The sequence below is a fragment of the Rattus norvegicus genome, chromosome 1 (genome assembly GCF_036323735.1).
Source record: "Rattus norvegicus strain BN/NHsdMcwi chromosome 1, GRCr8, whole genome shotgun sequence".
NCBI lineage: Eukaryota > Metazoa > Chordata > Mammalia > Rodentia > Muridae > Rattus > Rattus norvegicus.
The window spans coordinates 227383983-227627434 of NC_086019.1; the positions used below are offsets into that span (position 1 = coordinate 227383983).

Here is a 243452-nt window from a genome sequence, read left to right on the forward strand (position 1 = left end):
TTTGTACATGTTGTACAATGTTGTGTATAAGGTATCAATTATATTGAAAGGCAGCATGGTTGTGAATGGAAAGTGAAATAAATAAAATGTGTGGAGGATTAGAAAGGAGAGAAAACTTGCAGAAGATGGCAAAGAAAGCTAGAAAATTAAGGAATTAGGCTTTTTCTTTGAATATATTTGGGGCACTACATATCATTGCCCAGCAGATGGTGGTAGAGATCCATATGCCAACAACCATGCAGACTAGCTTGGGCTCTGTTCTCTAGACAAAGCAGAAACCAGAAAGAAAAAAAAAAACTTAGAACGAATCCCAATGCGATTGATCGCAGAGTTGGCACTGAGCAAGGACTTGCTAGGCCCTGTTGATGCTAGGTCAGACTGAGGTATTAATATGTGTTCTTAATGAGTTTCTTCTCCTGTGCATGCAAGGGAAGGCAGCCACAACCTTCTATACCTCCTAGTTTACAGCTTTTAGAAGTTTATTCCTGTTAGAATAGAAAGGCTAATCATCTTGTGGATGGTCTGTCTTCCTTGCACTTCTAGAGTAAATTATACTAGAGGTATGGAAGAAAGTTAGGTAAAGAGAAGGTGCATAGGAAATCACATCTAGACATTTGAGATGGAGACAGAGATCACAGGTCCCAAAAGGGTCCCTGCTATTGCGTACACCTTCACCTGGGGCCAGAAGCATCCCCGTGTGTGGAGGGGAGGAAGGCTGTATGATTCACTCACTCAAGGGACTGGAGTTTAGGTTAAGACTCATTGCCTTTGAGAATGCTACTGTTTCTGATTTGGTTTGAATTGGCATAGTGAGACAATATTTTAGGTAGCCAAGCTGGCCTCCAGCATTTTTTGTAGCTGAGGCTATTCTTGACATAGACATGTTTCTATTCCTGCTGCCTGCATGCTAGAATCACGGGCAGGCACCATAATTCCTGGCCTAATCTATCTGGTTTTTGAAATTATAATTATACAATTTCCTCTTTCTTCTCTTTCTGAACCCTTAAATGCCCCATCTCAATTTCCTTTAAAACTCATGGCCCCCTTTTATTTATTATTACTTAAATACACACGCATGTATAATATATACATACATATATATGTACCATAGAGATATAAAGATATAGATGTATATGTCACTGAGTCTGTTTAGTTCTGTGTTTTCTTAATGAAACCAGAGCAAAAGGTGCTTACATGTCAGTGGCGCTTGTAAGTTTAGAGGATCTGAGCTGTAATCAAATGGGTAAAACATGGACAAACTTCTATCAAATGACACTTTTTTTATAGGCTGAGTTTGAGTAAAAACCACATACATAGATTTAGACAGATTTATATGAAAATTTAACTGAAAAAAAAGTTTATTTTTAAAAATTTTGCCCAGTATTTATAATTTTAATGTCTCCTAAAACAACACTCAAGTAAATGTCTTTACTATGTGGTAATTCTTTTTTTTTTTTTTTTTTTATAATTGTTATTTTTTTTATTAACTTGAGTATTTCTTATATACATTTCGAGTGTTATTCCCTTTCCCGGTTTCCGGGCAAACATCCCCCTCCCCCCTCCCCTTCCTTATGGGTGTTCCCCTCCCAACCCTCCCCCCATTGCCGCCCTCCCCCCATAGACTAGTTCACTGGGGGTTCAGTCTTAGCAGGACGCAGGGCTTCCCCTTCCACTGGTGCTCTTACTAGGATATTCATTGCTACCTATGGGGTCAGAGTCCAGGGTCAGTCCATGTATAGTCTTTAGGTAGTGGCTTAGTCCCTGGAAGCTCTGATTGCTTGGCATTGTTGTACTTTTGGGGTCTCGAGCCCCTTCAAGCTCTTCCAGTTCTTTCTCTGATTCCTTCAATAGGGGACCTATTCTCAGTTCAGTGGTTTGCTGCTGGCATTCGCCTCTGTATTTGCTGTATTCTGGCTGTGTCTCTCAAGAGAGATCTACATCCGGCTACTGTTGGTCTGCACTTCTTTGCTTCATCCATCTTGTCTAATTGGGTGGCTGTATATGTATGGGCCACATGTGGGGCAGGCTCTGAATGGGTGTTCCTTCAGTCTCTGTTTTAATCTTTGCCTCTCCCTTCTCTGCCAAGGGTATTCTTTTTCCTCATTTAAAGAAGGAGTGAAGCATTCACATTTTGATCATCCGTCTTGAGTTTCGTTTGTTCTAGGGATCTAGGGTAATTCAAGCATTTGGGCTAATAGCCACTTATCAATGAGTGCATACCATGTATGTCTTTCTGTGATTGGGTTAGCTCACTCAGGATGATATTTTCCAGTTCTATGTGGTAATTCTATGAGTTGGGAATTAGGGAAAGAATAAGCCTCCAGATTTTAATATCATGTAATGTCCATGTGTGCCCTACAGCAAAGAATCACATTGGGGTTTTCAGAGTGGTAATAAAGAGGCACTGTCCTAACTCAAGCACCCACTGGGGGGAAAATATTGTCTCAAATGTTCTAAACCGGGATAATATGAGATCTGATGAACAAAAGGGATTTTCACTCATGTCACAGACCCCTTATCTAATTAGCAAGTCATTAATAGCCTTGGTAAAATCTAAATATTTAAGAACACTGCGTTTCAGTTAAAATTAGGCATTGCTTTTGGTGACACATCTCGACTATGAGATTCTGACCTTGTTTACTGTCATCAAGCGATTTCGTAACTTCATAATGGTTTGGGGTTGATAAAAACTCCTGCCCTCTCTTGTCACCCATGAGCTGAGGATGGAAAGTAAGTCTCCCAAGGAAGACAAACAAGGATCTTGAGTCACACCAAAGCTCTTGGAGCTGAGCCTGGAACTTCCACACCCACCTTCCTCCAGCTCTTCAAACACAGGGGTGTGTCCTTCTGTGGGTGAGAACTCTCAGTGGGTTATCCTCCATCTTTTATACTGCCTTACCTAAAACAGACCTGGAACAGATAAATAACCCACAAATCCCTGTTTTAAAAGAAATGCAGGTTTTTGCCAGGAGACCATGGCTCTCTCTCTCTTTTTTTTTAATGTATAAGGTTGCCATTTTTATTTTTAATTGGTTATTTATTTACATTCCAGATGTCTCCCCTCCACAACCCAGCAACCCATCCCTCCTCCCCTTTGTCTTTAAGAGGGTGCTCCCCTACCCACCCACCCACTCCTTCCTCACTGCTCTAGCATCCCCCTATGGTGGGGTATCAAGCCTACACACGACCAAAGGCCTCCCCTCCCATTGATGCCAGATAAGGCAATCCTCTGCTACATAGATAGTGTGGATCCATCACATCTGCAGACACCAAACCCCAACACTATTGCTTATGCTAAGAAGTGCTTGCTGATAGGAACCTTGAATAGCTGTGCCATGAGAGGCACTGCCAGCAGGTGACTAATCCAGATTGGGGATGCTCTCAGCCAACAATCAGACTAAGCATGGGGACTTCAAGGGAAGACTTAGAGGAAGCACTGAAGGAGCTGAAGGGAATTGCAACCCTATAGGAAGAACAACAATATCAACTAACTGAACCCCCAGGACTTTCCAGGGACTAAACCATTAATCAAAGAGTATAATGAATATGGGGGAGACCTTGGCTCTTGATGGATGCCACCTCATGCATCCAATGTCACCCAGTGTCAGTTTGAACCTGATTTGCTTGTGGTCCCTGTTGACCTATTTCCCCTTTTGCTTTGGGACAGTTTTCTCCCTTCAGAATAAAGGCTTACTTTATTTCAGTACTTGAAAAAAGTTTGATAAATTGTATTGTGACTTCGTACATTAATAATAAAACTAAGATTTTCCTGAAAAATGATCAGTTCTTGAATTCCCTTTCCATAAAGCCTTTGAATTCAGTCCTTTGTTTACACCACTCCACCCAAAATAATGTTGACATATAATTTACAAAACTGTAATCATAGCCTCTTTAGAGGTATGGAAATGAGCATGTTAACATGCATTTCCGTCTCTGCTCCACACTTTGTCTCCATATTTCCTCCTGTGAGTATTTTGTACCCCTTCTAAGAAGGACTGAAGTATCCACACTTTGGTCTTCCTTCTTCCTTCTTTGGTCTGTGAATTGTTTCTTGGGTATTCTGAGATTTTGGGCTAATATCCACTTATCAGTGAGTGCATATCATGTGTGTTCTGTTTTGATTGGATTACCTCACTCAAGATGATATTTTCTAGGTCCATCCATTTACCAAAGAATTTCATGAACTCATTGTTTTTAAAAGCTGAGTAGTACTTCATTGTATAAATGTACCACATTTTCTGTATTCATTCCTTCGTTGAAGGACATCTGAGTTCTTTCCAGCTTCTGGTTATTATAAATAAGGTTGCTATGAACATAGTGGAGCAGGTGTCTTTCCAGAGACTGCCCCACCTGGAGATCCATCCCATATACAGTCACTAAACCCACACACAATTGAGGATGCCAAGAAGTGCATGCTGAGGGGAGTCTGATATAGCTGTCACTTTATAGGCTCTGCCAGAGCCTGACAAATTCAGAGAAGGATGCTCACAGCCAACCATTGGACTGAGAACAGGTGGAGGAGTTAGACAAAGAACTGAAGGAGCTGAAAAGGTTTGCAACTCCGTAGGAAAAACAACAATGTCAACCAACCAGACACCCCAAAGATCCCAGGGACCAAACTACCAACAAAAGATTACATATGGAGGGACTGATGGCTCCAGCTTTATATGTATCAGAGAATGGCCTTGTTGGGCATCAGTGGGAGGAAAGGCCCTTGGTCCTGTGAAAGCTTGAAGCCCCAGTGTAGGGGAATGCCAGTGCTGGGAGGAGGGGAAGAGGGAGGGAGTTCATGGGTGGGTGGAAGGGGGACCACCCTTATAGAAGCAGGTGGAGGGGAAATGGTTTTTCTGGAGGGAAAACCAGAAAAGGGGATAACATTTGAAATGTAAATAAAGAAAATATCCAATAAAAAAGAATAATAGCAAGAATATACATTGTACTAACATGAGAGAATCAGGAGAATATTAAACTTAGTTCAGAAGAAAAGTCAATTAGCAGAAACTCACACGGGACAAAGAAAAACTGGAATGAGGAGCTAATGCTTTGATATGATTTCCCAGCACTGATTCAAGGGCAGCAGGACAACCCAGAAGATCATCCATGCATCATTTTTAAAGTTAAAAAATTGCATTATCATAGTAAAGAACGTCAGAATAATTTGAAGCATCATCAGATAATGTTTAATTTTTATTGAAACATGGTTATCTATTTATTTGTTTATTTTTCCCTTGGTTTATTTATTTAAACACTTTACATCCTGATCTCAACCCCCCTTTCCTCCCAGTCCCCCCTCACTCTGCCTTTCCCTCCATTACCCCTCCCCTTAACCTCTGAGAATAGGAGATCTCTCCAGGGGAACCAACCTACCCTGGCACCTCAAGTCACTCCAGGACTAAAGACATCCTCTCCCACTGAGGCCAGACAAGACAGACCAGTTAGGGGAGCAAACATTTATTTTTACTAAGGTTATTGATGATCACTAACCTGAAACATTCAATACTATTTTTCAGAAATTATTGTTTTAACTGTCAACAACTTTTGGCATATATAATGCTCTCCTCCCTTGGGGAGAAAAAACTGCTGTTCTACCTGCTGCTGTCTCTTGGTCTCCATATGATTTTCTCCCTCTCTGGACACTGTGGTCATACAGATTTTAATGCAGACTATCTATACCGACTTTCTCGGTTCATATTACATCTTCACGTCCATCTTCTCCTGAATGCTCCTGATTTATATATTTTCTTACATCTACTTTCAATTTGCCAGATTAAATTTTGCTCTCTTTCCTTTCTCTCCTCTCTCCCAACCCGTTCCTCTCCTTCCTTCCATTCCTCCCTCCCTCCTTCCATCCCTCCCTCCCTCTCTCCCTCCCTCTGTCTCTCCATCCATCCATCTCCCCTGCCTCTTTGCACCTCCTTCCCTCCTCTTTTCATGCAGTTCTATTGCTCAAGCCATATCTTCAGTGTGTCATCCTGGATGTCTTCCTTCTGTAACTCTAGGCTCATTCTTTACTTTTAACCCATGATCCAGGAAACTAAACTAAGCTAATTTGTAAGTAATCCTGTTTCCTTACAAGAACTCTTTCAAAAGTTATTTTACACTGTATTTGGGAAAGCAAATAAGCAAAATTTCCAAGCAAGTATCATTTGTCTCAGAATCTGGCCACTTAACCACTCATTTTCCACTCTCCTACACATTCAGGCTTTCTTGTCACCCCATGTGTATGCTATCCAGCCACTTGACTCAGCATCTGTCATTCCGGTGGCATATACGTCCTAGATAGTGACTATAACTCTCTTTGTAAATGTCACCTTATCCAACCAGATATCGCTACCAGCTGAACAGGCCAGGCTGCCTACTTCCTTCCCAGTACTTTATATTTTTTCATGATACTAACATTCTATAGATTTATCGTATCTAGTTCCTTCTTAGAATCTAAGTTTACTGACAGCAAGAATATTGTCTGCATTTTCCAGTGATGTATCATCTATCCCTATAAAACCGACTTCATCACAGTCTCATGTAAAGGGCCGCTTTAACATTCGCCACCACAAGATGGCGCTGGCTTCCACTGCGCCCCACGTGGAAGGCCAGGATAGCCTCCGCCATTACAAGATGGCGCTGGCCTCCTCCGCACCAGCCAACTTCCTTTCAGGAAGTTAACTGTGTGCGCATGTGCAAGAGTGCCTTCGTGCCAGGTCTTTGCCCACTCCGGGGCATGCCTAATGAGATCATGGGTAAGCGACAAATCAGGTGTGGATGCGCCACGCTAGGGTGTATATAAGCCGTGCCATGCGGGCGCGCGGGGCTCTCTCCATAAGATTTTAATAAAAGTTTGGCTGCCGCAAGGATTCGTATGTCCCCAAGTGTTTTCTTGCTGGCGAGGTCGCGCGTGGGACATTTGGTGCCGAAACCCGGGATAAAAAATGCCACACCATTGCCAGGCGCTGGGAGGGAGTCCTCCGTCCGCGGAGAGAATCCATAAGCGGCAGGAATTGAGGTAAACTCCGAGAGGCATGATAGGAAAGCATGTCAGAAACGGAGCGTAGTGAAAGGTTGCAACCAAAAAATGATACTGATCGATCTCAAGCACCAGGCCCCTCTGCGGTCTTACCACCGTCAGAGGTGATAGTATGGGGAAAGGACGCCCTGGGGAAAGTGGCCACCTCGGCTACTGAGGGAGGAACCCCTGCAAAAACGGGGGCCCCCACTGTGAAAAAACTGAAAGTTATGGATCCTTCGTGGACAAGGCTGGTAATTTTGTTTATTTTTTTCTTTGTGTGGGAAGCCATTACAGCCGCTAGGACAGGTCAGAGGGTCCTTACAGAACAACAAGAAAGTATGTCGGAGGGAGAAAAGGTCTCTAAAGAAAAAACGAAAAGAAAAGGAGATAAAAGGAACACAGTATTTTGGGAGAAAAATTTTGTCTTTGTGCTGGTAAAAGGTGTGATCAGGCTCTCTAAGATTTGCAGAGTCATACTGATTAGGCTTGATAGAGGCAGACCGCCTGAAAATTTATTCAGGAGAATCAAACAAAGGACATCTCAATGCCCATGCACAGCTTGATGGAGTTAATGTAATTGGGTTGTGAATAAAAATATTCAGGACTGTTTCACTTCCATACCATTGGCGAATGTCAGTCGTGCTGCTCAGATAATATATCTCAGTATCTTACAGGAATTGGGTTTCAACACGTTGATGGACTAGTCCAGGAATTGAGACAATCCATCGTACATATCGACTCCACTCGAGTGGATAGTCACCATGAACACCATCTGTTTTTTTCCTCTTTGTCTATTGTTTGTCCCTGGTGCACCAGGATGTCCCCATGTCTGTCAGTATATGTCTGTGGTTTTCGTTTCTCGTTGTTTAAATGTTTTATGTTTCATGTTCAAAAGAAAAAATGGTAAAAACTTTATCTGGCGGTCGTTTACACCTTGATTTGGTTTTAACTCGTTTCAAAAAGGGAACAAATGAATAAAAAAAACAGTTTCAATCAGGCCTTTAGAGCCCTACACCTACAGCCAGGAGTTTAGGTTAGCTGGAGAAGCTGCCCAGAGGCTAAGCGTCTGCACGAGCTGATCTTAAAGGCGCCAACAGCTTCTCAGCTTCTTTGGTACAAGAACTGAGAGCTGTTTCTCTTAGAGAAATCCCTGACTTATTATTTGACTCAACAGGTGACAAGGTGCTTCTCTTAAAATCATAGCTAAAAAGGTAAAAATGGTGTTTGGTCTAAATATTAAAGATATGTGTAGCCACTTCAATTTGTTTCTGATTGGTTTTATATGTGTAAATATGCTCTACTTGTCTTGGTTATGGACTATTGGCTTTCAAGTTATTGGATATGGTTAAAAAGGTATAATATTGGTAACAGAAAGTTGACATAAAGCTGGTAATTTGGATGGAGTCATTTCTAGACAACATGTGGCATGAGCCAACCCAGGGAAACAGGTCTAAATTGAGATAATATTTTTATGGAATTCTTATCCTAGAAACCAGGCTTCTAAAAGAATTTAGGACAATGTCTCTTTGTTGAGGTACTGGAGACTATGCCACCGTGCATTCATATATAGGAATTGACAGTCAAACTTTGTACTAGTTTGTTGGAGGTCGAGTTTTGCTTTCCAAAGTTGTGGTTTGCCCTGAAGCTATCTGTATTTTAATGCTAATTCCACTTCCCTGAGGACAGCTGCCTAGTCACGTACTCAGAACTCAGGTGACCTTGTGGTTGTGCTCTGTTGTTACAAGGAGAATTTAAGGATTGTGGTTTAGGATTGCCAGTGTTACATTGACTAACTCAAACTTATTTTTAATTAAGAAAAAATCAAACAGGTAGAGATTGTTACAAGATTTACGAAGGAGTGATGAGGTTTTAGAACTTGTGAGAACATTACAGCCAGTTTACTTACTCCAACTGCCATTTCAAGATAGATTTAGAGGATTGATTTTGAGTTTTCATTTCATGAGCTTGCTTATACTTTTGGAGAGCCCATAAAGTGATGCCATTAGGAATGGCTAACGGCCTTGTATTGTGTAATTTTGTTGCTTCTTCAATGTAAGAAGTTAGAACTTTAAATCTTCCAGTGTATATGGAAATTTTTACTACAAACCTTTGCTCTCAAAATGAGTTTTAATATTTGGGGAGTAGCTGTTGCACTACTCCAGAAAAGAGTATTTGAAACTAATTTCAAGCTTCTAAGGATATGTTAATTGGCTGAGTACCTCACCTTACCAGAGGACTTAGGTCTTTGTTATGCACATTGGAGATAAAGCTTCAGCTGTGTTAATACAAAATTGTAGACTAGAGTCATGGAAGTATTTTAAAAAGAAACCTGATAAAACATATCTTATTCCAAACAAGAGTTAATTGGTTATTACAAAATACTGATATTTGGCCTACTACATACACAAATTTTTCAGGCAAAATTGATAATTTTACTCTTTGCATGCTTTTGTACTTACTGTATATTTGTGCATACAACCCATAGGAAATGCACTTACTGTATTTATAGGTGGTTCATCTAATGAAAAGGCTACATATATGATTGGATCACTTGTTTATTCTCTTGAGTTTCTATTGCTTCAACACAGACTATTAAATTCCGTGGTTTAGCCACTGTTTCTAAATCAAGCTTTCAATTCACATACTGATAGCCAATGTGTGGCTTGTGGTTTACAATTGATTTCAATTACTTAATGCTTTATTAGAGACAGGTTTTCTACTTAAAATCAATGAGTGATTTCAGTGTAAATTGTCTGACAACTCACTGTCCTTTCAGTGCTCTGGCTCAGACAACTAAACAAAACCATAGACCCAGCTCTTTAAAAAGGGTAATGGAGTTGATAACACACCCTCATGAAAAGAGGAAGACTCCATTTGCTTACTTTCGACTCCCAGCCTCACCCTGCCAGCTCAGGGATTTCAAGTACGACTGAAATTGGACAATATTTACAGGATTTGACATTTCTAATTAATGCTTATGTTTAGGTAAATAAAGTTTGTGAGGTGCTAGAGAAATGGCTCAGTGGTTAAGAGCACTAAGTACTGTTCCTTTATAGGACATTTAAGAACTCAAACTGGATTGCCTGGGCTCTTTAGCAAGGGAGGACAATGATACCAGACAGATTATAGGACTTACATAGGAACAATTAGTCAAAAAATCTCATTCTTTATATATCCAAAACAATAATGCTGGAGACAATAATTTGGTATACAAGTCAATTTATAAATACAAGTGCTCAGTCTCCTCAATTTAATCCTCGAGGACTTACCTTAATAAATAATATCTTTACTATATCTTAATAAATAAAAAGGGGGAGTTATCCCTGTACACTAAATAATGCTCCTTTTATTTCAATTTTAAAATTTGGATGCCAAAGTTTATGGCACCCTACAACTAGGCATACTTCTGCCTAGGTGAAATAGAAAGATCCACATATTGACATGATCCTGTCCAGATATTTTATATGGGGAAGAGGGAATGTTTGTGTTTTTTTCTACAGGATGCTGCAAGAGTGTGCCAGCTGCCTGAGTGGTTGCTGAGACTTGCTGATCCTGGTTACATGAAGATTCAGCTCTCATGGTTCAGGTCCCTGGAGTCATTCCTCTGCCCTGAGAGGAAGATAGAAGATTCCCCTTCACCTTTTGTCATCTCATCACAGAGATTTTGCCGTTGCTACAGTCAGTGTTACCGCTGCGTGTGTCCTGTCCCACTATGGCCCGCTCTCTGACCCTCTGTGCACTGCTGCTTGCTAGAGAAGACTGGACTCCAGCCGTTGCTCCCCCCTTCATTCCCTGGTGACTCTTGCTGCCTTAACTGGTCATTTTACAGACTGTAGCTTCACAGGAATGCCACCTGCGTAAAGCTGCTGTGGACTGGGGAAATCTGCCCTGGTTGTTCAGATCTCAGAAATAGTTCCATTGTCTGCTGGTTGTTCCAGGGAAAAATAACTGATCCTGAACTGTCCTGGAAAAGACCTTGACACCTTTTCTGCTATTGTAGCAGCCATTACTGCTGCAGACATTGTGTCTGCAGTGTCTGGAGTTATCCTCCCCCAATCTATTGTTAGACAAGCACAGTGGGTAAACTTTCTGGAGTAGTTACTAACAATTGGGAATTCTAAATTCTATTATAGGAGCGGCTTGACTACGGCCCTTGGTGGTAACAGCTGAGGTGAACCAGATGAGGTGCCCGCTACTTATTGGGAGTGGCTCTGTTTGGTGCAGCCCTATGCTGTGGATTAGTGTTCATGCTATGGTTGGTTTGCAAACTCAGATCTCAACAGAAACGTGACAAGGCCGTTATCACTCAAGCACTTGTGGCCATTGTACAAGGGGCCTCCCCTGGAATTTGGTTATCTAGGCTCAGGAATTAGTCGGTATCTGAGTTCTCTGCTCTTGCACCCCATGGATCTGTGGATCCATTGCACTGGGATGAGAGAGACTCTCTCTCGGTATCTGAGTTCTCTGCTCTTGCACCCCATGGATCTGTGGATCCATTGCACTGGGATGAGAGAGACTCAATTATCCTTTGATCAGCCCTTCCACATCGCTGAGGTTTCCTCATTGCACGCGATAGGGTGATCAAGATTTGTTATAAAATAAATGATTTGTGATAAAATATAAATAAATAGGGGGAGATGTAAAGGGCTGCTTTAACATTCGCCACCACAAGATGGGGTGATTCGTATGTCCCCACGTGTTTTCTTGCTGGCGAGGTCGCGCGTGGGACAGTCTCATCTGTCAAACATGCAGGGAGGGATAAGAAAGAACAAGGAAATAATTGGCGAACGACACAGAATTTATGCACTGGGGTTCTTGATAATAAAATGATCATGCTGATCCTAGTTTAGCCCCACACTTTTCAGTTTGAAACAAAGGAATTTCCTAAATATAATCTAAGCATAATCAGCTGTTCAAAAGATCATAATAGTTGTCAGTGGGATTTTAAAATTAGAAGAGAAAATCAGAGTTAACTTCTTGGGAAGCTGGACATGAGGAAAAAGAGGCAGATTTTAAAATGTTGTAATGGATTCAGTTACAGCACAATTATGCTATGTGTGCTTTAATAGTTTTTTAGTTAATAACTTACCTTGAATAAAATGGTTATCCGGTGACTTTCTAAGTTTGGGAAGGAAACTATTAATACATTAAAATTTCCTCATTCATTATGCCCTCATACACCTACTTGTCTTACGGTTTCATCTTTGGAGTGGTCTATCCTTTTGATTATGTCTTTTAGAGATACACTAATAAAGCAATTGAGGATTTAGCCTACACACCTTAGATAACATTTCAATGACTCTCATGTTCTCTCTCTATCTCTCTCTCTCTCTCTCTCTCTCTCTCTCTCTCTCATTAAGTTATTTTTCATATATCCATGATGATAGGGAATAACGGTATCAGGTTTCCATAAAGATTGTCAGCATGAGAATCACCCGGGAAGGTCAAATTCAAATATTTATTTCCATATCTTATGAAAAATGAAGACAACTAAGATTTTCTAATCTTATGTAATTTAGATGAAGATAAGCATACTCTCTTGAGTTATTGTGGACAGTTGCTAATATGCCCGATCCGTTTTGAAAATAATAGCTCCAGGAATCTCACAGTTTCAATTCCTGTTTCTCAATCCCACTGTCCTTCATATTGTCCCTGACAACAAGGAATTGGGCAAAATCTGTGTTCCAGGAAAAAAAGAAGCCTCCTCTTAGTAGTCCCTATCAAACATCTTGAATAGGATAAAGTTGGGGTTTGCCACAGCTCCCTGCTCCCAAACCCAGTGGGAGAGAGAGCTCACTGCCCAGACAGGTGGGCACTCCTGAGACCACAAGTACGGCCCACCCCTGCCCACATCCCTGGCCCAAGAGGAAACTATATAGGGCCTCTGGGAACAGGAAGACAGGGGCAGTGGAGCTGCAGGTCCTCCGCGGTCCAGATACCGCCCGTATCTGAAGTCAAACCACTCCCTGCACCCAAATCCTGTGGGAGGGAGAGCTAAACCTTCAGAGGGCCAGACACGCCTGGGCCTGCCCACATTTCTGACTCCAGAGGAAAACACCTAATGCCATCTGGGACCCCTGTGCACAGGGACCCAAGAAAAGGTGGGGCAGGCCGTGTGGTTGCCGCCCTCAAGGAGAGCTGAAACTTCAGGCCTGGGACCAGAGGTAAGACCAACTTTTCTGCTCCAAGTGACCTGACTGGAGGACTCAGGACACACGCCCACAGGAACACCTGAAGACGAGTAGACAGGAAAGACTACATGTCTGAAAGCAGAACACTCTGCTCCCATAACTGGGTGTAAGAAAACAGGAAAACAGGTCTACAGCACTCCTGATACACAGGCCTATAGGATGGTCTACCACTGTCAGAAATAGCAGAACAAGTTAACACCAGAGACAACCTGATGGTGAGAGGCAAGCGCAGGAACCCAAGCAACAGAAACCAAGACTACAGGGCATCATCGGAGCCCAATTCTCCCACCAAAGCAAACACTGAATATCCAAACACACCAGAAAAGCTAGATCTAGATTTAAAATCACATTTGATCATGACGATGGAGGACTTCAAGAAAGACATAAAGAACTCCCTTAGAGGATATAGTTGGGGCTTCATTTACTGTGTCTCTGACCTAGCTAAAACAAGATTGATGGGAAACTGGGAAAATAATATATTTGTAATGGGGCAAAAGATAATATTCAACCTAACAACAGCAATAGTATATTTGTAAAAATTTAAATATTAAATTAAATAAAACACAAAAACAATGTTAATGACATGAATGACCATAGTTATATTAGTGTTTCAAATATTAATATATAATGGCTATATAAGTCAAATGAACTTTAATATGCTTTTATATGGAACTATGAAAATGATTCTAAAATATACAAATAGTAGGATTGCTTTTTGGTAATTGGTGGTCTCTGGGAGGCAATCTAGAAAGCTGGGAAAGTACACTTCACAATGGGTCCTTGAATATTTTCAGAAATGACAGGCATGTGGGTCAGTAAACTAAGGGGAAAGATCTACCATGAATATGGAACAAAGAGCAGGAAAGGGGACTTAAAGATTAAGTCAGGATGAACTAGTTACAGTTCTTTTGAAAAAGAAAACTGATAGAATTCGCAAACATTTAACAAGGAGCTATTGTATTGGTTTACACAACATGAGTGGGATAATCCAATAATGGCGATGTGCATACTGTACAGTCTGTGGACCCTGTACTGGCTCAGTCTGTGCAGTTGGGTGTCTCAGACATCCCATCACAGTTCTTAAGGCCTGGAGCATTTCTGGCAAGCTCCAAGTCGTCACTTGATGTTGGAAGATGGTACAAACAAGGTTCCAATGTTAGTGACATCTGACAGCAGCAACAGAAGAAGAGGAGGAGGGGGAGGGAGAGGAGGAGTGGGTAGTAAAAGAGGAAGAAGAGGAGGTGGTGGTAGAATAAGGAAGAGGAAAAATTTCTGTTTCTCTGAAGAACCCTCAACAAATTTATAAATTTGTTTGAGAATTTTCAACAAATTTATAAATACCAAATCTTGGGAAAGGGGGAAAGCAAGAAGTCTTCTAGACACCTAAATATAACCTTGCTATAACCAACAGTACATGGTATTGGCCCAGGAATATATAAATATTTTAGTTAAATAAGGTTGAGCGTCCACATAGTCAATATGTATGTGGTTGTAAATATAGATCAGCAAGGAAAATGAGTTAATATAATAAATTGTGTGATTATGTTTAAATTATTCATCTAAAAAGAAACAAGACTTATTTGTCTAAATAAATATAAAAGAAAGTTTGTTTCTTTGCTTTACCCCTTGCATGCCCGGTCCCCCCAAAGTATGGCACTTACTCTGATGCCCAGGCTGCATACTCAGGATCTTCCAGCCTGAAATTCTGATTGAGGGATGTGAGGCATTCACTAACAAGCATGGCTTCTTTCCTTTTTCTTTTAAGGAAAATATTGAGTGGCTGGGGAGATGGCTGAGTCAGCACAGCCATGAACACCTTAAATTTTGGTCCCTGGTTCCCACATCAAATATCACCACAGGTTTATTAATTCAGTGCTGAGACGGCAGAGTCAGGAGAGTCCCTGGAGCTGGCTGGTCACTCAGTCTGGCCAGACTGGTGAGCTTCAGATCCAGTGAGGGAGCCTGTTCAAACAGTAAGATCAAGAGTGATTGAGGATGCTATTCGAATTCCATGTGCACATGAGGACACACATGAATACACCACACACATGAACGTACAAAAAATAAGAAAAAGGTTAGAAGAGAGTCTAGGAGAAGATTGTGTAAAGGGAGAAATTCCTTCATGCCCTGACAGGAATCTCAGAAATTATAAAGAAAAACCTAAGACCATTTGTGTTTTTTTTTAATTACAGACATTTTTGCATGGCAAAAGTCATGTAAGTAAAGAACAGAGAAACACAGAGCTTTAAAATATTTGTGAAAATTGTTCAATTGTATTTAGAATTAGTTACTGTTCCGATTTAAAGTTAGATCATTGAGTATAAAATCTGTTTGGGAATTTATAGAATAACCACACTGGATATATGATAGTAAGAAAATCCCCAAACCTTTTCAAGTAAAAGACAAAAAAAAAACAAAACCACAATTCAAAAACATTAGCTCTATTATTGGGGAGAGAGGGGGATTTTGGTCAGTTCAGTGGGGTTGTCACACACTGGAAAGGTACCCACACTACTATAAACAGCTTAAAGAAACCTGTCAGCTCTCTCCCTCTCTCACTTCCTCCCTCTCCCCCCACACACATACAACATAGCAGGAGGAGAAGACAAGAGTAAGACAATCAGTGAGAGAGGAGGGAGCAAAAATGATAATGTGGGATAAATATGAGCCAAATGCACTTATTATATGGAAATATCTTATTATATATTATTAATACACATTACTGAAAGTGTGAAAATAAATCTAACCGACAATGTAATCTTAATGCAATTATACTCAGAATATGAAAATTTACTTCAGTTCTTTATTTCAAAACAAATAAAAAATAGAAAAAAGGATTTGGTATAAAGCATATAAAATGAATTCTGAGAGCTGATGGCTCGTCCCCAGGGAAGACCATATCAATTGGTTATCAAATACCAAATGATAAGATGGGAGATCATATGAATATAAATAATATACAAGCTGAGTAGGTTATATTGGAGAACATATATGTATGTGTGCATGTGTGACTACACATTTATATTATGCATGTAACAGCAGTTAATTTTAAAAATCTCAAGGGTTTGAAAAAGAGCAAGAAAGGCTATATGGGAGGTTTTGAAGGGAGAAAAGGGAAAGCTTGAATGATGTCATTATATTGTGATCTCAAAGGTAAAATAAAAAACTGTCACAAAGAGAAGCAGAGCAAGGAAAGGAACAGCAATGGGAGTTGCTAATGATCTCATCATGCTCCTGCCTGGATTTCTTTTTTCTGTCCCCAAACACAAAATTGCTTCAACAGAGTTGCACTTTTGACCAAGGAAGAATTCTAGAAATGTGAATCAACGAGTAAACATCCTGCTTCTCAGCTCCCACAACTCTAATGAGCAAAGATAATTCTGAAAACTACGAAGAACCATGGCACAAGTGAGCCTCCTCTTCTCGACTAGCTATTAATTTTGACCAACAGCAACAAAAATTATCATAGTAACCAAAATACAGTTTTAGAGGGGAATTTGCTGTAATTGATGGAGAAAATCCTGTAGCACCTCTACCAAAGGAAATTGGGGAAAAATGGTCTTGGCTAATCTGCTGGTCCTGAGACCATGGCAACTGAGAGCTAAGATCATGTGTTCCTGAGGAAGCAGGGGATCAAGGACAATTATTCACTATTGAAGCTTTGCTGGTGACCTCACTGTGTCCCAGATGCATTTCATTATGAAAGAATAAATTAGCTAACATTGCCAAGGTCAAGTTCACCTAAGGTAACAGGTCAAGGATGTTTCTGATGATGTGTCTACTTAACAAACTTGTATTTGGCATCAAATAAGGAGGGACAGAAACTATTACAAAATGTCAAATGTTGATAGGTAGATCAACTGGACAATACGAAATTCTTACTTGCAGTGTGAAATGTCCCCACCCCACCAACAATATAACTGGTAGTTCCACAGCTGTGTGAATGAATGCCGGAGATTCAGCAATTTAGAACATAACTCTATGTATGTGTTCACCAATTAACATGTGCAAGCCTTTTGGCTCAGGCACTTTCCAAAGCAGACACCAACTGGAAAATCCCAAAGTGATTTTATCAGCCGACTAAGTTAACTGCTCGTGCTGTGCATACCTATAAGAAGTCTTCAGAATTAGAAGTGAATAAAATGTATCTACATTTAGCGTGGAAAAATAGTGAAAGAGCTCAGATCATCTACTAAAGGCAGTGTGGAACAAAAGGAAGCCAGAACAATAGAATGCGTTTGGTACTTAGAAAGGTCAAAAGAAAACAAAGCATGGAGATGAGAGCCATGATGCAGCTTGGGGCATAGACAGCAGACACTGGAAGAGATAGCTGGTTCAGTGGTGCAAGGATTGTGAGAATATACCCACTTTAAATCATATTCCATACTATTTTCTCTATGTATGTTTTGTTTTAATAAAATACTTTCCCAATAATATGTGTTTACAGCATGGAGCAGAATTGCTAAGGAGAAATGTGGAAGTTAACTTTCTTTGAATGGAGAAAATTATTTTGAAAAACATCAAATGCAATTCTTTCTTTATACAATTGACTTGGTGTCCAACTTGTCTAACAGCAATTAAATAGCTTTTGGTTTTCCTCTAAACAGGACACTGGTCCCATCCTGCTCCAGAGAACAATTGTTATGAGCCTGGCTCCATTTCCCAAGTTTACTGGAATGGCTAGAGTAAGAATTAACTCAGGATATATCATCCTGTAAGTCAGATTACAGCCCTCAGCAATTTCAACTTTGAAAAGCCTTTGTGACCACTGTCTCTATCATCCAGAAAGGGTCTGTGAAGGGGACTTCCAGTATGTATCTTGAATACTGAGTGTATGTCGAATGGCTTTATGTTACAGATACTTACCTTGGCACCACTAAGACATTAGGTAACATGGTTCTACTTTTTAATAATGTTACAACCTCTTCCTAATCTACTGGATTTCTAACTATCCTATTAGTATCACCTCTGATATAGCAAAATCCACCATGATGCTAAGCAATTACAGAGAGTTGAGACTGCCACAAAGACAGAATGTAGCACAGTGGTAGAGCACGCGTCTAGGAAGTGGAAAGTGTAGGCTCCAAGTTGTAGTGCCTAAATTCTCCATCCCCAAGTCATGAATAATATCAAGAGATATATGCTAATGTCCTGTGATGGTGGCTGATGTACAATGCTAAGACATAGGACATAGAGGGAGGACCAGGTGCTCTGAGTAGCCAAGGAATAAAAGCTCTGGAAGAATAAGGAGTTGAACAAGGATGCAGAATGTTAGAGCTATCCTGGTGTCACTGGCCAGCAAAGGTATTTCACCTTGTCAGGATCTTATTGGGAACATACTATTATATGTCAAATGCTATATTACATTGATTTAATATTTGAGTCATCATCTTAGTCTCTTTCCACATCTAATAACACAGAAGCATAGACTGGGTAACATATAAAGACAGAAATTCATTTTAGTTTGTGGTTTTAGTCCAAGAAAGAAGGGGCTTGCCTATAGCAATAGCCTTCTAATTAACAAAGGCTTGAAGTGGCAAGAGGACAAATGAAATGACAAATCTAGTGAAGGAGAAAATGTGAAAGTGAGTTTTAATAAAGCTATTTTTTGAGAAACCTCATTAGTCTATTAATTGCATATGTAGTTTAAAGCATGTATCAAGGTAGAACCCTAATCACCTTAATGTCACTCATAGTAGTATCTCATAATTTAGATCAAATTTCAATGTGAATTTCAGAGAAAAGAATCTATAATTAGCAATCACATATTATTTCTGCATTTTCATGGCTTTGACCTTTAAATATTTTTATTGATTTAAACAAAACTATTGTTAATTGGAGATTCTATTCATCTCTTTCCATTACTTGTTTCACTAATGCATCACCCCTCCCAATTTGGCTCGTTTTTGTTTCCACTCATTAATATTTCATTAAGCAGTAATCCAAAATGTCAATATCAGTAATGATTTAATCTATTCTTCTGGACTGTGTTTTGTTCCTTATTTAAGTAGTATCTCTTTCTTATGTAGGAAATATCTTCTAAACAATATGGCTTTTCTCAATGAAGCCTTGATTTTTAGTTGAAATTTTCTTTCAAAAATGAATATTTTGGAAGTTTATTTCAATTACTACTTATAGATATTGGGAATTTCCCCAGACACATTCTGGTGATAGATACTGCCCCTGAATATTTACTACAGAGGTCAGCTGGAAAAGACAATAAAGGGACAGCATTCTAGGCTTCCCATCTATATTAGCTAGGAAATAAGTTTGTATAAATATATTGAGATATTGCCAAAGTTTTTCTAGAGTTCAGGCATATTTTCTAGAACTCACTGCCTTCATGGAAAATGTATAAGCCTTGAATTGATCTTTATACATATTTTAATTTTGCATTAAATTTTTATTCATAGTGAGATTTTGATTAAACCTGTTGCTCAATATTTACATAACATTTTCTGAAAAGTTATTATATCAATATGTTTATATAATTGTCAGTATTTTATGACAATTAAGAATTTGGAACTGGTGGTTTCCATCTGCTCCCCGGGGCTGACCATGTTACTGCACCCCATTCCCACTGTTATCTTCATTCCCACTCCATCCCCCACCCCAGTCCCAGCCAGGTCTCCGAGGAGTGCTGACACACCTAAGACCACAGGCTCACAGGCTCTCAGGTTCACAGGAGGAACAATCTCCAGTCAGAGACAGCAAGCCCAGCTAACACCAGAGATAACCAGATGCCAAGAGGCAAAAGCAGGTACATAAGCAACAGGAAGCAAGGCTACTTAGCATCACCAAAACCCAGTTCTCCCACCACAGCAAGCCTTGGCTACCCCAAGACACCCGAAAAGCAAGATTCTGATTTAAAATCACATCTCATGATGATGATAGAAGACATTAAGAAGGGCATAAATGACTCCCATAAAGAAATACAGGAAAACACAACCAAACAGGTGAAGGAATTAAACAAAACCATCTAAGAATGGAAATAGAAACAATAAAGGAATCACAAAGGGAGATAACCCTGAAGATAGAAAACCTAGGAAAGAGATCAGGGGTCATAGACACAAGCATTACCAACAGAATGTAAGATATCATAGAAAACATCAACACAACAATCAAAGAAAACACAACATGCAAAAAGCTGCTAACCTAAAACATCCAGGAACTCCAGGATAAAATGAAAAGCCTAAACCTAAGAAAAATAGGCATAGAAGAGAACAAAGATTCCCAACTCAAGGGGCCAGCAAACATCTTTAACAAAATTATAGAAGAAAACTTTGCTAACCTAAACAAAAAGATGACCATTGACATAAAGAAGCCTACAGAACTCCAAATAGATTGGACTAGAAAAGAAGTTCCTAAAAGAAAGAGTATTAAAAGCAGTAAGAAAAAGTTCAAGTAATATATGAAGGCAGACCTATCAAAATTACACCAGAATTCTCAACAGAGACTCTGAAAACCAGAAGATATTGGAAAGTTGTCATGAAGATCCTAAAAGAACAAAAATGCCAGCCCAGGTACCTAGCAAAACTCTCAATTACCATAGATGGTGAAACCAAGTATTTCATGACAAAACCAAATTTAAACAATATTTTTTGCACAAATCCAACCCTACGAAGGATAATAAATGAAAACTCCAACACAAGGAGGGACACCCTAGTAAAAGCGAGAAAGTAATCTAATTTTAACTAACCCAAAAGAAGATAGCCACACAAACTTAATTCCACCTTTAACAACAAAAATAACAGGAAACAACAATTATTGCTCCATAATATCTCTCAACATCAATGGACTCAATTCCCCAATAAAAAGACATAGACTTACAGAATGCGTATGGAAACAGGACCCAGCATTTTGCTACATAAGGGAAATACACCTCTGTTAACAGAGTCAGACACTACTTCAGAGTAAAAGGCTGGAAAATTTTTTCTGATCAATGGTCCTAAGAAACAATAAATATCGAATATAATTGACTTTCAACCAAGTTATCAAAAAAGATGAAGAAGATCATTTCATATTCATCAAAGGAAAAACCTACCAAGATAAACTCTCAATTCTGAACATCTATGCCCCAAGTGCTAGGATACTCACATTCATTAAAGAAACTTTGCTAAAATTCAAAGCATACATTGCACCTCACAAAATAATGAGAGACTTCAACACCCTACTCCCAACAATGGACAGATCATGGAAACAGAAACTAAACAAAGACACATTGGAAAGTAACAGAAACTATGAACCAAATAAATTCAATACATATCTTTAGAGTATTTTGTCCTAAAACAAAAGATTATACCTTCTTGTCAGCACCTCACGGTACCTTCTCCAAAATTCACCATATATTTGGTCATAAAACAGGCCTCAATATATATTAGAAGATTGCATTAATCCCATGCATCCTATCAGATCACCACGGATGAAGGCTGGTCTTCAATAACAACACAAACAACAGAAAACCCACATACACATGGAAGCTGAACAGTGATATACTCAACGATATTTGGTCAGGGAAGAAATAAAGAAGTAAATTAAAAACTTTTTAGAATTTAATGAAAATGAAGACAGAACATACCCAACCTATAGGACACAATGAAAGCAGTGCCAGAGTAAACCTCATAGCTCTAAGTGCTTCCATAAAAAAAAAAAATGGAGTAGCATAAAAGTACCTCTGAAAGCTCTAGCACAAAAAGAAACAAATACACCCAGGAGTAGTAGACAGAAGGAAATAATCAAATTGAGGGCTAAACTCAACAAAGTAGAAACAAAGAATCAATAAAATCAGGAGCTGGTTCTTTGAGAAAATCAACAAGATAGATAAACGCTTAGCCACAATAACCAGAAGACACACAGACAGTATCGAAATTAATAAAATCAGAAATGAAAAGGGAGACATAACAACAGAAACTGAGGAAATTAAAAAATGACTAGATCCTACTACAAAAACCTGTATTCAACAAAACTGGAAAATCTGGATGAAATGGACAATTTTCTAGATAGATACCAAGTAATAAAGTTAAATCAGGATTAGATAAACCATCCTAACAATCCCAAAATCCTAGTTGAAATAGAAGGAGACATTAAAAGTCTACCAACCAAAAGAAGCCCAGGCCAGATTGGTTTAGTGCAGAATTCTATCAAATCTTCAAATAAGACCTAATTATACTACTCTTCAAACTATTCCAAAAAATAGAAATAATACTACCTAATTCGTTCTATGAAGCCATAATTATGCTGAAACCAAAATTGCACACAGACTTAACAAAGAAAGAGAACTTCAGACCAATTTTCCCTATGAATATTGATGCAAAAATACTAATTAAAATTAGTATTTTATTTGCAAACCAAATCCAAGAACACATCAAAACAATCATTCACCATGATCAAGTTGGCTTCATCTTAGGGCTGCAGGCATGGTTCAATATATGGAAATCCATCAATGGAATCCACTATATAAACAAAACCAAAGGGGAACAAAACTACATGGTCATCTTATTAGTTGCTAAAAAAGCATTAGACAAAATTCAACAACCCTTCATATTAATAGTCTTAGAAAAATGAGGAATTCAAGGCCTATACCTAAACATAGTAAAAGCAACATACAGCAAAACAGTAGCCAACATCAAAAAATGGAGAGAAACTTGAAACAACCCCACTAAAATCAGGAACTGGAAAAGGCTTCTCATTCTCTCCTTACCTATTCTATATAGTACTTGAAGTTCTACCCAGAGCAATTAGACAACAAAAGGTCAAGGGATACAAATTGGAAAGGAAGAAGTAAAAATATCACTGTTTGCAGATGTTATCATAGTATAATTACATGCCCTCCAAAATTCCACAAGAGAACTTCTACAGTTGATAAACAACTTCAGTAAAGTGACTGGATAAAAAATTAACTCAAACAAATCAATAGCCTTGCTCTACTCAAAGGGTATACAGTCTGAGAAACAAATTACAGAAATTACACCATTCACAATAGTCTCAAATAATATAAAATATAATGGTGTGACCCCATCCAACAAGTAAAAGATCTGCATGACAAGAACCTCAAGTCTCTGAAGAAAGAAATCAAGGAAGATCTCAATCTCAGAAGATGGAAAGATCTCCCATGCTCATGAATTAACAGAATTAATATAGTGACCTACAGACTCAATGCAATCCCCATCAAAATTCCAACTCAATTCTTCATAGAGTTAGAAAGAGTAATTTGCAAATTCATTTGGAAGAGCAAAAAACCCAGGATAGCAAAAACTATTCTCAACAATAAAAAACTTCAGGGAGAATCACCGTCCCTGACCTCAAGCTGTACTACAGACCAATAGTGATAAAAACTCAATGGAATTGGTACAGAGAAGGGCAAATGGATCAATGGAATAGAATTGAAGACCAGAAATGAACCCACATTTATTTTGATAAAGAAGCTAAAATGATCCAGGTGAAATATACAGCATAGTCAGCAGTCGTCCTACTTTAAGAGGAGGCCAGCATGTAGAAGAATGCATATTGACCCATTCTTGTGTCCTTGTACAAAGCTCAAGTCCAAGTGGATCAAGGATGTCCACATAAAACCAGATACACTCAAAGTTATAGAAGAGAAAGTGGGTAAGAGCTCTGAACACATAGGCACAGGCAAAAATTTCCTGAACAGAACACCAATGGCTTATACCCTAAGATCAAGAATGGACAAATGGGACCTCATAAAATTGAAAAGCTTCTGTAAGGCAAAGGACACTGTCAATAGGAAAAAATGACAACCCACATATTGGGAAAAGATCTTAACCAATCCTACATCCAAGAGAGGGCTAATATTGAATATATACAAGGAACTCAAGAAGTTAGACTCTAGAGAACCAAATAACCCTATTAAAAATGGGTATGGAGATAAACAGAGAAACTTCAACTGAGGAATGTCAATGGCTGAGAAGTACTTAAAGAAATATTCGACATCCTTAAATATCAGAGAAATGCAATCCAAAACAAACCTGAGATTCCACCTCACACCAGTCAGAATGGCTGAGATTGAAAACTCAGGTGACAGAAGATGCTGGACAGGATGTGGAGAACAAGGCACACTTCTCTATTACTGATGGGATTGGAAACTGGTACAACCACTCTTGAAATCAGTCGCAATTCCTCAGAAAATTGGACAGAGTTCTACCTGAGGACCCAGCTATACCACTTCTGGTATATATCCAAAACACGATCCAACATATAATAAGGGCACATGCTCCACTATGTTCATAGCAGCCTTATTTATAATAACCAGAACCTGGAAACAATCTAGATGTCCCCCAACAGTAGAATGGATAAAAAAATTGTGCATTTACACAATGGTGTACTATTCAGCGATTCAAAACAATGACATCATGAAATTTTCAGGCAACTGGACAAAACTAGAAAATATCATCCTGAGCGAGGTAACATAGTCACCAAAGAACACACAGGGTATGTACTCCCTGATAAGTGGATATTAGAGAAAAAGCTCAGAATACCCATGATACAACTTACAGACCATATGAAGATCAAGAAGAATGAAGACCAAAGTGTGGATGCTTCAGTACTTCCTAGAAGAGGGAAAAATAATCATGGGAGGTCGAGGGTGGGAGGGATTTGGGAGGAAAAAAGGATTCGGATTGGAAAAATGCCTGGGCAGGATAAGTTTTGGAAGGAGACAAGGAGATGTACGCAGAGTCAGGAAATTGAACAGAGGTGTTTAGGAATGGGGCATGGGAACTGGAATACTCAACAGAAAGTCCTGACTCCAGGAAAGCTAGAGCTCCTAGTACCCAACAGGGATGACATTATTTGAAATACTCTACAATGGGGAGAGAGAAAATGGAGAAACCAAATCCAGAGGTTAGGCATGGACTCCTGGTTGAGGCATGGGGCCACCCACCCATCTCAAAATTTTAACCCAGAATTACTCCTGTCTAAAGGAAATACGATGAAAGGCCAATCAGATGCTGCCCCACTTGGGAATCCATCCCATTTGCAGTCACAAAACTCAGACACTACTGCTGATGTCAATAAATGCTTGCTGACAGGAGCCTAATGTGGATGTCTCCTGAGAGACTCTGTCAGAGCCTTACTGATACAGATGTAGATGCTTGCAGGCAGCCATCAGACTGAGCACAGGGACTGCAGTGGAGAAGTTAGGGCAAGGAATGAAGAAGCTGAAGGGTTTGTAATCCCATAGAAAGAACAACAATATCAACCAACTAGACCCACCCCCACCAGAGCTCCCAGGGATTAATCCATCAACCAAAGAATACACATGGAGAGATCCATGGCTCCAGTTACATATGTAGAAGAGGATGACCTGGAAGGGGAAGCCTTGGTCCTGTGAAGGCTTGATGTCCCAGTCTAGGGGACTGTTGGGCAGTGGGGCAGGAAGGTATGTAGGTGGGGTAGCATCTTCATGGAGGCAGCAGGGAGAGGGAGTGGGATGTGGTGTTTTCTGAGGGGAAACCCAGAAGGGAAGGGGGATAACATTTGAAATGTACATAAACAAAATAACCAATAAAAAAATTTACACAGCCAGAATATGGCAAATACATAGGCGAATGCGAGCAGCAAACCACTGAACTGAGAGCGGGGCCCCCGTTGAAGCAACCAGAGAAAGGACTGAAAGAGCTTGAAGGGGCTTGAGAACAACAATGCCAACCAACCAGAGCTTCCAGGGACTAAGCCACTTTCCAAAGACTATACATGGACTGACCCTGGGCTCCAACCTCATAGGTAGCAATGAATAGCCTAGTAAGGGCACCAGTGGAAGGGGAAGCCCTTGGTCCTGCCAAGGCTGGATCCCCAGTGAACGGGATTCTTGGTGGGAGGGCGGTAATGGGGGGAGGATAGGGAGGGGAACACCCATAGAGAAGGGGAGGGAGAGGGGTTAGGGGGATGTTGGTCTGGAAACCGGGAAAGGGAATAACAATCAAAATGTAAATAAGAAATACCCAATTTAATAAAGATGGAAAAAAATTAAAGAAAAAGAATTTGTACCTGTCTACTACCAATATTGTCAAGGACTTTTCTTTGTCAGTGAAAACAAATCACAGTAGTTTAAGAAAACTGGAATATATTATAGTGCATAGTTGTTTAGTTTCAATGTAACAATGTTTAGTTTCAGTGTAACAAGATGCTGGTAAACAAGGCTAGACATCCCAGGCTTTGAATACTAATTCTATGAGTGTTTGTTTAGAACAACCTTCGGTGGTTTCTTCAAGAAATCCTTGGGAGGAAGGCTTGAGAGATAGGAATGGAACCAAGGTCAGAGGATAAGTCTCATCAGGGATGAGAAAAGGTGGGTTGACTTCTTTACTTTTGATCCCTAAAATGTTTGTAAGCTTGAGTAGACATTTTGGATCAGAATTGGTGGGAGAGGGAATTGGGAACTATACTACTCTTGGGAATAAAAGTTAACTAGTCTAGAATAAGTTTCTGGGGCAGATAGGTTTTTTTTTTTATTTCAGATAGTATTTCCAATAGTCCCAAATATTTTTAACTTACACTGTTATCCCATTGAAAAGTAGGCACATCTTCAGAATTTTTGTGAGTATCAACTGCATATAATGAAAGCAATAAGCCAATCTTTCCAGGAAGGTGATAAAAGGTGACAGAACCTGTCAGAAAACAAAGGATTCTCTTGAAACATGCGTCAGATCAAACCACTGAATCAGCTTGGTTGGCAGGACTTGGAGTTGGGGCAGAAAACTTCATGATGTTTTTGGGAATGCACGGAGGACATTCTCTTTTCAAATTTTCCTAAATCCTTAGATGTTCTCTTAGCAAATCCTGAAGGAGACAGGTAGAAAGCTAATTCCATAAAAAACTGTCATAAAATGAAGATCCTATATTCTAAAATGAATTTTAAAAATACTATCAGACAGTATTGGGGATTTTGCTGTTTACATACTTAAACTGAGAAATCTACTGCTGAATAATTTTAACTGGGATCACTGGACATCTATTACCTGACTGAACTACTAATTGACACTTGATATACCATGAAGAAATGCAGACTTGGCCCTGTACTGATGGAGCTTCAAGAGTAAGAGAGGGGATTGGTTTTTTGGACAGTGAATGATCTTCGTATTAGGCAGAGATGCAGGATAGACCAGGAAAGCAACAGATGTGTCAAACTCATCTCAGTGGCTTATCAAAATAAATACCACTGTAAAGTCAGAAAGAGAGAACAGTATTTTTAGTCCTGGCATTTTAAACATCTGAGCATTTTTATGATGATTCATTAAAAGCAAACACTCTGCAACTTGTCCATCATACTTTTCTGTAAAATGCATGTGGGTTAAGCAGAGATAGGTAAAAAAGCCTTTTAGGTGAGTCTAGACTATATAGGTAGTGAGAGAGAGAGAGGGGGGGGGGAGGGAAGGAGAGGGAGAGGGGGAGGGAGAGGGAGAGAGACTGTGAGCATCATAGAGCCCCAAACCTTCTCAGAATCCCTGAAAAAAGGATAAATAGAGGTTCGGGTCTGTGTCCTTGTCAGACTGGGCAAGCTCGGTCAAAGGCCATGGTTGATGTCTGCAACGAGTCAAGGCTGTAGCTTCTGGGCACCGGATTCACCCCTGGGCTGTGCTAATCAGTCCTAAGGTAGCTGTGCCTGAAGTATACTCTGTTCTCTTTGCCAACATTGTCTGACTTAGTTTTCTGCTGACTTTGTCTCTTTTCTTCCCTGCAAATAGTAGACAGTACACTTCTTTGTATTTTTTATTGGTCATTTTATTTGTTTACATTTCAAGTAATGTCCCCCACTTCCCAGTTCCTTCCCTTGCAAACCCCTTATTCCATCCTACCTCCCCCTGCCTTTATGAGGATACCCTCCCACCACACACACACACCCACTCCCACCTCAGCACCCTGGCATCCCCCTATGCAGGGGCATCGAGCCTCCACAGGACCAAGTGCCTCCCTTCCCATTGATGCCAGTTAAGGCAATCCTCTGCTACATATGCAGCTGAAGCTATGGGGTCCCTCTATTTGTACTCTTTGGTTGGTGGTTTAGTCCCTGAGAGTGTCAGGTTAATTGATATTGTTCTTCCTATGGGGTTGCAAACACCTTCAGCTCCTTTAGGCCTTCCCCTAACTCTTCCCCTTGGGTTCCCTGTGCTCAGTCTGATGGTTGGCTGAGAATATCCACATCTGTATTGGTCAGGCTCTGGCAGAGCCTCTCTGGGGACCACTATAGCAGGCTCCTGTCACCACCGTTTCTTGGCATCAGTCATATTGTCTGGGTTTGGTGTCTGTAGATGGGATGGATCCTTAGGTAGGGCAGTCTCTGGATGGTCTTCCCTTCAGTCTCTGCTCCACTCAGTCCCTGTATTTAGACAGGGATAATTCTGGGTTAAAATTCGCTTGGGTATATCATCAGTTTCTGTGAGACCTTCTGTTCCCAGACATTGCATTTATCTCACATCTTCTCTTCTCTATTCTTCATGCCCGCTCCTCCCTTGACAGCTTCCCACCTGGATCCTTATCCCCAAGGGCTCAAGGTCACTAATCTCTGAAAACAACAGATTATATGATTTTCATATGTGTTGTTCCTGTTGTTAGATCCGTATGCCCCTCAGTCATGTCTATATCCTGCGTCTTATGTTTGTGGTGAGATGCAGTCTGTGACACTTGGTTTCATAGTCTGTTGAGTTATAAAAAAGACTACTTTTGCTATTTGCATTTCTGTTTGCTATAGCACAGTATCTGGTTGCTTGTTTAAAGTTTGAATCTGCGATTTTGTGGGGAAGTCCCATGTGAATAAAAGCCCCAATTGGGTAACCACATATCTGGAGTCCTGAAAACACGGTAGGTTTTACAGTGTAAGAATTATGTAATAAAAATACTTAAAAATCTCCTTTGTCTTCCTTTAAAATGGCTCTTATTTCTTTTCATATTATCTGGATTGATATCACATCAAAATGTTAAGCTTCACTTGAAAAGTAGAGATTACCATATAGAAAAGGGCCATAAACTATTAAAATTAAGGTTAAAAAGTTATTACTTGGAAAACATAAGGAAGGACTAGGCAGATTTTTAAGCCCGTGTACATCATGGAATGAATGTTTCTCACTAGTCTTTGTTTTCCTGATATTACCAACAACTCTAGTAGGCAGTTGTGAGAAGGGCATAAATACAGAAGCAGCTGTACATCACAATGTATATGAATAGTTAAACCCTGAATCTGTCTTCATGACTTACATATCATGACTTAAAGTGCCTCACTGGGCTTGAACTGTCAGCTACGTGCATCTACATAGATTATCAAGGACTCTAACACTGTAGTGAATTCTTTGTCTCTACTGAGTAACATATTTATGGTAATATGCCATTTTGATAGTACATTTTGTCACATTGTTGTGCCTCAGACTGTATTTCATAAAATATTTGTTGCTGAATGATGAAGCATAATGTATGTAATTTAAATGTATTCACTTATACACCAAATGACAAAGCAAAGCTATTCTCGTTTTCTTTATGCTTCTTTATTCTTATCTGTCTTTTAAAATATCTATATTTTTAAATATAAAATGTAGACAAACATAAATAAGTTATAGAAATTATAGAAAAATCCCAAAATATACTACCTAATTATGCCATAGAAACACCATGAATGTACAAATTAGATTTTAGAATGTGAGTTAAAATTTAGAAATATTTTGCTTAGAGTGGTTAAAAATACCAGTATTTTGGGAAAACACCAGGCAAGCAGATGTCAAGATGCCCTGCGGTGCCTACTCAACCCCACTGATACTGAGCCTACAGAAAATTTGACAACTGTCCTATTAAAAAATGTGTGAAATAACATAAACAACTTCTAAAGGCTTTTCAGAGAAGCACAAGTAATTCAATTCGTTACTTTTTAAGGAAAATGTTGACTTTGTGTTTGGAATTTCAACCAAGTCCTGACTGATTACACAAATGTTTCTGAGTTGCTTAATGCTGCTGCTTCTGCTGTCCAGTCCTGGCTGAGCAGAGCTCTTTGAACCTCCTTCCCAGCTGTTCTTCCAGCTGTGCCCTTGACTCCAAGATGAATTCTAAGTCCCATTTAAGTTAACACTGCACTAGAGTCATAGCCTGAAATGCAAGAATATCTCTGTCTGTTTTAAGGTTATTTTTTTTTACCTTGACTCATTGGTAAATTGAAGAAGTACACAGTATACAGTACTTGGTCATAGAGCTTATAAGCAATTCCATTTGTGCTAGAATATCTGAGTGAAAATTCATATTCCTTCCCCCACAAAACAACTCATATATAACTATATAGCATGTGTAGCTCGAAATATGAATGCTGTATTTGGGCATGCTCAGCAGAGAGGTGATGAAATTTGAATAAGGATTTTGATATAAAGATTACAAGATAAGCCATGAGATATTTATGCAAGGGAAAGTTCCATCAGAAGACAGAGGGATATAGAAGCCACATGCAAGTCAAGAGGTGGGGATCGGGAGAAACCACACTGCAGCACTTGATTTTTGAACATTTAACCTTCAAAACTACAAGAGAAGCTTTGTTTATGCCATTTGGGGTCTCACATTTTGTCATAGGATAGTCCTAGTAACCTAATGCAAACAAACATTTAGCAGGCAAAAACAAATTTAGTAATAAAGTAAAAACATCAATATGTTCTGAACTCAAATTTTTTTCAACAGAGGAAAATATGCTAATTACATAAAAATACCGCTTTCATGAAACTGATTTTTTTTAAAGATTTATTTACTTCTTTTATTTATATATGATTACACTGTAGCTGTCCTCAGACATACCTGAAGAGGGAATCAGATCCCATTACAGATGGTTGTGAAGCTCCATGTGGTTGCTGAGACTTGAACTCAGGACCTCTGGAAGAGCACTCAATGCTCTAAACCACTGAGCCATCTCTCCAGCCTGAAACTAAATTCTTGATACAGAAAATAAATGATGATGACAAAAATGGATTCTCCAAATAAAGGGAGGAGAGAGAGGGTAAGGAAGTAATGTGGAAGGAACAGCTAAAATAAGAGACATTTGGGGATCATATGGAAGCAAAATACAGTAGAAGCTTCTTAAATGATGTGCATATATGAAGGTGATCTAAATGAATCTAATAATGAGAGATACAAAGCACCAACAGGGTATCTTCTTGTCACCAAATAAAACTTAAATACTTGGATGTGTTACATATACTTGAATTCTGGGCATAGGGGTTTCATGGAAACCCCTAACAGCTCAAGGTGTTAAAAAGGCTTGATTTCCACAAACTGACTGCAAGGTCCCATTGCTGAAAATAACACCTACACAACTCATTTAACAGGGAGAACAGTGACTTTCTCAGCTATCATCAGAGAACCTTTCCCAGTAGCAGAACAAATACCTAGACAGACCCACAGTTAAACATTAAGCAGACAGTGTGAGACTTTGGTACACTCATCCCTACATGGAGAATTCCTCCATCAAATCTCTTCCTTCATGGCTCAAGGTCACCTATACAAGAAGACACACACACACACACACACACACACACACACACACACACACACACACACAAAGAATATGAGGACCAGAGGAATGGATGAAACCAAAAAAGCAAGACCCTCTAAATCAACAAAATTCATACACTTATGAACTCACAGAGACTGGGGTAGCAGATAGCATCCTAGAGGATAAGAAGTCACATGCTCTCATTCCTAACCCAGAAAGCTATTTCCAACTGGTAATCACATCCAAATGAAAATTAAATATTTCTTCAGGGGAGTCTCACTGGAGAAACAAATGTGACTAAGAGTAGGTTACATGCCCCGCAGTAGATGACAAGAAGAAAAGCAAATCTTCTACATTTACCACCACTTGAACCAGCACCCTTTGTTGAATATACTGGATGGTTTTGAATAAACTTTTGTCCACTGGATGGTTTTGGCTTCTTTATCAAAGATCAAGTGACTACAGGTGTGTGGGTTTATTTCCGGGTCTTCAGTTCTATTCCACTGATCTGTCTGTCTCTGTACCAATACTATACTCTTTTTATCACTCTATTGCTCTATAGTACAGCTTAAGGTCAGGGATGGTGATCCCCCCAGAAGTTCTCTTATTGTTGAGAATAACTTTGCTATCCTGTTGGTCTTGTTTTTCTGTTTATTTGTTTGTTATTTCAGATAAATTTGAAAATTGCTCTTCTTTCTTTCTTTTGGATATTCTTTATTTATATTTCAAATGTTATCTCCTTTCTTGATTTCCTGTCCATAAACAACTTATCCTATCCCTCTTCCCCCTTCTTCTATGAGTATGCTTCCCCACCCATCCACCCACCCCTTCCTGTCTCCCTGCTCTGACATTCCCCTACACTGGGTGGGGGGGGTGTCCAGCCTTGGTAGGACCAAGGGTTTCTCCTCCCGGTTTTGCCCAACAAGGCCATCCTATATTACATATGCAGCTGTAGCCATGGGTCTGTCCATGTGTACTGTTTGGATGGTAGGTTTAGTCCCTAGGACCTCTGGTTGATTGGTATTGTTGTTCTTATGGGGTTGCAAACCCCTTCAGCTCCTTCAATCCTTTCTCAAATTCCTATTGGAACCCCACTGTCCATTCAATGGTTGGCTGTGAGTGTCTGCCTCTGTATTTGTCATGCTCTGGCTGAGCCTCTCAGGATACATTATATCAGGCTCCTGTCTGCATGCACTTCTTGGCATCAGCAATATTGTCCAGGTTTGGTGGTTGTATGTATATGGGCTGGATTGCCAGGGGGGACAGTCTCTGGATGGCTTTTCCTTCAGTCTCTGCTCCAAACCTTTTCTCCTTATTTCCTTCAATAAATATTTTTGTTCCCCTTTCAAATAGGACTGAAGCATCTGCACTTTGGTTGCCCTTTTTCATCTGTGTGAAGAATTGAGTGGGAACATAATGGAGACTGCATTGAATCTGTTGATTGCTTTTGGTAATATGACCATTTTTACTATGTCTATCCTGCTGATCCATAAGCATGGGAAATCTTTCTATCCTTTGCTATCTTCTTCAGTTTCCATTTTTGAGAGACTTGAAATTCTTGACAAACAGATTTTTTAGTTGCCTGGTTACAGTCACACCAAGATATTTTATATTATTTGTGATTATTGTGAAGAGTGTCATTTCCCTAACTTCTTCCTTAGCCCATTTATCCTTTGAGAAGAGGAAGGATACAGATTTAATTTTATATCCAGCCACTTTGCTGAAGTTGTTTATCAGGCTTAGTAGTTCTCTGGTGGAATTGTTGGGGTCACTTAAGTATATTATCACGTCATCTGCAAATAGTGATTTTTTATTTCTTCCTGTCCAATTTGTATCTCTTTGATCTCCTTTTGTTGTCTAATTGCTCTGGCTAGAACCTTGATTACTATATTAAATAGATAGGGAAAGAGTGGGCAACCTTGTCTTGCCCCTGATTTTAGTGGGATTGTTTCAAGTTTCTCTGATCCATTCTTATCTCCTTGTACAAAGCTCAAGTCCAAGTGTATCAAGAACCACCACATAAAACCAGATACACTGAATCTAATGGAAGAGAAAGTGAAAAAGTGCCTTGAACACATGGGCGCAGGGGAAACTTTCCTAAGCAGAACACCAGTGCCTTTGGTTCTAAGATCAACTATTGCTAAATGGGATCTCATAAAATTGAAAAGCTCCTGTAAAGCAAAGGACACTGTCAGTAAGACAAAATGACAACCAACAGATTGGAGAAAGATCTTTACCAACCCTATATCTGATAGAGGTCTAATATCCAATATACACAAAGAACTCAAGAAGGTAGACTCCAGAGAACCAAATAACCCTATTAAAAATGAGGCAGAGCTTCTGCTTTCTGCCTGTGCCCGGAGCTGTATTGGTAGCTCTCTGTACTCCAATATCTTGGAGGAGAGAGCTGGACTCTCAGAACTGTGGAAAATCCTGAGAGCTCAGGGGATATCACCACTACTGCTCACAGTCTGGGCCCAAGAGGAATCTGCATGGAGCCCTCTGGACACAGGAACCTAGGAGCAGTCAGGGGCAGAATCCTTTTGGTTTCTGCCTGGGCCCAAATCTGACCCTGTGACACAGCTGTCTTTACTCAGACCGCACTGGGAGAAAGCTGCTCTCCAGGTGTGCTAACACACAGGCTTTCAGGAAGATTAAGCCAGTGTCAGAGACAGCAAGACAAGCTAACACCGGAGACAACCAGATAATGAGATGTCACCAGAGGAATCTAAGCAATAGAAAACAAGACTAATCGACATCATCAGAGACCAGTTCTCCCACCAAAGCAAATACTGGATATTCCAACACACTGGAAAAGCAAGATTTGAATTTAAAAATCACAACTCATGATGATCTTAGAGGTCTTTAAGAAAGACATAAATAACTCCTTTAAAGAAATACAGGACAACACAGGTAAACACATAGAAGCCCTTAAAGAAGAAACTCAAAAATCCCTTAAAGAATTACAGGAAAACACAATCAAACAGGTGAAGGAATTAAACAAAACCATCCAGAATCTAAAAATGGAAAGAGAAACAATAAAGAAATTACAAAGGGAGACAACCCTGGTGATAGAAAATCTAGGAAAGAAATCAAGAGTCATAGGCACAAACATCACCAACAGAATACAAGGGATAGAAGAGAGACTCTCAGGGGCAGAAGATATCATAGAAAACATTGACACAACAGTCAAAGAAAATGTAAAATGCAAAAAGCTCCTAACCCAAAACATCCAGGAAATCCAGGATACAATGAGAAGATCAAACCTAAGGATAACAGCTATAGAAGAGAGTGAAGATTCCCCACTTAAAGGCCAGTAAATATCATCAACAAAATTATAGAAGAAAACTTCCCTAACCTAAAGAAAGAGATGCACAGGAACACACAAGAAGCTTGTAGAACTCCAAATTGATTGGACCAGAAACTAAATACCTCCCATCACATAATAGTCAAAACATCAAATGCACAAAACAAAGAAAGAATATTAAAAGCAGTGAGAGAAAAAGGTCAAGTGACATATAAAGGCAACCTTATAAGAGTTACACCAGACTTCTCACCAGAGACTATGAAAGCCAGAAGATCCTGCACAGATGTCATACAGACCTTAAGAGAACACACATGCCAGCTCTGGCCACAGTATTTGAGCAAAACTCTCAATTAACATAGTTGGAGAAACCAAGATAGTCCACAACAAAACCAGATTTACCAAATATATTCCCACAAATCCAGCTCTACAGAGGAGAATACATGGAAAACTCCAATAAAGGAGGGAAACTACACCCTAGAAAAAGCAAGAAAGTAATCTTGCAACAAACACAAAAGGAGAGTTCCACACAAACATAATTCCATCTCTAACAACAAAAATAAATGGACTCAGTTCCCTAATAAAAAGACATAGACTAACAGACTGGATACGTAAAGAAGACCCAGCATTTTGCTGCATACAGGAAATATACCTCAGTGACAAAGACAGACTACCTCAGAATAAAAAACTGGAAAAAATAGTTCCAAGCAAATGGTCCCAAGAAACAAGCTGGAGTAGCCATTCTAATATTGAATAAAATTGACTTTCAGTCAAAAGTTATCAAAAAAGATAAGGACACTTCATATTCATCAAGGGAAAAATCCACCAAGATGAACTCTCAATCATGAAAATCTGTGCTCCAAATGCCAGGGCACCTATGTTCATAAAAGAAATCTTAATAAAGCTCAAAGCACACATTGCACCTCACAAAATAATAATGGGATACTTCAACACCCTACTCTCATCAATGGATAGATCATGGACACAGAAACTAAACAGAGACACAGAGAAACTAACAGAAGTTATATACCAAATGTATTTAACACATACTTAAAGATATCCTAAAAGAAAAGAATATACCTTTTTCTCAGCATATCATATTACCTTCTCCAAAACTGACCATATAATCAGTCACAAAATAGGCCTGAACAGATACAAGAAGATTGAAATAATCTCATGCATCCTATCAGATCACTACAGACTAAGACTGATCTTTAATAACAAGAAAAACAACAGAAAGTCCACATATATATGGAAGTTGAACAACGATCTGCTTATGATAACTTGGGCAAGGAAGAAATAAAGAAAGATATTAAAGTCATCAACCAATTCTCTTACTATATAGAGACTACGCATAAGTTCTGTGACTCTAGAGAACTCTGACTAAGACACCCACCCATCACAAAAGTTTTAACCCAGAATTGTTCCTGTATAAAGGAACTGCAGGGACAAAGTGTGGAACAGAGACTGAAGGAAAGGTCAGTCATAGACTGTCACACCTGGCGATGCATCCCATTTGCAGTCACCAAACTCAGACACTTTGGCTGATGCCAAGAAGTGCATGCTGACATGAGACTGATATAGTTGTCTCCTGAGAGGTTCTACTAGAGCCTGACCAATACAAATGTGGATGCTCACAGCTAACCATTGGACTGAGACTGGGACCCCAGTGTAGGGGTCAGGGAAAGGACTGAAGGAGCTGAAGGAGTTTTCCCATAGGAAGAAGAACAATATCAACTAATCGAAACCCCTAGAGATCCCAGAGACTAAACCACCAACCAAAGTATACACATGATGGGACCCATGGCTCCAGCTGGATATGTAGCAGAGGATGGCCTTATCTGGCATCAGTGGTAGAGGAAGTTCTTAGTCCTGTAGAGGCTTGATGCCCCAGCATAGGGGGAGGCAGTGGGAAGGAGGACAGGATGGGGTTTTTGCAGAGGGGAAACTGAGAAGTGGATAACATTTGAAATGTAAGTAAATAAAATGACCAATAAAATAAATCTAAAAAGAAAAGATAAGCAGCTCAGTGGCTTCTTCAGAGATTCTTTGTAATACCATTACAGGGCTTTATGTTTTAATTTTTACTTTTATTCAGTCTTTCACTTGTTTACCTATTAATCTATTTATCTATCTGTGAAATTTAATTTTATACTTTTCCCTTCATATTGTGCGTATGTACTGGCTGGTTTTGTATGACAACTTGGCATAAGCTGGAGTTATCACAGAGAAAGGGGCCTCCCTTGAGGAAATGCTTCCAGGAGACCCAGCTGTAAAGCATTTTCTCAATTAGTGATCAAGGGTGGGAGGGCCCATTGTGGGTGGTGCCATCCCTGGTCTCGTGGTCCTGGATTTTACAAGAAAGGAAGTTGACCAAACAGTGTTTCCACTCCAAGCCAGTAAGCAGAATTCCTCCATGCCTTCTGCATCCACTCCTGCCTCCAAGTTCCTACCCTGTGTGAGTTCCTGTCCTGACTTCCTTTGGTGATGAACAGAAATGTGGAAGTGTAAGCTGAATAAACCTTTTCTTCCCAAACTTGCTTTTTGGTCATGATGTTTTATGCAGGAACAGAAACCCTGACTAAGGGTATAGGTATTAGTGAGAGTCCTGATTTTTGAATGAGTTTGTCTCTGCATTTATATCTGTTTCTTGTACCTTTTCTTGGGTTATTTCCTCCTTTTTTTTCCTACTCTGATTTGTTCTCTTATGTTTTGTTTTGTTTCATCAGTTTCTGTAAAGCTTGTTTGATTATTAAGGAGAGAGAGAAAGAAGGTGGGTAAGGATGGGAGAAGAGAAGAGGAGCTGGATGGAGTAGAGGAAGGGGAAATGGTAATTAGACCTTACTGTTTGAAAAAAATCTATTTTCAATGAAAGAAAAAAGTGGATTCTGTCATGTTTTCTCCCCCTCCCTCCCCCTCCCACCTCTCTCTCTCTCTTAACTCGTATCAGTGTATCTATAAAATGCCCATTCTTTTTGGACTAGTTCATCCTAGCGCTAATGAGCATTTATGTCTTTCATTGTGACCGTCATCCACTTCAGCATGAAGCCCTCACAATCAGCACAAGTTACAGCATTACAAAGGCTAGATTGAAACTTCTGATTATACTGCATCCAATTGTTGTCATAAAATATTCTATCTCATTGCTGAGACTGTACCACACACTTCCCATTCTATAGGCTGCCATTTTGTCCTTTGGCTTAGAGAAGATTTTCAGTTTCATGAGGTCTTATTTATTAATTGTTAATCTTAGTGACTAAGCTGTTGGCCTTCTGTTCAGGAAGTTGTCTCCTGTGCCAATACATTCAAAGCTATTCCCCAGTTTTTCTTCTATCAGATTTAGTGTATCTTGTTTTATAGTGAAGTCTTTGATCCACTTGGATTTGAGCTTTGTACAGGGTGAGAAATATGGATCCATTCGCATTAATCCATGCGAATGTTGAACCAGTTAGTACCATTTGTTGAAGATACTTTCTTTGTTCCATTGTATAATTTTGGTGGCTTCTTTGTAAAAATCAAGGGTACATAGGTTTATGGGTTTTCCTCTGGATCTTCAATTCAATTCTAGCCTGTTTGTTTTTATGTTAATTCCATGTGGTTTTTATTACTATTGTTCTGTAGTACAGCTTACGAAATTGGAAACAATGTCTATGTGTCTCAACTGATGAATGGATAAAGAAAATATGGTATATTTACATGATGGAATATTACTCAGCTATGAAAAACAATGACATCATGAAATTTGCAGGCAAATGGACTGAGCTAGAAAGATCATACTGAGTGAAGCAACCCAGACTCAAAAGGACAAACATGGTATATACTCTCTTCTAAGTGGATATTAGCCATAAAGTACAGAATAGCAATCTATAATCATCAGACCCAAAGTAAGGTCTAAGTAACAAGTAGGGCCCAAGGCAGGATGTTTAAAACTCACTGAGAAGGGGCAATAAAATAGACATTTGGGGTGGACGGAAGGAGGAAACTTGGTGGGAAAGGGAATGGAGAAAACAGGAGGGATCAAGTGTTGGGAGGATGGCAGGAGAGAGTTGTGGGGGGACAGGGATCTCTGGGATAAGCTAAAAATCTAGGACAATAGAAACTCCCAGGAATCTATGAGGGTGACTCTAGCTAAGTTCCTAGCAATAGGGGACATGGAATATGAAATGGCCACCTCCTGTAACCAGGCAAGACTTCCAAAAGACAGATAGGGATACCAAGCCAGTCACAAGACATTCAACCCACAATCTTTTTCACTGCCTCTGAGACGTACAGGGATTAAGAGGGAGCAGAAAATGAGGGATCTAGACAACCACTGACTGGCCTAACTCGAATCTCATGCCATGGGAGAGAGACCACCTCTGATATCATTAATAATACTCTGCTACACCATATAACAGCCATCTGAGTGGTTTTACCCATCAGCTGATGGAAACAGATGCAGAGACGCACAGCCAAACATTAGGCAAAGCTTAGGGAATCTTGTGAAAGAGTGTGTTGAGGAAGGAAGATTGAAAGCATTGTTGCCTTACTACATGGGGAAATAGAATTCACAACAAAATTCATCAGAAGAGATCAAGAAGGACATCTCATTCTTGTCACATATACAAGTAACCCAGAAAACACTGCAGCCCCAAAATAATATGTACCAAACTCTGGTGCACCAATTCTCATAAAAAAGTATGTTACTGGATTTCAAGACACAGATTAAGCCAAAATTTAGCAGGTGACCTCAATATCCTTCATTCTCCTATAAACACATCATCTGGACAAACAAAATCCCAGAAAGCACCAGAATTTAATAACATATTACAGGAAATGGACCTAACAGTTATGTGTAGAGTATTCTGTCCAAATGACAAAACACACTCATACTATGTAGTAGCCAATGGAAGTTTCTCTAAAATAAACCATATTCTGGGAAACAGATCTGAACAAATACAGAAAAGTTGAAAATCTCCCTCTCTTTCCTCGCACCTCGTAGAGGCAGAAAAAAAAATTGTGGGCTGGCGTGATAGCCTTCTCTGTCCTTTGGAAATTTTGCCTGATTACAGCAGGTGACTATTCATATTCCATATCATCTGACCATAATGCAAAAAAGATTCAACTAAGAGTCACTTATTCAAAGAGCAACGAATTCTTCTCCCACTTCTGATGTGGAATAATAGGCAGCCAAATTCAGCATGCTTATATTCTACTCAGAAAACAAAGAGAAGAGAAATAATTAGTTTGAAACAATTGCTAGGATATATATATATATATATATATATATATATATATATATATATATATATGTGTATATATATATATATGGATGGATATCTGTTTTATTAGCTGTATTTATCAGAAGAATAAACAGAACCCATAAAAGCTAAAGATATGAGTAATCAATAAGACAGCTCTAGTTTTCAAAACCTTTCTTCTCTCTGATCTGAGAGAGTTAAGACTTAAGCATATTTCATGGTCGGCAGCAAAACAGTTATTACCCCTGACTGTACTCTCCCATGTACCAAACTCAGCATTCAGCAAATTCTGACTTGCAGAGCTCACACTCCTGTGAAGAGTAATTCAGCACAAAGAGGTGAAGTCATGTTTAGCCATGTTTCCCAAATTTGTTTTAGTCTTATAATTATATGTATCTAGGTATTCTCTTTTTTTGCATTTGAGCACAGATGTTACTATACTTAGTAGTTCAAGATTTCAGGGACTGGAGATAAGCTTTATTGGTATTTATAGTTATTAACATTCATTTTGAAAATTCAAGCTATGCTGATGTCTTGTATAAAGAACATAAAAACTTTGAAGTGTGCTATCGTTTAAATTTACATTAAATCATTTAAATTAACATTTGTCGTCACTCCTTCCTCCTCATTCTAACTTCTCCTATGTCCCACTTGTTCCCTCTCAAATTCATAACCCCCTTTTTCATTAATTATTATCACATGCACGCACACAGAGCTAAGTCCATTTAATGTTGTAAGAACGTGCATATATTTAGGGTTGACTGCTTGGTGTAGTGGGTTGCCCTGGTGCTGTTTGTATTTTGAGGCTAATCCTGCTTCCTCAAGTAAATCATATACCTAGGTGGTCTCACTGAACCTTCTCCCTATTAAGGTTAGAGTAAATGATTCAGCAGTAGAAGGGAAAGGTAGGGTGGGAGGTCTCAGAGAGGAAGGAAAATAGAGCAGAACCACATGCCTTGGAGAGGCTACAAATAGCAAGGCACCTCAGAGCTGAGGAATAAATTAGTATAGGGATAGATCTGCCCAATCTAGGCATATAGCTGATAAATATAATAATTGATGTGAGTGTTTTTCACATGGGCTTATTGGGGTAAGAAATTGCCACAATGCTTGGGATTGGGGTCCTGACCCTGGAGAAGACTAAAAGTCTCTTACTCAGCAGATGGTAGTTACATACAGCTCTTTTTGTCTACGGGTATGAGATTGCTTCCAGTGTGGAAGGGATGGTCACTGTGCAGATCTTAGTACTGAACTGTAGTTTTGAGACTTTATGGGCGCATCTTCCCAGTCTACTGAAGACACCAACTCATATCTGAAGTTCTGGTTTTGTTTACATTCTTTATATTCTTTCTTTATATTCTTTTTGCTTTCTCACCATGATGTTCCTTGAGATGAATATAGGGTGGTTATTGTAGATCTGTCAACTGGGACTGAGCTCCCCATTGTCTCTTGTCCACTGCATTTTGACCAGTTAGAGAATCCTGAATGGTCTTTGTCTGCTTCAAAAAGAAGGTTCTTTGATGAGGGAAAGAGCTACACTTACTTATATGTAGGTAAAATAATTCCTCTTGCGTTTTAATAATTCTGAAAATATCTTGAACATACAGCTAATACAGTGGTGGTTCTCAAGAGCATTTCCAAATTAAGGTATGTAGTGTCTGACACTTGAGTGTGTGTGTGTGTGTGTGTGTGTGTGTGTGTGTCTGTAGAGGAGTATGGATATATATGTGTATATGCATATACATCTGTATTGGTATACATATGGATGTGTCTGTGTATATATGGATAGAAATTCATGTATATGTATATGTGTATGGACACATGTATGCATGTATGTGTATGTGTTTACATGTATTTATATGTGTGCATGTGCATTCATGCATGTGCACATGTGCATGTATATGTGTGTATATTTCACAAGAAAGACATTGTCTTATTAGGAAGTTGACTTTTTCCCACCACCACATTTCTGTCTTCATACAGAAACATTTTTTAAAAATAACACTCTCTTTCGCCCCAGTATCCTTGTTGACTGGAAGATTTCCAAGTCCAACTCCTTTTTTCTACAATCACAGGTTAAAGGAAAAACAGGACAAAAGCCAAACTATGGTATTCAGGATACTTTTCTACTGTTATGTCCCTTGGTCTCCAGGACAAGTCAGCTGGCAATGCTTGCTTCCCTTAGTCTGAGCCTTTCGAATTCCCTTTATCAACCTTTCTTTGGCAGTCTACCAGGCATTGTTATAGTGCCAGCCTTCTCTGCAACTGTCTTGGAAAGCTATGAAGGCACACTCTGTCTCTGTCAGAGTGGGGTGAACTATGGCCGAGGACAAGGGATGAAAAGTGACACTTAACTCCTTAGGAAAGAAGGCATGTAAGAACAAACAGGGTGGCAGTGTCTGCTCTGGTTCAAAAACCTAGACACATACATCAGATCTGTCTTGTGAACAGTTAAATAATCCCAACATCCACAAAGGCCATCTAAATCTAGTCCTCTAGGATCGGATGTATGTTAATACCTTCACAATGTGAGAGGACATTCCAGGTGGAAGAATTTCTTAAAGGAAAAGCAACTTCAAAGGCTGACCATAAGCTTTAAAGGACCCGCCCAGCCTGACTTTCAAAAACTTGAGCCCAGAAATGTCACCTGTCTCACTGGGGAAACTGGAGAAGCCATCTAAAGGCAGAGACTTTTGGCAAAGCTGAGTATGTCCTAAGAAACTGGAACCATCTCTCTCCCAGCAGACACAGAGCCCAGAACTGGCCTGGGGGAACAGCCAAAAGAGAACATCCAGGCCTGAAAGACAAGCTGAGGGGTGGATAGAACGGTGTGGGGAGGAGTCTAGTGCTGGCTGGGGAATTTGGAAGCAGGAAAGAGGTACAGAGTGGACTTTACAACCAGAATGAAGCTGGGAAATGCCCCCATAAAAGAAGCCAAAGACAGGTATGATATCTGGAGAAAAGAATTGGGAGCAAGGGAGAGGTTTAACTGACTACAGTGTCAAGAAGGAGAAAGAGGACTTTGCTGTCTTCCTGTCAGGGCAGCTGGAACTTACATAATGGGCGTTTTTTTTTCTTTTCGAAGGTTGGAGTTTGGGGTTTGGTGTGTAATTGAAGTTTCAAAGTCAACATCTAATGCCTCCAAATGATCTTTAGTAGCTAAAACACTCTCACACAGAAAAGAAAGCAAGTCTTCAAGATGAATGTGAAGTTGACAGGTCACTGTACTGGTTCAGCTTTAGATCCTGTTCTACCTGGTCATAGTTTTAAACTTCATAGATCCCTACATATCTAATCGCTTTAAGTTAATCATTCAAAAGTTCTGAGTAGGGTTTACAGACCCACGAAGTTTGTGACCAACTGCCGGAAGCTTTCACAACTGCCACGGTATCCTTGTCATATTTTACTAAAGAAAAAAATTTCACCCCTAATTTTTTTCAGTTAAGTTTCTTCTGATACAATTCACTCAACAGCAAATTGACTGATGTATATTAAAGTGACATGTCAAGCAGACAGTTACTTATATTGATAGTCCATTTGTGATTGCCCAAAGAAGTAAAGTTTGTTAGGAGAAGGCAATGAGAATTGCCTTGTATTCCCTTTGTTTAAGAAGAACACAAATTCTTCAGTAAAAATTGTGGCAAATAAGGTATATTTTAACAGTTGAAAGGTATAGGATGATGTATGCATGAAGCTGTGGGATTGAAGCCAAACCTTGAGTGGAAACTCCCAGGAAATTGCTGGAAAAGCAATCGCTCCCAGGAAAAGATTCCAAGGGCATAGGAAGTCTGCTATGGAAAGAAGCACATGGTGAGCAGAGTCCACAAATGGGAGAATCTCTATGGGTTTCAGACTGCCTAGACTCATGAATAAGGCTTGCCAAAACTTTAAAAAACGTACAATGCTGCCTCTCGTATTTCTTGTTTGTCAGACATCTAACAACAGGGTCTCATGCTTGCCCTAATGGGTTTCAGTTTTGCTTTGCCCCATTCCACATTTCTAGGCCCCTTCTCATCACTTCAGAGTAGCAACTTTTCCCCTGTCATAGATATGTACGCTGGAAGCAGGTACCTTGCTGTTTTCAATTTTACATTGCTCCTTAGCTAAGGGCTTGTTGTAGGTCTCAGAATAGACTACAGACTTGGAATCTTGAAAAATGATAAAACTGTTAAGATGTTAGAAGCTCCTTAATGTTGACTGGATGCATTTTTTTCACTGTAAAATGTATATGAGTATAAGGTGTGATGGCAGAATTGTGTCATTTGTATATGATGTACCTTCAACCAAAAGGCTCATATGCCAAAGGTATAACTCATAATGAAACAATGATTAGAGTTGGTGACTTGAGAAAAACGACAGCATCTTGCAGTATTTACCCCAGGCAATAAAACTAAAACTGACAACATATCAAAAATACCACTTGCTACAAAATTATCCAGAAAACTTTTTTGAAAGAATGATATTTTATTTTGAGTTTTTAAGAGTTGAGAGGAAGCTTTGAAAAAAAGTGATATTTAAAATATATTGGACATAGGGATGTGGGTCTACTAAACAAGAATATGAATGAAAAGATGCAAAAGAAACACTTGAAAAGATGAGGAGGATTAAAATAATTTCATAATTAATAAATGAGATATAAGTAGTAGGGTATACGCCATAAAAATGGACTCTTCATGACCTGAGACCCCAGAATGATCTGCCAGTCTTCAGCCCCTCCTATGTCCCCTCGGCCCTGGAAATTTCACCATTGGCAAACTTTCCATGTTTGTGCTTTCTGTTCCCACCTGCCATTTCGTTATTCTGTGTGATCTTCACAAAATATTTCCCAAACCATAGCACTAGTTCTCTATATTCATTATCTTTGTTCTCAGAAATCATTTCTTAACTTTATCTGTATTCATTTTATGCTGAATTTATTCCCATGCCATGAGTTTTTGTTTCTTTGGTTTCTTCTGGGATATCTTTTTCTTCTGTGCGACCTCCTCTTCCGGCTTTGGAACAATTGTTCCTTCTCAGTGAGGAGCATCTCAGTGTGGCGGAGGAGCTCACGTATGGGTCAATCCGGCCATGAGCGCTGTAGGTTCGTCGGCGCCATCTTAGGTGCCTTGCTCACCCGCATGTTCGATGACAGAGAATCCACGTCTAAACCCTTAAGTTCAGCATTACTCTCTGCATTTTTAAGCATGTGCAGCAAAAATTCAGTACTTATTTGGCCACCGTCTCTGTGTCCAATTCCACTGTTTGACCTGGGCGCACCTACCGACTCCACCATTATACCACCATAATGGCACACACTGCTTCTTTAAAGTGACATCCTTCAGATACTTGGTGGCTTTGCGGACATGCATACCCTTGATGGCCTGGGCAGTTTCCTGGGTGTTCTGAAAGTGAAACAAAGGTTTGAACCTCTTGACTTGCATGATTTTGTGGCATTTTCTGGGTCAAGAGAGTAGCGAACCATCTTCACAGGTCACCTCTGGTCGCTTACAGGAAGAGCTTCAGAAATCAATAATTATAAGAACAATGGAGTTTAAATTGTTTACATATTGGAGTTTATATTTTCAATTTGACAGAATGCCTAATGGTGAGTGACTATTTCCATTGTCACTGAACTCCTGTGACATGGGGGGTTATGTTTCTGCCACTCTTTAGGATTCCTTTTGATCACTGTATAGTTATAGTGTCTTAAACCAAGGCATCTATATAACTAAAACAGGAAAAAAGATGAAAGCCACATATGTGATTTCTACAGTTCAAGAAGTAAGATTTCCTAGAAGTCACCCATATGCTTCTGCTTAAATCTCATTGCAGTCACAGATGGGAGGCTTCAGCTTGCCCTACTGCCATTGCAAACAGGAAAGGCTCAGTGAGTAAGAAGGCTGGGTATGTTGACAGTGTCAATAGCTAATACCCTCATTGGACTTTCTGTCTGAGGTCTTGTCTCCACAGCCGGCTCCGGCTCTGATGGTCATCATCTTTCAGATGATGGCACTGGTGGCACTGCTGCATTAACTTTGCACATCAGCGTTCAGTACCCTTTGTGACACTTTTGACTTTCCAGACTCGGTAGACAAAGTGACGTTTTAAGGTTTGGTGGCAGGTGCTTTGATTGTCTCTTCTTGTTAGTCACTATGGACGTAGAATCCTGTCCCAAATTTTCAGTTTTCAAGTGCAGTATGTTAGCTGGTCCCAGCAGAGGCAGGTGGATCTGCATATGTTGGAGGCCAGCCTGGTCTACAGAATGAGTTCCACGATAGCCAGGGATATACAGAGAAACCCTTTCTCAAAACAAAACAAAACAAATCAGATCCGAACAGAACACAAACAACAACAGTAGCCACAGGTGTGGTATCTTATTTTCTATTCCTTTTACCTAGTGCATCCCTTTCAATTTACACTGTGTATCCAAATATTCCCATGCAACCTTTAAAACACATTTCCTTCAGTGAACCTGACTGTGCTTGCTCCCTTTCTTTAATCCCTGATTTCGGGGTGGTTACTATGGTTTCTACCTCAGCTCCACTCTTTCTGGTCCATATATGCATCTTACCAGCTGCTGGGAATTTCTCCTGCTGAACACTGTCAAATGCATTTCCTGATAACTTTGTCCTTGGTTTCTGAACAGTTCTTCCATCCAGACTCTTCTCCTTGTTATTTGGCTAAATCAGATGTACAAAATCTCAGCCTAGGGAAGTTCACAGGACCTGGCAGATGGTACTGTCCCTGTTTCAACTCCAAGGCGCTGTGGATCCAGACCCTCTGTGGAATTTGCTCCTCTTACTTCACACATTCATCTTCTGGGACTTCTAGGCAAACTGCCCGTATAGATTTTTAATTCAGAATCTGTTTCTAGGAGACTCGACTACAAGTCAGCTGATATCTGTAACAAGCAGTCTCATCTGGTCAGTGTTGGCCTTTTAGAGATATTGGTAGTGGATTGTGGCAGCCAGTTTTTGCTATGCAAGTCTGGATTCTTAGCATACCAGACCATTGAGCCATGCTTTAAAATTGGAGAAATTCTCCTAGAGACTGCTATCACAAAGAAGAACTTTCCTCTCCAAAATAGAAACTATTGTTATTCAGCTTTCCTTGTTAAAATGGCTGTCCTAAGGCCACAACTCCGGACACCAATGCCTACATTAATACAGGAGACCTATTGTGGTTTTTATCACTTCTATACTTATACATATGCATACAGAAGCACACCGCACACTCCAATGTAATATGCAGTGCTGTGCTGTAGTTAACTGTGACTATATTATTAGTAATATATTACTAGGAGGTAGTAATATATCCCAGGCACACTGGAACATTCTAGAAAAGCATCTTAAATCATTGCCGATTTTTAAAGTTAAAGGAGCCCTGTTTTTAACCATGGATGATATCTTTGCCATATTACCAACCAAAAGAGAAGATGCCGTACCCTACACATGAGAAGAAATACTCTGATTAAATTAAATGTACACCGAAGCATGCATATATTCACAGAGATGATGACATCTAAACCTCATAGACACCCATTTTCTATTTAAATGTTCACATTTTTGTAATGATTACAAGTGCTTATCACTTCATTAATAAAAGTGTTAACCTAATTGAATATTAAGTCATGGTTTTACAAATGAAAAGCTACTATTTTCTTCACTTCTATATTTCCATATTTATTTATTTAACCTTATTATATTTATGTTTACCTATTTCCTTATTATATTATCCTTCTTATTTATTTATCCTTCTGTTATCACCGATATTCTAAAGGCTAAAGTTCACCTCGTCATTTCTTGAATATTCATTCCTGGAAGTACAGCTTAAATCACAATGGTTTTTATCTCCATCCAGATAACATTTGGTCTGTGGCATATTCTTTGCTGTATTAAATAACAAGCCTCTAAAATCTTTCTTATGTCTAAAACTTAAAAAGTCTTCATTTTCCCAAAGAATTTTTCAGGTACTACATAATATGTGTTGTTTTGTAAGTTTTATATTGCTAGTGTCGAAAAATTTAATATATGTATCAAAAGTGAAGACAGAAGGGGGAAAAAAGAAAATCTCAGTGAGTCCCAAAGTCCAGAGTGTTTGCATATGTTAAGAATAATAAGCTATGTCCAGAAAGTCAGTTTGTTTGACTTCTGTGGTACATTGTTTTGTTTTTAATCCTTTTATTAAAAATAGCCTTTCCCCCTTACATAATCTAGCCTAATTATAGTTCCCCTTCCACTACTCCGTCCAGTTGCTCCCCACTTCCCCTCCCTTCTGGATCCACCCCCTTTCTATCTCTTATTACAAACACGTCTAAGTTATAATAATAAAATAAAATAGAATGAGATAAAAACTAGCACATTGGAAATAGGACAAATCAAGTAAACAGAAGTAAAAGAGTTCAAGAGACGGCACAAGAAATAGATATAGATGAAGAGACCCACTGAGTCTCACATGCAGGAATCCCATAGTCACTAAACTAGAAGCCATAATATATACCCAGAGGATCAGTGTGTGTGTGTGTGTGTGTGTGTGTGTGTGTGTGTGTGTGTGTGTGTGTGTGTGAGAGAGAGAGAGAGAGAGAGAGAGAGAGAGAGAGAGAGAGATTAAAAAGCGGGTGTTTTAAGGCCTTGACATGACATTATGAGACAGGAAAATCTCCCAAAGTGCCACTGGGTTAATTTTCTATTGGCTATCTACTGATCATACATCCTACCTTCAGGAATGGGTTGTTTCCCCAGCGAGATCCCCTGTGGAAACTAAAATTTAACTTTCATGTAGTTAACAACTGGAGAGTGCTTTCGGGTTGAGGATGGGGTCATGTGTTCACTTCTCCTTTCAGCTCTAGAACCCCGTCTGGTGCAGACCCCTTCGGGCTCTGAGCATGCTGCCTCAGACTCTGTGAGTTCCTGTGTCTGTGGATCCTGTTGATTCAGAGGGCCTTATTTTGTCCTCCATTCCTTCTAGCTCTTATGTTCTTTCCTATATCCTCTTCTCTAAAATTCCCTGATGCCTTCAGAGAGAGATTTGATGGAGATATCCCATTTGCATTTTATGGGTGTAGGTTACTCCTATCAACTGCAAGAGGAAACTTCTAGGATGATGTCTGAGTAAGGCACTGAACTATGACTATAGCAATATGTACTAAGGACTCATTTTACGGTGATGGATGTTCCTCTGTAAAAGAGTACTAGCATTTCTTACAGGTATGATATCATGCAAACCTGATGTTTTATGGCCGGGTTGGTATTTATAATCCTTTGGTAGCATGGAGAGTATCTTTATGTACCAAAATGTTAGCACATAGGGGTAAAGGCTCTACGTAAACACCAGATAGATTTCTCCATCTTCAATGAACGTGTAGGTATTGTCTTCAGCCATGTGTCCTTGCCGTCAGTTTGTGAGAGCAACCTAATTCCTTGACAACAACCTGGGCATTTGGGGGATTCCCTTTGGCCAAAAACTCAATTAGATGCAACACAGTCCATTTGGTGACAAGAAATGGCCAGTTGATGTTCTGTCTCCACCATTGTTTGGCAATATCATTCAGTTTCCCTTCATATATGTATACATTTTATGAAGCTTCTACATATGAGGTTTCCATACAATCCCTCAATTTTCCTCAATTTTAGCAGTCTCTCTATGTATTTTCTTCCTCATCTACATCTTCCCTCTCCCTCCTGACTTGATTCTGCCTTTCTAGCCACCCACTGTCTGCACATAAGTATCTATTCTATTTTCTTTTCCTAAGGAGATCTACCTGAACTCTCACAGTAACCCAAGTCCCTTACTCAATTCCTTAGCCGTCTTTGTTCTATAGACTACAGCTTGGTGGTTATTGATTGGAGAAATAATATCTACTATAAGTGTTTTCATGTCATACTTGTCTTTCTGGATTTGGGTTACCTCAGGATGACTTTTGCTCATTCTATATATTTTATCTGAGAATTCGATGATTTAATTTTTAGATCTCTGTCTATTATTCCATTCTGCAAATGTACCACCTTTTCGCTTTCCATTCAACTCTTGAAGGGCATCTAGGTTGTTTTCAATTTCTGAATTTTGTGAATAGAATGACAGTGAACAGGTTTGAACAAACATCTTTTTGGTTGGATAAAACAACCTTTGGGTGTATGCCCTAGAGTGGTATAAAGGGGTCTGGAAGCAGACCAATTTCCACCTCACTAAAGAACCTTCACATTGATCCACTGCTAAGAGTTTGCACTCTTACCATCAGTCAATGAGTGTTCCCATTACTTCACATCCTCAACAGCATGATTTAATATTTGTTTTATTGATAATAGCAACTCGGATAGGTTTTAGATTAAGTCTCAAATATTTTTTATTTAAATTTCTCTGATAGCTAAGAATGTTGAACATTTCTTTAAGTGTAGTGTTTCTCAGCCACTTGGGGTTTCTCTTTAGACAATTTTCTGTCTAGACATGTAATTTCATTTTTTAACTGAGGTATTTGTTCTTTTGTTATCCGGTGTTTGAGTTCTTTATCTATTTTGAATACTAGACCTCTATTTAGTGCGGAATTGGTAAACATATTTTCCCATGCTGTAGCCTTGTCTATGATCTATGATCATAGGAGAACTTCCATATCTTCTTCTGTCTTCATCAATGTCTTTCTTTAATAACTTGGCCTTTTTATTATACAAGTCTTTTACTTGCTTGGTTAGAAATACCTCCATGAAATTTTCTATCATTTGAGGATATGGTGAAAGATGTTTCTTAGTCCTCGTGTCATTTGAATATAGGAGGGTTGTTGATTCCTGTGAGTTAATTTTGCATCTTGCAGCTATGCAGGAGGCATTTATCAGCTGTAGAATTTTTCCAGTGGATTTTTTGGATTACTTATATATATATTATCATATTACCTGAGAATAAAGATATTTTGACTTTTTCCTTTCCAATGTACATGCCCTTGAGCTCTTGTGTGTGTGTGTGTGTGTGTGTGTGTGTGTGTGTGTGTGTGTGCGTGTGTTCCTTTGAGCAATTGCCTTATTTCTCTAAGACTTCAAGTACTGTATTGACTAGGCATGAAGAGAGCAGACAAACTTGTCTTTTCCCTGATTTTAGTGGAAAGGCTTGGAGTGAGTTTCTCCCTATGAAAGTTGATGCTAGCAATGTGCTTGCTGTAAACTGGCTTTATTATGTTATTAATTTTTGAGAATTTCAAACAATGCATCTTGATCATATTTTGCTATTGCTCCCTCTGCCTCCAAGATCTAATTCATTTCTTTTCCTAATGATGTTTGTTTTGAGTTGAATGAACTGGAATTTTACACAAGTTTTAATTTGTACTTAACTGATGAATGCTAACATTTTAAAGTATTTATTGGCCATTATATTTCTTCTTTTCAGAACAGGCTACTCTGTTTTATAGTTCATTTTTTTGATTGAACAACTGTAGAACTTTTAATTTAATTTTGAAGTCTTTCTTATATGGTGTTGTTAATCCCATGTCTGCTGTGTTGCTAACAAAGTTTCTTTTTCCCATTCTGTTGATTATCTTGTTAATGGCTGTTTCCTTTGCTATACAGTTGTACATACATGTCTTGGTTTCCTGTAATCCCATTTGTCAATTATTAGGATTATCTCCTGTGCTAGAAACCTACTCAAGAGATTGTTGTCTGTGACTATATTGTAAGGTATTTTCCTCCAAAAGTTTCCAAGTTTCAGATTGTCACACAAGTCTTTGATCCATTTTAAACTGGTGTTCTTCAGACTAAGAGATATGAATCTAGTTTTATCTTCTAATTTGTGAATCCGGTCTTGCTAAGACTATTAACAAGGCTCACTTTTCTTCAATGTTTATATTTATATCACCATTGAAGTCTAGTTGGCTAATTTAATGAGTTTGTTTACAGGTCCACAATGCTATTCTGCTTAGCCTGTGCTTGCATTTGTACAATGCACTGTTTGTTATTATGTTCTCTAATATAATGTGAGACTGAGTATCTGAATGTCTTTAGCATTGTTCTTTCTAGTAAATATTGCTTTAGATATTAGGAATCTCATGCTTGCAGGTTAATTTTGCCTATCTTTTCCGTGAGGATTGTCATTGGGATTTTGATTAGATTGCTTTGAATATGTGCATTATTTTTGGTAATATGGCTATTTTTACAATATTCAGTTTAGTGGTCAATGAACATTTTGGAGGAGGTATGATATTTTATCGTCTAATATATTCATTAGTTTATTTCTGAGACTCGTGGTTACTTGTTTAGGTTTTTTCTGTATTTTGATGCTATTGTCAATTCTTTGTTTCTAATTATACTTGACATATGTTTATTACTGTTATGTATGTAGGAAAACTCTGATTCCTATAAAATGATTTTATGGTTTTTTTTGTTCTCTAGTCTAGAATTTCTCTGATGAAGCCTGTAGGGTCTTTGAAGAATAGGATATATCACCTCCAAGTAGTGATAACACCAGTTCTTCCTTGTCTGTGTGCTCTTTCTTTCCTATTGTCTTATTACTCACCTAAAATTTCAAGCACTATGCTGAGTAACATTGGAAAGAATAAGTATTTTTTTCTCTTTCCTGGTTCATAAAAAATACTTTCTGTCTAACTTATTTACTATAAAGTTATTACATGTCTGCCATATATTACTTCTATTATGTTAAAAGTATGTGGCATCTATATCTAGTTTCTTAGGAACTTTTATTGTAAAGGAATTTTAAACTTTGTCAAATTCCTGTTCTGCATTGACTGAGATGGCCAAGTGATTTCTTATTGTGAGTATATTTACATAGTGAAATAAAATTCTCGATTTCTGTATGTTAAACCATCTACGAATTCTTTAAATGAAACCAATTTGGTCATGATGTATGATTATTTTTACTGTACTTGTGTACAGATTTATTTATTTTTATTTTATGTGCGTGAATGTTTTCTCTGCATATCTTTATGTAGGCCACATACATGCATGGTGCCTCTGTAGACCAGAATAGGGAATCAGATTCCTTGCAACTGAAGGTATGGATGACTGTAGGCTGCAATGTGAGTGCTAGGATTTGAACCCAAGTTCTATGCAAAAGCAGTGAATGTTTTAACCAGGAATGAGTCCTTCTTCATATACTGCTGATCTTGACTTGAAAGAATTTTATTGAGAATTCTAATGCACAGTTTTCTTTCTATGTTTTATCTTTATCTGTTTTTTCTTAATTTCAAAATAATACTTGGCCATAGAATGAATTTTGTAGTCCTATTTTGTAGAACACCTTAAGGAAAATTAATAAGAATTCTCCATGAAAGATTTTATAGAATTCCTCTGACAATCCATCTGGTCATTGGAGTTTTATATGCTGTGATGCTTTTCATTAGTTATTTAGTGTCATTGACATTTATGGATAGTTACTTACATTCTTTTGGTTTAATTCTGGTAGGTAATATATATCTAGAAATGTATTCATCTCCTCTAATTTTATAGGCATCTGAAATTTAGAATTTTAAGTATTCCCTTTTTTATTGGATATTTTTTATTTACATTTCAAATGTTACTCCCTTTCCTGGCTTTCCATCCATAACCCCCCATCTCATCTCCCCTCCCTCTTCTATGACGGTGTTCCCCCTCCGCAATCACCCACCTGTCTCCCCACCCTGACATTCCCCTACACTGAGGGGGGGGGTGTCAAACCTTGGCAGGATCAAGGACTTCACCTCCCATTGGTGATCAACAAGGTCATCCTCTGCTACATATGCAGGTAGAGTTATGGGTCTGTCCATGTGTACTCTTTGGGTAGTGGCTTAACCCCTGAGAGCTCTGGTTGGTTGTTATTGTTGTTCTTATGGGGTTGAAGCCCCCTCAGTTCCTTCAATCCTTTCTCTAACTCCTCCAATGGGGACCCCATTCTCAGTTCAATGGTTTGCTGCTAGTATTTGCATCTGTATTTGTCATGATCTGGCTGAGCCTCTCAGGAGATAGCTATATCAGGCTCATGCACTTCTTGGCTTCAGGAATATTGTCTGGGTTTTGTAAATAAATATATATATATATATATATATATATATATATATATATATATATATATATATATATGCTAGATTCTCAGGTGGGGCAGGCTCTGAATGGCCATTTCTTCAGTCTCTACTCCAAACTTTGTCTCTGTATTTCCTCCTATGAATATTTGTGTTCCCCCTTTTAAGAAGAATTGAAATATTTCCACTTCCAAAGTATTCCTTAATGACTCATATTTAACTGCAATCCACAGTGATCCACAGCTTTCCACCATTAGCTTTGTTAATTTGAGTTTTTCTTTTACTTGATTATTTAAAGAATTTTTAAAACTTAAATTTTTTCAACAAAGCTACTATTGTATTGTTTCAGTCTATTGATCTTCTAGTCTAACTTTAATTCTTTTCCTTCATTTTATTTATTTTTTAAATTTCATTTTTCTTGGATATTTTATGTTTTTACACCTCACATGTTATCCCTTTCCCCCCTCCACCATAGCCATTCCCTCTGCTTCTATGAGAATGCTCCCACTCCCACTCACCCACTCTCATCCCAATGCCCTGGCATTCCCCTACTTTGGGGAAATGAGCCTTCACAGGACCAAGGGCCTTTCCTCTTATTGATGCTGGATAATGCCATCCTCTGCTACATATGTGGCTGGAGTCATGGGTCTCTCCATGTGTACTCATTGGCTGGTGGTTTAGTCCCTGAGAGCTCTGGAAGTGGGTGTGGGGGTCTGGTTGCTTGATATTGTTCTTCCTATGGGATTATAAACTCCTTCAGCTCCATCAGTCCTTTCCCTAACTCCTCCTTTGGGGTTTCTGTGCTCAGCCCAATGGTTAGCTGCAAGCATCTTCATCTGTTTCAATAAGACTCTGGCAGTGCCTCTCAGGAGACACCCATAACTGGCTCCTGTCAGCAAGCACTTCTTGGCATCAGCAATAGTGACTGGTTTGGTGACTGTATATGGGATGGATCCTCAGGTGTGTCAGTCTCTGGATAACCATTTCTTCAGTCCCCATTCCACTCTTTGTTCCTGTATTTCCTCCCCAAAGTATTTTTTTCTCCTTTCTAAGAAAGAATGAAGCATCCACATTTTGGTCTTCCCTCTTCTTGAACTTTATGTGGTCTGTGAATTTTTTCTTAGGTACATATTCTTCTCCTTTATTATCTTTAGTATTTCTTGTTGTCTGTTCTAGGGTTTAGATTGTTCTTGCTTACTAGGTCCTTAAGGGGCACAATTAGGTCACTGAAGTCTTTCTTTCTTTCTCTTTCTTTCTTTCTTTCTCTCTCTCTCTCTCTCTCTCTCTCTCTCTCTCTCTCTCTCTTCCTTCCTTCCTTCCTTTCTTTTCTTCTTTCTTGCACTCCTTTCCCCCCAATATTCCCTCTGGAATTCCCCTATCTCTCCCTCCTTCCTCCTGCCTCTATGAGAGTATTCCCCTACCCACAGATCTACTCCCTCCCATCTCCTCTTCCTGGCATTCCTCTACACAGGAGGCAGGGGCGGGGCATAGAGCCTTCACAGGGTCAAGGAACTCTCCTCTCATTGATGCCGGATAAGGCCATCATCTGCTATATATGCAGGTGGTGCCATGGGTCCCTCCATGTGTACTCTTTGGTTGATGGTTTAGTCTCTGGGAGCTCTGGGGGTGGCGGGGTATGGATGCCTTTGAATTTCATGAAGTTGTTGTTTTTAATAGCTAAGTAGTACTCCACTGTATCAATGGAACACACTTTCTGTACCTATTCCTCCTTGAGGTGTCATCTGGATTGTTTCGGGTTTCTGGCTATTATAAATAAGGCTGCTATGAACATAGTGGAGCTTGTGTCTTTGTTGTATGTTGGAGCAGCTTTTGGGTATATGCCCAAGAGAGGTATAGCTGGGTTCTCAGGTAGTGTAATGTCCAATTTCTGAAGAACCTCTAGACTGATTTCCATAAAGTTGTACCAGTCTGCAACCCCATCAACAATGGAGGAGTGTTCCTCTTTCTCCACTTCCTCGCCAGCATCTGTTGTCACCTGAGTTTTTATTTTAGCCATTCTGACTGATGTGAGGTGGAATCTCAGGATCATTTTTATTTGCATTTCCCTGATGACTAAGGATGTTGAACATTTCTTTAGGTGTTCCTCGGCCATTCAATATAATTCAGTCGAGAATTCTTTGTTTAACTCTGTAGCCCATTTTTTAAATAGGGTTATTTGATTTTCTGAGGTCTAACTTCTTGAGTTCTTTGCATATATTAGATATTAGTCCTCTATCAGATGTAGGATTGGTAAAGATCTTTTCCCAATCTGTTGGTTGCCATTTTTGTCCTAATGACATTGTCATTTGCCTTACAGAAGCTTTGCAATTTTATGAGGTCCCATTTGTTGATTCTTGATCTTAGAGCATAAGACATTGGTATTCAGTTCAGGAAAGCTTCCCCTGTGCCCATGTGTTCAAGGCTCTTCCCCAATTTTTCTTCTATTAGTTTGAGTATATCTGGTTTTACGTGGAGGTCTTTGATCCACTTGGAGTTGTGCTTTGTACAGAGCGATAAGAATGGATTGATTTGCGTTGCTAAGCCATCTCCTTATCATTTATTTGCTTTTATTTTATTTATTTTAGAACCTTTATTTTAATTTATTTTGCATAAGAAAAATAATTTATTCGACAGTGTTATTTCAGTTGATATTAGCTATTTTTTTAAAGAACATAACACAAATGTTTCAATAAAGTTCAAATCTTAAAATTTTGCAAAGGCGGCACCTTTCACATAATATCCTCCTATCTGACTTGTTATAAAATGCACTAGACTAGCAGAATACAACAGTCACAGTTAAAAGGCAGGTGGGTCTCTGAGTTTGAGTTCAGCCTTGTCTACAGAGTGTGCTCCAGAACAGTCAAGAAGGGATGCAGTGGAATATACTCAGCTATTAAGAACGAGAACATCCTGACTTTTACAGGAACTATTTTTCTAAGGCTACACAGAATTACCTATCTCAAAAACAAACAGACAAACCAAAATATACAAAAGTGTAAAAATGTATATTTTCAAAACATCATATCAATTGGTTAAATATTTCTGTTTGCTTTTGGTTTTAGTTCTGACTTTTCTTGAGGCATAGTTTCTACTGTCTGGTTTAGCCAGCCATCAAAATAGAGATCCTCCTGCTTCTACCTTGTAAGTGCTGTCTAGAATTGTTTAGGGATAGTTTTTCTAATCTTACTGTTATCATATAAATGGAAACTGAACGTGTTGTACAATGAGCTATTACTTATTTTTGTCATGGGTATCCTTAGATAAACATAGGTCATCTAAGTGCTATAAGTGACATACATTTATAATGAGTTTCCTTTACTTAAAATTTTCAGAATCACAACTGACTTGATTTTGATGGGTAAATATAAGAACTCTTCCAAAATACGTATGATTTCTAAAATAATGTGGGGTTGCATCAGAGAACTAAGAAGCATTCATTTCTACCAACTTAATAGAGGGAGAAAGGAGTGTACATCAGACATTACTATGTATGCTGAACACTGAATCCCAGAAAACACATGGACATTTGAGAAGCAAAGACTGAGAAGCAAAGTCATGGGGAGTCCACTGCCTCCAAATACATGGAGTTTGCTCACTAATGGCCATGATTTGTGCTTTTAAAATGAAATAAAACAGAACGGAAAATATCTCAAGATGCCACATGTAGTAATGTGTTGTTTTGTGTAAAGCTGTTTATATATACCTTTAGCAAGTTTGGGTTGAAGAAATTACTTTATATTAATGAACTGTAATGTGTCTTGATGTGTAGCCTAACCTTGTTACAAGTAGCTGAGTTTCAGCCAATCCTAAGTAGTCAATTCAAATTATATTCAAGTAACAGACTCAAGCTACAACCACTTGGACTCCCTCTCTTCCGTTCTCTATATCCCAAGCTCTTTCCACTAGCTATAAATATAACCTGCCCAGATGGTAGAGTGGGCTATTTTGAATGACACTTTGGATAACTACTTGAATCTGGAATTACAAATATAGCCAACAAAGATGTAAAAATGTAGGTTTGTTATAATTTCTCCTTTAATTAGTACATGTTTAAAACTTATCAAGAGAGGCTGCAGAGAAGACTGAGGAGTTCAGCCCATCCATTGCTCTTACAAAAGACCTGGTTTGCTTCCTAGCACTCATGTGGTAGCTCAAATCTTCCTATAGCTCTACTTACAAAGGAGTCAGATTCTTTGTTTTGGTCCCTGCAGTAGCCTATCATACATGTTGTATACTTAAACACATACAGGCAACCATACATAATGAAAATAAATAAGGAAAAATTGTTATTATTTTGAAAACCTTAGAAAAACTTTACAAAGATATATGTTGCCTATGGATGCAATATAGAGAAGACAATTTCTTTATTATAATATGATTAAGAAAATTTAAATTCCCATTTCATCCAGATTTACCAATTTTGTTGAGTATAGCTTTGTGTAGTGGAATCTGATGACTTTTTATTTTAAATTCCTAGATCTCTGTTGTTATGTCTCTCCTTTCTGATTTTGTTAACTTGGATACTGTCTCTGTGCCCTCTGGTGAGTCTGGCGAAGGGTTTACCTATCTTGTTGATTTTCTCAAAGAACCAACTCCCGGTTTTGTTGATTATAATTCTTTTTGTTTCAACTTGGTTGATTTCAGCCCTGAGTTTGATTATTTCCTGCCTTCAATTCCTCTTGGGTGTATTTGCTTCTTTTTATTCTAGAGCTTTCAGGTATGCTGTCCAGCTGCTAGTGTATGCTCTCTCCTGTTTCTTTTTGGAGGCACTCAGAGCTATGAGTTTTCCTCTTAGCACTGCTTTCATTGTGTCCCATAAGTTTGGGTATGTTGTGCCTTTATTTTCTTTAAATCCTAAAGTCTGTAATTTCTTTCTTTATTTCTTCCTTGACCAGGTTATCGTTGAGTAGAGTGTTGTTCAACTTCCATGTGTATGTGGACTTTTTGTTGTTTTTTGTTGTTATTGAAGACCAGCCTTAGTCTGTGGTGATCTGAAAGGATGCTTGGGGTTATTTCAATCTTATTGTATCTGTTGAGACCTGTTTTGTGACCAATTATATGGTTAATTTTGGAGAAGGTACTATGAGGTGCTGAGAAGAAGGTATATGATTTTGTTTTAGGAAGAAATGTTCTATAGATATCTGCTAAATCCATTTGTTTCATAAATTCTGTTAGTTTCTCTATGTCTCTGTTTAATTTCTGTTTCCATGATCAGTCCATTGATGAGAGAGGGGTGTTGACATCTCCCACTTTTATTGTGTGAGGTACAATGTATGTTTTGAGCTTTAGTAAAGTTTCTTTTAAAATTTTGAGTGCCTTAGCATTTGGGGCATAAATGTTCAGAATTGAGAGTTTATCTTGATAGATTTTCTTTTGATGAGTATGCAGTGTCCTTATCCTTTTCGATAACTTTTAGTTGAAAGTCAATTTTATTCAATATTAGAATAGCTACTCCAGCTTGTTTCTTGGAACCATTTGCTTGGAAAATTATTTCCTAGCCTTTTACTCTGAGGTAGTGTCTGTCTTTATCACTGAGGTGTGTTTTCTGGATGCAGCAAACTACTGGGTCCTGTTTCCATATCCAGTCCGTTAGTCTATATCTTTTTATTGGGGAATTGACATTGATGTTAAGAGATTTTAAGGACCATTGATAGTAACTATCTGTTTATTTTGTTAGAAGTGGAATTAAGTTTGTGTGGCTATCTACTCTTGGATTTGTCGAAAGATTAATTTCTTGCTCTTTCTAGGGTGTAGTTTCCCTCCTTGTGTTGGAGTTTTCCATCTTTTATCCTTTGTTGGGCTGGATTTGTGGAAAGATATTGTGTAAATTTGCTTTTGTCATGGAACATATTGGTTTTTCTATCCATGGTAATTGGGACTTTTTTCTAGGTATAGTATCCTGAGTTGGCATTTGTGTTCTCTTAGGATCTACATGACATCTGCCCAGGATCTTCTAACTTTCATACTCTCTGTTGAGAAGTCTGGTATAATTCTGATAGGTCTGCCTTTATATGTTACTTTCTTTTTCCTTTATTGTTTTAATATTCTTTCTTTGGTTTGTGCATTCGATATTTTGACTATTATGTGATGGGAGGAGTTTCTTTTCTGGTCCAATTTGGAGTTCTGTAGGTTTCTTGTATGTTAATGGGCATCTTTTTCTTTAGGTTAGGGAAGTTTTCTTCTATAATTTTGTTGAAGATATTTACAGGTCCTTTAAGTTGGGAATCTTTGCTTTCTTCCACACCTATTATCCTTAGGTTTGATCTTCTCATTGTGTCCTGAATTTCCTGGATGTTTTGGGTTAGGGGCTTTTATGCATTTTGCATTTTCTTTGACTGTTGTGTCAATTGCTCATCTCTTTTTTATCTCTTGTATTCTGTTGGTGATGCTTGCATCTATGACTCCTGATCTCTTTTCTAGATTTTCTATGTCCAGGGTTGTCTCCCTCTGTGGTTTCTTTATTGTTTCTATTTCTATTTTTAGATCTTGGATGGCTTTGTTCAATTCCTTCTCCTGTTTGGTTGTATTTTCCTGTAATACTTTAATTGATTTTTGTGTTTCTTCCTTAAGTGTTTTACCTGTTTTCTTTAAGGGAGTTATTTATGTCCTTCTTAAAGTCCCCTAACATCACTATGACATGTGATTTTAAATCAGAATCTTGCCTTTCCAGTTTGTTAGGGTATCCAGGGTTTTCTGTGGTGGGAGAACTGGGTTCTAATGATGCCAAGTAGCCTTGGTTTCTGTTTTTATGGTCTTGTGCTTGCCTCTTGCCATCTGGTTATATCTGGTCTTATCTGGTCTTACTGTTTCGACTGTGGCTTTTCCCTCCTGTAAGCCTGTATGTCGGCACTCCTGGAAGACCAGCTCTCTCCTAGCAGACTATGGAGAGACATGGTTCAGCTCCGGGATGCAGATGGAAACCAGAGGGATCCTGTCCCAGGATGCTCCTTGGTTCCTATGTTCTGAGGGCTCTTTGGAGCAGAAGTGGTAGTCTCACCTGTGCTCTCAGGTGTGTCAGCACTCCTGGGAGACCAGCTCTTTTTCGGCAGGATTTTTGTACAGAGAGCAGTGGCATAGGGTCAGCTCCAAAGCTGTCTCCTGAGAGGCTCTGCCAGATCCAGACCAATACAGATGCGGATGCTCAAAGCCAACCATTGTACTGAACATAGGGACCCTATTGGAGTTAGGGGAAGGACTGAAGGAGCTGAAGGGCTTATATCTGGCATCAATGGGAGGGGCTGCCCTTGGTCCTGTGAAGGCTTGATGCTCCAGGTTAGAGGAATGCTAGTGTGGTAAGGAGGAATGGGTGGGAGAATATCCTCGAACAAGCAGGGTAAGTGGGGATGGGATGGGAGTTTTCAGAGGGGAAACAAGGAAAGGGAAAGTAGTCTAGCAGCTTCTCAGATAATTGAACATAGTACCACCTGAGGACCTAGCTAGACAACTCTTGGGCATAAACCCAAAAGATGTTCCAATATATAAAAGGATACATGCCACACTATGTTCATAGTAGCCTTATTTATAATAGCCAGAACCTGGAAAGAACTCAGATATCCTTCAATAGAGGAATGGATACAGAAAATGTGCATTTACACAATGCACATTGCAATACTATTCAGCAATTAAAATCAATGACTACATGAAATTCTTAGGCAAATAGATGGAACTAGAAAATATCATCCTGATTGAAGTAACCCAGTCACAAAAGAACAAACATGGTATGTATTCACTGACAAGTGAATATTAACCCAAAAGCTCAGAATGCCCAAGAAATAATTCACACACCATATGAAGCTCAAGAAGAAGGAAGAACAAAATGTGAATGCTTCAGTCCTTAGAAGGGGAAACAAAATACTCACGGGAGGAATTACAGAGACAAAGAGTGGAGCAGGGACTGAAGAAAAGGTCATTCAGAGACTAACCTACCTGGGAATTCATCCCATATGCAGCCAACAAACCCAGTCACTATTGCTGATACCAAGAAGTGCTTGCTGACAGAGGCCAGATATAGATGGCTCCTGAAAGGCTATGCCCGAGCCTTACTGATACAGATGAGGATGCTTGCAGCTAACCATTGGACTGAGCATGGGAACCCCAGTGGAGGAGTTAAAGAAATGACTGAAGGAGCTGAAGGGGTTTTCAATCCCATAGGAAGAACAACAATTTCAACCAACCAGACGCCCCTCCCCCCCAGAGCAGAACTCCCAGGGACTAAACCACCAACCAATGAGTACACATGGAGGGACTCATGGCTCCAGCTGCCTATGTAGTAGAGGATGGCATTGTCTGACATCAATAGGAGGAAAAGCCCTTTGTCTTGTGAAGGTTCATTTCTCCAGTGTAGGGGAATGCCAGGATGTTGAGGAAGGAATGTATGGGTGAAAGTGGGGGCATCTTCATAGAAACAAGGGGAGGGGGAGGGAAGGACATAACATTCGAAATGTAAATACATAAAATATCTAACAAAAGTTCAAAAAAGGAAAAAGAAGTGGAAATAAATAAAATATCCATTTTTTTAAAAGAGGAAACTTAAGTACTACTGCTTTCCACTTAGTATTTTCCTGCTTTTAGCTGCTGTGGTATTCCCACATATGAAAGTGTGATGTATCTTACTCTTTATGTGAGTTTTTTCAGGGCTACTTTGGCCATGCCAGCTCCATCTCCTCAGCAATACACATAGGTGAAAGCTTTTCGATAAATAGCTTCTCCCAGCAGTAACTTTCTCTTAAATTCAAAAGCATTTCCCAGCAACAGACTAGTTGTGTTACATACCAGATCTCTTCCTTTCATTGGCAATGATCTCAAGGCTTTTCTTGTACACTTGACACACTACTTGAAACAGTCATCCTTCCTCCTTGATACACTCATCCCTCTATACTGAGTTTAAACCCTGTCACAGAGTCTCTGCCTTTATCTACTCCATGAATAAAGGACAAGAGTAGTCCTTTAAAGGCAAGAGTAGTCTACAGTAGATAAGGAATTCTCTAGAATACCCCTCTTTTATAAATTGTATAGTCAATACAAACAATTTTATAAATTGCTTAGTCTGCTTCTCATAGGCCTAACCCAATGCTCACTGAAATTGTGTGAGCCGCATTCTAGGAATGACAAAGTGCTTTCTCTTGATTGATATGACAATGTGGGTAGCTATCAGTTAAATCTGCCAAGCAAAGGTGCCATAATTGGCCTGTACACTTGAATCAATGTCTTGTATCTAGATATAACAAATTCTCGGATTCTCAGATGAGAATTAAACTTGTCAGACAAGATCCGTCAAGTTCAGGTACACAACTGACTGAATCCTTGGTGGCTTATTTATATAAACTGGTGTGTAAGTATTTTCCATCTGTTTTGTCTCCCCATAGCTTTGTGAGTTCTCAGAATCTTCATGCTGTTTTTTTATTATTAAAGATTTAATGTATATGTGTAGAATAAATAAAAATATAATGGTCCAGAATGCCCAAGGTTAGTTCTTTCCTACTTTATATTTATTTTTGGTTGATGCATGGTTCTCTTTTCCCTCCCATCTCTAGCAACCCCACTATCCTCTCAACTGTAAGATCAATAGGTTTGGATTCCACTTGTGAGGCCGGGCATGCCCAATTTGTCTTTCTCTGCGTGACTTACCTCGTTTAGATCAAAGTACCCCGGTGTGACATCTTCATAAAGCTGAATAGTTTTTGTTGTGTATACATGCCACATTCTCTTTGTTCATTCAGCCACTGATGCTCAATTATGTTGATTCCATATCTTGGCTACTGTAAATAGTACTGAGATAAACATGGAGTGCAGATATTTGTTTGGTGTCTGCCTTCCTTTTGTGAACAGTAGGATGGCTGGACTACTGTTGTGTAGGTCAACTTTTTAAGGAATCCCCATAGTGTTTCATAATGAGCTCCTCCTTCTCGTCCTCATTCATAGTGGATGGGCTCCTTTCTGACTCTGCATTTTCAGCAGCATTTATTACTCTTTATTTTATAGCAAGATAGACAAACTTATAAGATGTGATATTGCAGCACAGTTTTGACTTGTATTTTTTTTTATGTGGAAGAACTAATGCTATTAAGAGTACCCTAAAGGTCTGAGATTCAGGGAGATCCTCACAATATAATTTCAAATATTTGTTTTTACAGACATAGAGAAAAGATCAAATCCTCACATGCATGAGGAAACATGAAACAGCTACAAAGACCCAAAATGATATCAAAGGAAACAAAGTGGCGATATCAGAGGACGTGGTACTAAAATAAACTACAAATGCTAGTAAACAAAATAGCAGGCCACTGACAAAACAAAATTCACATAAAACATAGGGAATAAAGGGAGGACCAGAGCTATACCAGCACACTTAGAGCTAACAGGTATTTTACAGTGTCCCAAGAGTATAACAAAGAAAGAAGAATTGCTTCAGTAAACAATGGATACATACATGCAGAAGAGTGAGAGTATTGAGGTCTTCAACCCAAGACTTTGAAACTATTCAAATTCTATGAAAATAGTAAGGACAGAGAACTATTACATGGTATTGGTGCAGGTAATACTGTTTTAGCTAAGCTCCCAACAGCACTGGCAACAAAAGCAAATGGAGAGACAAATGAGATTACTTTGATGAAGTATTTGCTCAGCAAAGGACATAACAACAGAATGACCAGTAAACCTACAGAATGGTAGGAAATACTTTCAAGTTGCAACTTAGACTCAAGGTGACTGCATAAGAAAGTCAGAACAGCTCGACAGCAACTAGCTTTAAAGAAAAAAAATAAGACCAAATGAATTGACATCCTTTTGGTCAACTGTAACATGGGTATCAACAGCTTCAAGGTTCAGCTCTCTTCATTCTTCCTCAGCATTTGAAATTTATCTTGAAAGAGATCTTATTCAAACCTAGCACCTCATCGATCAACTCTCCCAAAAGAAAAGTCCCCAACACTGCCCTGTTTCCTGAACTCTAATCTGATTTATACTCGCCTTCAGCTCTGTGTCTCTGCTAGAGCTTAATCTTTCATCTGCCAGAGCGTGCTTTTCAGATGAATGCCCATTGTTTTGAAATGCTGCCCTTCTCATCCCACACGTCACTTTGAATCCTTAGAAGGTTTGTTTCTCTTTCTTTCCTCAATGGACATATTCAGAGAGTCTCAGGTCAAGGTTTTCCATTCTTCTGAGTGTTGAATGCCTTGATTTTTAAAAGCTTATTTTTACTCATTTACTCAATATCAAAATGTATTACCTTAATAGGAAGAAATTAATCTCTTTGCCTCAAGTCTCTTGTTTTTGTGGGTATTAGTTTAGGATAGTAATAGACAGTATTTATCAATTGTCTATCATGTGTTTGTCAATTGTGTTCTCTTAGGAATTTGAGCTATACCACTAACCAAAGCCAACAGTGGGTACACTCACAGACTTTATAAACAGCAAGGTGTACCATCACAAAACCAAGTATAGACGCATGTAATAACATAAACAAGGCAGAATAAATTTTAAGAGAAAAAAGATAAGAGAATAAGAAAAGAAAGATTCACCAGGTGCATTGTTAAATATAATTTCTTTTCCATAAAGTTGAAGTTTTGTAGTCTCAAGGGGAATTTGTAGTTTGCTGGGTTAAATGTCATGAAATGTTGTTCTGTTTGTCTATTCAAATACATACATTACTAACCCACATACAAAAACAACAAAATAAACTCCAAAGCACTTGCACAAGATTGCTTAATCTAGTTATAACTACATTGTTTGATCTCATTTCATAAATACAAAAATTTAGCAGTATTGGTCAACTTCTTGTCTTTCTTTCTTGGCTATTTAATTAGGTCTATTCTGATCTGAAGAATCATTTTCTTTCAGGTCCCTTTGCAAAGTTCCTTCTGGTTTGGAAATCTTACACACACACATACACACACACACACACACACACACACACACACACACACACACACACACTGGGGGTGGAGTGGGAGAATATTTCTATAAAACTGTGGAGAATTATGTTATCCACGATATTGTGAGAAATATGAAGAAAGAAGCAGGCGAGATTCCTTTTAGAGGGCTTCGACTTATATTCTATGCTGAATCCCATGATAGTTGGTTTCTGTATAATGTGCATAAATATATCATCCTGAGCTAGGAAACCTGGACATAAAAGAACACACATGGTATATACTCACTGATAAGTGGATATTAGCCCAAATGCTCACAATGCCCATGATACAACCCACAGACCATATGGGCACTTAGGAGGAAGGAAGACCAGAATGTGGATGTTTTAGTCCTACATTGAAGGGAGAATAAGATGGCTGCAGGAGGTAGGGGAAGGAGGGACCTGAGAGGGAGAAATGAGGGGGAGGAAATAAGGGGAGCAGTATCAGGTACTGGGGGGAACAAGAGAGAGTTACAGAGGGTCAGGAAATTGAATAAAAATATGTAGCACTGGGTGATGAGGAACTGGGGATAGCCACTGGAGGGTCCAGGACACCAGAGAAACAAGAGGCTCCCAGGACCCAACAGGGATGACTTTAGCCAAAATGTGAATTTTGTTTCTAGACTGTATTTCAACGTGTCTAGTATCTTGTATACTCAAGGTCTTAGAAACTTCAGAATTAACATATTCAAATAAAACTCAAATATTTGACAAAAAATAAATACGAAAACAGTGTTCTTTCCAGAACCCTTGCCTTAGTAAGTGACACTATTTTCCCTACAGCTGTGTGGCGTCTTCAATGACTGCTCCGACAGTACTGCTTTCATTTCATATATGATATGGAAGACTACCCTTACCCTGGATACTTCTTAAAAAATTAATTTGTTTCTCTACACCAACTCTCTGCTCTAAAATGTTGTCAGTGGGGATCCATTTCTTCAGAGTGGGTGTGTACCCAGTGTTAGGATGGCGGCAACTAAGTTTAGGTACAGTGTCATTGGCCTGTCCATCTGTACAGGAAACTCAGCAGCCAATAGGGAAATAATTTAAAAATGGTGACGACTTGGATATAAAAACACTGCAAAATGGTATATGTTACACATGTCAAAATGTTTGATAATCTAAATGTAACGACAGACATTCCTAAAAGTAGAGTGTCATTTAAACTAAACCATGAAGATATAAAACTGCTTGGATGGACTTATATCTAATAAATACATGAGATCAACAGAAAATACCTACCACCATCATCAGCACCAAAACCAACTATTCTAGAACAACACGGACAATTTACATTTTCTTCTGTACCCTGATATGTCATCGTAAGAAAAAATTATTACTCAATCCAGTCTCATGAGATTTCCTCCCAATACACACACTCACTCACACACTCACACACTCTCACACACACATACACACACATATACACACACTCTCACACACATACACACACATATACACACACTTACACACACACTAACACACTCAACACACTCACACACACATACACACACACACTCACACACATACACATACACACACATACACACATACACATACACACACACTCACACACATACACACACTCACACACACACTCACACACACATACACACACACACTCACACACTCACACACACTAACACACTCACACACATACACACACATACACACACACTCACACACACATACACACACATACACACACTCACACACACACACACTCACACACACTAACACACTCACACACATACACACACTCACACACACACATCACACACACATACACATACACACACATACACACACTCACACACACTCACACTCACACACACTCACACACACAAACACACTCACACATACACACACTCACACACACACATCACATACACATACACATACACACATACACACACTCACACACACTCACACTCACACACACTCACACACAAACACACTCACACACTCACACACATACACACACATACACACACACTCACACACATACACACACACTCACACACACATACACACACTCACACACACACATATACACACATACACTCACATACATACACACACACACACACTCACACAACTCTTACATGTAAGTGTTTGACGTAGCTTGAGTTTACATGGATTGCCTCTCCATTTGTGTTTTCTTTAGTTTTTAACCATCAAAATTCTTTTGTTATTTTTTAGCACACAGATCTGGTATATTTTGTTAGGTTTGTTCTTACATTATTTTGTTGTTGATGCTATCTCATATTAAATTACTTTCTTAAGCTTATTATCTGTCCATACACAGGAATGTAGCTTATTTTTCTTGATGACTTCCTATTCTGCTACAAACTGAATTTATGATTACTTCTAATAGCTTTAGGGTAGACTGTAGATTAGTTTTTGCACGCACAATAATACATGTTAATAGTCCATTCTTCAGTCGCTGGAATTTAGAGGCTTTCCCCTTGCCTCTTGAAAGAAAATTTACTCTGATAGCTAGCTAGGACTAAAATAGTTATGCTTATTTTGTTCCTCATCTTGGTGAGAGAATTTTCAGTCTTTCACTAGTGAATGTCTTGACAGTTGGAGGGTTCACATATATAATGTTAACATATTGATTTATTTTCCTATTTTTTAGTCTGTGGATAGTTTTAGCACAAGAAAGCATAAACACGAGTTAAATGCAGTTTCCATACCAACTCACATGGCCCATCAGGTTTCTTTTTCATTTCGTTAATATGGTGTATCATGTTGATTGTTTTTATATGTTGAATCATTATTGTCGAATGATTCAATATGTTGAAATGCTACTGTTGACTATGTCCTTTGCACATGGATACATTACACGCTGAGTTCATCAATAGATGGATCGAATCACTCCAGTCAAAGATCTTGAGTACTTCAATAGATCACAGTTGCTTTTATCAACTGGGTTTAATAAAGGAGATCATCAACTCCAACCTATGACAAAAATGATGAATCCATTAATGAATCTGGAGTTGATGGTTTGTCAATTGACAACCAATCGCAGTGGTTTATAATTCTTTGACTGAGCCATTCTCCTTATATTAGTAATTGGATGCTAATTGCATAGTGCTTAGCAGGGATATTGATGTACAGTTTATCATAGTATTTGCCTGGTTTAGTCTCAGGAAACCTCTCACCTAGTAGATCCTGTTACGAAGTGCTTTCTCTTGTCTATGTCAGTGGGAAGTCTTGATAAATTCATGGATATACTTCTATGCTCCTGATGCTCCCCACTCTTCTCTGCTCAGCTCTCGTTCTTCAGCTCTTATAGTCTTTTTCCCAGAGGGATCATCACTAGTTTGTTTTTTAACAAGGTTTCTCAGACCCTCATTCCTGAACAACACCAGGTACAGTGACACTTTCTAAATCTGGAATTATTTGGTCAAATTTCATTCTCACTATCTATCTGCTACCAGAAGACTGAGGTGGCTGAAGGAATAATGTTTTCTGTGTCTATAACTGCAGCCCTAGGTCCTCCATGCCAGGCACATATCTGACTCTTGGTAAATTCTAGTTGATTGACTGGATTGTGAGATTGCATGGGTGTTTATCCTCTGTTCTCCAGTTCTTCCTGATTCTTGACAATTAATTCTCAAATCCTTTCTTCAAAAGCTTTTTCTGGTGGTCTTTTTCTTTCCCCTCTCTCCTCAGACCTCTCTTCAGGTCTGCAGCTGCTGACTTTGCCCTTTGTACATGGCTACCTTACAGGGTGAGCTCGGACCGATAGATGGATCAGATCACTCCAGTTGAAGATCTTTGGTACCGCAAAGGGCAGACTTGCTTTTACCCACTTGTTCTAATGAATGAAACCATCAACTCCAAGCTATGACAGAGCAAAGGAACACACAAAAAGGAGTCACCAAAAAAAATGGGCTTTGAGGATTTGGAGTTTACATTTAGCAACACTGAGTAGATTTCAAAGAGGCAGTGCTTTTGTTCTGAATTGACTGCTGTGATCAGGAAGCCAGAGCAACTCTGTGATTAGACCATTTATCAATCATTATCCAGGCAGTAGGAAAAAAATGGAACGCAGCCAAAGTTGGAATTAGTGAAAAGTTATTTGGTCCCTTTTTGTGGTTGGAGTAATGTGCTTGCTTTTGTTTACCGGGACATGATTGCAGAGGATTCTGGGTTGTTGGTTTGTTCCATCAAAGTCATAGTGCTTTGTGTGCACTTGTCTTTTCCTGGATTATGTTCAGAAGGGAAACGCTATAGTCTAGCTGCCAGTACCATGCAAGCCTTTCACAGTATGAAGGTATGGGACTAGCTCCTGGATTTTAGAAAGAGCTGTCCTTCTTTGAGTGAGTCACCTCAGTGAGGAGCCAGGGTATTCAGGAGGCTTTCCACGCCAAGTCTGTTACCTAAGTCTAAGTGTACAAGCCAACACACTCTAGGCAGATGGATGGCAATGTGTAGATAGCAGAATTCTAAGAACATTTTGATTTTCCTTTTTCATCTTGTCCTAGTTTCAGAGTCATATTGTGTTACTGAATTATGAACTCAGGTAAATAACATCCTTTACTGAGAAATGCCTGGCATTCTTCGGCCTGCAACTCAATATTATAACCACAACGAGGAGAAGAAAAGCACAGGGGCTTTCAAAGCTCCTTGCAAAATCCATGGTCTCTTTACATAGTTTGAATAATTTTGCCAAGATCATCTATCCCTTTGCAACAAAAGAAATCAACAACTATATTTTGAGAAAGGGCAAATCTGCCAATGAAACTGGCATGACACATTGAAAGACTACAGAGAAGGAGCCAAGAGGAAGCTGCAGCCTGAAGAACGTAGCAAGCACAGGCTGGTGCCTTCTGTTCAATTGGGATTTTATATTAATGTAGTGGATTTTTTGATAACAGGAGTTGCATGCCTAACAAGAGCAGGAAGCGCTGTGAATTGCCCAAATTCTTCTGGGATCAGTGAAGACCAAAAGACAGAGTGTTCCAGAAAATCACTTTGTACTTCGTTCTGTGAAAAGGCTTTGATCTTATCGAAGGCTATGCAAAGGCAGTAATTTGTCTCCAGGTGAAGCCATGACCAACACCTCGACTAAAGCAAGCTAAAGGGCTACACCATTATGAGTTTTTATAAGATCAGATTTTACAGCTTAATTAAAGCAAATAAGCTACAGACATGTAAATATTATCATATGTTTCATAATCATAAAGAGACAGAGTGATAGAGATATTGGGAGAAAGATTGAGAGAGAGAAAGAATTAGAAATGTATGTCTGAGAACCAAAATCCCTTAGTGATAACAGGACTCAGAATACAAGAAGAACCTCATCTTCAGCACTTCTGTATCTCTTTTGCTTTGCCCTAGTAAGTTCTTTTCATCATTTCCCCATACTTTTAGAACTTCCTTTTTTAGTAATTAGTTTCTAACATTAATGAAGATAAACTAAAACTATCAGGAAGACATATTCATTTTACATTAAAAAAAATCCTTTAGATCTCATGGGTGAGAATTTCCTTCTGCCTGCAGCTAGTGTTCATAATTTCTTACTTCCTGCCTTCTCACATACCTTTCTCATGAATAATCTCTCTCTCTCTCTCTCTCTCTCTCTCTCTCTCTCTCTCTCTCTCTCTCTCACACACACACACACACACACACACACACACACGACTACCCTTTCCTCGTTAGAAAATAAATGTATTTCAGTACAAATATTCCATACTAGTCAGTTTTCTATTTAAGGAAAGAAAATGCAGATATCCCCCAACACATAAATATCACAAACAGTTACATAAATGCACTAATGCTCTTATTTGTATCCTCATAACTTGTGAGTCCCCAGGGTATTTTCCTGATTGATGATTATACCCAGAAAGCAACCTCTACCCAGGTCAACAATCAGTTACAATAGTTTTCTAATCTGGGTTTAAATTGCACCATGAGTTTTTGCAAAACTCAGTAGTTTAAAGGGCAACATAGTTTGTTATCTGTCTCGGTCTATTTTAGAAATTTGCCAAGATACGATGTTGTCTTTTCTCAATTCTGTGGTGTTTGGAGACCAGCAGGAAGACTGAAAGCTCATGGGTTACAATCATTTGAAGTCTTATTTACCCCTGTGCCAGGAGTTTGGTGATGGATGGTGGTTGTAAACTGAGATTCAAGTGTCGTATCTTAAATAAAACACTTCTGTGCGGTCTTTCCATGGCTTTGTGATGTGCTAATAGGATTTGGAAAGCAGATATCCTAAGACATATCTGAAAGGAAGTTCTCATGGCCTTGTGTTTGCAATGGTAGAGAGTTATTCAAGCTGGAGCCTCATCACCAGTCTCCTATCAAGTCCACAGCATTTCTTTCCTTCCCAGATGTGCTGTCTTATACATCAGAAGTTTGAAAAAATGGTAATGTCACATGCTTAGAAAACTCAGCTGTCATAGCCTGCTTTTTTTTTATATAACACAGTAGTGCAGAGTGGGTAATTTACAAACAGCAGAAGTACTTTCTCAAAGTCCTGAAGCCAGGGAGCTTTAACAGTATAGCAATAGCAGATTCACAGTCTAAAGGGGACTTACTCTGCATCCTCAGATATTAAAAGAAACAAATGCTATATTCTCACACAAGAAATATCTCAAACTAGCTCTCGGAGGCCTTGTATTAGGGCATCTCTCACAGCCCCCCTCCTGGACCATAGGGTTCAGTATCTAACTCTGTAAAGGTCACAAATATTGGAACCAAAACCAAATTTAGAAAGAAGTTTTTGAGATGATTACAACTGATCATAAACTGATGATGTTATTGGATCCTATTCACAACAAATGTAGTCTCAAACTTTAATGTTCTTTTACTTGCCAGGTCATGGCAATAAGTTGTGAATGCTAAATACTGGCATAGTACCATATTTTTCCTCATTTCTAAAAGAAATATTGCATATTTCTTCAAATCCAGAATATTGTAAGCCTCTTTATATTAGCCTATGATAACCTTAATAGAGATTTTGTTTGTGTGTGAGAGAGAGATACCTGTGTGCATGTGCTCATGTATATTCATATGAACTAGGATAAGGTTTTGTGTAAATATGTGGGACATGTGTATGCAGGTTAGAGGTTAAAGTCATATGTATTACCCCAATAACTCTCCACCTTATTTTTTTAGACAGTGTCTCTCCCTGAACATGGAACTCACTAGTTTAACGAGGCTGGCCATTCTGTTAGCTCCAAGGATCTTTCTAGCTCTCCTCCACTGCATCCGGGTTACAGAAGTGCACTTTCATGCCCAGATTTCTCTGTGGGTTCTGAGTATCCAAACTCAGGTCTTCATGCCTACATGGGGCTCAGTTCACCCACCCATTTATCTGCCTTGTCCAAAAGGCAGGTTTTTATGTAGACCTTCTGTAAATATACTTTTACTCACTGTGGGCTCACTATATTAATTCATATTCAGCCAGAATGTCTTCAGCATTTTAAATATTTAAGTAGTTGTTTTCTGGATCTTTCCATTGTCTTTTAATAAAGAGATCCTAGAAGTTAGGTATTAAAAAACACCTGTATTTCCCGAACCTAGAAAACTGTGAGGGACACATAATCAGTTTGAAGTCATCTTGGGCTACATGATAAGTTTCAAGCTAACCTGGGTTAATAAAGCCTGCTTCTGAAATACCATCAAACAAATCTGGAATTGTATTCATTAGCCATATACACTTGCAATGAATATTTTGTTTGAAAACATTTGCTAATCTTTTTCACCTCAAAAAGTGAGAATGATAGAAAAAATAAAGCAAAAGTCTAATAATCAGTCATCCAAATAATAAATGGCTGTTTATCTAAAGTGAGAGTTGACTAACAAGTAAAATTCAATGAAAACAGACATATATTAGAATATCTGTTTCTGTATTCATATGGAGAAAAGCATGGACTTTCTTCAAAAACTAAAACTAAATTATGTATAATCAGGTGATCCTATTTTGGGGCATGTTTCCCAAAGAAATAAAATCAGGATGTAAAAGAAATGTCTAAACACCCAAGTTCAGTGTAGTACTATTCACAGTGGTAAAGGAACACAGCAACAGGTAAACAGCATATTAGTTTTAGATCCTGTGGGAAAAATGATTCAAAAGAGGAAGAAGTAATTTCCAAAATTGTCAGTCCATAGGTCACTGGTTCCATCAGTGCTAGTCTGGTGACAAAGCTGGGGCATCATTACAGTAGGGCATGAGGGAAGAAACCTGCTACCCTCGGGGTAGCCAGGATGGAAAGCACGGGAGGCTAGGCACAGTATGTTCCCTTTGGAGACATGCTCCTGGGGACCTATGATCTTCTAATTCCAGTCCATTCAGTGATGAACTCACCCATGGCCTAATGTATTGGCAAGGTTAGCAACCTCAATTAACTTCTCAGTAGTACTACCAGATAGGAGCCAAGCTCAAATATAGGAGCCTTTTGCAGAAATACTTTTTATCTGGATCATAACAAAAAGACAAGTATAGATTACCTGTGGTGGACATGCCCTCATGATGCTGAGCCAGTGTATTTATATAACTGTTTTTGTGGATATATATACAGATATCCATTCATCTAAGTCAAACCACTGATGGCAGACCAAAGAAATTATACCACCACAGTCTCGCTTCATGAATCATTTGCCAGAATATTAATGGTGGTTCGTTTACAGGAGTATCGACTTATCACAGGTACTTCCAATGCTCCCACCCCAGCATAAATTACAACACAGAAAAGCTGCATTCTGGAGCTCCCTATATGACTCAACTGCAGTTTTCCTGATACTTAGCAATTGTGACTGCTTATATAACCTTGGGGAGGGCGTGTCTTATAAATCTTATACACTTCAGGAACTTCCTGAGAATTGTGAGAGTTTGTTGATATTTGCTTGGTTTGCCTCCTGATCTTTAAATTGCCCACCTTCAAGAAAGAATGTCCCAATTCAGAGAAATAGGTATAAAACAATGAACTACATTAAAATCTTCAGGCTATCTATTCTAGACCTTATGCTAGATCCTCAATCCTACTGAGATCTTAGTTTGAAAAATATGGTACATATCCAAAATGGAATACTATTTAGCCTTGAAAATATGAAAATCCTGTTGTTTATTACATAAGTTTAAATAGAAGATACTCAGCTAAGGGAAATAATCCAGAAACTAACGGAGACATACTTCATGGTGTTGATTATAGAAATGTCCACGAATTGGAGGTAGAATCATGGTTGGCAAAGCCCACGAACTGGGAATAAGGAAAAAGGTGCCATTGTAGAAATCCATTTGTGTGGGATGAGTAAGGTTTTTGTGATTTGTTGCATACCAGTGAAAGCATAGTCAATAATAGTTCTACCTAATCTCTGTGAGTTTGTGTGTGCTCTGATCATGGTGATACAGAGGGCCTGGTATATGTCCACCATCTCCTCTTTCTCCCACACTCATTCTAAATCCGTTTCTGCAGGGTTCCCTGAGTTATGAGGAGAGGGATTTGATGAAGACATTTCAATAATGCATTGTCTGTTTCTTAATTGCCAAAATCATAGGCTTTAGTGCTCTTAGTACAAAATAAAAAGCATAGAAGGTGACAGATGGGGTAATTTCCTAGATATATTTATTCTGTAGTGTATACAACTCATTCCACAGCACTTCATATTTCAAACAAGTAAATATCGTTTCTTTTGTCCCTTGAATTGAAAATCAATTCTGTCTTACATAATATATCCTGATTATGATTTTGCCTCCCTCTACTCCTCTCAGTTCTCACCACTACCCCTCCCACTAGATCCATTCTCTTTCTGTCTCTCATTAGAAAAGAACAGGCTCCTAAGAGGTAAAAACCAACACAGCCAAGTAGGTACAGTAAAGCTGCCACATCGAAGGTGGGCAAGACAAACTACCCAAAGGAAAAGAGCCCAGGAGACTACCCAAGAATCAGAGCCTACCCATTTGCACAATCCAGCCAAAATACTAAACTGGAAGCCCTAATATACACATATGGGACTTGGTGCAAACCTATGCATGCCCTGTACATGCTACCTAGTCTCTGTGAGTTCATATGTGCATGCCAATCATGTTGACACAGAGGGCCTCGTTTTGTTTTGTTTTTGCTCTTGATATCCTTCACTCCCTCTGACTCTTTTTATCGTTCATCTTTCTACCTTTCCAACTCCTCTTTGAAGTGTTCCTTGAGCTCTGACGGGAGGGATTTGATGGAGACATCCCATTTAGGGCTAAACATTCCAAATATTCTCACTCTCTGAATGTCTGGCTGTGGCCGTGGCTATCTGTGTTGGTTCCCATCTGCTGCAGGAGGATATCTCCAACGACAGCCAAGGAAGGCACTGATACATATAAATATGTAGAGAATAAATTTGAATGAGAAGAGGTTGTTCTTCCCTTAGTACTTGTAAGCAGCTCAAACTTTTTGCCAAGCTGATCATCTGGAGCAGAAAACCCTCTCATCCCTGACAACGGTTCTCGTTGCTGCCCGGATCCCCAACGATGAGAAGCTAGAAAGATACTTAGTTCTGACATATTCTACAGGCCGAAACATTCTTAAAAACATGTTTGAAAACAAACTCTGGAATAGGGAAATTCTACATTGTATCAAAGTCAACTTAATGGGCAAATTATAAAATTTATTGGAACTTTGATGCTTGAGTTAGATATCAGCGACAGTTAAAAGATTTCCATATAAAAGTCATACTGACTCCTGTAACCTACATTTAGAAGCCAGAGTTCTTAGTAATTTGGGGAAAACAAGTTTAAAAGTGAGGGAAAAGTAACAGAGATGAACCCAATCACAATTTAAACAATTCAAATAAAGCAAACACTGGGGAACATTTTTCGAATCTTGGTGGATCCTCCATTGCTCAAAACTTACTGCACCTCTCATTCCAGCTTCCCTGGCTCTAAGTCCAGATGGATTCGACAAAGAAAATATCAACACTTATAGCCTGGGGCTTAAAGCAACATCCCCAGCCTCCTCAGGAGCCATAAGGATGTGTCAAGTGATAAAGAAACACTGGGATCTGGTGGCTGAGCACTCATTGGAGAGACAATTCCAAGGGTCTGAGATACTGCATGTGTCCTCATGGGGCCAGAGCTTGCCATCGGGACTCAGGTCCCTGTCTTAGACAGATGTTGCATTTCTTGAAATTTCCTACAAGTTACATACTCAAAGGAAGGAGCAATGTGATTGTTTTTTACCATACAGTTCTCACTGTTGTACTTCAGGTAACAAAAGCTTTTCCTAATTTAGAAAATAATTGTGACTTTAGCCTGGATTAAACCACATTCAAGAAGACAACATGAGAGAGAGAGAGAGAGAGAGAGAGAGAGAGAGAGAGACAGAGAGACAGAGACAGAGACAGAGACAGAGACAGAGACAGAGACAGAGACAGAGACAGAGACAGAGAAACGATGGGTATCTGGACTCTGTAGAGCTCATTTACGCCTGGCTCAGAATCATCTGTGACAGTATCATGAAATTCTTCAAGTCAATAACCCTTTAGCAACTTAAATCATATAAAGATCTGACAAAGTCAAACCACCGAACAGGTTTATTTGACAAAGATCCAGAATGTTCTCAAATCAAATGTGTTCACTGATTAATAAAATACTAACTTGAATTTTAAAATGTACAGTGTGTTCCCTAGGTCCCTAAGTTCTTCTACGGAAAATACCAATTTTTTGCACAATTTAAATACAGGGGATTGCTTTGGTACATAGGACTTAGAATACATTGAAGGATATTACAATCACTAGGTTACAAAGTCATATTTTCTTTCAAGACGATTCATTAAGAACAAAACACATCACTATGCCTTTATGGAGCACACACTCCAATGTCTGAATCTGGCTCTGCTGAGCAAGTTTCACAGTTTTCACCTCGAAGAAAGCCAGCGTGGGTAAAAGCATGCATTAAAGAAAGGACCACATACGTTAATGTCAAATGTCTCATGTGAAGTATCAAGTGTAATTAACAAGAAATTCTAGTAGTGATTTTCCATGTTGAAATTTGTGCTTACATAAAAACTTGAACTCCTAGACCCCAGATTGAACTAGTTTACTACCTAAACCCCTAGTTTAACTAAACTTTTGGGTTAAATATAAAACAACAACTAGAGGTTTCAGATAATACACAGTACTAGTAATAATCTATCCCAGAGCACTTATTCTACACCGGATCTGAAAAAATCAAATCCTAGGGGGTTTGCAGGAAAACACAGCATGGTAGTTGAAAACTGCGCTGTGTTTTGTGGGATGTGTTCTCTACTTCTATATGATTTGATTTGATTCCTCTTCCATGGTACCAAAAAGTTGCCCTGACTGAAAGCATAGCCATCCCTCCCTTTGAGTATGGCAAGTGACAGCGCGGGTCTTCCTAGGCCACTTTTCAACCTTCTCCTAGCACGCACAGTTCTTAGAACAATGGGAAAGCTAGGGAAAGCTTCTACACAGAATACTACCTCTTTTGGCTGTATTCGTGTATTTTTCTTTGCCCTCTCTAGAGTCCCCTGTTGCTGTCATCTCTTTCCAAATCCTCTGGGATGAAAGCCAGCCTGCTATTTCTTGGATCTTAGCTGGGTCATTCACTTACTCCATCAGCAGAGGCTGCCTGGCACATCTGGGGTGCACTGTGCTGAATTATGTTTACTCATACTTGTCGCATCCATGTGTGACCTCTTCTAGTACCTGTCTGGTTTAGTCTACAAGAGCCCCGTGCTGGTTGTTTTGTATTTTCCCTGTTAAGTGTAGGAAGTTCCATTTCTTTACTGCTAGTTCAAAGTCACTATTAACTCTTGTTTTTATTTGATCCTTTTATGTGTACTCAACAAAAGAGAGGACATGGAGAGTGCTGGCTAGTCTTACATCAGCTTGACACATAAACTAAGGATATCTGGAGGGAAGGAGATTTAATTGAGAAAATACCCCCATAAGATCTGGCTATAAAACATTTTCTTAATTAGTTATTGATGGGGGAGGGCCCAGTCAGTTGTGGGTGGTTCCATCCTTGAGCTGGTGGTCCTGAATTCTCTAAGAAAACAGGCTGAACAAGCAAGCCATAGAGAGCAAGCCAGTAAGTAGCACCCCTCCATGGCCTCTGCACCAGCTCCTGGCTGTAGGTTGCTGCCCTTTGTGAGCTTCTGTCCTGACTTCCTTCAGTGATCAACAGCAGTAAGGAAGTGGAAGCCAAATAACCTTTCCTCCCTATTTGCTTTTTAGTCATGGTGTTTCATAACAGCAATAGAAACCCTAACTAAGAGATTAAATATAAGAGGGACTATGAATTTCTGTCTCCCCTTCTCAGAATCTGTTTGACAGCAAGAGTTCTCTGCTATTTCTTGGCTCTACAATCCCGTGGTTTTGTTTCTTTGTTCCTTCCTTCCTTTTCCTTTCTTCCTTTTCCTTCCTTTCTGCTTTCCTTCTTTCCTTCCTTCCTTCCTTCCTCCCTTCCTTCCTTCCTTCCTTATTTTTCTTTCCTGATTCCAAATCAAAAGTTATGAATGAGAGTTAACAATGAATTCTGTCTTCTTTTTTCATGAACCATGCTCAGACTGGGACACAATGGAAACGGAGAGGGCAATGGTGGGAAGAAAGCAGCTAAGCTGGATTTGCAAACATTCACTGCAATGTTCTTATCTGATATTTTTAGAATCCTGAGATATTAAGATTCTATTCTTATGCACTGTACACCTACATACTAAACATTACTTAAATTATATAAAATTTCAAATGCAGATATGTCCTCCTCTATCTGCCTGAATGGTAAAGAAAAACGAGTATGGATAGGTTTCACATATCTTGGTCCTGCTGGGAAGGCTGGAAATGTTACAACTCCTAGAAGAGAAGTGAGGAAGTTTGGGAGGTCTGCATTATTAGAGCAGCTGCAGCATGTGAAAGAGCCATGAGCCTTGCCAGCCAGGCAGGTCCAAGGTTCAGCAAAAAATGAATGCTTCAGGAGAGAGAACTCTTCCCAAAGTGTTAAAGCTCAGTAAAACAGCCGCTCTCAGATGATCCTCTATGAAATAACTTGTGTGCATTATTCCATGTGGAGAGGAAATTTATTTATTTATTTATTTATTTATTTATTTATTTATTTATTTATTTATTTATTTATTTCTGGCATCTGTTTTCTTTTATTGGATTTTTTTCCTTATATTTCAAATGTTATCCCATTTCTCAGTTTCCCCTCCAGAAACCTGTTATCTTCCCCTGCTTTTATGAGGGTGCTTACCCACCAACCTACTCCCTCCCACCTCCCTGCCCTGATGTTCCCCTATACTGGGGCATCGAGCCTTGACAAGACCAAGAGCTTCTCCTCCCATTGATGCCTGACAAGGCCATCGGGAGGGTCTTTCTAAACATTAAGGAGTAGTGTGAGATTTAGGGGTAGGTGATTTCTATTGGCTCAGCTTGAAGTGTTAGTGATGCTCTATTCGCACGGGGAAGGACGACAGATGTTTTCCCTAAGTGACTGATTGCCATGGTCCTCTCAGTGGGGTGTCACGGTTACATGTTCCAGAGCAAGTGCATACATGGATAGAAAGTGGCTCAACTCTTGCAGATCTCGAGTCTCTGAGATTTCCAGTATTTGACCTCACTCAACCTTCTCAGTTCTCCTATCTAGTGGCATGATCCACTTGCCCCACACAAGTATCTCATTATTTTTAAGCAATTATTTTCTACAAATGTTTTTACAGATCTGCTAAAATTAACATAAGTATGGTATAATTTCTAGTTAATGCTCAAATTTCTTCAGTCTCTCCACAAAGGTCTAAAATAAAGATTTTAATGAGGTCATACATTCCTTCTATTTTATCTTTGTGACAAGTACCTACTGAAGGAGTCAGGCATGTAAAATACACATATCCTAGACATGACTATCACTTTCTTCTGATCCTATTTAATTTGCAAATCTTACTACTGTGTGTGTGTGTGTGTGTGTGTGTGTGTGTGTGTGTGTATGAATGTGTGTATTATACCACTACCATTGCCCTAGCAGAGGGCATCAGACAAATATTCTTTCAATTCTAAAGGATAAAAATCCAAGATTAAGGTGCTGGTGTGCTGGTTTGTACTTAGGTCTCAACTTCACAAAAAGCCTTCCTGTCTTCACACGGTCTTTTAATTTTGCCAACTCACGCCTGGTGTTCCTTCCTCCCATTGTACAAGAATCATTCTTTCTAAATCTTTAGGAGTCAATTTAAATGTCACCTTTTTAGAAAGGGCCTCTTTGGTCAAATGGAAAACCTCTATGCTATGAATTTAAATCTGTTGTTCCTTTTCACACTTTCCAAATTGTGGTTGATGTCTGATATTATCCTGGTTTCAAGTTTGGCTGCTCTCTCTCCGTGAGGATCTGAATTCCCTTATAACAGCATTTCTCTGTGTGTCCTGGGCTAATTTTCCTTTTTGATCAGTGACATAATTAGATCCTGTGACAGTGACTGTTGAACATAGACAGCACTTAGCATTTGGTGTGCTTTTTGAAGATACTTTTTCCTTTTTGTTTGTAGTCCTCTTTGCATTATAGTACTTAGTTCATTTTAACATTCATTGTGTATTTGTTACCACTGAATTGAAACTTTATACCTCATAAAGATGATGATGATGATGATGATGATGATGATGATGATGATGACAATGACAGATAGTATTTATAGGAGACAGTTATACATAATAATCTTGTGAATTCATAATAGTTCAACCACTATTTTCTTTCCCTTAAGGATGTGAAAACTGCATCAATGAGTAATTAAGTTAGTTTCCAAAGTCATAGCTTTGTAAAGATTTGTTAATAGTATATTGGAAGCTACAGAGACTGTAACCATAGTGAAAAAGGAAAATTTGTATAAAGTCAACATAGAATTTGGAGAACTTGGCAAATAGTCATTTGAGATTCTAGCACCCATGTAAAAAGCTGGGCATGGCAGTTCATGCTGGTGATCTGAGTGGTGGGAAGGTGAGGTGGAGATCCAGTCAGGCTAACCCATTAGTGATTGACAGGTTCCACAAGAAATCATGTCTCAAAAACTCAGATGGAGGAAGATCCAGTGATATCCACCACTGGTTTCGTGCTTGCAACACAGATATACACAATATGAAGATGTATCTACATACCATAATGACAAAATGAGCTTGAAAGAAATTGGAAAGTAACACTATACATGTCTTCCTGTGGTGTCTTAACAGCTGTTCCAAGGTACTTTTATCATGCCAATAAATGCATCTGGAAATATGTGATGGAAAGGGCAGTGAGCACATTAGTTTATATTATCCTAGGACTCCCTGAGTACTACTCTGCACAGTGCTTTCAATAGTTAAACTCATCTAATTCCTGAAGAAACCATTTCTGCTATTTCCATTTTATACATGAGAAAAGGTTAACACAGAAAGGGAAATAGTGACTGTTCTAGAATCCCACACCATAAAAACAGCCAATCTGATCCAAAACCTGTGCTTTTATGTTAACTTCTGCACCACTCACAGAGCGATTCTGACTGATTAAAGCAACAGTTATTATACTGTGGGTCATGACCTCTTTGGGCTTGAACAACTCTTACTATGGTGGCATATCAGATATCCTGGATACCAGATATTTATATTACATTCATAACAGAAGTAAAATTACAGTTATGTTGTAACAAGGAAATAACTTTATGGTTGGGGATCACTGCAGCATGAGGAACTGTATTAAAGAGTCACCACATTAGGAAGTTTGAGGACCCCTGGACTAAAGGTATATGTTTCACTGTGAGGTAACATGGATCTACATTTTCCCCCCAATAGTCTTCTCTCCCCAAGTCTCAGGTTTACTATCTCAATCAATACAAATAGAACAAAAAGTTTAAGTATTATAGAGGGCTAATATCAAATACATACAAAGAGCTCAAGAAGTTAGACAACAGAGAATCAAATAACCCTATTAAAATGGAGGACAGAGCTAAACTATTCTCAACTAAGGAATATCGAATGGCTGAGAAACACGTAAAGAAATGTTCAACATTCTTAGTCATCAAGGAAATGCAAATCAAAACAACCCCGAGATTCCACTTCACACCAGTCAGAATGGCTAAGATTAAAATAAACTCAGGTGACAACAGATGCTGGTGAGGATGTGGAGAAAGAGGAACACTCCTCCATTGTTGGTGGGATTGCACGACGGTACAACCACTCTGGAAATCAGTCTGGAGATCCCTCAGAAACTGGACACAGTACTACCTGAGGACCCAGCTATACCACTCCTGGGCATATACCCAAAAGATGCTCCAACATATAACAAGGACACATGCTCCACTATGTTCATAGCAGCCTTATTTATAATAGCCAGAAACTGGAAAGAGTCCAGATGTCCTTCAACAGAGAAATGGATGCAGAAAATGTGGTACATCTACACAATGGAGTACTACTTAGCTATCAAAAACAATGACTTCATGAAATTCTTAGGCAAATGAGTGAGGTAACCTAGTCACAAAACACATACACACACACACACACACACACGCACGCACACACACACACACACACACACACACACACACACACACACACATGATATACACTCACTGATAAGTGGATATTAGCCCCAAAACTCAAATTACCCAAGATACAATCCATAGACCACATGAAGCTGAAGAAGGACAACCAAGTACTGATGCTTCAGTCCTTCTTAGAAGGGGGAACAAAAATATTCATAAGGGGAAATGCAGAGACAAAGTTTGGAACAGAGACTGAAGGAAAGGCCATCCAGAGCCTGCCCCACCTGGAGATCCAGTCCATATACACCCATCAAACCCAGACAATACTGTTGATGCCAAGAGGTGCAGGCTGACAGGAGCCTGATATAGCTGTCTCCTGAGAGGCTCTGCCAGAGCATGATAAATACAGAGGCTGGTGCTCACAGCCAACCATTGAACTTTGAATGGGGTACCCATTGGAGGAGTTAGAGAAAGGATTGAAGGAGCAGAAGGGGTTTACAACCCCATAAGAACAACAATACCAACCAACCAGAGTTCCCAGGGAACTCCATCTAAACCACCATCTAAAGAGTACACATGGACAGACCCATGGCTCCAGCTGCATATGTAACATTGTTGGGCATCAATGGGAGAAGTGTTTGGTCCAGTCAAAGCACGATGCCCAAGTGTAGAGGAATGTCAGGGTGTGGTGGCGGGAAGGGGTATGTGATTGGTTGGGGGAACACCTTCATAGAAGAAGGGGGAAGGATGAGATAGGACGTTTATAGACAGGAAACCAGGAAAGAGGAGAGCATTTGAAATGTATATAAAAAATATCAAAGAAAAAAGATGTGTGAATTGTACATAAACCAGTAAAAGCACATAGCTCTCAGAAGCTAGCATTCTTCTTTTTTTTGACAATGATTATTTAACTAAGATCATATTTTCAATAGGATTTGAGAACCAGAAATTTTCTGACTTATATTATTTTATTACATTATCTTAGTATTGTTATATTATTTTATTATTATATCACTTTAATTCATTCTTTTAATACTTTGCACATCAGAATTGAATTTTGGTTTAAAATTTCCATGAATTTAGAGCTACTACATTTTTTAAAGCATAAGTTGACAAAATACATTCCCCAAATACAGGATGGTTATTTGATTTTTAGACAAGCATGATTCTGCCTCAGATATCTTAAACCACTTTAAAGTTTCTTATTTTATTGCAGAAGGTTGTTTACAGAGTTCGAAGGAAAGAAGAGGTAATCAAATGCAAAAATTTCACTGTGATAAAACTTGAAATTTTTTCCACATTTTTTATTACAACTATGTCATGGGACAAAAATGTTATTTTCCAAAGAAAATGAAATGTTTAGAAACTGCTCTTGAACTGAATGGGACATAAGTAAGACCTATCTTTAGAGCTTTTTCTCAAAATACGTTCTGCCAAAACTCACAGTTCTTCACTTGTGACAGCTAATGATGACAGACAAAATTATGTGCTAATAACTACGTATTATCAGAATCATCCAAGGAAATGAAACAGTTATTTCTTTAAATTTAATGGTTAGTGCTTTATTCAGATATGTAAAATAAAATGTATTGATACTGTGTATGCTGATATGTGTTTTACAAATAATATTTTATATGTGGAACTTTACAGATATTTTGTCTTTAAAATAATTATGGTCTAAAATACAAGGAACATAGAGTGATTACTAAGGATAAAGGGGTATTTTTATAATGGATCCAAACTTTAAGAAAGCTAATCATTTGTGTCTAACATTTTTATAAATTATTTCTGAGTCCCTATTCGTTATCATTACCAGTTATTGATTTTAGACAATTGCATAGTGTTATAAAATTCTACATGAAAGAATTTGTTTGTGATCATTAGCAATTGCAAAAGATCATAACTAAACAACTTGAAAACTGCATGACTTTTATAATTCCAAGCATACTTGTCCATGTATTAAATTGGTTCTATGTTCCCAGTCACATAACGAACTTGTAGCATTTCTACCTAAATATTTCTGTAAGAGAAAAATTTATACCAAATACCTTTCAATGGACACAAAAGATCCCGAGACTGTTAAACTGCTTCTAGAATTTGAGATAATATTGATGACAGTAACAAAGTAAGAAAATTTCTCTCACCTAAATTAACAATATGCACCCCTATATTTTTTTAACTAGTTCATAAAGAAAATAACTATAGACATTATTATATGAAGGACAAATTTTATTTAAAACGTGAGAGACCTACCTTCTGAAAAATTAAAACCCTGAAGTCTTTGCCACGTTTAATTTAGTTCTTAGAACAGAGCTTTCCTGCTTGATCTCAGTCCCATCTAAACTCTCTAAGCCAGAAATTAACTGGTTCTGACATCTTCATTCAATGACCTCCCAAAGAGCTATAGTCACTTTATCAAATAAAAATACATTTCAATCAATGTTCAGATATGAATATATATATATAATAATCCCTGCTCAGCTTCCCTCTTGCCAGGTCCAATGTCAGAGAAGAAAATGTTGGTTAGGGCCACTTGTCTCCCAGTCATCCATCTTCAAACCTTGGAGGGAATAAGTCTTGAGGTTTTAGTCTCTTTAACAAACACATGAGGCAGAGGCGCAAATCACAGTTTGTATAATTTTCTTATGATCCATAAGAGTTTGTATGCACTTAGTAAACAGAGAAAGAAAACTTCTTGTCTTCAAAAGATTCCATTTCAAAGCAGTTCTTTGAGATCAAAACAAAGGAACAAAGAAAATCAGAACCCACTGCAGGTGATACTGGCATTTTTACAAGACGGAAATGGGATTCTTAAATTTAAATGGAGCATTTCCAGGAACAGGAACACAGGCATGCTTTCTCTTCCTCCTCCTGCTCCGAGGTCTGAAGTGATCCAGAAGAAGCACCTGTTTCCCAGCTGGGAGACTTGGACCACGGGCATCTGTCCTGGGGATAAGGGTGTGGCGTCCCAGTCTCTGCACACTGAAATGATGCGCTGTCTTCATTGTTAGGACCTTGGTAAGTCGGAACAGAATACATCTTGGCTCCTTGACTATACTGCATTTGGAGACCACTGAGAGGAGGTATGAGCGTTTGCATTGCCAAAGATAAACAGCGAAGCCTGAAGATAGTTTCATGCTCACTGGGGATTTTCGTGGATCCGTGTAGCCACTTCTTGAAATAACCATTGCTGACTCACCCGCTTTGGGGACACATTAATTACATTCAGCATTTTTCTGGCACTTGCTCGTGAGAGCTCAGATTATCAGTGTTGCCTGGCAACAAAATAACATGCTAGACATTCTTATTTTGTTATACCTAACTTAAACTTTCATCAGACTTCCAGAAAAATCGCAGATGGTTTTACGATTTTACATTTGATATTTGTTAAGAAAGAATATATGTAATTCCAGTTTGTTTTTCTAGTCGAAATTCTCAATTAATTTCTTATGTATGTGCTGGAGAGTTCCCTCTATAGCAAAGTTAATGTTCTCTCCATTTCCTTCAGACACTAGCCCGATGTTCATGTCTCTATGCACCCTCAATGAAATCTTTCACCATTAAAACTTTAGCTAGAATGTCTGCTCCTAAAAACCATGTATAAAAAATAGAAATAATCATTTATTTTTATTTTTATTTATGTGTCTTACTTTGTGTCACCCATATGCTTGTGGTTGCAAGAGGAGGGTATCAGATCAACTGGTGTAAGCACAGAATCCCTCAGATTCTGTGCAAAGGCAGTAAATGCTGTTAGCAGCTCTTAACAGTTATTGCTCTAGCCCATATTTCCCTTGCGTGATCACCACAAGATGAGAGATTGAAAGAGGAAAAGGAAAGAGAGGGAACAGGAGGAAGAGGGAGGGAAGGAAGGGAAGGAGGAAGTGGAGGGGAGCAACTGGAAAGGAAGAAGGGGAAGGAATTCATAACTAAACTGCCATTCAGAGAATTACTTTCTCTATGTGGTAAACATTAACTCCCAAAGAATTTATATAGACAATGAATATCCTCATAAAGTATTTATCTATCAGATTTAAATAGAAGTTGGTAAGAGGGAAGTATATATCCCTCCAGATTTAGCATACCAGGTTTTTATAAAGATTTTTCAATTAAAATATTTATCCCAATATTACTAATGTGTTAATAAATGCATTAAATATTTTCCAAAAGAAGGGAAAATTTACTACCACGTATCTATGGAAGGAATCATATGTAACACGTGGTCACAAAGATTGCATATAGAACACGCTGTGATTTGGCAAAATTAAAGCATGGGGCAGTAGAAACAATCCTACTTGACACCCCTGGGAAGAGTGAGCCTCACTTGAGGAAATTTTTCCATTGGATTGTCCTATGGCCATGTATGTGGGCTCGTTTCTTAATTGCTAATTGACTTAGGAAGGCCTAGCCTACTGTTTGCAGTGCCAACCCTGGACAGGTGTGGCTGGGTACTCTAAGAAAGCAAGCAGAGCAAGCCATAGGGAGCAAGCCAAAAAAACGACTATGCCTCTGTGATCGCTGCTTCAGTATCTGCCTATAGTTTCAGCCTTCTGCTCTTGATGATGTACTTCTGTAAGCCAGAAAAGTCCTCACCTCTCTCAAGTCGTTTTGGGTCAGTGTTTTATCACAACAGTAGAGGTACAAACTAGGACAAGTGAAGTCCAAAAAAGGAGAAATTTCTGCTGCAAATTTGGGCTGCTGCGAAAGCTACTCTTCCTCCTACAGTTCTAGAACAGTTCCCTTCAAAGATCACAAGAACTTACGGCATAAATCATGGTAATAGGTCATCCCACAGACTGCTGGGTGACTATTGGCAGGAGATCAGTGCTTGGGGACAAATCTATATAGATTTGACATATCATCATTTCATTTTTTCCTTTTGACCTTTATACAGAGTGAATTCTCCAACTTGGACCATCACACTGACCTTGCACCTAGCTACTGTTTGCAAACTCAGTGTTCCCTAGCCCAACAAGCCATATGTTTAAAGGAACAGCTAATCATCCAATTAGAGACGAACATGAGGTGTTTCAAGTATTTGACCTTCAATGTCTTTCACCATCTAATGTCACATTGCCATCTCTCAGTCTGTGGGAATTCTCACGATGGAGGAATAAAGACATGTAAGCTTAGCGTACCGATGCGTGAGTTTTAAGGGGAGGAAACACTTACAGACCTCGCATTTCCATCATTTCCATCATTTCTTACATCACAGAGCTAACACTTGATAATGGTTCTGTAAGGAAGGAGGCAGCCATTTGTTCTCAAAGTGGAAATAATATTAATTCCAGACACAGTATTCATAGACAAATGATCAATTGTCAAAAGGGACAATGTATAGTGCTGCAGGGATCACTTCCCTAAGGAAATGTGGGATACACCTGAAAATGGGGATCCACAAATATGACTCTCAACTAGACAGAATTCAGATTAGCAATAGATGAGTCCAGTAGGAAGGCTGGACCTTTAACATCCCCCATCAGAAATGCATAGGTTGTCCACGGCAGCCAGGCAGGCTGCTTAATAGTGTCCATGTATAGTTCATAGTACATCTTTAAGAAGCTGATATGCCGGTCCCCAGCTCCGAAAAAAAGAACCAAAAAAAAAAAAAAAAAAAAAAGAAGCTGATATGCTCCAAGTATGTCCCGGTAGTGAACCTTTACAGAGTAATAAATTGCAATTTCTATTTAACTGGAGCAAAAGCCATGCAAGTAAAGAACTGAAATAAAGTGCAAAGAAATCACAAGAAAATCACATAAAACATCTTTGATCAATTTTAAAAAATAAATTTTAAATTCCCCTTGATAACCAGGTAACTGATATGTGTTTGCATGCCTTACTCACAAAACAAAATAAAATTAAACATTACTACTGACACTTTTTGTTGTTCATGTTATTTTTTTATGGAAAGGCAGAGTACAGTACAAATATAGAGTAAATCAAAGGCCAGGGCCACCAGGGTCTGCCTTCCTACAAAGAGATTTCTAGGCCATCTATGACTCTCACACAGTGAGAGCACATCACATAAAAGTCCCCAGAGAAACCACAAGTTAAAAGAATTGCCTAATCAATTCTAAATTTTAGTATTTTAAAATGGGGAATAACTTGTAATTACATGAATATATAGCATTTAATATATATCCAATTATGTATTGTACTTAGTAATATATTAATATATGTGCATATATATCCTTAGTTTCCATTGTTCTTCATTGAAAGTTCTATTTTTTAAATGAAGCTTTCTTTTCTTTCCCCTTAGTTCTTCCTCAGAGTCAGAGTTACAGTCAATGCAGGTAATATTTTTTTAAAAGTTAAAAAAAGTAGAAAAACAGCAAGTTACAACAGAATATAAGAAAGTGAGAAACATTATTACAAATTCATGTTTAACCAAGTCTTCAGATCTAAGCAAGCAAACACTTGATAAGTAAGCTTTGGAGAAACAATGCCCAAAGGTTGTGTTTGCTGTTGTGCTTGGCGTTTGCCTGCATGTAATCAGGGAGACCAGATGACCAGTAATCTCCCTTGCCCTTTCCTTCCCTTGTCTCTGTGGGCTCTGCACACAGCCCCTTGCCTTGGCCACTGACTTGTCCTAAAATGTCTGAGGCAGTTAGGATTTAGCAGGTCGCACTTTAGCCTGTCAGGACCCGGCGACTCCTTTGCCCTGCATATACCCATCGCTTCATTTCACCTCCAAAGAACCCAGACAGACAGACCTACCTTGTTAGGCTCAGATCACAGAAAGCCCAAGGCAGACAGAGTTACTGTTGGCTTTTCCTGTCACGTCTCCTTATGTCTGAGATACCCACAGTCCTTATTAACCCCATCAAGGCCTGGGCCAAACAAGAACTTGATAAATTGGGAGTTTTAGATTTACTCTATGCCATACCAGAATTTACTAATTGCATGTCTTAGACCAAAATGTATGAGAGTTTAAAATTTTTTTTTGACAAAGTGCAATTTCTCATTTATTAAAGCTTGTGTTGGTGAGAAAAAAAAGACAAACAAACATGATATTTTTTTAAGACTTGGCCTTGATTGATAGACCTTAATTGTTTTCATCTTCGCGACAATCCTGGAAGCCCGATGCTAATATTTTTCCCATCACACTGTTATCCATTCCCATTTTTAACAGATTTTTACAAGGATTTGCTTCCTATCCAGCACTGTTCTTGGAGAGAACCTATAAGGAATAATACAATGTCTTATGTTCCATAGATTTTGGCTTTGGGGGAGAAGCGTGGAGTTAGACACAGTACATGATATGACAGGAGAGCAAAGAATGGAAGGACAGAGGATTCCTAGTCAGCTGGGCTGAGAAGGAAAGGACACAAGCTCAGAGGGAAAAGCCAACGTGGCACCTAAGGCTTCACCCATGGCATGTAAGGCAGAGAACAAACTTGGAGATCCTAACTCAGTTTCCCAGCACCTCCCCAGGCCCTGAGAGATGTTCGTCCTCATTGTTACATTTTCAGATGGAAACACGATTTGCCATTTATATTTTAGAATAAATTTACTACATTTTGAGTATTTATAATTTTAGTGAAGCACAGGCAAAACCCTAAGTTTATTTTTTTAAAATTTGTGCTTAATATACATTTAAAGAATTTTGGGCCATACCTTTAAAGCTGTTTTCACTTGGTTTAGGTGAATATGTTTAAAATGTTTTTCTGACTAATTAAAGGAGAATCAAGTAAAGGAATTTAAGTGACTATCTTAGACTCTCATAGACTATCCTGAAAACCAAGAAAAGGGATAATATTTGAAATGTTAATAAATAAAATATCCAATTAAAATAAAAACAAGCATAAAACAGTTTAAAAAGACAATCCAGGCAAAACCACAAGAAGAACCAGAAGCTTTTCCTGGACTACTGTGGAGCTCTAGACATTATTTTCTGTGATGACAAGACAAATCACTTTTGTACTCTAGTTTTTAAAGTCTCTGTCTACAAAATAAATGATATAAACATAATTTAGAAAAATTAACTAATATGCAACCTAAAATTGTATGCATAAGGAACTCAAAAGAAGAGTGTTTTTATTTTTATAAATTAATTGGTTTTTATAGAAGAAAATTCTATAGCAAATATTGGGGACACTGTTAAATCTTTTCAGAGACAGATTATAACAATTCTGTGTTCTCTACAATTTATTTTAAATGCTTCAGCGGGAGCCATATGGTATGTGGGTAGGTAAAGTAATTGCCGGCAGAGAAGTTAATTTGCGAAGTATCCCAATAAGGAATGTGTTCATCAGGTATGCCAAGAGCATTTGAAAAAGCCTGACCAGCATCCCATAGCTAAAAAGTAAACACCAACCACAATGACTTCTAATATTGAAGTTCTATTTCTAATACAACATGCTGAGAAACATTTCCTCATTGCAAGATGGTGTCAGGACCTGATGTTGGTAGACTCTGATTGCCATCCCAAATGTCCCTTTTTCCTGAGATTTATGATCATGCCCATGACACAGGTATGATGGGAAACCATCCTGTTATGACTAGATGACTTACTAATGGCTTGAGCAATGGAGTACTCAAGACTCCTGTCATTAAGGTCTTGGGATTCTTAAAGAGTATGAATTTCATCTGATTTAAATAACAGGTAGGTTGAATGTTCTCATGCTATGTTAGGAGAAATCATGCATGCTGGATTGTATCTGCAACTTGCTTTCCTATAGCATTCCTCTTCGTGTGCTGAGAAAGCAGCTTAGCGCTCTCAGCAACTGTATTGTAGAGATTACGAGTCTACCACAGGAGTCCAGTGGCTTAGAGGCAACAATGTCCTACAGGTCATTACACCAAAATTATGTTATTGTTCCAAACTCAAATATCCTTTGGTGACCACCTACTTTAAGCCACAGACTCTGAAGAGATTGTTATTGTGTTTGGTATAGAACAAAAACTTGAATATTATATTCCTTTTAAAGCATCCCTTTTCTGAGGAACTAATGACATCCCATATTATTTAATGAGAGTCAGGTAGACCTTTTGTATGGACCTTCAAAGACCCTGATGTACTACTGTTCATGTTCCATTAAATGTCCTTGAGGCTAATCCAAAAGAATTACGTTCTATCTTTCTTCCTTTCTGAGGTCTTTATTTTCAAATTGAATTAATTGCTCTTCATTTTATCATAATGGATTTTGATACATCACATGTGCCGCAAGGACTAGAAATACAAACCAATTTACTACATACTTCCCATGTAATTTGGAATATTAATAACTAACCTGCAGTAGGGTAATTTTTGTAATACTGGAAATGAACTTTATAAGTGTAATTTCATAGTATATGAGAACTCAGAAAGTAGAGAGCCTTAGAAGCCAAGGTATGAGATGAGAGTTCATTGTATCATTCCCTGTGGACCAAATCGTGCAAAAATACAAAATAAAAGCATTTGAATGAGGAGTTGAATTTTTTTAATAATTGGTTTTCTTATATGGCAAAATTACAGTAAACGTTCTCATATGCATACTTTATACAGTATATTTGATAAAATGCTGCCATAAGTCCTTCCTTATTTTGGGTGCTTACACGATTAAAAATGAAATATTTCCCTATGCACACATATTGAATAAGTAATTTCTGTAGGCTTATCCACTGTCCTCATTTCTAAGCTAACAGCAAATGTAGAACCAAGCATTAGCAAAGGCCCAGTGCTATTCCAAGCCCTGGGTTTGCACTGAATGATGTAAAGCTTTCTTGTAGATAGCTGGGAACATTCATTTCATGAATTAAAGCCATGGACTGGTGGTTGCTGTTTTTGCAGTAGTCTAATTTGTCCCTTTAACATTTGCTTTGTTGTCCTCGGTGGCTTTGAAGCTTGAAACAAGCTTCAGAACTTTACCATCTCTCTCCTTTGTCTAAATTGAATTAATTGGGGTCTTTGCCATTTGTTTCTCATTTACGTTATAGAAGAATGATGGAAGAGAGGTACAGACTCGGGCACGCCCTTTTATTGTTTTCAGGAGACACAAAGCCAGTGGGATTTCCCTTATTAAATTAACATCTATTGATTTCAAAATGTTTCAATGATACAAACAGCAGCAGGGGCCACCAGGAATCCTAACCTCCTGCCAGTCCTCTTTTATTTTATTTTTTCCATTCCCCATACAATCCAGTTAACTCGAAGGTGACGGAGGAAAAGGAGCATGCTATATGTCAAAAATGACAGAACCTATTATACGACTTGAGGAAAGAGTAACAGGGGACTGTTAGGGGTGAACTCTCATTTGTACCTTAAACTGAAACTCCTTTTCTGGTGTGTTTTATTAAATTCTCCCTATAAACCCGTGTGGATGATGTGCACATCTGAGTGATCTCTTTGGGTCACCACCACCACTGTTATTTGATGACCACGAGGAAAGGAAAACATGTTTGTGGTTCTGATTCATTCAAAACCTGTACAATCCAGAAGCTGTAATACAAGCTGGTAGCCCAGAAACCATCTTGGCTATGGAGCATAGAGTTTCCAAAGTCAACTTGTAATAAAGGAAAACATTTCATTCTTCATGATTAATACGGTCTAGGTTGCTCTGAATTTCGGTGTAGAAACATTGTTCATGAGGTATAATAACTACTTTTGTAACATCTTGTAGTCATCGAGTGAATTATATAATCCAATATAATGGTTAAAATAGAATCAAAGACTCGACATTAATGAGTTGTTGAAATCAGCAAATAGTGGTTTTTCTTTTTAATGCGTATTATTAACAACCATTTTATTAAAAAAATCTTAGAACTCATCCCTTAAAAATTCTAATCGAAAAACATTGGGAGCCATTAGAACATGAATAAATGCAAAATAAATGGAAAACTGATTTTAAGGAACCAAGATCAGGCAGTGGGAGAGAAAATAAATGTCAGCTGCTTAAGAAATCTACATTGAATAAGAAACGACAAACATGTTTTCAAAGGGGATATTAAGGACTTATCCTAAACACATTTGCCTCAAAGCTGAGATTCCCAGAAGCAACAGCCATGTTGTTCTACATTCTTGCAAAAATAGCATAAAAATATTGTGTATTATTAACAAAAATATGTTTTAATTGAGTCTAGTGAAAAATTACTTCTTATAAGTTAGGGTAAATTACTTCCCCCAAATACATGTTATTTTCTGGAGAATACTCAAAGGAGATCCTTGCCTAGCCTATCACTTAGATAAGCAATAGAGAAGAAAAATACTCATTCAAACATTTAAATTACATGGGAAGGGCGCTACATTACCATTGATTTTCCGGACTCTTTGGGAACGTAAGTTAATTAATAGAAGGTGATTACACATTTCATTATTGGAAACCAAGGTTCAGTGAGACCTTTGGGTCTGTTGCTAGCTTCTCCATTTATTTGTATACAGTAGTAAGAGGGGTTGGTGTGCTTTAATTTCACTTGCAACCACATCTTAGATCAATCTCCATTCTATCCAAAATTCAAAGAGTATGCTCAATTCCAGTTTGTTGGCTGTAACTGAGAAAGCTTGCTTGACTTTCTCCAGGTGTCTGATATATGAGAACACATAAACAAAATATTGGGCAAATATGTATGCAACATGAGAGGCAATATAACTCCCCTCCTGTATCTTTTTATTTTAAATGACTGAATCTTGCAGTTATGCTGTATATTTCACATATAAAGCAAACCAGTCACTACATTTTTAGACATAAGTTATCATACTTAGATCTGTCAAATGTACAGTTGAGAAAATAGCACTGGCCATATTTACTATGCTCTCAAAGTACATTTAAATAGTCTGTTATACAATGACACTTTTAACATTTTTATTGAGAGGGGGTCACAGGTAACTTGTGGGCACAGTAATCCCCAGCACCCAAAGCTGTCACAGACTTCCCAAATGTATATTAATCAACAGATCTGAATTTGAGTATTTTAAATGTATTAAACCTAAAAAATATATTTTAAAATGCATATAAGATTTTATACGTGCATAAACTAATGTATGTGTAGATTTGTATATTGTAGAAATAATTCTTCTGATTTTAATTAAATTTTCTGTTCTCTCTTTTTTTAAAAAAATCTAAAATGTATAGTAGTCACACCTAGGATTATTTAAAATATTAATAACTTGAATGTTGCCTGACTAAAAAGAGACATAAGTTGATTGACCTTTATGTTTGACTTTTGTAGAAGAGGAAAAGTCAGTTCATCTACATGTTAATAAGAATGAGGGATTTGTAGAAGACAACTTGGATGATGTGTGTGTGTGTGTGTGTGTGTGTGTGTGTGTGTGACAGAGAGAGAGAGAGAGAGAGAGAGAGAGAGAGAGAGAGAGAGAGAGAGAGCGCTTATGTGTACATTCATATAGTTCCAAATTGGAAAACGAAATGCTCATATATTCACAGTTCGCCACTTACTTTTCTAACCATGTTGTTGAAAGGTCTATTAGCCCTTTTAAAAAAACAATGCTTACTCCAGGTTGTACTATACTACTTTTCTCCTTCTTTAACCTTTTTATCTGTTCTAAAGAATATTTTTCCTTTAGACATAAACTATTCTTGGTAAAAAAAAAAAAACATAACTGGAGCTTGGCTGTATTGTGTTATTTGACACTTCATTAGTTGTCACTGATTGGCAAACAAAAGTGAGCATAATAACATATTCCTAAGTAAATGAATCAGTAATTGGCTTTAAATGTTACATTAATTCACTATGAATATTTCAGAAATTTAATATTTTTATTATTTCTGAATTCATTACATTAAACCTTCTATGCCAATATTCTAAATGTCTCCAAGCCATTGCCTTATGTTCGAGGCTTTGATATCAAGGGAAATCATCACGTTTTATTTTTTAAAGTCATTTACAATTCTTTAAGCATGTATTGAAAGATAAGACTAACTAAATGCTTTCATTATCAAAATGTTTGATATAAATGTCCTTACCTAAGCCCAGGCAGTGAGAAAATGTGGAAATGTAGTCATGAAAATTAGATGTCTTCTTTACTAAATCACTGGTTGCAAAGTTTGTTTTGTGCTGCATGGAAGCCCTTGTGTCTTCATTTGGTGTGAGCTTAGATAACTTGACAAGCATTGCCTTTATTCATAATTTCTTCTATTTCCTTTGAAAATTACAGAGTACTCTTGCAATTTTTTTTCTTTTCTTTTTCTTTTTTGAAATAAGCATATTCCTTGTTATGCTTTTATTCACGATAGTCTCTGAACAGAATATTCTTCATGATATTTATAACATCAATGTAATGCTTGTCAGGAGAAACATGCTGGATTATCCACTGACTTGAAAAAAGAGGCTGCAAACTACAATCATAAAGGATTGCCTCATGCAGAAAATGATGTGGTAATAAAAGAAACATACAGAACCATGCATTTAAAAGAGAAAAGCTCTTAGAAGACAAAGTCCATTTCAGGAAGTCTGTTAGTACACTTGATAATCTTGTGCTAGAGTTTTATTGTATGTAATGATCCTTGTAATATGCAATGCATCATTGGAAGCCAAGAGTATCATTGTTGCACATATTTTTACTTAATGATCACGGTTACCATGGGATTTGTGATTCAGAATATAAAAAGTAACTCCTTGATTTCTGTGACTAGTTTATGAGCTAAAGAACTTTTTCTCATTTTTACATTTCACTATGTATGCATACTAGAAATTTTTTTATAAATATATGATGCCATACTCAACCACATACATGTGAATGTATACTTAGATAGATCACAAAGAACATGCCAATTCACAGTACAATTAAATGAAGTACAATTAAATTCATTGTTGCACCATTATCTGTAAATTTGATTCAACCCCGCTCTTCTGTGAGCACACAGCTAATGATTGCTGACACATTTTATATGAGTTTTGTATTACTATAAATCTCATAACTGAAAGTAAGCTTTGTCTTTCTAAATCTGTGTATTATTTCAGACTTCTGGAGTTTAGAATATTAATGGTCAGGAACAGAGCTAGAGAGCTAAAAAGAAATGCTTGAACCTTTCTATACAGTTCACACAGTTGTCAATGTTCTCTGCATTCCCTACATTTTTACATAGGTAGCAATTCATATCTCACCCATTTTTTTTATAAACTTGAGTATTTCTTATATACATTTCGAGTGTTATTCCATTTCCCGGTTTCCAGGCAAACATCCCCCTTCCCCCCCCCCTGCCTTATGGGTGTTCCCCTCCCAATCCTCCCCCCATTGCCGCCCTCCCCCCAACAGTCTAGTTCACTGGGGGTTCAGTCTTAGCAGGACCCAGGGCTTCCCCTTCCACTGGTGCTCTTATTAGGATATTCATTGCTACCTATGAGGTCAGAGTCCAGGGTCAGTCCATGTATAGTCTTTAGGTAGTGGCTTAGTCCCTGGAAGCTCTGGATGCTTGGTATTGTTGTACATATGGGATCTCGAGCCCCTTCAAGCTCTTCCAGTTCTTTCTCTGATTCCTCAACGGGGGTCCTATTCTCAGTTCAGTGGTTTGATGCTGGCATTCGCCTCTGTATTTGCTGTATTCTGGCTGTGTCTCTCAGGAGAGATCTACATCCGGCTCCTGTCGGCCTGCACTACTTTGCTTCATCCATCTTGTCTAATTGGGTGGCTGTATATGTATGGGCCACATGTGGGGCAGGCTCTGAATGGGTGTTCCTTCAGTCTCTGTTTTAATCTTTCCCTCTCTATTCCCTGCCAAGGGTATTCTTGTTCCCCTTTTAAAGAAGGAGTGAAGCATTCACATTTTGATCATCCGTCTTGAGTTTCATTTGTTCTAGGCATCTAGGGTAATTCGAGGATTTGGGCTAATAGCCACTTATCAATGAGTGCATACAATGTGTGTCTTTCTGTGATTGGGTTACCTCACTCAGGATGATATTTTCCAGTTCCAACCATTTGCCTACGAATTTCATAAAGTCATTGTTTTTGATAGCTGAGTAATATTCCATTGTGTAGATGTACCACATTTTCTGTATCCATTCCTCTTTTGAAGGGCATCTGGTTTCTTTCCAGCTTCTGGCTATTATAAATAAGGCTGCGATGAACATAGTGGAGCACGTGTCTGTGTTATATGTTGGGGCATCTTTTGGGTATATGCCCAAAAGAGGTATAGCTGGATCCTCAGGCAGTTCAATGTCCAATTTTCTGAGGAACCTCCAGACTGATTTCCAGAATGGTTGTATCAGTCTGCAACCCCACCAACAATGGAGGAGTGTTCCTCTTCCTCCACATCCTCGCCAGCATCTGCTGTCACCTGAGATTTTGATCTTATCCATTCTCACTGGTGTGAGGTGAAATCTCAGGGTTGTTTTGATTTGCATGTCCCTTATGACTAAAGATGTTGAACATTTCTTTAGGTGTTTCTCAGCCATTCGGCATTCCTCAGCTGTGAATTCTTTGTTTAGCTCTGAACCTCATTTTTAATAGGGTTATTTGTCTCCCTGCAGTCTAACTTCTTGAGTTCTTTGTATATTTTGGATATAAGGCCTCTATCTGTTGTAGGATTAGTAAAGATCTTTTCCCAATCTGTTGGTTGCCGTTTTGTCCTAACCACAGTGTCCTTTGCCTTACAGAAGCTTTGCAGTTTTATGAGATCCCATTTGTCGATTCTTGATCTTAGAGCATAAGCCATTGGTGTTTTGTTCAGGAAATTTTTTCCAGTGCCCATGTGTTCGAGATGCTGCCCTAGTTTTTCTTCTATTAGTTTGAGTGTGTCTGGTTTGATGTGGAGGTCCTTGATCCACTTGGACTTAAGCTTTGTACAGGGTGATAAGCATGGATCGATCTTCATTCTTCTACATGCTGACCTCCAGTTGAACCAGCACCATATGCTGAAAATGCTATCTTTTTTCCATTGGATGGTTTTGGCTCCTTTGTCAAAAATCAAGTGCCAGCAGGTGTGTGGGTTCATTTCTGGGTCTTCAATTCTGTTCCATTTGTCTATCGGTCTGTCTCTGTACCAATACCATGCAGTTTTTATGACTATTGCTCTGTAATACTGCTTGAGTTCAGGGATAGTGATTCCCCCTGAAGTCCTTTTATTGTTGAGGATAGTTTTAGCTATCCTGGGTTTATTGTTATTCCAGATGAATTTGCAAATTGTTCTGTCTAACTCTTTGAAGAATTGTATTGGTATTTTGATGGGGATTGCATTGAATCTGTAGATCGCTTTTGGTAAAATGGCCATTTTTACTATATTAATTCTGCCAATCCATGAGCATGGGAGATCTTTCCATCTTCTGAGGTCTTCTTCAATTTCTTTCTTCAGTGTCTTGAAGTTCTTATTATACAAATCTTTTACTTGCTTGGTTAAAGTCACACCGAGGTACTTTATATTATTTGGGTCTATTATGAAGGGTGTCGTTTCCCTAATTTCTTTCTCGGCTTGTTTCTCTTTTGTGTAGAGGAAGGCTACTGATTTATTTGAGTTAATTTTATACCCAGCCACTTTGCTGAAGTTGTTTATCAGCTTTAGTAGTTCTCTGGTGGAACTTTTGGGATCACTTAAATATACTATCATATCATCTACAGATAGTGATATTTTGACTTCCTCTTTTCCGATCTGTATCCCCTTGACCTCCTTTTGTTGTCTGATTGCTCTGGCTAGAACTTCAAGAACTATATTGAATAAGTAGGGAGAGAGTGGGCAGCCTTGTCTAGTCCCTGATTTTAGTGGGATTGCTTCAAGTTTCTCCCCCTTTAGTTTAATGTTAGCAACTGGTTTGCTGTATATTGCTTTTACTATGTTTAGGTATGGGCCTTGAATTCCTTTTCTTTCCAGGACTTTTATCATGAAGGGGTGTTCAATTTTGTCAAATGCTTTCTCAGCATCTAATGAAATGATCATGTGGTTTTGTTCTTTGAGTTTGTTTACATAATGGATCACGTTGATGGTTTTCTGTATATTAAACCATCCCTGCATGCCTGGGATGAAGCCTACTTGATCATGGTGGATGATTGTTTTGATGTGCTCTGGATTCGGTTTGCCAGAATTTTATTGAGTATTTTTGCGTCGATATTCATAAGGGAATTTGGTCTGAAGTTCTCTTTCTTTGTAGGGTCTTTGTGTGGTTTAGGTATAAGAGTAATTGTGGCTTCATAGAAGGAATTCGGTAGTGCTCCATCTGTTTCAATTTTGTGGAATAGTTTGGATAATATTGGTACGACGTCTTCTATGAAGGTCTGATAGAATTCTGCACTAAACCCATCTGGACATGGGCTCTTTTGGGTTGGGAGACCTTTAATGACTGCTTCTATTTCCTTAGGAGTTATGGGGTTGTTTATCTGGTTTATCTGTTCCTGATTTAACTTCGGTACCTGGTATCTGTCTAGGAAATTGTCCATTTCCTGCAGATTTTCAAGTTTTGTTGAATATAGGCTTTTATAGTAAGATCTGATGATTTTTTGAATTTCCTCTGAATCTGTAGTTATGTCTCCCTTTTCATTTCTGATTTTGTTAATTTGGACACACTCTCTGTGTCCTCTCATTAGTCTGGCTAAGGGTTTATCTATCTTGTTGATTTTCTCAAAGGACCAACTTTTGGTTCTGTTGATTCTTTCTATGGTCCTTTTTGTTTCTACTTGGTTGATTTCAGCTCTGAGTTTGATTATTTCCTGCCTTCTACTCCTCCTGGGTGTATTTGCTTCTTTGTGTTCTAGAGCATTTTGTCTATCGAGCTGCTGACATATGCTCTTTCCTCTTTCTTTCTGCAGGCACTCAGTGCTATGAGTTTTCCTCTTAGCACAGCTTTCATTGTGTCCCATAAGTTTGGGTATGTTGTACCTTCATTTTCATTAAATTCTAAGAAGCCTTTAATTTCTTTCTTTATTTCTTCCTTGACCAGGTTATCATTGAGTAGAGCATTGTTCAATTTCCACGTATATGTGGGCATTCTTCCCTTATTGTTATTGAAGACCAGTTTTAGGCCGTGGTGGTCTGATAGCACGCATGGGATTATTTCTATCTTTCTGTACCTGTTGAGGCCCGTTTTTTGACCAATTATATGGTCAATTCTGGAGAAAGTACCATGAGGAGCTGATAAGAAGGTATATCCTGAGCAGCTCTCTGCTCCCAGACCCGGTGAGAGAGAGACCCAACCGCCTGGTCAGGTGGGCACTCCTGAGGCTGCAGAGCGGAAGAGACCACCAACACTGCTCACCCCTGCCCACATCCCTGGCTCAAGAGGAAACTGTATAAGGCCTCTGGGCTCCCGTGGGGGAGGGCCCAGGAGCGGCAGGACTTCTGCGCCTGAGACACCGCCGCCGGAACCTGAAAGAAACAGACCGGATAAACAGTTCTCTGCACCCAAATCCCGTGGGAGGGAGAGCTAAACCTTCAGAGAGGCAGACAAGCCTGGGAAACCAGAAGAGACTGTTCCCTGCACACACATCTCGGACGCCAGAGGAAAAAGCCAAAGACCATCTGGAACCCTGGTGCACTGAAGCTCCCGGAAGGGGCGGCACAGGTCTCCCTGGTTGCTGCCGCTGCAGAGAGCCCTTGGGCAGCACCCCACGAGCGAACCTGAGCCTCGGGACCACAGGTAAGACCAAACTTTCTGCTGCAAGAAAGCTGCCTGGTGAGCTTGGGACACGGAAGCAGAATTTCTCTAGGAGGCACGGTCTGTGTTTACCGGAAGTCCCACACCCGCGGATCCCGGCCCGCAGCAGCTCTCTGCTCCCAGACCCGGTGAGAGAGAGACCCAACCGCCTGGTCAGGTGGGCACTCCTGAGGCTGCAGAGCGGAAGAGACCACCAACACTGCTCACCCCTGCCCACATCCCTGGCCCAAGAGGAAACTGTATAAGGCCTCTGGGCTCCCGTGGGGGAGGGCCCAGGAGCGGCAGGACTTCTGCGCCTGAGACACCGCCGCCGGAACCTGAAAGAAACAGACCGGATAAACAGTTCTCTGCACCCAAATCCCGTGGGAGGGAGAGCTAAACCTTCAGAGAGGCAGACAAGCCTGGGAAACCAGAAGAGACTGCTCCCTGCACACACATCTCGGACGCCAGAGGAAAAAGCCAAAGACCATCTGGAACCCTGGTGCACTGAAGCTCCCGGAAGGGGCGGCACAGGTCTTCCTGGTTGCTGCCGCTGCAGAGAGCCCCTGGGCAGCAACCCACGAGCGAACCTGAGCCTCGGGACCACAGGTAAGACCAAATTTTCTGCTGCAAGAAAGCTGCCTGGTGAACTCAAGACACAGGCCCACAAGAACAGCTGAAGACCTGTAGAGAGGAAAAACTACACCCTGGAAAGCAGAACACACTGTCCCCATAACTGACTGAAAGAGAGGAAAACAGGTCTACAGCACTCCTGACACACAGGCTTATAGGTCAGTCTAGCCACTGTCAGAAATAGCAGAACAAAGTAACACTAGAGATAATCTGATGGCGAGAGGCAAGCGCAGGAACCCAAGCAACAGAAACCAAGACTGCATGCCATCATCGGAGCCCAATTCTCCCGCCAAAACAAACATGGAATATCCAAACACACCAGAAAAGCAAGATCTAGTTTCAAAATCATATTTGATCATGATGCTGGAGGACTTCAAGAAAGACATGAACACACTTAGGGAAACACAGGAAATCATTAATAAACAAGTAGAGGCCTACAGAGAGGAATGGCAAAAATCCCTGAAAGAATTCCAGGAAAACACAAGCAAACAGATGAAGGAATTAAAAATGGAAATAGAAGCAATCAAGAAAGAACACATGGAAACAACCCTGGATATAGAAAACCAAAAGAAGAGACAAGGAGCTGTAGATACAAGCTTCACCAACAGAATACAAGAGATGGAAGAGAGAATCTCAGGAGCGGAAGATTCCATAGAAATCATTGACTCAACTGTCAAAGATAATGTAAAGCGAAAAAGCTACTGGTCCAAAACATACAGGAAATCCAGGACTCAATGAGAAGATCAAACCTAAGGATAATAGGTATAGAAGAGAGTGAAGACTCCCAGCTCAAAGGACCAGTAAATATCTTCAACAAAATCATAGAAGAAAACTTCCCTAACCTAAAAAAAGAGATACCCATAGGCATACAAGAAGCCTACAGAACTCCAAATAGATTGGACCAGAAAAGAAACACCTCCCGTCACATAATTGTCAAAACACCAAACGCACAAAATAAAGAAAGAATATTAAAAGCAGTAAGGGAAAAAGGTCAAGTAACATATAAAGGGAGACCTATCAGAATCACACCAGACTTCTCGCCAGAAACTATGAAGGCCAGAAGATCCTGGACTGATGTCATACAGACCCTAAGAGAACACAAATGCCAGCCCAGGTTACTGTATCCAGCAAAACTCTCAATTAACATTGATGGAGAAACCAAGATATTCCATGACAAAACCAAATTTACACAATATCTTTCTACAAATCCAGCACTACAAAGGATAATAAATGGTAAAGCCCAACATAAGGAGGCAAGCTATACCCTAGAAGAAGCAAGAAACTAATCGTCTTGGCAACAAAACAAAGAGAATGAAAGCACACAAACATAACCTCACATCCAAATATGAATATAAAGGGAAACAATAATCACTATTCCTTAATATCTCTCAATATCAATGGCCTCAACTCCCCAATAAAAAGACATAGATTAACAAACTGGATACGCAACGAGGACCCTGCATTCTGCTGCCTACAGGAAACACACCTCAGAGACAAAGACAGACACTACCTCAGAGTGAAAGGCTGGAAAACAACTTTCCAAGCAAATGGTCAGAAGAAGCAAGCTGGAGTAGCCATTCTAATATCAAATAAAATCAATTTCCAACTAAAAGTCATCAAAAAAGATAAGGAAGGACACTTCATATTCATCAAAGGAAAAATCCACCAAGATGAACTCTCAATCCTAAATATCTATGCCCCAAATACAAGGGCACCTACATACGTAAAAGAAACCTTACTGAAGCTCAAAACACACATTGCACCTCACACAATAATAGTGGGAGATTTCAACACCCCACTCTCATCAATGGACAGATCATGGAAACAGAAATTAAACAGTGATGTCGACAGACTAAGAGAAGTCATGAGCCAAATGGACTTAACGGATATTTATAGAACATTCTATCCTAAAGCAAAAGGATATACCTTCTTCTCAGCTCCTCATGGTACTTTCTCCAAAATTGACCATATAATTGGTCAAAAAACGGGCCTCAACAGGTACAGAAAGATAGAAATAATCCCATGCGTGCTATCGGACCACCACGGCCTAAAACTGGTCTTCAATAACAATAAGGGAAGAATGCCCACATATACGTGGAAATTGAACAATGCTCTACTCAATGATAACCTGGTCAAGGAAGAAATAAAGAAAGAAATTAAAAACTTCTTAGAATTTAATGAAAATGAAGATACAACATACTCAAACTTATGGGACACAATGAAAGCTGTGCTAAGAGGAAAACTCATAGCGCTGAGTGCCTGCAGAAAGAAACAGGAAAGAGCATATGTCAGCAGCTTGACAGCACACCTAAAAGCTCTAGAACAAAAAGAAGCAAATACACCCAGGAGGAGTAGAAGGCAGGAAATAATCAAACTCAGAGCTGAAATCAACCAAGTAGAAACAAAAAGGACCATAGAAAGAATCAACAGGACCAAAAGTTGGTTCTTTGAGAAAATCAACAAGATAGATAAACCCTTAGCCAGACTAACGAGAGGACACAGAGAGTGCGTCCAAATTAACAAAATCAGAAATGAAAAGGGAGACATAACTACAGATTCAGAGGAAATTCAAAAAATCATCAGATCTTACTATAAAAACCTATATTCAACAAAATTTGAAAATCTTCAGGAAATGGACTATTTCCTAGACAGATACCAGGTATCAAAGTTAAATCAGGAACAGATAAACCAGTTAAACAACCCCATAACTCCTAAGGAAATAGAAGCAGTCATTAAAGGTCTCCCAACCAAAAAGAGCCCAGGTCCAGATGGGTTTAGTGCAGAATTCTATCAAACCTTCATAGAAGACCTCATACCAATATTATCCAAACTATTCCACAAAATTGAAACAGATGGAGCCCTACCGAATTCCTTCTACGAATCTACAATTACTCTTATACCTAAACCACACAAAGACACAACAAAGAAAGAGAACTTCAGACCAATTTCCCTTATGAATATCGACGCAAAAATACTCAATAAAATTCTGGCAAACCGAATTCAAGAGCACATCAAAACAATCATCCACCATGATCAAGTAGGCTTCATCCCAGGCATGCAGGGATGGTTTAATATACGGAAAACCATCAACGTGATCCATTATATAAACAAACTGAAAGAACAGGACCACATGATCATTTCATTAGATGCTGAGAAAGCATTTGACAAAATTCAACACCCCTTCATGATAAAAGTCCTGGAAAGAATAGGAATTCAAGGCCCATACCTAAACATAGTAAAAGCCATATACAGCAAACCAGTTGCTAACATTAAACTAAATGGAGAGAAACTTGAAGCAATCCCACTAAAATCAGGGACTAGACAAGGCTGCCCACTCTCTCCCTACTTATTCAATATAGTTCTTGAAGTTCTAGCCAGAGCAATCAGACAACAAAAGGAGATCAAAGGGATACAGATCGGAAAAGAAGAGGTCAAAATATCACTATTTGCAGATGATATGATAGTATATTTAAGTGATCCCAAAAGTTCCACCAGAGAACTACTAAAGCTGATAAACAACTTCAGCAAAGTGGCTGGGTATAAAATTAACTCAAATAAATCAGTTGCCTTCCTCTATACAAAAGAGAAACAAGCCGAGAAAGAAATTAGGGAAACGACACCCTTCATAATAGACCCAAATAATATAAAGTACCTCGGTGTGACTTTAACCAAGCAAGTAAAAGATCTGTACAATAAGAACTTCAAGTCACTGAAGAAAGAAATTGAAGAAGACCTCAGAAGATGGAAAGATCTCCCATACTCATGGATTGGCAGGATTAATATAGTAAAAATGGCCATTTTACCAAAAGCAATCTACAGATTCAATGCAATCCCCATCAAAATACCAATCCAATTCTTCAAAGAGTTAGACAGAACAATTTGCAAATTCATCTGGAATAACAAAAAACCCAGGATAGCTAAAGCTATCCTCAACAATAAAAGGACTTCAGGGGGAATCACTATCCCTGAACTCAAGCAGTATTACAGAGCAATAGTGATAAAAACTGCATGGTATTGGTACAGAGACAGACAGATAGACCAAAGGAATAGAATTGAAGACCCAGAAATGAACCCACACACCTATGGTCACTTGATTTTTGACAAAGGAGCCAAAACCATCCAATGGAAAAAAGATAGCATTTTCAGCAAATGGTGCTGGTTCAACTGGAGGGCAACATGTAGAAGAATGCAGATCGATCCATGCTTATCACCCTGTACAAAGCTTAAGTCGAAGTGGATCAAGGACCTCCACATCAAACCAGACACACTCAAACTAATAGAAGAAAAACTAGGGAAGCATCTGGAACACATGGGCACTGGAAAAAATTTCCTGAACAAAACACCAATGGCTTATGCTCTAAGATCAAGAATTGACAAATGGGATCTCATAAAACTGCAAAGCTTCTGTAAGGCAAAGGACACTGTGGTTAGGACAAAACGGCAACCAACAGATTGGGAAAAGATCTTTACCAACCCTACAACAGATAGAGGCCTTATATCCAAAATATACAAAGAACTCAAGAAGTTAGACCGCAGGGAAACAAATAACCCTATTAAAAAATGGGGTTCAGAGCTAAACAAAGAATTCACAGCTGAGGAATGCCGAATGGCTGAGAAACACCTAAAGAAATGTTCAACATCTTTAGTCATAAGGGAAATGCAAATCAAAACAACCCTGAGATTTCACCTCACACCAGTGCGATTGGCTAAGATCAAAAACTCAGTTGACAGTAGATGCTGGCGAGGTTGTGGAGAAAGAGGAACACTCCTCCATTGTTGGTGGGATTGCAGACTGGTAAAACCATTCTGGAAATCAGTCTGGTGGTTCCTCAGAAAATTGGACATTGAACTGCCTGAGGATCCAGCTATACCTCTCTTGGGCATATACCCAAAAGATGCCTCAACATATAAAAGAGACACGTGCTCCACTATGTTCATCGCAGCCTTATTTATAATAGCCAGAAAATGGAAAGAACCCAGATGCCCTTCAACAGAGGAATGGATACAGAAAATGTGGTACATCTACACAATGGAATACTACTCAGCTATCAAAAACAACGAGTTTATGAAATTCGTAGGCAAATGGTTGGAACTGGAAAATATCATCCTGAGTGAACTAACCCAATCACAGAAAGACATACATGGTATGCACTCATTGATAAGTGGCTATTAGCCCAAATGCTTGAATTACCCTAGATCCCTAGAACAAACGAAACTCAAGACGGATGATCAAAATGTGAATGCTTCACTCCTTCTTTAAATGAGGAAAAAGAATACCCTTGGCAGGGAAGGGAGAGGCAAAGATTAAAACAGAGACTGAAGGAACACCCATTCAGAGCCTGTCCCACATTTGGCCCATACATATACAGCCACCCAATTGGACTAGATGGATGAAGCAAAGAAGTGCAGACCGACAGGAGCCGGATGTAGATCGCTCCTGAGAGACACAGCCAGAATACAGCAAATACAGAGGCGAATGCCAGCAGCAAACCACTGAACCGAGAATAGGTCCCCTATTGAAGGAATCAGAGAAAGAACTGGAAGAGCTTGAAGGGGCTCGAGACCCCAAAAGTACAACAATGCCAAGCAACCAGAGCTTCCAGGGACTAAGCCACTACCTAAAGACTATACATGGACTGACCCTGGACTCTGACCCCATAGGTAGCAATGAATATCCTAGTAAGAGCACCAGTGGAAGGGGAAGCCCTGGGTCCTGCTAAGACTGAACCCCCAGTGAACTAGTCTATGGGGGGAGGGCGGCAATGGTGGGAGGGTTGGGAGGGGAACACCCATAAGGAAGGGGAGGGGGGAGGGGGATGTTTGCCCGGAAACCGGGAAAGGGAATAACACTCGAAATGTATATAAGAAATACTCAAGTTAATAAAAAAAAAAAAACAAAAAAAAAAAAAAAAAAGAAGGTATATCCTTTTGCTTTAGGATAGAATGTTCTATAAATATCTGTTAAGTCCATTTGGCTCATGAATTCTCTTAGTCTGTCTACGTCTCTGTTTTATTTCTGTTTCCATTGATGAGAGTTGTGTGTTGAAATCTCCTCCTATTATTGTGTGAGGTGCAAGGTGTGTTTTGAGCTTTAGTAAGGTTTCTTTTACGTATGTAGGTGCCCTTGTATTTGTGGCATAGATATTTAGGATTGAGAGTTCACCTTGGTGGATTTTTCCTTTGATTAATATGAAGTGTCCTTCCTTATCTTTTTTGATGACTTTTAGTTGAAAATTGATTTTATTTGATATTAGAATGGCTACTCCTGCTTGCTTCTTCCGACCATTTGCTTGGAAAGTTGTTTTCCAGCCTTTCACTCTGAGGTAGTGTCTGTCTTTGTCTCTGAGATGTGTTTCCTGTAGGCAGCAGAATGCAGGGTCCTAGTTGCATATCCAGTTTGTTAATCTATGTCTTTTTATTGGGGAGTTGAGGCCATTGTTGTTGAGAGGTATTAAGGAATAGTGATTATTGCTTCCTGTTATATTCATATTTGGATGTGAGGTTATGTTTGTGTGCTTTTCTTCTCTTTGTTTTGTTGCCAAGATGATTAGTTTCTTGCTTCTTCTAGGGTATAGCTTGCCTCCTTATGTTGGGCTTTACCATTTATTATCCTTTGTAGTGCCGGATTTGTAGAAAGATATTCTGTAAATTTGGTTTTGTCATGGAATATCTTGGTTTCTCCATCTATGTTAATTGAGAGTTTTGCACGATACAGTAATCTGAGCTGGCATTTGTGTTCTCTTAGGGTCTGTATGACATCAGTCCAGGATCTTCTGGCCTTCATAGTTTCTGGCGAAAAGTCTGGTGTGATTCTGATAGGTCTCCCTTTATATGTTACTTGACCTTTTTCCCTTACTGCTTTTAATATTCTTTCTTTATTTTGTGCGTTTGGTGTTTTGACTATTATGTGACGGGAGGTGTTTCTTTTCTGGTCCAATCTATTTGGAGTTCTGTAGGCTTCTTGTATGCCTATGGGTATCTCTTTTTTTAGGTTAGGGAAGTTTTCTTCTATGATTTTGTTGAAGATATTTACTGGTCCTTTGAGCTGGGAGTCTTCACTCTCTTCTATACCTATTATCCTTAGGTTTGATCTTCTCATTGAGTCCTGGATTTCCTGTTTGTTTTGGACCAGTAGCTTTTTCTGCTTTACATTATCTTTGACAGTTGAGTCAATGATTTCTATGGAATCTTCTGCTCCTGAGATTCTCTCTTCCATCTCTTGTATTCTGTTGGTGAAGCTTGTATCTACAGCTCCTTGTCTCTTCTTTTGGTTTTCTATATCCAGGGTTGTTTCAATGTGGTCTTTCTTGATTGCTTCTATTTCCATTATTAATTTTCAACTGTTTGATTGTGTTTTCCTGGAATTCTTTCAGGGATTTTTGCGATTCCTCTCTGTAGGCTTCTACTTGTTCTCTAAGGGAGTTCTTCATGTCTTTCTTGAAGTCCTCCAGCATCATGATCAAATATGATTTTGAAACTAGATCTTGCTTTTCTGGTGTGTTTGGATATTCCATGTTTGTTTTGGTGGGAGAATTGGGCTCCGATGATGCCATGTAGTTTTGGTTTCTGTTGCTTGGGTTCCTGTGCTTGCCTCTCGCCATCAGATTATCTCTAGGGTTACTTTGTTCTGCTATTTCTGACAGTGGCTAGACTGTCCTATAAGCCTGTGTGTCAGGAGTGCTTTAGACCTGTTTTCCTGTTTTCTTTCAGCCAGTTATGGGGACAGAGTGTTCTGCTTTCGGGCATGTAGTTTTTCCTCTCTATAGGTCTTCAGCTGTTCCTGTGGGCCTGTGTCTTGAGTTCACGCGGCAGGTCACTTGCAGCAGAAAAGTTGGTCTTTCCTGTGGTCCCGAGGCTCAAGTTTGCTCATGGGGTGTTGCTTATGAGCTCTCTGCAGCGGCAGCAACCAGGAAGATCTGCCCCGCCCTTTCCAGGAGCTTCTGTTCACCAGGGTTCCAGATGGCGTTTGGTGTTTTCCTCTGGCGTTCGAGATGTGTGCAGAGTGCAGTCTCTTCTGGTTTCCCAGGCGTGTCTGCCTCTCTGAAGGTTTAGCTCTCCCTCCCACGGGATTTGGGTGCAGAGAACTGTTTATCCGGTCTGTTCCTTCAGGTTCCGGCGGTGTCTCAGGCACAGGGGTCCTTCTGCTCCTGGGCCCTCCCCCACGGGAACCCAGAGGCCGTATACAGTTTCCTCTTGGGCCAGGGATGTGGGCAGGGGTGGGCAGTGTTGGTGGTCTCTTCTGCTCTGCAGCCTCATGAGTGCCCACCTGATCAGGCGGTGAGGTCTCTCTCCCATGGGGTCTGGGAGCAGAGAGCTGCTGCGGGCCGGGATCCGCGGGTTTGGGACTCCCGGTAAACACAGGAAGTGCCCGGTCCTAGAGGAATTCTGTCTCTGTGTGTCCCGAGTTCACCAGGCAGGTCACTTGCAGCAGAAAAGTTGGTCTTACCTGTGGTCCCGAGGCTCAAGTTTGCTCAAGGGGTGCTGCCCACGAGCTCTCCCTCACCCATTTTTTAAACTAAAATTGCTTAGGAAAATTGGGAGCTTGGTTCAGGCAAGAGATCAGTGCTCCCTCCATTTGGACTGTAGCTCAGAGAAGTACTGAGTCCTCACTCCCTTGGGAGCTAGATTTAGATGAGTATCCAGTCTTCTCCCTTTGCTGACGTGGGAAGTATTGTTACTTTCCATGTAAATAGTTATCTTAACTTGTCATAGAAAATCTACATATTTATGTTGGATTCCTGGTAATAATCCCTCTGTTTTTCTCTTAATAAAAAGTCAGAGAAAGACTCGGGGTCTTCTTCTAGTCACTCGCTTTGAGGGACTAACTGAACGGTGACCCTAACATAAATAAGCCTCTTGCTTTTGCATCGATCTGCATCCCAGTGTCTCAAAGGGGAATCTTGAAGTAAGTACCACTGACCTGACCGAGGGTCGAGGGTCGTACGTTTGGGGGCGTCGTCCGGGATTCGAGGAGACCCCACCCTCTCAGTGAGCACCAACTAGACTGCCGAGAGGTACCAAGACCCAGTTCAACAACAGGTGCTTACTTATGTTAGTCTGTGTTTGTCTCTGTCTCTCTGATTTTTGCTTTCATTTTTGGCTGCTGAACATGGTGTCAGCTGGAAAGCCTCTGGTCTCTGCGGTCAAATGTGGCAGGCAGGGGCTGATGAGAACAGAGGTTAGAAATTAGTTGGGGAGGACAGGGACCAGGGCAGGGACCAGGGGAGGAACCCCAAAATAACAGTCCAAAAAATTATCTTGCCAAGAGGCACGAATGCCAGAAAGAGTTCTAGTTGCAGGTTCGTTGTTCTCTTACATCAGTTCTTCTCCACAGGGCTACACTTGCCTTTGGCTTTGTCACCTGAGGGCTTCCCCAACTGACTGGCCAGCTCATCTTCCCCCCACATCTAAGCCTAGTCTCTGCCGTAGTCAACCCAGCCTAGTAACTCTAAGGTACCTTATTTCCTGGGAGTCTTCACGCCACAAGGGAGTTCTATGCAACCCCAACTCTGACCCTCTCCATCTTCCTCTTAAGTTTCCACCTATGAGGGTATGATAAACTTCTTCCTAAAACTCACCCTCTATATGGGCCATGAATTTTATTCTTCCAGTTCAGGAGACAAGAACCAAAAAGTCACTGCTCAAGGCTGCTTTGGTGGCCACTGTGTTTCCAGGGCCTTAACTTGCCAGGCCAAGTTCCCCAAGAGCCAAATATCATTGCTACTCAAGTGTGTGTGTGTGTGTGTGTGTGTGTGTGTGTGTGTGTGTGTGTGTGTGTGTGTGTTTGCTCTGACAAAATTAGTGCTTTTTGTTGTACACGTGAGATACACTTTGGTTAATTTGTTTGTAATGATTCAGTACTTCTTGTCATTTAGTTCTGAATTCTCTTCAAGTGTTGACAGAATGATATTGAACCAATGAAATGAAATGCAAAATGTGAACTCTTCTGTGTTTATCTACATAAGATTGGGCCTTTCAACACCCTGTCCTAGAGAAGGGCAGGAATCCTGAAGCCCAACCCTTTCTGAGCACTTAATAGTAAGCAGAGAGGAGCAGTTTCTGAGGACCCTTCCCTCCCAGAGATGCTCTAGGCAGCTAATAATGGTTGCTGGGTTAGGGAAAAGCATTTTCTTTAGTGGTACAGCCACTAGTAAGGTGCCTTAGTTCCTATAAATGGCTTTGTCACCCATGTACCTATAAGCAACTAATGAAACTCAGTGAGTCTCCCTCTGTCTCTGTCTGCCTCTGTCTCTCTGTCTCTTTATCTCTCTGAGTTTATGTCTCTCTCTCTCTCTCTCTCTCACTCTCTCTCTCTCTCTCTCTCACACACACACACACACACACGGGAACTATTGGAAGAGGAGAGCATAATCAGGAGTGGGAATAGGACCAGAGAAAATAGTAGACGTGAATGCAGTCAAAATGCATTATTCATGAAGATATAATGAAACTACTACTGTCTATAAAAACATGCTATTAAAATATACATATGCATGCTTTTATGTACGCTCTGAAATTGCATAGTTTTACTCAGCTATAAGATGATAATTCATGAAACCCAAAATTAAATTCACTAGTAAGGAATTTTTAGATTTATTCCTTTTCTTTGTGACAGCAGTTCCATAGGTTAAGCTACTCTCAAGTTTTCAATTCTACTATGTCAGCCTTCCTAGTAAACAAACAAACAGCAACACCAACAAAAGTGCTCGATAGACAGTATTAACGGACTCAAAAATATCTGCAACTTAAATTCCGGTTTATTTGTGGAATGATTCTTAATAGAATTTGAGGAGTTGTTGTTTTGTTTTATTTGATATGGGGGTCTCCTGTAGCCCTGTCAACGATCCATCTGCCTCTACCTCTCACATTAAAGGTGTGTGCTCACAAGATCCGTAAAGCAAAACTGCCTCTAATTTGTAAGCCCCTTGTATAGTACAAACAATTTAAATTTATCCCCAACTAACTTAGAAACAAATGAGATTCAGACTATGGTTACTTTCTTTGGCTTTGACAAATACTTGAGGTCACTCCTAATCTACCCTTCTAAACTACAGGCTTGGCTACCCAGCAGTGTACTGGTGTGCTGTCAAGCTGCTGACATATGCTCTTTCCTGTTTCTTTCTACAGGCACTCAGCACTATGAGTTTTCCTCTTAGCACAGCTTTCATTGTGTCCCATAAGTTTGGGTATGTCTTAAAGAAACACTCTTCGAACTTACTATCCCAAAGAGTAAGCTGTGTAAAGCAGTTAAAGCAGTATTACTCATAACAGAAAAGGAATTGGAAAAAGATCTTTGAGACAAGTGTAACACTATGTACTATTGGCTGTCCTGAACTCTCTGAGTAGACCAAGATGGCCTTGAATTCACACAAATGTATCTGCCTCTGCCTCCCAAGTCTTGAGACTAAAGACATGTGCCTCCATGACACTTGGCTGGAAAACACGTTTTCTTAAAGCTTTGTGTTAGACTGCTGCATATTGTATTATGGAATACATAACCATGAATGATTTTCTGTATCTGGGTGGTGGTACTGGCCTTTGATTCCAGCACTCTGGAAGAGTTCAAAGTCAGCCTGGTCTACACAGCACATCCCAGAAGAGCAAAGGCTGGCTACACAATAAGACAGGTTTGGAGCAGGGACGGGGGATGATTTATGTTGATGGAAAGACGTTCATGAAATAATACTAGCTATGAAATATATTTTAAACAGATGCACATTTGTATCATTTAACTGCTTTTTAAGTGTTTTATATTCAGTCTTTGTCGTAGTCAGATATGAAAAGACACCATGACCACAGGTCCTCTTTTAAAGGGAATCATTTAATTGAGCCTTGCAGACAGTTCAGAGGTTCAGTCTGAATGAACATGGTGGGAAAAATGGTGTCATGCAGGCCAATATGGTGCTGGAGGAGCTGAGAGTCCCACATCTGAATCAGCAGGCAGCAGAGAGAGACTGGGCATGGATGAACCATTTAAACCCCAAAACCCACCTCTAGAGACACACTTCCTCCAAGAAGCCCATATCAGCTCCAAGACCACACCCCCAATCCCTTCCAAGTAGTACCACTTCCTATGGCAGGGGGTGAGGGGCGTTCCTATGCAAATCTCTGCAGTCTTCAAATTAATTCTATTGCAAGCAAAAAAATGAAGTCAGAGCTAGGAGTATATAGGATTTGCCTTTTCATAAACACATTCCATAACAGAATCTTTACTGTCTCAGAACATTTTAGAAAATCAAATTACTTTGTTTTACCAGGACCTACTAAAGTAAAAAAGGATTTAGAAAGCGGCAATTTGTATTTTACCAAGTTGAATGAGTGATGCTGAATTCAAGCACTACCGTCATAGCAAAATGAATTCAGACTTCAGAATTACCACAAACCACAGTGGCAGAATACATGTGTCCCAACTCTTTGCTCAAAACCAGTTTTCCAAGATTTGAGGATATTGGGCATCGCTTGCACTGTACTTAAGAACTCTTTGGGTGGCACGGAAACCAAAATTTCTCTAGGACGTTACTAAAACTGATGAAATTTATGACAAAACAGAAAGGCCGATATGGTACAAAAATGGGAATCTAACAAATGAATAAACACGTCTTTAAATATGGCTCTGCATGGAAGTTCATCTGCAGATAGTGGCACTCAGAATCTCCCTAGTTGTTTTCATTTCTACGAGTCATCTCCTACAAATGACACATATGAATATCTAAAGCATGTAACAGAATCTTTGTGAGTGGCTTCAGTGCTTCTGTTAGTAAAGAAAAAAATCCTTTGGAAGGACAACATTGACACTGAAGAGCACTGGTATATTCAAATGGTTTTCTCCCTTCTTTTCATTTTGATATCGAAAGAATACCGATAAAATCATATGCAGATTTCTCGGCACTTGAAATTATTATCGGCATCAAAATTCTAGTTTTTATAGCCTGCAAATGTCCACATACAGAGAGAAGAATGAGCAACATCATAGCGGTTTTACTACTTGTAGTCAAGATTTGCTCTATTCTCTCTGCTCACAGACTAACTGGTTCAATAATTTGCATGCAGTAACTAATAGGAATTTTTATTTGATGCATTAAAAGAGCTTAACGTGGTATTTTCTGCCATGCTTAATATACACTCGTGAGCTTTGTCATTCTGATACAAAAGCAAAAACAAAGACCTGCGCCATCTTTCCTCTCACAGGCACTATTTAAAAATGATCTTATCTGGCAATTTCTCAGAGTGGGAGATTTCAAAGGAGTTGACGCGGGGATCGTTCTCTGGCTCTACACAGGTTCAGTGCTCTGTGTATTAAAATGTCTTTCTGAAGAGAGAGGTTGTTGAAAGCAAGCAAGTTGTCAAGGGTGCTTATTGCTTAACAGATTTTGATTTCAGCAAGCATCAGGTGACTACCCCTCCCATCTCTAGGGAGATTCTCTTTCTAGTCCCCTGAAATGATAATCACATGGAGGCTTGCACTGCCGGGAATAATCCAGACAAACTCTTTTTGTGATGCAGCCAAGTGTATGCCTTCGAGCACTCATGATGGGAATCCGTCTGCTCTGTGAATTGATAGCCACAGTCAGAGGGATTATGTAAATACTCAAGGGAATGAAATGCCAGGCAGTGGGTGTAACTCTATGAGGCTGCAAAGCGAGAGACAGTATGTGCTTGGGCCGCATATACCAATGCAGAGATGAGGCTAAAAATGGAAGCACAGCTCCTTTTTATAGCTCCATTCCTCATGAGTATTTACAGTGATGTTAAATAAACTTCACATTGACAAAGATACTGCCACGGAGCCTATATTATTCTATACCGTGCTGCCCCCCAGTTCTCTTCAAACACATTTTAGATGTCTGAAATCATACCAACTAACCATTCCGTGTGCTCTGCCTTCATAAGGAAGATCTTTAGAATGAGTTATAAACTCAGTACATAAAAGGCAATGTTTCTCAGATTATTTCCTCGGAACCATGAGGCCCGTGACTCCCATGCTTAGGATTTCTGTATTATCAAGTGCACGTACCTCTTGTTAGCTTCTGGCGCTCAGTTATCTAACAGGTAAGATAGTAGTAGTTCATAGTCATAAAAATGTGGATAACTTCTGTACTTCAGCATCAGCCAGTTCTGTAAGAGCTTGGAAGAGTCAGGTTGACTGAATTGACTAAAACAGAGATGGAAGAGGTTTGGAAAGATTTCCTAGAATAAAATCATATGATGACTCAGCTGTGAAGTAGTAACGAACATAGTAAAGATAATAGAAAAAAAAATGGGCAAAACTCAGACACCAAACCAAAGAAGCATAGGGATGAATGGGGATCTTTGCTGGGCGCGGTGGTTCATTCCTACAACCCCAGGGAGAAGGGAGGAATTGAAGGAGCAAGAGAAGAATGTAGCTAGGATGAAAAGACACATGGGAAGTTTTTTTATTTTTGTCTTTTTATCTTTTTTTAGATATATTTCTTTACTTACATTTGAAATGTTGTTCTCTTTCCCAGCCTCCTGTCCATAAGCCCCCATCCTCTCCCCCTCTCCCATACAGCTATTCCCCCAATACATCCCCCTTACTGTCCCCCCATATTCCCCTGCACTGGGGGTCCAACCTTGGCAGGACCAAGGGCTTCCCCTTCCACTGGTGCCCCAACAAGGCTATTCTCTGCTACCTATGCAGTTGGAGCCCTGGGTCGGTCCATGTATAGTCTTTGGGTAGTGGTTTAGACCCTGGAAGCTCTGGTTGTTGGCATTGTTGTTTTTATGGGGTTGCAAGCTCCTTCAACTCTTTCAATCCTTCTTCTAATTCTCCCCAGAGAGGGGTCCTGTTCTCAATTCAGTGGTTTTCTGCTAGCATTGACCTCTGTATTGGACATGCTCTGGATGTGTCTCTCAGGAGAGATCTATATCCGGTCCCTTTCAGCATGCATTTTTTAGCTTCATCAATCTTATCTAGTTTGGGTGGCTGTATATATATGGGCCACATGTGGGGCAGGCTCTGACTGGCTGTTCCTTCAGTCGCTGCTCTAAACTTTTGCTTCCATATACCCTCCTATAGATATTTTTCCCCTTTTAAGAAGGAATGGGAGCATCCATGGGAAGTTTTACATACAGGAAGACACCTTATTCCAATTCATGTACGCAAGACAGAGACATATTTCTGGAAGTGACCCAAAGGTCAGCGTTTATAGAGGAAGAGGTAGAGAGATGAGTCTGAGGTGAGCCTGATCTACCATCAGCAGACTGAAGACAGCATGCCAAGAAGCTTACAGTTTATCTTCTGAAGAGCAGTTAAGCTTCTGAATAGTCAATGGATCTGTACTTCACAGCATTCATCCTCCTTTGCGAAGAAAGAATGAATGAGCGAAGAATGCGAGCATGCTCACTGACCTGTTACTGAAGTTTCTTTTCCCTATAAATATCTTCCATGTTAAGTACTCAATAAGTATCTGGGGAAACTATCACTTTAAACAACTTCTTTAGCATAGTATGAAAAGGCAATACTAAGCTACAAATATCTGAATATCTTTAGTTTTCTTTCTTGGTCACATAATTGTATCCCATCACTACACACACAGAAGGAGTGGAGAAGGGAGTGTTTGTAGAGAAATTGTTTACTTAACTGTGGACTTTAGCATCAAACTGCCATGACCCCGATCAACTCAAAAACACTTTGAGTGCTAGATTGCTTGACGGTGTGCTGGAGCAAGGTTTTCACTTGAGCAACCAACCGTGTTATCAGGTAGTAGGACTTTGAAGCAAGCAACTTCCCAATAGTTTTCTATCTTGTAGTGCCACATAAATGGGGTGCCCAATCAAAGAAGGATTCATCCCTAGATTCACTGCCCACAGTGCCAGCAAATGAACAAAATCTGCTAACCTATTCTTGACTTTGAAACAAAGCTTTGTTCATGGAAAGCTGAAAGGAGCTTACCTTCAATTATTTTAACAGTGCAAGCATGGAGGTGGCTAACAGGGCAGATTAGAAAATGCAGATTAGGTTGGCTGTCTGCAACACATTAAATAGGGGATCTGGTTAAATTTGGAGCATTTATATGTGTATTAGTTACTCATTGCTGTGGGGGGAAATGGCAAAAACACCTTTAGGAAAAGTTTATCTGGGCACGTACTTCCAAGGGTCCAGTTCATCATGGAGAAAACATGGTATCAGGAAAAGTACGCGGCAGCTGGTCTCCCTATATCCACAGTCAGGAGACAGACTGACGAATGCCGCTACTCATGCTCTTTCTTCTTCCTGTTCAGCCTCAGGCCCCCAGCCCATGGAATGCTGTGACCCATATTAAGAGTGGATCACCATACATCAATTACCCTGATCTAGAAAATCCCACAGAGCCAGCACTAAAGGTTTGTTTCTATGTGATGCTAAATCCTTTTGAATTGACAATCATTTGAGAAAATTTGTTTTTCAGTTGAGAAAGTGATGTTAGTGGTTTAATTTTGGATTTCTAAAAATAGTTTCTAAAATTGAAGTCTAATTATTATGTCTGACTGGAAGCCTCGACTAAGCATTTGAGCCTATGATGTCACTGCGGAAGCGAACATTGAACAGTTGGAAAGGCAGGAGCCTCATCACAAGGGACTGATTCTAGTTGAAAGCACCAAGCAATTCCCCCACTTCACCGAGCAATCCCCCCACTTCTCCAGCCCATAGTTTCTGCTTTGGGGCAGGTCATATAAGAACCCTAGCTTTGGATTTGAATCAAAATACTATTCACTGGACACAGTTTTGAGCTACTACTTTCCGTGATGTTTCAACATCCACAAGCAGTACACATAAAATATCACGTAAAGAGGAAAAGGACAAAGGAATCTTTTCATTAGATGCAGAAAAACATTTGAAAAATTTCAACATCCTTTAATGACCAAACATCTCAATAAATTGAGCACTGAAAACGGTTCTTCCATAGGCCAAATCCACAGGGAGAATAGTTCTTAATAGAGAAATGTAAACTCTTCTAAGAGAAGCAATATAACTTATTTTACCCTTCCCACAACTACTCCCAGCTCTTCCCTTTCTCCCTATCCCCCCTGCCCCCTCGCCCTTTCTCTCAAAGCATACAATCAAGCATCAAACAGAAACTATAAACACCCACTATTGTCAGTTTGGTAGTATTAGAATTCCTAGATCATCAACTAGGAAAATAAATGAAGGGTTTCAAATAGATTTTTATTCTCATTCATAAGTAATGTGACTTTGTAAATTTCAAAACCTAAAGACCTCAAATATCACACACACACACACACACACACACACATACACACACATACACACACACACACACAAACATACACACACAAATAAAAATATTTCAGGCAAAATATGAGATTAAGAAAATCAACATAGGACCAGAAAAGAAATTGCCTTCAGCATATAAGATATAAATAGATAGATAGATAGACAGATATTAGATGGCTAGATTGATAGATAGATAGATAGATAGATAGACAGACAGATATTAGATGGCTAGATTGATAGATAGATAGATAGATAGATAGATAGATAGATAGATAGACCTAGCAATAAAATCATTTCTAACGATATCCTGCTATTCTCACAGATAAGTACCCTCTCAGCTGTCAGCAGCTGGGCTCCTTTCATCCTGAGACAGATCAGAACAAGCACAGAGAGCCATAGCCAGACTTTACTTATTGATAAATGAGATGTCTCATCAAATTCTTCCTCTCAGACCCCCACACCCACTCCTGAAAAGAGTAGAAGAGCCAGAGAGAATAGAGGTCACCAAGAAAACATGGCCCTTTAAATCAACAGGATTAATGCAACAGAAACTGAGGCAGCACGCACAGGGCCTTCACAGGTCTGTACTAGATGGTTTCTAGAGCTGAAAGAAATGAACACATGACCCCATCCCTAACACAGAAGCAATCTTCAACTAATGACATCTTGCAAATAAAGACTTAGTCTCTTCCAAGGGACTCTTACTGGGGAAACAAACGATTCTTAAGGGCAGGCTGCATGCACATCAGTAGATGGCCAACAGAAAACAAACTTGAGTATCATAGGAGGCTCTCAGTGCCTAACGTTGTATCAGGCTTTTTTTCCCTTCTAATTTTATCTTTCTGTTTTATTTAATGCACATGCATACGCACACACAATTCTTTTATCTTGTAAGTTCTTTGAGTATATATTATGACTTTCAGTTTAGTGTTTTATAAGATTCCTGAATGTGTGAATGAGTAGGCATCTGGGTCTATATATGATTCGTGTACCTTTTCCTGGACTCTTTTCTTCTTATTGTTGGGTTTGTCCTATTCTAATATTGGTTTTATTTTATTCTACCCTATTTATATTTTATTACTATCCCTTAGAAGCCTGTTCTTTTCTAATTTGAAGCAGAAAAAACTGGATCCAGATAGGAAGTGAGGTGAGCAGGAACTGGGAGAAGTAAATTGAAGGAAGGCTATAATTAGGATACATAATATGAGAAAAAATTATTTTCAATAAAAGTAAAAATGAAAATGTCCAAAGAAGAAATATATGCTAAAAGTGTTTTCTAAGAAATTGTAGAAATTGCCAAATAACAGAATCCTCCAAATTGTTGCTGTATTTTGACCTCCTTAATGGTTTGCATTATCTGCATGCAAATGTATTGCAGTTCTAGAATCCAGTGATTCATGCAATAATTTCACTAAGAAATAACTAATTATGTAAATGTGCTGTGTTATCAATAAGGTCAAATTTTATTTTTCAGATTTAAAGGAAAAATAAATATCAAATCAGTAGCAACTTTATATTGTAATGAACTTTCAGAAAATAAATTATTAAAGGAACCATATTCACAAGAACTACAAATCATCCAACACCTTGGGAAACCATTTGCATTCTGGTCCCTTATTATGGCCATCAGCCTCCTAGAGGGTACTTTGGCTGGTCATTGCTCCTGTGTTTATCAGTTTCAGTAATGAGGTGAACTTTCAACAGTGTGAGTAATCATTTATCAGAAGTATGTTTGTGCTCCCTGAGCAGTAAACTCAACTTACCCTTACTTTTAGACAAACTTTAAGGGTAATTCTTAATCATTGACTCTTCTGGTATAATCTTTTTGTGCATTATTATTATTTGATTAGTTAGTAATTACAATGAATTATTAACAAAGGTTTTCTATGCGGACAGTTTTAATCTGCAGAAGAAAACTATGTCAAGGAAGGATGTTCTAAATCAGATATGGTTATTTCTCTCAAAGAATGTAAAACAAAAAACAAACAACACAGGCCAACCTGAGCACCTTGGCAATGGTGCAGACCTAAGGTTACAGAGAAGCCTGGAAAATCCATCTGTGAATGTGGATGGCCTGCAGCATCGCCATGACCTGAATAGAGAAAATACTAAAGAAGCTAATGGTTCTGAAGCTGGGAGCAAACCTTCATGATCACATCATTGAAGAATAATCCTCTACATCAAGTATTTTCAAGATTTGTAGACCCAACAGATTGCTTCTCACCTGTTGCCATGACTGAAGACTTAGAAACATTCTAAAATATGTTCCTGATTACAGAGCTCTGAAATTCCTCCCTAGAAGTTCATTCTGTTCAATGATTCCTATAATTTATCTTTTAAATTATACTCTGTCATGCGAAATATCCTGACAATTTTCAAAGGTTACTACTTACAGCCACTTTATGTCTAACAAATACGCACTGAGCTAATGTATGAGGTGATATAATTGTATGCAAAATTTAATCAGCACATATTTATAATGACATATAACCACATTTCATAATTTTACTATGAAATATATTTGAAGAAAAGTTCATAAAGTAATATTGATCCATAGTACATGCAATGCTCACCTGGGTATTATATGCTTCTGTATGTAAATTTTTCAAAATGATGATCAACCTATAAGGCTAATTTGATCCTTGGATAGAAAATTTTTCTTTGGCAATTACTTGAATTGTTTATATGGTTTTAAAGTTAAGATAAAGGATCAAGTATATTTATATCTCATGAAATGTTTTTAAAAATGGTAAAACTGAAAGTTGTAAGGCTTTAAATATAAGCAACAAAATTTTGTCAGCACCTTTTTAGCAAAGTAATAGAGAGATTCTAAGACAATTTTAAGTTGCTCTGTCTATAGCACGACCATAGTTTGGAGGAGATGGGCACATGCTCTGATCAGCCACCAGCTCGGAAGCCTAGATCCTCACTGGGTAGCAGTGCAGGGTCTCTTCATTCTTGTCTGTCATGACCAGAAGGCAACTGGAATATCTGAGTTTCAAGAGGGTATTTTCTTCACTTCAGCAAAGGCTTGGACTATTGAACAAGAAAGTACAAGAAGTTTGTGAAATTAGCCATGCTGGGAGACTAGAGTTTAATAACAAGATTGAAAGCCAAGTTGCATGTTAAGCATGTGCGGTTCGTTACCTAATTATTGTATACTCTGTCACTGGCCTGATGTTTGGTCCTGCCTGGAAAGCCTAGCACAGTGCTAAGGTTTCCTAAGTACTTGGGCTTTAGGGAAATAGACTATTATTTCCATCTAGGATGAATTTGTTCCTGGGAGAAATACATCAGGCATTTTCTCTAACTATTTCTGTTTTATTCTTTTTATGTAAAATTATCTGAAGAATATGACCTGTACAAACGGGAAGAATTAGTGTCAGAGAGGGAAAAGTGCTCTTCCATATTCCTAGTAGAATGGGGACTTGGAGAGACAAATCTACACTTCCTTGAATCAAAGTGGATTTCTCTGGGAAGACTCTGATTGTAGCATTTTTCAAGGTTCTGGATTTGTAAATCATTGGCATTTCTTTCGTCCATCTTTATTTTGCTCCTGTATATGTCTTTCCAAAAATGTTTTAGCCTAATTATTTAAAACAAAAACAGTCATCCACTATGACAAAGCTAAAAATGAATGACACTCTCCATTATTCATAAACACATACCCCTTTATATCCTAAGCTTGCAGCCAATAATACTGGCACCAGCTGAAAGGGGTTTACAAAATATGAAGTAATATAAGATAATGATCTGAACAGAACAGTACAAGAGTAGGTTATTCAAAGCACACTTTCTCTTCAATCCTTGCCCTCACAATAACACACTATGTGTGCAGCAGGCTTGAGCAGGAGATCAAAGAACCAACACTCAAGCCTGTGTCATGAAATCTAGTCATTAAAGAGCCAAACAACATAGATTCAGATTGACTCAGGATACAGAGCTGATGGAAAGCAGATAAGTGTCCTGCTAGTAAGAGGAGAGAAAAAGAAAACTAGTCACACGCAAGTTAAAGTGAATCCCAGCTGCACATACGCTGTGTCTACTGGATACCTGGGATTTTCATCTCAATCACACCACCACTGCCAGGCTGATGACTAACAGTTCAACTTTTCTGAGAATTATAGATCTTTGTGGAAATTTTACATTACTAAATAAGAAATAAAGACTTTCTGACAATTGTTCCGAAACCCTTTTAGGCATCACCATTTTAGACAAACTGGGTCTAATGAGAGGCCATTTTTATTGACTTATATATTTAAATTATCAGCCAATGATGCTGGTGCCAATGCTGAACTCAGAGACACTTTTCACCCTTAAAGTTTCATAAAACAAAGCCTTTAGGAAGGATAAATCCACACATGTGAGCATATATGAGTGTGTGTGTGTGTGTGTGTGTGTGTGTGTGTGTGTGTGTGTATGTGTGTGTACATATCTGAACTGTCATTTTTGATACAGTTGTATGGAACATTGAATGTTTCAACCATCTGAGTGACCAATAAAAATGAGAAATGGCTCAGCTGCCAATAGCAAATACTATTAACTATTATTACTTGCATAGTGAGCCAATACTTTGGGTTCAGATAAAGATTGTAAACTGATTGTCGTATCTACTGTTAACCATAAAACAAAAGTCTACAACTTTTATCTTTACTTTATCATCACACACACACAAATCGTTACTGTTTGGTGTCTTCACTGGTAGTTTGTGATTTTACTGACGATTTTCCTATTACTACTTTAGTGTGAAAAAAAGGAAACTAAACATCAAGTATTGCCAGGCTGTTTTCCAACCTTAAATCTTGATAAAACAAAGCCTTTAGAAAGGATGACTCCACACATTTGAATAAAATACATCTAAGCTCTACTATTTCCCGTAGCATTGTGTGAGGCTCTGAATGTTTCTTCCACCTAGGTGGCCAATATAGAATGTTAAATAAAAACCATAGGCTGGAGAAATAGCACAGTTTCCACAACCAGTCCTTGCTCTTACAGAGGACCAGAGTTCAGTTCTCAGCACTTACATCCAGTAGGTCACATATCCCTGTAACTTTAGCTCCAAAAAACTACCTTTTTTGGAACCCTCCACAGGCACCAACACATACCTATATATACACACTGAGAGACAGATACATTACACATAAAAATAAAATACATGTAAAAACCATTACACATTTTTTTCCATATATCTGCCAATTAACTCATCTTTTCCTGAGAATCTGTGGGTTTCTCTGGATTGGCTCTACACTTAGAATTTGGCTTTTATTTCTTTCAAAGAGAGTTGGCATTATTTCTTACACAATGAGTCAGCATTGTTTCTTGCCCAGTGAGTCAGCAATTTGGTTTCAGATAGAGAATGTAAACTGGGTGTCTTATCTATGGTTAAGTAACCATGAAACTGAAATCTACAGCTTTATAATTTCTCGTGATAGTCTCTTAACCTTCCACCTCTTTATAACTAAAAGTCCCTTATGTTTGGGCTTATATAACAAGGGATACGCCCTGTGCACACACCTGAAGTCTGTTTGTATTTGGTTTCTGTGGCAGTGCCCACAAGGGCATTTTTGTGGTAGGCGTTGCTGTTTACAGCAACTTGAATTCAAGCTTGACTAATGCACATCAAAACCCAGCAAACACAGAAGAATGAAATGTAGCTGCTGTGTCTTTCATGTGAATCTGGCCTCAGAATTCTGTGCCTCCAATGCCCTGGTCTTCATGGAAATAATGACTGCTTCTGTGGCAGAAGAATAAAAACTGTAGAATGCTCAATCACAATTAAGAGGTAAAGGAAGTCAGTAGCAGAAGCTCACTGAAAGCCCTTCTCTACCTAGGCTTCATGTGGAGAGCAAAACATGACTGGAAAAGACACACACTATACAATGTGGAAGAAAGAGGCTGCATAACAGACCCTGTGGCCTATTTCTCTTGAATGCATAGCTTTTCCTCAGCTTACTTTCTCATTCTTATGCTCAGGACTGGGTTCCCTTTCTTAATAAACTGTGACTTTTTTTTTAAATTTTCTATCCATGTTCCAATTGTTTGTCAGAGGATCGCATAGAACCTGGCTTTTTCAACAGGGATCACATCCCAGTGGGTGTCCCAGTGCCTATCATACTTTAGTAAGGACATGAGGAAAGCAAGGTGTGCCATGTTCTCGGAAGAAGCCTCCCAGTGAAATGGCTCTGAATGTCTTTGATCATAAAAGCCCAAGTCTTATAACAACAGATTCCTCCATTCATTAAGAACGATTTGTGGATATTAACAATAAGGAAACATCACAAAGCAGATTAGAATGGATTAAGAGATATATTATTTCAAGAACTTGATATATCACAGATGTAGTATTTCAAGAACTCCTATCCCAGTTTATCTAAAATACGAGTAAGTGAGACTCAAAGTAAATATTCACATTTATGTATATATAAATACAGTCGTGGATGGGATTCAGACTATTCAAGTGCCAGAAAGCAAGACTGTTAAATATGACTCATTTCTTGGGTCTCTCTAATCTCTTGGATTCTTATGCAATCATTTCCCTCCACTGTTGAAAATGGTTCCAAACCACAAAATGTCCTTGCATCACATATAAAAGACTTGTGCCAGTATTATCTGCCATTCTGTCAGCTATGTTGCTAGATGAGTTTCCTCAGAGATGAATTATTATTTAAGAAACTATACTCCATCTGAGATTGGGGACATAATTTCAATAATCTTTTAATACAAAAATCTGGGATTTGGGGGTTGGGGATTTAGCTCAGTGGTAGAGCGCTTGCCTAGCAAGCGCAGGGCCCTGGGTTCAGTCCCCAGCTCCGAAAAAAAAAAAAAAACATGAAAAATCTGGGATTTGATTTCACACTGTGCATTCAATCAATAAACTGTATTTGTTTGGGCTTCAGCCAGGGGAAGTACAGTTTGGAGGAAAGAAAATAAAGATGACTATGGAGTGATGACTGGCCTTGATTAGCTTCAATATCATGATAAGAATCCGGTATATTATCACATCACAAATTGTCACGGTCAAGATGACCAGCAAGATTTCCAGGCCAATGCAAAAGGATAGCACAGATAACAGTGGGAAAAACAGAATTTCAATGGTGTAATTTGAACTTCTGAGTCAAGCTACAAGAGAAGACCTGTCTTTCCTTATAAATGCTTGATTCAGTAACTTCTCTCCATTTCATGTTGTTTTGTTAAGATGTTTTGCAGTGAGTTTGTGTTTGCTGCTAGAGATGTTCTAATCGAGAGCGAAATAAAATATAAAAGATAAAGAATGAAAATTCAAAGAGGACATGCTTAAAGGCCTTGGAGGATTCTCCATGAGTGACAATGGAATTAAAGGGCAACTGTGTCCCTAGTAATGGAGGCTCAGTGACTCGTTAGATGTGTGAGTAAATGTACCTGTTTAGTTTCTGGTACAGTGATGGATAGCCAGTGTGAAAGAGGAGTAACCATGTGCACGCTGACGTCTGCAGGAGTCAGGTCCAAGCTTAGCACTCCTTCATCTAGTGTAAAACATTGTCTGGGAGGCCAGCTGAGCTCAGCAACACAGTAAAATCAGGGTGCTTCTCTGTACTTAGTTCTGTGCCCACAGCTCCTGCGAATAAGATGAAGTCTAAATCCTCCTCTCTGATGTTGATCTCTGCCAGTAACACTGAGAATGACAGTAATTCAGTCTGCAGTTCACAGAGGTACAAGTGGGCACATAATGCATCTCGAAGCCAGAGACTGCAACTGGAAAAGAACTCCAACATTTCGACTTGAATGTCCAGGAAGATTTTTCTCTTGTAATGGCGTGTGGAAAACAGGGAAGGCTCAAGATGGATAAGGTAGCCTAATGTGCAAAAGGCCCTGAGTTCAATATTTAGCAAGAATGCACACACACACACACACACACACACACACACACACACAATTATATGAAAATTATGTAAGATGAACTCACAACCATGAGGTTCCTGAACAATGAGGAGTTGAGTATGAGGAAATAAGTTAAGAAAAAAGAAGATGAGAGTGAAAAAAGAGGAAAGCAACAGCTGGAACAACGACTTCTTGCCTAAGCTGATGACTTGTGCTAACTAAGTTTCTTAACATACTACATCATATTTACTATTATCAAGGTAGACAATGGCCTACATCATTAGAGACTTGAATTAGACAAAGTTGGCAAGGAGAACACAGACTACTTCAGACACAGATGACTGAGCTGCTTAAATCCAGCGGACCCCAGAAGCCACAACCTTGACTCCCACTGATCACTGGCTCCAGCCTCAGACTGACCTTGTCAAGTCCATTCCTGGACAAGGACACAGAACTAAAGTTCCCTTTGTCCTTTTATCAGAGTCTCTGAGAAAGTCTTGGATCAGTCTGGCTCGTGACTTGAAATCTATACATTCAGACAGGGGCCAAATTAAATCAAACAAGGAGACAAGGTAATGCTCGGATTGAATTCCTGACTAAGAATGATGGACAGAAGGAGATCTCTTAGAGGAATGCTGTTTGGATGACACTCAATTTCAGCTAAATAAATCTTTTTTTTAATTATTTAATCTTTTTAAACAGTCCAGACTTTATCCCCCTCACGGTCCACCCTCTGATTGTTCCACATCCCATACCTCCTCCCCTGTCTCCCAGTCTCCACGAGGATATCCCCATCCCCACCCCGACCCAACCAGACCTCCCAATTCCATGGGACCTCCAGTCTCTTGAGGATTAGGTGCGTCTTCTCTAACTGAGTCCAGACCTGACAGTCCTCTGCTGTATATGTGTTGGGGGCCTCATATCAGTTGGTGTATGCTGCCTTGTTGGTGGCTCTAAATCTTGACTGTGAGTGATAAGCCTGGCAAGTTTTTAAAAGGGAACCTAGACACAAGTAATACTGATGTCAGGGGAAGCAATTAGTCAAATTTTATACTCCACCTTCACCATAAGTTAAAACTGATACAATTAGTTGGATTCACAAATATATGGAAGTTCAATTCTTTTGAAGACACCTAAAGAAGGATACAAATTCAAGCTACTGTTTGTGATGTAAGGACATAAACCAGAAGATGGTTAGTGTGTAAGCTATCTAAAATATATAAGTGGTGAGCGAGATCCTGAACATGAATGCACGGATAAGAAAATATAAATAACCAATCAACAAGAAGAAAAATTCTCAACCTCATGAGTAATCAAGCCATTTCAAATTAAGGCCACATCTGTTGTGACATCCTTCATGGAGAAGGATGAGACGAAAGGTATGGAACACAAAACGAGCTGTGGTCCAGTGACACTTGGAATAAACATAATCAGCCAGCATGGGTTGTCTAGGTGTACGGGTGATGAAACCAGAAACCAGAACATCTAAGAAATAATAATTACTATTATTATAAGGAGTAAAATGAAAGTCCTGGAGTGCCAGAACTTTGAAGGTGTAGAGAGAATTCCCACTTTAGCTGGGAAAAGGGAGTTGCTGTATTTGACTTCTTAAGTTAGTGTCCAGCTGAAGTCCAGGGCAAGCGTACTGAAGGCATGATCTCACTGCTGCCGTCAGGGAAGATGGTAGTGATGGATTCTGATGGGCAGGCTCTCCTTCACATAGGGGTACAGTTCCCTATCTAGTGGAAGGACACCAGCTTAGCCAGCCTTACAGAGACATAAAGACAGTGAGTCTAAAGGTAGACATGAAACACTGACACATAAAAGATATGCATTTGGAAGAAAATTCATCAAAATTCTTCAGGGATTTCTGCACCTAAAACTGAATTATAGGAATTATTAGGTAGAGATCCTTCCATCTCACCGAGAATTAGAGGAAAGAAAGTAATATTTTGTAGTCTTTGAGTCTTCTATGTGTATATCTATTTGAAATATATGAAATTCCAAATAAATTTGATAAAGGCATATTATCCCAGAAATACTAACTAACCTAAGACAACAATAAGAAGAAAACCTAGAAATTTGAACCTGTAACAAAATAACAATGCTGTCGAAATGGTGTGTCAATGGTCTCTGCCTCACAAGGCAAATTTCTGGAAAGTAAGCTTGAACACTAACCAAAATGGTAGAAGGACTCTCTTCCTCCATAGGTTTTTTTCCCTAACTTGAAAGCCTATGATTAGTGTGCTTTGTATGAAATCCCCAAATAATTAATAAAAATATTATGCTGGGGGAAATTGTAAATGCAAATTTAAAAACCATCCTTGCACTAGACAATCAACTAGAGGTTCTGGGTCTCCTCAGTGTGAGCCATTTATTTGCCATCTTAAGACTGAACCATGGGCCAAGAGTCTGGAAGCAATGACCCATTAGTAATCCATATATCTTATTTGGGGTTCCTTTTACTGTGATCAAACATCTAAAAGGGATTTGAGGAGGAAAGGGTTTATTTCAGCTTATTTCCCAACACTACACTGTCCATCACTGAGGGGAGTCAGGACAGGAACTCAAACAGGAAAGGAACACTGAAGCAGCAACTGATGTGGAGGTCAGTAAGGATCACTGGATTTCTCCTGCAGCTTGCTCATTTGCTTTCCTATATCACCCAGGACCAACTGTCTGGACTACAAGTCCATCCTCTATACGCATTTTCTCAGTTAGAATTCTTTCTTCCCAAATATCCCTAGTGTGTCATGTTAAAAGAGAACTAGTCAGTACAAGATACTCAGTGCTGTATTCTTCCTTTCAGTATTACTATTAACCACTTACTAAAACTAAAAAAGTAGATCAAGAACCCTATTCTTATCTCTGGACCTCATTGGGTTGGGTAAGACATATCATTATAGATCAGGGTATGATTAGAAAATATCCATAGATGATAGGAAATTCAAGTGAATAGAGAGACCTCAAATGCAGGGAAGCATTAGGAAAACAGCAATACTGTCATGATATGACTCTGACCTCATCAAATCTTATCAATTCCTTCTGTACGTGAGGAAAATAGAAGTGGTTCCTACTTAGATTTGTTTTACAGTGTTAGAGTGGAATCATGCTCATAGTAACCACAACTCCCTCTTGGAGTCGTTGCAGCTGCATTTCTGTTATTCAGCAGGATTCTTTAGAAATCTGATTTAAACAAGTAGCAATGTTGTAGCATTTGAGAACAAGGGTAGATGCTTCGCACTAGATTCACAGCTGTTGGGCCTTTCCTTTGTGTGAATGCAGAATGTCGCAGGAGTTAGCACAGATTTACTAGGCAAAAGAATTTCCTAAGCCAGAAGATAAAAGGGATCAGGAGCTACCAAGGTTTTCTGACCTTACCTCTATATTAAGCAACAAAATTTTATTTACTACATACAGTCTTTCAAAATCTCCTTTTGGAAGGAGACTTCAAAGACCATCTTTCTATGTGCTAACCAAATGTCAAATGAATAAGTATATAGGTAAATGAATTTTAAATGTTCTTTTGGCTTACTTAAAGAAAACCCTAAAATCAAACATGTGAAAGAGTGATTTTATTGGGGTCGATTTTTTTTGACAGACTCAAATCATCATTAAAAGAAGATAGTTTTTATGGACAGGAAAACTGGGAAAGGGAATAACATTTGAAATGTAAATAAGAAATATATCTAATAAAAACTTTTTAAAAAACAATCTAGATTCAAAAAAAGAAGAAGATAGTTTGATTATGTCTTTTTTAATTGCTCTGAGCTGGAGAACTCATTATTCTATATAGCAGAGGGAGATCTATGTACACGGTATTGAAGCCCCAATATGACTATTTTAGGTATCGGCTATTAGAAATTTTTAGTTTGGAGTGATCGATCTACAGAGATTACTTCCTATTTGGGAAAACAAAACAAAATAACCAAAAATGATATTGCTAAATGCACTTTTACCAGAGTCCTTTGAAGACTTTGAACCGTGGAAACTAACTTCTTTGGGGAGGTCGTACTTTTAACAGGTCATTTTATTTGACTGTATGTGTATGTTACCCCTGCCTCTGAGGAACCAGTCTTCACGGCAAAATGAAGAAGAAACATGCATGAGTGCACTGCTCCATCTTTCGAGTTTTATTTCCTAGGAAAACCAAGTACACTTGGTTGTGAGACAGCCTTTGAAATCTGGGTCCGACAAGCAGCACAGTGCAGTTGCCGGAGAGGAACTACTCTCTGTGTTCACACGCCATTTGTTTCAAAAAAGTCCACGTGCTTGAAGTCCATCTGCTGAATTGCTGTTGCTGCGAGCTACTGTTGCCTCAGTTCAGGGGAAAAATGAATTTCGACGGTGAAGATACCTTGCAAACCTTTTCTCATAAGTCCTCAGAATAGCTTACAGATCTTTTGCGTTTACATCCGCTTTAGGTTTGATCTTTGTTAAAAAAGAAAGCTTGAAGGAAACCACCACTTCAGAAAATGTTCAGAAACAACAAGAAAAAAAATACACAAAAGCTGGCTTTGTGGACCTTCCTTGATGTGCTGTCCAGAGCATGCCAGTGGCTGTTTGTGCTGTCACAGAATCTAAGAACCACAGATGAAATGGGGGGGTCACTGTAGAAAAGCATCAGAAATAGTGTCAAACTCAGATCTCCGCAGGGCATCTGTTGTTGGCTCAGCTTGAAAGTATCGAAGTGCATTATTCACTTGTAAAGTAGAAGCATGTTCCTCAGCCCCTAACTATCCCTGATGTGGCTGATTCTGCTATCCTGTTAAACAGTCAGTCATTGTTTGTATTAGATCTGGCTCGTCAGGCATTGTCACAAACAGGTCTCTCCATGCTTCCCTTTTAAACAAAAAAATATAAATAAATAAATAAATAAATAAATAAATAAATAAATAAATATAAAATTATTGCAATAAACTCTGCATGTTCTAAGTGGTAAATTTTTAGGTATAAAACTTAACCATCTTGGTGTAATCCATTCACACACATTTCCTATGCTCACAAAATGGTGTATCACTATCCTTACCTAGCTGGGAAATGTTTCTTAGACCTCAAAGTTAATCTCCTCTTTGTGTAGTTTCTCTTATCCCCTCTCCCCCTTTATCTACTTGATCTACTCCTTTAACGTGACTCTTCTGACAAGTGCCTTTGCTGTCTGTGACCTCATCTTAAACTGTCTCTCTGCTGCCTTATCCCATTAAGTATTTTAGAGCTAAGAATAGCGTCTCCCTTCACGGTCACCAAACTGCCAGTGCCTGTCTTCCGCCTTCCTGCTCTTTTATTGGCCTGAAAGCTTTATCAGGTGTCGTGGGTGTGTTCTATCTCTGCAGCTCTGAGAGATAAACAATGACGATGCACTTAAGACACCGCTACGACACTGCACTTCTGAGGGTGCTCAAATCCCTAAGCCTCTGTTGAGGTAATGCGTCTGTCTCTTCCCCCTTTTTATTCACCTTATCATGTGGGTAGCAAAGAGAGACTGAGTCCTCCTTGAATTGCTCTGTACATGTGAAAAACTGAAAATTAATTAAGGATTTTTTTTTTCTAATTAATTTCACCATACTCGTTCGTTACCAGCATGATTGAAGACAGTGTGTAGTGGGGAGAAGCCTGGGTCAGAAACAAATGCCAATAGTAAAGGTCACTGATCAGATCGGACCTTTAGTCAGAGAACTAGTGCTCTACCAGACACAAGCTGACTTGGTGCTTTCATCTATATTCACAGAGTTGAGTGGCCAAGATCCTAAGATTTCTTGCAAAAGTGCTCCTGATGAGTAACACGAGTTTTCTGCCGACACATTCAGAGGTGTCTGAGTACTAGTGAATTTTTTATCTTGATTTAGCTGAATTTCAAACTCTACGTAGTTACATAAAACTTATATAGAAGCAAATAGGATTAACTAACAACTGTTAATATAAAGTTAATCGCGAGAACCTACGAAAGGGAAAAGGGAGAGGAAATGGATTGTAATCAGGGAACACATTTCCAAAGTTTGAGTCTTTTAAAAAAAAATCCATAATGGAAGAAAGTAAAAAGTTCCAAGAAACTAATTGCTATTCATAAAAAAAAAATGCTTCTTAAAACATGTAAGACTGAAAAATGAGAAAAAAAGTCATTAAAACATTGCAGTTTCATGCACAAGTCGAGTGTTTTTCATGACTGTGCATTTTCTTTTCTAATTAAAGGAATAATTTTCCTTCTGTTTATTATAGCAGGCTAGATTACATGAAAATTCAACCCTCAACAGATAACTTACAACTGAAAAATACAACGGAAGAATGACAATACATAATCCACCCAATGAAAAATGTTGACAAACCTCCAGAGGACAAGGAGGACCAAAGGAATCTGAAATTTTGATGAAAATCAAGCTGCTTCTGCCCTTCAGGGTTGTCAGCCTCCAGGGACCAAGGTTTAAGTAGCTAAGAAAGCAGTTCTGTAAGTCCAGGGAGGACGGAGGTCTGAGACCCACAGCTTTCAGTGACCTTTACCCTGTTAAGAATGTAATAGAAAAACACACCTCTGAACGATTGGATAGGGTGTGGCCACAGCTTCATCTAGCTCTGGGTGGAAAAAGACTCTTCCTTTCTTGACATTTGATAAACAAAGGCGCAGTTTCTTGCCAGTGTTCCTGGTGTTCCAGACAGCACTGTGGTAAATCCCAAATGGCAAGAAAGGGATATGAGGAAGTTATGGACGGAATTTTTCTTCTTCCTGTGCAGCCAGGCAGCAGCAGCTGCAATCCATATCTTAAATTTCATTCTGATAAAGTGTAAGTTGAAAACACTTAGGAAAATCTCAGGTCCAATCTCCTTGCCCACATGGAGGTTAGTCTGAATCTTTACAGTCCTGTGCAGTTCCCTAAAACATCTCTGGATGTGTTATTTAAACAACTGAGCCCTTTAAAAACATTTGGACTTTAGAAGTTGTCATTGCAGTGTCTTTTGAAACATATCCTCTTCCAAATGAGCCTGCATGGGCTTTGCCAAGTCTACTGTCTAAACAGATACTTTAGAGTTTTCATTAATGTTGGTCCAGAGGAGAATTTTAGACGTTCTTCTTTACCATGTATGCATAAAGATATAGTACCTCCCATAGTTCTCCCAAATCCTTAGGTTAAAAAAAATGACATTATTTGTCTTATTTAAAAGCAGTAGCAAACATAACATTATAAATAACTGAAGTTCTATAAAAATGTGTAGAAAATTCATTGTAATAAAAAACTCAATGGATGATCTAAGCAACAGATTGATGAGAACTAAGTGGAGATGCGGTAAACTAGAGACTTGAGGACTTAATTGGGAGACAGAAAAGGATGATAAGAGATTTTTTAAGACAGAGTTTTAAATAGATTGAAATAGTTTAAACTGAGAAGGCTCCACAACTAAGGGGAAAAAATGAAAAACCAAGAAATCTGCAAAACTAGCAAAGCTCATGAAACCCAGATTTAAGTATCAACATGAATACAGAAGAGAAAAAAAAAATGTACCCTAGACACATTATAGTAAAAATAATAAACTTAAATGCATAGACACAAAGAACACTTGAAAATCACTGAGAATAAAAATCAAGCTAACAATGTAAAATATTATTATTTACTCAAATCTTTTATTAGATAAAATTTCAAAATAAAAGGAAGAGTTGATTAATTTCTGATTCTTATACTAGCAGAACCTATAGTTTGGACAGGTTCCTCACTGAAGGACAACTGTTCAACTAGAAAAAGAAGGATACCTGTACATGCACACATCTCTTAGGTCTATAAACTGTGCACATTAGACAGCAACATCATCAGGCCACATTCTACAGTTGCATAGCTCTGTTAAGAGAAGTTTCAGGTTTGGGGCTATCACTCTCAAGGCATTTTTCTGATAGCAAAAAGTCAGGCTGAGCATCTGTCAGGCCACAATGTAAAGTTTTCAACCTCCTCGTACTTAGCCTACAACCTACAGATAGTATAGAATAACTACAAGGTGTTTCCCCTGTTTTGACCTCAAAATATAAGAACTCACAACCATTTGATAAAACTGGAGACACCAAGAGCTTTAAACCATCAAATACAGGAAGAGCACCTCATCTTAGGTCTCCGTTTACTTGTACAAATACAATTTTAAACTAAATTCCTAATGCATTCCTCCTCCTCCTCCTCCTCCTCCTCCTCCTCCTCCTCCTCCTCCTCCTCCTCCTTCTTTTTGGCAAAGTAAGAGGAAAGGAAAACATCAACATAACCTTGGGGAAACAGCAGAAAATACAAACACATCTGGTTGGGATTATCAGAAACAAACTTTAAAATGCTAATGTTAAAAAGACAATGACAAATTTTTGAGACCATTCCTGGGGAGTTGAAAACGCACAGCAACGTTTTGTAACTAAAAATAATAGCTCGTAAAAACTTTAGTGAACAAATGTTTTATTAAAATGTGAACAGTTTAGGAAGTAGATTGATAAACTAGTTAGGGTAGAAAAAATAACAAGCAAAAAGAAATATGGAGCTCCAGATGAACGACTAATAAAACACAGTGACATATTCTAAGACAAAACAGAAATACCAGAAGGAGCAGAGACATTGTACAGAAATTGTAGCTGAGAATGTTTCTCTGCAGGGGTGGGCAAATTCAAGACTCAAGAAGCACCCTTGAAGCAAGACCAAAAAAAATCCAATTTTAGGAACATCTCAGATAAGTTTTAAGAAAAGACATAAGAACAAGACTAGAGAAGACCCGTAGGGAGTAAAGAACAGAACAGTCAAAATTCCTTCAAAAGACCACGTATTGGTTTGGCAGCTGATGCTGGGAGGGCAGTAAAGGGTGGCACTGGGATGGTTACATACAGTGTTCCAAAGTAGCCAGAATCCATTGTTCATAAAACAAGAAGGGAGAGGGCAGGAACAGAAAGGGAAGATAAAAGAGGAACCTGAAAGGAAAGGAAGTGAAAGCAAAACATACCTGAATAAAGCCATTGGCATGAAAAAAACATGTATTTTGAAATGATATGTAAAAATCATTAATAAATTTCAAGCAAATCATTGAAGTACACTAAAGGCTATTACTTTATGACGAAGTATAATTTTTTTCCCTAGAAGTAGAAGACTAATAGGACTTTGGATGAGTGTAATTCACCATAATCTAACTATATGGAAGATAAACACTTGAAAGATTTACAGCTAACTCTTGAATGAAATAAAAATCAAAAATGAGAAAGTTAAAAAGGAAAAACAAAACATCAGTCACCATTGCAACAGCGAAACACTAAAGGCTTTTTCTACGATCAGAAACAGCATGATAATTTTAGCCTTGATCAATTCTGCTTATTGTTTTCCTGAACTTTCTGGACAACGTGATCTGGAAATGAAGTAAAAGGATACTTTAATTGGAAGGGACAAACAGTTTCTACTTATCAGTTGAAGGACATTTAAGTTGTTTTTATTTCCTTACTGTTGTGTGTGAGGAGAGCATCAATGAACACAGCTAAACAAGCATCTGGGAATAGGATGCCCACTTTGGCATAGGGCAAAGTGAGGTACATCATCTGGGTCAGATGGTGAATTGACTTTAGGTTTTAAGGGTTCTCTACTGTGGTCCAGAGTGGCTGTGCCATTTTGCATTTCACCAACAGTGAATGAGGGTTCCTTTTCCCCATAATCTTCCCGCATTTGTTGTCAGTTGTTTTGTTGACCTTTGCCATTCTGACCTGGAAATCTCAAAGTGGCTTCATTTGAATTTTCCTAACTGCTAAGAAGGATGGGGCACTTTCTGAATCATTTCTTAACCATTTCTATTTTTTTTGAGAACTCTGTTTAGATCTGTAGCCATTTATAACGTTGGTCATGTGAGTTTTTGTTGTTTGCTTTTTACTCTTCTGAATTTTTTTATATAATGCAGATATCAAAATATCAATCCTCTGTCATATGGTATAGCTCTCGCTTAACACACTTCCTTTGCACTTGGTTGATGATTTCCTTTGCTTTACAGGGTCTTTTAAGTTTTACAATGCCTCACTTTAAATTGCTGGCCTTAATTCTTGAGCAAATGCGGTCCTAATCAGAAAAACTAAGAGCTGTCTAACTTGCATCTACAGAAATCTAAAACTAGTCAAAAAGAGGAAAATAAGCAATGGAGTGTCCAACCCCATTTGATTCATTCACAATGGAGTCTCTACTCCTAAGGGTCAGACAATGTTATGGAATAGGATTCAGAAAGATTGAAAAATCTGGAGGACTGGGACATCTGCTTCTACACATTACAGGGCAGTTTCACCAGTGAAATCTCAATAATATGATAAGCTAAACAAAACCTGCAAAATGACAATATCAGTCAACATGCCAAAGGAAATGGAAAATTTTCCCAAGACCCTCTCAGCTAGATGAAGAGCTAAGGCTTTTAATGACTGCCAAGAGAGGAAGAATCCATTTATTTTCTCTAGCAACAAACCCTCCTGAGAATTATCTAATCCCAAGTAGTCAAACAAACGCAATATACATACACACAATAAACATACACGCAATATACATATATAATATATAAGAAAAGATCATGAATTTGGGAGGGAAGTGAGGGAAGGTTTTAAAGAGGTGATAGAGTGATTGATATTATTTAAGTATAGTACTCATGTATGACATGTTTAATGAATAAATAAAGCAAATAGTAGTGAAGTAAATAATAATGATATAATTTGTAAGAGCAATTCAAAGTGAAAGAAGAATTTACAGTGACAATTCTAACATGCAGAGTGGGCTCCAAAGGACAAAACCCATAAGTTCTTTGAAAGGAGTGGTGATGGATTCAAACATTCTAATGTGCTTGCTAAACGTTTAGCTCAATAAATGAAAATGTATTTTCTAACAGTAAAAGCAGTCCCACAAAGATGGAAATGATGCAGGAAGTGACAGTCCCTCTCCTTCTCTGGCTTCTCCAAGCATACCCACTGGCTAGAACACCAGCACGTGTGTGTGTGTGTGTGTGTGTGTGTGTGTGTGTGTGTGTGTGCACAATGCACACAGAGAAGGAGAAGGAGGAGGAGGAGGAGGAGGGAGAGGAGGAGGAAGAGGAGGAAAGGGGAGGGACAGAGGGACATAGAGAAAGGCAGAGAGGCGAGGGCAGGGAGGGAAAGAGAAGGCAATACATAGGACATAGGCATGAAATAGGATTAATATAGTGGGTCTCAATGGTCACCTCTCCAATTACCATTCCTTCTGCTATCACTGATAACTCCATGTGTATGAGCCTGAAGCTCAAGGACAGTGGGCAGCTTGAATTTTCCATGTGCACATGTTATAGTGAGTTCTTGTCAACTAATTCCAAGTTTCAGGAAAGGCTCCAAACATAGATGTTCCTTTTTTATTAGGTTTCTCCCCCTCCCCCAATAATATTTAATGTGATAGGAAGATTGTAGCAGCCTTTGCTTATCAAGTGGCCAAGGGGCAAATATACCTCAAAATTACTGGGACAGCAAGTTGGAAAAAGCCTATTTATGAATCTACCCTGAAACCCTGGTCTCCAGACTCAAGCTCTAACTTGTCTGACAGAGGGAAAAACACCTCCTATTTCTACCTCAAGTGTTTATTTCAGGCAGTGGAATACTAATCCGCTAAGCAATGACAAACAGAAAGCACAAAGTACATCTACAATCATGATAGATCAAAATGTGTATTGAATACATATTAGCCATGTTATTTAGTAAGTACAGAAACACAACTCAGGTAGAAAACACTATTGATGTGTTCTTGAAACCCAGAACTGAAACAGAATGCTATAGGTTGACACTAACCAGTCCTTTTCATTAAGTAAATGACCAGTTTTACAGGAAAATGTTACAAGAACTTAGCAATGCTGAAGTTTAGTTGGTTTGGTTTAGTCATAACCGGATATAGGAAACTCAACAAGAAAGAAAGGTCCAAGGTCAACAAAGACTAAAAGAGATCAGTTAAGGGAAAGCAAACTAGAATAAAGAACAGGGGTCCATGGCAGTGTCGCCTTGTAGTAGCTCTCAACCAGATTACTGAGGAACACTTGTTACTTTGCAGCTGACTGTGCCCCACCTCAGAGATTCTGACGTAGCAGCTTTGTATTGGAAAGATTCCCAGCTGGTGTGAAGGTGGCTACTAGTCCTTCACCCTCAGCTGCTGGCCTTGCCATCAGCAAATGGGCCAAGAGCTGTTTCAGTGGTCTGACCGCTGCCTATGAGTTCCAGTGCCCCAAGATACTTGGGGGGAAGCCTTCTACCTGAGCTTAAGCCAGCAGATGAGAATCTGTTCCTCATTAAAGTTCCCTAAAGCTGTACCTACATTAAAGTCATCCGGATGCTCTAAACTAGTCAAATGGCTCTTAGGGCTTTTCTGAAGCCTACAAATTTGAAATTTGGGTTTTCCATGTGAATGTCTGTAATGGGTGAGAGGTGTATAAAACATGTAAGACAAATATGTAGCCCGCAAGCTTGCAAAGACAGCTGCAAGACAAGGTGTGACATCACGCTTAGGAACTCAACAAGTTGCTAATGTGTAAAAGCACCATCTGGAAGACCATTGGAATTGTGGTCACAGATCTAGCTGTGTCTGAAGAATTTCAAACGTGGGAACAAATTTAGGTAAGCAAGTGTAAATACAGAGATTGTTTTTCTAGCTAATAGCTTTCACAAATATCTATTCTGTTTTACTTTTGCAATAAAAATAAATAAGCATTTATGCTGCAACTGGAACTGCAAGATTTTCAAGAAGCCGAGCTGATGAAGAGCCTTTTGTTCCAAGGCATGGATAGACAGCTCGCCTGTATTTGCACACAAATACTTAGCTCTTAGCAAATAACTGTTGACATGGTGCATAACTCTCGCCTCCAGTGGAACACAAGAACTACTCTTGAGTCAAATAGGGCTACTCTTGCCCAGGAACAGATTCGGGTTGCCCCAGTAACAAAATCCAATGAGAATACCAATTTTGGTGTTCTTAAAATTACAGAACTCAAATCATAAATTAAGGTATTTTTTAGATACCTTTGTGGGGACATCACATAGATGAAATTCACCAAATAAGGAGATTTCTGTTGTGGATCTTTGATGTTATTCTTGTTGATGGCACCCTTAGCTTTTGGGCTGGCTGTCTTCTAAGTTAATACATCCTGAAAGATTGTATCTGATATCCACAAGAATGTTAGAGCAGATACAGGGGTGGGAGTAAATGACTATTTAAAAATCAAAGGCGGGGGTTTGTGGATTTAGCTCAGTGGTAGAGCGCTTGCTAGGCCCTGGGTTCGGTCCCCAGCTCCGAAAAAAAAAAAAAAGAAAAAAGAAAAACAAAACAAAACAAAACAAAACAAAGGCAGAGCAAGATAATTCAGCTTTAAGCCTACAACATTACAACTCTACAATTAGTGAAGTTCTACGGTTTTGGGTGGCCTTGTTGAGTCTTTAACGTAGGTACAGCTTTTAGGAACCTAGTCTGCAGTTCTCTCTGTTGGCTAGGTATCATATTTTGTACATTTTGGACCAAATGTTGTTGTAGGCAAACGACTTCTTTTTAAGGTCTAAAGTTGAGTAGACAGAAGAGTAATCATAAAGAAAGGGAATGACTGACAAATAATTGAAGTCATACTTAACCAGGAAACTCTGGTTCTTAAGAAATAAATGTCACTGGTGTTGTCATTGGAAGTTTTATATGATTGAGATTCAAAGAGTAGGAGCTGGAGAGATGGCTCAGTGGTTCAGAGCACTGACTGTTCTGGAAGTCTTCTGTGGAATTCCCAGCAATCATATGGTGGTTAACAACCATAGGTAATGGGATCTGATGCCCTCTTCTGGTGGGTGTGCCTAAGGATAACTACAATGTAATCATATAAAATAATAAATAAATTAAATAAATAAATAAATAAATAAATAAATAAATCTTTTTTGCAAACATAAGAAGGAAACACCTTCTCAAAGAAAGAAATCTAGAGAGTAAAAGAGACAATAGAGTCAAGGCTGCTGTAAGATACACTGTGGTCTAAGTATGTCATAGTCTTCCCAGAGACTTCAGTATGCTATATATTGACATGTTTAATATTAATAGCAACATATTAATTCAATTGATTTAACTCAGTTAATACTTCATGTGAGGAAGAAGTTTCATTTTTTTGGACCCTGGGAATTTGAACTTAAAGTAGAGGTAACCCCCCTCTCTCAAATAGACTCCCTTTTAGGAGAAGTAATATTTAAATGAAGTAAAATTTAAATGAAGTTTTTATCAAAACTATACTAAATAATGAGAGAATTGTTTAATGACCATATTGACATTTTGAATCTTCTTAAACATGTAAACTTTACAAGGTAAAGTAAAAAACCTAGTCAGTAGGCAGTTAGTATGAAAGAATGATTAGTGAGAGGATATCATGTGATCTTTGTTGGAGTTTCGCTAAAATCAAGACCATTTTCATTTGGAAAACGTTCCAAGGAAATTCCCAACATCTCAAACAGTATTTACATTTCTAAATATGACAGGATTTAAGAACCATAAAAGAGAGATAATTAGTAGGAATTCTATCAAAGGGCTTTGAGTTCTGTTACTTGGGGTACTTAGTTGTATCTGAAGATGAGTATCGTTTAGATTTTCCAAGTTGGTTGTATCCTCGAAAGTTAACATGAGTTCACAGTGACAAATATGGACCTAAGGTTTAATCTACTGAAGATTCACAGCACAGAAGTTTCTTTACATCACTCACTGTGGTTCTTTGAACAGGGGCTGAGAGGATGCTTTGGCCTAATTTCTTTTCTAACTGCAAAATCACCTGATTTTAGTATTTACTCCTTTAGCTTTATTGTTCTTTACTGTTTTATTTTTTGGGGGGAAGAATGTGTTGTTTGTCAGTCCATTTTACCAAGAGCTCACTACAGAAAGTTTCAATAACAATACTGAATTTTCAATTATCCCTTTTTAGTTATCCTTATTTGAGTAATATTTTCTTTTAACAGAGAGTGTTCAACAGCCCCTTTCTCAAGTTTCCTCAGATATTTTGTAATTTTATGAACATAAATTTTTTTTTCTAAAAGGAGCAGATCTTAGATTTTGAAAAGCTAATGCAACAGTATTTGGCTTTGGAAACAAACATATTTATTTATTCTTGACTTTTAAAAAGTATGTAATATTTGACTAACCATCAATGAATAGAATTCCACGGCAGATTTTAAAATCAGAGTTCAATGCTTGTCTACTCATTTTGCTGTACCCATAGATCAGGCCTTACTCGTTCCTCATTAGAAAAGCTTTGTCTTGTAGTAGGCGACCTATATAGAGACCTATTACTGAACAACATCCACCCAATGAAGAATTTTGGAGCAGTCAGTTCTAAATGAGATATCCTCATTAAACACCTTCCCCCAGGAGGCAAAGGATTCTATAGAAGAGGAGGCAGAAAGACTGAAGGAGCCAGAAAATATCAATGCCAGGGAAACTGTCTTCGAGACCCAACAGGACTGATACACGTAAGTACTCAGAGACTGTGGCAGAATGCCCACAGCCTACAGAGATTCAAGCAAGATGGGCGTCCCAGTGATTAGAGGGGAGAGTGGACATGAGCTCTCATCTCTACCAAGAAGCCATCACCAATTCACAACTGTCTGCAAAAGAAAAATTAGTTTTCTCCAATGGAGTCTCAAGGGGTATATACCCAGACTTCAGTGCAGGCTCCATGTCTAGATGGCCAACTCTACATTACCTCAGTTGTACATTTGGAGACAATTTTGTCTCATATTGTTTTATTTGGGCTTCTTTTCTACTATTCTGGTTTTCAATTGTGTGTGTGTGTGTGTGTGTGTGTGTGTGTGTGTGTGTGTGTGTGTGTTGTGTTCTTGTATCTTTTTATGTTTTATTTGCCTGTTTGTTTTCTAAAGAGAAAGGGAAAGTAAAAGCATGAAGTTGGATGGGTATGAACGTTTAGGAGGAAACGGGAAAGTTGTGATCAGAAGTATTTTATTAATATTTTGTCAATAACAATATAATAAATGTTTATCTACTAAAATAAGCTTGATGACTACTGTTTAATCTTAAGAAATGCCCAAGGCAAAAATAATTCTTTCTAATAGAAACTTCCTTTCTAGTAAGGAGGCAGCTTTCACCAGGGGGAAATCATACAGCCTTTGCACCTGGATAAAAGCCAGTCGCTGTGGCTTAAATGTCCATTTGGTGAAGAGATAAAACATTAAATCCTAGTTCTTCCAGCAAGTTTTTTTCTGCAAACATAGCTAAGATCGGATCAGTGCTTTAAGAGCCTTGTTGTAAACAGAGTTGGGCTTCAGTTCTACATCAGTGTATTGAATTTTGGCCTTAGGAATTTTGAATAACCTTTCATTACATCCAACTCAGTCAATCCACACCATCTTTCTTTTGGGTTTAACTTTTACAAATCTTCATATGACATATGTTAACCTTCCAGTTTTATCCTTATTGTCTGTTTCCATTTTGAGACAATCATTTACTTTTAGGACAAAACTAAATTACAACCTGAAGTCCCTTTTCATCCAGAAAACTTTCTTTTTACCCATTTAAGCTTCTTTACCAAAAAAATATATTTTATATCTATAGACATCAATATTTCTTTTTATCACTTTGGGATTCCTTTCAGTTTCATTTTAGTTTTACAAAATTTAGAAAACATTTCTTTAATAAAAATGAGTATATTAGAATGTACATGCTAGAAAGTGGAAATATAAAAAAAAGGTTCATAGTCCTGATGATATTTCTGCTTTCTCTTATCAAAAGTGTTTCTTTAACTACTCATCAGTGAAGTGACTTAAGTCTTACTACAATAGTCACTCAGGAAATACCTTTTTAAAGAAAATCTCTGATCTCTCATTTGAGTTCCACAAAGCAAGTAAAAGCACGACGAAGTCTGAATTCTGGAGTATCTGTCCTTGTTTGCTATTGTGCTTAATGCTTTGGGTTATCTGTTTACTTCTGTACTAAACATAATAATCAAAAAGTACTGTCTGGTCAAATTGTCTCACCTTCAAAAATGACTGTCTACACATAAGCTATTGCTTCAAATACACTGAAAAGCAGCTAGGAATCTAAGTTATACTCATGATGAAATGACACCAGCTAAGGTCAGTTGTCCACCTGCTGCTTTTTCTAGCCCTCCAAGCAGACAACAAAAACTTAATTAGAAAATGACCTTTCCCCCCTTTCTTTTCATTTTGCTTCAGTCACAAATTCTAGCATGAACATTTAAATGTCTATATTTCAGGTTTCACTAAATAAGGACCTTAACAAACAGATTTTTTCCCCAAAGGAAATGGGAACACAGCAACTACTTGTACACAGATATTAATCTCCATATATTAATGCCATAATTACAAATTAAAAAATCAGTCTAAATATTTATATTCACATTAATATACAAAGGTAAATCAGGTACAATAATAAAATAATATTAATATAATAATAGTGTTGATGATGATAATAACTTAGTGAAAAATGAATTAAAACAGAAAAATAAAAATGAACTTACCAAAGGTTTGCAAGTCAATTATTTTGAAAAACTCTGGATTAAAGATTAAAATTTTGCCCCATACTGCTCTATTCACAAAAACGACACTTTAAAACTGGTGACATAAATGCAACTATCTCTGATGAGCATGTCCAACACAATTACATTAAATCAGAGTGTACCTGTTGGTGGAAACATGATAAACCATTGCAGTCTTGGAGAGAGCATCCCTTAAAGACAGTATGGGCTCAGAAGGCAATTGTGCTGTGGTGGCCTGTAAGACATTGCTCTCCAGCTCGGAAGCTAGTGGACAGAGAAGGAGAGCTCTTTGAAAATGGAAATTCTCTCCTAACGTCTATTAAATCTCCTTTTTAACAATTTCACTACTTAGAAAATGCATCCCTCATCCTCCTTTATCTCCTTTCTACTTTTGTCAAGCCCATTCTTCCCCATAAACTTTATAATTATAGAAATGAAAGTCGCAAATTAAAGTCTTTTTCAAATACACCAATGGTGGTTGTATCATGGAGGTGATCACAGCAGATTTGGACACCCACTCTCATGGTCTATCTGATGACATTGTAAGAGGTGATTTGGTGGCAGATTACTAGTTTAATAAATTCTGAAAGATATTACCTAAAAATTTCAAGGATATCACCTCAGACACAGGAAGCCATCAAGGAATAGCTATTACTTATAGGAGCATAAATGAGTTAAAGACAGTCTTATCATCAAAGACCACTAAGCAATGGATGACAGTTCATAAAAGCCGGGAACCTGGAACATACTGCATAGCCCATAGGCAGTTAAATAATTGGAAAGTATCCTTTCCAAATGACTCAGTTGGTCTAAATATTTTCCAAGCAGCTTGTCTGATTTTTGTTTTTTTTCCAGGCTATTGGTCTTCTATGAGAGCCTTCTTTGTAGCTTGGCTTGTCAAAGAGTGACTCTCAGTGCTTTATATTGTTTATTCTTGGGAGGAAGGAAGCTTTGTGAATCTGGTCAGTTTCAGGTACTTCCTGAACTTTTTTGAATGGCTTACCCTCTGTCTTAAGGAGTGTACCCTAAAGGATGGAATGTTTTGGTTATGAAGAAAATGCTGTACAACAATATAAAATAAAGGCACTTATTTTATCAAATATATTGATGGGTGTATCACACAGGCAGTTACAGCAGAGTGTGAAGGCTTTGCTGTGACTCTCAGTCCTATGACATTCTGAGGTTAGTGGAAGATTTAATACATTTAGAAAGATTTTACCTGAAAAATCTAAAAGCTGTCATGTCAGACAAGATGGTTGACTATGAATAACAAAGAATTTTTGTTAGGGGAAAAGTTGCCCAAGATAAGAATTGGATCTGGCGCTGGAACATTGGAACTCTCCAAACCATGGCATTTTCATCTGTCCTATAGAGTATTTACCATAAGGCTTTGGTTTTGGATTAGGAAAGTTCAGCATATCCTGAATACTATCAAGAGTGATTCACATCATCACTGAGGACAGAAGGTAATTTGGGCACCTCTGAACTCAAGCTTCCATTTAACAGTGTATTATTTTCCCATGGCTATTAAAAATTTGTCCAAAACCAGCACAGATGTATTCTCTTACAGCATTGATTTTATTGGAGTTGTATAAGTTATGATGGTAGAGTTTAAATAAAGTCTAAATAAATAAAATTCTGTGGATAGTAAAGTGATTAGCAGTATTCATTCCCTCCATAGGGAAGAAACTGTATCCTTATCTTTAATTCATTACAACATTTTGCTTCTCTCTTTCCCTCTCCCCCCGACCCCCTTAAACCAGCATCAACCCAGCAGCACACTATTATACCATTCCTTTCACTGGTCACTTTGCCTTTATTTGCTATAGTTAAATTGCTGCCTCTCTCACATTAAAATCTTTGCAATTGCATTTGGGGCTATGGTAATTTAAATGAGAATGGCCCTTACGTTCATATATCTGAACATTTTATGCCCAGTTGGTGAAAATGATTAGAAGAGGTTAGGAAGTTTGGCCCTTTGAGGGAGGTGTATAACTTGGAGTGGGCTTTGAGGTTTCAAAAGCCCATATCATTTCCAGTTGTTCCAGTTACCATCTTGTGATCTATTGTTGGGGACATTTTTAATCAAACCAATACAGAAAGACAGCTCATACAGGAAGTAGAACAGACATCGAATTGTAATTTCACCTGTTTGAACCAGAGGTGAAAATGAAATAAATCATCAATCTTAACTGATTTAAACACTCCCTTTGGTTTGAATTTAAAATACTCTGCCATTTCAACATGTGCTTTTAAATTGTATATTCGTTATGTTCCACTGGCTTTGTTCTAGATGTTACTTCTGATATGTGAGCTTAATAACAGCTGCTTAAGTAGCTTTTAGGGGTTTGAAGGTTGCTTCTATCTAACCTTTAACTCTTAGGAGTCACCTTTTGGTGCCAGAAGGCCCTGTGCTCAGATGTATTAACCCAGCCATTTTCTGAACAGGCAGTCAATAAAGACCTATCAGTTTTATTGTGCATTAACAGACCACTGACGAATTCTCCTCCAGTTACCTTTGCATATGTCTTAAATAGTCTGACCCCTTTATTGCTCAAATATTCTGAAACCGTGTTGTATTATATGTGGTTCTCCAGAGGAACAAAATAGAAGTAAGGAATACTCACTGCAAGGGGATTTATTAGGTTGGCTTTAGTAGATTTTCTATTCAATCCTTGAGGTTTGATGCCTTAGCCATCCCAATCTGATGCTGAAGTTCTAGAGGATTTTTAGAGAATTATTAGATTTTTATCCACATTGGAAGTCAAGAGAAGTTTGGTTCTGCTGTCATCCAAGGACGGCAGAAGCAGGGACCTCTCCAGAACAGATACAGTGTAATCATCAACAAGAAGAAAAGGTGGACAGGGACCAACAACAGTAGAGACTTTCCTCTCCGCTATCATTGTATCAGGTGCACCACAGAAGTTACTTGTTCCTCCAGGGAAAGGTCTTCCCCCCACACCACCCCTAGTTAATTCTTCCAGGAAACATCTTGAAACACTCCCAGACAGGCAAGTTTTAGGTTGTAGCACAAATTGACAACCCTGACACATCTATCATCTGGGGGATGGATTTGAACCTGAGCACCCAAGTCCTTCTGCTTTACTGCCTTGGAAAGCTCTCCTTGTTTCACAATAGATGAAACAGGTATCTCATTTGTACTCTTCTAATTCATTAACAAATTTCACTCACACACACACACACACACACACACACACACACACACACACACACACACACCATGTCCTTTGAAAAAGTGTTTTGATTCTTTTTTTCAAAAGTGTTACTTATTGGAACATGTAACAATTTTTTTATTTTAAAATGATAGCAAATGCCCTGAATGATCATTTAGCCTGCACCTTTTTGTAACAGTTACTCTACTAGGGAGTGTGAAGCAAGAAGCATATGAGCCGGGACTCTCTCTTCAACCAGGAGAGCATGAAAATATTCATACAACAAACAATCAAACATAAATAAGAATTGCGATATATGCTCCTAACATACATGTATTTGATTGTTTTTGCATAGTAAAATTTTAAAACGAGAGTATGTGGACCCAGAATCTGAGTGAATTAATATTTTGTTTGTTTTTTTCCAGTGATATTGTTGTCCTCTGGCAAGAGTGCTCTGAATTTAGGCATGCTCTGCGCTCGAGCTTGGAAAAACATTACTTGATAGTAACATAAACTGTGTGCTCTGCTTCCATTTGTTTCAGGATAACTTCTCATCATTTGTGAGTTTGAGGATAGCCTTCTCTACAAAAACAAACAAAAACAACTTTCCTGTACTAAAATTAACCAACAAAGTAACCTATACCCTGCATTTTCCTGGTGCAAATGATTGGATCTTTATTTCATTCATGACAAGTTCAAATAATCAGGGATTAAATAATTGGATGCATTTGAAGTTAGAGTAGAGGTAGGTTGAAAAAGTAGAAGAGGGTTGGTGATCCTAAGTAAGGACCCTGTACGTTGTGAAGCTCTGACAGGTTTTCATATGCAAGTGGTGGTTATTTTCTTTTCCTATTTTATAGCTACTTATCAGTCTGTATTCTCATAGTTTTCAACATTCTATAAATGACATATTTAGCTGGTAATGAGTTTGGCAAATCATAAAGGAGGGGAAAGACCACTGTTCCTAACCATTTCTTGAAATCTCAGTTCTGATTCAACCCTTTGTTTCCTGGAACTCAGTGCCTAGCGCAGTGAAATACTCACTGTTTCACTCAAATGGATGAGCCAAGGGGGCTTAAGATACGAGTAGAAAAGTGGAGAAGGAGAATTATTTCTGGTAAAATGATGACCGTGGTGTTGGGTCATCTATGCATAACATAAATGTAAAGAATCATGTGGCAGCTACAAATAAAGTAGCCCAGAGCAGATGGCCTGCTCCATGTGTCCAGTGTTTTTATTTTCTCTCTCTCTATCACGAAACAAAGTGGAAAGTATAGATAAGACACCGAGCGTTGTGTTGACAAAGTCAATTTTAAGCTCATGCCAGCCAAGTTCTAGGAGGTGACCTTGGGTCACAGGTTTATCTAAATACTTCTTAAACTCAAATAATATCTTATAAAGTTTTTAATCCCACAGTCAATTTAGAGACCTTACTATCCAGTAAGTGTCCCAGTTGTATCGGAGGCCAGAGAGATATGTGCCATAACTTAGGCACCAAATCAAATAGAAAAGCAATTTGAAAATACGGGAAGAGACAGAGAAGTAAGAGGTGGTGAAATATGGCTAAATAGAGAATAGTAAATGTGCAGAAATTAACCCACAAATGCATAAAGTTAATTTAATATGAGCTCGTTATATTCAGCTTCTCCAGCAAGCACAAGCAAGGGCTATTTTTTTATAATTTATTTAAACCTAAGTCCTCCATTATGAGCAAGAGTTATATTGTATTAGACAGAATTATAGTCGTGCACTGGAAAGGCATGTATACCACAGGGTTTACTTGACCATGCTGAGGACAGCAGGGGCTCAAAGGGTGGGGCACAAGACCTAGGAACCATCCTGAGTGGGACTCAGTTCCCATCATCAATCCAGGATCTTAAAATCAGACATTGTGAGAAAGAAAAAAGAAGTCATCTTAGTCTTTCTGGGCAACTACAACAAAATCCTAAAGCTTATAAACAAGGAAAATTATTTCTCAAAGGTATGGAGGCCAGAGGTTGTCCACCAGAGCTCGGCACTGACTCCTGACTTCAACTTGGAACTTCACATAAAAGAAGCTGGCAGGGGACACTGAGACTGTATGTCACTGGTCGAGAGCTTGTCTCGTGTGTGGGACATTATGGGATTGATGCCTAGCACTGCAAATGGCCTTCCCTTTCACCATCCTCTTCACCCCAAACACCCCTTGTCCTCACTCCTTGCCACTGTCCTTAAAAGTTCAGCACGCGTACTTTAGGAGAAGCAAACATTTGACTTGTTACAGAAAATTTCATTTCGACTCGCAGTTAATTTTTGTTACCTCAACTCATTTTAATTTGCATTGTTCATATTAGGAAGACACTCAGCTGCTCCAGGAAGGAAGACATTTTATCTCGTCAGGCACTTCATCCTGAATGGGGCCATGGAGAGAAGAACAGTTTGATGAGATTGGTTTCCATGATGGCAGATGTTGTAGTTTCTGCATTTACCGGTGCAAGAGGCTAAAGAGATGGCTCACTGGCTAACAGTGCATTCCGCTCGGGCAAAAGGATGATCTCTATGCATAGTTCCGATGTCAGCTGACTTAACAACCACCTGTACCTCTAGCACAGAGAGATCTGACATTCTTCTGGCCTCCTTCATGTGCCTACATTCATGAGTGTATACTTTCCTCCCACACTTGCACATAATTTTTAATTGAAAAATAAATGTAAAAGCAAGACAGCTATATGAAGATTTGGAAGCAATCATGTAACTATTAACTTAGTATCTTTTTAATCCTCTATCTATCTATCTATCTATCTATCTATCTATCTATCTATCTATCTATCTATCTATGTCTCTCTCTCCCTGTGTGTGTGCGTGTGCGTGTGTGTGTGTGTGTGTGTGTGTGTGTGTGTGTAATTTAGTTTGTCGCAGAAAAGAAAATAAAGACATATTCTCTCCTGAGGACCCTATGTTAAATTACTAGCTCTGGTCTATGATGAAAATAACCACACTCTGACTTCAGTCTAGAAGTAAGCCTACTCCTATCCTTCATGTTACCAAAAGCTGGTGTTTTGTTTTGTTTTGTTTTTTCATCTCTAAAGAAAAGAGGGAAAGAAACAGGTTACTTGTGTAACCATTTCCAGAAACAAACTTTTCTAAAACATAAGCCTCAGAAATACATCTGTCAGGCTTGTGATTTCAGGGAAGAACAGATCAGCTCAGCCAACAAAGTGGGTTTGAAGAAGGCCCGATGGAGTTGTTGGGAAATTAGACGTACAGGCATGGGAACTGTCTCCTGGGTTCCCTTGAGCTACACACATAATGCTTCATTTGAACAGCACATTAAGACACAATTATCCAAGAAAATTCAATGAATGATGTGCCCATTCAGAGAGGAAGATGGTATGTCAAGTATGTTGTGCAGCCTGTCTTTTTTTCCCTTCTAGGCATCAAATGAATCAATTTTGAATCCACAAACAACTGTGAATCTGCAAAACACAGCTGTTTGGGAATTGGCCTGAGCGCCACTCTGTGTTATGTAACAGCTGTTGAGACATTGCACGTTTAACTCAAAAAGCTTCTATGACAGAGAAAACAATTCATTCTTTTCCAAAAAATAAGGAGAGAGAGAGAGAGAGAGAGAGAGAGAGAGAGAGAGAGAGAGAGAATATTTGAAGAACATAAATGTTCCTATTCCAACTGGAGCAAGATGAGCAGGATATTCAAGGACAGCTGAATCTAGAAAGACAGTCTATGTCATGGATCTGGCTTGCCTCTATTTTTAACCTATATAATTTCTTTAAAAATGAGCATTCATGTGCCTGTTGTCTATTGTACATATTAATTAGTATGGAACTTATTCGAACAGCGTTGATATTGATATGTCCAGGAAGATGAAAATGTTTCCCGTCTGCTTCGTAAGAGAAAGTTTGCTATTCCTGTTAGGTTGACTGAAAGTTGAACCATAACTTCCATGTGTATAACTACTGAATGGAAGATCCCAAACATGACCCTAGGTGGGGATCACAGTATCGATATTAAGGCAGGTCTGGAAAAGAAGACTAATATCTCGGAGTGCTTTGCCTGAGGTGAAATTCCAGCCTTATCCTGCCAGGTCTGTGACCATAAGCTGTATTCCTCTCTGTCTTTAGAAAATGTGCAGCTCAGTCAAGGTGAAAAGAAACACATTCCCCAGGCTCCTGTTCCTCCCCCTAGCTAAGTCCGAGTGCAGGGGAAGTGGCAATTTCATTTCGAAGACGTTATCACTAATTCTTATAAACCAGAGCATCCTAAGAATGTTATCTTGTTCCTTCCATATCTTGTGCAGGAGCATCAACACAGAGAAGCATTGTATTCAAAATGAAAACACTACAGTTAAAGTTCGTCCTTTACCAAGTTCCCAGCTCAAAACATTACGAATTTAAACTCTTAGGGGGCAATATTTACATTCTTTCCTTCTATGCTGCCTAGACTAAAGATTCAAAAGTGCAGACACTTCTCAAATCAGACATTACTTTCACTTTAAATGAATTTCCACAGATGGCTTTGGCATAATGTTCTCTGAGGGTCTGCGTGTGACAAGGAACTCTGACTCAAAAGTCCTGCACAGTTTTCTGTTCCCACCAAATAGAAGGGACAAAGACAATTTGAAGTTCCTAATATAACATTAGTTTGTAGGAATTTCTTTTATTTCAGTTGGGGAAGATAGTCTAGGAAAAGAGCATTTCTCCCTAACAGTACCCTGATCAGCTGGGATAAGGATGGATTCTCTGGTAGCCATGTCAGGCAGATTCATAGTCCTCTCCTCCTCAGCTCCTGGGGAGAGTGAGAACAGGGGTAGATATTTCATCATTGCAATGTCTTTGTTCCCCAGTCTGTGTGAGCAGAAAAAGTTACACAGTAGCCTAACAAGCAGGAAAAGGCAAGAAAACAAAAAAGAACTGGCTTCCAGTGTCTGGAGCAGCTGCACACACACCCTTAGCACAGGTTTGGCTTGGTAAATTAATTCATCTGTAAATAGTGAGCAGTCTCCAGCTGGAACTTTGGAGCTAAGGTGCAGGGTCCTTAAGGATTTACATTTAAAGGCAAAGGCTCCCTGCCCCTAGGTGTTACAAGTGAGTAGTGCCCTTCCTGCCCTGCCCTGAGTCTGGCCATCCAATCATATGCCGATATGCAAATGACCCTTAGTGCAGGCAGATAAAAAGGAGCAAATGCTCTTTCAGAACCAATTTGCTGAGCCTGTCACCTGTGTTCCAGGAGCCAAACCAGCAATGTCTTCCCCTGCACAGCCTGCAGTTCCTGCCCCACTGGCCAACTTGAAGATTCAACACACCAAGGTGAGTCACTTGTGAACAGGGCTTTACCTGGGGGCCTGGTTAAAGCCCAGGTCAATTGAAGCCTCTGTAAGAGCTCTTTGCAAACAAGAAGACAAAAAACCTTGTATCATTAGTGGCCTGATTCCGGGTGAGTTCTAAACACATCAGAGAGCTTCTCATAAGTTTTTCTCTTGACATGGGTCCAAGGGAAGGATTTTCTTCTGTGTTCAAGGCTCCTGTGCCAGAGTTCGGTGAACCATAGTGAGCAGTTCTATTAACTGTGCAGGGGGAACTTATGGTAAGGCAGACAAACAGGGGGACTTACTATAAGGAAACAGACATGTAGGAATGTTCTTTTTCATTCCTTGATTTTCTTCCTTCCTTCTTACCTTTCTTCCAACCTTCCTTCCATTCTTCTTAAAGGAGAAATAGCACACTGAAACAGTATTACATGACCATATGTTTGCTAACACAGTGTTAAGGTTGGACGACTTGACTCTGAGCATCACATGGAAGCTATTGCCAAACCTCCAAATGCACTTGAGTTATTTATTTTGAGATAGAAACTGCATTCATTTATTTCTCCAGGAAAGTTTGCTCCTGTTGGAGAACACATGCGATTGTTAGCTGACAAATATTTAGAGACCCAAAGACTTCAAATTGTTCAGGCAGGGAGAGTCAGAAAAGGATCAGGCTTGGGTTGTCCTGAGATGCTCTCCAAATTTTTTCCTCCCCTGTAGTTTCATGCTTAGTTTATCACACATCCTAGGGTTGGAGAATGAAGAAATTCTCTCTCCCTCTCCCTCTCCCTTTCCCTCTTCACCTGTCTCTCCCTCTCTGTATGTCTGTATGTCTCTCCCTCTCCATCTCTGTCTGTCTCTACCAGTCCCCCCCCTCTCTCTCTCACACACAAAAACACAGTCACTTAAAATTAGCCAGGTTGTATAATGCAGAGAGTAAAGTAAGATGAATTTTCAACTCTGGGGAAAGCTATATTGACCTCTACTTTTGCTAATGAAAACCAAGAGTGTTAACCTAGTGTTCTAGGGGCCAAACGCCATCTTCCTTATGCACACACTTGTATGGCTAAGAAACCCTGAAGCCTTTTGCATTTTCTAAGCACCTGAGGTGAGGGTGCTGTCTGGCTTATGGGCTCTTGCCTTAGGACAAGGCCTGCAGAGAGGAGCAGCTAGAAATACAGTAAGCCTCATTTCCCAAGTTTTGAGAAGAATGAAAATGAAAATGCCTTTTGATTTAGGTCTTCTTTTTCTTCTTGCTCTCCTTTTCTTCCCTGCCCCCCTCAATCTCCCTCCAACAGCTCACAGATATAAAAAGTATGTGCAAACCAAATGTGAAACCCCCTGCCTCACTTCTCATTTGGGAAAGATTCCTGACAAAATCTGAATGTACATCCAGTGTTTTCTGAAGATTGGAATTATTGCCCATGCTTCTATCATTACATTTTAATAACCAAGAAGAGTTTCATTTATATGGTCCCAACTGGAAATGAACTTGGGTAGTTGGAATGCCCCACCATTCTTAGCTTACTTGGTATTTGTTATTTCTATCCTTTACAAATTTTGCTGAGCTTTGGTGTTTGTGTGTATGTGACTCTCAAAGACACTTTTAAAGTTAACTATTTCCCCACTGAGTCAAATTTAATTTAATACTTATTAAGGAAATATGCCAATGAAAGTACTTGAAAAAGGAGGGATTCCTCTAAGTCCCTGTACAAACACAGGACCAGTAATCCCTTAACACAGACAGATGTTTGCAGATTGAAACCTCTTCAGTTCAAAGACATTGGATGATGGACTGAAGTATTTCAGAGTTGAGAATGGATTTCTTTGGGCTTCACATACTTCTCTAGTTAATAATAAACAATGCCACTCGGTGGGTTTTGATATTCTGCCCATCTTCTATATATGTCTGCTCTACTCGGTAAATACTATACTGTTTAATGTGCTGGCTACAGCATTTTCACACTTGGGAGGACACCAGTTATGTATGCAATTAAATCTCAGTGGGGAGCTTTCTCTATGCTGGTGAACGTTCCTTTTACTGGGTCCCACTGAAGAACAGTATTGAATTCATACTCCCTAGATGGCTTGAAAGCAATGGCTGTTAACTCAGCTTCTGGATGCAAACCACAAAAGTCAGGGATTTAAGTATTTGTCAACTTACCTTTTCTGATAAAGGTCTCAGTTTCTGTAGGTTTTTTTTTCCCTACTGAGTTTTTAAATTTCATTATTGTGGAAAACAAGTTGGTGTTTTGGTCTAGGGGATAGAGAAAATAAACAATTAATAACTAAAATGAAAAGATTAATAACTATAGTCAAATGTCTGCATAATCTTAACCTTTGAAGTGTTGCTCTCCAACCAAGGCAGTAATCGATGAATCTTTTTAAGACTTATTCTCCAGTTTAGTTCCTCTTTGATGCTGTAGATAAATTATCTTGTAAGGCAATGCAAAAGCCCCCATCACATCCCTCTCTTCATCATGAGTTCTGAGTAAATGCCACATATAAGCTCCAGTCTTGCTAAGGAGCTTTTGCAAGAAGAGCTCCTCTGGAAGTTATAGGACCCCTTGCCAACACTAGCTCCTCAACCTGCCTCTGCCTTCTTCCAGTTGATACAGGATGAGGAAGAGTCCCATTTCCTAAGGAGGTGCAAACTGTCTCCATGTTTACTTGGTAAGAAGCAGTTGAGGCAGGCCCTAGCTCCTGGGGAGTGTCTAATATGAGCAGTCTTGTCCTGTGTATTTCTTTGAATCCTTTCAGAGTTCTGTTCCCACGGGGTCAATCTCTCATTTTCCCGTACTTTTCCTGTCAGTCTGTCTTAGTGGCATTGCTCCACCTGAGGACCAGGGTAAAGTTCCAAGGATTACCCAGGCTTCCTGGGTCCGAAGAATTTTCTCTTGTAGGATTTTTCTCACTCCAATTTTTCTTTCTCATTTCACATGCCTTGCTTTAGAAGTAGAAAATTAAGAAATTCAAGAAGAAAAATTTTTCCACAAAGGTTCAGATCATTAATACTTAGGATGATTATTGAATTTAACTCCTTAATTTATACTTCTTTCATGCACAGAAGACATTTGCATTCCTAGTGATGTTTATTAAGCACAGTAAATAATTACAACCAAAGAGTTTTACAATAATTTCATTTATTGACTCATAGCAACCTTATTGGAGCTCCGCTTTCTTTTATTTAGATGAGGGAACAAAGGAGCCAAGTAACGTAAATTTGCACAGCTTGTAAGTGACAATTCTAGACCTTGAATGGTGGCTACCTGTCACCGATTACTAACATGGCCTCCGCCATGACTTAGGGACATAGAATTTACATGCTATTTAGTTTTCACCCTGACTTTTACTTGCCAATTCCTGAATCCTGGAGGATGATGACTGAACTGTTCCGGATGATTCTCTCAGGCCATCGGAAGATATTGGCCAGTTCTTAGAGAACCAAGAGAATAGAGAAGGCAATTTTGTTCACTGAACTGAAAGTACAAAGATCTGGGTTGGGAGAGACTGTGAGGAAGAAGTTGAGACACAGGTAGTGCACACTTCCCATGTGAACTGCATTACTTCAAGTCCTCTGGGTTAAATTTTAGTTACAGCTGGTGATTGTGTTCTTAGATGTCTGGTTTCATTAATCTGTATCTCTCTGCCTCTTTGTCTCTCCCTCATCTCTCTCTCTCTCTCTCTCTCTCTCTCTCTCTCTCTCTCTCTCTCTCTTTCTCTCTCTTTGTGTGTGTGCACATACCTTTGTACAAAGAGTTATAAATAATAGAAATGTATGTGCTAGACACAAGTTATAATATTGAGATTTTTAGTTATCCCCACCTTTTCTATGTCTCTTAAAATTCTTACAGTTTACAAACCCAGGCCACTTGATATTTCAAGTAATACTCCCTGCTTTACTTAATTTTTCCCATTCTCTCTTTTTTTTTCAATTTCCCCATTTTCTTTGTTTAATGAATTGATTGTGTGATTGTTCCGCACTATCAGAATATTAGTTCTACAATATTGGGATGTACTATTAGAATGTTAATATAATTATTGTCTCAAGAAATTATATTCTTAATGGATTTATAGGGCAGCAAACAGGTAGCTAGAATATATTAAACGGAAAATTCTGGAACATGCTTACAGGAAGAAAGCTGAAAGAATTTGTCAAAGGGATAAATGTGGGCTCTGGGGATGCCTTTTTTCGACCACGTTGGCTAATGGAGTCTGGGGGAAATCTTGACGATGCTTAAAGGAGGGCAGAACTACCTTTGAGATAAAGCTAACTGTGCTATGGCTGCCTTTATTTGGAGAAATCATTTCTAACTTCTGACTAAAACTATATTTTCTCAGGGCCTGGAAGGAGTTGAGCGAATAGGTGAACTTCTTTGAGATGTAGTTGTTTAACTAGACAGAAGACCTGAATGCAATTTCCAGAGTTCATACATATTTCATGACTTAAGCTTGGCCAAGCTTCTAATCTATTTGTATTTAAGTTTTTCTATCCATGAATTAGCATTTAATAAAGATGCTACCTGAAAAAGTAGATATAAGAATTAAATCCCTAGTTTGCGCAAAGCAGAGAGTGTCTAACCGTTGTTCTGCAATGCCTTCCCGAGCTATCCTTTCTGAGATGAATCCTAGAATCCTGAAATTGTTCAGTCTTTAATGCTGGTGAAATCTGTACTTTATTACTCAACACTGTGGGAAACTAACTTCAACTGTTTATCTCATTTGAGATTAATAAGTAATGAGTAGAAAGGAACTAGAAAATATTACTGAAGTCCTATTTACAAACTCTGGAAGCTTAGCTCTGAAAACATGTTGACTTCTTCAAGGTTATCCAGCTCTTAACATACAAAACCAGAGTGTAGAGATTATGAGTTACGCCATTTCAGGGGACAGGTCTCTGTATGGCATCCTGTTCTCCATGGCGACTAACAGTAGTGGCATTCCAATCTCATTCAAGGACATCTCAGCCCAAATCCTAAAGTAAATAGCACAGACCCTTTGAAAGCTATTGTCTCCATTTCTTAAGGACTGTATGTTCACTTGACTTTTCAAACATAGATGATACCTATTGAATTTTTCACTTACTACTTTGCAGACTAAGAGGGCTGTGTGAGCAGCATTCAGAGTTTGGGGGACCTATGTGAAGAGCAATTCAATCTGAGTTACTACATCTGCTCTATACTGCTATTTTCTTTAGAGGGAAGAGGACCTAATACTATTAAAGAGAAAATATACACACAAGCTTTTAAATACATCAATTCTGATTCAGGGAATATAAAATGCACCAATGTCATTTTGTCATCTATTGGATGTGGTGGTAATGTACCTCAACATAAATGTAGACGTACCTGTTCTGATAGAATCCTGGCTCGTGTTCAGACAGGCCACACCAGGTCCATGCAGTTCCACATGAGAGAAGTTTATTGTGGGGAATGGGTGACAGAGTCAAAGGGGACAGAAGGGAAAGAAGAAGGGATGAAGGTCAGGAAGTATCTGCCTTTTGTTTGGGCTGTCACATAACTGCTCATAGGTAAAGGTGGGAGGTAAATGGACACTGGGAATGTATGGTGATTGCCATGACAACAGATGTGCGGGTCCCTGTTGCCTATGGGTGAAGTCACCCCTGAGTACCGACATGATCTGCAACCAACTGCAAAGCCAGTTCCTGATACTAACAGTTATTTTTTTTTGTCCTTGTCTGGTAAGGTTTTAAAACAATGGCAAATGACTACGCAGTTACATTACTAGTTGAGGAATAATGTGTTCCTTCCAATTTATTTTGGTCACTCTCATTTTGTTTCCACACCCTGAAATGCAGATAGTTTCCTACCATATATTATTTATGGTTGTGTTTCCTCTCCCTTTTCAATTTTAATTCACAATATTTTGTTTTGCTTTCTCAAGGCTTAGCTTAAGAACAACCATGAGAAATATAGCCTTGATTATTTTGAATGTTTAAAACACCACTTGACATGTTGCATCTCCTAATGTTTACCCCCACCCTGTCTTTCTTCTACTTCTTCAACCTTTCCCATAGTCTTGGAACATTCTCAGATTGTTAATGATGAATAATGTACACTTTATGATATCTTTCGTTCTGTAGATGTTGTCATTGTCACCTATCGATCTCCAAGCTATGTCCCAGGCTTTCAGAGTTAATGTACACAGGTGATCGGCTGAGGAATGACTAGCAGTTTTCTCGCTTCAATATCTTAAAACACTTTGTGCTTTTAAAATGTAATTTTTATACATTCTCGGCAACCATGAAACTATTGACTTCCACTATAAGAACCTTTAGCTGAGACTCCGGCTGTCATTGTGCAGAGATAATTTGATTTTGCAATATGTTGTTGGGGGAGGGAGTTAAGAACTGGTAGGCTACCAAATTTTGTATCAAAATTGATAATAAGAGAAGCCATTTACTATGTCTATTAATAAAACCTATTTTGTTCCAAATCAGAAATATTTTGGAGAAATTTCTTATGTAGTTGAAGGAAAAAAATTGTATGATCTGCAGAGAAACTAGAATGTAGAAAATTTTTATTTAGAATTATTTTTTCATCAAATACATGAACACTTAATAACTTTTATACTGACCACTGATTTTTATAACAATTATGAGTTGAGACACTAATGTGTGCCTGGTAAATAGGAAGAAAGTCTGTAATCATTTATTTTTTATTTTTTATGTATATCATATATCATTTTTAATTGGATATATGGAAAGTGCAAAAGGCAGAAGTAAAGTTTAAGCTCTCTGCAAAGTCTTACTGTTTCATCAGACAGAAACAATACTAAAATGTAAAAGCTTGAAATCTAAGAGTACAAATGATACCTTTAGAATTCCAGTGGTTTCTGTAACTTAGTGTTAATATCTCCTAAAGTACCACAAGTGTATTTATAATTAGAATACAGTTAATGGTTTAGTGTGACAAACATTTTTAATATTTTAATACTATCATTGACAACAGCAAAAGGCAAATAGGAAGTATTGTTCTGTCTGTGAGAGAACATTCCAAAGGCCTCAAATGGGTTTAATAATTACTATAGTAAACATTCATTGCACTAGATTATGCATTTAATATCATTATAGGAAGGGTAGCTATTAAAATGTATTCATTCTTACAAATAGCTAGAAGGTAATAAAAAATCTAACTCTAAGAAAATTAAATAGGGGAGAGAGAGAAATTAATTCACTACAAGTAATAACTAAGATGAAGAAAAGGATGTCATATAGTCTATGTTGAGTTCTGTCTTAATCCTGAATTATCTCAATATCTGGTGGAGATTGCATGTGATTTATTGCTATAGGATTAGCACTGAGTTGTACTTTGTGGGTAATAATGTTATTTGCTGTTCTGTCACCTTGTGCCTCATTGTTGGGTTGCTGAAGTAGCCTCTGGGAAAACTCTCTAAATCTGATTACTCCAGTTCATCTCAGTATTGGCTGAATTATTTCCTGAAACAACCTTTTGGGTCTTAAATCTAGCAGCTAAAATTTTCCTCTCTGGGCATCAGAGTCTGCTAGATGCTGACTTCATTTCTACTTGATGCTAGTGGGACCCTTGCTGTGCTGTGAGTGTCTTAAGATTGGCCCATGCTTTGTTCATAATTAGTCTATATTGTCCTAAATTCCACGCCCCTCTCTACCACAAGTCTTGTCATGAAATTTATTGAGGAAATTATTACATTGGTTATTCAACTCTTCAGTTTGCTGACTGATGTTAATCAGAAATCCACTTTTTTTTAGAGTATGAAACTCCAGGATCTGGGCTACAGTTAATATCCTTTCTAGTTTTTTCATGGTATCTTCCATTCATATTTAGTCATTATTTTACAAAATGCTTTTCTGATCAAAGCTGTGACCACTTTTGCATGTCACAGCCAAAGCAAGTCATGATCCAACAGTGTCTATAGCTTACTCCAATGAGACAACATGAAATTAGATCTATGAACAGGTCATGGACCAGGGAGGAACTTACCCGTCAATGTGCCTCTCTGGTGAATTATTGACTGCTGTTGGATTCTGGGGGTGGGGTAGTCATCATTTTCACTTGTATAGCAAGCGAATGGTGATTCCATCAAGATCCTAATGGATATTTCCAAACCCTTGGACTCACAGATGAGCCTCACTAAATTCATATTTCAAATAAACAAGCAATAAAATAAAATAAAAGCCATAGGTGTGAAAAAGGGTGCACAGAGAGCTTGGGAGGATTAATGGGGAAAGATTAGAGAACTGAGCCATGGTACTAATCGGGATACACTTTATACTTATATAAAATGGCCAAAGAAAACAACTCAATAAATAATTTCAAGTGGTCATTCAGGATTTGGTTATAGAAAACTAAACTAAACAGATGCTAGTTTCACACTTGTCTTTAATATTAAATGTTAAAACTGAATCATGCAGAGTCCTGGGTGCTCATAGCTTTTCTCTCCAGTTTTCTGAAGCATACCAGATAATCTTCAATAATTCTAGTTTGACTCATTTCTCAGGCATCTACTGTATTCAGCTTGAAAGAGCAGTGTACCATTTACATGCATGATTCTAATATCACAATGACAAGAAATATAATGGCTCTTTGACCAAAAGAGTTCATGGGCCAGAAATCACTCATGGCAGGCATATCATTAACAACTCAATGAGCTAAGATGTTAGGACTTAGGCAGGAACTAGTTGGTCTCATAACATCAGAACAAAATGTGATTAGCTTAGTGTTGAGCTCTTTCTAAGTCAAATTACAGTGGTCAAAATAGGGCTTGGAATTATACATCTATCTACATATTGAGAGATATTTGATCTCTTAGTTTACCCATCAAAAATTGGAGGTATAATGCAATTCCTATGGCAGCAATAAGGCAGAATTATTGAAAGTGGGTGAATTCTATGCTAATTTTTAAGGTTGACTATAATGACTGGCTGGTTTCAACCTCATAGGTTGTGTGTCTCTAATTTGAATACATTACTAACTTTGTACTAGAAGATTGATACATTACTTTGGAACAAAAGAAACTACATTGAGTTGGAGCAACTAGTCATGAAGAGATGCTGCTTCAAACTTAGTTTGAAGTATAACAAGAAAATGGTGAGGGTACAGCTGAGAAACTTATGAAGGAACGTGCATCAGATGGGGATGTGGTGACTAAGGCAGTGAATGTGGGGTATGTGGGCTGAACCAGGGACTGTGGGACCAAAGGTCAAGGTGAAAACTCACATGGTACATTTTTCCTTTACTTTAGTATGCACAAATGAGTGTATATGTTTATTACATGATAAATGCAACAAATGGTGTACATGTTGAGACAGGGCAAGGGCACGCAACCTGTAGATGTCATATAGTACTTCAACACTCATTGAAAAATCCTCCATCTTGGGGCATATTTGAGTGATTTTATTTGCTTTCTATCATCACAGATCTTCATAAACAATGAATGGCATGATTCAGTGAGTGGCAAGAAATTTCCTGTCCTTAACCCTGCAACTGAGGAGGTCATCTGCCATGTGGAAGAAGGGGACAAGGTAAGGTTCCTAACACCTGCAGCTCTACTTTACCACAGGAGTCTTTGTCACTGTTATGAGCTCAAAACCCACTGAACCTTCAAGAAAAGACATGGAAACATGGCTGCTCTGGCATTGGCTACATGTTCTGTTGTTCAGAGTTTTTCTTATGTCAATGACATGGTTCAATGTATAAAATACTTACTGTGCAAGCTTGAAGGTCTGAGTTAGAACCTTACCACCCACATAAAAGCCATTTATTTGTAATATCACTAGCTATATGTAATAGTCAACAAATATGGGTTAGATGAAAATTCAACTTCTATTTCAATTTAAAACTTTCATTTTTAGATTGAGAGAATTCTTTCTAGATCCTACACCCACTACAAATAAAATGAAATAATGAACATTTAAAATTATAAAGCTCTTCATCAAACACCACAACATTATTTCATAATAATTGAGTCCAAAAATGAAGCTCTGGTTAATCAATACTCTTTCAATGATAACATTTAACAACAGGGTTTAATTGCAATGAACTTGAAGAACAAGTCAAAAGGAATGTATAATTATATAGGGGAAGAAATTTTAAAAGTGTGCAAGTTCAGAAAAAAATGAGATTTCATATCTAAGTTATCAGATAATAACATTGATTATATTTGAAAATGATGTTTCTAATATGTTTATTGTATCCAAAGGAAATTCTACACTTAGATTAATTTGTATATTGTTCTCAAAGTAATTTATTTGCTATACGAAGACATTTTCACCAAGGAGGACATCTCAAAATACTACAAAGCGGTGTTCACTACAGAGATTTATAAACCTTAAAGGAAATTGTCCAATAGCAAACACGATGTAAATTTGCATCAACTCTTCTGAAAGTCTGATTAGTAATCTACATTCTAGTAACCTAGTGATTATAGCCAAGAAATTTTCACTTAGGAAGTGCCGATATAGAAAAACTTACATGCAGAAAGGTATAAAAAATAAATTGAGAAAAGAATATTTTGAATCACAAATATTGAATTGATAAAATGTCTCATAGCACTTTTGTTTTTAATATTCAAAATTATAAATTGCAGTACTATTTTATGTGACTGGTTTGAATTAAATAAAATAATTAAAATAAATTAAATAAAATTAAATAATTTAAAAGATGCAGAAAAAAATGACAGACCAGTTTTCTTTCACATCTGTCTGCAGGAGTTACTTCAATGGGCATTTAGTTTTACCCCTCCAATTATCGATTCGCTCACACTCCAGAATTAGTCAGTGGTTCCCAAAGGAGCCACTGAAGTGAAAAGAAAGCCTTTCTCACTCACAGGCACACTTTGCTTTCTAACACGCATTTGCTCTGGCCCCTGTTCAATCCTTGTGATACCAGGAAAGATAGGATGTGGGCCATTGACTGCCTCATTCTGCTGTGAATGGAATTTCCGAAACCACCCTTTAGCCTGTGACCTAATGAGTCGGTGCAGACTATCAGATTTCTTGTGACTGTGCCCTTTACCAGTTTAGGACTTTTCACTAAGCCATGGTAGCCACTCTTCACTAGAGAACTCTTTGTCAGATCCCTCACAAATTGTGTCAGCAACTATTCTAAACATGCAAGTTGTTAAATAATTACAAAACAGATGCAGATACAGGAATGTGGTAATCAAACCACATTCTCTTGCTTATCACAGACTGTATCACTGACAATTTCCTTAGAGGAAACCTTTGTCCAGCCAACCAGACTGGCACTGTGATATGTCTTGCAGCTTGGCTGGCTGTGAATTAGTTTCTTTGATCTCTTCTGTGGGAGGGGTAGTTTTCCCTTAGCACAGAGCAGATGCGTGCTCATTGGCAAGGTTGCTGGAATGATCTGTCACCCATCTGCACCTCAGGAAGAAGGAAGACCCTACTGACTGCCCCAGCAAAATCTCAGCCTAGTTCACAAAGATTTTACTGAACCCAGGTAGAGAATTTGTCTTCCTAATGACATCAATCCCGTTGCCAAAACAAGATATATCCTAGGAGCGAAGTATTCAAGGTTTCAATGTTAAAGCATCAAGAACATGAGTTTTGTGAACTAGAATCAAAATTTGCCTCTACTTTCTGCTGTTCCGCAAGCATAAACTACTTACCTACAAAACAGGATACATGATCCTTAACTGTAATGGTAACGTGGGCGCTAGAAAGAGCCCGCCTTTGTGCCTGGAGCCCAGAGAGCCTCCCTGTTCCTTAAACCACTTCATTGTGTGATGAACTCACAAAGGAAACAGTGCATAGCTGGATTAAATAAGCCACTTAAATCCAAACCTCGCAAGTCCCAAAAGTGAATCTCAGTGAACTTTCACACATTTAGGAGGGCCGTTCTGAAGCCATGAACTTCACTTGGAATTTGATACTTTCACAATCAACTGTATTTTTTTTGTGGACTTATCTAATACAAAAGACCAGGACAGAGTTGAAACTAGAAAAAGAGTTATTTGTTGTCCTTTTTCATGATCCGAGTGTCTTTTGCCTGGGTTCTCTGCTGCCACATTCACCACCATTACTCTTTCTTAGTCTCCTTTATGTTATTCCACACACACACTTACAACTGTCCACATATAAGCATTTTTTCTACTTTATAGGCTGGGACCTGCACATGAAGAACTTTCTGCTGTATTTCTGAGTTTGAGTGACCTTTGCATAATATTCTACATATTAAGTTCATTCCTTTTCCTGCAGACTTCTTGATCTCAATTTGTTTTTAGAACTTCATATCCTATTTTCTATGTGAGTCATATTTTCATTTATCTATTGATGGACTCCTAGGTTTCACTTCTTTGTCATTATAAATAGGAAAGGCTTATGATACTATCCATAGTAATAATTGTGGCAATAAAGATCTTACCCTCAAAGGACGTTAGTCTGGCAGCCAGATGGAGATTGTGGCAATGAGAGATAATGAATGAGAGGTTGCTAACAATGCACCATGTAGGAGAGGGCAGAAAAGAATGGGAGGAGGCACTAGAATGGACTAGGATGCTGTAATCTCTTTGACATTGGTTTGTCTTTTAGAATCACAGTTGGCTCCGTCTAATGAGCATTTAGCATGTCTGTCACATAGAAAATGTGAGGCTGCTATCCTGAACAAGAGGAATGAACTTCAATCAATGTATTTTACTTTAGAATAGCGTGGTCCATCAGCATCCATAGGTTCAATATTTGTAAATTAAACCACCACCATAGGATCAGAATGGGTAGCTGCTTACATGGATGATGTCATAAGGTCCCTCCCAGCTTTAAAGACAGAGTTCACAGGCTTTCTTTGCCATTTTATCTAAATAATAAAGTATAACTACTATATCCAGTATTGTTTTATGTAGCAGAAGATAACTAGCATTAACCCAAAAGGCCTGTGGGTTACATGCAAATTTTATGTAAATTAAGCATCTATGATTTTAGGTTCTCTTTCTGGGACTTGGGGAGCAGTTCTTTCTGGATACCTAGGAAAGCTCATGTATTTATAATATGATAAAAGGTGATATTTGGGTGTATGTTGCTTCGATTTAGTGAATATTTCGGAACAAAATCTTCACCTCACCGTCCTATCATTATCAAACTTAAAGTTAGAATGGATGTTTGGGTCTCTCAACTCTCACATGGTTCAAAGAGAGAAATCAGAATTCAAAGCAGGGGGAGGGTTATTTCACTGAAAATTCACCATCCTTACTCTTTCTGATACCGAAGGATGAAATACGTGTGAGAGGAGGGGAGCCGTGGCCTAAAAGAAATAAATGTAAGAACAAAATTATTTATGACAGCTTTGTATAGGATGGTTTCTCAAATGTCAAGGTTTCTTTCAAAACCATTTTTCTATCTACCTGTAGAGGAAGGCAGGAGTCTCGTGTGTGTGTGTGTGTGTGTGTGTGTGTGTGTGTGTGTGTGTGTAGAATTTATGGAGTTCCAGAAAATACTAGTTTTATACACAGAATTTTTAAAATTAATTACATTTAAAATATTTATTTGCTATTTGCATGCACACACACACACACACACACACATAAATGTGTATCTGTACAGGTATCATGCCTCTGTCTAAAGGTTGAAGGACAGCATGTTGATGATGGTTCTTTCCTTCTACCATGTGGACTCAGGGACAGAACTCAAGATGTAAGATGTGGCAGCAAGAACCTTTAGTCAATGAGCCCTCATCAGGGCCATGTTTTATTTTAGTAGTTGTTCCTTTATCCCCTCTTAATTCTACAACAAATATTTTTATTTGATATGTGTGTGTGTGTGTGTGTGTGTGTGTGTGTGTGTGTGTGTGTGTGTGTATGCTTATTTCTTTCCAAATAAGATTATGGGACAAATTTGTTCTTCATTTTTTTCTGAAAGAGAATGTAGGAAAGTGGAAGATCTCATGGACATTGGTGACTAACGTAAAGTGACTGAGTGGCTCATGCAGGGAAGCTGGCTGGCTGTAGATGAGATAGACTATGTATTCTATTTCATTCCTTTGCTGAAGGGGAAAACTCTATTTTGGGCCCAGCTCAGGATCTCGACTAACAGATATCTTCTGTGACCCATGGAGAATCTGCAGCCTGTCCACGCTCACAAAGTTCCAATTAAAGCGTGAATTATAACGTGGCTGTTACTATAAATGTGTGTTCATTCATTTTGTGTGTGAAGAGCACAGCAGAATTAGCAGAGCTGCTCTCAGAAGGAATTGTCTGTTGGAGTACCCAATTATGGTTACTGACATCTGGTGATGGTGGTGGTGGTGGTGGTGCTCCTTACTACCCGCCCAAATGTTCTAGGTTCCTGAATGAAAGACACACACACACACACACACACACACACACACACACACACACACACACACACCCTTTATATTTGGATATGCCTTAAACAGCTCAATGGCTGGGCCACTTCCTAACCTCCACATGGATGATGTACCCTTCTCCCATATTCCTGAGTTATTACTAAAATCTATATTCTATCTTGGCTGCCCTGCAGCCCATCAGCTGTATTCCATGTCACCTATGTAATCACTACCTCTCTGTCTTCTACCCTTCTCCTCCCTGGTGGCTGTCTTCCTTCCCAGGCATGACAGCAATCCCTCTCCTTCCCCTCAGTCCCTTGCCTGGGAATCCTAAAGTCCCGCTGCTGTCTCTCTTCCCAGCCATTGGCTACTGACAACTTTATTTACCAATGAAAACCAACTCAGGATAAGGTTCTGTGCAGATTCTCGAGCAATTTTGGGGACCAGTTTAACATAATACAAGTGGCATTAGAGCAAATGCACAAAAATATCTGCATGCTTGTTACTTTTCTTATCTGCCTTACAAAGTAGCTGACCGAAGCAACTGTAAGGAAGAAGGATTTATGCTGGCTCATAGTTGGAAAGGGGAGAATTTGCAGTGATGGTGAAGGGAGGGAAGAGAGTATGGTGGCAAGAGTGTGGTGCTAGGATTTCTCATATCTTATTGGACCAGAAATCACAGATTTCCAGACACTATTGGATCCTGGTTATAACCCATGTGCCATGCCAAGCCTACATCTGCCCCTCGGTCCCTATGTCTATCAACTCTTACTTGTGTGACAACTGTTAAAACATTTCAGCCTGTATTTGCCTTTCACATGCAAACCACTGTGTATATGATGAGGCCTCATTTTTAATTGGGTACAATGGGAAAGGACACTTATTTGGTACTTTAGTCCTAATTTGGTAAGGGAGATAGTCTCTTTATTTCTGAATCAAATGAGCTAATGTGTGTAAATTAACTAGAACATGATTTCAAGTAAAATAAACATGGTCCTATTATAATAGGATAAAGTGACATCTATTAAAATATGCCATTTCTATTCTAGTCATTTAACTATTTGGTAGACAACTGGAACTTGTTCTAAATGTTAAACAAGAGAAACCATTACAACATTCTAGATTGTTGGGTGTGTAAATGTTCTGGACTTTAGGCTAATGGAGCTTCTGTTTGTAAGGATATAAGTTCATAAGGTTGTGATGTTGTGCTTGTGCATCTAGTATTTTGATTATCCTGAATGGATTGATCTGTGATTTTCAGGCAGATGTTGACAAAGCTGTGAAGGCCGCAAGACAGGCTTTCCAGATTGGCTCCCCATGGCGCACCATGGATGCTTCAGAGAGAGGACGCTTGCTGAACAAGCTGGCTGACTTAATGGAGAGAGATCGTCTGCTGCTGGCTGTGAGTATTAACCAATGCCAATAACCAGATACATATGTGGGTGCAGCCCTCACTGCTTCAACTGGCCAGTCAGTCAGTATGGTTAAGAGAACACATGGCCAACCGTCCTGCCTTTTCTCTAGAACTTCTCAGAGCCCTTGATATGGTAAATGCTCCTCTAACAATGCCTTTGATTTCTCAGACTCACTGGAGATAATGTCATTCTGGGGAATATTTATGAATTTCTTGCAAGTGACAAAATATTGCTCTAAAATAAATTGTAATATATCAAGCCAAATATTTTTACAATGACTCCTCTTCCCAGGTATCTGTTCAAAATGTCATGACAAAGAGAAGTGATTTTTGTTTTCACAGGGTATAAAAGAATTAACAAACAGAATGTAGAATTAATGTGGAATAAAATAGTGCTTTGTTTTGAGTGCTATGCTTTTTTTTTTCATTTCTGTGGATAGATATGTCAGTATAGAATATAAATGAGAGCAGATTTTCTTGTTTTTTTAAGTCCCTGTTTAATAAAGCCAACTGAAAGCAGTGCGGTTTCCCATTAGAATCCAAACTATATTTTATTATCTTCATATCACTGGAAGCAATACCAATTACTTGTAAAGAATCACACTTTTTTCAAATTCGCTAAATTTTTCAAAATTAGGGAAAAATACAATCAGTAGCTGTTGCAATAAAACCACAGCCTCCTCTGTGTTGAATAGGAAGAAAGCAGATAACATGGCTTCTGTCATTTGTCTCGGCATGAAAAGTTTTAACTGCCTCTGTCACCTTGGAAGGCCACAGGATGAAGAACAGACATAGAAAAATCACGTAGGCATCCATTCTGAGGGAGTGGACATATAAACTGGAAAGGAGGGCTTAGCTATTGGGTGATCACCTCGTAGAATGTAGGGTTTCCAGGAGACCTGTATAATCAGAATGAAAAGAGAAGGAGGACAGGACTACAGGGGCAGAAAGTCTGGAACTTTATAGTCTGACTGCTGAAATAGTTGTTACTATGTTGTCTCCCCATCAGGACTATCATTGAAAACTGCTGGGGAGAGTCCATGGACAAAGTGGATGAATAGATTTTTTTCTATCTGCCAGAAATATGACAATAGTTATTTAGGCATTGAGAAATTGCAAACACTCTATGTCTGTAGAGTTGGACAGCAAAGTGGGATCCTGTTATAATACTTCTTATATGACAAGGAAATTACTAGTCATATTCACAGACGCATACCTGTGAAATTGTGCCTCATGTTTAGACATTGCTTAGCTGGAAGGGATTCAGAAAGTGACCGAAAGGACACAAGGGTCAGACCACCAGAATCTTACTATCAGGGGATCGTTTACCATGATCTTGCTATGTGGCCATAAAAATAACCAACTATTTGACTCTGTTTTAAAAACAGGAGTTTAATCAAGATGATTTGAGATTCCTTATGATTACAGAGCTCCCTTTCATACTCAAATATTAACTCATGAAAATATTGATTATATATTTTAATTTACTTTTTATTCTTATAGGATACCATACATTTATAAAATAGATACTGATTATATCGATACACAACTACTTCCTACCAACCCTGTCTACCCCCCCACGTGCCACCTGCCACCTTTTTGACATTCTCTCTTTACAACTTCTGAGTTCAATTGTGCTCCTCATATGTACATGAGTATACAGTCATTCTTTTTTATTTAAATTATTTCATGTGTGCAGATGTTTGCCTTGCATGTGTTTCTATGCATGATGTGTATGATCGCTGCTCTCAGAGGGCAGAGGAGGCATAATATCACATGTAACTAGAGCTGTACATGACTGTAAGCCATCATGCTGGAAATGAAGCTGGTTCTTCTAAAACAGCAGCTGATGTTCCAGCCATCTCTACAGCTCCATGGAGCAATTTTATTAATCTAATATTCTGGTTGCAATTACTGACTGTGTTTTGTGTTGTTTTTTCAGACAATAGAGGCCATCAATGGTGGGAAAGTCTTTGCCAATGCGTACTTGTCGGATTTAGGAGGCAGCATAAAAGCATTAAAGTACTGTGCAGGCTGGGCTGACAAGATCCATGGTCAAACAATACCGAGTGGTGAGTACACTTGGAAAAGTAGGAGGGATTGTGACAAAGGCCAGGCCACTATCACAAATTCTGATGAAGATGTCAAACAATAAGACGAAGACTATTTTCTCCTTGATTTTGAGTAAACAGCTTTCTGAAGAAGGAACTTCTATTAAGAGTCAACATTCTTTAAAGTTGTATCTATTAACTATGCAGAAAATAAAACTCTGTAGCACATAGGCAGCATTACAGTAAGACCATGATCATAGATTCAGTTAAAAATTCAGTGAGGTGTCTAAGCGCTCAAACTGTCCAAAGCTGTCTATGAAATTACCGATTTCTGCTCCATTTCCATAACAACACTGATATCCTTCCTACAACATCGTTTTTTTAACACGCACACACACACACATATGTATGTATACATATACATATATATAGTCCAGAAAGAGGCAGTTATGCTAATCTGTGCCCTTTTAAATTGAGTGTATTTAGAATTAACTAATTTATATATTAGCATGTTTTACAAACCACAAAGATGAGAGGAGTGCTTTTACTAGCTGAGTTAAGTTTGCATGGAAGTGATTGTGTAACTATTACTCAGTGTGCATGTAGGAGAACAGACACGTGAAAAATATTTCAAGTGAAAAAAATAATCAATTTGGGAATGGAGTAGAGGCTGAGTTTCATGTCTGTAATTGAACTCAAATAATCCACATCAGTTCTGTTCCTGATGGGCACTGCCAAGCTAACTGGAGAATTTATTATGGAAGGTGGTCACCAGGAAGTTAGGATTTATGAATGAGACCACAGACGTCCCATGAAGGGGGCTCTTTCGAGGCTCTTATTCCACGGGTAGGAAACCTAGAAGAAACTGTTTAAAGTACCTGTGGGTCTTGACAGAAAAAGTACCTGCTGTGGTAGCAGTAAGCTCCTGTGGAAGCCAGAACAAAATACAGAATAACAAAATTCCCCTGGTAACCACATCAGAGTAAGGCATAGGACTTGGCCAAAGCCTGATGGTTATTTTTTAAAGATTTTTCCCTTAGATTAAAAGACATTGCATTTGTGTTTAGTAGGCACCACCACCACCACCACCACTACCACCACCACTGCCGCCACCACTACCACCACCACTACCACCACCACTGCCGCCACCACTACCACCACCACTACCACCACCACCACTACCACCACCACTACCACCACCACTACCACCACCACTGCCGCCACCACCACCACCACCACTACCACCACCACTGCCGCCACCACTACCACCACCACTGCCGCCACCACCACCACCACCACCACCACCACCACTACCACCACCACTGCCGCCACCACTACCACCACCACCGCCACCACCACCACTACCACCACCACTACCACCACCACTACCACCACCACTGCCGCCACCACTACCACCACCACTACCACCACCACTGCCGCCACCACTACCACCACCACCATCCACACACACACACATACACACACACACACACACACACACACACACACACAAATTTCAAGGCAGTAGAAACACAGCTTACATTTTTAATATTTTAAACCATTCACCATCTTAAAGGTTCATGGCCCTGGGAATTTTGAGACATTGGAAACATTTACACCTTATCGATACTCTTCTCTCCCCAGCTCCTTTCCGGACTACTCTATAAACAGGCTGATGTGGAAGGCAGCCATTTTGAAAACAAAAAATAGAGTTAACTGCCTGTCAGATCTTTTCCCATCTTGTCACATATACCCCAGTTTTTAGAATGAAATTGACATTTGAGGATCCCATTGTTTACATTATTAGCCTTGTAAATAGGGTCCTTTGTTTGCTTTTTGCTGCTGAGTATGTGGTTCTTCTCACATCAATCTCAAATCCACCCTGCCATGCCTGCACAACACATTTACCTTTAATGAGTGCTGTCTGTGTCTGCTCTGTTTTCCAGATGGAGACATTTTCACTTTTACGAGACGTGAACCTATTGGGGTGTGTGGCCAAATCATCCCTGTAAGTTTTCCTTCCTGACTCCCAATGAGGGAAAGAAAGGTCGAATTCCATTAATCCAGGGAGGAAGCCCATTTTCATACAAGTGAAGCTCATGCAATGGTTATGTGTGAGGTAAATTCAACAAGCATGACTGCCTGCAGCTTATCGTCCTGTAACTGAGCTTCTTATATAGGAGTTAGCTCCTTCAGAGACCTTGGATAGATGGCTGTGCCCTTGGAGGGCATTTCAGTGTTATCACATGAGCCCCAAGTGTTGACTGCATGAATGGCTTTGGAAATTGTGCTATGTTCCGGTTTCGTGAGCTGTGCCGTGTAAGAATATGACAAGGGTTTATCACGGCTCATCTGTGCTGAGACTCCACGTCAGTGGGTCACAGTCATACTGGCAACCTCCAGCACTCTGTTTCCTCCCTGAAATTTCTCACCATGAATAGTAAATGCAGCAAGATTGTTAAAATATCAGAAAATATCTTTTGACTTAAGTAAAAAACTGGGAAAGTATGTGGCCTGCATTGCAACTTTAGAAATCAAGATTGGGTACTCAAAGTTCTTCTGTCAGAAAATCAACTTCTGGATGAACCAGATTTCCTCTAAGCTTGACACACAGGACATGAGCTGTATATAGCTGATGTAATTTAAAAGGCAAAATTAAAATAGAGTGAGGCGTCCCACTTCTTTTTTGGAGTGACAGTGACTCTTATTTAATGAGACTGAACATATCGATGCATTTAATAGAAGTGCTTATTACTTTAAAGGCTTAAAATCCCTCCAGCACATCTACATCACTCTACCAGTGAGTAACTTGAATAAGTCCAAACACTAACTGTCCTCAGCTGCTTTGTTCGGTTGTTCTGGGGATCTAAGCCTGGGCCTCACACAGACATGTACTATCCCTCAGCGTTCTTTCTCGGTGGATTCAGAAGAGATCCATCTAAAGTAGCAAGAACCACTTTCAGGACTCTTGGGTGGTGAATGCCTAAGCAGAGAAGTAGTCACCTATCTCACTTCTTACAGCTGGCCAGAGGGTGTGTAGGGATCTGAACCCAAAGCTCTCACCCTCTGGATGTGAACTTCCTTTGGGTTTAACAATATTGTTTGCCCTGATCTGAGCCTACCTCTCTGTTGTGCAAAACAATTGGAATGTATCCATGGCCTGATTTCAGTCTCACAAATCCAAAATGTAAAAATCAAGTCTTCTAGCATTAAATATGCTAAAAGATATTATGATTAGGTAAATTCAATAAAGGGACTCTAGGGAAATATAGGGGAGAGAATGTCACATCTTTTCACATCTGATATGCTTATTTATATACAAAACCATAAAGTATTCTTCCTTGTAGAATAAGCATTCAGGATAGCAGGACTTGATTAAATTTGGGAGTGTTTTCCTGTTTCCTTCTATACGGTGAGTCCAGAACATTTAGCATGTATTAGTTGCTCTTAGCGGTGACCCTAAGTGAGATGTTTCAGGGAAGTATGAAGCACTTACACAGTTTTATTCAACATCTATCAAGGCAGGTTGTTCTAGAACCTGTGGTTTGAGACAATGTAAAGGGTCCATTTTTTTCATTTTTGCTTTCTAGTGGAATTTTCCACTGCTTATGTTCATTTGGAAGATAGGCCCTGCCCTCAGCTGTGGGAACACGGTGGTCGTCAAGCCAGCAGAGCAAACTCCTCTCACTGCTCTTCACATGGCATCTTTAATAAAAGAGGTGAGTTTCCTGAGTCTAAACCTGCAGTCATATCCTGGGTCCCCGTTTACCTTACAGACCTTGTTTACGTGTACTGTACACTTCAAGTATTGTTCACATGAGGCTCCTGTTCAGTCATGCAGGTGAAAGCAGCAGAACTCGGTTGGGGATTTAGCTCAGGGGTAGAGCGCTTGCCTAGCAAGCACAAGGCCCTGGGTTCGATCCTCAGCTCCGGGGGAAAAAAAAGAAAGAAAAAAAAAAGAAAGCAGCAGAGCTAAGGGCTGGGATTCTGTCAGTCAGCACAAATGTCTCTTCTCCTAAATAATGACAGGAAGCCATAGTCAGAGGCTCATAGCCAATCACCTTGTAATCCGTTATTTATACTGTGGACTCTCATGAACATAATCCAGGAAGAAATGAAGTGTTCTTTCAAATGTTGAAATATTTGTTGACAACTGCCTGGTTGCTTCTGTAAATGCCTTCAATCATTTTAGTTTTAATAGGCTGAAGGTTGGAAGCAATTGTGGTGATATACTTGTGGGAATATTGGGACATATTGTGAAAAGAATATATCCAGCCGTTCATATTCATCTTCATTTTCTTCTCTGTTCAAAGTGCATGGAACACGGCACTTTTATGTAGTTAACCAAAATGTGTGATTTTACCACTTTAAAACATTGGATTTCATCCTTAATATTGTATCAAAGACTCAAAATGGCAACTTAGAATTTCATAATGAAAAACAATGTCTTGAAGATATTTTCATTTCAAACAAAAATGGACAAAAAATTGTCAAAAGTGGTGCTTTTTTTTAATCAAATACCATGAACTTATAACATGGTCATCAAGGCTCTGTCATTGGTGCTGTCAGTGGGAGAGAAATCTGTCCGCCATTCTCATACTTCACAGAGAGGCTTTGCCTTTGTGATGTTTTACTGATCAAACAATACCACTTGGGATTTGTAACGTAGCCACTTTCATGACAAGTCAACAGTGAAAAATTGAAAACATGATCTCTAGATTTCTAGCCCTGATGATCATCCCAAATGTCTATGTACTTTATCATAATTTTCTGAATTGTGGGAGTTCACCCTTCTGACATTTAGCACAGCTAATCGTTAGAAATATGAGCCACTGATGGGGTTTTGAGTCTTGGAAGAAATGAAACATCCCCTTTGAGTAAAATTCCATATTGACGAAAAGCTAGTAATAATAAAGAATAAATACGTAGGTGAAATTTTCTTGGGAGAAAAACTTATAAGGTTAGACTAAGAGCACAGCTTCAGTCCCATACCCACCTCTGCTGTGAATTAAATTCTCCATCTGTTGGATGCTTGTAGGCAGGGTTTCCTCCTGGCGTGGTGAACATTGTCCCTGGTTATGGGCCAACTGCGGGGGCAGCGATCTCCTCTCACATGGATGTGGACAAGGTGGCCTTCACGGGATCAACCCAGGTAGGGCGGATCTCTGAGTATCTCATCCCCTCCCAGAGCAAGCATGTTTCCTGCAGCTATTTATCAGACAATGCTTCTTAAAATAAAAGTTACTTCAATGATTTGTTACTTATTCAGTCCTTGAAAAATATGTCTATCCAGCCCAGCTGGATGAATTTAGGATAAAAGAAGATACCTGTTGCTAATTCAGAATGATTACAATGTTCAATGTGTTTACTATTATGTCTCTCATAGAAATTTAGCCACTGGCTCTGTCAGATGACTGGAAAAATATATGATAGAAACAATATAAATTAGAGCACAGTGATTTATATGAATGAATGTAAATACATCCTTCAGATTAAGAAAATTAAATAGAGTTTCACCCTTAGCATCTTTTTTTTTTCCGGAGCTGGGGACTGAACCCAGGGCCTTGCGCTTGCTAGGCAAGCGCTCTACCACTGAGCCAAATCCCCAACCAGCATCTTATGTTTTGGAACTGTCTATCCAGCATACCCTGAAAAGGAGACAAATTCTGCTTCCCTCCATGCTTCTGTTGGAGAGTCTCAGGTTTGAGTGTGCCTGGCCTCAGTATGGATAGACACAGTTGAAGAATAGTCAACAGTCTATAAGCACTAATAAGGAGGGGCAAAAGGAGGGAGAACAAAAGGCTTGGAAGATAGAATTCTGTATATTTCATGATTTTCTATCATAAACAAAAAGAAAATCTAGAGCTTACTCTATTTCCAACTGAGCGATATTTGTGTCACCCTACTTGGCTATCACGTTAATAGCTATCCAGCCCCAAAAGAGACTGACTGCATGCCTCATTGGCGTGGATGAAAAGTAAGCTGACAATACCTGCAAGAAATAAAGAGGATTGAGAAGGTGATGAATTATGTACAGGAGAGTAAGGAAAGGAAAACTTACCTGAACCTCGATGCGTGCTACAACTTGCTGAAAGTGTCGAGGAATGGTTTTAACTACTTGAGGACTGAGAAGCAAGAAGAATATTCACCACAATAAGTCAAGGTTGATTTCCCTTATAAGTACAGTTGCTTCAGCATTTCATTAAACACCACAGAAAGCTGAACTGACGAAACATTACATTCTATTTTTATTCTATTTTTGATCTTCTAAAGTGCATCTTCTTTGTCTTTCATGAATAGTAGAAAGATAGTACGCAGTGGAGAAATGTCTGACTGAAATATGATTAAAAGCAGAGACAATGAAAAGCAACAACCAAAGAATTGTATTCAGCATTTCTCTTGGGGGAGGGGAGAAGATGAGAGGATGCCAGTGACACACTAATAACTTCTGTAAATAATGGTTGACATCATAGCAGGAAAAGGCTGACAGATAGAACCCTGGGTTTTCCCAGCCTCTGCCACATTTCTGAGTCCAAAACCTATGTTCATTACTCTAGTCCTGATCCCAGCAGCAGTGTAAGGGCTTAATGGTCTTGACTGATCCTGGGCTATATACCATTTTGAGGCTACTTTATATGCCCCCAATCTCACAAAAAGCATGGAAATTAGAAGACCAGGCAACATACGAGGTCAAATTCCAACCTAACCATTTAAATACTATGCCTCTAAAACATCAAGTATCTTTGCCACATTTTAATTTCTTTATCTGAAGAGCATAGGGACCCTAATATCTGCTTTACTTGGTTTTACATAGTAAAAGTGAGAACTAGTAGAATAAGACATCTAGCAGCCCCCTAAGAGCCAGCAAATGGCCTTGGTTACTCTCTTTCACTTTCCCAGGCTTTGGGTTTTATGGGGACATCAGCTTCTTGCACCTGACTCCCAGTGTTCCCACACTGCCTTGGTGCTCTTATCTGAAGTTCTCAGAAACCCTGAATTCAACAGTGTTTCCATCTGTGTTCCTGCTGTCTGAGATTCCTAATCGTGAGCGTGTACACCCTTGGGGATATTTCTCACTCTCTTGCCTGGCTAGTCTCAAGGCTCTTTTGTTCAAGGTTAGTCACAGGATGGTGTAGGACTACTTCTAAATAGCAAAATGATAATGATGTGATTTTAGAAGATCCATTGAGGGAAACATAGCATTAGTCCAAAACAAACACTCTGTGGAAACTTGTTTATACTTTTTCTCAACATTTGTTTCCTGACTTAGAGGTCCTGAAGCACTTTTAATCCCCAGGCAAATGAATCTCTCATAGGCACAAGCCACATAGTATATAAGAAATATTTTATGAACACTGGTTACCTCTTCTTCACAAGGAATGCAACAAAAGGATAAACAGTTCATTTTTTTGCCTTTTCATAATCCTCTTTGGGAAGTTCATGTTTTACCTTTTCAAATTAAGGGAATGAAATTATGAGATAAAAGTAACATGACTGGTTTCTGAGAAAATTCAAGCAAGCTTCAAATTGTCTACCTGAATTTGATATATATATATATAGTTTATTCCTCACTCATTTATTTTTATTTTAATATACTATTTATTTATTTACTTTATTTACATAAGTACTCTATCTGTATGTATACCTGTATGCCAGAAGAGAGCATCAGATCATATCATAGATGGTTGTGAGCCACCATGTGGTTGCTGGGACTTCAACTCAAGACCTCTGGAAGAGCAGCCAATGCCCTTAACTACTGAGCCATCTCTCTAGCTCCCCATACCCATATTTCTAACAAGCTTTTCTATTCGTTTGCCATGTGTAGCTTCAGAAAATGTATTCTGGTCATACTCCCATAACCAAGACAAATTTAGCTATATTAAAGAGAAGTTTTCTACTAAACTGACTAGGGGACTCAAAATGATACCATTTGTTATATACAAAATAAAAACTTTTTAAATGAAAATGATCACAAAGGTTGTACTACAGAGTCTCAGAATTATGCAACACACCACTATACAAACATGGGAAGGGAAGCAGGAGGATCACAAGGTTGAAGCCAGATTGAGCTACATGGGGATTCACTCTCACAAATAAAAGACAGAACAAAACAGAAGGAAGACAGTAGCGTGAAAGACAAGCAGGGAAGATCAATTTGAGGCAGGACTTTCCTGGGATATTACTGCTTTTTGTTTATTTTTATTCATCTACTATCAAGAGTTAAAGTTAGAATCATAAAAGTGTTAATAAAAGGGACTGGAGACACCAGGAAGTTAGATGTCTGGTGGGGTGGGTCGGGAGGGGACATCCTCACGGAGACAGGGGAGGGAGTCCAAGGAGTGGGGAGGAGGTATGGTATGTGTAACTCTCTGGGGGTGGACCCAGAGGGGAATAAAATTTAAAAAATAAATAAAATAATCCCTCTGGGAAAAAAAACAGAAACCAAAAATACATGGAAAAAACAATACCTTCAACAACAACAATAGAAAAAAAGGGAAACTTAAGTGAAATGATTATCTTTTCTTTAATGCATTGCAGAATAATAGGAATAATAGCAACACAGTATCAACATAGATCTTCCCTCCACACAGTGATGCAAGAGAGACCTCATTGAAATCCAATGTGCAGAATAGCAGAGACCCAGAGGATTATAGAGGCAGAATATGATGGGTACCTCTAGTCACCAAGGTCAAGATCTTTACAATGGAATGTGGTCTTAATGTACAAGTCATTTTAAAAGCTGAATTTAGAAATGAAAAACAAGAAGAATTATTTAGAAAATAACCTTTAATCAAAGGGACCCAAAAGCAGCAAGTAAAATAAAATGAAAGCAATGTCTTATTTTAGATGAAGGGACTAGCATAAAGAAGAAACTAGTATGGCAGAATTCAAGCTAAGGGCTGAAGAACTCAGAACTCAGAGCCAGTCTCTCTCTGTGCAGTGACATGTATCGGAGAAACAGAAGCATGGTGCCAAGGAAATAAGGGCAAAAGGTATTGAGATCCACTAACAGTGAGCATACCAGGATAAACACACAGGAAGGAGAAAAGGACCGTCATGTCCTTCTTCGGGAGACCAAGGAAAGAATCATGTCCATATAGAGTTATCAGAGAAGAGCTCAAGAAAAGTCTGTACTAAATGATGATCCCAAAGAGAGTACTGAGTTCTATGAATGTCTCTAGGGAGACAAGAAGTCAATACATGAGGTGCTCAGGAGTATCTCTGATCAAACACAGAGAGGAAGTTCTGATGAAAATGAAAAATAATTATCTGCCTTCTCATGAAAGTCAGTTCTCTAGGTAGCCACGTCTGTTTGCCTGACCATGGGCATTTTCTGATTTGTCTCACGCTTGCATACTTGATGAGGGAAGTGTTGTGGTAAATATTTAAAAAACCTAAACCCTTTTATCCTGTGCTAGTCCTGGCACCTGTAGGGCCTCATGGCACTGCTTGGTATCTTTACCTCAGTGACCCCACCCTGCCCCAAGTACTCACTAACCCATGCTGTACATGAGCCTTTTCAGCATGGCACCTTGCCACACTGGTCCCTAGTGTTAGTTCCAGCACCCATGGGGCCAAATGGAACTAACTAAAATTTATCTCTAATTAGTATCTCTTCCGGAAGCTCTCTGCTAGCTGCAAACTCTCTTGTTCCAGCTACCCAGTAAAATCAGAGCTATAGAAGTCCAGCATGGGCTGGGCTAGCACAGCCACCTGCCACGGACTCTACTCACACTCCCAACAACCCAGTGAAGCCATGACTCAATGAACTGTAATTTATCAATTAGATTTATATGTTAAATTTTCAATCCACAATAGATCCACACAATGAATTCACAACTAATTGATAAGGATATAAACTGCACACCTAGATAAGAAAAAATTGCCTACAGAAATCCAGCCCAACTACCTTGGCAAATCAAGGTCACGCAGATCTGGGTCATCCTTCTCTGTCTCCAACTTGATTCTCCTTTCCCTTTCCCTTTCCCTTCCCATTCTCTCCCACCTTACAAAAGCTTTGTCCCCTCCTTACATTTTTACTGTAAAATCATGGCCTTAACCTAATGTGTGCCAGTCCTCACCTGCATATAGACATCAACCTATAGGGAAGCTTCTAGATCTGAAGATGCCAGATCTTGAATAACACCATTGAATGTTTCCTCCAAATGAAAGGAAATGGTGGTGCAAATGTTCTATAATTCAAAGTTTACATGAATCTATCTACACAGGAACATGCTAAGCCCCCTCCTTTGTGATGTTTGATTTCAGGTTGGCAAATTAATCAAGGAAGCTGCAGGAAAAAGCAATCTGAAGAGGGTCACGCTGGAGCTTGGGGGAAAGAGCCCTTGCATTGTGTTTGCAGATGCCGACTGTGAGTAGGAACCCTTTGTTAGCATCTCACTTTCTTCCTCCTCATGCCTGATTCTGTCACAGTCTCCTAGAGTCTTACAAATGACATTCCTTCAAGGTGAAAGTAATTAACTAGAGTCTGTGGTGACTCTGGAAAGCTTTTAAACTTTTCCATAATGTAGATAAATTAAGCACAGGTATGATTTTGTCCTGGGTTGGAATAGATTCCTACTTCCCTGTATCAAAGCGAGATTGTGTAAATGGTCTGGATCTACGATCTGGTTTTGATATTTTATATCTTTATTTGTGTTGAGTCCATGATACCTGATACATTTGTAGCCAGCAGGAGTCTGGCTATTAGTCATTTCATATTTTCTTTTTGTGTTCACCTAGTATATGGGGAGAGCCAGAAGAACATGAGATTTGCTTAAATATTTTTCATTTTCAACTAATGTTAGTAAATATGGGAAATTATCATTTGGGTTTGACAGCCAGCCATAATATTCCAAATCACTCTGGTTTACTAATAAATGACATTTTGGGTTTCTTCCTAACCAGGCTAATTTCATGGAAATTAAAGGTCAAGCTTTCCTGTACCTCTTCCTTCAATGAGACTTAGAAAAACAAACGATACCTGGACTTTGCTGTTGTCACTGTTGTGATTCTTCCAGGAGATTTTAGAGTTTACTTTCTGTTTACTATTCGACACATGGCAAAGTCCCCTGTTTGTCACTCTAGAAAATCTCCTCACTGCAATCCAAGCAGTTATAATTGGCTCACAGATTGACAACTTATTCCTATAATATTGAATGGAATCCTCATATATAAAATTGACACAGACATTTTTCTTTTCACTGGAATCAAGAATATCCCAATAAAAGCCATAGGCATGCTGTGCTGTATAAACTAAGCAATGAGTTTGTGGGTATGTGTGACACAGGATCTAGATATATTTTGGAAGTGTCTTGCCAGAAGTAAAAGTTCATACAATCTGTGATGATTCTGAATACTAATGGGTTTTCTTGGTATTTTCAGAAAGATAAAATGTTTTTCATTGATCAAAGTATATAAATGTCTTGATATTATTTAGGCAATGAATAACTCAGGTTTCATTTTTTGCTATTTTTTTCTTTTCTTTTATTGGATATTTTCTTTATTTACATTTCTTTTTTAATTTTATTTTTCTTGGATATTTTATGTATTTACATTTCAGATGTTGTCTCCTTCTCCACCCCTCTTCCATTCCCCCTTCTCCCTTCCCCTGATTCTATGAGGATGCATCCACTCCCACCCACCCACTCCAGCATCAATGCCCTGGCATTATCCTACTTTGGGGAAATGAGCCTTCAGAGGACCAAGGATTTTTCCTCCTGTTGATGGTGGACAATGCCATCCTCTGCTACATATGCAGCTGGAGCCATGGGTGCCTCCATGTGTACTCATTGGTTGGTGGTTTAGTCCCTGGGAGCTCGGGCATGGTGGGGTGGGGATTATGGTTGGTTGATATTGTTGTTCTTCCTATGGTGTTGCAAACCCCTTCAGCCTTTTCTCTAACTACTCCATTGGAGTCACCTAGTTCAGTCCAATGGCTAGCTGCAAGCGTCCTCATCTGTATCAGTAGGGCTCTGGCAAAGTCTCTCAGGAGACACCCAGATCTGACTCCTGTTAGCAAGCAGTTCTTGGTATCAGCAATAGAGAGATCCTAGGTAGCTCAGTCAGTAGAGTATCAGGTTTTATTTTTTATTCAGTTAAAACTTGAATCTAAAAGAGTCACAAACATCTTGATCTTTGGAAGAGTTTTAAGATTCTTTGTGTTATTTGTGCTTACAATCAAATCTACATTCTTACTAAGGTCTGTGTTAAAGCTATGTGAGCACCTCTTCCCAGATTGCTTTTGTTGTTAATATTTATTTGTAAATAAAAAGATCATCAAGATTATTTTGTCACCGGGCTTCTAAGACTCTGGATATATTGAATCTGTGGTTCTTCTCTTCATCATATCACCATTTTTCATCTGAAAAGAAGTAGATTTTTAAACGTTTCTTTGATTTAGACATGTGCATGTGCACACACATATAAATGTATGCCTTAGAGAATATCTCTTCTCTGATGGAAACACTCTCTCTGCAGTGGACATTGCTGTCGAGTTTGCACACCATGGAGTCTTCTACCATCAAGGCCAATGCTGCGTCGCGGCATCCCGGATTTTCGTTGAGGAGTCAGTTTATGATGAGTTTGTGAGAAAGAGTGTTGAGCGAGCCAAGAAATATGTCCTTGGAAATCCTCTGACCCAAGGAATAAATCAGGGCCCTCAGGCAAGTATGCAACAAAAAGACAATAATTTCCACACAAGAATGAAGACTCCTACTTAAAACCGATGGTTAACTTCTTCGTTATGCATTTTGCTAGTGGGCATTGCTCTCATTTCATTGTGTAAAGAGGATAACTCCCAATAACAAAGAAGGCATTCTGTTTTATGTCGGCCAAATCATGTATATGCCTAGATATAGTTTAGGAAGAATTAAATGTGAAGAGGTCTGGGGAGATGTCCCAGTGGATAAAGCACTGGACATGTAAGTGTGAAGTTCAGAGGTCAAATTCCAGAGCCCTCATAAGATAACTGAATGTGTGTGGTAGCTAATATATAACCCCAAAGTTCAGGAGATAAGGTAGGGATTTCCCGAGGCAAGGAAACCAACCAGAGTAATCAAACTCATAAGTGCTGGGTTCAGAGAGACAACCTATCTAGATAAATAAGAGGAGTAGAAAGTAACAGTAAAATGCAACAGTCCACCTCTGACTTCTATACCCATTGCACTGTCATGCCCACCACACACACAAAAGAAAAAGAAAATTTAGCCAATACCATCAATTGTTTGCTTTCTTCAATCTGTATGCTTTTAATTCCTATTTCAATTAATTCCTACTACAATTCTTAGACCTCTTGGAGATACATATACAGTTAGTTCTCTCATTTCTTCCTACTAATCAACCTTTCACTTCAGTCATCATTCTACAAGTCTAAGCAGGAAAGCACTCCTGGGTACTCTGCAGAGTTCTCACCCTCACTGACATATGATGTAAGTGGTTCTTGAAGTCCTGGTTCTGGCAAACTTCTGACAAGCTTTTCCCTTTAGTTATCAAAAGCTTGGTATTCCCCCAGGGGCTCTGGGTGTTCTGTGTTGTTAGTCTACTGTAAATATGAAGGTCTTTGTCTCTCCTGCTCAAAAGCCACCTTGCACAGCTTTTGTTTGTGGTTTGTTATGATCTATTGTTCAAGATTTTGGTCCCGTGATTCTGAATTCATGCCTGCCTCTGAACAGTGATCCTTGACCTGAGGCACATCCTGATAGGGGATGTAGACTTTATCAGGAGACAGGTTAAATTGTTATAACAAGGTGGGGAGCTGTGAGTCCATGAGGGTCTCTAGTGAGAAGAATAGACACTGCTAAACACCCCACAGTGAACAGGAAAACTTCCCGACAAAGAGCTTACTGTCCCCAGGTGCTAGTAGAGACTCTCCTGTAACTGTGCAGTAGGGACTTGACCCCAAACTATGTTCATATGTGGTATGAAAGGGCAACCAAACCAATAGACTAAAGAAAGGGCAGATTCTATCTCTGAAGAATACAGATCTCCTATTGTCAAAAGCATATCCAAGGATCATATCCACTGGACCTGAATCAAAGTGATCCTTCCCCATCACTCCTTTATTTCAGTAAGGATGAAATAAGTAAGTTCCTGGCATATGTGCACCATCATTAACAAACTTCTTTCAAAGGGAATAAATGATACATGACAGGTGTATAAAAGCTCTGGATATTTCCATGTTGTCAATTTCTGTGTTTATGTAACTGTACTTAGTTTGCAAATTCTTAAGCTTTCCTCCTAAAATTTCACAGGAAAAAAATACCCAAGAATGATCAGAATGAACTGATCCTATGTCCAGTGATTCAAATAGTCAGACATAGCCTTTGTATCCTGTAACCTCTATATCCTGTATTCTCTGTATCCTGGACGTTGGAAGCCTCATCCTAATTATGTGTTTGTGATTTTCATTTCTTTTCCTTTTCCCTGTGGTTTCTTCCAACTAGATTGACAAGGAGCAACATGATAAAATCCTTGATCTCATTGAGAGTGGGAAGAAAGAAGGAGCCAAACTGGAGTGTGGTGGAGGACGCTGGGGGAACAAAGGCTTCTTTGTCCAGCCCACAGTCTTCTCCAATGTGACCGATGAGATGCGCATTGCCAAAGAGGAGGTAATGTTTCCACATGGTTCTGTTTATGGGCTTGCTCTGTTCTCTCTGTGTGTGAACTGTGTCCCTCTAAAATCTTCAGCTCCTTGACCAACATTACCAGGAAGTACTTGGTGACAAAGCCATAAGTTATTAGTGATCTAAGCTAAACAGTAAGAAATCCAAGTGTCCTGTGAAGAGTTTCTGACATGAACAGAAGTGTACAACAGATTTGGTAGGGACTTTATTCACAGCCTTAAAGGAATAGAAAATGACCTTATCATTTATAAAACCAGGAATAAATGTACATATAGTGTGTTACATATGCCAGACACAGAACAACATATACTGAATGGCCACAGTTATACAAAGAGCATAAAAAAACTCAAACTCACATAGACAAACTGGACTGGCTTTGTTGGGGAAATAAAGAAGAGTTCTGGGGAGTACAATCTGAGTAGTCTCAATAAAGATAGTACCCAGATAGACAACATATAACTAAAGGGAGCTAGTTTGCAATTAACATGGTAGCTAATATACATTTTGAATATGAAGACTTTTACTATATGCAGAGATATGAGCACATACCTTAGACAATGAAAGCATCATATGGAATGCTACTTAAGACACTGTGACTCAACTATACAGATTCCTAATTTCCTCATTCGGTGAATTTATACACGTGTCCTTGATATAGGAGAGGACCTAAGAGTTTTTCCCTCTACCTTCATGATATCAACAAATAAAGAGGCAGGGGGATCATTCAGCTTTGCAAGAGGAGGAAATAAATATAAAGAACAGAATTAAATATTAGATGTGGATCATCCAACATGCTTAGGTTGTCTACATCAATTCACTCCTCACGAATTGTGTGCATTTCTGCCCTTCTTGTGTGATTCTTCTTTGCTTAGAGTTATTGTTCTTGTTAGACTATGACTTGCATAGGAAGGACAATAAAGCAGAAAATAATGATCATTTAAGGAATTATTTGATCCTATAATGTGCTCACTAGAATATCTCATTTGCTGCCTCAAAATAGGAGTCCAGAGCATGCACAGTGTCAGCTAAATTGAGCAAACTCAGCACAGTTCTGTCCTACCTGCTTCCCATGTCCAATGTTCACAATGTTGTGCTTCCCAGTTATGGGGTCATGATGGACTTTAGAACCCCAGGATCTACCCCCAGGCTGTAGGGAGTGGCCACTAACTGCCCTATACCATTCAAATTAACTTGGAACCAGCAAGCCATGTGACAGCTCTCAGGCTTTTGCCAACCTATGTTTACATGTCTCAGAAAAGTATGCTAACATCCCAAGAAGACTCTCTTTCATTTTGATAAATGTATTTGATAATTTATCAAAATACAAAAGGGTAATATCTACAAGTAAAACCATTTGTTTCTTCTAACCTGTGGTGTGAGCTATAAAGTTGTATGAGGCTTTCCTGACTAGATTCCCACAGAAATAAGAGACTGGCTCATACGAGAATAATCAAGCTGTGAAGATAGTCACTGCCAAGGACCTCAGGCTTTGGTTAGTTTGGACTGGTTCCACAGTTAGGCTTCCAGTGATGAGTCATTTTGGTAATGGTACATAGAATTGGGTGACAAAAGGAATAAAAGTCTATGCTATGTTACATAATATTTAAAATTATGAAGTGATCCAAAACAGAAGAATGACTGACATTTAAATCAATAACACAGTTAAATTTAAAGAGTAAACACTGTTGTCAATCTGTTTCTTTGTTATTCTTAGTGCAGAGGACTGTTTTCTTGGTCTTGCTGTTTTGTGCAGTATTTCACAGGATGAAGAAAACTAGGCTTAAAGTTTATAAAATGTTTCCAAGTAGATCATGCAGTTAATGATTTGATGTTTAGTCCTTACATTTTGAGCAGCTCTGTTACAGTGTCCAAGGAAAAACCACTGTCATAATGATTGATATTTGCTCCACAGAGAATATCATCCATGATCTCAGCCTGTTTCTATGTCCACTGTGTGTGGCCGTCTGTTGTGATTCTTACCAATAGGTCTAACATGAGAGATAATACCTTAGCCAATGTGCAGTGGCTTCTAGGGAAGCATAGGTTGTACATTTAACATATACAGTTACCCCTTTTTTGTGTTATTCTGTGTAGATATTTGGACCAGTGCAACAAATCATGAAGTTTAAGTCCATAGATGATGTGATCAAGAGAGCAAACAATACTACCTATGGTCTAGCAGCAGGAGTCTTCACAAAAGACCTGGACAGGGCCATCACTGTGTCTTCTGCTCTGCAGGCCGGGGTAGTGTGGTAAGTACAGTAAGATGTGCCCTTTCTCTGTCAGCCACATAGGCAGGGGGAGTTGACCTCCTCCAGAGTTTAATATTTATTTGAAATTACCTGACCTACTATAAAAGTCATTGTCCAGATTTTTAATGTAAAATTAATTCTATTTATTTTTGTTAAATTCCTTGTCTAAAACAATTTATGAATGTTTACTCTGTGCTTTGGTAAGAGGTACAAGATAATTTCAAGGTACTCAGTACTATTTGGAACAATGGTAGTAAAAGAAACATTGTCTGCTTCTAGTTTGATCATGTTAGGTAATGTTTTGGTGCCTCGTGTATGCTCAGAGTTATTATTGCTATTGATATTATCATTTTCTATAATAAATATTAGACCTAGCGACTCTCACAGTCTAGGCAAGTGCTCCTTCCCATCTCCAGCTTTATTATATATTTAAAATGTTAGAGTTGAGCTGTTTAGCTTTGAACTTGTCATTCTCCTGCAGCAGGCTCAAGAGTTGATCCCAGGCAAGGTTCTATAAAGCTTTTATATTAGATTCTTACTCTAGGATATTTTTTTCTGTTAGAGATCTAATTCTTTTTAGAAGATCAAAATAAATTTTGCAAAGCAATTTTTCTCTCACCTTAGACCTAGTTTATTCTTTGAATTTCATAATTTTAACACAGAAGAGTCCCAGGCTGTGCCTCTCAAAGTGCCTTTGTTCAGCCTGCTCCATTCCTGGACTCTTTTCCTCAGCATCCTTGTCTCTCCAAGCCTCCCTTCCCTCAGTCCCAGCTACAACACTGCCATTTTCCTCCTCTCACCTCGGTCACTTAAGGAAAACCAGGCACAGAAAAGCATCCTAAGAGACACAGCTGTTCTGGGTCCTATTGTTAGCTTGAAAAATCTCTTCCTCCTATCAAAGGGAGAGACAGCAGTTTGTTACTCTTAATGTCGCAATGTATTTCTTAGAGTCATTATTTAAGCTGACTTGAACTACCATTTATTAATCCAAACCTTATTGATGGTGAAACTAGGAACTTGCCGAAGTTACGTAACTTATGGAGACCATGCAATGAATAGAGGGAGAGCCAGGCCTTCCACACACTTAGTAAGGCCTCTTAACATACACTCAGGCCCGAAAACATACACATTAAAAAATTAAATGAAAAAAATAAATATGTAAAGAAATACCTAAATATACCTTTTACAAAAATAGCGCAATGGAGTGGGAGAGTTGGCTCCCCAGTTAAGAGAACTTGCTGCTCTTTGAAGAGCACCCAAACTCCGCTCCCTGCCCTCAGATTGGGCAACTCACAGCCACTTGGAACTGATCACCTGATGGACTGATTCCAAGTGACCTGATGTAGTTCTGTGGCCTCTGCAGATATCTCCCACACAAGATGTATATGTACATACATCCAGAAATATTCACATGCACATAAAAATACTAGGGTGATTCAACCAATAAATTCAATGTGAATATTCCATAATCTGAAGACTTCAAAACTAAAGCACTCATGGTCTTCAGAACTTCAAATAAAGGATACTAAGCCTGTATCATCTGAGGACTTTAATACATGTAATGTGGATCTAGGGTAATGACTCAGCTAGGAAGAGCTTGGTGAGCAATCACAAAGACCTGCATTCATATTCACTGCAGCCATGGAAAAATAGTGGTGATGGCTGTGATCCCATCACTGGGAATACAGAGGCAAGGGTTTCCCAGGAATTTGCTGGCCAGATGATCCAACTGAATTGGTGAACTCCAGCCTCAGTGGGAGACTGTGCCTTAGAAAATAGCGTTGAGGGATGATCTGTCTTTTCTAGGACAGAGCACCCCGATAAGTTATCCAAATACAAACACATACACACATAGGACAATACCAGAAAGACTCGATAGGCTATACTTATTTAAAAGGAGGGGTGGAAATGATATGAACACAGTACTCATATGAAATTCTCAAAAATTAAAATTAATTGAAAAATATTTGAAAAATACATCACAAATTTCGTGTTATCCACGACTACTACACAAGTGAAATAAAATGTTAATTAACACAAGATTAAGACTGCAGTTGTGGATGGCTTCCAATTTTCCTCTGGCCTCCAAGTACAACCACATGCACAGAAAAGTCTTTGCTTGCACACATTCCACAAGACAGGTAAATAAATGAGTTAACAAATAAATTCGTGTGTTCAGTAAAAATCAAAAATGGACCTGCGGCTACCATTACCCGCTCGTTCCCACTCCCAGTTGTCTCTCTGCCAGACGCTTTCTCACACTGTTCCCTTGGCAGGTTGTTACCACGCCTGACCCACACATCGCATTCCACTGGCCATTTTAGCATGACACCACACCACACTAGCCCCAGGCCTTCCATAGCCGCCCTCTCCAGGCTGTCTCTCTGCCCTCCAGGAACTTTGCTCACATCCCCTGCAGCTCGGTAAAATTGAAGTTCTAGAAACTTGTAATTTACCCATCAGATTTATATGTTAAATTCTCAATCCACAATACAGCCACACAATATATTCACTGCCAACTAATAAAGATATAAACCACCCACCCTTCTCCTCCTCCTTTCCTTCCTTCTCAAACCCATGATAGGCTTTGCCTTATCCTGGACTTGCCTTGCTGCCTAATGACATCATCCTATGTATATTTAACATGATTTTGAACATAGAGAATATCATTCAAACATCTTAATAATAATGATAACAATGATAATGATACATCTGGGGACTGACTCAGGGTATAGATCTTGTATAGAGTAGTTTTTAAACTTCCATATAATGCTCTGCAATTAGCATTAAGCACCAGAGTTAAAGGTCTGTTGCACCTTGTTTTGAATTTGGTTATTTTCTGATAATTATTGAAAATTTTATCATAGAGTAGATATGATTATTGATGAATATAGATCTTTCCTGTAATAATCATACTAGTAAATTCAGATACGCAGTGTCACATATCTCACCTGCAATTACTGAGGGTCTACTGTGTACCATGTACATCCAATAACATGTTTTCTGCATCATCGACAGAGTTCAACAGCCCCATAAAATACCATTTTCTCTATTATTAAAATAATTGTTTGCAGTCTGCAAAACCGCACTGCAGTCAACATTCCCCTCTTGCCTTGATCTTGTTGAACCTTTATTTAATTTTATGCACATTTTAATAATGTACTTCTGTGTAGAAACATTTAGTATTTTTAATCTAATAAAATTGCTAATGAGGTCTACTTTCAGCCAACATTTTTGTGTAAACAATATATTGACCAATTAATGGAATGAGTGGACTGTGTATTATGGCTGTGTATTAATTGTAATTGCTAAAGGTTAGTGATTTTAACCTAGTAAACACATACTCATTACAAAGCATCCTACTGAAGAACAGCAGACAAAGCCCAGTCTCCAGAGAAACCCATGCTTCTCTTCATGACATGCTCCCTCTTTTGTAATTCAGACGAATCTTGCTTTAAGACAGTTCACACTTATACTGGTACCATTGATTTATATCTAGGTAATACATGTGTTTGCTTTCTGCATTGTAAGCTATAGCACTCCTTTTTTTTCTTCAATCCAATGAGTATATTATATCCAGTGCTGGAGTTTTAAAAGAGATCTCTGATTCTTTTTACATGTAGTTTTGGAATTATGAGATAAGTAAAATAATATCTACAATATCCTCCTCTTCTTTGTTTAAGGGTTAACTGCTATATGATCTTGTCAGCCCAGTGCCCCTTCGGTGGATTCAAGATGTCTGGAAATGGACGAGAACTGTGAGTAAAACTTATTTCAAACCTATTTTTATTCAAAAAGGATTGCCACTCCCAGAAGAATGCTCCATTTTCAACACCTTAAGTAAAGTGTGTATGTGTTCTTCCTTAGACTTTTCTTACTTACTGATTTACCTTTTAAATTTGAAAGTAACCTAACAGAGGGAATATACTTTATTAAGTTGTTAGTGTCCAAAAAGGACCATGCTACGAACCCCACCTTGGTAGCTAATTGTTGCCTGCTTTTAGCATTGCCTATGGTATAAGTGAATAGAACCCATTGGGAAACATTTTCAGAACGTAAAGGGATAAACTGGTAATCCAGATATCCATTTAAATAAACATAGAAACACTCTAGGTATGTTAATATAGCACTTAAATGAATTGAAGTTTGCCTTATCCCAAATTAATACATTTCTGGTAAAGTCTACCAAAAATTTGGTGCATGTATTAAGTAAGACACTTGCTATAAAATGTCTCCAGAGAATTACTGAAGTGACTATCTCTAACAAACAACAAGAATTAGATTGTACAAACGTTAGAACTAACCTTAGTATTCGGGAGACAGAGGCAGTGAGATCTCTGTGACTTCAAAGCCAGTGTGACCTCTGCTGTGAGTTCCAGCATCCAGAATGACATAGTGAGATAAGATACAGGTCCTCTAGGATTTCACTGTGAAACTCTGTTAAAACAAAACAAAACAACAGAATTAAGTCAGATGGAAACAGGGGCCCCCAAAGTAGGGATATGAAGTTCCCACTGTGTTCAGGGGAGCCCAAGCCTTGAGTTCTGAATCTGTGATCAGTGCTGACATAGGAACAGGTTAAGTGGCCAAAATTGAGCTCTTTGTAATCCTATTCAGTTCTCAGTTGATAACTTAATAACATTTGGAAATGATCCAGTTTCAATTACTCTGCGTATTTCACAGGGCATTTTTTTCTTCAGCCAAAATCAAATCAAAAACAAAAACAAAACAAAACAACAACAGCAGAAAACAAAAAGTAACAACAACAACAAAAAAAAAACAAAAAACAAATGAAACAAGGAGATTGTGTTTTAAACATCTTGTCTAAAACAAGGACTAGAATGAACTTTTTACTTTGCATGACTCTAATTGTCAATTTCAACAGCTTCCCTGAGACTTTGTTAATTTCTAACCACAGAAGGAAAGGTAGGGGTGACTTGCTCCTTCTGACATATTGCAGGGTCTGTGATGAAAAGCTTGAGCAACACGCAAACGCTTTGATAGAAATGCAATCGCAGACCTCATCCAGGGCTGCTGCACAAGAATGAGCAGCATGTGAGGAAAGTCAACAGATTTGGGCAGTTAAAACTCAAACTAGCATGGAACTAGTAATGCATGGAGTTCCTGAGGTAATGAGAGGTGTAAGCAGATGTTCCTGTGATCTGTCTTGGAAAGCGTACATGCACAAGATTCCAAAGACTGTCAGTCTCAGGGAGACCACAGCTGCACATGATTCTCCAGTGAATGAGCGCTCTTGCAGCTCTAAATATAGTGGAAAGCAACTTGGTCAAAACCATAGCTTAATTTATCTAACTCTTTGAGATAAAACACTTCTTAAAAATACTATCTTTTAATAAAATTTAGAGAGCTGAGTTGAAACCTATTAATCACTGTGAAAAAAAACATTTTCATTGAAGTGTTCAACAAGTATTTTCAACTTTAATTATCCACAAAATAATCAATATGAGGAGACTGTTTGTAGGGAGAATACATCTTCTACATCCTCAGGAGAAGGGCATCAGGAGCAGCGTTGCTAAAGAAGACCAAAATCTTGCTCCTCTGCAAACCTGTGTGCACATAGGTGTTATGATGTTGAGAATGGTCCTATGTGCATGTAATCTTAGGTACTCGCAAAAACAATGCAGGGTATAAATGAGTGATCCTACTTGTTAATCATTCACCATATGGAAAGAAACTATAATTTTCCACAGTTGATCTGGGACAAACCCCTGACTGGAAGTTACTGTTGCATATACAGATGGACTTTCCTCAGCTACTGTTCAATTGCAGTTGACCTGAAGGTTTCCTAAGTGGGTTATAGCAAGTTGCTTACTAGAGAAAATCAATCTCTGCTAAAATCCCCAAAACTTGAATCAGAGAAATCCTTAGTTTCTCTCCTTAAAATTATATACAATCAACCTAAAAGATAGAAAAAAACCAAGAAAGATTAATTGGTTGTTTCTCCCAGAATCAAAAGATCCTGCTAAAACTCTAGCTTCGGAATACCAGGAATGAAAGTGCATCGTGGTCATTCTCTACCTGCCCGCCACTACCACTTCGGTGACAAGGCAGATGGTGAATGCACACTCCAGCACTGCTGGTGGCTAATCCTGCTCCTCTCAGTGACCAAACATGCAACGTGACCTACCTCTCGTTTAGTTATTGGTATGACAAAATCGGATCAGATTGAATTATGATTTGGGTTATTAGTAATATCGTCAAGTAGAGTGATGTAAACAATAGATATTTTCTGTGAAAATAAACAGGGTGCATAATTATTTAAAATAAAATACATCTTTTTTAGAGTATTGTTGTCTACTAGGGAGTATGTATTTTGTCATAACTTTATGGTCAGCTAGAAACTATATGAACTATTGTGTATTCAGGAAATATTTTACTTTGTCCTTGGTCAGATAAGTAGGAAAAAATGCACCAATTTACCAGGGATTATACTGACTTACAGACTTACACTGCACTATGCAATCATATTTACTGGCAATTTTTCTTCCCTCTCTAGGGGTGAACATGGTCTTTATGAGTACACTGAGCTCAAGACAGTTGCAATGAAAATATCTCAGAAGAACTCCTAAGAAGCAGAGTGAAGAGAAACTCTCAGCTGTGGCTACACGTCTCCTATCGTCACCAGCAAAGTGTTGTTTTACTATAATTTTTTCTTCTGTTGATTTCTTTAACATGATGAATCCATCAGTGTTACTGTTACTCATAGAAAACATGTAGCTTAATCCTACAAAACCACTCACCTTCTAATATGTGACTCCAGTCCTTATCCCAGAATAAAAGGATAGATTTAGGTGCAAGCTCTCTGTAACTCTGTCATGATAGGTGCTTTCTGTCGTAGCTCCCTGTCTAGAGTACTCATTTGGTGAGGAGGACCAGTCGTGATTTAAGCTCTGTCCCTCTGTGACCCCTTGAACTGCTTCTCGGCATGCATGATAACTGCAGAGTCGGCTGCTCTGTTTCCCAGGTGTTGTGAAATGTTTTCTAGAAAGCCATGCCTGCTTATCAAATGAAATGCCCAGCTGTAATTAGAATGCAAAGCTAATAAAGGGACCCTTGCATGATTTTGTTGGTCTGTAATTATTTGGGAATCAACTAGGATTATGGCAATAAACTCTGCTGGTCAGTGAAAAGCAGTATTAAATTCACTGAATACATGCATTTCAAGAAAAAAATTCTATGTACTCCTCCTCAGTGGCAGGGGAGAAATCTCCTTTTAGAGTAATCTTTGAAGAATTGGTGTATATTTGAGATAAACATGATTCATAACTGATAAGCATTGTTGAATGCTTTCAAGGTTCTGAGATGTGCTGAACACTATGACGCTTAGTAACATTTACCTCAAGGTGGTTCACTCTGAAAAACAAACACATAGTCTCTGGGAGCCCAGAAGAATGGGGTGTATAATGGAAACAAGATTTTTGAAACCCTATGCTTGTTAATGTGGAAAGAGATAGAGATGAAGTTCGAGGGAACTGGGAATGACTTCTCCAAGGAATCAACTAGATATGAATCTTAACAATAAGCCAGTCAGTTTTCAGTATAAAGGGAAAGAAATGTCATTTTATTAGGACTAGGCATTGTAAAAGGAGTGGAAACATTGTATACACTCTGGTCTTCTGTTCTTAAAAGCTGCATACTGAACATTTGTAGATTCAGAGAAATCCTCCAGCTAGGTTTTGTTTTCTGATGGCATTTTGCCAAATTTATTTTAGCAGCGAGCTTGTCTTTCTGTGTGCCTCATTTAACAGAAAATATACACTCAGAAAGCCTTGTTGGAAGATGTTGTTCCTGCAATGGCCACAGTGGTGCTGGAGAAGGAGGAGGGTGCTCTGAAGATTAAATGATCCTCTGGGGTGATATCCCCTGTGTAAAAGTCACAACCCATGCACCCATTATGCCCCTACAAGAGGACCTTCTCATTCTAGCCTGGGCTCCCATGGGGAAAGCAATGTGGGCTCAAATAAAAACAAGAGATATTTGTGCATTGTAAAATGTTCTCAGTTCGATGACTTAAAATTGAAGGTTGGAAGTCTCTGGATCAGCACTTTCCAGATTCTGATTGCACATAAAACAGCTTGTTGTTACTGTGCACCAGACACCCTGACAGTGATGCTGTAACACTCGGATAGCTGCCCTCACATAAAAATCAACAAAAGAGATTCTCACTATGAGAATCAAAAGTCAGCGGCTCCAGAGGCCTGAAGTAATCGCAACTCCAATTTTGAGGTGCTCAGATGTATATAAACTTAACATTTTTTACCATCGTTAAAATACTAACATATTTGCAACATATTTAGTGCTATTTTGAAACCTGGAGAAATTGCAGTCTTGGGAAACCTGAAAGACATTTGATCACTAACTGCAAAATAATTAGAATTACAAAGGAAGTTTTCATTTTCCTAAACAAAAAACAATTCTTCTGTCCTCACGCGATGTGTTTGAAGCATGCGTTATTACATCAGCAGGCAGGCGTGTGAATACTGTGGCCATGGACCCCACCAGACACTTCTCATATATCACAGAAAAGTCTGAGCACAGAACAAGACAAAAGCCAGAAGCAGGTTTTAATATTTGAAAATTAAACCTTCCTTATGTAAATAAGATATTACAGGATTAAACAAAATCTTTCTGCTCTCTACTGGCTTCTTCTAAGTGTCTGGACTTTGTGTGCCATTAGTTGTATGAAAGCCACACAAGAAATAATTCCTAAAACCTTGAAAACTTACAGGTTTTCTTATTAACTGACATGTGGGCAATTTTGTAAAGAATTTAGCTTTGCTGTGGTTAACACGATTTGTCGTCCACAATGTCTATGCAAGGAAGAGATTTTCATCTCCACATATACCAAGCAGAGAGGCAGAAATTGGGATTTACTATCAAGGTAGTGGGATAGTGGGAATGGACAACCTCATATACAAGTTATTAAATGTTTAGTCCTGGAGAAATTATTCTCTTTTTCTTTTTGTATATTTCCCCTCCCTAATTCTTTTTAAAAGGTATGTGCTTCTGGAACTTGTTTTGAAATAGTCAGATAGAAATGTATTAAGGCAGTGAACGTATCATTTCTTAATGTCAACACAAAACAGAACTGACTAAATGTCAAGATCTTAGCAGCTTTTTCCTGTGATTCAGAAAAAAAAAACAGCCATTTTCCTAGGCAACATGTTTCTCCTCACCATATTCTCTGCCTATCTTATGACTCCTCTTATCTCATGAATCCAGTAGCCTATTTTTCAAGGTGTTGAAAGCAGTTCTAAAGCAAGGCTCTGAACCAGGTCTTCCATTCTGTTATATCCCAGAGGGAAAAATGATTCTCAACCATAGCCTTATAGAAAATTTCTGATCACTGGACACTAGGATTTATCACCCCATGTGGTACCTCCGCCAAGGGACAAGCAGAGCTCAGAACTCCCCCGCACCTCTGTGCCATGTGTTTGGAAGTTTCCCGAGAATGTGCCGCGTGAGTCTGTTTTTCACAGAAGGCTGACAGATCACTCTGATGGTGTCACCCAAGTGTTAGAATTTTTATTTGACTTTATTTTGGAACATACTTTACTCAAAGCTTCATCAGCCTTAAGAAGATATCAAAAGGCACAGTGGTGACTTAAGCTAGTAGTTAATGTTTTAACTTGTTTTTTAAAATGATTCCAAGCTTATAAAGGAAAGGCCAGAGCCGTGAAAAGAACTCTCCTGAACCATTTACTTACTAATCTTAGAGGTTTTCCTGTCTCGCCTCTACCAGTTCCATTCTCTATACAGAGACCTATTTCCGTTTAGGAACATTTTATAGATGCCAGAAATTCAGCTCAAATTGCCACCCTGGTCCCCAAAATGTAACTGTTCTTTGAGAAAATTACAACAGAATTATCTTACACTGAAATAATCTGACAGTAACAGTGTACTAGCATCTAATACCTAGACCTTCACCAATATTGCATAATTATTCATCAATCCTTCCTGAAAGATACATAATAGAAATTGAGGGAAACTCCCTATTGCACTTCTCTACCATGGGTTACTTTTGTTTTGCTCTTCATTGTTGATAGGACACAACTTTCAAGCACACTTAATTCAGTCAGATGTCGAGTAACTCAGAAGTTACTAAGGCAAAGATGATGGAGGTTTGAAGGGGAAAGCTCTGTTTTAAATGTTTGATTATTTGCTGTAATACAGACAACAACATTTACATCAAAATGGAAAACATATGGATTTCTCCTTGGACAAGTGTAGAGAAAGCTGTATTCCTTAGAGGACATCCGGGTTTGCACTTCATATGTTCATAATAGAAGTCTCTCTTATTTTATCCTTTAACTTACTCATTTGAACTCCTGAGACATAGGAAACTAGTGATGAAGGACAGCTCTAACCTCAATGAACAAAAGAGATGGTACGTTCTTGGCTGAATGTCAATGACTGTTACACAAGGACACCAAAGGAACAAAGGCAGTCATTAGAAAACACATTTTTCAAACATACTGATGGGTACAAAATGTAGGTAGGCTATCGAAAGTGGGGAAAACTCTACTATAGGTCTCTGATGATATCTGCCATTCTTCTTAGTTCTTTGGTTAGTGAACACTGAAAGTCTATTCTATTTTTACTTTTACTGGTTATTTTATTTATTTAGATTTCAAATGATTTCCCCCTTCCTGGCTTCCTCTTCCTGTCCCATACCCTTTTCCCCCTCTTCTATGAGGGAGCTCTCCCACTCACACATTCCTACCTCACCACTCTAGCATTCCACTACACTGGGACATTGAGCATTTGCAGGTCCAAGAACCTCCCCTCCCACTGATGCCAGATAAGCCAATCCTTTGCTACATATGCAGGTAGAGCCACAGGTTCCTCCTTGTGTACTCTTCGGTTGGTGATTTAGTCCCTGGGAGGTCTCGGGGGTGGGGGGGGGGGGTTGGGAGTCTGGTTAGTTGATATTGTTGTTCTTCCTATAGGGGTTGAAAACCCCTTCAGCTCCTTCAGTCTTTCCCCCAACTCCTCCACTGTGGTCCCTGTGCTCAGTACAATGTTTGGCTGCTAGCATCCACATCTGTATGGTCATGTTCTGGCAGAGTCCCTCAGGAGACAGCTATACTGGGCTTTTGTCAACAAGCACTTCTTGGCATCTGCAATAGAGTCTGGGTTTGGTGTCTGCAGATGGGATGGATCCCTAGGTGGGGGCAGTCTCTGGATGGCCTTTCCCTCAGTCTCTGCTCCATTCACTGTCCCTGCATTTCCTTTAAACAGGAAATGTGTTAATATTTTTGAGATAGGTAAGTGGTTCCATCACTCAACCAGGGGACATGCCTAACCTCTGGATATGCCAGTCCAGGCTACTATACCCAGCAAAACTCTCAGTTACCATAGATAGAGAAACCAATATATTCCATGACATATCCAAGTTTAAATAGTATCTTTCCACAAATCCAGCCCTACAAAGGAGAGTAGATGGAAAACTCCAACACAAGGAGAGAAATTACACCCAAGAAAATGCAAGAAATTAATCTTCTTATAACAAACCCAAATGAAGATAGCCACTCATATTAATTTCACCTCTAACAACAAAAATAATAGGAAGCAACAATCATTGGTTCTTAATATCTTTTAACATCAATGGACTCAATTCCACAGTAAAAAGACATAGACTAACAGACTCGTTCCATAAACAGGACCCAATGTTTTGCTGCATAGAGGAAATGCACCTCAGAAAAAGCTGGAATAAATTTTTCAAGCAAACAGTCCCAAGAAACAAGCTAGAGTAGTCATTTCAATATCAAATAAAATCGACTTTCAACCAATAGTGATCAAAAAAGGTTAGGAAGGAAATTTCATACTCATCAAAGGAAAAACCAAGATGATGTGTCACCTCTGAACATCTATGCCCCAAATGCTAAGGCACCCACATTCATAAAAGAAACTTTGCTACAGCTCAAAGCACACATTGAATCTCACACAAGAATAGTGGGAGACTTCAATACCCCTCTCTCACCAATGGACAGATCATGGAAACAGAAACTAAACAGGGGCACAGTGAAACTAGCAGAAGTTATGAACCAAATGGATTTAACAGATATCTATAGAACATTTCTCCCTAAAACAAAAGAAAGTTTGTTCTTACATTCCAAAGGACTTGCCCAATGGTTACCAAGATGTTAGGTTATGTTCAGAGGAGGGCAAAATTGGCTATTGGCCCTAAAGATGTTCCCCGATAATTTGTCTATGGACTTGGAACATTCCAACCTCCCAGTATCACTGACATTCTAATCATTCAATCAGTCTTTGTCATGGATTCTTATCACTGACTTTCTGGTGACATGATGGGAAGCTGTCACTTAGCTATAAGGAAATTTTATTGTCCTTTCAAAGTGAAGTTATAGACAGTGCAGCTGTTGATAATTAGAAGGATCTTAGAGCCCACCTACATGGTTTAAATGAACTCTTCTTAACTCACAGAATTAAAGAAACATTTCTCCATATTGCTAAGCTACTATTTATATTTTTTAAAATGGATTAATGATAACTACACACTTGGATTATTCTAGTGAATGAGATAGCTTTTTCCTATCAAGAACTCCAGATTACAAATGCTTAATGATTTATAGTGCATATACTGAGGTACTTAATAAACATTTAGACCTAGCAGTTATTCAGCAAAAGCAATAGTTACTCAGAGATGGTAAGCCTTCTTCATAAAATTGGCACTGAATCTTTTCTTTCAAAACTTGCTCATTTTCTCAGCCTTCCTTGAGATTGTTAGGCAAATTCAATTAAATCCCACTAGAATTGTGTTTTCCTTCCCTGTCCCTTTCAATAGACTTTCTTCTTAATTATTGTCCTCAGATAAAAGGCAAGATTAACTATGAAAGGAAAACCAGGGTGGAGAGGAATGTTAGTCCCAAAGTTGGCTGAGCATACTTTGTTCTAATTAGATGAAGTTCACTGCCTTTCGAGATTAATCTTTAAGCTAATAGAGGCATGAGGAGGAAGTGAACAGTCAGAGAGGAATCTGGTTTCAAATGCAGCTAGCAGCAGCAATGATGCTAGTCACCCATTGTTTAATTCAGACACTCAGATACATTGATTCAATGGCAGAGAATGACTGAAAGACAAATGGCTTCGTATTTTGCCCACTATGACATCATCACTCACTCATGGACGAAATCCTGTATGTCAGACCTGGAAAGGAGCCTGATGTTCTTGTAGCTCAGTAACCAACAACTTTCCTTTACAGAATCATAGATAAGTAAAAAAAATGCAAATTACCAAATAATGTGGAGTAGAGTTTGTTAAGACCCCTGTTAGCTCTACTAGTCCCTTTGTCCCATGGAACTCTGTAAATACTTGAATAAATATGGAGACCCATCCACATTTTATTTGTTTGTATTTTACTTTTAAATTTTATTCATTTGTCTAGGAAAGGAAACATTTTATAATGCCTACCTTTTTGTTTTACTTCTATGTATTTATTAATTAGTGCTCATTGATTTGTGTCTATAAAAGAAAAGTTTAAGTATAAACATTAGTCCATAAGTAATGCAATTAGTTCCCAATGTTTCCAGGGCACTCCTGTTAATTTAGTTACAAACATTAAAGACACCATACAATTTATTGCATGGTTCATAAAGAGCCAAAATAAAGGAAATCCTGAGCATTGTAGTAAAATGTTATCCCATGTGAGCTGGGTAGCAAGTGACATTCGGTGGTGATTTGCTTTGCACAATAATGAAAGACCCTGCTTATGCAAAGCATTTCTTAGTCTATTAGAGAAGAACATGACTGCATATTGAACTCTTTAATCATAAACTGTAAAGTACAAAGTGTTGTGTGCTTGATTTTAGAACACTTTGAAACTCTTCTCCTGGAAGAAAATGAATTATTTCCTTGTTGTTCTTGGTGATTCTATGGGAAATGAAACATAGCTGGTTTTATATACTGAGTAGAAACCAGGCATATGCAGGTAAGACAGGAAGCAAGCTCAAACCTGGATGTGAGGAATAAAATTAGGAAGGTGAATTTTATATAATAAATGTCCTATGCTTCTGGCATTTAATGCTAAGTGGTCAGTTTGGGAAGACCAAAGAAATCTTGTCTTCAAAGCCAAATCATAAACCTTAAAAACTAAGAAGGCAAAGGGTACTTTAAAATTAATGGAAATGTGTTGAAATCAGATTTTGTTATATTGTCACCCTTATGTAATTGTAGATTCATGTGTATTTATCTTAAACAACAGAGTGACAATCACATTACTTTACCTCAAGTATAACAACTTGCAGAACTCTGGCAGAGTTTTATAAGTATTCTTATAAAATTCTTACAAATAAGACACTGATGTCACCACAGCCTAGGAGCAGAACAGTCCTAGTAACACATGGGTCCCTACTGTTGGTTTTCAGGGACTCAGCCTGTCCCTCATCCTCACATCTGAATGAGGGCAGCAAGAGCAACCTTGTTGTTGTGCACTAAAGTTTCCTGAAAAGCTACTGGGGTTGTTCAGGTCACTCTAGTGGTAAAAAGGTACTGAAGTACTGGCCGCTGTGGCAGGCAACTCTGGAGAAGAATGAAAGAAGGCTTTCAGCTTTCTCTAGTGCCCCTTCCCATAAAGGACCACAGTGAGATAGCCATCATCTTTCATATCATTGGCCTGAAGAACCAAAGAATCCCTGTATCCCTCATATTAAACACTGACACCCCCCCCAAGCCCAAGTGCCCAAGTCTTTCAAAGACCAAAGAAGTGGCTGTGGTGATTACTATGATTTTCCAAAATTATTAGGTAACTCTGATAATTTCCCAAAGTAAAATGAATTTACTTTGTTGCATCGCCTCCTACAAAAAGAATAACTCTATTTTTAACAAAGAAATTGAAGGAAAGTGTAAGAGGATATAATAAAGTCCTTAAGGTTAATAATCATTTTATACAACAATTATGACTAGTGGGCAAAATGAATGAAGATTTTGGGCAAGAAAGGGAACAGACACCAGATATTTGAATGCAGGTACTGAAAGGGGAGTAAGAAATGGAATCAATAAAGTATTGTAACAGCACTTCTCCACCATACATTTACTTAACATAAAGGTGATCATTTGTAAAATACTTTTTGAAGCCATGTTAGTGAGAATATTTGTGTGTAACTTTTAGCATTTCTAGGAGACACAATCTCTCAACAAACTTCCTGTTCCTTTGGCACTTAGAATCTTTCCTCATCCTCTTCTGTAATGATCCCTCAGTCTTAGATTTGAAAGTATCATTGGTGATGAATCAGTTGGGACTGGGCTACCCAACTCTGCATTTTGATCTGTAATGCTCTCTGTTGCAAAACCTCCTTGATGACAGTTGAGAACTATGCTTATCTGTCAGTTTAAGAGTACGCTTTAAGAACTTCAGCAAAGTGACTGGATATAAAATTAACTAAAATAAATCAGAAGCCTTCCTTTATTCAAATGATAAACAGGCTGAGAACGAAATTAGGGAAAGAACACCCTTGACAATAGTCTCAAATTATATAAAATAACGTGGGGTGACTCTAACCAAACAAGTGGAAGATCACTATAACAATAACTTAAAGTCTCAAGAATGAAATTGAAGAAGATCTCAGAAAATGGAAACATCTCCCAAGCTCATGGATTGTCAGAATTGATATAGTATTGATATAGTAAAAATGGCTATCCTAACAAAGGCAGTCTACAGATTCAATGCAATTCCCATCAAAACCCAACACAATTCTTCAAAGACATGGGAAGAGCAATTCTCAAATTCATCTGGAAAAGCAAGAAAACAAAAAAACAAAAACAAACAAAAACAAAAACAAAAAACAGAATAGCAACAACTATTCTTATCAATAAAAGGACTTATTGGAAAATCACTATCCCTGACCTCAAGCTATACTACAGAGAGATGGTGATTAAAAATGCATGGTATTGGTACAGAGACAGACATGTTGGTCAATGGAATAAAATTGAAGACTCAGAAATAAAACCCATCGAGCACACTTGAACTTTGACAAAGAAGCCAAAAACATAATGGAAAACAGAAAGCATCTTTAATAAATGGTGCTGGTCTAACAGGCAGTCTGTGTGTAGAAAAATGAAAATAGATCCATATTTGTCACTTGTACAAAGCTCAAGTCTAAGTGGATCAAGGACCTCAACATAAAACCAGATACATTAAATCTAATAGAAGAGAAAGTGGGAAAGGGCCTTGAACTCATTGGTACTGAGGTGTGGGGTAGGGAGGAGGAATTTCCTAAACAGAACTCCAACGGCTCAGGCTCTAAGATCAAGAATTGATAAATGGGACCTCATGAAACTGGAAAGCTTCTATAAGGCAAAGGACATAGCCAATAGGACATATTGACAACCTACAGATTGTGGAAAAAAATCTTCACTAATCCAACATCTGATAGAGGGCTAATATCCAAAATATATAAAGAATACGAGAAGCTAACTAACTAGAATCCAAACAACCCAATCTAAAAATGGGGTATAAAACGTCCAGAGAATTCACAACAGAGGAATCTCAAATAACTGAGTAGCACTTAAAGAATAATTCAAAGTCCTTGGTGATCAGGAAAATGCAAATCAAAATGACCCTGAGATTCTACCTTATACCAATCAAAATGGCTAAAACCTCAGGTGACAGCACATGTTAACAAGGATGTTGAGAAAGAGAAACACTCCTCCATTGCTGGTGAGATTTTTAGAGTACAACCACTCTAGAAATCAATTTGGAGGTTCCTCAGAAATTTGGAAATAGATCTACCTGAAGACCCAGCTATATCACTCTTTTACATGTACCCAAAAGATGCCCCACCATGCCACAGGGGTATGTGTTCCACTATGTTCATAGTGGCCTTATCTGTGATAGCCAGAGACTGAAATCAACCCAGATGTTCCACGACAGAAGAATGGATACAGAAAACAAGGTTCATTTACACAATTGAATACTACTCAGCTATTAAGAACAAAGACATGATGGGTTTTTACAAATGGATTGAACTACAAAATATCATCCTGAGTGAGGTAACTCAAACCCAAAAAGACAGCTATGGTGTGTACTCAATAATAAGTGGATATTAGTCAAAAGAAGCATAGAATACCCAGGATACAATCCATAGAACTCAAAAAGGTCAACAAGTGGAAGGGTTCAAGTTAGGACACCTCAGTCCCACTTGGGAGGAAGAAGAAAGCACATGGGGGAGGGGAAGGACTTGGGTAGGGAAGGGGACAGAGAAGGTAAGAAGCGAACATGATCAGGTATTGGGTGGGACAGAACAGGACTGAAGCCCCAAGGGCAAGCAGAAATAATGGAAACAGGCAAACTTGGGAGGTAGGAGGTGAGGGGACCCTCTAGACCTGGGAGGTGAGAGACCAGAAGCTGCTGACCTCTGTGGTTGAATTAGAAAAAAGCTGGAAGGATCTGACGAGGAGAGCCATGCTGTAGGAGGACCAGCAGTCTCAATTAATCTGGATCCCCAAGATCTCTCAGACACTGAGCCGCCCACAAGGCAGCTGATATGAGGCCCCCAACACATACATAGCAGAGGACTGCTGTGTCTGGACCCAGCAGAGAAGATGCACCTAACCCTCAAGAAACTTGAGGCCCCTGGGAGAAGGGAGGTCTGGTGGGGTGGATGGGGTGGAGACATCCTCATGGAGATAGAGGCAGGGGAGGAGATATAGGATGTGGAACAGTCAGTGGGTTTATCAGGAGGGGGACAAAGTCTGGACTGCAAAAAAACATTAAATAATTTTTAAAAAAATGAAGTTTGGGACTATTCTGGTTTAGTGGTTGTACGTTCTCTAAGATCCATGACTTCACTAAACCCTGGGTATTTGGCTAGGATTCTGTTACCAGATATCGGTCCTGTTGTTCAAGCTTTAACTCCAATTAGAGAGCTGTTGATTACTGCCAAGGTATACATGTCACTCAGGAATGCTTACAATTATGGCGGCCGGTAGAGAATTCTTAATGTCTGTGTGATGTAGTTGCTTATACACGTCCACGCAGGAATGGAGCAACAGGCAAAGCTTATGTTGAACCTAGTTGTGTCACCTCAGACTGCTAGGCAATATTCTCGCACCTTTCATTGCCATAGAAATTTCAGCGCATGTGACCATGTCCAGAAAGGAATGGTTCACGTCAAGTAACAGAAACTAGGGAGACTACAGAAAGGAGAATATGGCATTACTCAGAGGCAGGTGGAAGGTGAGGTTTTAAAGGTGGAGTTCATGGGAAAGTAGCAACTAATGCCACACCCAGGCTGCAATGAAGGGTGTGTCCCTTTTTTCCCAAGGGGTGGCCAATTTTTATGTACTCTACTTAATGTTCATACACTCAGGCTTTGTCCTCCTATTGCCTGGGTTTCTTCCATGTCAATAGCTCACACAGTGTAGAGGAGGATGAGAAGAGACAGCACAGGCATGAAAGATATAGGATGGAGAGAACAGTCTGGACAGCTGGGTTCTTTGTGTGTGCATGGACCTAGTCCCAGGTACCTTTGCATCTAACGGATAGACAAAGGCATCACAAGCACACATTTAGAGTGAGGAGATAGAATGCCTCACAGATTTTTGAGCCACATCAACGAACATTGGAATTAAAAAGAAAACACATTATTATTGAGCCGCGTGTTTCACCGATCAAGACATAGCAATTCTCTTGGGTGCCTTACCAAGTGAAGTGGGGGTGTCTCTGAATGTTGTGGGCGTTTGGATCGCTTTCCCACAGCTCTGCTGCATGGACTGACCTCAGTAGCAAGGAAGAGCTTAGTCCTGCTGTGACTTGATGGACCAGGGTCTGTGGGTACCCAAAGGGGGCTCCCCTTTTATGAGGAATGAGAGGGAGGAATGGGTGGGAGGGGGTACAAGAGTGACACTGGGAGGAGAGGATGGAGAGGGGACTGTGGTCAGGCTATAAAATGAATAAACAAAAAGGCTCACAACTCTGAACAGCCTGGAGGTGAGAGTTGCAACCTGACAGACCAGAGAACAGTTAGCTGAGAAGCATGCCCCAACCTGCCTCTTCAGAAAACACTGGACAGAGATAACAATGGTTACTTATAAGCCATCTGTGGAAGGACTGAATGTTCCAAAGGTCAGAAAGAAAAGCAAAAGGCAGAACTGCTTTGTCACTGGGGAGTGCAGAGATTCCTGACCTCAGAGTGGGGCAGTAGGTGAAAAGTGACTGGGGAAGACCTGTGAGGGACAGCAGGTTGCTCTCTGCAGTGACACATTGTCACTTTTTCTTACTTTAGCTATTTTGAGTCAAATTTAATAGGGAACAAAATAATAGGTGTGATTTTTCCATAGATTGATGATGAAAATTAAATGAGCAGTTTTGAAACAACCAGTCTTTATGTCTAAGGTCTTTTAGAAGCAGCACAAGGTAAGCAGCCGTGACATCATGGTGCCCAGCATTTACTAGAAATGCACTGAAATCACTTGTACAAGTCATTCATTTCAATTAAACTCCCAGGGTATTTTGCCTGCAACAGGCTGTTTGCCCTAGTGAGAGGTTAGAATAAACTGACCTTGAAGTTTAACTCCTCCCACCAGAAATAACAAAGAAACTATCTATAAAGGCGTAAGTTAATGAATGGGAAGTGAGTTCACATACATTTACTTCAAAGCTATCATTGTACAGATGTAGAGGCTCTTAGAGGTTATGTAGACTTGCTATTGTTTTTTCTTTAACTTTATCTCCTTTTCTTTCTTTTCTTTTATTGGATATTTTATTTGTTTACAATTCAAATGTTACTCCTTTCTGGGTTTAACCTCCAGAAACCCCTCATTCCATCCCCCCATCATTTGCTTCCATGAGTGTGCTCCCTCCTGTCCTCCTACCCTGGCATTCCCCTACACTGGGGCATCGAGCCTTCACAGAACCAAGGGCCTCTCCTCTCATTGATGGCTGACAAGGCCATTCTCTGCTACATATGCAGCTGGAGCCGTGGGTCACACAGCCGTGTACTCTTTGGTTGGTGGTTTAGTCCCTGGAAACTCTGGGGAATCTGATTGGTTGATATTGTTGTTCTTCCTATAGAGTTGCAAACTGTAGAGAGCGGCGCGGCGAAACAAAGATGGCGCCGACATCCAGCCTTGTCTGGATATAAACGACTTACTGCGCATGTGCAGGCTTGTCCCCTTGCTAGGGCTCCCTCTAGTGGTGAACAGCAGTACTGCACATGTGTCAGTTGACCGTTAATATGCTAATGAGGTGATTCATTCTCCGCCAATCCCTGGAGGACAAGTAGTGGGGTGATCCATGCCCCACCAATCCCTGAGAGATAATTAGCATACTGTTGTCTATATAAGTCGAGCGACTTTGCTGCTCGGGGTCCCTCTTCAGAAGAGCTGTAACACTGAGAAGAGCTGTAACACTAAGAAGAGCTGTAACACAGTAAAGGCTTGCTCGAAGAAGAATCCTGTTGCCGCGCGTCGTTCTTGCTGGCGGGACATTGGGCGCGCTACAAGTGGTGCCGAAACCTGGTAACCAACATCGCCAGTGCCGAGGGGACCCTTCAGTGTGCTGAAGAGGATTCAGAACTGCGAGAAGGTAAATTAAAAGGTAAGCTTCGAGAGGCATGCCCCTTTTTGGAAGAGAGCATGTCAGAAACGGAGCTGAGTGAGAAATTAGGCTTCGAGAGGCATGCCCCTTTTTGGATTTAAGAGAGCATGTCAGAAACGGAGTGCAGTGAGAAATTAGGAGCGCGCAAAAAAGGAAAAGGTTACTAAAACAAAAGTGAAAGAGATACAAAAGGTGGAAGAAATGCCGCTGGAGGAAAAAATAGGTATGCCCCAGAGGACGAAGTACAAGTCATCCGGAGAGGATACTTTGTATCCATTAAAAGAATTAGAAGCCTTAGAACTGGCTGGCAGTGACTCTGAGCAAGAGTTGTCAGAGTCGGAGGAGGAGGAATTAGAGGAAGAGGCAGCCATATACGAGGAAGAAAGATATGGGCCTAGGTGGAGAGCCACTCTGAAGAAACCGAAAGTTATGGATCCTTTATGGGCAAGGCTGGTAATTTTGTTTCTTTTTTTCTTTGTGTGGGATAGAGAAGCCACTGATGGCAAGCTTAAGCCCGGACCAAAACCTCTTTGGCAAATGGTCCCTGCCTACTTAGAGGATAAATGATGTGAGGAAGCCCTTAGAGCTGTTAGGACAGGTCAGAGGGTCCTTGCAGAGCAACAAGAAAGTATGTCAGAGGGAGAAAAGGTCTCGAAAGAAAAAAAGAAAAGAAAAGGAGATAAAAGGAACAGAGAGAAGGCAGAGATAAAAAATGGGGTCAGTGCAGCTTTTGTTGTGGCTCAAGTTGAGGCTATTGCTAGGTATGTGATTAGGCTCTGGAAACCTCACAGAGTCATACTGATCAGATTTGATAGAGGTAGACCGCCTGAAAATTTATTCAGGAGAATCAAACAAAAAGATAAACTTGAGTGTGCCTACTTGGATTCCTAGTCTCAAGGATATTTAGCAAGTGACAAGGTGCTTCTCTTAAAAAAGCAGTTTCAATCAGCCCTTGGAGCCTTGCACCTATAGCTAAGATATGTGTAGCCGCTTCAATTTTGTTTTCTGACTAGTTTTAAATGTATAAATATTCTCTACATGCCTTGGTTATGGACTATTGGCTTTTAAGTTATTGGATATGGTTTAAAAAATGTAACATTGATAACAGAAAGTTGACATAAAACTGGTAAAATTTAAAATATGCTCATGTTTCTGTTGATACCTATTCCGGTATTATACATGCTACTCTGATGACTGGTGAAAAGGCTCGTAATGCCATTAGCCATTGCTTAGAGGCATGGGCAGCCTGGGGAAAGCCTGATAGTCTCAAGACAGACAACAGGCCTGCGTACACTGCAAAGTCCTTTCAGGCATTTTGCCAGACAATGCAGGTCGGCCATACTACAGGCTTACCATACAATCCCCAAGGTCAAGGAATTGTGGAAAGAGTACATCGTACCTTAAAAGAGCTTATACAAAAACAAAAAGAGGGAATTGCCAGCAGCCGAACACCAAAAGAACAACTTTCTTTAGCTCTATTTACTCTAAATGTCTTAATTTTGGATGCACATGGCTGCTCTGCTGCGGATCGCCATGCTGCTACTACACCTATAACTAATGCAGAAGTAAAGTGGAAGGATGTCTTAACTGATGAATGGCATGGCCCAGATCCCGTGATTTCGAGATCTAGGGGAGCGATTTGTGTTTTTCCGCAGAATCAAGAAAATCCAATTTGGGTACCTGAGCGTTTGACTCGAAAATTGCCTTCTGCTCTTCCTGAAGATGAGACTACGAACCCTACTATTACTACTGGGGATGGTAATACAGGTTAATTCGCTTACCCTGTGGGCTATTGCCAGATCCTGGCCAGTACCCATGCCAGTTCATAGCAATTCTACTGTTTTGAGAATAAGACTGACAAGCATAATCTCTGGCCTTGGTTTCAATGGGTGCTGTCCAATGAGCAAGGGGCATATACATCCCTGACCCCCTTTGCTAGGTTGATGGGAGAGAACTTCGTGCTGTATAATGTTTCAGCTACCAGAAAAAGGTGATACCAGGTTGATCAATATTCAATATAATAACCTCTTGGTAAATAATACTGCCACTAGTACTTCAGTATGTGCTAGATCACCTTTTTTCTGATAAGCACTAATGTAAGCAGTGGTGCTTTAAATTGTAATAGCTCTGATATAGTCTGCTATTTAGCTGAATGCTGGGATGGCACTAATGACACCGCAGTGATGGTTAAGATTCCCTCCTTTGTGCCAATCCCAGTGGAGGCAAACCCAGATAGCTTTCCTATTCTTAATTTGCTGAGAGCCAAAAGAGATTTTGGAATTACGGCAGCCATAATTTCAGCCATTGTGCTGTCTGCTGCCACAGCTACCACAGCTGCAATCGCTATAACCAATCAAATACAGACGGCTGAGACTGTCAATCAGATTATAGAAAGAACTGCAGTGGTGCTAGAGATACAAGAAGAATTTAATACCCATTTGGCATCTGGCCTTCTATTAGCCAATCAAAGGATAGATTTAGTTCAAGAACAAATTGAAGCACTGTATCATATGACACAGCTGTCTTGCGTTTCCTCCCTTAGAGGTTTATGCATTAATCCTTTGCGAACTAACTTTTCTCAGCATTCTCAACAGAGCAAAGAAATCTCGAATTATCTGAAAGGAAACTGGTCCATGAAAGCAGAGCAACTATCAAGACAATTGCTGATGCAGATTGCTGTCTTCAACAGCACTAGGCTGGACCCCATCACAGTTGAAGACTTTACCTCATGGATTACCAATGCTTTCTCCCTTTTTAAGGAGTGGGCGGGCATGTTTGTCCCGGGGAGCTATTGTCCTCCTGGGATGCGGAGTAGGTCTCTGGCTTATTGGCCGTTTAAAAAGAGAACATGCCAGACACAAAGTGGTTGTTTACCAGGCTATGACCACCATTAAAAAGGGTACTTCTCCCAACATATGGCTGGCCTCTTTGAAAGATCAAGAGTTCGCCCTAGATCATTTTTGTCACAGTCATGTGGAGTAATTGTATCCAGGGACGGGCAACTTTCCTCGAACTCGGACCAACCTAAGACACGGGGCCCGGTGGCAATAGGGTAACTCTATGACGGGTAAGGCCGAGTTTGGATGAGAACGACCTAAGACAGGAGCAATGACAAGATTGACGTGACACCCAGATCTAGACCAGTCATTTTATTAAACAAAAAAGGAAGAGATGTAGAGAGCGGCGCGGCGAAACAAAGATGGCGCCGACATCCAGCCTTGTCTGGATATAAACGACTTACTGCGCATGTGCAGGCTTGTCCCCTTGCTAGGGCTCCCTCTAGTGGTGAACAGCGGTACTGCACATGTGTGGTTTATGCACCAGGTGTCAGTTGACTGTTAATATGCTAATGAGGTGATTCATTCTCCGCCAATCCCTGGAGGACAAGTAGTGGGGTGATCCATGCCCCACCAATCCCTGAGAGATAATTAGCATACTGTTGTCTATATAAGTCGAGCGACTTTGCTGCTCGGGGTCCCTGTTCAGAAGAGCTGTAACACTGAGAAGAGCTGTAACACTAAGAAGAGCTGTAACACTGAGAAGAGCTGTAACACTAAGAAGAGCTGTAACACTGAGAAGAGCTGTAACACTAAGAAGAGCTGTAACACAGAAAAGGCTTGCTCGAAGAAAAATCCTGTTGCCGCGCGTCATTCTTGCTGGCGGGACATTGGGCACGCGACAGCAAACCTCAGTTACCTCAATCCTTTCTCTAACTCCTCCATTGGGGACCTTGTTCTCAGTCCAATGGCTGGCTGTGAGCATCTGCATCTGTATTTGTCATGCTTTGGTAGAGCCTCTCAGGAGACAGCTATATCAGGCTTCTGTCAGCATGCACCTCTTGGCATCCTCAATAATGACTGGGTTTGGTGACTGTATGTGGAATGAATCCCCATGTGTGGCAGTCTCTGGATGACCTTTCCTTCAGTCTCTGTTCCACACTTTTCCTCTTGTGAGTGTTTTGTTTCCCCTTCTAAAAAGTACTAAAGCATCTACACTTTTCTCTTCTTCTTGAGCTTCATGTTATCTATAAATTGTATCTTGAGTATTTTGAGACTTGCTGGTGTTATTTAAGGAGTGACCATCTATATTAAATTCACATTGTATTACATATTATAAATAATCAAAACAGGATTTTTTGTGGCAGAGGATGTGTCCATATTCTACAGGGGGGAAAATTGCCAATTTCTATGAGGGACTTGAACACTGGCCTATTATATTGTTTATAGGGTGAAACTATGTAAAATAAGTGACATCCGAGAGTTACCAAAAATGACGATTCCTCAGGTTCAAATGGAGAAAAACAAGCAAAAAAAAGATAAACTCAGCTGAAATAAGTTAACTCTGGCATTTCCTTTTCCTCTTTCTCTTTTCATGACTGCACCTTTACTTCCCCCTCAGTTGACTGAGCCTCTATCTCATTTTTGTAGCTTAAAATCTGATGGGGAGAGCCTTGGTGGAGGGTGGAGAAATAGTTTGCAGGTGTAAAAGTTCTCAGAAGGCTGAGACTATTTTGATCTGGATTTATGTACTTAAGTTCTCCTGGGGGTGCTTTTTCTTCTTCAGATATTTCCAATGTTGGGGTTCCTGTTGCTCAGTTTCAAATGTCACCTTGACATACCTTAGGTCTACCTGGAACGAGTCTCAACAAGGAATTATCTATATGAGAATGTTACAGTTTGACATACTAGCCTTTAGGTTGTGTATAAATCCATGGTCTTCAGCTTATGGTACTGTTTAGGGATGCTGCTGGATGTGGTTGATGGAACAGAGGCCTTATTACTGACTCATGTAGCCAGTCTTCATTCTGGTCCATTTCTCTCATTCCTGATTCACAAACACTTAAAAAACCACATCCTCAGGTTCCCATCCATAGAGTGAGTAGGTGCCACTGTCACAGATTCCCAGACATACTGCACTGGAATCTCCTGATGGATCTTTTTATTTTTATTTTTATTTTTATTTTTATTTTTTGTTATCTCTCTCTAGCTTCTTTGGCTCTCTAACTGAAACTAAACAATATCCTAGATGTTCAGCACCAGATTGAGACCTTGGAAACATCCAGTTCCATGAGCTAAATAACTACCAGATTCTCAGTCTTTCTGATATGCAAACATCCATTGTTGGAGTACCCAGGCTCTATTCTGTGGGCCACTCTCATAAATCCTTTCATAATATCTATGCATTATGTAAGTTATGTCCTTGAGAGAAGGTTTTAAAACATAACTTTGCATGCACTTTCTTTACCTTTACACTAGACAGTGCAGGCATGGCCACAGTGCTGATGTCTGAGAATTCACCCCTTATGAAGAGCTCTCAGCCCAGAACAAGGGGAGAATGGATGAAAACCAAACAGGAAACAAAATATGGGCACACCCATGTACAACAGGGGTTGAGTAGCAAAGAGATCCACTAGCTTGTGGAGTTGACACTTCAGGCTATGTGAGCCCTTGCTGAAGCAGAGGCTGGGTGCCTCTGATTTCTAATCACTACTTGTTCATGACACTTATCAGCTGCTATGACAACCAAACTGTCCCTAGGCACTGAAAAGCAAGGTCAACCCCAGCTGAACATCAGTGTTTAGAGGCATAGCTCAGCAAAGAGAAGCAAGCAATCGAACAACTATTAATGTTGAGAAGTGATTTTAATAAGGGAATCTTTGCAGACCAATTGCTTTAGAAAACTTCTTTTGTTCCAATCTTAACAATATCCTGATCTGTACAAAAGGGAATGATTTCAATGTAATAGATAAGGACATTGATAGGAAAGAGCTGACAGAAGTCAGAGGTACTGACTAGGAAAGCTAACTCTTGAATGAATCCTACCTGGCCAATCAACTGATCAGTCCCTGAGACATGAAAACTATCTCTGACATGTTTCTGTGCTTGCTCACTTTCTCTATACCTCCCCAGGGTAAACCTAGGACTATCAAGGGAAAATATGTTCTATACTTAGTTATATCCATTCATGAATACTATAATTCATCTTCATAGGCCACAATACAGTTTATTTTGAATGATTAGACGTAAGCCTTGTCTAGATGCCCAGAAGAAAGGTCTATTAGTTCTGAAGGTTGAGATAGGATTTGAAACTTAATTCATCTTATCTCTGGCAATCAAGGTGCTTTGTATCTAGGGCCAAATGGAAATCTTGAAACATAAGAAAATAGTTTAGTGATGACCAAATACATCCCATTATGTCCATTAAACTGCATTCATGAAACACATGAAGAAAAGAAAAGCAGTGGCAGGGCCAGGGGAGGGAGAACATAAGATCTACATGTGTTCATTTTTAATAAAAGAAGAAGAGGGAATTTTAAGGATGAGAAGACTATTTTCCTTTACGTTCAAAATTCTACAATTGATTCAGAAAACCTCAAGTGGAATGTTTTCTTTATATACAAGGAACCATGTAAGTAATTCATCACTAAAATGACTCATCCGTTGTTTTCACTCCACAATGCAGTACACACCTGCTGCTCATAACCATCTTATCCATGGTCTTTTGTTCCTGTGCTCTGTTTGAACTCCAGACCCACAGGAGAGCATGAAGATCAACTGAGTAACTGGAACTGTCACTGAGAGGCCTTTCTATCAATGGGATTCACTGTGGAGTGTCCTTGGAATAAGAAGTGATAATAATACCAACTAGATATAGGATCAGAGTAGCTTACACATTAATTCATAATTAGCATGGGACATTTGAAGTGCCAGAAAGAAGCAGGACTGCATGACAGATCCCTGAGAATCAAATGTATATCAGCATGTATGGTTTTGCCATAGGTGCTCCTTACGACTGTGTTGTGGTTTCCAGAACTTATTTTAAAAGGAAAGGCCACCCAGATACTGGCCCAACTATTATTGATGCTATGTTGGGCTTGCAGACAGGAGCCTAGAATTGCTCTTCTCTGAGAGACTCTACCAGCAGCTGACTGAGACAGACTTAGATACAGCCAATCACTGAAGAGAGGTTAGGGACCTCTTTGTAAGAGATAGGGAAAGGATTGAAGGAGCTGAAGGGGATTGCAATCCCATAGGAAGAACAAAAGTGCCAACTTACCTAGACCCCTTAGAGCTCCCAGAGACTAAGCCAGCAACCAAAAAGCATATATGGGCTTGTCCATGGTCCCTGCTACATATATAGCTGAGGACTACATTATCTGGGTCACTGGGAAAGGATATACTTAATCCTGTATAAACTTGACACCCTGGGGAAGGGGGATGCTAGCTGGGTGAGGTGGGAATGGATAGGTGAGTGAGAGATGACCCTCTCAGAAGCAAACAAATGGGGGGGGATAAAGAACTCATGGATAGGGGACAAGGAAGGGGACATTTGGAATGCAAATAAATGAAACAATTAATAAAATTAGAGTACAAAGAAAAAATTAAGGTCTCTAATAGGTAGTGCACTATTTACAGGCCTAATGTAAGTTTCATGGCTTTGTGCCCCTTAAGTGGGAGAGAAAGGATTCTGATCTGCTAGTTAATGTCACAGACTGAGAAATTAGCTAACAAAATGCAAGGCAGGTTCTCTTTATGTTCTTGCAAATGACACATACACATGCTTAAATCTCTAAATAAATGCTTACTCCATATTTTAAAAGTTGTTAAAATAATACTCCTGGTGACATTGCATGTATATGAAACAGATCAATTATTTCTAGTTCAGCCACCTGCTAAGTGAACAAACTTCTCTGGTTCTGAATCTGACCAACTCCTTTCACATTGTTAGGTGCACACTTAACGGTCAGTTAAAGAAATTTTTATTCACTAGCATCTTAATTAAAATTAGGTCTCCATATAACTCATTCTCTTTTACAGTGTCACTTATATCATTTAGAGAATTTATACATATATATATGATATTATTTATATAATTTCTATTTCCCCTTATGTCCAGTTGATTTAGTGGATGCAATGAATGAATGAAAATAATATTGACAGTGACTATATAAAGAACTACTCCTGTTCCTGGAAAGCTCTGGGCACATTTTATTTATTTGCTTGTTTCTCTTCTAAATTTCTTTGACATATATACAAACACATATATATGGAATAATTTTTTCTTTGATGCAAAAGTGTAAGTCCTAAGTCATATCCATATGTGAGTTCATATTGGCACAACAATCAAATATGGTAACAAACAGACATTATCACATGAACTTCTGAAGTATAACTCTTTAGTATACTGGTCTCTGACTACTCCTGTTGAAGACACACTATCAGTACAAATAATTAGCAAAATTAATTTTAAAAAATTAATAAAAACAGAGGCAAAAAATTTAAAAGTAAGCAAGGAGGGGAATGTGGTAAGATTTGAAGAAAGGAAAGGGAAAGGTGAAATGAAGTAATTATAATTTCAAAAAGGAATTCCACCTAAGGAATGAATGAGTTGGAGACATTCTTACGATGGGAGTGATATGAAACTGAAAATTCCAATTATCACTGCCTCTGTATTTTCTTCTACTACTTGTTGCTATTTTGTGTGGTTCTTGCCAGGACTTCTCACTGGTATAGCTAACCAGAAATCACTGTGTAGAATGAGCTATGTAGGGATTTTGGACCCTTAAAACACTTTGCAAACTGTGTTTAAGAGGGGCAGATTAGGGGACTGAAGGCAACTGATATATGATTGCCTAAGGTATTGCTTCTACAGTCCTTCTCAGGGCTTCAGTTTGTCTTATTTTTAGTCTTTCCACCAGGTGGAGTCAAAAGACAGATTATTAAAGGGTTAACCTTCAAATGGTTGGTTAATGTTTCTTTGTCTTCTTGAAGGATAAGAACATTGAAATCACCAAGCAACTCTTTTCCTTTCCCATGGTCTTGCTGTTTTTGTTGTTGTTGCCGTTGATTCGGTTTTTGTTTTCATCTCTCTTTAACTGTTATGTCAATGTGTCCCCCATCTGTGACTGTGACTGAGAATGCAGCTATTGTGAGTAAGAGGTCTCTCCAGACAGTAGAGAGTGGCTGCTGTCCAACACCCCTAACAGCCAGGACACCTGTGACTATGGGCAGTCTTCTACTCCGCCAAATTGCTAGCTCTGTCTTCTCTGAATGGTAAAATTGGAAATCCCTTAGGCATTTCTAAAAGCATTGAGGAAATAAATGAATAATTTAATAAACATTAGCTACTATTAATCCAATAATTACATTTCAGGCAAAAAGAAAAGAGAAGAGAATCTCTATTTAGCCCTTTTTCTCTTACGGTATTATTTATTCAACACCAAAGAATTCCAGGGGAAGAAAAGAAGTAAAGAGAACAGAAAATAAAATCAAAAGAAAGATCTAAACAGAAGCATTTGAAAACATTTTCCAAAAGAGTAAAATGAATTTGTTCAGGTGTGGTCTCCTGCTTTTACAGCCCTCTTGGCAGGAAGAGACCTCAATTCCCCTTCCTTTAGTTTTGGGGCCAGGTTAAATAGTAGTGAATTGTCCCAGAAATTTCTTTCTCTTTTCATGGAACAAAGAAAGGAGAAGTGGAAACATGTCTCCATCCCTAACCCAGAATCAATCTCCAACTTATAACCACTTGCAAATGAAAACTTAGTTTCCTCAAAGAACATTTAACTACTCTTGAGGGTAGTCTGCCTGCACAGCAGTAGATGGCCACCAAAAACATACTCAACAGCATATTTTCATGCAGTGGGCCTTAAGTTCAATTAGATATTGTTGGTTAGTCCCACAAAGTTTGTGTCACTATGTGTATGATATCCAGGTCTTGCTGCATAAGTATACACTGAGTAAGTGAGCAGGAAGCTATGCTGACAGCAAAGAGCTTTTAAATAGCAATAGTATTGAGAATTCCAGCAGGAACATAGGTATATGAATTCTGCTGGACTCAACTAGACTTGAGTAGAAACCATTTTTTAAGCCACATATTCTATCTCCTATTTCTCTGCCTGGCATTGTGATAACCATTCTTAGATGACCTGTAACAGCCTTTTCCTATTTGAGTGCTAGAGGAGGGTTTGTATTTGACATGTCCTCTTTCCAAAAAGAGAATAGCCTCATCAGAATAAAGGCACATAGTGTTTTCAAAGTTTAAGTATTTAAACGATGTTTAAAGTTACAAAAATGTTCCAGTACCCTACATAACGAAAGTTTTTGCCTGCTTCCTGGATACGTACTGGCTAATACTAAAAGAGTATATTAATATAATATTGTTAACCAACTAAAAAGCCTTATTTAAAAAAATAAAAGGACATCATAATTGTTGTCACCTCCTGACCCTGACCAATTTGTGAGTAATAGAATAGAAGTGATATTTGTCAAGTGCATAGCAACAAAATGGCACATAGCAACACCATGGCACATAGAATACAATGGAGATAAAAACAGAATTCAGCTTTGGACAGGCTTGTAAGTCAACACATAAAACAGAGGAGTGACTTAGGATTCATTGTTAACTGAGAGAGAACGACAGAGGGATGGAAAGAGTAAGAATATAGGTTTTCAACAATGAGGCTCAGATATATTAATAAAATTTGAAAGACTTTATTTGTTTGTCCACTACTCCCAGATGCCTTGAGTTCTTGAGATTGAAGATCAACACCATGCCTAGAGAAATTTTGCATTCATAGCTCTCACTGAATGTGGTTTCCAATTATATGTTCTTCTTAGCTTTCATTTCCTTTTCGCTTCTCTGTCTTCATGCCATCTCTCCAACCACTTATCTCCCTTCCTTTCTTCTCTCCATTCTTCCCTGGCCCTTCCTTCATAATATGCTTTTTTCACAACTATAGAACTTCTTCGAATGCTAGGAATGCAAATGGAGCGAAATCCCTGCCCTCCTGTAGCTTTCACTGAATAAACACTATGTATTAAAAGTGAGTCACATTAAAAAAATAAACATTACTTGGAAAAAGATAACCTTAGCTTTCTATCATTGTGACAAAAAACACAGGGAAATCATCTGAAAGGAATGGAAGGGTTTTGGCCTTCCCTTAAGACCTATCAGTAGTGGTTCAGAACATCATGGTGGAGCACAAAGTGGGATGAGGCCTGTTCTCATAGTAGCCAAAAAATAAAGAATGACAGGAAAATAATTGGAGTCCAAGATCTTCCATTAGGTCTTACCTCCTAAAGTTTCAACCACCTCCCAATAACGCCACAGGATGCTCCCCTCAGCATTCAGAACAGAAGCTTTGGGGAAATATTCCAGATCAATGTCATGACAAGTGGATTAGAAGCAGATAAGGATTGTGGAGAAACTAGAGAAGAAAAGGGATAGCAGAAGGAAGTAGTGGTGACATGGTGACTTTATTTGAGTTTTTCCAGTTGGCTTTTGGAGGACATTGACATTAGGTTAAAGTCCTGAAGGTAATGGAGTGGTGGCATGAGCACCATGCTGGGAAAACTGATCCAAGTAGAATTACCATTGTTAAGGCTGTGGAATACATGGAAAATACAAAGAAGATTTTTGTGATTGGAGTGGAGGAAATGTGGAAATGTAGTAAGAAAAGCAAGTACTGTGGATGAGAAACTCTTCAAAGGTTTGTGGGAAAAGAAGATTAATTTACTGTGATCTTGGTAAAACTTGATCACTTTGCTTGTGGAGCTCAGGGTAGCTTGGTTTGTTAAGAAAGAAATTCAAGTTAATGGGCAAGTATAATGATCTAAGTGGCAAATGAAACAACATGAACCAAAACACAGCTTCCTCTTTTTATTTATCATTTATTTATCAATTATTTATCATTTATGGTGATGTAGCTCATTGAGAATCACATGTCAAGTGGAAAATATCCTAAATAAAAAGTGCACACACACACATCAAATATAACAAACACCACAACTTAGCAATGGAGCCAGGTGTGGGGTGAGGAACATTTTTCCTCATGGTACTGAGCTGAGACTAATACACTTTGCTCTCATTAACCACTACAGAAAAGCTCCTTCCTGGGACCAAATGCGTATGGAATGAGTGAGAGTCATAATTCCTAGGACTGTTTCTATTAAATGTGTATTGTCACACCATTGCCAAAGCAAAATGTTTGATGGCAGTGTATGTTAAGCAGGTTCTAGTGTGAAAATTGTAGCTCTCCTCTCTCTCTAAAAATAGTTTATGCTAGAGCACTTTTGAATGACCATGGTCCAAGAACACACATTTACATTATTCCAAATGTAGACTCAGTTTCATGAATCATGCTAGAGTAAAAGAAAGCACAAGTTAATGCAAGTTTAAGACACATTGCTGGCTACATCGGAGGTGGTTACAGCAAAATGGGGAAACTTTCTACAGGTCTACGATGTTATCTGATGACATAACCAAGCTTTAGGGAACATGGGAATTAGTATTCTGCTGAGTTAATAGAATCCAAAAGGTTTTATCTATTAGATATAAGGTATTAGTTAAGACATTGTGGTGGTGGATAGACATAGCTATTCTGGTGGGCTAGAATGACTCCAAGACAAGGCAATTAGCCTCTGGACATGCAGCCTTCTAATCTCTCCACAGAACTGCAATTCTAATCAGTCCACTAGTCTCTACTAACACTTCTTTGCAGAAGCTTTCATTCACAGTGAATTTTCTTGATATCTATAGCGTTTCCAGAGACTCACATTCTGAACATAATTTGTAAGTGGATCAAACTAAGCCCTTTTTATTGTTAGAGACCTGAAACATCTAAGAAGGGAAGACTCATGGAAGAGTTAAATAAAAGGTATTTGGAACTGAGTTTGGATGTGAATTTCTCAGAGGCAAAGTTTGCTGATGAAGTTGGAACAATTTCTAAGGAAGCAATTGTGAATTTAGTGAAAGGTGCTGAATATGTAAAATTTTAAGATCCCTGATATGTTGACAGATCAAATCCTTAGCATCTTCAAGAATAAAGAAAGAGTTTTGGCTATAATGTCTTCCCTATGTGTTTGTTTTCCCTGATTAAGTTAGATGAACTGCCTCTGTGGACTTTACAGAATTTAGGATTTTTTATGATGTGTGTGTGTGTGTGTGTGTGTGTGTGTGTGTGTGTGTGTGTGTGTATAGTGTGTGTGTGTGCTATTATAGGTTTGCTTTTAGTCTCCTTTTTCTTTAAACAGTGATTATTTACTGTCTTATTTGTAACTTGTGGAATGCTTATGATGACCTACAGATCTCATGACTTCCCTGAATGGTTAATTAATATTCAAAAATATATTAGTATGTTTTGACAATTTGAGAAAGACCATTTTAAGAAGAATGTTGACAATTTGATGTAACAAATACTCAATGGTTTACTAAAACCAACTGGTACATAATAATGAATGTCTTCTACATTTATTTATTCCTGTGGTACATATCTTGTATCATAGGTATTGCTACAGGCAAAAAAGAAAGAAGAAAAAGAAAGGAGAAGGATCCCAACTCAAGATGATCTGTTATAAAATGCAATTATATACCAGATATGGATTTCAAAACTATCTCTAAGAAGGGGAGGGCAGGTAGACTGCGAGTTCTAAGGTTGCCTGCTACAGAGTGGGTTTCAGAAAAGCATGAACAAAGGGTAAAAAAGAGAAACTTGAGCTGGGAATTCAGTTCTGTTGTAAAGTACTTGCTGGGCACACTTGAGGCTCAGAGTTCAGTCTTCATAAAACACACACACACACAGAGAGGCAGTACATGGGGGAGTGAGAGAGAGGAGTCAATATAATAATGTGTACAAACATTCCTCACACAAGCCCACAGCGAATGACAGCACTGCTTACTGCTATAAACCATGCCTTTAGGCAGAGCTACCTCCTCTGTTAATTGTTAGCATCAATTAAATCCTTATACTAATTATCTTGTACAATCCTCAATCCTCTGAAGTGTGAGGTACCGATCCTCCTGTCACTGATCAGACCAAAACAACAACAACAGTAAACAAACAAAGAAAATCTGTTATTATTCTTTTATAGGGAGTAGCACCTTTTTACCCCAATAGAAAAAAAATGAAAGAAAAAAGAAGTAGGAGTGGCTCTGGAAAGAAGTCTTTGTTACCAGAGACAACTCTTGTATGTGAGCTGGGTTTATTTTAATGATTGTGTAATGGTGGTTTGTTTCTGGTCTGATTATTCTTGTCTGTCTGCTGTCTCTGCAATAAGAAACTCAAGAGTTGATATTCAGTGGCCCAGACTTTCCTTCAGCCTCTGCTTCCTGATGGCTGGTGTCCACACTTTTCCATTATCCTCAGATTCAGTGAGTTTAGTAAGAGAAAATGGGAAAACTGGGGCTCCTGGTAAATCCGACAAAGGAATTTTACATATAAGGTATTTTCAGAAATGTCACTTATTATTTGCAAAAGACTAGGATATTAAGATATAGATTTACTTGGTGTGCTTTGTTACTGAATTCAGGAAAAAAGTTAGGATCTGTGCTGCATCTGAGAATGTACAATTGCATATGTCTTTACGTCTCTGTCTGTCATGTACTTAGTCCAGCTTGTGAAAAAGAGCAAGTAACAGGATGAAAGCTGAGAAAGGGAAGAAACAATGATAGATTGGCTGAGTAAACCATAAGGCACACAAAAATCCATATAACTAGAAAAGGAGAGAAAAGAGAAGGACAGGGAGCCTTCTGAGCAAAATTCACCATTGACTTGAATCTTGAAGTCAGAAACAATCCTGTCCCTTTAATTAGGTGCATTTCTTCCTCCACATTCAGACTGTGCATAGAACACTTACCCTCTCCTGTGACTCTATTTCTCCACTATTTAGTCCCATAGTGTTTTTTCTTATTAATCACAATTTCACTCTAAGAAAATGTCAACTCTGGAGACGTTTCCCTATCTTATCTACATTTTGTCAAGACTTATTCTGCTTAAAATTGGCATTGCTTTATGTGTTTGGAGAGATGAACTCAACATATTTTTCCTATCAGAAGTGATCAGAGAACCTTCATGATTTTAAATTGTTACTGAGATTCCATAATCATGCATTTTGGCCTCAGATGAAGTAGGACACTGGGGAAATCATTGTTCTAATGAAGGGACACAGGGAACTTCAGAGTTCTTGGGGCAAAGAATAAAAAAGATAGTGGTGTACCATTACTCCCCTTCATGAACATGTGCTCCTGAGAAAAGAAGAACATTTTCCCACGGCTCTTTTTTTCCATGCCTGATTTCTCTCAGTAGATCCGGTTGCCAGAGGAGATCATTAAGAATGGAACAGACTTAGCTGAGAGATCATGCCTTTACCAAATAAAAAGCAGAAAAGTATACTACTTCTGTAATCTTAAAAGTGCCACAAAAGGACCAAGTTATGTTTTGTTAGCTATGTCTTAAGGATGAGGGCTAAGAACTCCTGTGCTGTCTAAAAGCCAAGAGTAGGGATACACAGGGTGCTGGAAGTGTTCTATTTCTGGACTGTGAGGGTTTCAGTATTTCACTTGTGAAATTCTGCTAAAGTTTGGGAAATCATTACAATTGGAGAAAACAGGTACAATGCATGTGCTTTTCACTCTATTGTTTAAGATAAATACACATTAAGCTAAAATTATTTAAGAGCAAAAATAGAATCTATTTCAACGTCAGTGAACCTTTTATTCATTTTTTGGTTCCTCGTTGTCTCCCTAGTCATTATTTTTTTGTTTGGTTGTTTTTTGCAAATTAAGCCTGGATTTATTTTGGCTCACAGATCAAAGGTAGAGTACATTTAGACACCAAAGTTACAGTGGCAGAAGCTTGAGGCAGCTGGTCCAGTGGCATCCATAGTCAAGAACAGAGAGCACTGAATGTTCATTCTTAGCCATCTTTCTATTTTACATGCTATCTAAGAGTCCAGCCCCTGGAATAGGACTACAAACATTTAAAGTCAGTCTTTCCATGTCCATTAACTTAAGAAAATCTCTCCCAGATATTCTCAGATGTCCATCTACCAGGTGATTCTGTATCCTGTCAAGGTAACAATATTAGTAGCCACTACAACTGTACTCCTTGCCAACATAACATGATTATCATTGTTGAGCCACAACTCTTTCTCTCTTGTCCCCATAAGCTGATGCCCATTTCATAATGTAAGTGGGTCGAGGGTCAGGTACAATACTAAAAATTACTACTCTGCAAGAATTCCAACACTGTTCTAATATCCAAAGTCTAAGTTTCATCTGAAATACTTTGTGAGTCCCCTTAATATCAAAAAGCAAGTCACATTTTTCCAATATATAAAAGCATAAACATTCTCATTCCCAAAAGAAAAAACTAGAGCTGAAATCCAGCAGGGAAAGCAATATCTTACTGCAACATGTCCACAGCAACTGAGACTTGTAATAGAATCACCTGGAATCCAAAGTACTTGAGAAGCCACCTCATTCTATCTCTGCTACCCAAGTGACCCTACTCCATGCCTGTTTCCTTGGTGGATGACTCCATGTTCCTGGTGTCACTTATATACTGGAGTCTCCATGGCAAATTACAATTTACCTTCACAGGTCCATGCAGTGGGCATTCAGAGACTCCCTGTAGAGATTCCAGTCCTTACAAACAATGCCTAGCCTCAGCTGCTCTCTGAAACTTTAGAACAAACCTACCTTACCCCCTCAGTGTTCCATCTTTCATGCCTATGAAACGAGTATCACATTCACAAAGCTTGCAAGAGCTATTGCTACTTAGAAATATAAAATGTCTTTTTGGATCAAAGCTACAACCTACAATATTCTGACCTTACAGAAACTCTTCCCTAGGGAGTTATCTTCAGGAAGCAGGGAATCCCTGCAGCCAAATTCTCAATCCAGGTTCTCTTCTTGAAATACGTCTGTGTGTTCACAAGCTGAAGTCTTTCATAGGGACAGTAGGGCAATCCAGACACATTTCCTATTGGTCTGCAGGGTGCTCTGTTTCCCTATGTTTTATGGCTTGATTTATCTTATAAAAATCTTACATTTTCCCCCAGGACTTTGCATCCAGCATGAAATACAACCAGGACATATATCATGTAAAATAACCTTCCTGCTTTGATTTCCCACTTCTAGACTGGAGCTGGCTTTCTCCTTGTTGCAGATGCTTCAGTTGCACTTTATGCTAAGGCCAGGACATGCAATTCCTATGTTATGAAATCAGACAAAATTCCTTTCTGTCCACCCAAATAATTGCAGATTTTTCTATATTATAATCAAGTCATTTTATATGCATTTTCTTCTCTTAAAATAGTTTGAAGAAGCCCTGAGCACACCCAATCTTTATTTTTACATTACTTGAATAACCTCTCTGTGTATCACGATCAAGCCTACCTCGGACGAAGACTCCACACCCTGCATTTCCTCTCTCATTCTCACTATTCCCTCCATAGCCTTTTGACTCCTCCGTGACCATTCAATAAACTTAATGAAGTTTTAGTTTTGTAACTAAATTACTTAAGTAAACGACCTGATTTAAAAAAGGAGGCTGCCTTGCCTCAGAGGCAAGCATCACTATGATCTATGATGAACAAATATGAGATAAAGAGATGGGAAAGACAGAAAAATGGAGCAGAACATGCTCTGTGTAAAGACACAAAATTGGAAATGTGATGGTAGTGACGCGTATGAGAGGGGGTGAGGTCAACAGTGGACCCTGTCTTTACCTAGTAAGGTTGGTGGAAAAGTGTGCAGCAGTCTGGAGCTTATGCAGATGCATTCAGCTCCTGAACATGGTGCTGAGCCATGACATCATCCTGGCTCTAGGCAACAATGAAGGCCCCAGATGAGGAACAATTCACGCTGAGGATTTTAACTCCTCAAAGGACCACCATGATCCTTGATGTTCCCCAGAACATCAGTCAGGGTGTCAGTGGTCAGTGGTCTTCCAGGTCATGATGAAGGCAGAGATTCACCTGGATGTTATGTAGTCTATGCTGCTGACTGAAGCCTTGATGATGTGCTTAGCTTGATGCTTAGGATGGAGATGGGGACTCATGTTGATGTGAGTCCAAGATAATAAGAATTAGACTCTGATTTTTTTTTGTTTGTTTTCATTTTGTTTTTGGACAGGAGATCACAAAGAGGGGGTAGACATGAAAGAACTGATGTGGAGGAAATGTCCGTGATCTGGGTGCATAATAAAACGAATTACCAAAGACTCAATAAAAATATTATTGTTGAAGGAAAAAACAGGTCAAAGAAACTTCTAAACCTGGGTGAAATCACTTCAGAGTGATACAATGTCAGCCTTTTAGGAACAACTCTGCAATCAGAAAGAAGAGTCAGAATGTAAGTACTACATTCTCGTGAAACTAGCTAACACGTTGTGCTAAGTTACATGCTAGAACATTGCCTTTTCTTCTTGTAGCTTCTTCATGAAGCAATGCATTTAAATTTGTAATCATTGAGGAATTTTATATTTGATAGCAAGAAATGGAGATACCTGCCCAGTTTTTGTCCAACTATTTCAAGATAAATCCATAAATGTGTACCTTAATAAGTAATGGGAGTAAGGAAAATAAAGAGAGGGAAAAAAAGAAGAAAAAAATCTCATGAGACAAACTACTTGAAATCTATATCTTGGGTCTGATGTTCCCTTTGCCTAAACAGTACACTCCAATTATGGCTAGGAGTTTGAGTTTCTCAGAGAGAGAGAAAATATTTTTCCTGTCGTTATTTGTATATACTGAGATCACATTTATATTACTAAACTGAGTTCTTGCTCAACATTCTTACCTATGATCTGAGAAGAAATTCTCTAACTTTACAGTTACAAGGTTCACTGCTGGTGTGGATTTGAAACAAATAAGGGAACATAAATAATTTTTAGAGACATAGTATGACACAGTCTGAAGCAGATACTTTCTGTTTAATCCTGTAATGTCTTATTTATTTAAGAAAGATTTAATTTCTGAGTGTTCAGACATGCTTCTGGCTCTCGTCTCGCTCTGTGCTCAAACTCCTCCATGATATATGAAAATGTCCAGGTACAGTTGCGCTGTGATCTATTCCCACAAGCTGTATTACACTGGGACTTATTCCCACTTATGGACGCACAGCATAAACACACCACTCGGTTTTAGGAAAATGAAACCTTCTTTTTGACATTTTTCAGTCTCATACTTTGTGATCCCTTCAGTTTATAAAATAGTAATTATTCCCCTAAGTCTTACAATGTAAAATAAAAAAATTACAATTCTTGTAGGTTTCAACTGTTTGAGAAGGTTGAGATTGCAATTCCCCCAGGACTCAGTAGCCACAGTCTTTCATTGATTCTCACACCTATTTGTGTCAAGGACGGCTATTAGCATATCAGAACATGAGGAAATTAGAATTATGTTACTATAGAGTTTCAGTCTGGAAATTGCTAATCAAAAGTTTCCAAACCTTAATTTTAACTCACTGAACTAAGAATGTTTTAGAACACATACAGCAATGCACAAGTAGCTCTTGTCTTCACTTGATCCCACCTTACTTTTCATGTGGGAGCAGCCCTGAATGAAAAAGACCTTGATGAAGGATGTAATAGGGGCGTGTGCTGGGAGGACACTACCCCAGAGACTCCTTTGATCTTAAAGTTGCTCCCTCCTCAGGCTTCAGTGCTTCCCACAGTAAGAACAGCACCTTCCAATAAGGCCTCCTGAAAGTGCATTGTTAAATGGGGCAAGCAGAAGGGCAAGTTTTGTTTTGTTTTGTTTTGTTTTGTTTTGTTTTTAAATAATGATGTAAAAAAACTAAGTAGGTATAAGTCTTCTAAAAGCCCACAATACGGTTTTACTACAGGAAACTACAGGAGAAGTGTGTAGAAAACTTCAGATACAGGAAACTACAGAAGTGTGTAGAATACTTCAGATACAGGAAACTACAGGAGAAGTGTGTAGAAAACTTCAGACACAGTTTGTGAGTCATCCTGAGAAGTGGCAAATGTTTTCTTGTGCTTTGTACACTGAAAAATCAGCTCATTGTAAAAATCATAACCAGTCAAATTATCTTCATGAAGCCACTTTCAGTTTCCTCGGACTTCCTCTCAATTTCTTTGTGTGTTACCACACTCAGAGTTTCTACAAGTTTCTTGTCTACTACATATTCCCCTCTTTTTACCTGGCTGGATTAAAAAAAGAAGCAATGGAGCATTTACTATTGACTATTGAATATGACACCTCTGAGCAGATCTGTGCAAGACTTTGATACCTGTTTTAAAAGACTAATGCAGTAATCATCATTTCTCTACAGCATTTTTGTTTTGTTGTGATTGCTTTTTGGATTTCTCTACCAAATGAAAAGGTTCATTACTCTTTTGAGAGTCAGTCAACTAAACATTTACTTGCAATGCTTTCCTATGATCAATTGAATACTACTTTGCAGTAATAGGATAATTTATTATCATGACATAAAAGTACACCTAAAACGTTCAAGCTTAAACAACGAGAGTTTATGTTTACTAAAATTTTTATTCAGGTTAGAGTACATTGCTTGATTAAACAGACATGACATTCTTTTTCCTTTTTATTATTACTTTATAATTATTATTTTTACTAATTCACATTACATCCTGCTCACTGCCCCTTCCCAGTCACCCCTCCCACAATCCTTTCCCCATCACCCATCTCCTTCTCGTCTGAGAGGGTGGGGGCCCCCAGCCTGGCACATTAGGTCTCTTCAAAGCTAGGTTCTTCCTCTCCCACTGAGGCCAGACAAGGCAGCCTGGCTAGAAGAACATGTCCCACATACAGGAAACAGCTTTTGGGATAGTCCTGTTCCAATTCTTTGGGATCCACATGACGACCAAGGTGCAAGACCATCTGATATATATGTGTGGGGAAGCCTAGATCTAGGCAGTGTATGTTCTTTGATGGGTAATTCAGTCTCTGAGAGCTCTAAGAGACCAGGTTAGTTGACTCTTCTGGTTTTCCTGTGGAGTTCCTATCCCCTCAGGGGCTGCAGTCCTTCCTCCTGTTCTTCCATAAGAGCCCTCCAACACTGCTTGGCTTCGGGCAAAGATGACATTCTACTAAACATCTTGAGACCCATCAAAGACCTAACCACTGGAAATACACCAGTCTTTTCAGTAGTTACTATGCATGTTGAATAATCCAAGGAGTCATTAAGAGACAGATGCTAAAGAGCAACTGGTCACCTTTATTAAATGAATATTCTAAACAAGTGACTACAATGGAAAACACTTGATATCCAAATCTATCCCTTTAATTGAAATAGTACTGCGGCCACATGTGATTTTCAGGAATAAGATACGTTTTTCTATGTGTATTATTATTGCTACTGATTAATTTAAGTTTTAGAAGTAAAAAAAGAGAACAAATGCGTGCTTTACACCAGTTATATATTAATCATTTCATTAGATTCTTAGCCTTTAAAGAAGGGTAGCTCTCAAAAAAACAAAAAAAAAACAAAAAAAAAAAACAAAAGCAAATGGAGACTGAAGGAAGGGCCACCCAGGGGATCTATCCTGTCTGCAGACACCAAACCAGCATGTTGCCTTTGCCAAGAGGGACTTCCAAAAAACAAAACAAAACAAAAAAAAAAAAAAACAAAAAAAAACCAAATGTAGCTCTCCATTCATGTGAGTTCCTTATGTGTTCTAAAATATCTTCATTGTCCTGAGCTTTGTAAATGGGCAAAAACAATATTCTCCTGTACAGACAAGGACACAGAAAATCTGTAAACATCACTGCATGCAGCTGTGCTAATGAATGACTAACCCTGAAGTTTTTATCTTTCGTACCTGGCCAGAGACAATAGAAAGTGTTTGCTTAGACACAGCATTTTGTAAAGAGCATAGCTACATTTAAGACATCTAGGCACACACAAATCCTCTTAGAAATGCTTTCATTATATGCTCTGTTAATTTCCATAGAAATGGTCTGACTCTGTCATTATTCTAATTGACTACAAAAACTTCCCAAAAGACATATAATTCAACCTGAAGTTTATCAATCTGTCATTGTTAGTGTTTGTTAACTTGACCTAGGCACATCTGCCAAGAGGGAATCTCAATTGAGTCCATCAGATTGACCTCTGTTCCCAAGTATCATCTTATTAGTACAACCTGTTTATATGCAGGATTTATTAGTGGAATTATCTTCTTGAATACTGGAAGTTAGAAAATTGACTATAAACACACTGTAGATTTATCTTAGTCAGTGTCCTTTTGAAGAGACAGCCTGAGCAAGGTAATTTATAAAAGAAAGCATTTAATTGGGGCATTGATTTATAGTTTCAGAGACTTAGTCCATTATCACCATGGCAGGCAGGCATGGATCTAGAGAAGTAGTTTAAAGATACATTCCAATCTGCAAGCAAGCATGCACGCGCACGCATACTAGACAGAGAGAGACAGAGACAGAAAGAGGGACAGAGGGACAGAGACAAAGAGAGACAGAGATGAGATAGAGGTACAGACAAAGAGACAGAAGGCTGGTTCTTGCACAGCTTTTGAAACCTCAAATCCTACCCACAGTAACACACTCCTTACAAGAAGGCCATGCCTTCTAATCCTTGTAATCCTCTCAAACAGTTCCACTCCCCGGTGAGCCAGCACTCAAATATGTGAGCCTATGGAGGCCACTCTCATTCAAAGCACAAGACTGTAAAGAAGTTAGCAATGGTTGCCTCCTATTATCAGTCTTCATATATCATTCCCTTATTCCTTCACTGTAATGTTTGGCAAAACTGGAATCACAAAAACCATCATATATTTTCTATTTTTGTTATCTCCAGGGAAATATGTCATCAGGGTCCAGTGAATTAACAGCACTTCAACATTTTCTGACCTTTGTAAAAGCTTTTTACAAAGTAATTACATCTATTAAGCACTTCTCTAAAACTGGATATAGAAAGGGAGTCCTTTTTGGGGGGGAAGGGGAGTACTCTCTTAATGATGTGAGACTAGAAGTTAAACATTTCATAGCCCTATTCACTCCATAATCATTCAAAGTGGAATGTTGACAATTCTCTTCTAAACTCAAGGAAATTTTCATCTCAGAAACCAGACAGCTTGAAACACCTCATGGCTGCCCATTGTTGGAGTCAGGAATCAACCACAGGGTGTTTAGCTTTTATATCTATGCATTTTACAAGTTGATGTTGGTGCCCATTTATGACCATAACAACATTCTAAACATACACATCCAAGCCCGTTTTATCACATCCAGAACTTTACACACTAGATCCTTTTTAGCTTTGAAATCCCCGCCCCCCTTAAATCCATGCCAATCCATGCAATTTGCAAACCCTACAGAGAGTAAATACCTTTGGGCACATATCATTCTGATATCTTTTGTCTGTAACTGACTACTACATGAAACTAGAAGAAGCATGATTAGGCTACAGGGCAGCAGACTGTATTCACATCTTTGCAAGAGACATGATTCTCTGAGGAATTAGAACAGAAAGAAAGAAATTAAAGTAAATATGTTGGATCTCATTCCAGTTTGTCACTATCCTCTTAGAGAGTCATGTCACTTGAATTAATTAGTGTCCCTTTCCTGCCTTAAATTGTATTCAGTTAAAAAGTCCTGTCCAGCAACATGGCTCAGCAGTAGAGGGAGCTTACACACAGGCCTAGGGACTAGAGTTGAGTCTCAGGATCCTGTAGGACAGCAAGAGAGAACAGACGCCCTTTCTTAGGAATTCAATTGTTGTGATAAAACACCATAACAAAAATCAACTTGGGAAAGAGAGAGTTTATTTAATTTTGTATCTTGGAGCTCATTATCTAGGGAGATCAAGGAAGGAACTAATGGAGAGGCCATGGAGGAGTGCTGTTTACCTGCTTGCTCCTCAAGGCTTGTCTCAACCTGATTTCTTATATGACCCATAACCACCTAGCCAATACACATGAGTTTTTCTTCTGTTTAACATATTCATATAAAGGCACCTGTTACACTACATTGAAACCCACACTTTAAACTGATTGCATTTTAAAGGTATTATCTCCCGTTTTTATGAAGATTTAGCATGGAGTCTAAGAAATATTGGGCAAGTCCTTTGTCTCTCAGCCGTATCTGTAGCTCCTTCCTCTTTAAATTTGAATGTTTGGGAACACAACCTCATTTATGACTTTGAAAAGGTGCATAGCAGCACTCATTAGCATAGTTATCAGAGATTCATTCAACCAAAGAAGAAGATTGGCTTGTTTTATAGCTGTAATAGAACAAAAGTCCTGACACAAAGAATTGTCCTTATGACAGAGTATATAAGATGGTATAAGGACCTCAAGGCTGGAAATGCCTGAAAGACAAAGGCAAATGCCTCCAGGGGGACTCAAAGCGCTCAAGTTAAAACTCAGCCCCTTGAGATCACTCACAAACCACTTAACTTCCCACTGCAGACTGTCACCTTGGGTTCCAACCTAAAGAATGAAAACTGTGCTCAATTAATGGGAGGTGGTGAAGATGTGGGTTAGCAAAGAAAGGAACAAGAAGAAATATCAGTTTTGACTCTTTTGCTAACTCAACTTTTGTGTTCCAGAAGCCCCCATTTGATCATGACAAATAGTGGCTCTGAAGAAAGATGGGCCCCTGTGTAATAGATGCTCCTTGACATCTTAATATTGCGTGAAATATTACCTGCATAAAGAACGATTCGTGTCTTTGGTTTTTTGTTTGTTTGTTTTGTTTTGTTTTATCAATATATGGTTTCTCTGTGTAACCCTGGCTATCCTGAAACCACACTGCCCTCAAATTCAGAGATGTGCCTGCCACTGCGTCCCAAGCGCTGGGATAAAAAGTGTGTGCCAAAACCGCCTGGCTCCATTATTGTCTCTAAATGAAATTAGTATGCAGTAACTATCATGCGTAGTTAGTTTGGCCTGAAGTTCTGTAAAATGTCTTTCCACTCATAAACTTAAGCCTGCTGGCTGCTGGGAAGGATTTCTGAAATTCTAATGGAAGGAGTTTGATTTTTGTGGTCATTTTATTCTAAGTTCCCAATTAATTCTATGGCAAACAAACCTGCTACAATTGAAAGGTTCTGGGAGGGTAATTGAAATGAATGACTGGTAGATGTGACTTGGTGCTTTCCTGGTAGCTGCTAGGCACCATCATGGTAGAGCTGCTTGTCCTGTCTGGCTGCTAAAAGACTCTAGATATCAGAGACGGTCCAAAGGGAGTTAATGCCCAGAAAAACCACTCATTTAAATTTCATCATCAAACTATGGGAAACCACACATAGTAATTTTTTTGTTCCCTCAAAAATATTGCTCAAAATGACAAGAAAATAAAAGTGACCATGACCTGTTATCCCTTACCATTCTCCACCAATTCTCTGCCTATTGTGGCACTCCGAGGTCTGAGATCTTGATACCCCGATTGGAGTGATAAAGCTGGGCTGTTTTATTTTGTCATCATTCAGAACTTGCAGTCACTGCCCAGACTGGTTGTAACTAAATATTTTCATCTGTCCCATCTCTTTCATGCTTCTCAAATAGTGGTTCACAAATCTTCTGAGGCATAGTGCCTACCTCTAGGGTGTTCATGACTGTGTACTGGGGAGACCCTATAGCTCTCTGGTAATGATTCTTTAACTTCCAATATTTGTCTATAAAATTTAGAAATCATTGCAGTATTCCATACCATTTTCATTCCTTGCCTCTTTTCATGCCTTTGTCTATCTATTAGATGCAAAGGTATCTGGTGTTAAATTGACAGGCCCATGCACAAAGGGGAAATACAGAGTAACAGAGGCTTCTGTCTAATATATACCTTTGAATCTTATGCTGTCTGTACTCACCCTGTTCTACAGTGCCCTTAGTATTTAAAAGGGAAGATAACCTGGCATTAAGATGTCAAAATAGTCATTAAAATGTCAAAGCAAGAATGTATAAATGGTAGGTAAAGCATATGAAAGCAGATGGTCCTTTTAGAAATGAGGGGACATAGACTTCATTCAGGGTCAGGTGTGTCATTAGCTGCATTACCTTCTCATGAAGACCTCCTTTGTGATGTCACCTTCCAACTGTCTCTTAGCATTGCCTTCCTTTTTCTTTCCAGTGGTCTTCTTTCTTCCTGTCCCATGACACTTGTTTAGCTCCTGACATTGCAGTCAGAGACAATGTAGTTACACTTCGGCACAACCTTTGCCTGCTGTTCCTTTTCTTTTTGAACTTGAACAAATCATTAAATCTCTTAGACATTAAAAATTCTTGTCTGGACTTCAATAGAAAAAAAAACAAGTGAAGAAGAGAAGTTATTTCTACCATCTGAAAGCTTAACACAACATGTTATAAAACAGAAATATATTCTGAGTCTCTTATATGAGGGCTGTCATTACAGCCAAGCAGGGGGATGAGGCAGATTCAAGGCCTACTGGATTACAGAGGGACCTCCTGGCAAGTACGTGCACAATTTAGACCAAAAACCTAATGATTTATCATGAAACATGAATGCAGAAGACCTGTATCTTTCTCAAGACACAGACCAGAGAGGCAAGGGTGAGACATGAGTCTAATGTGAAAACCAACACCAGGGACTCCTAAAGCACAGGGACTCTCCTTTCTAGGGCTGCGAGGGCCTCAGTGTCAGTGTTTTGCAAGTTGTTACAACTAGGAGAAACTGAGCAAAAGGTATGCAGTTTTACTGCATGATTGAAAAGAATACATGTAAAGTTCAATGTCAACACATTATCAACCATTTTAGGAGACTTTTTTCTCTAATTGGTAAGATACTTGACTTTGAATACAGAGAGTATTATAATTTCGCAAACTTTCCATTTGGAATTAGATGCTAAATACATGGGAGATTTACTATATTGAATCCACCTTCCCAGTTTTATTTACTTCCAACCTACAGTCTGTTTCAGTCACATATTTGGTTACACTCACTGTTACAAGGGCACAGTTATGGTTTCCCTCCTGTGAAATCAGGGTGAAACCACTTTTTTCTGATGAAAGTAATTATAGAATTTCTTACCATTAATCATAAACACTGTGTATTCTACTTATTATTGTGCTATTTTGAATGTGTTTCTTACCTTTTCTAGTAGATTTAAGCATTGCACACGTAAGAACTTTCATTTTTATATGAAGCAAATAACTTCTGAATGCCACATAGAAGAAGGAGTTTCCCACCTTGAGTGTCCTTTACAGTTCTCGGTATTCCCTCTGCAACATTTTGACTTGTCATTGACCAGTCAGTAAATTTGATAAAATTTAATATTATAAGTTATCAAGACTTTCAAAACTTAATAGGGAAAAGAGACCAAAAAAAAATCTCACCAAACTAGACATGCGATGATCTGCATCTGAAACTGCCCTTATATAAATTTCAATTTTTTTCTCTTAGCTTTCTATTGGTACAGATGAAAATTCTTTTGTTCTAAAGACATTGTGGGCAATGAAATCATGCTTATAATGGCAAAACTAAATTCTTCATAAGATTCCCTACACATAGACTAGCAATAAATTCCGTAACTTTCCAAAGTTTTAATTATTAATGTTGGTGTGTCTTTCCTTTGATTAAAGAAATTCAAAATTCAGGACCAGACAATGTAAAGCAGAAATTTCTTTTTTGTTTAATCCTGTAATGTCTTACTTAAACAAGGAAGATTTAACTTTCAAATAATCAAATCGGTCTGGCTTTTGTCTTGTTCTGTGCTCACTCTTCTCTGTAATGTATGAGAAATGACTTTGTGGGGTGCATTGCCAGTCTCCTGGCTGACATATTTATACATGGTTAAAACACATGGCAAAACCTGTGTAAAAGTAGAGGCACTCTTTGGGATTAAGAAAATGCAGTTCTCCTCTATATTTGAATTGTTTTCATTCTCAGTGACAAAACACCTTTCAATTTACCAGTAACTTCCATTTTTCCTGTTTTTAAAATGGCAGTAATTATGTTCCAAATCTTCAAAGGCAGTCAAGTAGAAAAATCTGCTGTTTATAAAGCTTAAGAAAGCTTGAAGTTGAAGTTATGATTATTTCAGGAACAGTTGACTTTATTAACTCACTGCTATGTGTGACTAGGGCAGCATTGGCATGTCTTAATGTCACTGTCACACAGTCTCTGCTATTTGGAAATAATAAACCATTTTACTACAAAACTTGGTCTGGAAACTGCTAGTCTAAAGAATCCTAACAATAAATTTTAAGTCAGTGAAGTAAGAATATTTTAGAATAAGTTCACTAACACACAAATAAGTATTCTCCTGTTTTAGTTGTGCCTACCCTGCTTTCCAGTGGAAGTCCAGGCCAAAATGACAACATTCTCATAAGAGGGCATAATGGCAGCATGGGCTGTGGGTTTTACACAGAGGATATCACCCAGAGGATCCTTTGATCTTCAGAGTACCCACCCTCTCCTCAGACACCATCTCTACCTCTACAGGAACAACACCTCCAGCAAGGCTTCTCGAATATTCATTGCTGTTAGATAAGGCAGGCAGAAAGGCAAGCTCCTTGCTAAACTAGATTTAGAAAAATGTCATCATGAAACAAAACTAAGCATTTTGTAACACTTCCCAAATGTTAGAATATCCTCACTATGTAACTGCAAACTCCAGGAGAACACAGTTTCTGGAATACCTCCAGATATATTTCCATGAATCAACCTGAGAAAGGACAATGTTCTCTTTCTCTTCATGCTTTGAAAATTAACTCAGTTAAGATTTCTATACAGTCATATTTCCCGCAATAATTCATTCTCACTTCCCTCAAACGTATAGCTCTTTATGCATTACTGCAGCCAAGATTATACACAGCTCATTTTGATTGTGTTTTCCCTTCCTATATTTTTTTTACGTACAAGGATTGATGGTATAACGGTTCTCCGGTAAAATAAACCATCTTGGAAGTGCCAAAGTTGTATAACATGTGTGACCAGAACTTCACGGTAGTTCAATAAATGCTTATCAACTACTGATCACATCTGTCTCAGATACAAACTGCTTACTCCAAATATTATTCTGACAAACATTATTTTGCTGGACTGAGGATGATTAGATAACACTTTATTTACTTAGCTTAGCTCTGCTTTTTGGTGATTGGATATTTTATCACCATAATCCAGACTTACAGTTTTAAAAATGCATGTGTGGCTTTCTAGATGGCTCATGAGATAAATGTGCTTGGCACCAAGCCTGAGACCTGAGATATATCACTAGGTTCAACATGGTAAAAAGAAAGAATCATTTCTCTCAAAATGCTCTCTGACCTCCACATATCAGTAGCACTTACATTTGCACACACACACACACACACACACACACACACACACACACACACACTACATCGTAAATAAAATAGAATTAATATGTTCAAGTAGGTACTCCTAGATAAGATATACCTAGAAGTCACATGAGAAGAAACAGCTAACTATAATTATGGAATATGAGGAACAGGAATATTCTGTCACTCCATGAGCTGCTTCTCCAGTCCCCAGAATCCATCTCATGAAATGCCAACCATGCTTCTCCATCATTGGACTGGATTTATTAATGAGGCTTCAACTAATATAGCGATGTAATCTGGCAGACTCTGGCAAGCTGAAAGACAAACCCCAGGAATTCTTCAAAGGCTGTCCCTCTGGGGATTTCACAGAAGGGGTCTGCAGTGATTGCTCTCCTAGCCTAACCATCCTAACAAAGTATCACAAAAGTTTGAAAGCTAAGCATGAGCTCTAAAACGTGTTTCAAGCACCACACACCCTCTGCTTGCTGCTGTCAAAACAGGGTTGCATCACCTGTGGCTTCACACACTTTGCCTAAGCGGCCCTGGCTCACTGACAGCAAGTTGCTCTGCCAGGAAACTCAGGCAAAAGAGGAGCCCAAAGTCCACAGGAAGAGAACAGTGCTTGTCGAAACCAGCAGCCAGTATATCCTAACAGGTGCTGGAGAGAGCATGTAGCTGATCTGCCAAACACAGAGAAACCACTCGAAACCAGCTATACTGCCCATTCAACTCTCTATCCCGTGCCAACACTTAGCTAGCTATCTCCACTCTCTACACACACACACACACACACACACACACACACACACACACACACACACACACACACACACACTAAAATCACATCCTAAATAAAATAGAATTAATATGTTCAAGTTGGTACTCCTAGATAAGATAGACCTAGAAGTCACACTAGAAGAAGCAGTAACTATAATTATGGAAATTAGAGGAACAGGAATATTCTATCACTCCATGAGCTGCTTCTCCAGTCCCCAGAATCCATCTCATGAAATATCAAGCATGGTTCTCTATCATTGGACTGGATTTATTAATGAGACTTCAGTTAATTCTCCGACGATTTACGCTGCTTCTATCTCTGCCTTCTTTTCTTTTCCTACCCTACATCCTCTCCTCCCAGTTCACATCTACCAAAGCCAAGAAGCAAACCTTATTAATGATGACTGAGAACTCTTCTTTTGACTCTACTGTTAACCAAGATACAAATGTCTTCACCTCTTTATCCCTTGGCTTCTATTCTTTCTACTCCTACATGTGTCCATCTTCTATATTTTCTATCTAACAAACTAATATTATCATGAATCTTAAAACTAAGAACAGATCTTCCCATGATGCTTTACTTCCTTTCCTCTTCCTATCCACTCATACCAACCATATCTGACATTGTCAAGATTGTCAACTAGTCAGAGTGCTATCAAGATCCTTTTTATCAGAAAACACTCAATACTTTACAAGTAATTGTCTTGTCACCAGCTGTCCCTCTGTTTAACAGCTGAATAGCCAATTTTGCTGAAAATTATACTCAACCTCCAAGAAGTGAACTATAGATCATGTGTACTTCTGGTAATATGGTGATAACAGACGTAAACCCCAATATAGCTACCTCACAATCTAGTCTCTCCTGAGCACTACCAAAACCTCCCCTACAAAAAGAGAAACAACCCAAATTAAAACAATAAAAATCAACTTGAAGCAACAATCTTACCCTATGCCTTAGTTAGGATTTCATTACTGTGAAGAGACACCATGACCAAGGCGACTTGTAAAAGACAAATATTTAATTGGAGCTGGCTTATTGTTTCAGAGGGTCAGCCCATTATCATCATGGTAAGAAGCATGGCAGTGTACAGGCAGTCATAGTGCTTTTTCTGTCCATTTCCAATGTATTACTTTTGCATTAGCTTGTTATATTTTATTTTATTATTGTCCTTTACAAGACTATTTACTAGTAGGAAACAGAAGGGGATTGGATCTGGATTGGGGGGAGGGAGAAGTAACTGGGAAGAGTGAAGGAAGGAGAAATAATAATCAGGATATATTATATGAGAAAAAAATTTATTTCCAATAAAAAGAAAATTAATTAATACATGAATTTTTGAGACAATATTGTAAACAGCTAAATAATTTTTCCCCTATGCCAATGCATTCAAGGCTATTTCCCACTTTTCCTATTAGATTCATTGCATCTGGTTTTATGTTCAGGTCCTTGATCCACTTGGCCTTGAGCTTTGTACAGGGTCATAAAAATGGATCAGTTTGATTCTTCTTCATGTAGACCACCAACATATGTTGAAGATTCTTTCTTCTGTCCAGTGTATGGTTTTTTGGCTTCTTTGTCAAAGATCAAGTGTGCACAGGTGTGTGGGTTTATTTCTGAATCCTCGATTTAACTGCATTGATCAATGTGTCTGTATCTATACCAATACCATGAGGTTTTATCACTATTGCTCTGTAGTACATCATGAAGTCAGGGATGGTGATTCCTCCAGAAGTTCTTTTATTGTTGAGAATTGTTTTGGCTATCTTGTTTTTTTTTTTTTTGTTGTTGTTGTTTTTCACATGAAGTTAAAAATTGCTCTTTCCATGTCTGTGAAGAATTTTGTGGGAATTTTGATCAAAATTGCATTGAATCTGTAGATGGATTTTTTTTCTTGCAACTAGAGGGAGGGAGGAATTTGAGTGGTCAAGGAGAAGGGGAGGGCAAAAGATGGCAGGATCAGGGGGAACAGGGGACAGGACAAAAACCCAGAGGGCCAGAAGAATGAATGGAAACATGTAGTTGTTGGAGGTGGGGGTGGGTGAACCTCTAGAAAGTCCTAGAGATATGGGATGGCGAAGGCTCCCAGGAATCAGTGTGAGTGGACTTAGTTAAAATGGACAACAGTGGAGAGATGGAACCAATAGTTAGTCAGCGTCCCCTGTGGAGGGATGCAGACACCAACCTACCATCAAACTTTTTGACTCCAAATTGTTCCTATTTAAAAGAAATGCAGGGTTGAAAATGGAGCCGATACTGAATGAATGGCTGACCAGTGACCAGCCCAATGTGGGATCCATCCCATGGGTGGGCACCAAACCCTGATACTACTACTGATTCTATGTTATACTTACAGACAGGAGCCTAGCATGGCTGTCTTCTGAGAGGATCTACCAGTATCAGCTGACTGATACCAATTCATATACTTACAGCCAACCATTAGACTGAGGTTGAAGACCCCTATGGAAGGATTAGGGGAAGGAAGGAAGGAGTTGAAGAGATGAGTAACCCCATAGGAGGACCAACAGTGTCAACTAATCTGACTTCTCAGAAGTCCCTGGGACAATGTGACCAACCAAAGAACATATACTGGTCTGACACCCCTAGCACATATGTAGCAGAGGACTGCCTTGGCTGGCCTCAGTGGAAGAGGAAGCACCTAATCCTGTAGGGACTGGAATCCCCAGGAAGGGGTATGTCCAGGTGGGCACCCTTTCAGAGTTGTAGGGGAGAAGATATGGGGTAAAGAACTCTGTTGGGGGGGACTGGAAATGGGGTAACATTTGGGATATAAATAAATAAAATAATTAGTTAATAAAAAATACAAAAAATAAGACGGCCAAGATATCTACAAAGGATTTTTATAGAACAAGTCAGATAAAGAACCATCACAAATAAGATCAGAGTCTTATCTCAATGATTAATATATGAAAAGTTTATAATAAAATATTTTCAAATCAAATCAAGAACATATGCAAATAACCATTTACCTCATGTTGGCTTCATTACACTCAAGGACATATGGTTCAGTACATGTAAATCAATACATAGAATTCATAATAGAAATGGATGTACATAGGGATAGAAATTGCATGAAGATCTCAACTGATTCAGAAAAGGCTTTAACAAAACCCACATTCTTTCATGATCAGAACTTTGGAGAGGCTATAGGTAGTGAGAACATATCTCAACATATTAAAGGCTATATTAAGAGATCTCTATGGTGATGAGTGTGTTAAGTGGAAAAAAATCTCAAAACAGTGAAGCTAAGTAAGGACAATACAAGCATGGCCACTTTTAACACAATAAGACAAGTAATGGAAATAAGAGGAAACAAGTAGGAAGGAAAGAAGTCAAAGCATTCCTTTTTGCAGGTGATGTAATTCTATACATGAGAATTTCCAGTGATGCCACTAAGTATATCTCCTGGAGTTGATAAACACTCTTACCACATAGCCAAATCTATGACTTTTCTGTATGCCAAAAACAAACACACTGGAAAAGAACCCAGAGAGTCAATTCCATTCCCATTCAAATCAATTCAAGTCAAATATTTTGGACTAAGCCTAACCAAGTAAATGAAAGAGCTATATAATGAAAATTAGAACATTAAAGAAAGAAACAGTAGAAGACACCAGAAGATGGAGAGACCACCCATGATCTTGTGTTAGGAGGTCTAATTTTATGAAAATAGCAAGGTTGCCAAATGTACAGATCCTCATCAAAATTCCAAGACAACCATTTACAGAAATTGAAAAATAAACCCTAAAATATTCATAGCTAACATAATTTAGAACACTACTAACACAGCTGAAAGTATTTGCATTCCTGATTTCAAGGTATATTACAGTGCCACCGTGTTAAAACAATCATGGTACTGGCTCACTGATTACTCAAATAAAATTGAGGACCTTGTTATATGAATCCATGTACCTATTACTAGATTATTAACAAAAATGCCAAAAAAGGACATGTGGAAGAAAATACACCATTTTCAGCAAATGATGGTTAGAAAATAGGATTATCTACTTGTGAAGAAATAATCAATCTTGTCCTGTGCAAAATTCGATTCCAAATTTTGGACAGATCAAAAACCTCAGTGTTAGACCTAAAACTCTTACAGTACTAAAGCAAAGAACAGGAACAGGCTATAGGTGTTATGAGGAGGGACAACTACGATGAAGGAATAAGGATGTTTGAAAAAACATATGAAAACTACAATTTTTACATCTATTATGCATAAGGATTGGAATACCCTCTTCAAGTTGTTAATCAAATTGGGAGTCACAAAGAATTCCCAAACAAGACAAGATATAGCCATTTCTCTCATTGCCTACTGGAACATCATCTTACTGCTGAAAATAATACACATTTCAGTCACAGGAGGCTGAGGAATCTGCCAGTACTGACTTAGAAGCCTTCTTCCTGCTGTCTACCTTTCGAAGAAACAGAAAGTGCTATGGACATTATGTGGGAGAAATGTCATCAACACTCCTATGCAGCTGTGAGCCATGTATGTGCTCTAACAAGCTAAGAGGAGGAGTATCAAACTTCCTCCAAAGACTTCTATCTTTGCATATAAATTAGTACATGTCCCAGGCCTCTTTAGGGAAGTTTCCTTTTTAGAGAATGATGATGAATTGAGTTTCAGAATTGGCTAAAGTGCAGAGAATAAATCTCCATGGAGTTCTCAGCCATAATG

The 243452-nt window shown here is 38.9% G+C and overlaps 1 protein-coding gene and 1 long non-coding RNA gene across 8 annotated transcripts; both read left to right on the forward strand.

Moving 5' to 3' along the window:
- Positions 1–42956: 42956 nt before the first annotated feature.
- Positions 42957–195515, forward strand: Aldh1a1 (aldehyde dehydrogenase 1 family, member A1). Of its 7 annotated transcripts, XM_063279927.1 has the most exons (17): positions 43035–43151; positions 86426–86562; positions 118912–119013; positions 143113–143213; positions 153652–153731; positions 163149–163253; positions 169292–169432; positions 171387–171516; positions 173442–173503; positions 175086–175214; positions 176534–176647; positions 181765–181867; positions 183976–184160; positions 185940–186104; positions 188214–188371; positions 192055–192129; positions 194889–195453. In XM_063279927.1, exons 4-17 carry the CDS (start codon positions 143171–143173, stop codon positions 194959–194961), a joined length of 1563 nt encoding a protein of 520 aa, XP_063135997.1. In that variant the 5' UTR covers positions 43035–43151; positions 86426–86562; positions 118912–119013; positions 143113–143170; the 3' UTR covers positions 194962–195453.
- A 13070-nt stretch (positions 195516–208585) lies between these two features.
- Positions 208586–221900, forward strand: LOC134485210 (uncharacterized). Its single transcript, XR_010063209.1, has 3 exons — positions 208586–208949; positions 210605–210707; positions 211532–221900. It is a non-coding gene; the product is annotated as an uncharacterized LOC134485210 (long non-coding RNA).
- Positions 221901–243452: the final 21552 nt, after the last annotated feature.

Coding starts and splice junctions, on each gene's coding strand:
- Aldh1a1 (XM_039093858.2), top strand. CDS start 143,171: ATGCCAGGGAAACTGTCTTCGAGACCCAACAGGACTGATACAC. Junction 143,214..153,651: donor ACCCAACAGGACTGATACAC/GTAAGTACTCAG, acceptor CCTGTGTTCCAG/GAGCCAAACCAGCAATGTCT. Junction 186,105..188,213: donor TGCGCATTGCCAAAGAGGAG/GTAATGTTTCCA, acceptor TATTCTGTGTAG/ATATTTGGACCAGTGCAACA.